Source organism: Anabas testudineus, chromosome 12 (assembly GCF_900324465.2).
Source record: "Anabas testudineus chromosome 12, fAnaTes1.2, whole genome shotgun sequence".
Taxonomy (NCBI): Eukaryota; Metazoa; Chordata; class Actinopteri; order Anabantiformes; family Anabantidae; genus Anabas; species Anabas testudineus.
Window position 1 is genome coordinate 5774138 of NC_046621.1, and position 281779 is coordinate 6055916.

Genomic DNA, 281779 nt, shown 5'->3' on the forward strand with positions numbered 1-281779 from the left:
GCCTCATTTCTTCCTGCCGACCACATCTTCTTCATTTGCATCTTTGACTTTGCCTGTTTGCACAGCTCGTTAGGCAGGTGTCACGTTGCTTGCAGGTTCCTATCTGCGTAGGCTGACACAAACTCTTCCAAACCTCCAAGATGCACCTGAATAGGTGAGGGGGGCTCTGGTACTGAACAGGGAGAAACCGCCCGGGGCTTTAACAGAGCGCGTCTTTCTCTCCGGGTGTCCACTCCTTTCAGGCAGATCACCCTCCGATGCAATTAACTCAGGAAGACGACTTTGTGAAGGGGGACTCAACGCCGACCACCGCAGCTCTCCAGTCCGACGGCAGCGCCGGATCTCCGGCCAACATGTGCAGTGAATGTTACGTGAATCAGTCATTTGTGAACGATGATGGGACCGTGAACGATCACAAGCCACGGTAAGAGAAGCAGCAAGAGACAGGAGCGAAATAAGAAGCAAACTTTAGGCGTGTGTTGGAGATGAATGATGAATAACTTGTGCGTTTGGACTTTATCACTGACATGATTTGTGAATGAGGCATTTGTTTAATACAAATGAACCTTCTTATTGCAGCGCTGTGTGTGAACATGCAGATTCTGGCATCATCAGTTTGTACCAGTGCTCCATCCGTCTGTACAGATCTCACCTAGTCTTGTCACCTGTGCTGTGTGTTCAGCTGTTTTTGGTTTGCTCTCTGTCTCAACTTTCAGTATTGCACCCTGGATATTAACTACTGTAAACATAGCTGTAACACCACAACCTATAATAAACATATTAAATAATGTTATGATGTTGGTCTGCACCTGTGTGTCTTCTTTAGACATTGTGTGTTTAATAAAAAGAAATGTTTAAATGTTCTGTTAACAGTGTACATAGAGCTTTGGGGACAAAGAAGACAAACAGGTGTATTGTTAAGTGACACAAGCTCCACAGTCACCGACTATAAAACCTCTCAATCTATGTTTTCTCGCTGCACACATTTAAGATGCCTTAAATGACCCGTAAGCACCGGCGTGTTTTATGAGACCTGAGTGGTGCTCTCTGCCTTTGGGTTTTGCTTGGATGTTTTTTTACAAAACCACACGTGAAATAACCCATAATCTATTATGCAATAGTTTTGACTTGCTTTGATGGAGGTCTGTAGCAATGGGATGTATGTTGTGAAGGAGAGAGAAGGTAGAGCGATGGAAAGAGGGTGAAAGAAGGAAGAAAGAGACATTTGGGACTTTTCCACACTGGCTGTTTGATGGATGATGGATTGCTTCTCTACAGTCTGAGCAAATTTAGGTGCTTCTGAACTGAGAAGATTTGAACCATTTGTCTTCATGTGATCAGTAATATTTAATCAAAGAATGCATTGTTTTATCCACAGAGGTTTTATGCAAACCTGTGTCACACATTAAGGTAGAAATCAATCCATTCACTCAACTCTGGGGTTTCCAATTCATCTCTTTCCTTCAAGCGACTGACATCAGTTTGTCTTCACACACCTTCCTCTGCTGGGGTCAAAGGTAACATTCAACTACGCTATACTTCTCCTTTTGCATGTTACTCAGAACCTCGAGCTGTGATTGAATAAGATGCGAATTAGAGAGGTGACTCAACGTCTGCAGAAAACGGAGGTTGTGCTCTCGATCCAGCTCAGCTTACACTTTTTATGATTTCCTATCAAGATTAAACTGAGTCATGGATTCATGATTATTACACAGGATTAATGGTGTGTGTCCTAAGCTGAGTCATTGTATGTGTTGAAATCAGTGGCGGCAGAATTAGTTGGATCCTTTTTAAAGTAAAAGTTGTGAGTTCTTACAAAAAATCTAAAAATAAAATCTTTGAATAAACCTTTCCACACTCTGTCACCTTTGACAGATTCATTATCAAAGCCATAGCAGCAAAATACCTGCATTGGTCTGACTACACATTATACTTACATTAATAGAGGTTTCAAACATCAGTACGAGCTGCTTCTGCTTGTTTTGTAGTTTATGTGCTTGAAATGAGAGCAAATGAACACTTCCAGCAAAGTAGCTGCATTTTATGGCTGCATCTGCCCCGTGGTAGTAAAGCAGTTGGTTTGCATGGGGTTTTAGATGAACATATGTTTGCTCGTCCTGCTTTTTATTGTCTGTATGACGTCAGGTTGCTGCTTGAACTGCTTGTATTACAAAGCAAGTTGTAAACAGACAGGTAAAGTGGTTAATAACACGAGCAGCCTGCAAATCTGAGCTTGTTATTAACCTGCAGAATTTCTTGGATGTTGATTTTCTTTTAATTTGTCTTTGTTTATTTCTTCTTTTCTAACTCATTCTTGTCTGCATCCATGTATCAGTCCACCACTTGCACTTTTCCATCCTATGTTTCCTTTCCTTGTTCCCCATCTCTCTTCCTGTTCATGTTCCTTTCTTTGTTCAACTCCCCTTACTTTGCACATCTCCTTTAGTTTCTCCACTGTTTCTTTACTTCTCTCCTCTCCCTCCTCCAGCTCCGCTCCAGCACCACTCCAGTCCAACAGCAACAGAAGCGGGGTTATCTTAGACATCTCCACCCTTAAGATGGAGCAGGTGGAGAGTGAGGTGCCTCCGCTGCCACCACGCTTCCGCTTCAGAGACCTGCTGCTCGGAGACCAGACCTTCCAGAATGATGACAGGTAGGCAGCGAAGACATGAAGAGAAATGGTAAATCACAGCAGGTGGGTCGAGAGGTGCTGTTTGACTCGCTCAGAGACGGGAACATCAGATAAACTCATGTTGGAGCTGTGGACGGGGGTGTGGGCTAGATGGCCACAAGTGAAAAAAGGTTAAAACTGAGACTTTGACAATCACCAACACTATTTTCCATTACTTTTAGGTATTTCTTACAATTTTGCCCATTTGTCAACTACCTTTAATAAAAAATCAGCTTATTCTTCTGCACCCGACACCTGGTTATAATGTCAGATTTTTATGTACTTCTTTTCATGTACCTCCAATTGTAGATGCACCCCTTGGACCTCCAATGCCCCTGGTTGGGAATCAATGTGTTAACTCAATAATAGAATAGACTATCTCTGGCATATGAAACAAACTTTTATTTGTGTCCAGTGGCAATGTTTGTTTAGCTTCACTACAGATTACAATTAGTCATCTCATGTTGCTTTTCAACTGGCGAGAGTGCTGATTGCCAGGCGCCTTTCTTACAGTACTAACCACTTTACCAACCCGTATCCATCAGAGTTATTGTGCATGAAGTGTTTACCTTGTCTACCCCCTGCAGTCTTAGCATACATAAGTGTGGTTTGAAGTGTTCTCTGACTTTGTTGTATAGAGTTAGTGGTATTTGTGCTTTGGATTTTGTGGCGTGCGAGAGGGAGAAGCCAGAAACGTGGCAGAGCTTGTGCCGCTGTCCGTGGTGCTGAAATGAGGAGCCGTGACTGGGGCAGGGAGAGATGTTTAGGATGTACGGTGTGTGTTTGTGCATTTTTATAAGAATACATTCCCAACAATATTGGGACCTAATTTACAATAACAATACAAAACGAGATCTTACTATCAATCTCTGTTATCTGCGTCACCTCAGCTGTAGTTTCCCTTTTCCTACCTTCAGTTCTCTACTCTGCTGCTGCCTGTGACCGTTACAGACAAGACCAGTAGCAGTCTTCTGTTTCCCTGATATCTGCATCACTTGTTTTTGTCCTCGTATTCCTAACAGTGGGGATTTACTGAGCTTCTGGTTTTAAACTTTAGAACAAAAGTCAAGAAATAATATAAAAAGTTTGGAATAGCACAGACTTTAACAATCTTGAGCATTTACTTATGCACTCATATTTGCTTTTCCTCAAGCTATTAATTCAGTACATAATCTAATGCTCTGCCAGATGGACCTCAAGAGAGTGGTGATCAAATGTAATTTTAGATGTGATTACAGCAGCAGTGAACCTTTGAGACTGTGCTGCTGTTTGTAATATCTGACATGTCTGCTTGACGAGGAAGAACAAGAAGCTCTGCCAGTGCTTTCAGTCAAAGGTGACCTTTCCCCATCTGTCCTTGCAACAATCACTGTTTTCTCCTCGATAAAACTGTCCAAATTTAGAGCTCGTCTTTTAACATTTATTGTAATTTAAATTAAACTGTCCCCCTGCACATGAACCCATCTTCTGTCCCCGGTAGATAGCGTTGTTGTTAGATTTTCAGTAGTCAAACCTCCAGACCTGTGTTCAGCAGCTGCCTGTGAACTCCCAAATGTCACTGGTCACATCTGCCCGGGGATCATCCATCACTCCAAAGGTTTCTTTCTCAAAGGCAGGTGTGCACGAGACAATATCAACAAATTATCAGCTTATCAGCTGGAGTCCCTCTGACTCAGGCCCACGCTATCATTTATTTTTCAATCCCTTTTTATTTGCCATTCTGCCACTGTTTACGCTTCCAATTTGTTTGTCAACTGACAGTGTCTATCATGCTTGTTTGTCATTTTTTTGTGATATATAAATGTGAGGTGCATAAATGGAAATGTCTTGGATTTTACAAGCAGGAGTTCTGGGTGTTCATATACAACTCAGAAAAGCCACACCGAGTGGCTGTACCAGTGTGGGCGAAGGGCATTCAAGTGGAGTGGCCTCTTCCGGTCTATTCAAAAGCACTGACTCACGGAAGAGGTCATCTATAAATTACTACTTCAGACTTTTCAAATTTAGAGAAGACAAACAGGTGGGAGGGACACGAGGGAAACAAAAGAGAGAGAGAGAGAGGCAGAAAGAGCCGTGCCTCCTGCTTTGTTCTTGACTTTGTTGTTGTCTGCATTTTTTGCACATATCCAAGTGTTTGCCTGCTTGTTTGTGTCATGTCACGATGCAAAAACCTCCACATCTTGTGCTGCGTTCACACAAAAGACAGCGCATTCCTTTGGCTTTGTGGGCCAGGAGGGTATCCGATGACACATGTGAAAGCCTCAGAGATTCTGTTAACACTGGACTGCTACCAGGCTGATGCCGCCTGACAAAAAGCTGGAGCATTTGATCATTCCTCCAGTGAATGTTTACAGCTTTGTCAGGAGCTGCAGGGCTGCTGGAGAGGACCATGCTGCAACAGCATCAGTTAGGGTTATTCCTGTCATACCAACGTTGCTGTGGCAACAGGCCCGCGCAAGAGAGAGAGGGAAAATAGAGACAGAGAGAGCTTGTATACTTTTCTAAAAATATTCCAATAAGCTCTGTTTTTTCCCCTCAAAATAAACGATTATCCAAATACTGCTTTGTATCTGTCCTCTTAGCTCTCAGCATCTTATTCTCCAGTGTGGTGATGGTATTTTAGAGCTGCGGGGAGGCGCGTTGCTCAAGATGCTTATAGTCCACTGTAGGAATTAACTGACTGCACGACGCAGACACAGGTGTCCCGAGCAATGGATCCGAAGATCGTCATCCCGACCTGGGTCAGTCAGTCCGTGAGCACTTGGAGGTCGGAGACTTTTGGTAGTGACACCGGGCAGAGGTAGGGGCCACATGGAGCAGTGACCAAGTTTAGCTCTCAAGTGCACATGATGTCCTCAGCGGAGGTGAGCTGGATGCGCTGAAAGACAAGCGAGAGCACGACACTGTGAGGATTTTTTTTTTTTTATTGTTGAGACGAATGACAAATATTCAGTTCATTAGCAGATGAAGATGGAAGAAGGAAACAACGTGCGCTCACCAATTTGATAAGCGCGCTTAAAAACTGCTGACATGCACAGAGAAGCCTGCGTGTGTTCAGGATCTATTAACTATTTAATTCATTCAGTGCAATAGCCTATAATGAAGGGGTGCAAGACAAATGAGATTATCAACTGTTTCTCATCTAACCTACTGATGTTTAGTGTGAGAAATACTCCTTAACAGTCCAAAACGCAAACATCTTCAGTTTACTATAATAAAACCAGCATATAATAATATTTTAAAAAAGCCACATGGAGTGAATTTAAGGTATTTAAGGTGGGGTTGATATCATTTCTCTCAGCTCACACAGCTACACTTACTTTGTGCAGTTTGTTGATTAATCAGCTGGAGTATAAAAATCATAAAATGCTGCTTCTCACTATTAGTTTTGTAAAGAGCTCCACTATTATGTAAGAAAACCAACAGATTTTTACTTTTTAAAAGCCATGGGGAGTATTAATCTAAGAAATTAATCAGAGTAATTGCTAATTACTTGAACAATGTACTAATTAATAGATAGTTTTATATTAGCGTTGCAAGTAACAGTTATCTCCTTAGAAAAATTAAATTAAATACTAATCAGTGAACCTTCTCAAACTCTTCATTTTACATGTTTGCATTCTGAGCAACGTGTTACTTTCTGTTGTGAACACCTCAAGGTGAATTGATTTCATAAGAGCGGATCTGTTTCAGAGCTGCTAAATGATTGCACTTGCAGAACTTGCTCGGCGACAATTAGTCCTTTCAGAAGATCTAATTACTCCCAGAGCTGTGCATCTTATTGCCTAAACTCCAATGTGACATCACAGTATGACTAATGCCAGACCACTTCAGCTTATAATTGTGTGCTCAACAGGAGCTGATTAAGGGTCATTACTTGCACCATTAGGTGTATGTATGTGTGTATGTGTGGGGGTGGAGGGGTGAAAAGGAGACAGACACAGAGAGACAGACAGCGCAATCTGTAGGGCTCTAATATGTGACATGTAGCTCTCAGGTGAAGTGCCTTTACCCCCAGAGCTCATCTCTGCCCTGCTGCTGGCCAGATGTGACGGCTGTTTTCCCATCTCATCATAGAGGATTTCTCTTTCAGGGTTCTCTGTTTTATCTCTGAAGGGCTTTCTCCACTCTGTGGTGCGGTATTACCATCACGCAGACCTGAAATAGCTGCTGCAGTGCACGCCAAAGGATGTCTGTGCATTCAACAACCCACACCGCCTTTTCTCTCCCTCTGTGAACCTTACGGGTACAAACTAAAACTTGGGATTACTGCAGCAGCACTGCCTCAAAAGCTTTAAACCTTTCTCAGATTCTTCGAACACCTCTTATCCTTGCATTGTCTTTTTGTTTCTCTCCGTCACTCCTAAGGTTTATGCTGTATGTCCTGTAGTAACTCTGTCCTGTTATTGTGAACAAAATCAGAGATAGATAATTACCTAACTCTCCTCAGGCAGATGATTAGATAGACAACATTATGAATATTCATGCTGTGTAAAATGTGATACTTTGAAAACTGCTTTTGGAAACATCTGTGAGGCTTTTTCTGTTTGTGCTCCTGATTCTTGTTTGACTCTTCTTCTCTTTTCCTGTTAGAGTGCAGGTAGAGTTTTATGTGAACGAAAACACCTTCAAGGAACGCCTCAAACTTTTCTTCATCAAAAACCAAAGATCGAGTAAGTAGATGATGCAGGACATCATCACGTGTCTCTAAATGGACTGTTGTGTAACTGAAGGGTGCACACAATAAAAGCAATAACCACAAATGTGTGCTTCATGAGACCCAGATGCATGTGGGGGGACATAAAGAACTGTAGAATCCTACAAGTTTCTTGTTGATCAACCAGAGATTTAAAGACAATTACCATTGTGCTGCACAGTGCTGTTGCTTTTTATTGTTTTGATATAGCATTGTTTGGATAATGTGTCCCTCTCTTCCCTTTTAGGCCTTAGGATCCGTGTGTTCAACTTCTCCCTGAAGCTGCTCACTTGTCTGCTGTACATAATCAGAGTGGTGACAGATAATCCTGGACAGAGCGCCAGCGGCAGCCACGCTACAGGACAGCAAAATGTGCCCAGTGGCAACAATAAATGGTTTGTTTACACTGATAAGAAAAAGAAACACGTCTGGTCAGGGTTTATTTAAAGTGCAGTATTATCAAACCATGGTTTACAAGAAATCATGACCAACAGACTATAGAAAAACATTGCAAATGTTGAGATAATACAATAAAGACAATGGCAGAAGAGCAGAGAGAAGCAGGGACATAGAGGGCTGGATGGTTAAGTCTCATGTCAGCACTAGTTGAGGTTGCATACTGCAGCTTTTACATTAGCTTGAATGCAGGAGTTTAACATTTTTACACTGTGATAAGGATAGATTTATTTTTTATTCTGTTAATATAGTATGATAGATAGACATACATTAATCAGTTCATCAGCTGTAACATTTGTGCATTTTATGTTCTTTTGAGATGGTTTATCTGAGTATATCTGATGTTGTATTGAGACTTAACGAAGGAGACATTCAGTGCTAACTAATAAATTGTAAATGTTGCTCTATATTATACTTCATTGTTGCGATGTTTCTGCACATCTACAGAGATCACATTAATCATAAGAGTATGAAGATGCTGTGAAACGAGACCACTTTAGGAGAAATGTGTACTGTATATGCTAAAATATGATGTGTGAGGTAAGCCCTCGTAGTGCTTTATAAATCAGGGTGAGTAAAATCAGCAGCACTGTGTATAGATATCAGTCATTTGATCAGAATTTGTGGCACTTGTAAAGATTCCTGCAGCATTTAGAGTAGAGTTTCTAGAGAAGTTGTGTTTTGAGTTAGATAGGACAGAGAAAAGAAAATTACAACAATCGAGTGAAGAGATGAATGCATAGATCAAAATCATGGTATCAGATAGAAGACGGACAGAAAATGGTCTAATTCTGACTTTATTATGGAGGCGATGGTAGTTATCTTGACAGCAGACTTACTGTGGTACACGACAAGAATTCAGTTTTAAACCATCACGCTGCTTCTTTAAATAAATGCATTTTTTTTATCTTGAGTAACAATAGACATTCAATTTTAATAAGTGTTTAACATCAAGAGCTATAAGACATTTTAATTTCAGACTAATGAATTCACTGGGTTGAACTGTCATGTATAAAGTCGAACGATAAACACTTTTTAAAGAGCACTTCACCACATAACTTTTCACTCTGTTCTCTTTTACTTATTGTTGCTTCTATTCTGCAGTGTTGACTGCCAGTGGAATGGATCAGTACAGGACAGAGAAATCAACTGGTAAGTCGATGAAGGCGTGGTTTTTGGCAAGACGGTAAAATAAGTAGATTATTCTGTTGCCTCCAGTAAGAGCATTATTCAGTGTTTATTATTGTCTTATTTCCTGGACTCAGGTTATTACTTAACCTTGCATGCAGTTTGTATTTTCATTGCGAGACCAAATCTGAAGTTTATTATATTTTGATACTCAATAATAGACAGCTCATTCGTCTATAAGTGTTATTTTACTGCATTTATCTCTAACTAATGATAGTAAACTGATGATAAAGCAATTATTTATGATGTCAAGGATATTTATTATTAACGTTTACTGAAAAGCGTTGCTGTTGTGTGTGATGTCTTATAGGGAGTTGATCTTCTGGGTGGACAGAAAGGTTCCTGTCTGGGCCATTCAAGTGAGTCAGAGAAATATAGGCACAACTTTCATGTACAAATATTAAATTGGCTAATTTAAACCACAGATGTTTGACCATATACATGAATACGAAACACTGCAGTCTTAATTTTCAGAAGATTATATTTGATGTTATGTTGTAAATCATCTTTAAGTTTGTTTATTTACTTCCTTTGTCGGTTTGCACAGGTGATTGTGGCCATCATTGGTTTCCTAGAGACAATGTTACTGATGTACCTGAGCTATAAGGTAAGACATGCAAACAAAACAATCAGTAGACTTCAAATGCATCGGCATGATTAATACAGTCTGTCCAATTAGTCACTTACAGCTTGTGAGATTGACAATCCATAAGTGGTGTAATTATCATTTGTGTGTCATTTGTCCCAGCTACATTAAGGATAGACGGTAATTACAGGATCTGGCAGAGGTGAAAGATTAAGTGGTCGAGGAAAATGACAGACTACAATGAAGAAATGTGTATGCAGTGACTCATTGTCTATTATGTGCTCGCTGGTAAAACTCTTAAAGTCTGACCATGTTTTTTCATTTTAGGGGAACATTTGGGAACAGATATTCCAGGTGTCTTTTCTCTTGGAGATGATAAACACAGTTCCCTTCATCATCACGGTAAAGGTTTTACCATGACAACACTGTGACATGCTCATGCTCAAGAACTGAGGCTGTGGCCTGAGGTTAAGTTCATTGAGTCAGATGCTAGAAATATAGTAGCAGGTTGTAATTTTTTACAGGTCATCTCTATGTTGTGTAATGTTAAGGGACAGCAGCTTGCCAATACAAGTCTACAGCTGTGTCCAGATTGTAATTTCTAAGCCATTAAATTTTGCACAGACATTCGTGATCTTCAGAGGATGGAGCCTGCTGATATTAGTAATCCCCTGATCTTTTTCCAGCAGCACTAATGGATGCATTACAGTTTTTCTCATTTGCTTGAACATTTAAATAAAATACTAAGTACAGCCTTCAGTATAAACCACCCAAGCTAATTTTACTAGAGATAATAAACCCTATATTTTTGTGTGCAGCTCTTTCTATGTCCATACAGTAACTATCTATTTGGTTTACACTGAGAGAGCATTTAAAGCAGCCCAGCATTTGTTCTGTGTTTGATTCAGTAATATTTCTTACTGTCTTATTCTGCATCCGATCAAGTGAAGTGTGTCACTTTCTCCTCAGATCTTCTGGCCCTCAATAAGGAACATCTTTATTCCCGTATTTCTCAACTGCTGGCTCGCAAAATGTGCTTTGGAGAACATGATTGTGAGTCAAAATCATTAACTTAATTGATTCTGTTAATGGCCCTTTTTTAAATCAGCCTTTTTACGACTTTGTTTAGACAAGACGCTCTGAGTCACACTATGCCGAGTCAGCTGATTTACATGGGCCCTCTTTAATTCATACGACTGCTGCTGTTGACAGTAACACATCCTTCTCCTGCTTTGGTTCTGCTTTGATTGTCGACACCCTAGAGGGTTTCCTCGGGGGTACTATTTGCAACCCTGTCTGCATTTCATCTTGTTGTTCTGTGTTTCACACTGTTCTGCTGCAGCAAAGAGAATCCTGAAGAGTAGAACCATTTACTATAAACAACTAAACTAATGATGTGATTCCTCGTGTTAATGAAAGGAAGCATGTACTAGAGATAATTCTAATGCCTTTAATTAAAAAGGCTTTATTTAAAACGAGGATCCAAACGTTACAGCATGTTATTTGTTTTGGTGTAGAACGATGTCCACAGGGCGATCCAGAGGACCAACTCAGCCATGTTCAACCAGGTCCTCATTCTCATCTGCACCTTACTTTGCTTGGTCTTCACTGGGTGAGGCTGCTTCTTCCAGGGTGTCTTTTAGCTATTTATTAGCTTGTTCTATCATTAACTGTGAGTGACTTGTTTAATCCGTCTATTTGCATTATTAAGATTAACAATCCCGGATACCAACGATTCTTTAATTCAGTAATTCACTTCATAGTTTGTGGCAGTGTACTGCCAAAAACAAGTTATCTGTATTTAATGGTTTGGTCTGTCTCAACGTTAGGTGTCATGTTATTGATATCAATGGCACAATTAATAAGATTGTCAGTAAAGCTTGCTGGTACGTTTCTAAATGCTGAGCTTGTGTAACCTTGAGACTTTTGTTTAGTTCCCTGCAGCTAGTTGTCATTGGATCAGATTGCAGTTTCCATAAGTAGTTTACTCACGAATAAATGTTTATTTTGGTTTATATGCAGCAAAGAGCCTCTTTAAGAGAAATACCTTGTTAAAGTATTCAATTTTTCTAAATGTTTTATTACTTACACATTAACTACAGATAACTGAAAGTGTTATTTATGCCAGTAACATGGTGATTATAAAGAGTGACCTATTGTTTGCTTGAATGCATCTAACATGTTCAACACAGCACATGTGGAATTCAACACCTGGAGCGAGCAGGTAAAAACCTGTCCCTCTTCAATTCCTTCTACTTCTGCATCGTCACATTTTCCACTGTGGGCTTTGGAGATGTCACCCCCCGGATCTGGCCTTCACAGCTGCTAGTGGTCATCATGATCTGTGTGGCTCTTGTGGTGTTGCCTCTGCAGGTAGCAAGACATGAAATAATGTTGGATAGCTTCTAAATTTGTATTTGTGAGTTTTATTGTTTGCTCAACTTGTTGTTTGTCAGTTTGAGGAGCTAATCTACCTGTGGATGGAAAGACAAAAGTCAGGGGGGAACTACAGCCGCCACAGAGCACAGACGGAGAAGCATGTAGTGCTGTGTGTCAGCTCATTAAAGATAGACTTGCTCATGGATTTTCTCAACGAATTCTACGCCCATCCCAGACTTCAGGTACCAAATAACACAACATATAAAGGACATACTAAAGGACAGCATGGTGTATCTTTTAAGATTATATATAATACATTTGGTGATACTAAGACATTTTTTGGTAATCTGGAAGGATTACTATGTGGTGATCCTGTGCCCGACTGAAATGGACCTCCAGGTGCGGAGAGTCCTGCAGATTCCTCTCTGGTCTCAAAGGGTCATCTATCTTCAAGGATCTGTTCTCAAAGACCAGGACCTGCTGCGAGCAAAGTAAGTAACAGATCCTAAAACTCAGAGGTAGATGACTCAGTTTCAGTAAAGTCATTTTTACAGGTGTTGACATTCATGGTGTCCAGATGATGAATATTAATGACACCGGTGATCCTCTTCCTCCATCACAACCATGCATTTTACATGTGTGGTAAAAGTAAAATCGCAATTATGTGGCAAAAATGTGGCTGAATAAAATCAGCGTGGACACTGACAAATGAGGACTTGCATGTGTCGCACATACGCTCACTGACTTTTCTGTACCACATAAATCGTGCTGATAAATTACACTGAGTGGTCTAATTTCCATAGTTAAAGGTGACACTAATTCTAAATCTAATTTTCAGTTAACACCTCTCCTTTAACAGTTGGCACAATGAAAGGATGATAGATCTTAGTGACTGGCCTGAACAGTGTGGGTGTGTCGTGTCCATATCCAGTCCATCATGATGATGATGTGTCTGGCTGCATTTTGCAAATAAATCGCTTCCAGCTTTCCACATTTCTATGTCAGACTAACAATGCAGCATCTACCTTCAACAGCTGCACAGCTAGTCTCAGATTAAATTGTCCATGATGAAGGCTATAATTTAATATTTTTGCATTCTGGGATAGGCATTTAGAATTGCCACAAAACATGCCGTTCCCATCTGTAGGATGTCCATCCATTTATTAATATCAGCCTCATTCATTCCCTCCTCAGCAAAAAGACTTGTCACCGCTATTGTGTGGCTTCATACTCAGACAACATTATAATTATTCATTCAAGCTCTACCCATTCCTACTGAGACTTAGCCTTGAAGTGCACCACTTTCTTAGAGGAAAGCGAACATGATCTGACTCACATTTCTTCTACTAAGTTTATGATAGTTTTATGAATGAGACTGTGGCAAATTTTAACACTGATGGAAGGATTAACAACCTGCTGCCAATCTGTCAAGTCAAGTTTATTTTCATAGCCTTAATCATATTCACGCTCAAATTATTTTACAGAAATGCAGAAAACCTCAAGTGGTAAATCCACTGATTTTATACTCACAGGTAACACACCAGTAACAGACAAACTACCTGTTTCAATTTCAGTTTTAATAAAAGCCTCTTGCACAATAAAAGTCCCCCCAACATAGGAACATCAGGAAGACAATAATACTGTAGTACAATAGTACCGAACACCTTACACCAAAGTATTGCCTCAATTCATATTATATAATTTCACTGTATACATTTGGCAGGTTTTTGATAGAGCAATTAGAAGTAAAGGACTGGGTGTGTGTTGAGCTTACATCCTGCATCTGGCAGCATTTCAGATCCTCCCACACTTGTTTTGCATTCTGCACTCTCCAGGCTATGTTAATCGTATGCAAAAACAGTTCCACATTCACTGCACATACAATATGGAGGACTTCAGGATAATATATACTGTATATGCACTGTTAGTTAGAAGTCTCAACTGACTGGTGGTCATTTCAGATGATTCGTTTGTGATGATCTTTTCTTTTCTTGTATAGTTCAGTAATTTGCTTTTGTTTTGATGTATTTTCACTTTGTTTTATTATTTATTGACCGTGTGTTGCTGCTGTAGAATGGATGATGCAGAGGCTTGTTTCATTCTGAGCAGTCGTAACGAGGTGGATCGCATGGCTGCGGTGAGAACAACAGCAATTAATGAAGTTTTTTGTTGTAATAAAATTGAAATTCAGTTGTTTATTAAAACTTGTGCAATTATTAATTAATTTGAAAGGCATTAATGATAAAATAATAGAGTGTAAGTGCATTATTTTTGATTGTGTCCTCTCAGGATCATCAGACCATCCTGAGAGCCTGGGCAGTAAAGGACTTTGCTCCAAATTGTCCCCTTTATGTCCAGATACTGAAACCTGAAAATAAGTTCCATGTTAAATTTGCAGGTGAGCATTGCTAAAATGTCATGTTAATGTTGAATTCATGTCACAAAACATTTTTTTCAAAATAGATCTACAACACCCTCAATGTAAATGAGCTTTTATAGCATCTTTCTGCCAACAACGTTATTTCTTTGGTTCCTAACTTGCTGCTCTTGTAGCATTTTTAGCAGCAGCAGGAGCTGTTTCCACTGAAAAGCAGACAGATGTGCCAAAACATGTGGCAAACACAATGAAGCATTTAACAGTTAAACAGCCAGATATTTCCCCAGGAGTTGATAGACAACAAAACAGAGATTAAAAAGTGAAATATTTGACATATCATCTTAAAAAGTGCTAATGTTAACAAGCTTGTAAGTCAGCAAGTCACCATAAAATTTACATTTCATGAATACCACATGCTAATACAACTTGTACTTCTTGGACAGCTTCTCTGATTAGCTTTTTTTTCTACTATTTCAGATCATGTTGTGTGTGAGGAGGAGTTCAAATACGCCATGTTGGCTCTCAACTGTGTTTGTCCTGCCACCTCCACCCTGGTTACTCTCCTTGTGCACACCTCCCGTGGACAGTCAGTTACCTTCTATAACCTTCCCAGGCATTTTTTATTTCTCCTAAGTGTGATCGAAAAGTTCAAATTTCCTCACATGTTCATGTCTGCTGATGTATCTATAGCTTGCATACACCTAGTACAAAGAGGTGAATAGGCCCAAGCAAAGACAAAAGTCTTAGGCCATTGTGGAACGCAGTAGGAAGTAACGACAGTGTATTAAGCCAAAAGAGAGAACAGGCAGAACCTAAATTGATTTTTTAGGATTTGTTCTCTGCAAAGCTGTGTGAAAAGCTCTGCAGGGAAAAATGATTTTTCACAGCATGCAAGCAGGTCACTTTTAAAAGCTGCTGTCAGTGACTAAGGGAAACTATATTAAAGGGCACTTGCCATGTTCCTGACAACTCTCTAGAAAGAAAAGCTTTTTAAGCTGTATATTTTTATTAGACATAGAAATATAAGGTGGGGGCTGTTGTGGGTCGGTTGATAAATGGTTGTTCATGAACTGCAGGGTGTGCACAAGATGAATTTGGAGACATTCAGTTCATCAGGGATGTTGTATTGGACATACATTTAAAAGAGATACGGATATCAATGAGCACAGTTATTGTACTTTACAACATAAACACAAGAAAGTTACAATACAATTTAGAAGTCATCTTACATAAATATTAATTAAGTACTAAAAAGTAAGTATGTGAACTGCTACCTTGGGGTTGGTCTGAGCATCTCTTGTAGCCCATTAAACTCCATCAAAGTGATGGAGCAATTAGTGTAAGTACCAGAAGTCATTAAAAAGGCCATATTAGAGTGAAGCCAACTAACTGATAATGTATGAAGCTATCCGCTTTAACCAGAAAACCCACGAGACTCTTACTACTCTTAATACTGTAGATATCCCCAAAAAATAAGGTTTCACTGTTGAGAGTTTGTCAACACTGCATGCGTAACACACTTATTTAGGTTTAGTGATGTGTTGTACAGTAAGTTTGACTGTGTTTTCTCTGAATGAACACAGAGAAGGACAGCAGTCCCCAGAGCAGTGGCAGAGGATGTATGGATGCTGCTCTGGCAACGAGGTCTACCACATCCGACTGAGTGACAGCAAGTTCTTCGGAGAGTATAATGGCAAAAGCTTCACCTATGCCTCCTTTCATGCTCACAAAAAGTGAGTTGACACAAAAGCTATGTCGTTCTTCAGAATGCTGACAACTAGAAAACAACCAAAACATTTCCAGCGGTTGTTAATATGTTATATACGGTAATTAGACACAGCAGTAGGGGGCTTCTACGTTTAATAGTTTGAGACTACTGAATACACTTTCAACCACTTAAACAAAGTTTTCTCCTAATAAAAATATTTCCGAAACTGTCAAACTATTCCTTTAATCCACCAGTAGAGTAAGCAGTATATTTTTTAAATATAATGATACACTTCTGTGATCAGGTATTTCCCTAATGTTAATAACAGTCATGTGATATTCAGGTATGGTGTGTGCCTGATCGGCATAAAGAGGGAGGACAACAAGAGCATCCTTCTGAATCCTGGTCCACGCCACATCATGGCTGCCGCAGACACCTGCTACTACATCAACATCACCAAGGAGGAGAACTCAGCCTTCATCTTCAATCAGGAGGAGAGGAAGGGCCGCCCTGCAGGGAGACTCTATGACGGACCCTCACAGCTTCCTGTGCACAGTATCATCGCGAGCATGGGTGAGAGGAAGTAAAGTGTGTTCAAATGCTCCTGTCGAAGGTCGAATCTGGTTAGTTTGAGGAGATGCTGGATCGTTGTGTTTTAACTCTCAGGTGAATGTATTTTACAGGCACTGTTGCTATGGATCTTCAGAATACAAGTCCCCCTGACGTCTCAGGTGTGAAGCTGGTCCCACCTACAGTGAATGGCACAGGGAGCCGTCGGCCGAGTATCGCCCCAGTTCAGGAGCTTGCAGACTCCTCCTCGATCCTGCCATGTGACCTCCTCAGTGATCAGTCAGAGGATGACTCTGTCTTCACAGATGAGAAAGGCCCCTCGTCTACTGAGTAAGGCTTGTGTTTCTCTGTGTGGATCTAAACACCTGTACAGCACATAAAAAACCTAATGACAAGAGGCATAATAAAATAAACCACAAACAATAAATGTAAAATAAGTGTAAAAAATAATTTACTTCAAAGTACTTTATTCAGGACTCGGGGGAATTTACAATTTGACAAACTAATTATAATACAATAATATAATATACATAATAATAAAACACAGAAAACTCACCCACGCACACAAACACAATCCAAATATAAAGTTGAGATAAACAGAGATTAATGACAGTAAATAACATGTTAAAAAGCAGCACAAAGCACGCTGACCATTTCTTGTCTTATGTCTCCTGGAATAAAAGCACACTCCCTTCCCTGATGTGTTTTAGATTGACAACTCAAAGCCTTCACTTAAAGTAGTCCCAGAGGACATGCGTGGGGTCGTTGATAATCTTTTTTGCCCTTTTGAGTACTCGTTCCGGGTTTTTCCGTAATTGTAGAGCTGAGGTTAACAACACTTTGCAATCAGTTCTTGTCCTTTTGACAAAGTGAAGTTAAACAGCAAAGCAAGTTGACGTAGGCAGCGCAGATACTACGGAGCCCTTTTCACAGTCACATCTTCATTTTATCTGTGCTACATGAATCAGCAGTGAGGGTTTGAGTGGCTTATTCAAGTATACACGCTGAACAGAGGTTAGCTGACTTCAATGACTGTGATTTCTTGTAAGACTAAGAAAGTCCACAATGTCCTTTTGCTGCTTTTACTGAAGGTAAATTCTGAATACTTTAAAATTTCACCAACGCTGTTTTCACGTTTTCCCCTAATTGAACATTTGTGTCACATTTTGACACAAATCTGAAACTTGATGTTGAATGTTTTGAAATTGTTCTAATAGCTTAAAATATTTATGTTAGAGCGATAAAGATGAGCTCAGTATGTTTCAATGAAATGTGTCATTCTTTTTTTTATTAATTTTTTTTGCTAGGTATGTGAAAGGCTATCCCCCTAACTCGCCATACATTGGGAGCTCGCCCACTTTGTGCCATCTGTTGGCTGAAAAAGCCCCGTTTTGCTGCCTACGACTGGACCAGGTGGGCAGTCGCTGTTCCTCCAACTTAGTCACTCAATTACTTGCTGCCTCCACCACTCCTTACATTCCTTCAATCATCTCTGTCTCTGTCATTAGACAGAAGAAAACCTAAATTACCTGTCTGCTTTGTCGTTCTCCATGCAGGGTTGCCGGCACAACAGTTCTGAGGACGCAAAGGCTTACGGTTTCAAGAACAAGCTCATCATTGTGTCTGCCGAGACGGCAGGAAACGGCCTCTATAACTTCATAGTGCCTCTCAGAGCTTATTACAGACCCAGGAAAGAACTAAACCCAATTGTCCTGCTGCTGGATAACCCGTGAGTTCACCTTGGCACAGACATACAGACACATTGTTCCTTTGTTTCACCTTCACTCTGTCTTTCACCGTGTCGTGGTGGGAAACATTTCGAATGCTAAAAGCTCACGTCAGCCCAGCACTTAGGACAAGGCTGTGGAGGTGGGACTCCATTGTCGCTCCTGATGTTAGGTTACTGGTGCTGCTCATAGTGACGGTGTGTTTTGAGCGAGAAAGAAAATAAAAACGCTGCTCTCTCTAGCTGCAGACAGTCACCATGGCAACTTGCTTTGCCTTGAACCTGAATGATATATATTGCTACAAGGGAGAAAAAGATAGAGAAAATGGTTTCTTTGGAGAACACCAAGCAGGCTTTCAACGACAGCCCTGATGTGTCCCTTTTCAGCCCCCTCATGCGAGCTCTCAGGACTCTCATAGAAACAAACACGCAACAATAAACTCTCGCTCTGTGCGTCTCTCTCTCCCTGCCTTCCGACTGCTGTCGCACACACACAAATACAAACACCCACACACTTGGATACGCAATTCAGGCACTTATGACAGCCTTGGGTCTCTAGTCAGCAGGACTCGGCAGATGCATAAAGTAGAGTTCTGTCAGGGGTGGTGGTCGAGGACAGGCAATAATAAAGCGACTGAACCTGTCGGAGAGTGCGCAGCAACAGATGGACTCAACCTACAGACACACTAACTAGAGGGCTGAACTACCACAGAGGTTCCTGAGACAGTGGAAGTTTCATATCATCACGAGCAGTAGTAACCACACATGTCCCTCAAGCAGCAATAAGGTGGTTGCAGTGTATTTGGTGTGCTCGGGGGTGTGTGTGCTGAAGAATAGTTACTAAATGCATTATTAAGAAATGATTTTCCAAAATTGAGAGAAGGATTTTATTTATTCATTTTATACATGTACAAAACCAAAAAGAAAAACACCATGACATATTTACATTTACATAATTTCAGGTGATTTGTTTAAAATGTCCTATAAATAGTGCAACAAGCAGAGGACGGCTTTTCTCTAACTGTCAAACTAAATGTTTCTTATGTGAAACATGTTTAAATAATCATGTTTAAACATTTTTAATTAACAAACATTATCTTATGTTGTTTCTATTTAGAGGATAATAAAAAAATTACCTCTGTTTGCATCATGTATGTTTCCTGCAGGCCGGATAATCACTTTCTGGAGGCCATCTGCTGCTTTCCAATGGTTTACTACATGGCAGGGACCATCGACAAGTAAGAGACTCACATAACCCTGCTGCTTTTCATTAAAGCTTGATTTTATTTTACATTAACTGTCTTATTAAAAGGCGTTGAAGAAGCACTTGTGTTTATCTCTGACTGGATGCACAGTATTTCCCAAGCAAACTGGCGTCTGCTGCTGTAACACTCATTGCTTGTGTGTGTGCTTGTGTGTGTCTTTGTGTTGCAGTCTGGACAGCCTGCTGCAGTGTGGCATTATCTACGCTGATAATTTGGTTGTTGTGGATAAAGAGAGTACCATGAGTGCTGAGGAGGACTACATGGCAGATGCCAAAACTATCGTGAATGTGCAGACAATGTTCAGGTATTAATTTAGTTTGTATCCTATCTGTTCTATGTTATTTAGGATATGCTCTTTTAATGTAATTTTGTTGCTATATAAACTGGTTAAACTGATTAAATTCCCGTTCATGTTTTCTGCTGTATCAGGTTGTTTCCCAGTCTGAGCATCATCACAGAGCTTACTCATCCATCCAACATGAGATTCATGCAGTTCAGAGCAAAGGACTGCTATTCACTGGCCCTCTCCAAGCTGGAGAAGGTAAGACGTAACAAGTGGGCTTATGCTGAATTGCATGGTGTGAATTATGAACATAGATTATATGGAAATTTGACTTTGTAGACTGTCAGAAAAGTGACAAACCGTTTCTGTGCTGTTTATCATGACTGTACTTAGTGTGTGTCCTGGCTCTCCCCCACAGAAAGAGCGTGATAAAGGCTCCAACTTGGCCTTCATGTTTCGCCTACCCTTCGCTGCAGGCAGAGTGTTCAGTATCAGCATGCTGGACACCCTGCTCTATCAGGTTGGCACACACACATACAGCTAAGCACTTAGCCTTAAACGACTCTTTTTTAATATCAGGTGAATTGAATGAATGTCTCTTACAGCATCATAGAAATAGAATCACCTGAAGAAATGGAGCAGCATCACCATCATAAAGCAAAAGTGCCCTCTTGTGTTCAGTCACTTATAGAAACCGTGTTTATGTCTTTATGTCCATTGTATTTTACTATGTTACGTTAATTGTTACGTTATACATTTAAAAAACGTATCCATGTCAGTCTTTTGTGAAGGACTACATGATCCTTATTGCAAGGCTTCTGCTGGGACTCGACACCACTCCAGGGTCAGGATACCTCTGTGCTGTGAGTTAAATAGATTTTAAAAGGAGAAAGAAAGGACCTCAAACAGTACCATTCTGCCTTTTACCAACTAGCAGTATGCCTTTTGATCTCTTGTTCCAGATGAAAGTAACCGAGGAGGACCTGTGGATCAGCACTTATGGCAGGCTGTTCCAGAAACTCTGCTCCTCTAGTGCTGAAATTCCCATTGGGATCTATCGGACAGAATCCCACATTTTCTCAACGTCTGAGGTAAAGGTACTGTAGCTGTCCAAAGCCAAATAATTATTTCCAACGCAAAAATATGCAACATCATTTTACCTGCTGGTGGTGCTAGATTAAATATTCTGAGGATTATGCACCATGAATTTCATAGCTTTTAATATGATTAGTATTTTGGCTGTAACTTCCTGAGGTAACTTCCCGTCTCCTCACTTTAGTCTCAGGTGTCCATGAGTGTTGATGACTGCGAGGACACCAAGGAGAGAGGAGATGAGTCTCGCAGCAATGACCAATCAGATCACCCCCTGCTGAGGAAGAAGAGCATGCAGTGGGCACGGCGTCTCAGTAAGAAAAGCGTTAGGTGGCAGGGGGTGAGCCGGGACTCGAGCAAGGACCACGCCCAGCGCATTGCTCAGCAGCGCCTCAACCTGTACCGACGCTCTGAGAGGGAGGAGCTGTCTGAACTGGTTCGCAACCGCATGAGGCATCTGGGCCTTCCCACCTCAGGATATGGTGAGCGTGGATACACATTTAACGGAGAAAGCAAACTGTTCAGTGCTTTCATGTTTGCTTATGCTTCTATAGTTCTTGTATGCTTATTTTTTCACTGCTGTTTGCAGAAGACTTAACAAATCTGACAGCCAGTGATGTCATGAATAGAGTCAATCTGGGCTACCTACAAGGTAAGCAGTGAAGTTATGATCCCGCGGCAGGTAGGAAGAAGATCATAACATTATATACACGTCTCTATATGATGGATACGCAATTCAGGCACTATATGACTGTGGTGATGTTTCCGTTTCAGATGAACAGAATGATCAACAAAACACACTGTCGTATGTCCTGATTAACCCTTCACCTGACACCAGGCTGGAGCTCAATGACATTGTGTAAATATTTCTCCTTTGTTTTCTTCCTACTGATACTAGATCTATTATCTATTAAACAGATAATTGTTATTTTTTTACTTCTTATATTGTTTTGTTTGCTATGTATGCTACCTGTTCTCCACCAAATGGCAGACATAGTTGTCAGCATGCTGGTGAACATACTGTAGGTGATTGTTATGATGAGCAGGGGGCCTTTTGGTATCCACGGTGACAGCTGTTTCTTGTTCATGACGGAGAATGGCAAACACATCCCTCAGCCTGTTCCTCAGTTCCTTCTTTAATGCAGAGTGACCTTTAGGAAAGTTCAAAACAGTCCCATGTGGGAACACTTTCTTGTCTCGGTTCTTCATCCGCGATGCTCTCTCTGCCTCTCCCTCAGGTACCTAATTCGCCCAGACCCTTTGGCTCATGTCCCAGAGGAACCTCCCGTCCACAGCAGCAGCCTGAAAGAGAGACACGAGTCCAGCATAGACACCAAAGAGGACACCCAGCTCTGATACCATGCTGACTTTCACTGGTACACTCCTTCCTGATCACTCCCTTGTGTGTCATGGGGGTCTGGTTGTGTCCACACATGTCCAGTCTGACAGAGGACGATTTGTTCTACAGTGTCCCAGCACTACAGCCTACCACTGTATTATATGAGTGCCTACTGTTCGGCAGATGATATTTGACGTCATCTGTGACATTTTCATCCTCCTGCCACTGTATGTAAGAATAGCGTATTCATTTCTGTGAAAGCTCTACTGGATGAGCAGTCAGGGACACACTTGTTAACAAATGAATTCGACTAACTGAAGGTATTTCAAACAAGTCAATCTCACCTGCAGTGTTGTTCTTGGTTAGATGGGATGTGATCTACCACACAATCACACAATAATCTTAATAATTTACATTATTTGCTGTCAATGAAACCTCCTGAACCTCTTACTGAATTGGACACTTAGTCTGTGCCTTTGGGAAAAGTAAAGTTGAACATCAAGGTCAAAGATGGCATTCAGGGGCTGGTGGCCCAGGATTTATCACACTTTTCTTAACATTTTTAAATCAGCAGAAATCACATGCACATAATCTAAATTTTCCTGAGTCTAACATTACCTTAACACTAGAACTTGGATTTTAAACTTTTATTTAGAGCGTTTGAAGCCGATTTTTTGTAGCTGAACTATATAAGTAGTTATTCAGTGATGTAGAAGTCTTGATTAGTAAGTTACTTAGAAACAATGGTGGTTACTTACGCTATATGTTCACTCCAGTATACTTATTAGATTGAATGAAGTTTTTGCACAACAAGAGCTCAGTTCAGCATAGTCATATAGTTGGTATTGTGCTATAAAGGATCTGTACTATATTAGTAATCAGACAACCTGATTTGATTTTAAGCACTGCTAAGTGAAAGAACTTGTCTGTTAATTTACATTTGTGGCTGTTTGGGTGAGATATGTATTTCTAAAATTCTACATCCTGTACACAATAATTTTTGACTGCAACTCTTTGACTTCTACTAATAGTTGAATGTTGAACATATTTGTACTTCAGTTTCATTTTATTTTAATTTGCACATTAAAGTTCTATATTAAGAAAATACATATTAAAATAGTTTTGAGTTGTTAGTTTAGCCTAAGTATGTCAAAATGTCAAGAGAGCTCGTCATTTTAAGCATTTGCTGAGATTTAGTTATGAAGACTGTACAGTGAGTATGAGAATAAGTATGATTTATGGCCTAAACAGCTGGTGGAAAGGAACCACCACCAGGAAAGTACATTTACTTCAATATAAAATTGATATATGTTACTGTGACTTTCTACTTCTCTTACTTTACATTTCAGAGGGAATAGTGCATGTTTTTCTTCAGGAATGCTATGCCACTGCATAGTTTTCATAAACACACAGTTTACTTAATCTGTATGTGCAAAAGACAGAAAGAGGAGAATCAGAAACACAGGAATGAGGCTGATGTGGATGAAAGAAAGAAAAGTAAAACAGTGCACTGCAAGTGGAGAAATAAAGCAGGACGTGTCTGAACATCTGGTGCACATATTGTAAAGACACAGAAATACACACATAAAACCACTTTAGCAAGAAAACTTACCTAATTGCATTTTATTATATCTCTTCAAAATAAATTAACACATAATGTAACACAGTGAAAGAAGACATCTCTGAAAGCCTGTAATAGAATAAACATCAAAATAGTGCCTGCTTTTTAGTAAACATAACTTGTACATAATGTACAAAAAATACTACTGAAAAATGTACAAAATGCAGCAAACAAATATCAAGTATTGTGCAGTTCCCCCGATGTTTTAACAGCTGCTGACAATCAGTCATTACAGGGAAATTACTAGTGTTGAGCGCCAGAAGCTACATTAAAATCTTCTGCTCACTAGAATCCAGTGAGCAGTTAATGGGCAATAAATGGCTCAGTGGCATAGCTCAGTTCATTTTGGTTCAGCAATATGAGCCAGTCATAGATCTCAGATGGCTCACATGGGTGGAGGAATATGAGTAGGAACACAATATAATGCACTACTGATAAGGTATAATACACTGAATCTCCAAAGCACTTTGCATTTGGAATAAATACTAGTACAATTCTCCCTCTTGTAAAAACAACAATATTTCTCTTCCACTGTATCAGCAGCTTTCCAAACTAAAACAAATAAACTGTTTTGTTGTTTTGCTTTGTTGTTCTGTTGCATGGCAGAAGTTTTAAAGCATAATTAAAGAGAGTAAACACATTCAGAGCTGGATGCACAAGCGGCGCGTTCAGCTCTCCGCTTCCCCAACACAAATACTCACTCATTTCCCCACACACGCTAAATAGAAAACAAGACTGGACATTACCACTCACTAACACGCGTTTCACACTCATAAAAAAAGGTTGTTCAAAGCTCCCTCTTTATAAAACCACTAACCAGTAGTTATGGGAGATAAACATTATGTGGAGCCAGGATTAATCACAGCAGTAGGGTATTTTTTTTATTTTTGCCAAGCTGTCGGTAGTTGTACTGGTTATCAGTAGTAGTAGTGTTAAACGGCACAATTTAAATCCCTCTTCGCTGCTACATAAAAATCCATCATCAGTAGTGCCTAATTAATGTAGGACGTACCCACACATTAAAACATAAAGTGTGACATGCAGAATAAAATTACTAACACCACCAAAAGAAAAGTACATTCAATTGGCAGGTGTTTCCTATTCTCACACTGCCTCAGACTAACATCTCCATTCATGAGCAAATGTCCCTCTCCAGTGATATATCAATCACATAATCACACACCAGTCACCTCCACGATTATTGGGTCCGGCCCAACAATAAGAAAACACAAAGTGTAAAAATGTGGCCCATATTTTTTCCCTCCTTCTCCCTCTCACTTCCTCCGCGCACTCCCTGGTCTCTTGACCTGCCAGAGGTGATTGTGGATGGTCAGGGCGTCCACGCTAACAGACACAGTCTTGGCAGGGATAACAGTGAACTGCTTGCGATCCGAGTTGTATTTGTAGAGCTTGTCAATCATCTTCCGGCTGATGGTGCGTGGTCCTGTTCCTGTGAACTTGATGATCTCCTCAGTATCTGGCGAGTATGAGTAAATGGCTCGGTACTGGCACCCACCATCGCGGAATAGGATGATCAGGTGATTAGATTCACACTTTTCCAGCTCCTGTAAACCAAATACAAAATAAAATATCTGCATATAGCAAAATATGGGCTAAAATCTGCAAGATAGTTTCATATAGAAGCCATAGCCTGAATAACGTGATCAAATAAGGTGATAAAATTAGTGACCTCAACAACAACATTCTTCTGGGCCTCATTAACCTTTCCAGCCAAGCAGCAATGAGCGATGGCATTGATGATAATTGGTTTGTTGGACTTGGAGCTCGGCTCCTTGAAGAGTTTGGGACCTTTTACAAATAAAACATAGCATAGAGATTAGATTAGTAAGAGAAATGCGTAACAAACCTACAGTTTGTTACGCATTTGTAAAAAAATAAATGAATAAAATAGTAATGAATAGTAAATATGGATTTTTTTCTGCATTTCTACTCACCATTGTACTCGGCTGAAGTAACTGAAGATGCTATGGAGCCGTTCTCCCAGTCTCTCTCCATGTTCCTGCTAGATGCCCTGCTCAGCACAGGGAACGACTCCATAGAACACACAGATCCGGCCCTGGAAGACACACTTATAAGTCAAACCATTACTACAGTAGATGGGTATACAAGATAAAACAAGACCATCACCTCTCACCTCCAGTTAACAACAATTCTCACCTCTGTGACTCTGCCCCTCCTGAGATGACACTGTCTGCTTCAGTCGCTAAAGAGAGCGTTGATCCCCGATGACTGCAGCTCAGATCAGCTAGAAGTTACAAAAACAGCGGGGTTTGGACTCTACTTTACCAAACAAAATAACAATGTCCACATGAAGGTATGTTACTTGAAATACACTTTTTAAAATTAAATGTAAACAGCCACTGATTGGCACGAGGGCCAAGAAGGTTCAACATCACAATATGACAAATGGATCCTTCACGGCTGCTGTGGATTTTAATTAACCTTTCTATGTAATCCATCAGTGACCCCCTGAGTGTTTGTTGCATAAACTAGTGTGTAGACTTCCTATCACATCATGCAGAGCAGGTTAAAGTTTCACCTTCCCTGCAGCCTGCTGAGCCCTGGGTTTTGATCAACATGGACACCTTCAGAGAATTACCTGCACAACACACATGTAAACACTCAGAGGGTGACAAAGACACGTGAACTAAACAGGAAATACACACACACGGAATAGCCTTAGAAATTAGGCTACTTTATTATATAATTATACGACTATTACAAATAGACAATATATAGACAACATAGACAACACGAAAATCTATCCTATTCAAGTAGGTGTTCTTACGTGTGGTGGATCCTTTGGGGAGGCTGTTGGACTCTTCGCGGTGCAGCGATTTAGGTCTACTCCTACGGGATTTATTTCGTGGGCGGGGCTTGACCAGACCCTGCTCTTCCATCAGTGCTTGCTGCTTCCGGCGCAGGTATTCCTGCTTAATTAGCTCTCGTCGAGCCTTCTCCTCCTCCTTACGAACACGGTCCTCTTCAGCCTTGCGCCTAGGAGAATATAAAAGAGAGTTCAAACAGGTAGAATTCCAGTGTGTGACAACAATATATCGTTGCACACATGTGCCACAAGTAGTGTGTGTGAAAATGTACCTGGCCTCGTCACGTTTGAGCTCACTCTCAGCCTCTTGCTGTTGTTTACGCAGTCTCGCCTCTTCAGCTTTGCGCTGCTGTTTGAGGAGGAAGGCAGCACGACGTTTTGCCATTTCATCCTCAGCTTTCTCATCATCCTGGAACATAAAGGAGTGATTCACTCAGGAGCTATGCTTCTCAGATGGCACTCTCGATACATCAAATTACAAGTTACACAAAAGTACAGAGCAAGAAACCTACCTTAAAGAAGAAGCCCAGCACATTCTTCTGCTCGCCTTCAACCACGCAGTCTGTAACATCTGCGCTGCCATCCTCCAATGGATCCTTAAGTTCAGACAGGTCAACCTCAATAAGTTGACCCTTTACCCTTGTACTCTCCTCTCCACTCAACGCCTCTTTTCTTGGATTATCAACTTCGTTCTCTTCTGGTTCTGCAGACTGTGAGGGAGATACTGGTGTACTGGAGATCACTGGTGGATCCTGTGTTTTGTGTTTCTCTGAGAAGCGCCCAGTTCCTTCACCAGTGCCATCTTGGACTCTGAAGGTGATGCTTCTCTGAACACTTCTCTCTAACCTGGAGCTCTCAGCAAGAATCCCCGTCTCCTGGTCTCCACTATTTTCTCTAGGAGAAGACATGCACTCTTGGACCTGATTATTAAACTTGATAGAAGCTTTCTTCTCTTTATTCTGTTTTCTCTCTGAGACTTTGCCACGTTGGCTGGAGCTAAGCTTGGGAGGGCGACGAGCAGGGACAGAATTGTTGTCACCAATGTCTACAAAGTGAACTGCAAAAGATTTGTCTGAGTCTGAAGTAGAAGATGTTGTTTGTGTTGTGTTGGGGGTACCAGGGGTTGATTGTAAAGTGTCTGGAGGTGAGACTGCATTGTGCTTCATTAGCAGGTCTTGCTGTAAGGAAAGCTGCATCATCTGCTGCTGAATGGAACTGATGGCTTCATTTAATAGATCTATGGAGCGGGAACACTCATTCAAGTCAGGTTCAGTCCCACTATCCTGAGACAGGGTGTTCAATCTGTTGTCCCTGTTTATCTGTCCCACCTCTGGTTGACTTGCCTTCACCTGGACCTTCAGAGCATCAAGACATGAGTCATCCCGACAGGACTGGATCTTAGATTTACCCCTGTCAGCAGCAGGTTGTTCTGAGGATTCCTGGGAGTGTTTCATGGGTAAAGGAAGTGTGTCACTCTTCCCTCCACCTTTCTTGACAATGTTTAAGAATGCAGCTTTCCCTAGTTTTAGTCGCTGCTTTGCTGATAGGGCCTCCATCTTCTTCTTCTGATACTCAATAGCACGTCTTTGCTCTTCTAGCTGCATGTGAAGTTGCAGCAGCTCTGAAGGCACTACAGAGGGATTCGCCATCATATGCTTCCCCAACACCGGAACAGGCTCTTTCCCTAGCCAGCCAGAGCTGCTCTCACTCTTCAGCTGCCAAGGAGGGCATGGGGTGACATCAGAGCCATCTGGTGTGGTCTTCTGGGAGCTACTGGTACTTGAGAATCCGTCACGGAGTCCAAGTTTAAGGAGCTTTCTCTCTGCAAAGCTGGTCATTCTCACACTGGCACTCCCTAAAGCACTGCAGCTGCTCGACCACGATACTGTACTGAGACAAGGGCTAGAGCATCCACTGCGATCTTCCTTGTCATCCCACTCACTTAACTTCAAGTCTTCTCTCAGTTTGGCTGACTCACCTTCTACCTCTCCACATTCATATATCTCTCCTTCCTCTAAGCATTTTCCTTTTCCTCTCTTTACCACTTCCTTAAGCAGCTCCATCTGATCATCCTCCTCCTCATCTTCCTCAAGGTCAGCAATGTCAGAGTCAGAGTCATGGCCAACCTCCAATGCATTGGAGAACGGACTGTGGCTGTCTGGCTCTCCTGACAGATGAAGGTAAAAGCCTTGGGACTGTTTCTTCCCAGATGGAGAGATACCTTCTGACCCCTCTGTAGGTGGCTTGAGAGAGCTGGGGACTGATTCTGCAATAGGTATGGCTGTAAAGGTACTTCTGTTTGACTCTGCTGCAAGGAATTTCCTTTGTGAGGTATTTGGGGCATTTGCTAAAGTTTTCCTAGCAGCTACTGCTGCTCTACTGCGACTCTCACCACTCTCCTCCTCCTTATTCAGGCTGATGCTCTTCTCCTTGGCTGGCTTAGGGATGGCAGGCATCAACGGCTCCAAATAGAAGCTGTCTGCCCGGTGCTCAGGAGTAACAGGACTGCTGTCAAGGTGGGAAGAACGACGAGTATTGGAAGCCCTTGAGGAACAGATTGCACTCTGGACTTCAAGCTCATCCTGCTCCATGTCACTTCCTAGACGTTGTCTAGAAAATGAAGATGGGTGGATGACAGCAACTAGTTCCTCCTCTTCTATTTCCTCCTCTTCGTCCTCTATGCGCATGTGGCTAAGGAGGCTTTGACCACTAAGTCTGTGTTGAGACCTCAGCATGTGTTTGGGCGTGCTCATGATGTTAGAGGCCAAGCTGTCTTTGCTGATGGAGCGAGCAAGACTGATACTGTCCGCATTGTCCTCAAGGGGATAATGCAGGGCATAGGGCACTGGCTGGGATAGAGGCCTTGACAGGAGCAGAAGAAGATATATGGTTTATTTCAAAGCATATGTTTTAAGTCATAACAACATTTTGTATTTTATATATGTACCTTCTGATCCATGAGACTGAATAACTGTAATCAGTTTAGAAATTGTGAAGGTTGTAATCACATTGCTCACCTCGGCCTCCTCTCTGGCCAGGCCAGTATTGAGCCCTGGTGCTGCTCATCTGCACGCATCACAGAGTTCGACCTTTTTCTCAGCTCTGTATGAAAAAAATATGATCCATAATACAACTGTGAGAATTAAGTCTCTAATGTGTTATAGCACTAAACATTCTAGTGAAATGAACTTAAACAACAGGTAAGAGAAGTACAAGCAAAGGAGCAGGAACACACTCAGTTCAGCACTGCAGAACCATTATTGTGCTTTTGCTCTTTTGCAAGTACCTTTCATTACCTCCAAAGAACAATCAGAATGTTTTTCATGCAATTTACTGTCTCTCCTTTGTGTCTTTTTTGAATAACTTTGTATATTTTAATCTCAGCAGCAGATTAAATCTTTATATTTTTAAAGTACCTGAAGCGCTCTCCTCAATTTGTTGTTTCTGCCTTGAGGGCAGTAAAGAGTGAGATGGACTTAATGACCTTGGATTAGTGCTGAAAGAAAAAAGACAATGGGTTTTGGGATTTAGAGTTTAAAAACTTCGATTTTTGGAATGGTATTAAAGTGAATAGTGTTCTACATTAAGGTGCATTATGACTATATGTGAAGCGCCAAGACACTTACCAATCAGCCGCAATATTAAAACCACCTGTCTAATATTTTGTGGGTTTAACTTGTCCCAAAAAAACACTTCAGTTACCAGTTTAGTGGTTTTATTGTGTGTGGCTGATGGGTAGTATGAAAATATAATTAAAGTGCTAAATTATTATTTAAATGTACAGTACACAGAGGTTGCTTTTGCTTACCATATTAACTAGTGTATTACAAATGTGTAAGTGAATAGATGTTACCAGGAAAATCTGCAAAGCAACTAAAGCGCATTTATCAGTAAAACTGTTTCTATGTGGTGGTATCAAAGTTACTTTATAATACCTGAGGTCAGGACTCGGAGGTGTGGTCAAGGTGTCAGCAGAGTTTGATGATGTCATAAAACTACGTTTGGTAACACTGGAGATGGGAACATTGGTTCGTGAACTCTTAGGCTGCAGCAATAATCTCACTACAAATGACAGAAGGGGATATTAATGGTTAGAAAGGATCCTATAATACCATACACCAGTGTATAAAGAGCCACTAGCAATTAGGTAAATAACAATGTAGAGTTAATTGTACCATCTCTGATCTCCTGGAGATCCCTGGGCTGTACAAAGTCTGGCTTCACGCTCTCAAACCACCAGAAAAGCTCAGCCATGAAAGCCATTACATTGTTCTGCAAAAAACAGTGGTCACGTTAAACAGGAAGACGTGACGATGTCGATTTTGACTGTTTAAAGTGTTAAAGGGGCTCACCTTCAATACTGGTGGTGAATACAACATGTCTTCTGGCTTCAGATAGAAGCAGTTGTTCAAGTACTCATTGGAAAATTCCTTTATTAACTGGATGTTGTAAACACTGTCGGCTATGGAGGGAACTTCTTTCAGACAGATATCTGCACAGAATAACACAACAATGGTCGACATTGTTAATGCTATTGAAGGTATTTCTTCTGAGAGTTTTTTTTTTTAATGCTTTTGCTTTATTGCCATGAGTTAAATGAGGAGATCAGTACTACCAGCACTTATTCTGGTTTCCTTTGAGAGGAGCTACACAAAAGGAGATATAATTATACTATTAACAAAAGAGGTAATTAGTGAAGTTTAAACACAAGGTTTTGCCCCGTGCTTTCAAGCTAAGCTAATAGAAACACTCTCCTGACTCGACTCCATATTTATCATGCAAATAAGTGGTTGTGATCCTCTGATCTACCACTCAGCAAGAAAGCATGTGTTGTAATCATTTTTCCCAGAAAGATCAAATCTTTTAAAGAATCAATATGCAGCAGAGTGGTGGAATCATGACAACCAGCTAATATCTTTTAGTAGTCCAGTGTTACTGCACCTTCCAGTCTAATGAGTTCAGGACAATAGAAATGGATAACAGCAAGCAGAGCCATGCCATCAGAGACATCCTTCAACAAGTCGTCCAACAGAGGGAAGTGCTGCAGCGTCCGACCTGACAGGTGATCTCTGCGGTAACGCACCTACAGAGTAAGAGAGGACTCACATTTACATAGAGTACACAAATCTATCTAATAGGAACATCAAGCCACATGCTCACTTAAACAATATTTCTTACATAGGTTTTGAAAGAAAAACTGTTTCTATATAATTTTTCATTCTCTAGGTTTATTTAACACACAGTAGCTACCTGCAGCTGGCGTATTCTCAGTTAATAATGACATTTATTAATCTGTGTCTGTAATCTGAATTGTGTTTGTGTCTTCACTTAACTGGTAAAGATGGTTTTCATGCTCAGGTTCAGTGTTTTAACTAAGACTGAGGGTCTTGGTTTTATTAGATGGTGCGTGTGATAAATGATGGAGGAAATAGAAAAACAACAAAGGTCGTGATGAAATAAAGATAAGGGTCAAAGGTGTGTATATTACCACGCGAGAGAACTCCACAGGCTCCAATAAGCAATGTGCCAGAGCATGCAATAAATCGGGCTGGGGAGGGAAGAAAGAAATGATTGGGAGGATGTTAATGGAATGAGACAAGCCATGAGTGGATGAGTGAACTTGAGCCATTCAAACACTGAGCTCCAGACAGTTTGATTTATGGTGACGATGAGTTACAAGTGCCTGGCAGTTCACTTTAGCTTTGCTGGATAACAACAAAAGATGTAAACCAAAGTGTAGAAAGACACAGTAGAAGGTGAATGTTATGGGACAGGGAGGTGGTTGATGCAAAAGCTGAAAACTGAGGGAATTGCTAAAGGCTTTGATGCAAAGCAAAAGAGCAAGGGACATTTTGAGAGTGCTGTTTCTGTGCCACCAATGGTCAGTGTGGTATGTTCACTGTGAACATCATGACATTTATACATGACTGCATTCTCTATATAATAGGTTTTAATTCATGTCTGCTGTTTTATCTATTAGATATTATTTTTAGTTTGGCTCCTGCTTTGTGCTTTCTGATCTAACAGTTACACACAGCAACACCTCAAACAGACTTACAGTGCACACACTCACACAGGAGATACTAGCGGTTGGACTTACAGGTACAAGTTTCCAATACCATTTGGAAGGAGACTAGTGTTGAAGAGACAGGAAAGGAAGGAATTTGGGGGAAGCACACACAGGAAGAGCAGCACACAAGTCAAGGGTCAGATACAGTGACAATTAATCTGATATCCCCCATTATCATGGAGACAGATCTGATGTTAAAGACAACTGGACAGGGTTAGGCAACAGACAAGCAAGTCTAGTTTATCAGAGAAGAGGAAAACATGTAAAGGTGCATATTGTATTTTAAAGTTCAGTAAGAATCACTATGTTTATGCTTTCATGTTGTTATAGACTCATAAAGTACAACTCTATTAGCCTTTGAAAAAGATAGAAGATGTGGTCTTATAAGAGGCATGAGAAAATTAAAGCAAACATAGTCTGCACAATAAGCAGACATGACACATATATTTTTATATATATTCAGCCAAAACATGCCCGAGAATAATAACGTTTTTATGTTACCCGAGTGAGAGGTATCTGTACATAGATGAGTACAATGCAGACAGGAGACACAAGTAGATAATTTGGCCTAATTATAACAGTGATCAACAAAAGGCTTAGATTGTAGTGTGCAGATAAGCATCATTCTTCCTGTAGCTATAAAGCTTACAGTTTCATGATGTCCCAATTCAAAGTAAGACAACTAGTAAAATAGGTTACAATAATTGAAACCCACACACATGACATTTACACCCAGTTGGAATAGGATACATGCACCCAGAATTACAAATGGACAAAGGCAACAACATCACTAGACAAAGACACTATTCAGAGAGGAAGCTTTTCCATAGAGAAAACGACAAAGGACTTGAACCAAGAGACACAATGTCTTACCTTCTGGTGACTGGGTGACTCCAGCAAATGTTGGTTCATTTTCAGCTCTTTTTCTGTGATCTCTCTCATCTTTGTGTTTACCTGATGTAACAGAAGAAATCATCAGTCAACAAAGAAGAAAAAATGACCAAATTCAACCATTAACAACAATATTTGGTTAAAACCTTGTTGATCCAAAAGACCATTGCATCCTCCAAATCGAAAGGAAGCTCTTTGGAGGCACTGAAGTTTGAAAAGCGCTTGACACTGGTGACAACCTTCTCTATGCTGATCATTTCCACTGTGTAGGCCATCATTAGGGCATCAATGAGGCGGATGTGGGAGCTCTGGAAGAACAGAAACATAATTTTGGATTTTCCAGCCATCACAATAAAAATATATATTTTGCTCCACGTGTATTTCAATGTATTTCTGATGTACCTGTGAATAAGAATACCGTTAATAAAGTATGTTGCATGAAATCATCAGACTTTCTTATCAATAGTAGTACTGCATGTGTTCATTTCAGTGATGACATGATGATTTTAAATTTACGATGTACAGTAAGAGATACTCCATCACTGTTGCCATGGAAACATGTGGAACCTTCCAGACAGAAATATTCAAAGGTATAATAGCAAAATTCTCCAAAAAGGCCAGGGGTGAGTTAAATCTGTACAAAATCGAAGTGTGCTTGTTGCTGGAAGCCTGAGACATGGATTTTGTTTTACTTAAAAGGTTTTTCAGTAAAATGGCAATGACTGGCATGAACAGCGGGTCACCACCTCAATCTCAAACACATGCCAGATACCAGATAACAGTCCTATAGCCAGGAACAAGGTGTGCACATTTGTATATTGACACTTGAAATCACTGATAACACAACATGAACTGCTGCTTCTCAGCCAGCTTGTTGCCTTTTGTGTTTTCACACCTGTGGGATGTGACTAATGTCTGTGAAGAGTGGGTTTATATTAGATAAAAACTGCTGAGACTTTGGTTCATTTTGTTTCATGAATATTTTAGTTGTAGATCCTGAAACCTGCAAAACAGCAACATCCATTGGTGTATTATTTATTCCCATACTCTTGGATCACATTTGGTCCTGGAAAGCAAAGTCACATTAGCTTGTAACCAGATGGTAAGTGTGGGTGGGAGTGTGTCAGCTCAACTAGGTTATACTACTGCAGTGAATATACTCCAATTTACATAAAAGTGAAAAGCTCTCATATTTCATAACCAACTAATTGTCTAATATATTTTTATATGTATTTTATATGTACGTCTTAGAGTGAAAAAAGCTCTGAACACAACACTAACAAAATAAATACCCACCATCTTTATGGGAGCTGAGCTGAGGTCCAGATCAGAGACATGTGTGTTGTCGGTCTCTAGGACATATATGCCTTTCCTGGACAGGGCCTGGATGACAGACTGGTGGCTTTGGAGTGAGGCGGCCTGCTCGGTGTGCAGGATGAGCCCGCACACTCGGCAGTAGAGCTCTCCAGACAGCAGCAAGCGGATGATAGGGGGTTTGATGTGTTCCTGCTCATACTGGTCAGTGTAGAAAGGGTCACGCAGATCTGCAGGGATGTGATCTAGAAAGGGGAATGATGACAAGCATAAATATATGTTATTAAATTGATGACCTTTTGATTATTAGGCTGTGATTTGTTCAGCTAAAGTTGTAATGACACCATGCATCAGCACTAATTTTGCATGTCACATGTCCACTACATGTTGTACATGTTACATAACACAGAAGCGCCCAGACTTTCAAGGTATTAGACTGTCTAAGAAGACACAAGTGCAAGAAGGACGCACTGAGACAAAGTCAGCAGTTAAATGGCATGACAGGCAGCATCCCTGAAGCATATAGGGAAGCCAGAGGCTTTAAGCCAATGAGCTAACAGGACTTAGCGTTCATACTTAAGCTGGTGTTGTTATAACCAGCCTGGCGTTGTCCTCCTCCTGGACACAAACAGAGGGCAACTATTTTTAAATGACTTGGACATGTTAATCTAGAGTTAACACCTGAAGCTCCCATTAAATTTAGCTTCCAGCACTTTCTGGCCTTTAGTCAGAATGACTGTTGTCTGGTGGAGTAAGCAGATGGTATGGTGAGGTGTAGAATGAAGGACAAAAGAAAAGAAAAACATGAGCAAATTTAACCTTAAAATGCTTATTAAAAATATTTCTTTTATAAAAAATATGTCTTTTAATTTGAAAGCTTGTATAATTTTAAAACCTTGGCCTTATTTTAGTAAACCTCTATTTGATTGTGATGACTATGAAAATAAGAAAAAGGATAAAGGGTAATATTTAAATCAATACTTAACCACCTTAAAAGCATTGATGCAGAGGTAACCATAGCATTGATTGTTATTTTGATTGACATTACGAGTCACGATGACTGAGGAAAACAGGACAACACACACTCTTTCTCTCTAAGACTGCAGCTCACTGTGAAGACCTCAGCTGTGTCTTTCACAACAGACTGCTTGCTTGGCACTGTCCACCAACAGTATCTATCTCTACTGCTGTGCAGTGCTGCAGTGTGCATGTGAGAAAATGCTCATTATATACACCTCTGTCTCTGTCTCTGTCTTGTTCGGTCTCATTAATGTTCATCTATGCAAAAAACAAATCTTGCAAGCCCTCCTCCAGCTCATTTCTTCGTTTACCCTGTCACTTCCTTAGCCTCAGCTGTCCCAGAATGGCCCCTCATCCTCCCTAGTTGCCATGGAGATGATGGGGAATGCCAGCATGGCTGAAGGTGGGGGCTGGGTTGCTGTCCCATATCCTCAGCAAGGCCTGCTCACTGAATCATTTTATGGTCCCTGACATCAGGAGGTGTATGTGGTGTGGCGACGTGGAGGGGGGTAGGCAGGAGCTCCTCTCTCATCCTAGTTACTAATTCTCTTTAGATATTTATCATCCACCTGATCCAAGTTGTAAAGCCCACCCTGGTGTGCATGTGGGAAAAGGACGGGGTGAAGGGGAAATTGATCAGATTGATCAGCAGAGGTGGTGCTGACAGTTAGGGCTGAACTGTCAGACTCGGGACTCTGCAGGGCTAAAACATGACTATTATTTCTAGAAAAATGTGCAATGGAGGTTTCCCCAGAAAATAGTATGTTGGGACATAAAGTCTTTAAGTTGAGCCACTCCGAAAAGACACTTTAAATCTGACACAGCAGAAAAAGTTGGCATATGGACCCAGATTCTTCAGTTTAATGAAGGTCTATAAGTAGTCAACACTATAGAAAATGCACAATTTGGAAAACACTGAAGTTTTGTAAAGGTTTGCAAATGAAAAAAGGCCAGTGGGTTTGGTTTGTAGCAATAACAATTAGATAAGATACCAATGTTTCCCTAAAAACCTGTAGTACATCCTATGTTTACCAGTGACACAAGCCTTCAGATTAAATCCCATTAAACCCATAAACATGTGACTGGACCTTCACAGCAGCACACACAGACCACACAGTCCTCTCAGCACTGCTGTGTTGGTTTTGTTTGCTCTCTAATCTAATAAGTCAATTTTAGTTCACCTGACCACCACAAATTAATCTCAGCAACTGCAGATTGTATCTTGGAAAACAAACTTCACACAGACATGCTGTATTTCAAGAGACCTTTGAGATAATATTATAAAACAGGAAAGTACAGTACATACATTTTGTAACATAAGATCTAGTCAGTTGATTGTCTTGAGTGTCAAGGCCTGTTAAAATAATACTAATATTTTTCTGCTGCTCTGCTTTAGTACTGCCTTATGGTGTAAATGTGAGAGAGCAAAATCTAAAACAAGGGCATCTCAAAAACATCAGTCTAACGCATTCTTTACTGTTTATTATTTAATAAGCAGCTTTAATAAACAAGTGTAGGTGTTAGGCCAGATCAGTCAGGACATTGATAGGATGAGTATATCAAACATGGGCTAACCAGTCTAGTGGAAATGCATTTTTTGTTGTTGTCATTACACATTTTTTTATTTCTACAATCAGGAAGTTTTATTCAGTTATGGTGGTCTGATTCAAAATCTGAGGCCTTAAAACAGCTCCCATAAAAATAATAATAAAATATACAAATGCATGATCAGATACTCATTTGTAAGCTGATACAATAAACCATATTGAGTTTTCTTAAAACGAGTAATCTGCTAATGTGAAATGAATAGAATGAAATTAATTAACATAATCATTAGTTGCAGCATAATTTTCTACTTAGAATGAGAATATGACCGAGAAAAAACTTACTAATTACAGCAAAATACAGCTAAAACCAACAGAAAATAAATGCACAACTATTTCAATTAATTCATGATCACTGAGTTGTTTCTTCTTGTGCCATCATACAGTCAATCAAGAAGTAATTGCCAGAGGAATCCGTACTGAAAACAACTGCTACATGCCACCTTACACAACTTTAAGCTTCTCAGGCAAAAAGCCTGACTCTCGTTAGTGTTGCCGCCAAAATAAAATGACGAAAGTGAATACAGAACTGTATGAAAAGATAGTTAGTGCTAGAAATTAGTCTCTCCTTAGTGTGTGCCGGGCACAGTGACGTCACAAGGAGCCAATCAGATTAAGGGAAGGAAGGAAGCTTGACGATGGTTTGGTGTTTATTATGGGCACCTGATCTCTGCCCTGGAACGACACACTGTTGGGTAACAAAGAAGTAAAGCTGTAAACAACTAGATGCGATACTTCCAACACTGATGCTGAGCATTAAATGTTCCAGCGACTGGGAGAATAATGAGACATCACTCATGCTGATGTGGGATAGCAATGGCTTTCAGGGTTTTGTTTTCATACCAGTGAATTCACTGAGTCACTGCAAGCTAATAGCACCACATGGAAGGAAGCGCTTTCTGTAAACAACCCTATGTCTGGCTCATAAAACAGATATGATGACAAAGAGACCTTTTCCTCTTTTGTCTCTGTGTCTCCTTCTAAATGCTTCCATGTCATACTTCAGGGCTTCATGAACATCAAAGCTGACCTCCTGCTCACACTCCCCAGAGAGTGACACACATTCAAGTAGTAATTTGCAGACATTTACTTACAGCCTGGCCATGTAGAACAATCATTTCTAATGTTTTAGTAGACCTCCTCATAGCTGACAAGACTACTGACCTGTATGTAAGACTGATCAAGATCATGTCTTCACTTAGAGACACAAGGGTCTGGACTACTACTCTGCTGTACTGGTATATAGAGCTTGTCCTCAGGAAGTTTGTTTACAGTTTTTGACAATGAAAAGGACCAGACAACACATAACATAATAACTAACAAATCTCTAAATATGCACAGGAAGGTTGTCAACACTTCAATACATGACTTACTAAGTAACCACTGCAGATGTACACCCAGTGTATTGTTATCTCGATTACTGAATGACAACATTACATCTAAATTCCTTTATCCTCTTTATTTATTAATTTCTTGGTCTATCTATCTATCCAACCAAAATCCCAACCAAAGTATTTAATTTAATTTCACATAACTCAAAGATTAATACAAAATGACAGTGGTTTGATTTCATTCTAACCTGGGACCTGGTTCCTGGGACCTTTGTCCACTTCATAGTCATCTCTCCCCTCCCATGTTTACTTTGCCCATCTTTTAGGAAACACATTTTTTGACACTGTGACATGATTTTTCAAATCCTCTCTTGCAGGTCTTGTCCACATATTTGACTGAAGTATGTGCTGTATATGTTTGGCTGTTAATAAACTGATAGCATCATATATTAGCAATTAATTCAAGTACTACAATATTCTGGACAAAGATCATATGTGTTATTTTGTGCTGTTTCTTGTTACTATAATATGTGCAGCTGCAGGTCAAACCTCACCTGTACCATAGGCTTTAGCAAACAACCAGCGGAGATTTGCGTCTATTTTTGCTCTTGCAGGGTCGTACTGCTCCAGTGGTACGACCTGAGCCTCCATGCCTCCTACTCCACCTCCGCCGCCTGCATCATCTCCTGCTGCTGCTGCTCTCCTCCAGGTGCTGTTCCTGCCAGCACTCACCTCCACATCCATCCTGCACAGGGAGACACACACAGAAACGTGACTGCCACATCCCATCCGTCCGCATTACATCATCGATATGAAGAACAACAAGCAGGGCCTGGCTCGGTGACAGCTCCTGCTCTGATATGAAGCATTTCACATATACAACACCGTGCACAGACACACCTTGTATAATCATGACTTATTGATATGCTATGATCATATATATGCACGTTTACAATCCTCCCAAAGACCATTTATTTGCACATTGTTCCAGCTGATGATCAGCTGATGCTGTGTAAGGTTGGACTGAAAGAAGAGCTGCACTTTTAGACATATATCACAAATGTCCTGCCTTTATTAACATTTTTGTAGCTGCTGTTATTTATTTCTAGCTGGATCCTGTCGAGGGTGGACAAAGTGACCAATGAATGACGGATCATTAACGATAACCTAGCACCGTTTACTTCAATGCTCCATGCTAAACTGGCAACCCCTCCAAATGTGAGTCGACAGATGAACAAAGCCTCACCTCTAAGAGCGCATCGGGTCCTGTCCACAGCTTCACGTTAGAGAAGGGTGTTGTTAAAACGCCGACATGCTGCTCTGGCTTCAGCTAACCGTGAAATAACGGAGGACTCCTCCCTGCACAGCGACACAAATCTCCGGCCTCTCAGGATCAAGCTGCGCCTGGCGGCTGATGGTCGTTAATCCAATAATAAAAAATCTGACTGGCAGGCATCCGGAAGTCTGTTCTCGAGGAATTTAGTAATGTCCAAAAGATGGCTGGTTCATACTGAAGCTGTCATCGCCTCTAAGAGAGGATTAGCGGGTCTGACGGAGGCCGGGGGGAGTCCTGTTGTAGGAGCCTGTCGCTATGGGGACCAGTGTTATCCTCCTCATCCGCTGCAATACACCTGTTCACCTACTAGGGGGCGCTTTAGGTTTAGCTGCAGTGTACTGCATCTCATACTAGAAAATAAACAAATATCCTTAAAATAATTTAATTTAATTAACTCAGTGTCTAGTTATACACTAATTATATAGGTGTAACAAACATTTAGGTGAAGGAGACGTCATTCCCACCCAACTGGCCCTAGCTCTGCAAACTCTTTGTGGAAAGTACCACCACCAGCAAATGTCTTAAACGTATCCAAGCACTGTGTTAAAACCACAATGTGTAACTCAAGCTTGCACTATCATGAAATTATAAATCAATCCACTCAGCAAGGTCCTGCTCTCCCTGTTCATGATCTGCTGTCTGCTATGCTCCACCACACTCGGACTACTCTATAGTTACTTTGCATATTCAGTTTAATATTTATTATAATCAACAAGTAAATTATTACACATTATTATTATGGTTAAAATAAGACTTTCTGATCAACAGAGCAAATAAACTAATTACCCATTAGCAGCATATAAAGTGATTAAAATTAGATAAGCCTCTACCATCTCCAACATCAAAAATTACAATCTGATCATACAGTACAGTACATTATTCTGAAATTGGTTACTCTGCTTGAGTACTTTTACTTTTTTTACTGTGCTGATAATGCATTTGTACCCATAATTAGAAGCCTTTTCAATAAAGGACAGTTACTTGTGAGAGACTATTTATACACTTGATCTTAGCCAGTTTGCCATTACTACATTTATTTAGTAGTACTTGAGTAGTAGTATTTGAAGTACACTACTTCAAAAGTACCACTACATCAAGGCTGCTGAAACATGGTCTTTCCTTAATCTAGATTTACAAACTATAAAGAAGGATGATGAAGATTCTGAGATTAAATCTTCTACTTTCTGAAGAAGAGGTTTTAAGCATGTGCTTTACCGTGGAAATGGACTGAAAGCAGTCAGGAGTTCAGATAAATGAATTAGTTAAATACAAGTTATTTCAGCATTGGCAGTGATGTTAGAAATCGCCACTGGGAGGCGACAGACACTAGCTTCCCAGGACTCTGTGTGGAAGGGTTAGTACAATGGATGGACCATGGATGAATTATTGCAGTGAATGTTGTACTAAATTTAGTGAGCCACAGGTGATGTGCCAGTGACATAGCACTTTAAGAAAACAAAAATTAAATCAGTCATAGAAGTCGTATTTTAAAGCATGACAGCAACTTTTATTGAATTGAAACAATTTTTACAAAACATTTGAATCAGGAAATACGTCTTTGCAAACTACAACTTTGCATGAACATTGATTTTTGAATCACATATTTTCTTAAAAACATCTTTTTCTCTGGATTAGTTTATAAAACATGACATTGAGACACCTTGACCCACACTTTTTTCTTTACAAAGTGCAGGTGACGTCGTTAAACACACAAAGGTCCCCAGTTGATTCACAAACAGTGTTCTCCACCTTGAAGACATTTTTACAAGACAAATGCATCGCTTTTCTTAAGAAAAACAAAAATCACACTGGCACTATTTTAAACTGTGGCAAATGTAACGTTTTAGCTTTCTACAGGTCTGCAACCCTTAACAGGTCCAACATGGTAACCATAATAACCGTTTCGGGATATAATGTGATAAAAAGAGGTGGTTTGTGCATCATAAATGATTACAAATCAATTACTCAGCAACAGCCCTGACAAATATTTTAAAAAATAGGCTCAGGATGATTTAGAAGCATTGTATACTCTTTTAGAAAGGCCTCTCTCAACAGATAAAACATATCTGTGCATTCAGGTCCAAAATCCTAAGCATCTCTGTTGCTCTATTGCATTTTTCCATTGCAATAAGGAACATTATGCAAGGTGACACTTTATATATATATATTTGATCATTATCAATCATTATCTAACACAGACTCAGTGATAAGACTTAGTGAAATGTAGTTCAGTAACAGGAAACCTGTGTCACTTAAAAAGACCAGGAGGTTAAAATATAATTAATTAATACTGAAAAATTTAAAATAATCTATAAACGCTGAAAGAAATCTGTACAAACATAATGCAATGCAAATCCCAAAAAATAACATTTGTGAAGACCAATGCGCCAAACAATTAAAATAAATCCAGTGAATACAGAAACACAATACACAAATAAATAGCCAGTGTACACATCTAGGAGTCTTTTTTTAAAATATAAACTCCTTTTAAACCGTTTCTAATCTCCCCATACATAACAAAAGAAAACATAAATATAAAAGCATCTTTTTTTATTTCAGGTCAAAAGAAAAGCATATAAATAAATACAAAATTACTACAACTGTTCTTATCGTTAGTATAAAAACTGATATTACAAAAGGAGAATCTTCAGTGTTTGTCACATTCTTTCTATGTGAACTTTGTCAATATTATTTTTCCACTAAAGAGTTCTGTCCATTAAAGTCTTTACTTAAACTGGTCTGGAATCAGATTCATCTGTGAATGGATACTTGTAGGTGGGCTGGAGATGCCCTCTGACCAGTCGGACATGTTGGAATGTGGGGATGAGCTGGACCACTGGTCAGGGGAGCCGGGGGAAGGGGTTAGAAATGGGTGGTCGGGCGCCTGTACCTGGTGATTAGGTGTGTTGTCCATGGGGCCAGAATAACTGTGTTGGGAAGGAGGAGTGAGAAATTGTGTGCCGAGGATCTGCGTCTCCTGGGGCATTACAGTGTGGATGGGCATAGAGCGGCCGGTGCTATTGTTTGGCTGCATGTCAGAACCGTTCACCTCGATGTTTGGGAAGCTCTGGTTGATGGTTTGGCCAGCGGTGGTGGAGTTGGAGTTCTGCTGCTGGAGCTGCCGCGAGTGAGCCTGCTGCATCATGTGTGCAGTTGAACCGAGGTGGCTGGTCTGCAGATTCTGGTACCCCATGATCTGAGACAGAGTAGCAGTGCTGATGCCATGCAGAGAGCCCATGATGTTGTGGGGCATGGGTGGTGCCTGGGTGAAGCTTCCTTGCTGGCCTATGCCTGGGTGCATCCTGGAGGCCCAGTCACACTGGGCTCCCCTGCTTCCTCCTATTGAAGTTGTACCTTGACTGCTAGGGCTGGACACAGGCAGGTGAGAGAGACGGGGAGGGTTAGGGTCAAAAGACATACAACCCATATCTTTACCCATGTTCATTTGACCCATATGAGAGTCTCCATTGCCTTGTAAATGATTTAGAGACATAGGTGGGGACTGCTGGAAGGGTGACGTCATGGGTGGAGAGGCCACATCAGACAGGTAGCAATGAGGTGACTCAAGGGACTCAACTGGAGAGAGAACAGCTGATGTGTCCAACAAATTACTCTTCCCATCCATCTTTTTCTTCTTCATTCTATTATCTTTGCTCCCATCCTTTCCACCTTTTCCAGCAGAGCTAGGTTTGCGAACCTTCTTTACAGAAAGGGTGGGTTTGATGTTGCTAAGGTAGTCGTTAGGGGAGCAAAGAGGTGGCGAAAGGCTGGATGTGCTTAGCGGGGCACTGTGAAGCCCAGGACTCGTAACCACATTGTACTCGTCCAGGAGTCGAACAATGTCATGGTGCATGCGTTCTTGGGCAATATCTCTGGGCAGCTGGTCAAGGTGGTCAGTGATCTCACGATTGGCACAGTGATCCAGAAGAACCTTAGCTGTCTCGAAGCTGCCTTCACGGGCTGCAAGGAAGAGTGGTGTCTCTTCCTAACATACAAACAAACGAAAGCAACAGTTAATACACTACATCACATAGGAATCCTGCTGTGCATGGTAAGGTGTAAATGATGTAAAGGTACAGCAGTCATATAATTTCCCATACCTTGTTGTCTTGCATGTCTTTGTTGGCACCTTTTTTCAGAAGTACTATAGCAGCCTCCACGTTGTTTACAGCTGAGGCCCAGTGAAGAGCAGATTTACCTGCAGACAAAAAGACAAGAAGGTTAGATTTTTATCGCAATCAAAAGTGAAAGATCTTAATGGTCTGTAGAGATGATAGGTTGATTAAACATTACCAGAGTCATCTGTAGCGTTAGCATCAGCGTGGCAGTTGATAAGCTCTTCCACCATGCCGTCAACTGCCAGTCGAGCTGCCAGAATTAGCGGTGTTGTTCCATCGTGCATGCGGGCATCAAGATCAGTGGCACGGTTTCGGATTAAAATCTGCAAGGACATAGAAGCATTCAGTTAAGTGCTTTGAAGCTACTGGATAAATTTTTCTCAGAACTCAAGGCCTAGTGAAACATGAATGGTCTGAAGAGTGAGCCATTACCTGGAATACTCCTTGTGCATCCGCAGCCACAGCAGCGTGAAGTGGAGTGCGGCCCATGTTGTCCTGAACGTTGGCATCGGCGCTGGACTCCAGAAGGCGTTTGGCAGCATCAGAACGGGCATACCGGGCAGCCAGGTGGAGGGCAGTCTCACCTGTGCGATCAGTCTGGTTGTGAAGGTTGGCGCCCTGGTAAATGAAGTCAGAGATGATTTCTGCAGAGGGATCCTCTTCTTCCTCACTGTTACCCGTCTCCAGTCCACCACCACTGCAGGAGGCAATCATCAGGGGGGTGAAACCATCTGAAAGTGGACGGAAAATATTTATGAGTTAACAATCGTGTTATTTTTCAAGACAGACAACTTGAATTTATTCTGTACAAAAATCTAAATTGTACATATACACACCTGGTCCTCTAACATTGACATCCATGCAGTCATTCTCTATCTCTCCCTGAGGAGGGGTTGGAGCAATAGATGCAATACGTAAGTCAGCCGCATCCAGGTGCTGTTGTGTCCATTTCCTATGGTCAGTATGGTCACTCAAATCCAACATGGCCTGCTCCTCAAACTGAAAAACACACCAGAAAACATTAGACGGGGCATCACACGTGAAAATGTTTAGGAAAAGTATAACATTGTTTATTCAGACAGTAGGAGACCTATTTCAAATAGTTCCTCATACCCTAAAGGATCTGCAGTCTGGATCATCATCACCCCATTCATTTTGATTGTCATCCATAAGGTTGATGTCTGAGTTTTTCATGGGCCTGTAAAATGAGGCTAGTTAGACCACTTAATGACACAGAAGACACATGATACAGTACACTGCTACCTGTCAAGGATAAGAAAAGTTGTAGGGAGACTTTTATTGTTTACTTACTGCAGTCCAACAGAATCCTCTCCCAGTGGCTCTCTGCGTTTCTTTTTGCTGGGCTCAGACGCTTTGAATCCCTCAGGAAACCAGAGCTGGCCGTGCTCTCGTCGCCTCTTACGAGACACCAGAACACCCAGGCAGACGAAACCCAAAGCAGCCAAGCCCAGGAAGACGACGTACATGGGGTAGAGCTCTGTGTTGGGGGGAGTTGGTCTGACACCTGGAAAGAAGTAAAAATTGACATATATTATTATTAGGATTTCAACACTGTGACTGTTTTAAATTCAACCCACTAAACATTCAATATATACAAAAGGTTAGATATGAGTTACATACTTGTGACAGCTTCAATGTAAGGGACATTGAGATTCCCACTGGAGGCAAGTGCTCCAAGGAATGCAGCTACATCTGTGGCACTCTGGAAACATTCAGTAGACTGCTGGTAACACTGACGGTTATCAATCTCCAAGTACACCACAGACCTACAAGAGGAAAATGTTTAGAAACATTACAATTTTTCTATAATCAAATTTCAAACAAATTGTTATTTTGCTCAAACTATAATTGATATGCTCAAAGAAAAATGACTTTGTATGGTACTGACCCTTTGACTTGCACAGGATCCAATTCTCTGCGCTTCCGTGAACTAACCATGGCAGAAACACTCTCCTTCACTTGACCCAAAACATTAGCTGGCATTGCAGTCCACTCGGGCCAGCCATCTGCAGAGCGCTTCAGCACATTATGCTTAACCAGGTCCTGTTCATTGCCATAGTAAGGGAAGATCATCGGCTCTCCTTTGGCATCACGGCGGAACACCACATTAGTGTGGAGGACACTGCTAAGATCTCTGAGGAATGCTGAAGAACGATTTTTAAGCTGTTCTGGGGGAATGTGAACCACCAGGACTAAATGCCCATCTGCCAGCTTCTCCGGCATGTTGTTGGCACAGTCCAGGCCATCCCATTCACATTCTGCATTGTTGCAACCCTGGTCACAGTGACCATCAGCATAGTGGTCTTTACAGTACTGGTCATACAGTGGGCTGCAAAAAAAGAATAGAATCATTTTAGTACTTGTCCAAAAACACAAATCTGTCATAATTGTCCCTTAAAACTACAATTCACAAACTGTTTTCTGTACTTACTTGCATTGTCCTTCCTGTCCTTGGCAATCAAAGCCATCATAAAGGCACCCAGGACTATTGCACTGCCCATCACACTTCCCATCATTGAAGTATCGCCAGCATTGCAGAGCAGCAGAGCAGTTTTGCCATGGATCATCAAAATTCAGTGAGCAGTCTCCTCCATCCCAACCACAGGCATGGTTGTTGCACAACGAGTCGCAGATGTGGTTGCCCGCCCACTCGTCACACTGAGGAATCTCACAGCTCACCTCGACTTCCGGAGGTGGGGTGATGTCACGACCAAAACCTCCAATGAAGGAGTAGTCTAAAATGTGGCACAGCAGGCCATTAAAATTGCTGGGGCAGCTGCACTGGAAGAAAGGTGCGTCTGGAGTGATCTGGCAAGTTCCCCCGTTGTAGCAGGGGTTGGATATACAGAGGCTGTCCGTAGGAGTCTGACACTCAGGTCCAGTGAAGGTTGGTGGACAAAGACAGCGTGGGCCAAGGTGGCCGGACACACATGTACCTCCATTCCTGCAATTCAGACTTCCACAGGAGCGAGAGTCGTACTCGCAAGAGGAGCCGGTGAATCCCTAGAGTGACAGAAAGGGCTACAGATTAGGATGGTTCTACTATATTTAAAGATAAAGGATCAACAAAGTACTTTGTAAGAAGTATTTATTTTAGTTGGAGGCTGTACTCACAGGTGGACATTTGCAGATGAAACCATGAGGTGTGTTACTGGCAACAGCACATGTTCCTCCATTTCTGCAGGGTCTTCCTTTGCAGCCGTCAAACACTTTATCACAACGCTGACCTTTAGACGAGATACAAAAAATAGGGGTCAGGTACTCCTAGAAACATATAGAAACTAAACATGGACATACTTCATGCTTATTGTGTGATACTAGATGCATGTCAATACCTGTATATCCAGTGCGGCATTCGCAGCGATAGCTGTTGGTAAGCTGAATGCAGTTGTAGGATCCTCTGGGATCACACGGGTCTGACAAACATTCATTGACATCACCTTCACACCGCTCGCCCACGTAACCTGCTGGGCACACACACTGGTAGCCTCCAATGCGGTCCACACACTTGCCATTGTTAAAGCACTTAGGCTCATTGGTCAGTGGGTCAGTGAAGGGGTTGCAGTCATCCAAATTAATCTCACAGTGGACACCTATGGGAGAGAGAAATATTGTTTGAAGAAGCATCCTTATCTTAATTATTTATGGTAACCTATTTGATTATTTTTGAGTGTGATTTTGTATTTGAGTAAGCGTGTATGTGACACTACATGAGTATATACCTTGTGTTCCTCTGGGACAAGAGCACTTGTATGTGTTGATAAGATCAATGCAGGTGCCTCCATTCTGGCAGGGCTGAGACTGACACTCGTTGATCTCTTTTGAGCAGTTTACACCATGGTAGCCAGGTAGACACTGACAGAAGCAAAGCAGAGAATACAATAAGTGTTGATCTACATATAGCATATGGGAATTTTTGGAATGGTTGACAATGACATGTTATTGTAAAAAGCTATTTTTATTAAATTAAGACACCACTGTTGTCAGTATATGAGTTGTGACAATATTAATTCATTTCCATTCATTGTTTACACTTAGTTTTTGCTTTTTCAACAATAAATTACCTACCTCACAACTGTAACCTCCCAGATAATCAGTGCAGGTGGCTCCATTTTGGCAAGGATTGGGTGAGCACTCATCCACCTGTTCCTGGCAATAACTACCAGTGTAACCAGCCTGGCATCGGCAGTAATGTGTGTTTCCAGCATCCAGACACTGGCCTGAGTTCCTGCACAAGTGAGCAACTTCCACACCTGTAATCAACATGGAAGGAGTTACAGAATGTACAATTTGATAAGAGCGCTTGTAAAAATTCATTAGCTAATAACTTTTGGCTGACTATCATACCTTGTTGTTTGGCTGCTACCTCACAGGAGACACTTGGGATGTCACAATAAAGGCCAGTCCATCCAGACTGACATTGGCAGGTGTAAGAGGCTCCCTGCTGCCAGCATGTACCTCCATTTTTACATGGGGAAGAGTCACACCAACGCACCAGATTCTAGCACAGAGCCACAAAAACAGAAATAAATACTTAATAAACTATAACAATTGGGGGAATACAAAACACAAAAGACAGAGCAATAACTGCAGTATAACAAAAGATAATTTATCTTTACCTGGCAGTTGACTCCTGTGTAGCCATGTGGACAGGTGCATTTATATGTCCCATAACTGTCAAGACAAGTACCTCCATTGAGACATGGTTTGGAGTCACACTCATTGATGTCATATTGGCAGTAGCTGCCGGTGAATCCAGGTAGACAAAGGCAGGTGAATGCATTAATTCCATCCACACAGGTACCACCATTGAAGCAAGAGCTAAACACAACAAAAAAAAGTTAATAAATTATTATCCACTTTGGGTCGATTATTCAACAAAGTGTGACATTCAAATAAATGCAGAAATTAATTTGACAAAGTCAGCTACCTGTCAGTGCAGTCATTGGTGTTGATCTCACAATTGATGCCACTGAAGCCAGGAGGGCAAGTGCAAGTGTAGCTGTTGACACAATCCGTGCAGTTGGCCCCGTTCTTACAGGGATTACTCTCACACTCATTAATGTCATGCTCACATCTGCTGCCACGAAACCCAGGCGGGCAGGAACATGTGAAACTGTTGATGCCATCATGACAAAGACCACCGTTACTGCAGGGATCTGAAACACAGACAAGAGGATATAAGATTATCATTTAGTAGTGGTGTTAAAAATCATTGACAGGTGGGTAACTTGTTAAGGAAATGCAAATCTGTTTCTTACTTGGCTTGCAGTCATCAATGTCTGTCTCACATTTCTGGCCTGTGTAGCCTGGCTGGCACTTGCACTGGTAGCCACCCATAGTGTTATGGCACATAGCACCATTGCGACATGGACTCTTCACACATTCATTAATATCTATCTCACATGTTTGACCTTGAAATAAAACAAAGATAAATCAAATTTAATCTCATTGTCTGGCAGATTAATGGACAGATACAAATATTACAGATGAAACAGAAACAGATTGATGGTTACCTTGCCATCCTTCAGGGCAGGTGCAAGAGAAGCTCTGGTAGTCTTCAGATTCCTTACATACTCCGCCATTTTTACATGGTCTGGGGCTGCAGGGAGCCAGCAGGGTCTCACAGTTTTCACCTAGTGGAAATACAAAAGAAAACATCAGTGTTTGCATTGTAGTGGTAATACTGCTTCAGCCTTCAATACAAAAAACAAAAATACAAAAATACAAATATTCATTTTTAATCTCACTTCTACACTTGTACAAAAGATTTCATTTAAAGAGTGACATCAATTTCTAAAATCCCAGATTCATCCCATTTCCTTATCCATTTCCACAATGACTTGGCCAAACAGGAAGGGCTTTCCTGTTTCCTGCTATTGTGTGATCACAGACAGGAAACAGGAAGTGGCGGAAGTGGGAATAGGGCTTGGAGCAGGCTGCTTGTATTAGCTGCTGTGACATGTTATTCCACACAAACACACTGTGTTATCCCTGCAAAGCAGACAGGCAGATCTTTCCACGTAGAGATGCCAAAAACAGACATCCCTGCTAGTAGCCATTGGGTGGTGTTCTCTAAAACAACACAGGATAGGATAATCCTGCTGTGTGGAAAGTTTGAGATTGCCTTTACATGCTGCAAACAGTTGTGTCAACAACTAACAAAACTGATAAAAAAAAAAATAAGTAGCTAGTTAAGATTGTACCAGTGTAGGGCAGCAAACAGTTGCACTTGTATCCAGCCACATCGTCGATGCAGGTGCCCTGGTTGAGGCAGGGGTTGGAGGCACACTCGTTGATGTTAGTTTGGCAGTTAGGGCCTACAGTGGTGGTATTAGACAACACAGTTGGGTTAGATATAGGATAATAGGGAATACGCTCAGGCTCCATGTGCAAAAAGATAGTGAGCAAACGCCACAGGTTATAACTGACCAGTAAATCCAGCTCTGCATGTGCAGTGGTAGCCGCTGGTCATGTCCTTGCACGTTCCCCCATTCATGCATGGATTGGACTCGCACTCGTTGTTATTGATGTCACAGTTTGGACCACTCCACCCAGAGTCACAGGTACATTTGTAGCTTTAATAAATGTAAAAAAGACAGTTCAGTGGTGCCATTTTTTTTACTTCTCACTCGTTTGAAAACTGCATCAGAATCTGTGCTTACCCATTAATGAGGTCCTGGCAGCGACCATGGATGCAGGGGTTACTGCCACACTCATCCACCTGCGACAAACAGGTGGCATCGTTGTAACCCTCTGGGCACAAGCAGGTGAAACTGTTTATCCCATCAATACATGTGCCCCCATTGTGACAGGGGTTGATGGCACAATCATCGATGTTGATGTTACACATTGCCCCTGCAAGACAAAGGAGTATGATTTGAGCACAATGCAGCAAATATTATCTACACCAGCCATTATGAAAGCCCTACAGCTGCAGTGTTGTATTTTTTAGGTTATTTATGGTGCTAGCTGAGGTGCACTGCATGGCTTTTGGACAATAGAGACCTAACACTAAAGACTCCCTCAACATTCAACAGGCAGAAGCTGTAGCAACTCCAATGTGTGCCTAGCCTGCTAGCCCCTGGAGGCCCTTTTGCCTCTCCTCCATTGATTGAATGGGGCCCTGTTGAATAGGCAGAAGGCGGGTTTCAGCTGGATCTCGGAGGGGGTGGTGCTGCCAGGAGGTGGGGGGGGATAGCTACTCTTGCTATTCATATCCACTACCCCCCATCCAGGCAGAAATAACCTCACCCAGGGCTGTTTACAGGGACAGAAGGCCAGACCCATTTCACACACGGCCGAGTAACAATTAAGCCCCCCTCTGTTCCCCTACCCAGCTCCCACCTCCTCGGCTCTTCATCAATCAGGAGAGGAGGGTCCAACTGCCTGATCTTCACTTACAATAGTCCTCTGTCCCTCTGTGTCTCAGTCCTGCTATGCCCTCCACACTCACCCCATCAGCACAATAAGATGAAGGGGAGGAACAGGAGGAGGGATGCACAGCAGCCTGCACAAACACACTTGTTCCTCCCTGCCCCCATTTTCGCATAATGACACAGCCACCATCAGTCAGAACATGCTCTGTTGTTCGGTGAAATGAAGGAAGGCAAGAGCGGTCCACTTTGTCACTTTTAACGTATTACCGGTAGACGAGTGTCAGCAAAGCAAAGGAAGTCAAAACACTTCAGTTAGAGTTATTACCAGGATTTGTCGTGTAGTTACACACTAAGAAGCATTAGATATGTGATTAAAGGCCAGGCTCTTTACCTTTTAAAGTATCATCTTGCAGATTCTTTCTAGGCTCAACGTCACAGTCTTTTCAAATTGCAAACAAAGTTAGAGCTTTGTGTGTTTGTGTGTGTGTATATCAGGTTGGGGACCATGTTCCTTTCTCTATCTCCCCCATCCCACACAGGCAATCTGACACCATTGTTCTGCAGGAGTGGACCCGCCAGCCACCTGTCTCTCCTACCCCTCCCAAAGCTCAGGGGAACATCCCCATGCACCTGTAAACTCCACCCAGTGCTCACCTGTGTAGCCCGGCTCACATGCACACTCATAGCCGTTGATTTTGTCTATGCATCTCCCATAGTCACAGGGTTTGCTCTTACAGTCGTCCAGGTTCACCTCACAGTTAAAACCTGTAGATTAGAGCAGAAGTAAGCAAACAATATGAGGAAAATCTAGACTGTACAAATTTATAGTTTATTGTGGACATCAAATGTCTCACCTGCAGTGCCTTTGGGGCAGGAGCAGATATATGAATTCTCCCTGTCCTGGCAAGTACCACCGTTCTTGCAGGGTTGGCTCAGACACTCATTGATATTGGTCTCACACAGGCGCCCAGTGTAGCCAGGGCGGCATAAGCAGGTGAAGGAAGCTAGGCCATCCTTACATGTGCCATAGTGGCAGGGGTCAGAGTAGCACTCATTGATGTCAATCTCACAGTGCTGTCCTGTGTAACCTAGACAGTAATAAAATGTATTTAACAACTGCTACACATGAGAAGAACTAAAATATTATAAATATATAACATTTGAGGAAACTTTAGTTTGGTTTACCTTCCGCACATTCGCAGGTGTACTTGTTGGGACCATCTGTGCACTTAGCTCCATTCTTGCATGGGGTGCTAGCACACTCATCAATATCCACCTGACAGAGACTCCCTGAAAAACCTGCAGGTGTATGAGGCATAATACTGAATTAAACTTTTCAGATTAAGTTTTAAATGTATGAGATAATTTATTATGTCTGTTTATCATGGCTATAGTGTACAGTATGTGAAAACAGAAGACCATAAAACTAATTTGCATCTGAAGAAGGTCCTAATGAATCATTCCACAACACTCCCATCACCCCCCTTTCCTCTGCTCTTACTGTGCAGGGAAATCTTTCTTTCAAACCACAACACAATGGCCTCCAGCTTACCAGCCATAAACCAGTCCCTGCCCCCAATTTTGGCGCTAAGCTCTAACACAAACTTTCATGCCCGCCAAATATGCTAATGTTTCTGCGGCTTAATTTGCCCTATCCAGTTCCCCCTAAAACCCTTGAGTTAGTGACACTAATAGAAGAAGTAAATGATTCACTTTCAATCTGTGAAGCATATATAGTGAGTTATACTTAGCTAAGTTAATGATCCACTCTTTTATAGTTTCTTCACTGCTCCCATTGTGTTCCAAAAAAAAAAGAGTTAAAAAAGACCCAGAAGGTTCAAGAACCTATTTCTCTTACGCTATTTACTCATTTTTCCTCTTCCCTAATTATTTCTCACCTTTGGGACACTCGCAGTGGAAGGAGTTGATCTTGTCGATACACTTGCCATTATTGAGACAAGGTTGGCTGGCACATTCATCTGTGTTGATGTGGCAGAACACACCTTCGTATCCTAAAATCCCAGACAAACATACAAATAGTTATAAGTAAAAACATTTTTCCAAAACTGCCATTATTATTATATTGTTATGTATTTAATTTTCCCACTCTCTGCAGTATAAATAAATATTCATACCTGGCATACAGATGCAGTGGAACCCTCCAATCTGGTCTAGGCATGTGGCATCATTATGGCAAGGATTAGACATGCATTCGTTGACATCCATCTCGCAACGAGGGCCTGCATAACCCTGAAGACACTTACACTGGAAAGAGCCTTTGGTGTTGAGGCAGCGACCCCCATGTTCACATGGGTTGGCACCTAAAACATCACATTTTCATATATTTGTGGTTATTTAAGTGTAGCGACCACATATTATTATAATTCCTAAACCAATCCAGAAGAAAGAATAAGTTACCATTACAACTTACCAAGGGAGCACTCGTCAATGTCCAGGTTACAGGCTGAACCAGTGTAACCCGGTGGACAGGTGCAAATTGCCTTGCCATTAACTGGGTTGGTGTCACAGTTGGAGCCCTTTTGACATGGGTTGCTGATGCAGGCGTCATCGAGGTGACACAACAAACCTGTAAGTAACATTATATTATATTAATTTTTAATCACTTAAAGGAGCTCACGACCTGTTTGTGTAGAGTGTGTCTGTAGGGGAGTTGTACCTGTGCGCCCATGTGGACACTCGCAGAAGAAAGAAGCTACGCGGTCATGGCAGGTTGCACCATGATAACATGCCGCGCTTGCACAGTCGTCAATGTTCTCACTGCAGTCATCACCCGTCCAACCGTTCACACAAACGCAGTGATAGCTGCCATGAGTGTCGTGACACGTGCCTCCATTCTGACATGCGTTGGGCATCAACTCGCACTCGTTTACATTTTCTGTGCAGTATTGACCTGAAAGAGTTTAAAAAGAAAAATGAATGAATAATATAAATGTATAAATGTTTTCTGTGTAGTTTTTTTGAGTTGTTTTTATAGTCACCTGTGTAATGAGGTGGGCACTGGCAGTTGTAGGTATTCACACCATCTACACACACACCACCATTCTGACAGTTGTGGCCTGGACAGTCATCGATGTTATGCTCACAGTTTTCACCTGTAAAACCTAATGAACAGACACAGCATGAGACAAAAATAAAAACTGGTTTGAAAAAGCAGCAGGTGACAGAAACATGTTGCAACATTTGCTTGTGGTTAATATTCAGACTCTGTCTTCCTCTCGTTATCATAGCACACTTAAGTGGTATCTTCATAGTACAGTGTTTCAATGCCCTGTAGATGACAGTGCGGCTTGTCTCCTGTTCAAATATCAAAGGTTTGAGTGGGTGTTTTACAGCCATAATAATCTGATTAACTATCAACCCTCATCTCCACAGGTGCCCGTGCAGCTTCACTATCTAAAAGCATTCCAACACGGACACCCACGAGAGACACACAGCATGGGTTAAACTTTAACACACAACTCTACAATATCACTCATTCATCTGCATAAACAAACAATTTGCCCTATGCTGGTCAGAGATACACAGACACTATACAGTCAGTTACGTCTTTACAATAATGAATTGTTATTGAAAAGTTATTGAACCTTTCAGAGAAATAGCACAATGTGGTTTAAAGAGGGAACAGTTCTCCACAGCTGCTCTCCTGTCTTTAACAGTAGTAACCACAATTACCAATGTTTTACGCAACAATGCAACGACAGTGGGTGCAATGAAGATGTCAAATGGACCAGCTGGATTTAGCTGAAAAACAAATATTTTTGTGGGTGACCTCGTGAATAGGGTGTGTACATCTATATGTTTATGTGCATGCGTGTATCCCTGGTGCTGTTGGGGCTTGCTGGTGATTATCAGAAGGAAACGTCTGTGTGACTGCATCCTGCCAGCTAAGGCTGGCAGAGACAGACGGGAGGGGGGTGACCAGAGACACTCATTCCACCCAATGAGACTGTTTTTTAGGTCAACTGATGCAATAGTAGAACAAGTGTTTTGTTGCTGCACTAGCCATATGTCAACTAAAAAGAAGTTGTGTGTGTGTGTGTGTGTGTGTGAAGTGAAGAGTTTATGTGTTACCTGGAAGGCAGCTACAGTCATAGGTGGTGTCTCCTTTCTGGATGCAGGTGCCTCCATTCTGGCACGGTGAGGGGCTGCATGGCGTGTAGGGAGTCTCGCAGTGTTCGCCAGTGTACTCTTGAGGACAGCGGCAGTGGTATGAGCCCACCTCGTTCACACATGTGCCACCATTAAGACAAGCAGAAGGAGTCTGTGCACACTCGTTGACGTCCTGCTTGCAGGTTTGACCACTAAAGGCGGGTGGGCAGGTGCAGATGTATGTGGACTCGAAAGCTGAGCACTGGCCACCGTTAGCACATGGATTGGAAGCACATGGGTTGGCAAGCTGGCAGGTTTTGCCTGGAAAACAACACAGTCAATCATGATTCATCATTAAATGAGACAAAAGAAAATGTAAAAAGTATACTGAGCTGATAGTGACATACCTGACCATCCAGGAGGGCAACGACAGCGGTATGTAGTAAGGGTAAGGAGATCACATGTTCCTCCATTGCGACAGGGGGAGCTCATACAAGCATGGTTGGTAGGGGTCAGGCAAAGCCGGTCGGTGAAACCCAGGCGGCACACACAGCGAAAATCAAACGTGTTGCCATGGGAAACTGCGCGGCATTCACCACCGTTGCGGCAGGGTGAAGGGCTGCAGGGATTTGGGTATTGGCATCGATTGCCTACGTAGTCACTGGGACACCTGCAGTAGACAGTGGGAGGTGAATCAGCTATGATTAGAAAAACAGGTTCTTTTTTTGTTTAAGTCATGGGAACAATTATCTAAACAAAAGGGGTATAGGGGGTGGGGGAGGTAAAAGTTTCCCGCCCAGCAAAGTCCCACTGCAGCGGGACAGGGACAGTGTGTTGTTCTAGTGTGTCTCTCTGGATTAGACTCCCTCAGAACCTTGAAAACACATTCTGCTGGGACAACAGACGGCACAAAAATCGTCTAGCCTTAGCAGCCTGTTCCCATCTACCTTCCATCCCCATACTGTCCACACTCATTCTGAATGACTATAGAGATCAAGGGAACTGTGCCGGCCCTTGCTGCCCTATATGAAGCACTGCATTCAGACCCTAAGCCCATGACTCCTTCCCTCTCCTCTAGAGCAAGGGCAGATGCTGCTATAGTCACATACCTCAAACAACTTGATTATGAGGAGTGAATACACAAACTCAGGACAGTCAGTTCACAAAGATGGGGACAGACAAGCCCTAGTAATAAAGCCTTCCACACAACGGTAAAGTCCTGCCGGTCACATGCAGGTGCATTTAAAGTCAGCAGAAAAGTGTTTTTGTTTGAACTGGAGCTTGTGTGAGTGTGTGTAGTTGTGCACGTGAGGGTCGTGTGTGTGTTTATAGGGACGACATCTGTTGGCCTCCTAGAATCTCCACAGGGAGCAGGTGCACATGTTAATGAAGGCAGCTGTTGGACAGGACTCCTCCTCCTTCCCCCTCCTCCTTTCTCCTTGTTCCTCCCCTCTTGCTCCCTCCCTCCCCTCTGTCCCCTTGTCAGATGGGGGGTGCTGACAAGCCAGTCTCTCCTCCAGGGACATAAAGGACCCATGTGAAGTCAGCTGTTGCAACTTCTGTCTCTCCAACTCACCCTTCAACCACACACATTTTTAGATCATATCTTCCCTACCTGTTCCTCTTTTGATTTGCTTTTTAGTATCCCCAGCTTGCCTTTCCATTCCTCTCTGTGACACAGCTTTAACGCACATTCAGCTTTTCATTGTTCTGTTTTCTCACTTCTCTCCTGTGTGGAGTTTTTACTGCTCCAGCAGTTTGGTTTTTACATGTGTCACACAGGATTGCTGAAAACTCTCTTGTTGACTCAGTTAGGTGAGACCAAATCAGGGGAGTTTTTAACAATCCCATGTGCCCCACAGGGGGCCCAGACAGTTGCAGTTGGCAGAAGATTGTAAAAACAGTCGGGGTGGCTTTGAAGTTTCCCTGCTTCTCATTTCACCATAAACACCAGTGAATAAGGACCAAAGGAATTCATTCTTGGGGTGTAATCTTCACTTGGGTTAATAAAATATAGTGAAAAGGAAAAAATGGTGTGTGCTGCTGAGCTGAAAAGCTATGGCAACAGGTCTCTCCCAGTGATGCAATGTCCCCTCAGGCCAGAGCAGATGCTTCCCTGACCTCTGACCCTGAACACTTTTGTGACTGTGGGACAGCCTTTTTGCCTCTCTCCCCTCTGTCCTCTGTCCCTGCTGTGCCTGATTTACCATCTGCCACTCTGGGGGTGACTTTATCTTCCGACACAAAACCAGCCCCATTGCTCGATGGAAATGCCACCGCTGTGGACATTGTTATGTAAATGTCTGAGGGTGGCGTACAGTAATCACGTCTGTGAGTATGACTTTTGTACTCTCACTGTTTCCTTTCATGATCATTATGAAAGTAGATCACTTTCTTTTCCCTTCTCACTTTCCTGATTTCTCCCCCCCCCCCCCTTCTTTAGACATTTGTTTCGGTCCATTCCTTCTCTTTAATATCGTCTAGATAGTTGATGTTCCCCTGAATGATTTTAATCATTAACCAAGATCTGATCCCCAGTTTCCACATCTCTTGGTAAGATTGAGAACAGTACACCAAGTATTGGTAAAGGAAATGAGACATGTACTGAGCCTGATGAACTCTAAACTCAATAAACCACAATAAATGATCTCCATTTTGCTTTGATTAGTAAGCAACAATGTAAATAAAATAATCTATGGTCGTTTTTTATATGGTAAAATAAGTGATTTTACCAGCAAGTGCATGAATTTATTAGTAAATCATCTGTTGTAATTATCTACAGTAGATAAACCAGAGGGAAACTTCAAAAATTCTAAATATGGATAGTTTCACACGAGTAACAAGAAAGAAGGGCTCATAAAGAGATCATTTTGATTCTAATGAAGCTATTTCCAGTCTCAGTCTCTAAAAGGAATGAAGTGTGAAGTATTTATGGGGGTCACTCCCACTAACCAGGACTTCTTGACTAATGACCGCGAGATCACTTTCACACAGAAGACATGGGTTAACCAATACCAGAGTCATAACTTTAACAGCGTGTCTGTATAAGTGAGTTATACACCTTCCTGTACTAATGGTCATACACTTCCAACGCAGTGGAGGCGTCCCACCTCACAGATCAACAAAGGACACCACCTGTCTGCCACTGCTCCACTTATGATGGTTATCAGTGACTAAAGTACCTCCTGCCTGGAGTCTCTTAGTCAGGTTACCATTATAAATAACAGGCAACCATGACATCCTGGGTTTAAAACTTAACTGAAAACATTGTTATATTGCCTCACATATTGCCTCTTTAGGCAGAAATACCCAGTTATGATGATACTACATTTAGTCATTAGTTAGATGCTTTTGTCCAAAGCAAGTGAGATTCAAGCATACAGAGGTCTTGCCTTAGGACCCCTTAGGCATACAATTAAAACACATGGTCATGCTGAAAGATTTAGTGTTTCTGCATTTGATATCCTATTCTGGTACATGTGAACATTCATAACTTACTAAAACCAAATAGTCTCTTATCTCTGCACTTTAACAGTGAAGCTTTGATCTTTCCAGCTCTGAGGATCTCCAGACTTGCAGGATCCTGGTCACTAATGCATTATTCTGAGGCCATGTCTATCCTGAATGTGGGTAGATAATGTCTATGTATCCAAGGTTTGTTTGTTGTTGTTTGTTGAAGTTGCACCTAAGTTCTCTAGATACAAGCTCAAAAAGAGCAGTTTAAGCATAATGATTGCAGATTTTTCACTACACTCAGGCACTGCTGTATCAGAGGGGCTCTGGCATTTGGGGAATGGGTACAACCAGGGGAGTGGCAGCCTTAGAGCTTAAACCCCAATAAAAGCCCAAACACCGGCAGGCACACTTGACCCAGCCATACACTTGTATGCTTCTGATTCATTTAAGCCCACATGGAGTTGAGCCTTCACAGAGACTTGCCTGGTAATCCTATAGCAGGACAAATGAAGAGCAGCATTCCTTGAGGGAGTGTGGGACCTCTTTTTAGTGGTGCTGGTCTTGCACAGTCTTCATGGATGAAACCTTTTAGCATCAATATACAATACCAGACAGGCTCAGAGAGTCTAATCACCCCAACCACCACAAACGTTCAGTTCATTTCCTGACTTGCTTTTTATTTTTGTCGGTCTTGCCGTATTTAAACATGTAGCAAGACAGTTTAAATGAGTTTATTATTAACAGCCACTTCAGACCAAAACAGTGTCTATTTAAGCAAAGCAGCACCGAGAGTCAGTCATTCACATTTGAGGTCTTTCAACCTTACTATGCCCTCAATAATGTCTCATCAAATGGAATCTAAATTTGACTTACTTACAACCTTGTGCCCTTACGTGTTTATAAAATGCCCCTAACTCAAAGACTACAGCGCCGTGAGAAACAGGAAGCCCCAGACCTTCAAATAACCTCTTACTTCACAGAATCGTGACCAAATTCTTCCCCATTACAGCAGCTTGTTTTTGTTTCCGTGTGGTAAGTGAAGTACGCTTAAGTCTACACAAAAAGACCTTTTCCTGTAATGCATTGGTGGAGTAAAATTATTTTGAGCAACTCGGACAGATTTTCTTTAAATAACTTTATATGCTTTTTATATAGTTATCTAATTTATTTGGACACATTTTAAAATATGTATTGATTTTTGTTTTTCCATATAAGTTAAATCAGCTTTTTCTGCAACAACAATCTAGTCAACTCGAGATTAGTGAGATAACCATGACTCCTATAGCCATACAGATAACACAAGTACTCCACAACCACAATCAACCCCTGAATGAAAAATCCACAGCAACAAACAGGACACTGCAGTTGCTATTTTAGGGATGATCTGTATTGAAAAGATTTAAAGGGAGGGGGGACTATTTTTACAAGCAGGAAGGACAGAACACATCCTTTCTGAAGGAAGCTGCAAAGGAATTTTGTCTCATACAGACAAAACCCAATCATAGAGTCGTAAAATGTGTGATTACCACAGTGTACACAAGTCTAACCTTGTTTTCTATGATTTCATCCTCTATTCTCACACTCGTGGGAACTGTACTGAAGAGGATTAAAATCTATCTTACCATTTAAATCTGTGTCATCAGCTTACAAACTGCTGCACAAACCACAACACAAACACAAAATGACTCACTGGCAAGTTCAAGAGCTGCATTTGTGGTTTTAAACCAGTGTAGCATATAAACCTTTGGCCTTCCATTTATCATCATGTAACGGGAACGCATATCTTAACTTCGTACTGCTCAGCCTATCTAAATGTGGAACATTGCTTTCTCAGTGGCAGCTTCTTTTAAACTAGTTCAGTTCTGTTTCACCAGGCGGACTTTCCACCCATATCATCGCCACATATCGTCAAAGTACATTTGCCAGTTAACGTGGTGCAACATTAAAATGGTAACAATAAAATCACTGGTTGAATCACACAATAATCAATTGGAAGCCCCCTGGAACAGATGCTAAACTCTGACCCTGGAGCACTCATGCTAAACCTCCCAGTGCACCCTGTGACTGATGGCTGCGTGGCTTGGCAGGGATGAATGATTAATGAGGGGACAGCAAGGAGGAAGAGACAGTGCGGGTGGGTGAAGTGATGCCCTTATCCTGTCTGTTTTAATTGGAGAGAGCAGAGATGGAGACCACAATAACAGCTTTGTGGAGGAGGAGGTGGAGGGAGAGTTTCTATGTGCACACGTGCGTAGGCCTGTGTGGAGGTCTGTGTGTGTGTGAGAGAGAGAGAGAGAGAGAGAGAGAGAGAGAGAGAGAGAGAGAGAGAGAGAGAGAGAGAGAGAGAGAGAGAGAGAGAGAGAGAGAGAGAGAGAGAGAGAGAGAGAGAGAGAGAGAGAGAGTATGGAGTATGCAGATTAGTTATTGTGAATCGCTGGCCCTGGGCTAGTAGCATGAGCTGGTCAATGGTCCCCCCTTGTCCCGGCAGAGCAGAGAAGCGCCTGCTATGACCACACGCCCTGAGGGTAAACCAGGCCACCCCTGAACGTCTTCACAGATGGATAAAAATGTTGCCACAACTGGATATCGCAAAGAAAATTCAAGTTGAAAGAACATTTCTGTTCCTCTTCAGGAGTATTACATACGTCAGTTAAAGAGGATGTTAGCCTATTAAATGTCTCACCCAAAAATTATTAACATCAATCTGCCGTCTAAACAAACAGCCCACAATCTGCCTCTGTCTGTTCCCACTTGTTTGCCTTCAAATTTCTGAACTTTATTCCAATTAATCTCACTCTCTCAACATCCAATCCAATTACATTTCACAGCCATCTGGCTTTCTAATGGAGATCACAAGCGGGTACGGTGGGGGGCTGGGGTGGAGACGGGGGTGGAGGAGCTGTATCCATTCAGAAAGCAGGAGACGGGCCTTTTTGGAGGGGGGCAGTTAGTGGGGGTTGTGGCAGGGGTTTGGTGTGTGCTGTGGTCTTTGGGGTGGCTGTGGCATGATGGGAAGCCCCACTCAGATTAGTCACACAGCATTATTCTGACTGCAGGACAATGGGTGACGGGCGGCGGGCGAGCCCCAGCTGTCGCCCATGAAAGAGCAGAAAAATAAGATTTAGGACTGAACGCGTCCTCTCACTTTACTGGCGAAGGGGTCTTGCATTCATTAACGGGCCTACTGATGGGGTGGTGTTCTTTTGTCCAGCTATGCCTCGCTCACCTCTCCAGCGCTCAGGCACTGCAGCCTTTTTTTATTTCTACATTTCGAATTCCCCTTTCTTTTTAGGGAATGTGTGCAGCCTCACGCAGTAATGTGGCTCCTGGAGGGGTACAGATTGAAGCACAGCAGCCCAGAAGAAACTCAAGGGCCTCTGGTTGCTGGGCACAGGGCCCACTCAAAGAGTGGAATGAAAGGGGGAATATGTGGCCCCTTTTCTTTACAACCAAAAAGCACTTTCAAGTGCCGAAATTACACTACACACTGCACAAATTCCAAAACACCACAAAGAATAGCACACAACACAACAAGACTACAAGAAATGATCGTGTTTTTTCTCCAGTCTGCACATCTGGTGCATCACATGTTGCTGCTTTTCCAATCTGTCTGTTACTTACTTGCATTCTCCATTTCCATTTGAGGTGGCTTCACATCTTCCTTTATTCAGGCATGATTCAGTGGGTAGGGAGCATTTCAGACCTGTTGAATGCAAACAAAAATATTAGAGCACAGTTTTCACCCAACACCAACTCCCAATGCATATAATCTGAGCAATCTGTTTTGTTAAACTGGCAGCTGGGATTAACACGGATTAGGCAGAGTTGAATTTATTAGTCAGAAATGGCGCATCAGTGAGATTTTTATGAAAGCTTATTTACAGGTATGTAATGTTTGATTCACACACGCGCTTTGCACATTCTGGGCTTTTAATTGATTTGTTACACAGTTGTCCGTGGGGGATACTGGGAAGCCTGTGGTGGACACCGGTGAGGCCAGAACGCGTGGTGCGTGGCTTTTTTCGGAGCATGCGCTTGTGCAGCGAAAGCGCAGCAGCTGCGGGACAAAAGAAATCAGAGTCCAGCACGAGCCATAAAACACTCTCCTCGGGCATTGTTTACCAGCAGACGGGAATAACAGCACCTCCTCCACCCCCCACCTTCCACCCGGCACTCACGACACTCTCCCACACATGCAAACAAAAGGTGCCCTCCCTCCCCCTGCGCATCCCCCCCGCGTCCCCGGCCCCAACACACGCACCAGCTTCCATTATCTCCAATGTTATTTAAAAACCGGTTCTTAGAACAATATAAAGGAGGACGTTCAACAAGACCCAAATCCAAAGTTCTGTCTTTAAAAACTGTGCTTACAATAATAAAAATATTAAAAGCAATTAAAATACGAGTTTACGCAAGTTTAGAAGGTTAATTGTTTAATTAAAAGTAGAAGGTGGATCACACTTTGGTCCTCATGTGCAGACAAAATAAACAGTTAACTTTCACAAGCGGACACAGGGAAGCCAACACCAAAGCGCACCGCAGCTTTTTTGGCTCCTGAAGTGAAATCATGCCCACGACTAGAAGAAAAAGTTTTTATTTATCATATGTCACATGAAACACTCTTAAAACTGCACTTTACAGCACCACTTATTTCCCATTCACTCATTACTCCTGTTTTAATTTAGTTTCCCAGACTCTTTGCTGAGTTTCATTCATGCTTTGCAGCCTTTATTATGATTTTTATCAACAAATCAGATGAGAGAGATTTTACCTTGTGAGATGACGATTGCAGGAATCAGAAATATTAGTTTCACAAAGAAACGATACATTCCTCCTCTTCAACTTCACAAATGTCGTTAACTCCCACGTAGGGTTCGCATAGATCCACAGTTTGCGTGTACTCCAGATGTTGGCTTGAAATAAATATCCTTTGGAAGGAAAGGTAAATCCAACAGACAGAGAAAGGAGAGTGGAAAAGTCTCCAAGAGGAATCAGTTCATGGATGTTAGTCTGGTGCACTCCGAGTTCTCAATGAAATCTAGAGACAACTCTACAAGTTCCTCCCCCTCGTCCTCCTCCAGCCCTCTTCTCCTCCTCCCCTTTCTGCTCCTCCTCAGATCAGATCCTCATACTACCTCTCCCTCCGGTGAAACTATGCAACAGTTATGGAAAACATTTAATACATTTACTGAAATATTTTAGCTTTTTAAAGCACATAGAAAAACATTTAGAGCTTTTTGTCATATCTGATTTCTGTTACTTTCTGCATCCACTCTACAACATTACAAACATAAATGAATAAATCTTATTCCATTTAACTGAGAACTACAATATTACTACAAATTAAGATTTTACATATAATGATTGTATGCTTAAAATAGTTCTAACTTGTTCTGAATTATATTTTAATATGAATTCACTAGTCATAAAATCCGCTTCTAATGCAATAATAACATCCAGCAGCTATTTTCTACACAGAGTACTGTATCTTTAAAACTTAAAGTACATCTTGTAATCATACTTGTGTATTGTTACTTAAATAACATTGCATTGTAATTATGATGACACATTTTCACAAGTTCACAAGACACAAGTTCTTCCTCTAATACCACTGAGTACTGTACTGTACTCAGTGGTAGTAGAGTACTACTGTACTGTAATTAATTTGAAGGTATTGTGCTTTACTATTTCTGTGTTCTGATAACATTTTAGACGCTTGATTTACATTATATTTATTACACTTACTGGATGGTACAACTAAAAAGAAACAGACCACAAACAAAATCTTTACACGCTACCATTTCTGTACTTTTACGTGCAGTGCAGTATTTGAGAATACCTCTTTTTTTCCAGTCTTAACCACAAAATCTTAACTTCATGTGATAAAGAAACATTTCACTTCCTTGTGACAGTTTCATTCTCACATCATGGCTCATTGCATGATCTTTGTTCTGCAGAATCCAGAAAACACATAACTGATTGTCATTTTTCCAGTCAAGTCTTGCCAGATCTCTATTCTTCATTTTTTTCCCCCTGTTTCTCGGGGCAAGTGAAACTGTCAGGGAGTAGCTGCAGAGTTTCAGCACCTCAGGGCAAAGATTATTTTATTATGAAGCCCACGCACATGCGGGTCCTTCTGTTGCCAAATGGACCGATGCCAAAAGGGGCTAGGACTTTTGAGGAGCATGTAGTGTGGGAAACACTGGGAGCACAGAGGAAAAAAGAGGGAGTGTAAGCAATCAGCTTCAAATTTATTACATAACAGAAAAAAAACAGAGTGAAGTGTTGAGGGAAGGTGAAAGATGTATTAATGTATTCAATAAAAAGATATGCACGGGCATGCAGTGTGGTAGTAGGAAAACATCTGACCCACCGTGAGAAATGTCAAATCTATCAGGCACACGCTCAGCTTACGTTGGCACACTGTTAACACATGCCCTCCTGCAACCACCCTACACATAGTAAGGTGTGGTTGAGTTATTAAATGAGAAAGGACTGGCTGTCCTGTATCTGTCATGAAATCTGAACTTCTGTTTTTACTTATGAAGATTTCTCTTATACTTATTTGTTTAAGGGTAAATTTTAAGGCCATGAGAAAATGCTCTGTATTAGATTCACAAGGTTGGATAGGGGAAGACTCAAAGCTAGGAAAACAAACTCTATCAAAGCTTAATTTAGTAACAAAACCCAGAGAGGTCGACACAAAGTGCAAGAAAACAGAGTAATTTCTTTGAGATTAAATATAAATACGACTGCCCTATAGCATGAACCCCTGGACGCCCAGTGCTGCAGAGTCTGACCTGGAGCACACTGCTATTCCTTCAACTCAGACTCCCTTCCTTCCTTCTCTGGGAGCAGGAATTGAGTGAAGCCAGAGGTTAAGATAAAATGTACCTCTCCTTGACATGGACCACATGATGTCATCCCACTATCAGCCCTCGAAACCTGTCCAGAACTGAAGATATTTTTTTTTTCGTTCACACCCAAATAGCTGCAATATAGTGGAAAGGCACTACGACAGACAAGAAATCACAGAACCAGGAGATTTAGAGTGCGGAAACATGATTTCCCCTCTCGACAATGTGGAAATGTTGCCTCCTGTAAGTTAATAGTTTTACATGCTTTCCTTCAATTCAAATTAATTCTTAAAATCTGAAATTAATTATTCCTTCTCATTGCTGAATGCAAGTGCAAATAAACAGGCACAAGCCATTTTAATATGATTTTCTCATAAGTAATATCTGTTGTGCTTATATTGCACTTTATCCTACCGTTCATTGCTATCACTTGAAACTATATAACTTTGTGGTATCTTGTCAGAAACATCTTTTAATTATTTAGTTTTACTGCAATATACTACATTCCTGTCTGTTAAGGATTTGGAGATTATTTCTTCTTTCCTCTGTGTATGTAAGAATCAGTGAGCCAGTCTCAGCTCGCCTGCAGCTTGTTTAAAATGAGGCAGTGAGGCCTGTCACTGGCACCAAGAAGCGAGACCACAGCTCCTCTGTACTAACCTCGTACAGAACTGATTTTAAATTTCTCATATTTGTTTTCAAAGTGTGACATGGTTTGGCACCAGCTTACTATGAGCACCTCATCCCATGTTGGACATTTTTCATTGGCCACAAACTGTGGAACAGAATACCACTTTATATTTTTAAAATTAAATTTAAAAAAATGTTTCTACCTTTTAATGTGTGTGTTTAAAAATGCTGTATGTGTTGTTTCAGTGATGTGCTTTATCTGATTCTTTCAGCTTTTTATACTAATACAGTTATCAGGTGGTTAAATTAACTGACTGTGCCAATATTTATCAAAGAGCTTGGATAGAATTGGCTGCTGTTTGTTGGAAAACAACCACTCTTGATTATTTGAAGATAAGTAACTGGAAAAGCACATGACTTCATCAAGAGGAACACTGACCTCTCTGTGGTGAGGAGCCTCTATTTGTTTTCTCAGAGAGTCTGGATCAGAGCACGGGAATCCTCAGGTGTCCCAATTATCACCTTCCTTCACAATCAGCTTTTAGACAAGCCTCTCTTATGTATGCAAGTCATGCTAATGTCCAACATGCCCAGACAATCAGTAATGAGAAACAAGTGTTACAGATCAAGCACTTTGCCACATGTGCATCACATCTAATCCCCAGTGGCAGATCAGCATATGAAGGCAGAGCCCATCATCAAGGTGACTGTATGAGACAACAGCAAGAGCCTAAATATCAATAATGTATATCTGAATATTGTTAAAAACATATTGCAATGTGATTTATACAAATACAATATCAAGAGTAGGCCTACTCTACCAGTTTTAACATTGCACCAATATAACATTGTTTAGATTTGCTGTAAAAATACACCAAAATTAGTGCAATTGTTCCAGACACACTGATTTATTTTCTTTTCACTTGAGGTTTTTAGACCATCTGATGCCATAACTTTTATACAGCTTTATAGAGACCTTTCCAAAGCCTATAAACAGACTTTGTGGTTGTAAAGTTTGTGGTGTTGTCCACTAAATGGCCTAAATAAATCCAGTTCACACAGTTATGTTGACAGTAGCTTGTCAGATCACTCTTTTCTTTATTTTTTTCTTTCTTTTATTGTCTTTTATTGTGTCTTAAATATTGCACAACCTTTTCTCTGTTCCCATATCTCTTCTTTTTTGCTGAATACATATATCTTCATAGTACATGAATCCAAAGGTAAACTGAAATATTAGACAAATTGAAGTTTGGCTTGATAAAGCCTCTTATAGAGAAGGGATTATCATTACTTTCAGTGTATCTATTAAGACTACCAGGTATAAACAATTTGTTTTACTGTTTTCATAACTATGAAACCTATGCTTGCAGGAAAAAGAAAGGTTAAGTCATATAGATTAATTATCTGGAGACCATGAGAAATCCACCAACATACAAAAGTCCATGTCAGTTCAGGCTGTAGTTGTTGAGTTAATTCACTCTGGACCAAACTGGTGAACCAACTGACCCCTCGGGCTAAAAAACACTTTCCTTAGAGGAAGAATATTGTCAAAACAAGCTGAGAGACACACATCCCAACTATTACCACATTATAAAGTTGTTATAATAAACATAGTGAACAATAGACTTTATGCATGTCCAGCAGACACTGGTCACCCTGATCTTCTAAGTGTGTCTAGAGTTTCTCAACTTCACCCCCTCAAAGTACAAAGTTTGATAATGACAGTAAGTTTGACTTTATCAGATTAGAATTGATCACATGTCTTATGGGAAATGTTGTTACTTGCAATAATAAATAATACATTAATCGTTCACAATATGTGTGGGTTTGTAGGCTAAGTCTGTCTGTCAATATGTTTTCTGAAGGACAATGAAATGCAGGAAGGGCCCTGGCTCCATGCTGTCTCTGTAAACAAAGCATATATATACATATACTAAAAAAGCTCAACACATACACAAACGCACACAATACTTTTTTTGGTTTGTTTTTTGGGCTTTTTTTTTTTTTTGGTTAGGAGGCCCTCCCCCCTGCTATATAACCCAAAGTGAGAACAGTGCAGGAAATGGTCTCTAATTCACAACCTTGTGACAGAAGGAACAACTGGAGAAGCACACACACATTTGCCTTTCTATAGTTGTAAGAACACTCAAGAAAGGCACACCCTATAGCCCAGCCTTTACTACCACACCTTAATCCCAAATCAAACCCTTATCTCAACCCTAGTCAAGGTCTAACTGCAACCCTAAAGCCAAGTCATTACCCTAAAATAGCCCATTGAAGTTGTGAGGACTGGCAAAAAATCTCCTGGCATTGTAGTAACACACTGAGATGTGTCCACACAATCAACTACAGACATGTACACATAAACAACCCAACACAGAAATCAACTGTATCAGAACATCGAACAAAATAAATTAGATATTCTGAGCACTAAGCAGCAGTTAAAGGCTTTTAAAAAGAAACGTTGTCTGGTTTTGGCTGAAGACTGGAGCAGCGCGGCAGACCAGCCAGTTGGCCTTTACAGGGCCACTGATCCGAACCATAATAACTGCATGACCGGGTCAGGGTTGCACAGTTGGAGCCCTGTGCTCTACTCTGTGGCTTACAAAGATGCATAGCCATCTCTGTCTGCCTTTCATATCCACCTCCCCATCCTACGCCAGGATATCTCTCTGGACAGTGTGTTCCTGCCAGCCGAGCACCGAAACACTACAACAAAGATAGTTGTTATCTTCCTGAACCTGTAACCCACAAGCCACCATACTAAACCCTGGTCCCTGCTAGCGTGGCCAGTCTGTAACTTTGAAAGACTGGAAAACTAACTAGAAAAATGCGTATGTTTGCACATGAAATGCGTATGAATACAAAGAGTGAGAATTTTCACTATGAGAGGAGATATTTGTTCAGCCGGGGAATCTACTGATGAGATTAGGTGCTGAAGCTCTGGTTAGGGGTGTGGAATGTAAACAAGACAAGCAGAGAGAAAAGGCTTGAGAAGATTCAACTAACACACCCTCCCTCCACACCACCATTATTCTTCCTCCCTTTGTGAGACCAGAGCATGTGGGGTTCATGGACCGGCCCCTCTCACTCATGTTAACTTTGTTGTGTGTTTTGCAAGCATGTGTGTGTGTGCGTGACCTTGTCTGAAAATACATACCAAATGTAGGAGTAAGACAAAGAATCTGAAACCACAAATTCAGTGTTTGTTCACAGCAGTGATGGTTTAGTAATGACAGAGCTGGTCATATTAAGTATTGGTGTTCCTTGACACTTTAGAAAACAGTGACCATGAACAATTTCAACTATTTCCATCTGTACATACTGATATGACAGTCTGCTTTCACTTCTTCCTTGTTCCTCTCTCTCTCTGTCGTCAGAGTAGGCCAAATTGTGGGCTGCACATAGATACATAAAACAATGGAAATAAATAAGCACTGACTCATTGAATCATTTCTATCTTAGATAACACTGTATTTAGAAAAATCAGATATGGGAACCTGGAAACAACAAGGTCTAAGTAGGCAAGAAATGACCAGACAGGCTGTAAACAAGACACCAGTTTAGATTTATTCAGAATTAAATCTAACTGTTAATTTACACAAAATGTCTGTTAGTAACTTTGTGGGACTAGATGCTACTGTTAGCACACTAACTTGTTGTTTGCTTCTGTGCACTTATTCATGTTTACCATCAAACATTTGCTAATTAGCACTAAACACAAATTAATCACAGTCCTGGACAAATTGAAATTTTGACCTTTTAATGCTGGGAGAAATATTACGGGCTCACAAAAGTCACTACAATCCATCCTTAGGCTGGCAGGAATATACGCACCAAAGGGCACAGCAATCCACCCAGTAGTTGTTAAGATATTTCTCTCAAAAACAAAAGAAAAAACTGCTTAATTGTGTTGGTTACAACAATAGTAAAAGAAATTTGTCAAAACATTTAGATACATCTTCAGTGAACCACAAGGAAGTACCACAGTTTGTGCCAATCAGACCGATATGGAGATATTTTACTTGATGCTGAATGCAAATTTGACCAGCTGGCAGTACTAGAGTAAAAAATAAATGATCCAAGTCCCTTGTTAGGTCATTTCAGTCTGAACCAAACTGGACCAACAGATTGACAAAGGGAAAATCTACTATAGCATGGGTGAAAACACTGCAACGTTGCCATTAAACTAAACTTCTTTTAAAAATTACATAAATGCATGTTTTTACTTATTATTAGAAGGACATCCTCTACAAGGAAACAGCACAGGCACTTAACCATACATATTTGCCTTCATCACCTCACTCTGCTGCTCAGGCTATCTCATTTATTCCTGCTTGTACCCAACAGATTGCCACTAAAGGGGTGTGTGGAGCTGGTTTGGTTCCATTTGGAGAAGGTATATCTGGTGTCCAGAGAGCCTCATCCCATTTACGGCTGTTTATTTTAGGGCCCACCTGATATGTAGCTTCACTGTAGGGAAGAAGGGAAAATTTCACCAAGGGGCTCTCATCATGATCCACGCTCGAGGAGTGTGCGGGTAGGGTGGGCTGTATGCAGGAAGATGACAGACAGTGAACATGATTAAAAGAGTTATGGGCACCACATGACTCTGTGGCTAGATGGTGACTGCAATTCAGTGTGTGTGAGAGACAGAAGGAGAAGATGTAAGGAAAGACAGATGCTGAGATCTCAGTTTAACCCCCAGTTCCACGTTCATTACAAATCCATCTAGAGCAAAGCGAATGTTAAGACACTCCAAATTAACCCTGAGAGTGACAGAAGCAGCCTCAGCTGTCTGTGGTATCACTTTCCATCCAAATGGTATGGATGGGGGTCTAACAACTGTCACCCTGACCTTGTTTCTCCACACCATTCTCCCAAGACTCACTAAACTCTCTGGGGCGGGGTGGGACATTACCAACATTCATAATATCACTCGTCTCTCCAAAAACACAGCTACAGTATCTGCCAGTCATAGAGATTTAGTCATGATGCAGTAGACACTAACATGCTAGGATCTCAGAGTATGTCTTCAAGTGTTGTTGTCTCTCTTGCGTGTCAACTTAAATCACAGCAGAACGTCACAACTTGTCAGCCAGAAATTGCTGACTGGATTATTGTGATTATTATGTTTGTGCAAAAATTAAAAATTAAAATTATTTAAATAGTTGCTGATATTTCAGTCTGGACCTTAGTGACAGACCCACCAACTGACATAGCATGCCTAAAAACAGAGTTTGACATATACAGTCTTGAGCTGAAACACTGAGAACGACACCTACAGTTGTCTGACCAATCAAAGAAAGAGGTGACATGGAAAATGCTGTGACAGAAGCCCTTAATGCAGCTACTGACAGACATGACATTAGCTGTTGCACTAAAAAGAATAAAGTATGTACATGTAAGGTATAAATACATACACAAAACGTAGATGCACCTTGTACAACTTCAAGTTTAAACTTGATTGTCTGCAGACTTTGAATACCAACTGGAAGCCATCAATTAAAGCCAGAACTGAGTCTTTGCTTTAAACTGGTATCTGATACTGATTAAAGCTACTGGTTTCAACCAAGGCCAGCCAAAGTGGCTGAGAGGAAGGAGGGGAAAGTCCTCAGGGGGATGCTGGAGGGTGTGTGAAGCAGTGCCCTGCGTGCCGTCGGCCAGCCGCCCGAGGGGGAGGCACATGGTGCCAACAGCTGCCATGGTGAAACGCTAACCCCTCTAAATGTTCAGTCCAGTAAACAACGCTAGGATGAACACATGCCAACGGGGGAGCCTGGGTGAGGAAAGGGTGAAGAGGGTGAATGGGGCGACCCAGCTGACGCCGTGGAGAAAGGAGAATTGACCTCTGTGAAATGGCTTATTAAAGTGTGGTGGTCACCATTCTGGGGGGCCAACGCAGGACAAGACAGTGAGTGAAACCCAAAACCCTCTTTGGCAAACTGAGGACTGTGCAAGCCACAAGCCGCAGACAGGAAGCCGAAGATTCAGGAGATACTTTCATTGGATGTATTTACATAGACATAACACACACCAAATGTCTGACTGATGACTGATCATTTTATTTTCCTTGCCAAAGACGACGCATGTTCAGTATGTTTACTCTCACAGCTGGATGATAAGTGTGCTAACTTTTCATCCTTAACCCCCTGAAGAAGTACATTCAGGCCTTGTATTGTTTCATTTACCTTTTAAATTGCTAAATGAAGTGCACTTTGTGAAGCCTGTTGCAACTATTGGAGTTGTTAAAGGTTCCCATGCTCCCAGGCCCCCTAGGGATTGGCAGGAACAGATGTGACATCTACACTCCCCCACTCTGTCTGTCCCTCCTACCCTTAGTCTCATTCTGTTGCTTGTAAAATAATCCAGCTTCCACTTGTAAAAACATTACTTTCTACCTCCATCGTCTCACCTCATAACTCTCACTTTAACCCACAGCAAACATAATTATCCCAAATTGCATAATGCGATAACTGCATCAAGTCTTAACTGATGGTTAAATGTGATACAGGAGCATTGAAGTAATCTAATAACTGCCATTCAATCTGTCATTTCATTTCACTCCCAACACTTACTTTTCAGCAACAAACACAAACACACAACAAATACAGGAGTGTATTATTGCATCAATGATGTCTGCAGTGAATTTAATACTGACATTTTTGCTGTTTTAGTTCATTGGAGTTCAGTTAGTTTATATAGCATTATATATCTTTAAGGCATTTTACATTGTTATGTTTAAGACCTTACAGGATTGGATGGGAAACATATTGACCAGGTTTAGGGTGAGTATAAAGTCAGGAGAGAAAAGAGGATCAACAACAAGCAGCAGACAAAACACTGGTCAGGATCAGTAACTACACACTGGCAACATAAATGTTTCGAGGTCAGAGATACCTGCAGAAAGGCACTGAGAGAGGGACATAAGTGTTTAAGTGTTTCCAGACCCCAGAACACACAGAACCTGAACATTTTACTGATAAGGGGATATTGCTGTGGATTTAATAGCCTAACACTATGCAAAGTAAATAAAATTTGTTCCAGCATGACCACATTAAAATACTATTCACATGTAAGGGAACCTATGTTGTATAATGAGTACTTTTGTGCTCATCACTAATCCTATATTTACTACACTTATTTTAGATAAATAGATGAAGAACAGCGTCTTATTAGATTATTACTTTTACTTTATAGAACAGTCTAAAAAGTTCTTCCACCACTGATTATCACTTTTTAAGTCAACAGAGATACTTATTATATACCATTAGTTCTGGTTCATAGTACCTTCTAAAAAACTGCATCCATGCAAACAATGTGAGATATCAATTATCATGCATTGTATGGTTCATGCAAGCAGTGGAATCTCCCCTAAACACTGGTTTATTGTGAAGGGATGGGAGAGATTCTCTGATAGGAGGTGTTCTACTATCATCGTAATCTTTGCATCCTGTTGTGTTAAACCAGGCCCATACCTGCCTATACAATCGGCTTCATCATTCCATTAACCACAAATGTGAGTGTGTATGTGTATGAGAATCAAAGAGCAAACATATTAAGAGAAAAAAGGACAGAGAGGATAGTTTAGATAACCCTTTATTGATCCCCCAAAAAACCTAAATATATGTAAATAAATATAAAAACTCAATATTAGGTCCTTTCACCAACAATTCAAAAATGATATCTCTGTACTAACCTCTTATCTCTGTCATCACACACCTGCTAAATCTGACAGCTGACTACAAGCATACGTGCCTCAGCAAGAATAAATTCACTCCAGCTCTATTATCCAGAGACCCTGTGCCATTATGAAAAACCACAGGGTTCATTCAGGGGCTTATCTTGAGTTTAGAAAGTGGTTAACCAAACAATAACCACTGTCCTGGCTTTCCTGTAAACATGGCCTTAATGATAGGGTAGACAGAATCTCTGAGGACAAACACTGTCAGTGTCACAAACACTGTATACCCACAGGAAGTGATGTAGGCCACAGATGTCGCGGATTGGCCAAGTGATGAAGTCTGCAGAAAGCCATTTCACTTTGAGGTACAGCTGACACTTGTTACGTGTTTAAGCTGACAATTAATATGGGTCCTGTAAAACTGTGTTTTTCTAAAGCCTCAGCATTTTTACTAGTGTTGTTATCAGCTTTCATACAACAGATCACGTGTATTTTCCTAATAATAATGTATTTTAATTGAAACTTTACCACTGCTCTTAAAATCAAAGAAACATAACAAGTGTCTGTTTGCAAATTGAGGAAAGAGGAAGCTGAACCTTGCAACGAAAACTGAAGTGTGTGGTTGTGGTGTGAACCTGTAGCTGGGGCAAAGATATTGTTGACTGTGTGTAGAGTTGTGTGAGAAACAGAGTGAGTGTACTGTAATGTTTTTTATAGGTTGTAACACAAAACATAAAAGGTATCTTCAGTCAAGGCTGTACATCCTGAGTAATGTGGTTACACTTAACCAGTGCATTTAGCTTTTATGAGAACAGGTATATTGTAGTTGCATTTTACAAAGGTCACATATGGGAGCTGCAAGTCAGTGTGAAAAGATGTTCATTGAGGTACAGTATTTGAAGTAAAGTGTTGTCAGTCATGCATTTGTGTGTTAGACACTTCTTTGTATAGTGATTATCATTATTATTCCAAATGATAAATAAAAGTCTGATGCATCCGATTTCTTGTGGTGCAGGACAATATGACATTGACTTGTGTTGAAACAAAGATTGTTATAATTATAATTATAGAATAAACATTACCATCACATAATTTCACCATAGGATAACCAGATGAAACTAACATTACATTCAGATTCATTCTTGTCCTGTGTTCAACTTATTAAGTTTAAGGGAGGAAATCGGCAGGATTTTCAATCCTACAAGGATTTACACAGACTGAGCTCAGGATTACTCAATAGCTTTCTTCCGTACCAAGAGGACGAGCCAGTGAGTTTAAGGTGTAAATGTGATGGTCTGTTCCAACCTGCCCCGTAGCCCATGGTCTCCAGCCACAGTCTGGTGGGAGGGTTGGTTTCGGTTGACAAGTCTGAGCGAAAGTAAAGGAAAGGTGTGTGAAAAATACATAGTTGTGCATCTATTGAACTCTGGATTGTTGATGTTTGAACTCTGCACTGATACTGTGTGATTTCTCTCATTTCTGTTATAGTAATAATGCAATAGTGTAAATTCTGTCTTTAAGACATATTTTTTACATTTAAAATATTCCTAAATCTCTGTTTTTGGCTTTTGCCAGTTTTCTGTTTTGCTTTTTGCAGACATTACATCTTATTTATAGTCTACCTCCACCATATTTGTTTTTCTGAGATAATTTTCTTCACAACCACATTATTCCTATCTGATTTCCACAGTCCATTAAATGTCAAAACAGGTTCGTATTTCTTAGCTCGCAGCGCTTTATTTATCCAGTGTTTGAATACACTGCTGAGCTATATACTTAACAAACCCCGTGTCTAGTCACAATGTGACATGTTGAAATTGCATAAAAATAAATAGTAAAAAATCAAAGCTATTCAAACTCTGAGATTGTTATTCAGTCTTTTAACAGGGCTGTGCAGTATGTAGACACTGTAGCACCATAGTGCCACCTAGTGGACAAGTCCCATATACATATTGGCTGCACTCTGTTGCTAACTTGTATTATAGGCTCATTTTTGGTTTATTTTTCAAATGTCCTGTTTTTACAGTGTTTGCTTTGCAACATGTACTATTGGATTTGCATGTACACTTCACTTCTCCCCCCTTTTTACCCTGGAGTAATAAATACAGCAGTTTATTTCTGAATTGTAGTAAAGAAAATGTATAGTTGAACCAAAGAAATTATTAGAGTACTTATAGAGACTAACTGAGTAAATAATTCTGCAAATGCAAAACTGTGGACAAACCTTGCACCTTATAAATGTTAACTTCTAGAGAACAGCTAGATCAAGAATGTGACTTGGTATTTCAGCAGTTGCCTTTTTTTAAGAGCCTTGCACTTACAAAAGATCATTTATACAGTGATAGCTGCCTCTTGGGGGCGACAGCTGAGTGTAAATATTTGCTTTTAATATAATCAATCCGTCGCTTAACAGGGACGTAATCATTAGTTTTATCTAGACTGCTACCAGATGCAGTGAAATGACATTAACAAATAATTTGGTTGCAGCCTCAGTGAGCAAAGTTTCCTTTTAATAGAATCAGTGTGCATGCTTTGTAACCTTTTGACATTTTTACAAAGCTACTTAGTGAGCAATGTTATGCTCGATTTGTCTGCCAGTTTACGTGATCAAGCTTCTGATGAGAGTGAGGTTCACCTGAGTGTCATCTGTACCTGCACTTCAAGGGATCAAACTCATTTAACCTGTGACATGAAAATAGTGCAGAATACTCATTCAAACATGCCATAACAGTCTTGTGATTATCTGACATTTAAATTTAGCTAACAATTAATGTGAAGTAACACTATTTGTTACTGCACATATTTCGATATTTGCCTGTGAGATGTAATAAAGTGTGAAAAGTCTGCAGTGTCCTGCAGGTTCAATCTTTCTGTCCACTCAGGACCTTTAACAAGCTCCGCCCTGTGATGACGCAATCGTTGTTTGGCCTGTGACGCTGCTTGTACACGTAGCCTAGTAGGATGTGTTCATTGAATATGGTGGCGGTGTGTCAGACTCACTGTCCTGAGCATTTGTAAGAATTTATTTATATCTGTACACATTTCCGACATCGGGTAAGAGCACTTATATGCGATCGTTTGTAATGTTTTACTCTGTATGTTTTATTATAGTGTCTATAACCGGCATGAAACTGTTAGCCCAGTAGTTAGCACAGGCTAGTTAGCCAGCAATGCTAACTAAGCACCAGTGCTAACGTTAGCTGAGCAGGCAGTGAACCTGTTAAGTAACGTTAAGGCTCGACGAGTGGACAGAAACCTGTAATGGTTCGAAGTGTGTCCCTAACGGGGTGGAACATGTACGAAACAGATAAACCATTCGTTTTCGGAAAGTCTTCAGAAGTCCTGGAGACTTTAGATGTCAGTGTTTTGCTAGACATGGCGTTGAGGGCATGTAGAGCTATGTAGCTTTACCGTTAGCTGGCGAGACGAGCCCTCCGGACCTTCGGCTTAATGTCCGGCGTTAACTTAATGTCGCGCTAGACCAAGGGGCGTTAGACACTGGTGAGATTTTAACGAATGTCCATTAATGGTCAAAATGCCACGGCGTATATTAAAACAGGTTTAAGTTTGTCTGTTTCCGTTGATGTTGACTGTCGCTAAGTTGGTACCTCGGCGAAGCTAACGTTAGCTGGCGGACTTGCAGCTCCTCTTGGTGAATTTATAACCCGGTGTGCTTTAAAGATCCGGGATCACGTTGACTCAGCTCAGCTGGCCAAGACAACTTACCTACTAGCTCAGCTTGTTATTGAAATCCCTAACACTAACATTTCAGTGTTAGCTCCACTTAGCTTCCCACTGACAAATCCATAGTTTCTATATCTGATAGTTAGAATAATCGTCAGCGCTCTTTCGATCATGTGTTTTGTAATTACGCAATCTTCATTAAAGCATCACCAATAACAACAAAAGTTAATATTAGCATGTGGATTTTTTTTTTAACCGTTCTTCTTAAACAGTTCCTTCATCAAGTTCCTGTTAAGAAAAGTGAAGTGATCATCTTTACAAAATATAAACACGATAATACTAAGCATACCGACACTAGGATGTACTGGCACAATTACCTTCTGGCATTAAGTTCCTACCTGTGTTTAATAAGTAGTTAATAATTTTTTATTTAAATTAATTATTGTAAATTCTGATAAGCAGCTACAAATGTGTTTGTGATATCAACTTAAACATGTGATTTTTACATGATTTTTACAAACGTGGTTTAGAAAACAAATGGATTGTCATATAACTGTTATTTTTCTTTCTTGTGTGTGACAAGTTCCTTTACTTTTTTTTTCTACACTAATATAGAAAAAATTACATCTGCTGGTATGGTTGCATTTATTTTTTTAACAAACTATTTGATTCAGATTGTGTGATGCACAAGTTGTATATCTGGTTAGTTGTGTGAGCTGCCCTTTATACCTTTTCGTATGTATTTATCTCTAATAACATCTTAAAGCTCATATAGAAAAATGCCACGTTGTACCATTTATTTACATAGGATTGTAGATTATTACACAAACATAGGTGTGGTAAAGTCCATCAGAGAAGCATGTGTAGCTTTTGTTAACCACTCCTTCCTTTTTCTTTACCCAGCCTAACCTGACTTCACTATCTTCAGTGAAATCTACAAGAGTGACCTGGTCTTCGGACCTGTTAGATCGGCAGCCATGCAGCCTCCTCCACGGACTGGACCACCAGGAGCCTCAGGTCCACCTCCTTCTGGGCCAAATATGTTCCGCAGGACCAGGCCTTACAAGCATACAACAGCAGCTACTGCCACAGTTCCACCTGCTACCCAGCCCATGACAGACCCCTTCGCTTTTGTTAGAGCTCCTCCTCCTGTAGCTGCCGGTGGTCTACCAACAATACCAAACAGTAACCCTCCACCCATGCAAGCCCCACTTAACAGCATGTACTCTCAGCCTGGCGGAGGGTTACCTCCACAACCACACACAATGGATGTCCCAGCCGCTCCTCTTGGTGCCCCACCATCATCTCTGTCAGGAGTGACTCTGTTCAACCCTCACAGTACAGCATCCCCTGGGGGGTACACATCTGCCCATACTGAGCAAGGCTATTTTAGTTCAAGAGAACAAACATCATCCATGGCCTTAGAACCACTACCTGTGGCCTCAGCCCTAGCACCTAGTCAGACACCTTTTAACCAGGAATTTCAAGGCCAGCCACCTCCTCAGTCTGGATCCTTCCAGCCTGTTCCTCCTACCACCTCCTCTTCCCAGTGGGCCCCTGATCACGGAAGTCGCCCTCCATCAGTTCAGAACTACTTCCAGCCTACTAGTGATCCTCCACCACAACCTTTTAATATACATCCACAACCTCAAATGTATCCCTCTCATACACCATCACCCCACCACAACATCCCCACACCTCCAACACAACCAGGACATCCTCAGATGCCGGCTTCTCTTTCTCCCCAGACCCCTATAAAGGCCTCGAGTTCTCAGTTTTCTAACCCAAATGCATCACAGCAGCATAATTCCCACTTCCAAACCGAGAGCTACTTCAGTCAGAGCTCTGCTCCCCACGACTCATTGTTTAGCCAACCTCCACAGGACTCAGGCTACCACCAAATGGGGGCTGGCCTGGGCCATCTTCAGCCCATGCCTGATTTTGCTGAATCACAACATCGTTCCAACATGGAACCTGGGCCTAGTACTGCCCCTGAGCCAGTTCCATACTCTCAGGAGTCTAGTGCACTCTCGATGTTCTTCAAAGACGATGTGGAAAATGAAGAAACGCTGGCTGGAGAGAGAAATAAGGCAGTAAATGGTATTCATGGCTCCTTTCAGCATCATAACAACACACAAGCCTATAGTAGCCATGCAGATGTTCCCTTGGATTATCAAGGAACTTCTGTTCGAGATGGCAGTCATGCATCACAAGGAAATACCCATAGGCCCCATGACTCCCAATATGACCTTGTGGAGAATTTGGAGTGTGTCCCAAACCAGGAAGTATTACCTAGTGAGACCCATGGTAGCCCAGCTGCTACAGCAGACCATGCAGTAGACCAATTTGAAACTGGGCCTAACCTGGAGACTCCAGATTCTGTTCCAAGACCAATGAGATCTGCCAGTGTGTCATCCAACTATAGCAATATGAGCCATGGAAGTGGAACTGGCACTCGTCGGCACCAGGGAGTAGTCGGTACGTTTATTCAGCAGGAAAGCCCTCGTCTGATTGATGATGCTAACCCGCCTGCTGCCACTGGAGGCTACTTTGAGCAGATTGATTCTTTTCCAGCTGGAGTTATGGGTGCACGACAGAGCTCTTTGGAGCAGATGTTGCCTCCCACACCTAGCCCTCCCAAACCAACTGGTATCTTTCAGGCCAGTGCTAACAGCTCATTTGAACCAGTTCGCTCACATGGGGTTGGGGTGCGTCCTGCTGAAGTTGATATGGCTAATATTGTGGCAGAAGGGGCTACAGATTCCACACCTGGCAACTTGGAGCAGCCACCAGATAATATGGAAAATATTTATGGCCCAGGGCACCCCTTGCTTGCTGGTGCAGGGGTTGGTGTACCTCATCTGACACACCCCGTGGTTCATTCTCACTCTCGGCCTTCGTCCCGATCTTATGGAGCTAATCAGCCCTGTGAGAGCCCTGCTACTACGCTATGGGCTCAGAACGATCCTGCTAGCTTGGGTACCAACATTCTTTTAGCCCCTGCTGCTCCAACAGTTCTCGCTCCTTTACGAGAGCCGAGTGCTGATGTCATACAACCTCCAGAAGATGGCCCACTGGACCTCCAGCCACCCCAGAGAGTCCAACCAACTGCACAACAGCACTCAGAAAATTTAGAGAATCCACCAAAGGTGAGTGAGGCTGAACAAACTGACTCTCAAGGCAGCCTGGGATATGCGTCTCTTCTGGTGTCTGAATCGCTTCACCAACCTGTCTTAATTGCCCCACCTGTGTCAAATTGCAGTGTTATTCCCCCGGGTGCTCCTCCTCAAGCAGTCAGTCAGGTTAGCCTTTTGGAAACTACCCCACCTCAGGGATCACAGGGTCAGGGTGCTAATACCTCCCAGCCACATTCAGTAACCTCTAATCTGAATCCACTGTTTGCCCCTGCGCCTTTAAACTTCAGTTCTTCAGTTTCTAACCAGGGTCCGCTCAATCTGACCCGAGACAACACAGACGCATCAAAATCAGAAATGACAGCTCCCCTGCAGACTCGGCCAGTTCACCCTCCTCTTTCAAGGGGCCAGTCATTGGGTGGAGACAGCCATTCAGCTCCTCAAGTTATTCCACCTGCTTCTCTTGTGACTGCTACTGTTTCTAATCATAATCAACCTTCAAATTATGAACTTCTTGATTTTTCTATGCACCAATCACAAACCCAGAACCCAGCATCTGGCCACCCTTCATCTCTACATGAGCCCCCACAGTCTAGTAATGGATTTTACCTACAGGTGACCAAAGATGCTCAGCAGGGGCAAAGAATGGAAGGGAATGCCCCTGTCCAGACCCCAGCCTCTTCATCTACACCGCAGGTACTCTCGGCACCCTCCCAAACAGCTGCAAACACCCAGCCAACACCAACTGAACCCCCTAAGTCATCAGATTCACAGCGCTCACTGCAGGGACAAGGTGATGCTCCTCCTGTACCAGTGAGTGGTACACAACCCTCCCGTGGACAGTATCCAACTCCAGCACAGGGGCCTGCTACAGGAAGTGCACCTCCTCCTGCTGCCTCATACCCTGCAGGACCTGGAGGACCATTGCCTCCTGGGGCTTCCCAGCCAAATCCTGCAGAGCCACCCCGACCTCCCTCTTCTGTGGGTGGCCAGCAAGGCTATGGGCCCCCTCCTCCAGGACAGATGTATAGTGGCTATTATGGTAACTATGGAGAATACCCAGATAGCAGAGCACCTTATCCTCCTGGGCAGTACCCACCTCCTTTTGTGGATCCTAGAGTTCAACAATATTATCAAGTATGTGGACAGACTTCTTATTTTACTATGCTAGCTTATGAATGTATTAATACGTTACTTTTTGTACAGCTGTACTTCTTTGAAAATGCTATATGAGAATACCATAACATTATTTGAACACATTTATTCTATTGATCTCTCAGGATGGTGCATACAGGAGTAGAGCAGATCCTTGGTATGGCAGATATGATGGTCAGGCCCCTGCTTATCGTGATTCAAACTACCAGTACAGAGAACCTCAGCCAGAACGGCCCAGCTCCAGGTCGAGTCAGTACTCTGACAGGCCTTCATCCAGGTCAGTGAACTTTTTATTTGTATTATACCACTATTTACATGGGTTATACTGCAAGTCACACAATGTATCAAATTCTGTCATGGATAGGACTGTGCGATATTAACAAAAGAATATATGTAGATATTTTCTGGCATTTTGTGATAATGTTAAACAGACAACAGCAAAAAGTGAAACCTTCTGCACTGTTTGAGCCAGAACTTGGCAACATGGCCTGTACAATTTAGTTGTTACAGTCTCTGAACGGCTTCAGTTGGCACCATGTCTTTTGCCACTTAATTACTGACATTACTTGTTATGTCTTACCATCTGTTGTTTTTGTAAAGCACGTTTTGTGCAGAATGATTCAGCTTACGGTTGCTAAGTGTGTTTTTTTTATAATTTTTTTTTTTTATATATCCCCCTAAGAGATTTTGGTCACGTTTTGCTTCAGTGACTTCCTCAGTAAGGTCATCATTCAGTTATGTTTCAGTGGTTGTTATATCTGACATATAAATGTCACTTTTTATTTGCTTTCTCCCATAGACAAGGCTATCCTGACGATTACCACAGAACAAACCGAAGTGCCTATAACGAGTATTATGCAGATTACTCCAAGAACTATGATTATAGAGGTATGATACAGACGGCTGAAGGCTGTGAACGTTTCACTTTTTTGAACCTGAAGCCTTTTCTGCTTCTTTGGTCACAAAACTAAACAATTGTTGTGTGTGTGTCTTTCTCTCTTTCTCTCCATATCGTCTATGAGAAGGGATACAACTATGGACACTATGACCCCCGATACAGAGGATACTATGATCAAGCTTATTGGGCTAATTACGACGACAGTTACAGAGGCAGAGACAACTACTATAATCAACACACGTATCCTGCCAGGTATGAATAGAAGTGTGTGGGGGAAAAAAAAAAATTTAAATTTTTTTTAATTTTTAAAAAAAAGTTATGTTATGTTATGTTACATATTTTTTGTTTTGATAAAGATGTTTACCTCTGCTGTGTTTTATATTTATGATTTATAATGACTTAATGAAGCAATGCAGCAGACAAATAGAGTGATACTTGATTTACAAACTCTTTACACTCACAGGAGAGAGGGCTATGATGACCAGTGGCGTTACTACCCTGGTTATGATCCCAGTTTTGATGATGAATACCAGCGCAACGAAGGTGATGAGTTTGATCGACGCAGCGTCCACAGCGAGCAGTCGGCACATAGTGTGCACAGCTCTCACAGCCACCACAGCAGACGAAGCAGCTTCAGCTCACGTTCACAACAGGTAAGAGGTTTTGCTTTTATGCACAATGCATAATTGCAGGGCCTCCAAGGCTGAGCAACACATGAACATATTTTACTCTAAGAATGCTGCACTATTGGTTTCAGGCTTCTTGTCTTTTATTTCCCCATTAACACAGTACAGATGTAAATTAACAAATACATAAACCCTTGCCCTGTTTCACTCACACTTAATACTGAAAAATTTATTAGTTAACATTTATTTATAGTGAATTTTTCAAAGTTTATTAACTAGTTGATGTTGATCTTCAAAAATTCTTGCAGCTTGCAGTATGTTTGTTTTGTCTTCCTGTTCTGTTTTGTCTATAATTATTCGAGTTCTCCTCTGTGTTCCCCCTACTGCAGAGCCAAGTGTACAGGAGCCAGCCTGACCTGGTGTCAGCAGTCTATGACACCACATCATCCACTTTGGCTGTGGACTATTCTTATGCTCAGTACCCTAACCCAGCTGATGCTTCCCAGAACTACAGCCAGTACCTCTATCCCTCTGAGTATACTGCAAACAGCACCTGGGTTGCCCCGGAGCAACGTAAGTAGACAGTTCCGAGTTTTAAGACCCTTTGCATGCTCCTTTTTGTACACATAACATCTGTTACATGTTTGTCTGTCCTGGAAGTGAGATCCTTCCTTTGTTGCTCTTTCTGAAGAGGGGGGGGGTGATTTAATGTTCTACGGACAAAGGATTTTGTTTGTTGTACATTGAATTTTATTTATTTTTTATTATTGAGGTCATAGTGGGTCATACTGGAGGTTGGCCACATAAATAAGACGGCCAAAACATTAGAACGAATCCCTATTACATTTTAGTTAAAAACTTATAGTCTCTTATTTTTCCTTTTAGCTCCTCCTCGTCCTGTAACTCCAGAGAAGTTCACCATCCCCCACCGCTGTGCCCGCTTTGGACCTGGTGGTCATCTGGTCCAAGTGCTTCCCAATTTGCCTTCAGCTGGACAGCCTGCACTTGTTGATATTTACAACATGGAGGTAAAGTTCATCACCTTAGTGTAATTTGTAACATTTGTCTGCACAATTAAAAAAAAACTATAAAATTAGTTTCTCCTAATCTATTAAATGTTACTAGTTCAGGGCTGTAAAAATATTGCTGTACCAAGTGTTCAGATCATATTTGTATTCGCAGACCATGCTGCAGGATACTCGGGATCAAGCAGAACTACGAGCCTTCCCTGGACCTCTTGTTAAGTGAGTATATTCTGCACTTTTTAATCCATCACAAATAGCTTGAAGGCACCAACTTCAAGGGCCGAGGTGCTCAGCATTATGTGTTTTTATTATTCAATTCAGTTTTATTTGTATAGCACCAAATCACAACAAAAGTCATCTCACTGGGCAGGGTTGTAGGGCCAGTAACTGCACTCTGGAGAAATACAGCTCCAAGGCCCAGAATACTTGTAGAGAAGTACAGAGGAGGAAGCACAACTACGGGAGAGAGATCAGTAGAGATCCTCCAGCAGACTAACCTATAGCAGCATAACTAAGAGATGGTCCAGAGTCACTTGAGCCATCTCTAGCTATAAAGGAAAGTTTTAAGCCTAGTCTTATATGTAGAGAGGGTATCTGCCTCCCGAACCTGAACTGGGAGCTGTTTCCACAGGAGAGGAGCTTGACAGCTGAAGGATCTGTCCCCCATTTTACATTTGAAAACTTTAGGAACCGAAAGAGTTCTCCTGGGATAATATGGGACTATATGGTCTTTAAGATGACAGTGCTAGGAGTCATCTGGCTCAAATTGTAAAAGAGTGGTTCAGGGAGCATTAGACATGATTTTTACACATAAATTGGCCCCCACAGAGTCCAGACCTTAAACCCATTGAGAATCTTGTGATGTGCTGGAGAAAACTTTGAGCAGCGATCCAACTCTTCCATTATCAATTCAAAATATTGGTGAAAAATTAATGCAGCTCTGGACGGGAAGTGTATATTTTGTCACGCAGTCAATGAAAAAACTAAAGCCTGGTTGGAGTAGTCTCTGCTACCAAATCCCACGTTTTGCATTGTGTCTATCAGGGAGGAGACCCACAAGGTGGACGTGATAAAGTTCTCCCAGAATAAAGCCCTGGAATGTTCTCGTGACAACAACCTCTTGGACAGGGACTCTGCCCGTCTGCTGTGGGACTTTATCATGCTGCTCTGTAGACAGAATGGGGTAAGACTGTGCCAGACCTAAAACTCAATGCATGAATCTGATTTTGTATGATTGTGCAGACCAACTTTGTCATCATCATCACACTCTGTTTCTTAAGACTGTGGTTGGTACAGACATCGCTGACCTCTTGCTGAAGGAACATCGCTCTGTTTGGCTACCGGGTAAGAGTCCGAATGAAGCCAACTTGATCGATTTTAACAATGAACCACTGGCACGAGCTGAGGAGGAGCCGGGAGCTGGACCTCTCTCCCTACTGTCTGACACCTTCATGACTGTCCCTGAGAATGTTGGCAAGGAAACAGAGCGTTTTAGAGAGCTGTTGCTGTTTGGTCGCAAGAAGGCAAGAAAAAGCACTTTACCTTTGATACTTTGTTCAAATGAGTTAGTGTCTTGTGAAATCTAAAGTGGCTTCCACTTTGTGTGTGCAATAGGATGCTCTAGAAGCAGCTATGAAGGGAGGTCTCTGGGGCCACGCCCTGCTTTTGGCCAGTAAGATGGACAACAGGACACATGCACGTGTCATGACAAGGTAAAGTACCAGAACTATAGAAAGTTATAACTCATAAACTTAGTTAAAAGTGTATTCTTAATTTATAAATTTACAGGTTTAACACTTACTCTCTTTGTTGTTTAGGTTTGCCAACAGTTTGCCCATCAATGACCCTCTGCAGACAGTGTACCAGCTGATGTCAGGGAGGATGCCAGCATCAGCCACTGTAAGTATTTAGTTTTCTGGCTTTAATTCTGAAGAGGTGACATAGGCAGTTTTTACAGGTATGCGGTCCTGCATGAGTCAATCACTTCAGTGAGATACCTTTTGTTTTCTTGTAGTGCTGTGGTGAGGAGAAGTGGGGCGACTGGCGCCCTCACTTGGCCATGGTGCTATCTAACCTAACACACACCTTGGATCTGGATACACGCACAATCACCACCATGGGCGACACTCTTGGTAGGTTGCTGCAAAAGACAGTAACTCACAGCACTGAATTGAGCAGCATTTGCAGTCTCACCACAACTATACCTCACATTCTTTCTCCACTTATTTTGTGTTGTGGCAGCTTCAAAGGGACTAATTGATGCTGCCCACTTCTGCTACTTGATGGCTCAAGTTGGTCTGGGAGTTTTTACAAAGAAGAGCACTAAGATGGTTCTGATTGGATCTAACCACAGGTTAGAGACAGATGAACACCTGTGTACTATTGAAATTGGTCTTTTCATACTAATGTACCTTTAGTTATGCTTCAAAATTATGCTTCACATTTAACGTGTGTGTGTGTGTGTGTGTGTGTGTGGTTTTTTTTTTGTCTCTGCACTTTAGTTTGCCCTTTTATCAATTTGCAACCAACGAAGCTATTCAGAGGACTGAGGCCTATGAGTATGCTCAATCTCTGGGTTCCCAGCCCTGCTCGCTGCCCAATTTCCAAGTAGGATTTTCTTTTGTATTTACTTAATAATTAGTAAAACAACAAAAGGATATTTTGTTTTCAATAATTATCCTGATTATACTGAATTGGCCTATGGTTTCTGTACCTCTTTGATTACGATTATATCTACCATTGAGGAATGACGCTGTTCTCTGCACTTTATTTTGTGTCATTAGGTGTTCAAGTTGATCTATGCATGCCGTTTGGCTGAAGCAGGCCTGTGTGCTCAGGCCTTCCACTACTGTGAAGTTATCTCCAGGACTGTCCTCGTGCAGCCTTCCTACTACTCTCCTGTTTTCATTAACCAAATCATACAGGTAAGCACTTACTCTGCATCTTGTCTTTACCTCTGTACTTGCTCTATTCACTAATTATTGCATACAGTCTATGTACAGATATTTGTAATTTTAAAAGATTTAATTGTTTACTGTTTTTTGGCAGATATCTGAAAAGCTGCGGTTTTTTGATCCGCAACTGAAAGAGAAGCCTGAGCAAGAGTTGTTCAATGAACCTGAATGGCTGATTCATCTCAGACAGCTAGATGGACAAATTAGGGTAAGGAAGGGGACATGTATTTGTAGTTGTATGTTCTAAATTCAAAATTAACCAATTCATTTTAGTAGTGCTATTTAGAGAATAAGAGTTTCCAATGTACTATTAGGAATATAATTGTAGATATTTAGTCTTTATATTTGAAAGGGTGTCAGTGAAAAATTGCTGTAAACATTATCTTTGCTTGGGTTTAATTAAAATTCCTAAAAAACTCTAAAAATATCATTGTAATGTTAAACTTTAAACTTTTAGAACATTAAGTAGAATGTAATCTTACTCATCTATTGAATAATGATGTTTAATGTTTTTATTTTTTTTAGACGGGGGTGATTACATATAATGCAGACAGAACAACTCCTACACAATTTGACTGCAGCACCCCCAGCTCTGAATTAGATGAGCCCAGTCCACCTGAACCTTACAATATGCCGGTTAAGGCAGATGGCCCCACCTCTAACAACCCACTAATGAGTTCATTACTGCCTGGGCCTCCACCACAAGGAATACAGCTGATGCCTCCAGGTGTGTGTTTAAGCTTGCATTCATATTTTTCTTCTGGTGCTCTGCTAAAATAGTTTTGGACAGTTTTGGACAATTGGACAATTTTCAAAAACATATAGACGTGTGTGAAACTACAACTAATCCTGACCAGAGAAGTTGGAAAAACTGCTAACCAGAGCTAATGGAAACAACTATGTACCTTGTGCAATCATGAAGGCCACCTCTATGACTGACAAGCATGGGAGCATGCTTCTACATGCGTTCAGCTCCTGTTTAGAGTATTTGGCGTTGTTTAGTATCAACACCCGTCTTTACATCAGCAAATGTTTTGTTAAAAATATGCTAAATCATAAGATAGCCAATTTAAAATGCATTAGATCTCACCTCTTCTATTTTCTTTCAGCCCCCACCTCCATTCTTCGAGATGGGATGGCCCAATCTCAGCCTTTATCACCCACTAACGTGCCCCCGTTCTACCCAGTACCTCCCAGTGGAGCACCAAGCCAGTTCCCTGTCTCAGGCTACCCTCCACAGGATCCTGGATTTGCCCCTCCACCCTTCCAGCCTCAACCAGAGAACTCAGACATGTATCCAGGAGCAAATCAGCAGCAGTGTGCCCCACCTTCTCAAATAGGTCAAATGTCGCCACATATGCCCCCTCAGGTGCCACATTCACCTGTGCAGATGAACCACCCGCCACAACATATGCCTCAACACATGCCCCCTTCTCCTGGGCATGTGCCACTTGCAAACCAGCCGTTCCAGGCCCCACCAGAGATGCAGACTGCTCAACAAATACCATCCTCCCCGACCAGAGGCTCCCTCACACCTCAGATGGACTTCTATGACCAAATGGCTTACATGGTCAGTGTCTGTCTGTCAAAATCTGAAAATCCTTTCTTTCAGAAAAATCACAATTCATTTACATGAAAACGTTTACTACACCATCTGTTTTTTAAACTGTAGGGTTCTGGGAGAAGATCAAGGACTACTTCGCAATCTTCAGTGCACATGGTGTGTCTGCATGTTGTGTAAAATGTCACAGAATGTCTTTATATCACACAGAGAAGAGAATTAGAATAATGTGTCTGATGTTCAGCTAAAAAGAAATTTAGCTGTCGAAATACAGCTTTTTTTTTTTTTTTTGGAAAAAATATAATATAAATATAAAAATACACAGGTTCCAGGACGGCGATCTCGTACCACGTCAGAGTCTTCCACTCACTCTGGTGGAAGAGAGCGCAGCAACTCAGCCATCAAGCAGGCTTCTCCACCTCCACCTTCGATTCCTGAGCAGCCCCGCAAAGAAGAGGCCAAGAAGGCCAAGAAAGACTCGCCCAAAAAGGTTTGTATACCGATTTAAGCATTCAGATTGTTCATCTCTGCTCCAACAGTGGTTAGTGCAATCTTTCCATTCTTACACGTGTAGAGTGGTGGCGGCTGGCTGAACTGGCTCTATAGGAAGGGGAAGAATGAGGCTCACTTGCCAGATGACAAAAACAAATCTGTAAGTTACAGCTGTTCTCTTATTTTGGAGTTTATCTGTATCTATACTGAGTTTCTCTTCATGTGATTGCACAAGTTATGTTAGTATCTGTCACCACAGCTGATAATGGTGCAATTTTCTTTATTGTCAGATTGTATGGGATGAAAAGAAGCAGAGATGGGTGGACTTGAATGAGCCTGAAGAGGAGGTCTGTAATGGTTTTTAGACAAAATACTGACTTTGCTGTCTAAACCGAACCACTGAAACCTAAAGCTTTACAGATTAACCAGTTCTGATGTGTGGATGTTTTTGTTTTGTTTTTTATAATTCATCAGAGTAAGCCCCCTCCACCACCTCCATCTGGCTTCCCCAAGATGGCTCCAATGCCTGTCCCCGGAGGGTCTGCTCCACCAATGAGCAGTGGTCCTCCTGTCAATATGTTCTCCAGGAAGGCCGGTAAGATGAGATGGCTTTCGACTTCACACACACCATGTTTTAGCCTTGTCTAGTTGAATGATGCATTTGGAAAAAAGTAATGGATACACTTGTGAATGTGTGTTTCTTTCCTTTCAGGTACTAAAAGTAGGTATGTGGATGTTCTGAACCCCAGTAGAGCTGCTAAACCAGGTGGATTAGCTCCTGCCCCGGTGGACATCTTTGCTCCTCTGGCACCTATGCCCATGCCTGCAAACCTGTTTGTGCCTAGTTCAGGTGTGTGTCACACAAAATTGTGTCCATCTTAGTTTATGTGTGTAACAGTACAGTCTCAAGCAACAGACCCCTAACGGTTGAAGATGGATTTAGTTTGATTTTAAGAAGTAATAAAATATGATTCTCTTTCCTGGTGTAGCTCCTGACAATCAGCAACCTCTGGAAGCCAGTGAAGGAGGACATCAGGAGCAGAATTCACCAGAAAACACCAGCTCTGCTCCACAGGTAGTTTTAATATTTATTGGTAAAGCTTGTGATTCACAATGTTCCTCTAATGTTGAATTCAAAAATATATCATTATAAACCATTTTACCTCATTTTAATCATCCTCATAAACTATAGTGCCTAAAGGTCATGGGCCATTTGGGGGGTTTAGCCAGTCGGATAAAGTACAAATTCTCTATTTTTGAACTTTAATCTTTTCAGATGTTCAACCCAACATTGTTACCACCTGCACCAGAGGGTCCACCTGTGCCTGATGGATCACAGTCCGGAGAGGTACTACTACTATAGCTACCATAATACTGTAGTGTCACCACTGAAACATGATGCTTGAAACCTAACAGCCAGTGCGTGCAGTTTGCACGAAACAAATGTAAAATATTGTAAGAGTGTATGAAAGAACATGAGAATGCATGCATGTCAACCTAAATATTTTTAATCACAGTCATGTGAAATGCACAGCCTAGATAAAATGTAAAAAAAAAAAAAATCACTTCATTTGCAGTCATTTTTTTTTTCATAATGTTTAATTCCCTAACAATTCTTTTCATTCTGAACTGGTGGATAGTGAATCATCTAATTCAGTGCATGGGAGATTATTAATATGGGTTTGTCGTGTGTGTGTTTTCTACTCTTTATTTCCTTCCTGCTGTCTTTAGCTCTCACGTTCTAGCTCAATGAGTTCTTTATCACGTGAAGTGAGTCAGCATTTAAACCAGGTACTTTTAGCTGGGCCGCTAATGGTCCTCTCTCATCCCTGCCTGCTCACCCACCCAGCTCACCGCATCATTACCAGTACACTTCACCATTTGCACCAGAAGCTTCCCTGTCTACTGTCTCCAGCATTACAAATTTACTGTCTGTCACTTAACATAAGCCAAACAAATGGTAAATAAATTCAATCCAGTGGGAGTTGTAGTGATTACAGTGAAGTCTCTTATTTTTAGCCATGTGAGTCTGTGAATGGAAATGGAGAGGTTGGTTGTCAGTCACTTTAGTCCAGACTGAAATATCTCCACAATGATTGGACTGACTGACTGGTGCATGGTGCAAAGATGATAAACCAAGTGGACTTTGGTGGTCCCCTAAATATCGCTGTAGTGCCACCAGACCAGGCCCAAAACTGTGAAATATTTTAACACTATTACTACAGATCCAACTTTGGTGCAGATGTGTAAGTGCAAGACAATGTATCCTAATGGTACAGCCTCACAGAGCTGCTAGCATGTCTGTAGTCATATTTCTACAGGTGAACCATCTGCTTTAGTTTGTGTTGGAGACGGTTGCAGGAAAACTCTCTTGCTTTGTTGCCATTGGAGCACATTGCTTAACCCATCATAACGCTTGCATGTTTACTAAAATAAGTGACACAGTGGTTTGTAATGCTGCCTCACTGTGGATCCAACCTGTCTTTGCCATTACATCTCCACTTTTCCTTGGCTTCGGTTTTATAATGTTGTCAAAATATTGTGCTGCATTGGGAGTGCATGTTCCTGTCTGTCCCTGCCTGTAGAAGTAGTGGGCACAAAAGGCACACAGTTGTTGTAACCCTGTTTATTCTTTGCAGAGTCATCCTCCCCAGGGAGCTGCATCCACAGGAGGTGTCACCTTTTATAATCCTGCACAGTTTGCACAGGTGAGAATTTAATAAACAGGAAATTTAAGAGACCCTGTTTTTCTCTTGTTTTTTTTTATTTATAATTTCATTGTTTCTTTTTTTTGTATCCCCTTCTTTAGACAAGTGCACCATCAGGAGGTGGACTCCGCTCTGGTCGTTTAGGTGGACAGCGCCAGTACCCAGTCATGAAGTAAACGTCGTCTTACAGAGAGATTGTGTAAACAGACTTGTTGGATAGAGTGATACCCTGGAAGTAAATGAAGCACATGGACATACTGCTCTCTGTCTTAAGGACTCCTCTTTTTGAAGAGCATAATCACGCTTTCCATCATGTCAGTCATCATGTCAAACAGCTTAACCACTCTGTCATCTTTTTCTTCAGTTCAGTAATTGTTGCTTGTGTATTTTCAGCAGGCATGGTGTCTCCTTGAAGGGCTTATTCCTGCATACAAAATAGAAAACAGACGCAGATATAGTGCATTTTTACACACATAAAAGCCTATCCGTAGCTGCATTCATACACAACCTGTATGTTCATGTAGGCAGAATTGATGTACGATACGTATGTTGCTCCTGTAAACTGTCAGACTTCCCCCCCCAAATGCAACTCTGTTGACAGCATTATCGGCCCAGGTCCTGTTTTAGGTTTCCATTGGTGTATGACGTCCAAAATGTCCACGTTTTATTGATTGTATGTGTGATGATAGAAAGAAAGTGGCACCTTTTACGCTTCATGTTGTTATACTGCTCTTGGATATGTGCGTTTGCAGCTGTTCAGTAGTCTTTTGTCAACTGGAGATAGCTTTTCATGTAAGAATGAATTGTCAGTAGTGTGTTGTCTGCAAGTATGTTGTTTTCTTTTCAGTTGCCCTCCAGTAAAGGAAGGATGCTGGATGATGCGGGGATTAGACTCATAATTCACAACCTAAGAACTCTGCAGTGTTATGATTCTGCTCATTTCACATATTTATTTAAATGTACCCCTGCCCCTCAGCTGCTCTTCACTTTAAAGACTTGTCAGGGTCTAAGGCTCTAAGTTAGGCTCCAGTTTAACCCTAACCCTTTGCAACATTTGACAACACGCGGAGTTGTCTTCACAACAGCAGGAATCAGGATTAAAACTGCATTTAAAATGTTGCTAAAAACAAATCTATCCAAAAATTTGTATATCAGATTGATTGTATTTATAAGCTGTAGACATAAGTGTGTGTGTGTGTGTGAGTACTAATTTTCTTTTTTTTTTTTCTGATTAGCTTTGAAAAATGCATTTATGATTCACCAGAGATTCATATCCTGATCATTTGTATTGGCCGCTTCAGCAGACAAATAAATCTTTATCTAAATTGTGAAAATAGAGCTAATTGTACTTTAAATACTTCATTAAGATTTTTTCATCATTTTTTTCAGATTTAGTCATTTGTCATCCCAACTGTTTCAGAATCAATGATTTTTGTAGATAGGATCTTATGATTTTAAAAGGTTTAGGATTGCTCGTGTAAAATTCTTGACATAAACTCCTAAATACAAAAATTAAAAATGAAATGGTAATAAAAATATTTTTGCGCTCTGTAGCACTTTGAAAGGCATGTCTACTGGTTTGATTCATTACAGATTTTTATTGTTTTGAAATAAAACTATCATTAACATGTAGTATAAGGAATTTGTTCCATTTCCTTTGACAAGAATCTGTAACTGAGAAAAGTCTGCTTGTTAGATGAGAACCAATCATGCTGCACCTTTTTGGAAACAGTAGTTTTAGACAAACTTTTTTGTTCTTACTTCCACTGCATGAGGAAAAAAAACATGAAAAAATTGTAAATGTCATTATCTCCTGTTGGCAGGTATGGTATAGGTATACAATCAAGTATAGTCTGACCAAGGCTGAGGTACAACCACATTAGTAGCTCTGAATCTATGCTTAGGCATACTGTTGACTACCAAGTATAATAAGTGACATGTTCACCATGAATTATCTTCAGCTGATATACAGTATAATCTGCTGTTTTCTGTGAGTCAAGTCATCTTACCAAGTTACAATTACAATATTTTGAATACAATATGATGAAAACAAAGTACAAATACAAAACACTAGAGACACAGTGTTACAATGAATCATCTCTCACAGCCATTGTTCAGCTCTCAAGTGGAACAATACTGATAAATATTGTAAAACACATAAATAACCATGTATTAGCAAAGTGAACACTCATATTAGAAAGGGGCTACATCAGTTTCATTTACATCTACATTTAGTCATTTAGCAGCTATTTTTATTCAAAGTGAAAAAGAGGCTTCTCAACGTATTTACAAAAGGAACACTCAAGTGTACACTCTCCTTAATTCACTAAATGATCAATATAAAACAAAGACAGCTGGTTGTGTAATAGGTAACTTATATTACCACAATTACCACAGATTTGTCAGCATTACATCATCTGAGTTCATCCAAGTCTCTAATCTTTCAGAATAATTATTTGAGTTGTGTTTGTAAGTTAAACTTTGTCGCTTCTGTTCAAGTGCAGAAGAGTTCACGCATGCAGTGCTGATTGTGCTTTCTGAACAGCAACCTTCAGCATTGTGTGGTCACTGAGTAGCTGTTGGAGATCAGCTGGGTCCATCTCCAGTAACATACCTGCACAGACAGATAGATAGATAGATGCAGGAATATAATCAGTAGCACTGAGTTACATTTAGAGCATTCACTCCTTCCAGAACCTATACAGTAAGAAAAATCATAAAGTTTCAAAGGTACTGCATCCAGGGGGATCCATTAGATTTACAGGGAAGGCAAAGTATTAGTTTACCTGTAATATCATTTGCATGAAGTGAATCCATCTCCTCCACCAGTGAAAAGAGCTTCTCTCCCAGCCTTTCTGTGTCATCAGCATCTGACGAATCACTGACATCTGTATCTTCCACATGCTGCCTAAAGAGAAAGCAAGAGAAACATTATTATAAATAGTTGGTTAAACACTCATTAACACTGGTTCTAATATAATCTTCTATAATGTATATTTGAGTATGTTTTGCGAACAGTAATAATTTACGTACTCTTTTAGTGTCTTTACGGCAAGGTTCACCTGCTCCTCCAGCAGTTTTGGATCTGAAAGAAGATTTAAAACTGCCTCTTTGTGCTGCTCCAGAAGCATCCCTGCACAAGAAGAGATAATTATATTTTTGTGCATTATACATATGATAAATTAATTTGCATATAATTTACATAAGTCTAAGAGTATACAGCCACAGCCAGCACTTGTGCAAGCTTTCACTGAGGCATGTGACGCTAAGTGCTAATGCCACTGCTAATTGTGGCTGATGGCAGTTTAATTTATTTTTGGCCATTAAGCAAACCACTGGACATGTTGAGGTTTCTGTGTTCTGAAGTCTCCAGACTAAAGATTTCACTAAACTCTTCTGAGCTGCTTCTCTGTGAGACTTTTTCCTGTATGACATTATGTGTTTGTTGATTACTGATTGCTCACCTGTGATTTTTTGTGAGTGTCCAGTGTTGTAAACATCCACCAGCTCAAACAGCTGTTCTCCAAGAGAGTCAGATGACACAGACACATCGTCTACATCTGCATCCTTACATGTAATCTTGCTGCACATAATACAGGGCGAAAAGAGGATTTTCAACAGTCAAATAAATACTATTTTTCATACATATTTGCACATATGTTGCTACGCTTTTCTTCTATTTAAAAGAATAACATCAATGGCACTCTGCATCTATAAAGACTACCTCACTCGTCTATGTCTGGCTCACAAATGAAGACCTTTGAGAACTCACATATTCCCCCTGCTCCTCATTACTCATTGCTGTACCTGGGCTCCTGTGACTGCAGGGCTCTGAGGGCTTTCTCCACAGCTGCACTCAGCATGGCCTCGTCCTGCAGCATCTGACTCAGGACAGGACCTGGCAGCTCCAGCAACATACCTGTGCATAGAGGCAGGGTTGGAAACTTTGATATTCTGTGGTATTTTCTGAGTTTCTACTACACATATCTAGGTGATTTTAACAAAAACAATCGTAATACGGCCACACAGGTAACCTCACCTGTGAGTTTTCCAGCAGTGTCTTTGTGTTTAGGATAAATACGACTGTACAGATGCTCGCCAATTGTCTCAACGTCTTCTTCATCATCCATGTTTTTCTTCTCACATTAAGCCACTGCTTGCACCTGTCATGTTACATCACATTGTAACTTGGAAGAGAGCCGTTTTCCAGAGGGCTTTTACTCTCGGACAACTTTTCGCTTCACATCCCTCGGAATTCAGTGACTCAGTGAATATACACGCAAAATACACGTAATTTGCGTCTAAACGCGCAGATTATCACTACACCCGTACTACCATCGTCCAGGTTACTCTATACGTGTCCTCTACATGCACTCTTGCTGTTATATAAAGCAGCGCTGCTGCGTTTAAGGTTGAAATAGCTGGTATTTGGCTTCAAATCTTCTCGAGGGGTGTCTGTAAACACGAGGCGCACAGTGATGACGTCATGCTCACACTCGGGCGATGAGATTGTGTTCCTCCGCTAAGTCTGCGGAAAACTAGTACTCCATAAAATGACACTCATAATTTGATAAACCATCAAAATACGTAATAATTATTAATATGGTTAGATTAAGTATTGCATGAACACGCTTTACATATGTGACTGATTTGGTTTATACCGTAACTGTTGATGACGATGTTGAGGTGCGTGCGCAATGATCTCAGACAGAGGTTCCGTAAAGCGGTTTCCGCTCTCTCCGGTCCTTTTCCTCCGCTAAAAGGTAACGTGGTCGCTTCGGCTGCTAACAGCCGGTTACTAAAGTAGACTTGTTTTATATCTCTTCCTTTATTTAGGGTCATCAGGAATTATAATTTTGTTCTGTGTATTGTTGTACATCTCATTTGGGTGCAAATGCTCTCCTACAAGGGAGATATGTGAAGAAATTATTGGTGAACGTGTCTGCCTGGTTAGGCCTCGTCCTGCTCAGTCAGTCCTGAGCGCTGAGCTAATGTTAGCAAACCAAACTTCAGTGTGACAGAAGCTTATTGTATCATATAAAAATGTGTACAGACATAAAAAAAAAGCACTGTATTTTGTATAACGTTGGCTTATAACTGCCATTTAATTCCCAGGCACTAGCGGCTAATCAGAAATATTGTGAAACTAATCAAATCCTCTTAAAGCAAGGTTAAAAGAGCCTCCAAAAAATGTTAAACGTAACAAATATAAGTACCTACAGCATCATTTGCTAATAAGCTATTTCAGTGACACATGCTCTTGTTTTCTCCAGGTTCATCATGTCGTCCCATTTGCAGTGGATGGTCATCAGGAACTGCTCCAGCTTCCTCATCAAGAGGAACGGACAGACCTACAGCACTGTGAGTAAAATGATCCCACCTGTCTCTGACCTGATCACCACATGGACCAGTGTCCATAATACATGTATGATAATTATAAGTAAATGTGGGGTCGTTCAACAGGAAAGCAACAGTGCCAGAGTTGGAAATTACTACATTTGCTGTATGATTCTCCACTAAAATTAGGGCAGAAATTAATGAAAACGGCTGTAAAACATTATTTGAAGATTCATCTTCTGTTGATCACCAACTCTAAGCTCAATAGCCAAATGTAATAGATGTTTTATGACAGTATAGAATACTGATTGTATACTGTCTTGGAACACAGCATAGCTATCAGTATAAGACAGGACTGATATTTATAATGAATAAATACATTGTCATTTTTTTTAAGTTGTCAGCTGTGACAAGCTCAAGCTGGTTTATTGATTTTTTTCTATTTATGTGACAGGAGCCCAACAACCTGAAGTCCAGGAACTCCTTCCGCTTCAATGGTTTGGTGCACAAGAAAACTGTAGGTGTGCAGCCAGCAGCTGATGGCAAAGGTGTTGTTGTTGTGCTGAAGAAGCGTGCAGGTAAATACTTTGTTTTATTCCATTGTCAGGCATTTCTTTTCATTAAAATAAGATTTATTAAGTGACCAGTTGATAAGATGTCATTTAATAATTGCAATAAAAATATACATTTTCCAACCTGTCAGCTTTACTTGATAATCTGACTCAAATTGTTTTGAATTTACATACATATACACCAGTGATATAATTCACAAACAGCCTTTTCACTTCTTCTGAGTGACTTAGAGTAGAGATGGTTCATGCTCTAAAATGCATAGAGTCAATTAAATTGACAGCTTGTGGTCACAAGCATGAATTCAAATTTGTTTGTTAGGTTTTTCTTTTAACTAATTTGCCAACGTGAATCATGCATGGTGAGTTTCGGTGCACGTCAACACGGCAGTTCATAGAGCAGGTTTACACATATTCAAGAGTTTTTGTTGACTGGCATTATTTGGTTTTGGTTCATTACAGCCATTACTGGAATATATTTATATCTTGGAATGTCTATTTCATGTCTTGTCTTGTTGTACAGGTCAGCATAAACCTGCCAACTCTTACGAGAAGATCACAATCAACAAGAACTCCCGCGCCACCCTCAACAGCGTGAGGCACATCATTCGCAAGAACAAGTACAGGAAGGACCTGCGCATGGTGAGCTTTATTCCAAATAAATGGCAAAAGTATCTAGGTTGTATGATGGGTAATATTTTTCTATAATTGGAGATTGTGTTTCAAAGCTTTCAGGAATGTAATTTGAGTTTAATTTGTTTCTCCCAGGCTGCCCTGCGTCGTGCCAGTGCCATTCTGAAGAGCCAGAAGCCTGTTGTGGTCAAAAAGAAGCGCACCAGGGCTGCCAAGACAGCATAAACTAATACACAAGATAAATAAATAAAAGCTTTTTGTTTGGAAAAAAACACAACATTGTTCTGAGTCTTAAATTTAACATTATCAATTCAGTATTTCTGTTATATGCCGGGATCTCCCATTGCAAATGTCCCCACTGAGGGACAAATAAAAGCTAATCTTATGAGACTGTACTTATTTGTATAATAATGGATCATAAGTATGAATTGTTGTCAGGCAGATGACAGTACAGGAAGGTGTAGATAAGCAAAACACTGCTGTAGGATCAGTCCCAATCTGGTCAGTGATGGATCAAAACTGGCAGGATGCAGAACATGTTTAACTCACAGCTCAGATATACAGCATAAGAAGACATTTGCCCAGATGCTAAATGCAGCAGTTTATATTGGTAAATTAGTTTTAGTTGTATGTTAACTGTCACTGGTAATTGTGTTAAGTTGCTTTTGCACAAGCTGTAAATGGTTTTGCTGTTGCTGCAAGAAATGGGTCAGTAAGTGGGCACTTAGTTTTAACAACCTACTTTGTGTTGTGCCCTTTGCTAAAAGACCTCAGGAGTAGACTGACCAATGGAGGCCGCCTAACAACAGTGAAGTTGAAAATATGCCATTATTGAATGACTTTAATTACAGTGATGGACTTGTCAAAGCTCCTATGGCTTAGTTACACATAGCTTAACAGAAAGGTTTCAGTGTGTCCATTTACCCTCATTGCTCTGATGTCCCAGTGGTCATGTTGTACTGCATGTGACAGAACAAGCTGCAGCTAATTAAATACCAGGATCGCTGTGCTGCATTGATTTTTTTTTTTTTTTTTTTTTTTTTTTGGCCTGCAGTGTGGATATTTCTTACCATTGTATTAACATTTTATTTGGCTGTATTTTATACAAACTCTTGACAAACTTAAACGAAGAGTTGGAGACTGCACAGCTTCAGTTTACAGCATATCATTTTCTTTTGAAGCAGATCATATCGGAGCATTTTGAGGCCATTTGCTGTTGTCACTGTGTCCACTGATGTGAAAACATTGGATAGATTTTAAAGCAGCCCACTGGCAGCTTTCCACCCATGGCTTTGGAAAACCAAAGGAACCATTGTCACCTCCCCTTGAATTTAAGCGATAAAGTGTCCTCCATGAGTCATTTCAGCAGTGGAACACATTGCTTTCACCTGGGATTCAGCTAAATCTAAAAAGAGGGACGGTGTGGTTTTTGTGAAGATGTGATCGAGGCTGCGGTCGCTATGACAGGACTAAGGCCAGTGCTGTTCTTTATGCCGCTGACTGTGCTGGTCCTGCAAAGTGGGAGTTTTGAACTACAGGATACGATTCATGAACTGATAGAGGAGAACATCCATCTTCATGACCAGCTGGAGAACCTCACTCAGGCACTCAGGGATCTTAAACGGATGCTCTGGCTTCACTCAAATGGTACTCTTTTCCATTTACAGTGGCAAGAAAAAGTATGTCAACCTTTTGGAATTTCATGTTTTTCTGCATTAATTTGTCATAAAATGTGATCTGATCTTTATCTAAGTCAAGAGTATTAACAAATATAATGAGCCAAAAAATATAATACAATTCTGGTCTTTTATGTCTTTATTGAGAACAACCATGAAAACCTCATAGTGCTAGTGGAAAAACTATGTGAACCCAGGAACCCTGGAATAATTACCTCAATTGGAGCATATATTAAGAAAATGTGTTTGTAGGTGTGGACTAGAGCTACTTTGACTGACAAAACCATTCAAACTTTTTGAGTTTGAAATGGTCTTCTTACAAGAATTCATGATTTAAATAAAGCTGGAACGGGTAACAAAGTGATGTCCAAGATTTAAAGGCATTATTGGAACTGACTAACATCTGTGTTCATGTGTCTACAGTAGGTGAAACAGTGAACTAGCAGGGTGTCTATGGCAGGACACCACGAAGGAAGCTGCTGCTTACTAAAATGAACACACCTGACGTTTGCCAAAGAGCACATTGACACTACACAGCAGCAAAATGTTTTGTGGACTCATGAAACTAAGATTGAACTATCTGGAAAGAACCCAAAGCACTACATCTGGCGTAAATAGGGCACTGCATTAAAACATTATCCCAACTATAAAGTATAATGGAGGAAACATCATGATTTGGGCCTGCTTTACTGCATCAGGGCCTGGCCAGCTTGCAGTGATTGAGCGGAAGATGAATTACCAAGTGTATCAAAAAATTCTTCAGGATAATGTGAGAATGTCTGTAAGTCTCTCTGAAACTCTATAGAAGTTGAGTGGTGCCCTGGAGAGCAGCTCCAGCCTGATCCACCTTCGCTGTGTAAGAAAGAGATACCACGCTGTAGTCAGACTCTACAACACTGCTAACGCTGCAATTTCCTAATTGTTGGACTATATAAATAAATTTGATCTCATCTCATCTGATCATTTGGTTGAGGTTATTGCTGCAGAACAGTAATTCCATGGTTCACATACTTTTTCTACTATTACTATGGGTTTTTTATGGTTGTTCTCAATAAGGACATGAAAGATTTGTGTTACTATTTCAGGCACATTATATTTGTTATTTACTTTTGACTTATATGAAGATCAACTAATGCAGAAAACCATGACATTCCTAAAGGTTCTTTTTCTTGTCACTGTATATATCACATACGTAAGTAGCAAATTAAATAAGTGAATGAGGTTCAATTGGATGTTTTTGTCTTGTGTGTGTAAATCATGCAGATCCCCGGTCCTCTGTATTTGGTGGCACACAATGTCTGTTTTTTTAACACATGCTGTTTGTGTATGTGAGGAATATCATTTGAAGCATATTGAAAAATAATATGTATATATAATTTATACTTAAGGCACAGAATGCATAACATGCTATTTGTGACACTTTACAGGAGAAAACCCATGTGATTTTTATGATTTGTGTTTTAAATGTTCTGGCCCCTGAGGTCAACACATCTGTCTGCTCTTTCTTTTTATTTTCGTGGCTTCCTGTTCATTTCCTGTTTCTATCCTGTCTCTTTTCTCTTAATCCTTTAACTACTGTCTTTATAAACAGCAGCCTTCGGACCACTGTTTGAATCATTCATACATTATTTACATTATTTACTTTCCATGCACTTATCCTAACTGCACACACTGTAGTTATATCCTGACATAGCTACTCTGTGTGTTTAATACAGACCCAGATCATCATGAACACCGCGAGCATCATACTGAGGATGTTCAGCATCTGTGGGAGGAATGGTCACAGCACGGTATGTATTGCTGCTTTGTCTTGAAACGTTTTGTTGCACCCAGCGAGAGGTCTGACAGCAGTTGTGAAAAGTTTCCAGCAGATTGCATCGAGTGGGCAAGTTGTGGCAGAGGCCATACCATTAGTTGGTATTGATTTCATGGCCATGTAGGCTGCAGTTAGGCTTTATGGGTCATGTAAGCACCAGAGGGATAATGAAATAGTTTGTTAATCAACTCTGACACAGAAGAGCTTTCTAGCACCACCATGCCAGCTGCATTTTGGATAACAAAGATTTAGAAAGATCTGCGTGAGATAACGTGGAAGTATTTCTCCTTCCCTGACAGGCATCAGTGCAGAAACTCATCTCCTGTTGGAACATGCTTTTTGTGGACATGACCTGCATGGTTCAGCTGCTGCCCTTCACGAAAAAACAACCCTGCTGCTGCTGACGTTACCCTGCCTCACCCTCCTGCTGATAAACTGTCTGTAGGCTAAGTCAGCCTGGCCTCCACTGAGGAGCTACACACTACTTAAGCTGTTTTTCAACCATCTTCTCTGGGGATTTTGCCTGCTGATGCTCATTTTCCTCTCACAGGGGAAGTTGAATTGTGGAAGCTTAAACACGATATCTTCTCCAATAAATTCCAACTGTGGTTGTGTGAGCAAACTATAATTTTATCTGACACATACTTGTATGGGGGTCTTTTCAAGAACCACATTTTTGCTAATGTTAATATTAATTTCCAACCAATTTTAACTCTGATAACATGTAAAGTGGGATGGACAGTAAATAGCTAATAGCTCAGGGTTAGATACATGCAATGTTTTCTGGGAACCCATTTAATAGATCATCTGAAACCAGAGCAAGAATGGTAGACTATGTCATTATCATTAAAAACTGCTGCATAGAGTGGTTGTTAGTGAATGTTCATGCTTTACTGCATTAGAAGATTAATATTAGAAAAAAATGTTGTGGTGACTAATTGTTTGATATGATGAAAATCTAACAATATTTACGTTCCTTCACATGCTTTTTGCTAAAAAAAACTCAGAGAAGTTCAATCCAGCTTGTGTTAGCATTAAAATATTGAGTGGTGCTGCTTTCTGAGTGTGTGTGTGTGTGTGTGTGTGTGATCTCTGTCTTGGGTCAATTTCAATAAATAAAAACACAACAGGCTGTGAGTCCAAACATTTCACAATTTATTTTTCCCACTATTTGAAATGGTACAACACATATAAAAGTTATAAAGTGAAATCAAAGTCAGATTGACCTGAAGGGTTCTTATTCTACAGAGTGAATTACATATTACAATGAAGATGCACACGAAACAGAGATGTGTTATAATAAATAGTTGACAGTCACAGCTCAAACAAAACATATAACCTAACATCTACAGCATTCTAACCGTGCATGACAGGTCCACAATAATGATAACATTTCCTATCAGTGAATTTAACATATGTTACCTTGGAATGATGATCACCCACTGGGCTATGTTGTGTGTATTTTGTATTTTGCATTTACTTTTGGTTCTGATTCACTGCTGGTATGTTATTGTGTAGTAGTAAATCCTGGCTCAGTCTGTCATCACTACAGGGGGTCCATATACAAATAAATGATCTATAGTCCATGCACACTGCGTATGCATATTTGTCGAGCACATAATGCATGTTAGATATTATAGCGCTAGTCTATATCAAGGTCAGAGTCCTCATCACTCACAGTGTTCTGTATGATGGCCCCATTGCGAACTGTCTTAGGGACAAGGGGGGGCTTGTCAGGCAGCAACCCATATTCCTGCAGCAGGGCTTCCAGGTCTACAGCGAAGAAATCTTCCCCAAGCTGGTCTGTGAGCCGCACAAAGTTGCCAATCAGGTCTCCTCCTTTGTAAACAAGTAGAGCAGGCAGAGCACTGTCTCTAAACAGTGCGCTGGTGCTGATGGCTGAGCTGCGTACGCTGCAGAACTTGACCAGTGGGTATTCCTGAGCCAGACATAGCAGGCTGCCGCTCATGGCTTCACAGCCCGGGACATCCGGCTCATAGATGTGGATCATTACCAGTGTGCTTTTTTCCTCCTTGTCTAAAGCCTCCAGAAAGTCCTCTCCACTGTTCAGCTCATAGACCGTCTCAAAGCGTTTACCACGGCAGAGCTGGCGCCGCATCTCTTCGATCCGCTGCATGCGGTAATGCTGCAGGAAGTCCTCATCATCCTCTCCTTCCTGGAGCATATTGTACTCCTGCATGGTCATCTGTGAGGTAAACATAGAGCAAACATACAGTTAGTTAAAGGAATAGTTTGACATTTTGTGAAATATTCTTAGTCACTTTCTTGCCAAGAAAGAGTACAAGACTGACACCACTCTCATATCTGTCAAAACGAGGATGTAAAAATGACAATCGCCATTTTTGTTCCATCTAAAATCAATAAACAATTCCCAGTTGGAACCTTTTCAGTTAGCATATCTGCCAAAGTTGTCTATGAACAATGTCCTCAGTTCATATACTTCATACCTCACCCTTTTTCTTTCAAGCACATACTCCAATGAAATATGAAATATCTGTAAATATCTTGTGACATATAGCTATTCTATTCTTATAGAAACATTTGAGAAGTTAACCACTAAACACCTTTCTTTTTATGCTAGTAAAACAGAATCTACTCACACATCTATGTGCCAAACTATTTCCAGGCCTGGACCAGTTACCAGGCAACCAGTGTTCCCCATTTTTAGTGCCCATTTTTCCAACAATGACCTTTCCTTTAAAAATAGCAATTTCAAAGGCAACAGGTGAATTGTGTATCAATATGACAAAGCAGAGGGTGAGGGCACAGGGATTCCATTGTGTTAACCAGGTTGTTACTAATTATCACGTTGCCTATTTTCAGCCTTTTCCCAAAGCAAATGTTCCATTATCAAGCGTGGCACAGTTTCAAGAGGGACTCATCCATGCACTACAAAGACATTTAATTTCACAAGCATTTTTTTCAAGCATGTTATGCTGCTTACTTTGCTTTTGAGTTTTTCCTTCATCTCTTTCTGCTTCTCTTGGTCTTTTTCCAGGTCGAGATCAGAGCGGCAGGTCATTGACAGCTTCTTTATCAGTCTTTCCATCTCTTTCTTCTGCTCTTGTTTCTGCTCCACCTCCAGCTGTTTGTATTTCCTCCAGTCATTGATCACACCCTTTGGTCCTGAGATAGAATAGCCAGTGTAACTATCACTATCATAGTAAATAATTATGCACCAAATAAACACCATGTCTACAAAATTACAAGATTTTAGATAATATTGACAAAAGTAGAACACAATCAGCCAATTATCTGATAATGAAAGCAACTGTTGCAGCTCTAGGGTCTGTATCAGCTACCTGTGTTGACAGCACTTCCATCTGCACTGTAGTCCAACTCAGGCTCACTGACATCTGGATTGGCGCCCCGGATGGTCTTGCTCCCCCCATCCTCATCCTCATTTTCACTGCCCTCGTCCTCACTGCTGCTGTAGTAGTACTGCAGCTTCTCTCCCAGTAGCTTGTCATCCAGAGTCGTCATGGCAGCTGCTCACTTGAGGAAAGCAGTTATCAAGGTATTAGACAGGTCGCAGATACAACTCTTTAATACAACTTAGGTCAGACACTGCTACATTTAATGTTTTCATATATATTTCTGCTTATTTTGATTAACAACATTATTGAAAGGTCAACATTCATCTATGCAAAGCATGCAGGGAAAGGCGTGTGTCTATACGACAACACTGATAATAACTAATCTAACTAATACAATGAGTGAGACAACTCCCATTTTGTTGCCACCTTAAAAAAATAAAACCCCTTCAAATAAACAACAGATTGTTATTATTGATAGTCAGACAAAGTAATACCACACCACTCAGGGAAGCATAATAATCCTGACTGAGACCCATTCAAGCTGTCATAGGTCAGACTGAGAGGGCTCACTTCAAATTAGGACATCTACTTTATACATAAATTCTACTAAGGCTGTCCATTTATAAAAGCTGACCTCAAACCCTTTAATGGTGCACTAAGCCTAATGTACAGTAAGCCTGCCTATGTGCACAGATGGAGAGTCAAGGATGCAGATCCCCTTCGTAAATGCAAAGCAGGAAATGAAAGATGATATTTCCTAAACCCTGGTGCAGCGCCTTTGTTTCTTTTTATTCCCACTTAGTAACGATGCAAATATTTGTTCACTGTCTTTGATTTTAATGTTTCCAACAACTGTAAACAGAAGGACTCGGGCCCTAAAGGCACCAGTTTCCTGAGAATCCCAAACGTTACCGACGTTTTAACTACAATAACGACAGGTGAAGGAGCTAGTTAGTGTCATCAACGTTGTTAGCAAATATTCCAGTTATTTCTTCAGGTCCTACTGGAAAGAGTTAATCCAATTAGCTTGTTTAATAAGTAGGACAAGGCCAATGACGGCTGCTAGCTAGGTTAGCCACCAGAGCTAGCTTTGCTACTCTCACTTCCTGCCATAAACAGTAAACAGTAGCTTAACATGAACCGTGTAAAATTTTATTTCGCAAATGTAAACTAGTATAAAATCATACAAAGTGTAAATCACACATGTCGCAGATTTGATTTTGATCTTACCTTGCGTTTATCCCCAGTTAATGTTAGTACAACGTCTCCGACTCCCACTAGTTACTCCAGCTAATCTGCTAGCCTAGCATTAGCCACCGCACACTCCCGGAATATGCTGCCTTCACGGTTCACACAGACGTCGAAATTATGAAATATCAGCGTTCAGACAACTGACAGTTAGATTAAAGATGCGATTGAGCTGCATTCATTGCGTGGATGTAATGATTATTGAGTAATTGTAATTGTTTTTAATACATTTTGGATGTTTGCTGCAACTCTGTAAAAACAAATATTCCCTAAATGTAATTTGCATTTTATTATCGTTAGTACGAATAAACTCAGTCACACCACAATGTATCCACTCATTACACCTGAGCTTAACAGTTAAATCTAGTATTATTACTATCCACTTACAATCCACATTAGTGTTTCAAAGTATGGTGGGAAATGTCTGATGTTATTTTCTGATATGACCTTATTCAAGTGGCCTAAACTGAAAGCATTTGAAGGCAACACGACGTCGTTCATCCCTGTGTCGTTACACAATAAATGGAAAGAAATGTCTCCTGCAGGAGTCTAAATATCAGAAGAGCTGGAAAACTGTCAATTTGGGTAAAATCTTTCTCAACAAAATCATCACAACCAAGATAAAATTTAGGGGCTGACACTGCACAATGCCTCATATTAACTTCTGCTCTCCACTAAGGCTGGTTTAACACAGTTTAGTTCATATAATTTGGGCCTAAATAGTCAATTAAAATTTGTTGGCAATTTGCATCTTCTGACAGATGCTCAGTCTAAATCTAAGCTACCTTTAAGACCTTCATCTTTTTAGTTTCTTTTTAAACATATAGCTCCATCAAATTTTATTTTATTTTTTGTTTGTGTCCAATAATTAACACTATCAGGGGATAGTAGCATTATTCATCATGGGAGCAGTGTAACAGTCAACATTAATTTTTTATCATTATTAAAATTATGTAATAGAGGGTTAGGGATAAGGTGGGTTCAGGTTACACTAACTTCAACTTCCCTAGATCTTAAATCTGAGCCAACTCCTGCTTCATGTTCTGGATAAAATGTCCAGCGAAGTGAAAAACCCTAAACTTACTATAGAGGGATGATTTACATAACTCTAAAGACACACTTGGAGCTTGCTCAGGTCTGCAGGAGTGTAATTATGCAGTTAAAACTACTACAACTAGAGGGCAATATGATAATGGAATTTGATGCTGACACTACTACAACCACTGCTGGCAACATCTTAATTTTTCCTTTTTATGTTTTTTGGCTGCTGCCCTAAACAAACCCACATTTATTTACTTAAACATAAATGTCTGAGCCATGACTGCTTTTAAATGAATCTGTTCTGCTGCCATTTGTACCTCAAGTCAAAATAAACACTACATTCATGAGACGAGGGAGAGAGAAGAAGTAGGAATGGAAAATGCCAGAGAGTTACAGAACAATGGATGGTCTGAACAAAGACTTTAATGTTGGCCAAATTAAATGAATGGAAAATAATTCTAACTATTTCTATTAAAATAAATCTACAAACAATACATTCAACTATTACTGGACAGTGTGAACATTTTTTTAAATTTCATTTCAGTCTTCAGGTACAAAAAGCATTTACAAAAAGCACTTTTGTCTTTTTTTCCCAAACTCTGAGACAAAGGGAGCAAGTTAAGGAGGAGGTGAGTTAGATTTTATACTGAGCTCTGAGTCGCATGTGGTTCTCCAGTGCTCTTCGAACAAAGCAAACCTCTTCAGCACTTCTTTGTGTTTTAGCAGCAGCCTCCTTTAAATTCATATATAGCTCAAACCATAATCTTTGAGTGTCATAGCTCATCACTCTGTACTTTACTGTCATCTTTCCCTTTCTGTGATTGTTCCTCTGTTGGTACTCTGAAAGCCACATAAGGGCAGGTCTTGGTGTTTAAACAAACCAGCTTCTTTAATGTGGCAGAGTTTACTATGTCAAAGCCAACTTTGCCACCAAAGGTGCTTGGTTTCCAGTAATCTGGAGAACATATAGGGTTTCCCATTAGACCTTTTAAGGAGAAGGGAGCACCCATCTCCACCATGCTTTCTCCAAATATTGCCCCTGGTCGCGTTTTCTCCAGCAGCAACCCGGGATAAAATTCAAGAGCGTCAATGTCACCGTAGAGCTCTTCAAGCGCACTGGCTATCTCCTCGTTATCTGCAAAAAGTAAAGTACAAGATTTGCACTGCAAGTATTGCAAAATATCCACAATTCAGCATATCCAAGACTAATTTATGTATTTTTATCCATCAGTCCATCACTTTGATACTAAGATGTAGTGAATAATATAATATAATATGTTTTCTTCTGCTGCCTTCAGTGGATAATGATGGAAAACACTGTAAAGCAATGCAGAAGTAAAAGTGCCTACAGATTGAATAGATGCCATTTATCCCAAGAATGTATGCAGAGCTGCTCTCATGGACTTGTTAAAGTCATAAATCACATGCTGTGAAGGTTGCACTGCATTCTGTTTGGTCTGTCCACACATACACACGACTTTTTCTTACCACTGAATTCTCTGAATGATGTGTACGGCTTAAGGTTAAAACGCTTCCTATACTCGTTGAAAGGTTGCATGCGAAGTTCGCGGGACTCTTTTATTGCCCCCACAGCCACTTTGGTCACCACAGCATTGATGTTATGTCCTCCTCCAATCTGCAGGACAAAGATTTGAGAATGACAGTAGTAACATCAAAAATATAAGACAAAGAATGAAGCTTTTAGTTTAAACTAAATCACAGTCCCATTGTAATATGTTTCCTGTTGCACTGCTGTTGTTTGTTTTATTTCCCTGCAGCGCAAAGCAGCTCACTGTAAACATTTAACTGTGATAAGATTATTTGATTTTGGTACAGAAAAATGTGTCAGAAGAGATAACTCAAAACATCGATATCTATCTATCTACTTTAGGTTTGTTAAGTATTAGATTATAACAGTAAGTTTCAAATAACTGCACATTAAAAACTGCAATGTGTCTCTCTTTCCATATTTATTATATTTAAATATTTAAAATATTTATTTATTTATATTTATTATTATGTCTGTGTTTTTTACCTGGCCAGCGGGTTGCCGAGAGAAGGCATCCACCATCTTTTCAATGCCATAGTGAGTGAGAACAGATGTGTTGAAGAGGAACTGTTCATACAACAGTTCGTCTCCATTAATAAAGAAGCTGTCAGGCATCAGCGGGTGCCAGTGGTAGAGTTGGCTGAACTCCAGAGAGATACGATTCCCATACTGGAAGTGGGTGTTAAACAGCAGAGGGGGATCAAATTTCAACTGCAGCAGGTATCCGCTCAGGTGCTGCACATACTCTTCAATCACAATTTTTATTGTCTCACCTGAGAGAACATGCAGAGACACAAAAGGGGCAGAGATTAAAATTAACACACTGACTTGACACTGAGTCACAGCTTTTGTTTCCATTAAAATGATGAAGAACATGAGGACTAGACAAACTAAAAACACAGTGAATGCATCAAATGAATGCACAATTGACTTTGTTGCTGAGAAGTTTAATACCACTCACATGTCTGTTAGTTAAATGTGAAACTTTATCTGCAGCCAGCTACTTTAGTTTCTCATAAAAACTAAAAACAGGACAAAATGGCTCCAAGGGGAACAAAATCCATGCCCCAGCACATCTAAATCTCACCCCTGAGCATGCTTCAGCTTGTTTGTTTAATTGGTATAGCAACCAAAGTGTGAAACCAGTGTTTTGTCCCAGATTCTTTATTAAGTGTCATAATGGATAAACCAGTAACATTCATTTTTACATAATAAACAAAGGCATACAGTAGGTTAGGTTTTGATATGTTGGGACAGAGCCTGTGTTTCCAGGCTTTGTGCCTAATTTATTATTACTGTGCCTGAATGAGAATGGAAAAAAATGCCGTGTGTCTAACGCACCAATGATGATGAGACGTGTGGTCTGAAAAAGTTGCTCATCATCCCAGGTGGGATGCTCTGCCTTGAGGATGTCACAGACGCGGTTATGCTCTCTCAGCCACAGCGTGGCGTACATTCCCAAACCGGGGAGGAGTCCATAAACCTCCTGACCTATCGCCATCTGGCGCTCAGGAGGGACGCCAGGGGGGTAGCTCATCTTAACAGGTGCATCAACAACAGAGGGAGGGTACATCTCTCCATCAATTAACTGATGAGGAAAAAGGATAGTCAGTCATAATAAAGTACAACTCACAGCACACACACACACACACACTATTTTCAAAAGTTCATTCACCGCATAATTATCTATGATACTTGGCAAATGCTGCTGAGAACGAATATTAATATACAGAAAGATAACACCTCAACAGTATTAGATAGTAGATAGTATCAGAATTGGCTGATATGCTTGTTCGATATCTAGACTGGAAATCAATTCGGATAAATTACAGCTGCTGCTGAGACGTGTTTGTGGTTGTGATTTTCTTGAGTCACAGTTCTGACTCATTCACCTGATACTTCAGTTTTCCGTCTTTGTTAAGCCTGAGATCGAGCTGACGTTCCAGGCTGTCGCCATAGACATGTCCTGCATCTACCTGTATCCGACATAAGACAGCAAGTATTAGTATGAGGAAGAAGAAATAAAAAGTTAAAACTTCTAAAAGTAAGATCCACAGCAAACTAAACTGCCTTATATATTACCTATTAAGATTTTATTGTTAATAATTCAATTTCTTGTATGCTCTGCTTTTTAATAAATTAACAAAACCTCTACATGGACTAACCCCATGCGCTAGAGCCTTAGTGTAGCCGAGACCCATACGATTATAGGTCTTAAAGAACTGGTGGGTGAAATGCTGGGCGAAGAACGCAAACATGAGGTTGGTGCCCTGGGGGTCAGGTCTGAATTTCCTTCTTTTCAGCAACCTGTCAGCCAACACCTCAGGGTCAGGCAACCCAGCCTTGCCTGAACAGAAACACCACAGCGTCACACACAGCACAGGGCAAAGACAGATACATCATGCTTCTATTTCTAATAATCAAATATGGTGTGTGACATACAGTTAACACATCGCTCTGCTCTTAACTTAATTTAATAGCTCAATAATCTTTATGTATATGACTCTCGTGAAAGTTTAGGTCCAATGACAAAAACTGCAAATGATACAGTCCCACATTGGCAGTCCACCTAATAAAACTATATACTTTAGAAGGAATCGTTGTACTTCTACATGCTTTATCTTGAGCAGGTACGTAAAGTACACAGTACATAAGTAAAAATAATCCTCCAATGTAATACATGATATTTAGTGGACTGGAATATTCTTACTGGAATTGTTCTACCATTTAAATATTAGGGTATTTAATAAGACAAAATGAGGCTAATTAACCCAAACTTCTACAAGTGGTGGACCAAAAAAAAAAGCTGAAAGCTTAAACACTATAATTCTAAGTATAAATCTGGATGTTTGCACATAGGAAATATAGAACAGTGAGACGTATTCATATTACATGCACTAATTGATCCACTGATGATACATAAATATTGATTAATACACTTCAAATAGAATATAACAATGGCTAACCTTTGACCCCCAGAGGGGAAGGGCAGTCCTTTGGCACTGGAGGCAGAATCCGAGTGTAATAACTCAGATTATAGTAGGCTTCCCAGCTGAGGTAGCCATAATTTGAGTTGTATGTTGGAGGGCTGGGTATTAAGTTGGACCTAACTGTTAATAAAAACAAAACGTTACCAGATGTATTGAATATGTGCCAGTCTTGAATGAATCTCTTTGAGTGAATTGTTAAGTCGGGACCTGTTAGAACCAGCCGCATGAGAAACTCTCGTAGGAAAGTGTGATTGATGATTTCCCAGAGCAACCGGAAATGGGTGAGAATATAATGCACCACATCTGGGCCGGGCTTCAGGAATGTACGGACTCTGGTCCAGAGCTCCGCTGAGGCGGACACATAAAAAAACATGTCGGTGTTACTGAAGCAGCTGGACATTTGTAGCATCAATTCAGTTTGGATAACAAACTCATTACGTCGCAGTGAAGCATAAAGGCAAGCTGAGACTGGGATTTATAGCCTAGTTTAAGACCTCTGAATTGCCACACACATCTCAGTGAATGCAAACAGTATTATCAGACTTGGCATCCTCAGGCAAATACACCACAAATAAAACAAGTAATTGAATCATTTTAATAGATAGATAATAGTGTTTTGAGATGGTGGATTTATTACCTTAGCATTTCTGAAATGCATACAACTGCCTGGACCTGAATGTTTTGGTGTGTTTGGCTATCCTACCTTATGTAATAAAAATATTTCCCATTTCCCTTATCCTCTTTGATTTGTTTTTATCCTTCCATATCTTAGTTGTTTGGATTTTTTTTTGTGGACAATGAAAGTGGGGTGATTCTTATTCGGCCTGTCAAGTATGATGTAACTGCCAACCAAACACGTCAGATCTCATTAGGGACTACTGTGTATGAGTGTTCCCTGTTAATGAGAAGCAGACCAGGACATTTAGGAAGTGCTTCAGTGAAGAGATCAGCGGAAGCAGCTCTGGTCCAGCTGGCCTCTTCCAGGCATTTGCTCCTGTTTTTTAAATATTTGGGTCCTAACTCCGTGAGGCAGACTGAGTTGTGGTATTTCCAGATTTAACAAAAACATAATGAAACATTCTTTCATAAATGAATAACCCAACCCGTTACATCGTATGCACAAAGGGACAACAGAATAATTCAAATTCCTCCAAAATAAGAGGATATGAAAGTTGCATAACTCGACTCACGGATAGTGCAGTTCTCTCCATAGTAACCGGTGCGAGTGCAGTCACACTCATACTTGTCCTCACCATACCTCACGCACACACCCCAGTGCTGACAGGGGAAATAACAGCAGGGGTTCACTGTGGAAAACAACAACAAGAAGTCAAAGAACACGAGATCTGAGAAATTCTTACATAAACTCAGGCAGAAAAGTGACAAGAAGCTCGGACGTTGTGAGAAACTGAATTACAGATCAGATCATCGACTTGGCACTGATACAATATGACTGCGCCTGCTTCCCGCACAGAGATTAAATCACATTAAATCTGTGTAGGAAAACACACATTTGCTCAATCACCTGAGTCACACAAAACAGTCTTTGTTCTCACACACAAAAACAGGAGGGAGAGAGGTGTCTTGCAGATGCATCAACAAGTTAAAACAAGGAAAAGTTCATACAGACTGAGATATTGAATCATCTTAAAGGATCGCATCTGTCTTAAAAACAAAATTCACGTGCTTATGTGGAAAGATAATTAAAAGCCCTTTGATTCAAAACTGTATTTAAAGCTAATATGAGAAGCTGAGAAGTCTGACTTAATCAAAATAGGTAAATAGCTTCTTATAAGTTGAGGTCATTTTAGGATACAGTTTTCCTCTATGTGGGAAGTGGAAGGATGCAAAAAGAGGAAGTTAAAGTAAGCAACTTTCCATGGTTCCCTCAGATCTGTGTGTTCAGATAAAGCCTTTCATGTAATGTATAATATAAGAGGGAGGACTGTGGACACTGAACCATCACTTTCAGTGGAAATAATCCTGTAATAACAGAGCAGAATAAATAAATATTGTATTGTTTTAAATTTGAAGAAAAAAACGAGCCCGCCCTTTAAAATCTGATACTAAATTTTGCAGATAAATTGTTTATTGCAGACATTCTTCACCACCAAGATTTATGCACCGTCCTGGGCGTAGCACATCCAAGTTATGTGGACTGTGTGATAAGTTATAAACCATCCAGATTTCCCCATCTGAGGAAAAGCAGTGCTGCAGTGAAGCATGTAACCTTCTGTGCACGTGTAAAAACATGCCTCTCCCTGTTGTCCTTGCAGCCATGTTCACAGAGTCCCCAGCAGCACACTCATTAACTGGACTAACTCAGTCCAGTTAGTGTAATGGGCCAAAAAAGGTCTATCTCACATATAATGGAGAGGATGTACCTTACATTACCTCATAATCAAATGAATGTGGGATGGAAATGAATCATTGACATTGAGAAAACAGATAATGGAGTTTTTTTTTCCTCTTCTGTGACTCAAGGTCCTGAATTTCTGGGGTCTGAACACGTGACACTGCACATCAACTAATTTGGAAATGATTTACAGGTATGTAAAGTCAGAAATCAGATGAAAACAAAGAAGTGGTGAAACACAAGTATGTGTAAGGTGATAACATTAGCCTGAGGCCTACATGGTGTATTGTTTATGTAAGGGGGGTGAGAGGGGGGCTGTGCTCATATACAGACTACATGTCTCCACAGGTCTGGTTGAGAGGGGTGCTTCACTGCTTTTAAAATGGCTACAGAGCCGCCAATACTAACTGGACTCCACATTAACTTAAAGACATTCACTGTTATACTGAACTGCCTGCTGCCCAACACATAGCATGTAATCACCCATATGAGGATGGGTGCAAGGTTTCTTCCTGTTGCCTTCTCAGGGAGTTTTTCTTTGCCACCGTCGCCCTCGGCTTGCTCATCAGGGACAATCTGATTATTATGATTCATGCACATTCACTGTTCATGTACTGTTCTTTGGTTGTTTAAAGCTGCTCAATTGTAAAAAGCGCTATACAAATAAACTGAATTGAATTACATATAATACTTAGATGTTTACAAATGCTGAAATATGAAAGACCATTTACTCCTTTTGTTACAGATAAAAAGAAAAATAATATTACAAAGCTTTCAGACTAGAAGCTGGAGATTGAATTTTTTGCAGTGTCTCTAGTGATGAAGTTATTGTACCAGGAGGCAGCCTGCCAGGGCAAGTCTTTGTCCTCATGAAGTAGAGGAATGTTTCTCAGCCTCACCGGAGCCAACTCGCCATTTTTAGAGGAAGACCTCATAAAACCACTGGGATGTTTGACTCAAACTCCATGCCTGTAGCTGCAGATCACAAACTTATCAAAAGCCACATATCTTTCCTGGCACCTACCTGTGTTAGAGGTAACCTCATCACCCCGGCACGCAGGCTCCCGCAACATCAAGAGGAGACCACAAAGTGATCCTAGAACAGAGGCTTGAGGAAAAAGGTTTACAGTTAATCCGAGTGTAGAAACAGAAAGGTGAAACACACAGAGGACCTACTTACATCTCATTACAGCAGCCTCAGTTCAGGAGATTTTCATTCCAACTAACACGACTGAAAGAAAATTATAATCCGGACTCCACGGGAGATGCAGGCTCGTACAGGGATGCAGCGGATTTCAGGAGCACAGTGATAGACGAGCAGGACCAGACGGGACCAGACGGGACGGGACGGGACGAGCAAAAACGTCGCTGCAGCCTCGTCGCAGTGCGTCCACCTGCACAGAGAGAGTGAGCACAGTCGGAACTTCAGATGGAGGTGTGACCTCGGTTTCTGTTCTATACCGCCTCCTGCTGTTGCTAAATAGTGAATAATGCTAAATAATCTAGTCCTACATTCAGTTAACACACTCACACACGACATTTAACATGTTCCTTTATTATATTTGTTTTGAAGCAACATGCAAAGCAACTTTTTCAAACAGAGAATCTGCAATAAAACTGGCACAAGAACAACTTTCCAAAGTTAAAACAGCGTAAAGCCACGTATCACTTCCACAGAGGTGTTGAGAAGGAGGAGGAGATGCTCGACGTCAGTACCAACAAGTACTGCATGTTGAAATACTGCTGCTGTAGACTGCTTATCTGTGATTGAAAGCACACACTGATGCTCCAACAGATGAAACGCTGGTTCAGTGTATGGTGATGAATTGGGAGTAGGAGACAGGAGCAAACTACTTAGGAAATCCTAGAAACCTGAAATGTGTCTGTTCAGTGATTCATTATTTCTCATAACTTTCAGAGGACATTGCCAGTGAAGCAGGATGTAGGTATAAATTCTAATGTCTGTTAACTGGAAACCTTTTAGTGGCAGCTCACACCATGTTTTTCTTTATTGCATTTCACATTGTCCTGATGGGAAATTTATCCTCTCATTCAATTCAGTCACACACAATAGAATCTGGTCAGAGCTGCAGGATAAAGCTCATTTCTTTAAATTCCCACACCACAAAACCCCCACTGTCTTCGACTGCTGGGTTCTGTCACTGGCTCCTCTGAGACTCCCCAGCTGCAACTATATAACTCTAACTTTTGACTCATTTATAAACTTACTTTGCTCAAGTCGTCGGCAGTGATTTCAGTATTGTTTAGCCCCTGCTAAATATTTAGACTTGTTTTGTTGTTGAATAATCTACCACTCTGCCAATAAATCTCTGGATTCATCCACCAGCTGCTGCTAGAGATTCTGGGCTGCTCACCTGCAGACCTAAATCACTGTGTGTGTGTTGCAGGGCCCCCGTCTACCTTTAGGGCCCAAAGCTGGACAGAAACAGTTTATCTGCATCGTATTACACTGTATTGAGGTTCCACGGTGGCGTAACGACCTATAGATTAGATAAACGCATCTGCCATATAACTAAATGTTAACATTCAGCATGGAATATTATCAAACTGATCCCAAAAACATCTGTTCCCTGCTGTAAATGTATTTTTCCAAATATGAGGAAAGTTTTCATGAGACGCTTTTACTGTTTTATAACCAGCTATTTATTGTAGGATCATTTACACTCCCAACAGGAAGGGAGGCAGTTGAGTTGAAAGTACCTGAGGGACCACTCTATAATTTGGAGGAGTCTATTGTTTGGTTTTATAGTTTTGTGGTTCCGTTGTAGCTACTCTGCACTTTCCCCCTGTGTTAAATGTTTTGGATCAACACCTTGCTGTATGATAAAGCTCCTTTCAATTGGTTCTGAAACATCCCTGTGTAAAAAAGACAAACTGTTTCTATACACTAGCACCTTCATAAGTAATAATAAACACTGATGAGCCTTCACCAAACCACGACACCACCTTCATCATCCTTCACAGATGAGCTCATACAGAGTGTCTGTAATTTTAAAATCCCCTTTATTTCCATTTTGTGTTTTCACATAACATGTTAAGTTTTTTTCCCCACTTGTGTTTAACAGTCTGAGAATTGTGTATATTTAATCTGTCGATAACATCACGGCCGCTGTCTTTTGCCATCATTGGTCAGAAGAAGCACAAGGATAAAGAGACAAGGCTGGAAACTCTTGTTTGACATCACATTTATTTAACCAAAAATGTGTCATTTAGGATGAGCTGGAGGCAGCCACTGCAGCACGTCTGGGTTTGGGGGTGGTGCCTTCCCGGAAACCATTCCTGGAAAAGGAGGAATACCAAAACAAAAAAAATCAGTGAGCTTGATGCAGACATGTACTCATTAAATGACCCATTTAAATATTAGTGAAACGGTCAAGTCACTGTATGCTTCTCAACATTCATTTAATTTAACAGATTGTGGTTTGGCTGTAGTTCAAGGCTGGTTACCAAACCCTCCAGATCTGGCTACTCAGTAACTGGCTAATGTCAGTGTAGCAGCCGAGAACTGATGATTAATTCTTAACTAAATGTTTATTTTTCACTTGATTTGTATGGACAGAAGTATAAACAGTTACATCAGTGGTGTGTGGCATCTTGGCACAAATGACATTACAGCACATAGCGTTGCTAGGGTTCTTGGTAAGCAAACAAAAGCTGGCATTTCAGTTCCATCATCCAAAAAATAAGTTACTCATAAGTAAGTTAGCCTAACTTAGGTTTACCAACATTTGAATGTAATTATAGTTAACATTAATGATCCCTCAGTTTCACAATGTTCCATGATCCTGGAAATTTCAAAGTGAAATTACACCTTTTATGGAAGATGACAAATTTGTACTGAAAACACATGTAGAATGGGATTCAGTGGAAACTGACCTCACTTGCATTACATTATACTTGTCAATGTATGTTATAGGCCAACTGTCCCATTTATGACAAACAACTGGAGCAAAATGAGTAATGAGAGTGGGAGTTGTTAGAGCGTTATCTATAATCATTGTGCACAGCAGTATAAAAGCTACGATAAGAGAAACCTACAGTAGAGCTGCCAACAACAGTGATTAAATAATTTAACAAGGATTTTGGAAACCCCAGGCGGTATCAGAGCCTTAATCCAACTATCAGGGCACACAGCCAGTTTTAATCCATTTTCAGTTTTCATATTATCTAGGAGTGGGAAATTAAATCTTTTGGATGTTACATTAACACTTGTGTGAACAGATGCGACATGCATTTTATCACAGAGCTATGAAAAAATAATTTGAACAGGAACAACTATTTACTTTGGTTATATTTAAGCTCAATCAAGCTTGACCTTACCCTTGTCCAGTCAATCAAATATTCTACTCAAATTATATTAGGCATATTTATTAGATTTTAGCCTATTACTATACTACCACCATTAAATGTGACTGATTTTGTACAATGATGCTTACCTCAGAGAAAATACTGATATCACTGGAGTTCATTTGTTCAGACATTTTTTTTTCACCATCATTGGTAAGCAGCATTGAAAAATGTTAGAACTGCAGACAGGTTGGTAATAAATCTAATTGTATTTATATAATAACATATTTCCCATATATCCCAATATTGTTCTTTGCAATATAAAAAAAAAACACCATTACTCTGCTAATTTATAGGCATCTAGTGAGCTTTCTCTTATCATCAAATGCTCGGTGGTGAGGAGAAAACAAAAATGTTGCTGCGGCCCACAGGCATACAGGACGAGCCATGTTACCACAAATGTTTTGTTTACAGCTTCACTGTAAACACATTATTTATCGACTCCACTATCAAGAAGCTAAAACAGCTTGATTTTTCTTGTTTTTGTAAACATTTGTTCAAAATTGTTTATACCTCTGAATACACATTTCCATGAGGGAATTACTGCAACACTGATCCTCTTTTGGTAATATAATCCAGCACCTTCATAAACATATCTGTTGAATGTTTCACATCATTACATCAGTCTAAAAAAATAAGAAGCAAGCTAGCATCCTTTTGGCAATTTAAAGCGAGATGCAGGACCTTGCTTTTACTCCCCGTTTGGAATATGTCAACACGACCTAAACACACACCTGATGTTTGTAGTTCCACTCTGTAACACACTCATTTACCACAATCTGGTTTATTGAGGAAGTGTTTATTATATCTTACTGTTTTAGGAGTGTTTTCAATCAACCAAGTTTTCAATGTGGTCTTTTATTGAGCTAGGATTAGCATCAAGATGTTAGTGTTGCTGATACAAGAACAATAAAAACACCTGACAAAGGGCCCAGTAAGTTAAAACTGAAGCACAGACTGCAGGTTTTCATAACAGAACTATCCCTCAATCAGCTGCACATTTGGAAACTGGTTTTACTGAGCCAACTGCATCAACGGATCTTACCTGAATCTGCGGCTCACAACCTTCAGGTGTCTCAGGCGGCCGGTACCAGTGGTGTTCCTCCTCTTGGCCTTAGCACTCCAGTTGTCTGTAAAACACATTATCACATCAATTCATATCAATTTAGAAATGAACAGTGATAGTTTATTTGAACTTACTAACTCAAGTATTTTGAGTTGCCTGGGAAAATTTAGAAACAAATTTTTAGTATTTACTAATCTTGACTTACAGGACACAACACTTGCATATATTCTGACAGGACATGGCTCTAAGAAAGGCACCGTGGGCTGTCCTTACATCATACCAATCACAACATGCTCAAAAACAAGCTCCTTTTATTCTACATTAAAAGAAAATCCACCAACATAAAGTACATATTAGTTTCCTTCCTGCACATTTGGTAAATAACAGTGATATGGTCACTTACACTTTCTCTTGCGCTTCTCAGGATAACCACACTTGCCGCAGGCGGACTTCTGCAGGTGGTAGGCCTTGGCCCCACAGCGACGGCACAGGGTGTGCGTCTTGTTCCGGCGCTTACCGAAAGATGATGTCCCCTTCGTCTGGGAAGTAACAAACAAGGAGTCAGAATGTACTTAAGAGACCTAAGACTTCACCAAAACTTAAGCGTCTGCTAGTCTTGTCTCAGTATAGAAGGAGGAATCACAGAAAGTCATTTGTTCAGACATTTGTGTTTAGAAACATCACTGACAAGACTCAGAAGTCATGTGGACTTTACCAGCTCCGGTTCAATCCGAAGGATGTAACATTAACACGTCTCACCACGACTTTAGCCACACTCTCATTTGTCGTTTCTTAGGCGCTACCAGCTAATTAATCTCATGATTTATTACGAAAATCTGTTTACAAGTGAGGATTTCCCATCGTTACTTGCAGACTGTGCTAACTAGCTAAAGGAAGCCCATTGAGTGCAATGTGAAGTGACTAGCCGGCTATGCTAACCGCTGTGGGAAAGCGAGATACACGTTTTATGGGTTATCATTATATAAATTGTCTGTAATAGCCTTATTCTCTATCGGTCACTCGACTGCAACAATACCACACGTTTAGAATGAATTGAATTTTAAGCAATTTTCTCCCAAGGCATCTTCACTTGATGCACTTAATGCTAATGATAGCAAATGGACGCCACATAAACATTATTTTATTAAAATCAAGCTTCTTCTCAAAAATACTTAATCCAGGCGGTGATTCTGTTTATCCGACAACGTAACACTAACATTTGGTGTCAGATAAACGTGACATTAAACAGATGTTTAAAGATTTCTGTCTGCCAGCATTGCAGCTTACCATTTTCGTCCGGTGGCTATGGGAAAAGAGACCGGAAGAGGCGCTTGCGTTGCACCAAATTACATCCGTGTGGCTTCCTGTGTCACACAGAAATGTGTTCCGATCGAAACGTCTATTGAAACTGATAGATGTATTTATGGATTGCATTAGGATGTATTTAGGCCAAGTAGGCGTATTAAATACATAGTTTTTATAAGCGGTGGAAAACTAAGCATGAAGTGAACGTGTTTTACTAATTCTCAAAAATTCGTTAACATTTTCACACTAGCTATAAATATGTTTTTATTTAATTAGAATTTAATCGATTTATGGGAAGAAAACTGCTCAGTTGCATGAGACTGAACAGAGATGGAAGTTCCTTGGGAGCTTGATGTTTGTGTTGCTTTTGTCAGGCCCACTATGAACTAGATACAGAGAGTTGTATTTGTAAAAAAAAAAAGATCTATGAATGATCAAAAGAATATTTAAAAATACTTATATTTTCGTGTTTTGTTCTGACTTCAATGATGCTTACATTTAGACTACTAAAATGATGTGTGTCCCTTGTACAATATGCAACTGTAAAGCTCCAGGGGTTTTACAGCATATTTGAAAAGCCACTCATTAGATATATTATCAGGAATGACAGTCTGTGGCAAATACATACAGGGCAGATTTCCTCTCACATTTGCTAAAAACTAAGGTTTTAAGAATTTCTTTATAGATTAATCTATCAGAGAACATGATCAGTGGGCATCCATGCTTTGTATCTTGGTGACAGCCTTTTGAATAGAAATAATGGTTTGTCAGGTATTTCTTTTGTCACATCTACAGCCCTGCTGCATGTGCACGTGTACATGCACATTGGCAGTAAAACACAGACTTTGCCAGATGGACTTTAACATGATAATATGATCAAATAGCTGTCAGAGTGGACACAAGCAGAAATCAATAGCCTAATGCAGTTCTCAGCTCCAGTGCTATAAAAAACCTCTGAGCTGTTATAGCATCAGGGTTTAACTTGACAGTGTTGTGGTTTTAAGACACTGAAAGATGTTTAAATAGGTAAAAAAAACATTAGATAGAGATTTCCCAACACGCAAACGAATAAAGCAGCAGCCCGATCATAGGGGACACCTTTGGGAAAAAGCTGTTTTGCGCACAAACCTCTGTGAAACACGCTTACGGTGTAATCAGCGTCTCCTGGGTCTTTACCACTCTAAGGGGGTCAGGTGAACTGAGCTGATGTCGATACAGTATTGTGAGTAAGCAGGTGCATCCTCGAAAAGGAGACCATGACCTTGGGTTTTGGCTGAGTAAGGAGCATCTGAACGAAACGCGGCGCGCCCCCGGCTGCCTGGCTGAGAAAAGGCGCATCCCCCTCCTTTTACATTTCAGTCACGCAGCTTTGGCCAGATTTGAGAGGAAGCACGAGTGATGTATTGTTATGCTGCAGTTGTAGAATTTGTAAGAAAAGAAACGTGCATGGCATCAGTACCATATCTGATTAAACATTTTGGCTTTTATTCCGGACAACTATCATTTCGAGCGCGTTAATTTGGATAATCCGCATTGCTTGCTTCCGACCGAGCGACTGCGCCTCGTCCTGGCGAGTAGCGCATGATCTGCGATAGAAATCAACAATTTCCTTCGGGACATTTTGTGTTTTTTATCCGCCTGCTTACATTGAAATCTATAGATATAAGATTTATTTGTGCAGAATTTAATACAGGGCAATTAAAGGTTTGCAGCTGAGACGCACAGCTGGCCATAGGCTACATTGCGATGCTTATCGTCCAACGCCACTGATGCGATGAAAAGAGCAGTAAAATAGCCTAGAGAGGTAATGGACAATGTCCAGTCCAGCGGGTTCAAGACACCTGCGCTCCTGGTCCTGAATGCAGTGGAGAGAGACACCTAACCGGGTGTCACTGTCAGCCCCGGATGCTGCGCCGAAGAATGGCATACTCCGACCCATCGTCGGGTAAAGATATACTCGGCAATAGGTCTCTTTGTTTCATATTTATTTGTGCATTTGGACTTGTCACACTATTGCAACAAATCCTCTATGGAAAAAACTACATTAAGAGGTAAGTGCTGATTATTTATGAGTCGTCATTAATGAAAGGCAATTAGAGCGCAGGCCTCGCTGTTTTGAACAGAGTTGTTAATACTATAATGATAATATTCATCCTTTTAAAACATGTCGGTTTATCCGTTTTGTCTAAAGCGCATCGCTCGATTTTGGTTCCAATTAATGACTCTGGTGAAAGATAAACGATGACTGATAACCTGGTCAGTATAGAGTTATATGTCAGGATGCATGGGGAAAACAAGATTTAATGGCTGAAAAGAACAATAGCAATTAACCATCCATCTTTTTTCCCAGTGGCATAGAAACAATTTCCATTGGATTTATTTTTTTGATATGTTCTGAAAATGAAGCATCACATTCATACCATACACAGTGCTCCAGCTGTGTATGGTTATGTTTCCCTTTCGTTTTCCAAAGATCTTTATTTGATTTTCCGTTTCAGCCTTATTGACTGGTCGTAGCCTACATCTTACAGAGGCATCAGATTATCATAATGTAACCTAAAGGTATTGGAGGTGATGATGATGATGATGATGATGATGATGATGATAGCAGCATGATAAAGATGATGTGTATTTCGTATTAGTCCTTGTTAAAATATATCATTTTTAACAGACAGCACAGACACTGCAGAGTCCTGTTTTTTAACACCTCTGCAAGACATAAGTGTTTCATTCCCTGATATGGTTGGTAGTCCACCTTTGCACTCATATAACCCCATGTAAAGACCCATTTATCTACCAAATTGCAGGCTCATTTCCTTTACATTCTGATCAAATTTCCGTGTGAGACGAGCAGATGTTGAGAAGCCGGGATGTTTGATCTTTAGGTGGTTTAAAAAATGTCATGAGTAACACCACAAATCTCACCTCAAATTAAAGAAGCAATCAGAAAACTGTATTCTCACCTCCAGATATTTTACAGACAGCACATATATGCTTACTTCAAAACATATATGTGCTGCAATCTGAAAGCTCCCCACAGCTAAACCCTCCCCTGCCACCCTGCTGGGCTGGGTACTCAATGTGGATTCATGTCATCCTGACCTCTGCGGTGAGATGCATGAATTCAGACCCGATGCACACACACCTTTCTTCGCCTGTGCCCCGTCTTTGCTCCTAGCATTCAGTCTAGGAGAGAGGGGGGGACAAGTCACACTACACAAACAAGTGGGCTCAGTGGCAGCCATTTTGGTACAGTCTGTCTGCACACACACCTCAGCGCAAGTGGGGTAGAGAGATTGGAAAGACACAGAGAGTAAAGAGAACTGAGAGGGATGAAATAAAATGTGTTTGCGTGCATGTGTGTGTGTGAATATGTGTATGAAACAGAGGGAGAAGAAAGAGCAGCTCCTCTAGTAATACTCAACCAAGCATAAACAATCACAAGTTGTTGTCCATGAGCGGCTTTGACCGCACCCAGCTTCTTCCCCACCTGGGAAAATGCTGGCATCGGTGTTTACCATGTGCTGTTGTGTTTCAGGGCAGCACCGAAAAAAAAATGTCTGCAAATGTTTAGAGACTTCTAAGCTATAGAAAACAGGTAGTAAGTAATTAAACAGGTAGATCTTACATCTCACTTTGTATATACATCCATCCCAGATGACCCAAGAGAGCAAGGGCCTCTCCTTACATTGTATGAGGAAGCCCATTAAAGTCAAATTACTGTGCATGACAAGCATTGTTGTGCTTGATCAATCTGACCATGAATCTTGCCATTAAGTTTCTATAGTGTCACATGAATCAGCTCCATGCCTGCCTTCACTGACACCAGGGCGAGGTTGTGCAGAATGTAGCATCGTAAAATGGCAGTGGAGGGAGCTTATTAAAGGATCACAGAGAGTGACACACTTCTGTGAAGGAAGATTAACTTTCAACTCTATTTGACTTGAAGAGGGTGAGGATATCTAAAAATATTTGAAGCTAGAGAGAACCACCAAAGCCCTCAGGTTGGAGGGGGTTGGTTAGTATCTAAATCTAATCATCTAGAAATGTGTTGCTTTGTGATTAAGTGTATGTGGCTACAACTAATGATTTTCTTAATGAATAAATAATGAATAATCTATAAAGCGCAAGAAAATGTTTAAAAATATCACTAATTCTCAGAAGACGAGATGAAATCTTCAAATGTCCTGTTTTTTTTCTGGCTTACGGTATAAACAAAAGAATAAATCAGCTTAATTAAAACAAGGAAAATCTTTTTAGAAAAACTGGAACCAAATCTTAATTAAAAATGCTGGCAACTCTGTCAAACATCTAATTTGTGGGACCAACTCTTTATGCTGTGTTTATTTCAGTTTCCACATGTTCAGAGATACATTGACTCTAGCATTTAGCAGCATTTAGTGCATATCTTATAAATTACCGCACTAACAAGTGGGCTTTTGTTATACTTAACGAGGAAACTTGATACACGGTGTTAAGTAGTCGCTTGGATCAATGCATCTGGTTTACCCTAAAAACCCAGTCCTTAAGTATAAAAGTCCTTCCTGCTTTCAAGTTCAATTAACAATGCTCGAGGGCTGAATCAGAGCACATAAGCACTGTAGTGCACCTTTGTTCCTGTTGTTTGTCCAGTCTAATGCTTAGATTACTGTCCGAAATGTCCTCATAATAGAGTCAGTGGAAAATAAATGGACTCTGAACAGTTGATTTCAAGACGTTCAATTGATTGATTGAGAGTCAGAAGCAGTCATGTTAAATTGACCGGATTAATTAATTGGAAAATACAGATATTGAATAACCTTTATGCTACTGGCCAATCCTCTGTGTTTCAGATAAACCAAGACTCGACGAGTACTTTGTTGATGAATATTTTGTTGTACAAGGGACTTAATGGCCCTGCTTTGATATAAAAGATTTATATAAAAGACAGCTGTCCTATTTCAAGCACACATTCTAAACCAGAGCCCAAGCATCTCTCTGACTTAAGTGTGTTCTGCTCTGCAGCCGCATGCAGTGTGTTATCGAGATGTTGAAGTGCCACTCAGAGAAGGCAAATGTGCCTTCACATCAGCACTGACTCGAGTCCTCACTGATAAATGCTCGATTGCATAATGCACCCAGAAAGGCTCTCTGGGTCCAATCTCCCAGCTGAATTTAGCACAACACCCACAGACCACTCAGAGAAATGAGTCAACTATGACTACTTCTATAATGATCAGTCAGATAATAGGAGATGTACACCCACACATGCATGTATTTGAATGTATGGATTTTATTAAGATGCTGCAATTTCTACATATTTCTCCAAATCAAACCCATGCGTATCATCCAGCTGTCATTAATAATAATGTACCACATTTGCAGCTGAAAATAACCAACAAGTAGACAATTTACCATTTTGATCCTATTTTCATAAAACAAAAACTACAGTACAGTGCTGAGCAGCTTTCAGGACAGTTCTAAGCCCTGTAAAAATTTAAACAATACATTTGTGGTTTATTTTTTAAAGATTGAATGCACTGAGACATTAATACTATTTCTTTTTTCTGTGACATTTGTTGACTATACCGTGTCAAATATCGCCAGCCATTTCCTTGCTGGCTGGAACTCTTTGAAGAGAAGAGAGGCACCTGCACTAAGTGGCCTCCTCTGATAAATGCAGATGAGGTTATAGTGAAAATTTATGTACAAAAGACTGATATATTCTGGCTTTAAGTTTCCACTCAAGATCCACTGGATCCTACATTTCTCATAATTGTTTCATATTGTTAGACACAGACTTCATGTGTTAACTGATGTGTTTCCAATTCCAAGTCCAGGAAAACTTAATTAGAGCCTTCAGATTTGCTCTTTAGAGCCACATATGACATAAAACATTTGCAGGCAGAGTAACACTAAATATAATGACTAAACTGGTCTTTATGCATAAATTGCTTTTATCAGTAGAATTTGGCGGAAACGATGGTCTAAATTGGCTCATTTATAGTATCTACAAATGTGTTGGCATCTCTTCCTCAAGTAATTTGACAATCGCACAAACATTGGCAACAATTATTGTTCCTTCCTTAAATCACTATGACTTTAATATATTGAATTACAAGTCTAACACGCCTGAAGGCCAATATTGCTAAGTGTGAATGTTTGAATCACACTCAGGATAGTGGCAACAGCCCAGCAAAGCATAAATTTATCATTCAGACCATGCTGTCATTAACTAAAAATTCATTCTAACCGTGTTTGGTGCCATACATTGACTGTTTTTCTGGAGCCAAAATGCTGGTCCCCCTTAATGTATATGCGTATGTCTGTGTGTGTGATTGTGTGAGTTTTATGAGTGAACACATGGGCTTGGTTGTATGTGTTTGACATTTGCACAATAAGGACAAGAAATCCCAAATAAACTGACTCATTTTCTTACTAGTGCGCAACAGTTTAGCCGACTCAAAGGGGACGAGACAGGAAATTGGACCGGTCCTGTTAATTTCTCGGATGATGGACCTCTGAAGCCTGCCAGAAATGGAAGGAAAAGGTACCTTTATAGCGTGACTGACTGCACAACACCTCTGAGAAAAGAGAGTGTGAGAGACAGAAAGCTAGTCAAAGAGAACACAAATATCAAATCCATCATAGAGACGACCCAGCCCTGCATGTCTGGACTGGGCCGCTGTTATACGTCCACCAGACTCACAAGCAGCAGCACATTTACATTCTTTTTCTCTACTTGTCTTGAAATCTGCAGGTTTAGGAAGGTAGCAGGGGTGGTGATGTCGCAGGAATACATCAATCACATATTTAACTCTAACTTAACCTGTCTGCATGTTGACAGATGTTTCCGTCAGAATTTTCACCCAGATTCACAGATCTCCGTAATAGTCACACCCTGCCTAGCCGATATTAAGAAGAAAAAAAAACGCTCTCAAAGGTAGGCCAGTTTGAAGGCATTTTTAGTATTTTCACAGAAACCCAACAATGCCTCTTTCTTCTTGTTAGTCTAAGGGGAAAGAACTCTCATATTTTTTTCAGTGGTGGTTGCACTTCAGATTTGCTCTTGCATGTTGTCTGATCCACCTTGACCCCAGATCCCTAAACCCATCCCTTCCTTCCAGAAGCTGGTTGAACCACGGTCTCCTGTTGATGTACTGGCTTCTCCTCGTACCTCTGTGTCCCATCCAGCACCCATTTCCAAATGCCTTGTCCTCAACCTCAATCTGTGTGTCATGTGTTCTGCACAGCTCTGTGTGTATGCCATGTACATAGTGTGGACACTTCTCTCCGCACCCTCTACCTCCCCTTCTCACATCTGCATTGTCTCTATCTGCAACGTGGATTTACCCTCTTTTCCACTTTGCTTTCCTTGCAAGAAGACAGGAACATGGCAGATTGTTCCCCCAAAGCTCTAAATCCTCATTGCCCTGAAAAGTAGATGTCTGTATCTGTGGTAAAATGCTGGCTAGTCTTTCTTATCCTGGATTGGTTTTGAACCAGCATTCTGTGGTTAATCTAATATGCTATAAGAGATGAACTTCATCTCGTCCAGAGAATTACTGTCTTCCTTTTAGAAATGATCACAGAACACTTGCAAAGGTTTCATCATCTTAGCTGAAACTAGCGTGCATATCCTTATTTAAAGTGTCAGATGTATTACAAACAGCAGATGCTCCTCTTAGTAAAACCTTGGAAATTGAAATACACTGCATCATCAGGTGGATGTAGACAACCAGTTTCATCGTTCCTCATTTGTGCAAATCCATCCCACCATCTTGTTCCTTTAATGCATTCCTCCATTGCATTGCTCATTGTGTTGTTTTATTATTATTATTGTTATTATTATTATTTTTTAACTCACTTCATTTTCCTCCACAGCCGCTGGTAACATGTTGCAGTTTTATTCATCTTCCAAAACACCACATTTTATACAACATTCATTCTAACAAATACATTGTAATTGCTGACATCTTTCTTTATAAATACATATAAATTAAAAAAAACAAATTTAGAGCTCACAAGTTTTATAATTTTCTAAAAATTGGAAAAATAAAACAGACCAAATAATATCAAAATATCAAACCTGGTATTTTCTGCATGAATCAGTGTGTTTATAAATACAATAACTTTATTAAATGCACTGAGTTCTGTCAGTCTATGGCCTTCTGCCCAAACTTAAAAGGAAAAATATAGATTAGAGCTAAAGAGAGCAACCCTCTAGGGGTGAAAATTTACAACTAGGCAAAATCATTTGGCCAGTGTAAAAACATGATGTAGACATGCCACTTTCCAGCATCAGGCAGTATACTATATCATACACAGGTACACAAGTACAATGAAACTGAGTGGCAAGAAAAAGTATGTGAACTTTGGAATTTCATGGTTTCCTGCAATAATTTGTTAATTAATAACTAACCTCATATAATAGTGAAAAAGTATGTGAATCCTTGGAATTAATGACTGGTCCAATTAGATTTTTTGAAGTCATTATTCAAAGGGTTCAAATACTTTACTTCTTGGTGAGTTTTAGTGTTAACAAACTTCACGAAGGTGTCGTTTCTTCTTTTATAAGTAGCAACTGTAAAACTCTAAACTTAAACATTTACTGTATATTATTAATATGTTAATTAATGATCTGACCTTGTGATCAAATAGAATCACACAATGAACAAGTCACAAGACTAACTAACTAACTACTAACTAACTACTCCTACGCCATCCCAAAACAAACACCCTCCCACACACATTTTATCCACACTAGACTCTAATTACATAGAAACACAGGGTTGTGCTGAAGGAAATCAGTGCACAGATAAATGGCAACTTGTTGACACATTGTCATGAATTATGAAGTATGAAGCTTTTCAATTTCCTCTACAGAACCATTTTATCAACTCCACCAAAACACAGTCACACCACCATACTGAATACATTATTTTTGTGTGCTTTTGGTTAATGTTACCATTTCAATGTAATGATTGTTTTATGTGTCCAAAAATAATTCCCAAGTTTTAGCTCTGATTAACAATAAATCCTCTTTGGTTACTTGTGTGCATGAGCATCTGTGTAGGTGTTTATGTACTCAAATATCAAGAAATCACTAAATCAAAATCTCATGTCACTGCACACAGCACAACTGAAATACTGTATTATTTCCATGCAGTTCGCCCCAGAATCAGAATACATAAATATATAGCACTACCTTAAATAAAATCATCATATTAGCAAGATGCTACACTGTTGTAGCCATCTAATCCACCATTTTAACAAACTATTCATTGGAGTCAGTGCTTTCCCTTTTAATCTTCTGAATTAATCAAATAACAAAAACATCAAAATGCCATCAAAATGCAAGTTCCCATCATAACCATGGGATAATTATGTTTTTCAGTTTTCAATGTATCCAATTGGTTTAGGCTAAGATGTAACAGAATCTGGTGCAAGTGTCCAATAAATAACATATTATTCTGCTCGTGACGCTTAAAATCAATTGCATCAGTTGCATCACTTCTGTCATTTGTCATCCACACAATGCTATTTTGATATTCTATATTTCATCAAGGCAAACCATAAGCATTTTGTTCTAAATATAATATATTTTGCTTTATAGTGTTCTATCAACACATTGTTTTATATATTACAAGTTCACAGTTTGTTGTTAATTGTGTTGCTGATTCTCTTGTGTCTGAAGAGGTTTAGGCAGAGGATGACTGTGTCTTTCCCTCCAGGTACCTGGAAAATTATGATGGCTCCTTTGAGTACAACTCCACTGCGTGCAGGGAGCTCAGACAAGAGATTATGGACATCAAAGTCCTGACAATGTGAGTGTCCATTTATGATGCAACCAACATTAGTGGTGGCAAGTCTGACTTAGTATGAGCTAAAAGTAAAGTATCAGGTATGTCAGGAATGAAATAATCACTTTAAAATATTGGTCTGTGTTCAGTGAGATCTGTTAAACTCATTTACATAAATCAATGACAACATTAGCCCCATCTAGTGGTTTTAATGCACCGTGTTGGCGTGGACAGGTCTGACTTAACAACTTTTCAGGAAAATCTTCTTTCACTTTATTCTCTTAATAATAATTATTAATATAATAATTATTATCATCTAATAATAGACAAACAACACATCCTCACACTGCACAATAAAGAGAAAGAATCAAAACTGAAGGAAAATTTAAATCTTGCCACATGACATTGATTTTATAGCCAACATGCTACAGCTAAAAGTTGCTTTTCTTGTTTTCAGCTCTATAGATAACACAATTTTACATCATGCACTAGATTCTTGGTCAGATTCATTAGACCCCTCAGTTATGCTAACAGCAATTTGAGCAGCATGTTGTTCAGTGACCTTTTGTGCACGTCCGTGAGGTGGCTATAGTTTATTATCAAATGCATTCTGGGTGCTTAATGAATGGCTGTGAGCCACTGTGACTGTGGTAGAGAACAGCTGCTGTCACTCTGCCAGACAGTCAAAGTAATGGTGCCACTCACAAAGTACATCACATCTCCTAATCAACTCAAAAGAAATGTTAGTTCAAGGACAGCTTGATGAAGCCACTGTCTACAGCCAGTGGCATCGCTGGTGCCATTGCTGAATAATCACTGCAGTTTTCTCTCCTGTCTTTCATCTATATGAGTTGTTTTTATGGTGCTTCTTCAATTTCCGACCCTTGTGGAATTTAATAGTTAACTCAGAAAAACTAATTTCAAATATGTTTCTGTCTTTCTGTCAGGGTGAAAACCTCAGAGCTATTTGAGAGATGGAGAAACTTGCAGGTGTGTAGGTGGGAACAGAACAAAGAGGAGACCAGTAACTTCAAGTGAGTATTTCTGAGTCTCTTCAGGAGAAAATTAAATTAAATTCTAAATGAAATTTAATTATACTTACTAACTTGGTGTAATAATAATGCTTCTTGCTGATTTCTGTAAATGAATCCAACTCTTTTCTTTCTTTGGTGTTTTCCTAAAGGATGTCTCTGTCTCGCTGCTGTAATGCTCCCTCCTTTCTGTTCACCACCAAGAGGAACACTCCTGCAGGAACAAAACTGAGATACGAGGTGGACACCAGTGGCATCCTTCCCATCACCACTGAGGTCTTCAAGATGTTCCCAGATGTGAGTTCAAATCGAAGCATATGACCTTGTTTTTTATTGTGCCTTGTTCTGATGGTTGTCTTTGTCTGTTTCATCCAGGATATGCCGTATTCCAAATCACAGTACAAGAAATGTGCCGTTATTGGAAATGGCGGCATCATCAAGAACAGCAAATGTGGAAAGGAAATTGACTCAGCAGATTTTGTCTTTAGGTATACATCATATAATCCTTCAGTGGTGGATATGTGTGGGCTACACAGTCGTGAACCTCATGAGTCATGGGCCGCACAACACCCAATGACACCTAAATAATTACTGTATAGCTCCACAGTATGTCTCACCTGCATTAAAATATGAGTTTGAGCTCTTATATCAGTGGGTGTGTATTTCCTCTTCTGCAGGTGCAACATTCCACCTATTAACGAGAAGTACTCTGCTGATGTCGGCACTAAAACAGATCTGGTGACAATAAATCCGAGTATTATTACTGAGAGGTACTGTAAATATGAGTCAGAATGAAGGATCAGCTCCCTCATGCTACGTCTTTCTCTGTGTCTAGTTTTCTCCATCTTGGCTTTTGTCATCTCTGGTTTCATTTCCTATGCAGATTTCAGAAGCTGGAGAAATGGCGGCGACCGTTTTACGAAGTCCTCCAGAATTATGAGAACTCCTCAGTGGTGCTTCCTGCCTTCTACAACACCCGCAACACTGATGTATCTTTCAGAGTCAAGTACATGCTTGATGACTTCGACTCCCAGAGAGGCGTGTTCTTCTTCCACCCACAGTACCTGCTCAACGTGCAGCGTTTCTGGGCGGTGCAGGGCGTCCGGGCCAAACGGCTCAGCAGTGGCCTGATGCTTGTGACCGCTGCCTTAGAGATGTGCGAGGAGGTCCACCTGTACGGTTTCTGGGCATTTCCTATGAACCCCTCTGGCATCTTCATCACTCACCATTACTACGACAATGTAAAGCCACGGCCTGGCTTCCATGCAATGCCTCATGAAATTTTCAACTTCATTCACATGCATTCTCGTGGGATCATCAATGTACACACGGGGCAGTGCACGTGATCCCTCACTGTAACATGTTTATCTGTCATGTTTTATTTCATCGACTGACACAGTTTCTTCCCTATTTAAAAAGACAGTTTTCCTTGCTCTCACTATTTCAACTACACATTGAAGATTGCTCGCTTTAATTGACAACATCCTTCTCTCTGTTTATATAGCCAATGAAATCACTTTTACTCTCTGACCATATGATGCTTAATTTCAATGTGAAAATTGGTCTTCATAGTGATGTTGTTTCTGTGAAGTTTTCTAGTGGCACCGCTGTACAGAAGTGTGTTTTCTACTCAACATTGCACAGATATTTATGCTGAAAAGGGGTTGCAGTGGATGTCTTTGTGCCCCCCCCTTTTCTCTTTCTGTCTTTATCTTGGACACTGTAGGTGTGGGTGTGAAAGCTTTTAATGTTTGTGTAAAACAACGCCTCATAAAAAACAGAAAAAAAAAGATAAAATTGTAACACCCAATTGTCTACTTTTGTAATCTATTTCCTATTCACCAGATTCACTGGATGAATATTTTAAAACAGCATTATAATGGCCTGTTTTCAATGGCCTACTTTCTCCCATTTAAAATGTCCCCTGATATTTCTGCTATAAAAGCATGTATGAGAGGTGATGCTGTTTTTTTTTCCCTTTTCTTTTTTGGCTTGTCATGATTTTAAACAAAAGCCAGATAAATATTTTGTAATGACACCATCTCAGCAAAAACTTAGACTTTCAAAGCCGTTCAATCTGTAAAGCAACAGAGCACTGCTGAGTGAAGTAGCCTCTCACCGTCATTCATGTCTTAAGCCATGCTGCCTTATGAGATATCAATTCCCTATATATGATATGCAATGCACCTATGTGTTTTGCTTATCCTAAAAAACACTGACATCAAATTATCAAACTAACTTGTAGTTGGTCTCTATGATGTAGAACTTCATGTGCAGGTCTCAGTTGATATTCTATTGGAATTAGTGAAGTCTTACTCCCTGTAAACACCATTCATAATCATGTAATGCTCTGCATGACTCTACTCTATACTTGGCTTTATGTGTGCCTGCTTCAATGATCACTGAAATATGTTTACACTTTAGCCTATACAGTGCTTTTGCAAATATATACACAATTTTTTTCCACAGAGAGATGAAAGAATTCCTCAAGGCAAATTGTATAATTGTGGATGCAGTTCTCACTCATTACATGCAAGCATGAAGACGGTTGCTGCTCTTTTGTGAAGTACATTTTTATTACTACTGTATTATTTCACCTTCACCTTGAATTGTGAATATTATGTTTGCACTCAAGCAATGATTGTGCATTTAAGCACTGGAAAGCTGAATGGGGTTTTTAAGGTTTTTACTGTTACTGTCACTCTTGTTTTCATGTCAGCTGTGTACTTGTGCATAGTTTTCTTTTTATTTCAAGGACCACTTTGCTAGTGAGATTTTAACATGCATTTATTTTGGTATTTTCTACACCATTTGTGTTTTTATGCACAAGAGATGTGAACATCAACATTAAAGTATGGGTTTGACCACTTAATGAAGCAAGAACTGAGAGGAGGAGAACTGCTCTGTGTACTGAAAGGAGGTAATATATATAACACAGTGCTTCTTAACTGACTCGGGATCATTCTTTATACTAGTATTGTGTTTGTAAATAAACTTGTTTGGATTTTCTCACTTGTGGATTTATTATCATTGTGCATGTGTGTGTGAGTGGGGTAGTTTTATACTGCAGCACCTGATTATTAAAAGCATACATTGGTCACAAATATTGTTTATTATAGGAACAAACTACTATGCTGCCTAATTTACTGCCTCATTTGTGTGTGTGGGCTACAGGTGTGTTGACCATCACATTCTGATGGGACCATAGAGGAAACAAGATGCAACTTTACTGTCTTGTTTCAGAATAGTTAGCTGCTGATTTGTCTGCTTTAATTAGCTCTTTAAACAAAGCTAATGTCAACATCTCAATTATTAAGTAGTGCCCAGTTCATGGATGCCAGTGTCCTCTCAGTGACTGAGGATGGCTGGGACTGTGGAACATCATATCAGGGTGGTGATCAAATGGTTCAGGTCTTCTAATTCTACAGGGTTGGCAAGAACCAGAAAGGTGAATTAATTCAAAATTAAATGAGGTAAACAATCCAGGCTTTATAGTAAAAGGCTTTGGATTTTAGATGGTTAAGATATCTATTGGCAACTTGACAGAACTGATTAAAAAAAGAAAAAAGTTTGTTTTGTTTTATTGTGGCATTTTAAGACCACTATAAAGTTAATTTAAACGGGTTTGATAGTTAGATTAGCTAACTGGCAACGTCAGGACTATGTTATAACTGACTTATAAAATTATGACTTTAATGCCAATAAAAATGTGTCAATGCTAGTCAAACATATTGGATATACTGTTGAAATCCACTAACTAGGGAATTAACGGTTAAAATTGTTTATAACGAGTTGAGATTTAAAACATCTAAAATTAATGGATTATCTGTTGACATAGGTTAACATTAGCTGGCTAATAAAAGCTTGTGGATAAACAGTAGAAATAACTAAATAGATAGTTTACTAAAAGTAACTTTAAACAATAAACAGTTTAATGTTTAAATATTTAACCGTTAGTTAATTTTGGTTTAAGTAGCTGAGGTAACATAATTAACTAAAGTAAGCTAATGCTAAATGGCTGAAATAGCTTCTTAAGTAGCCTTAGTAGAAATAAATAAATGTAATTAATGAAATGTTAATAAACATAATTATAAGTACTGTATATAGTACTGATGTTACACATTTTAAATTATACTAAAAATTGTCGCATTTATGAACCTGTTCAATAAAACTTATTAGCAACATAAAGATTGTGGTTGGAGTCACTACCATTAAAATATCTTAAGTCCATTAGATTTCAATAAAGACCAAGTTTGATTTTTGTTAAAAAGTAAGATAAAATTAAAAGCTGATTTTAACTATACAAGTGAACTGAGCTTTTGCAATGCTAAGACAAAAACAAGTTCTGCTATGTTTTGTTTCACAACACTGTTTGTGTCTGCAGGACATTAAACCAAATCACAAAACAAATTTAATTTATAAAGATTTTTTAATTTGCGGGGTCAGATGAGGTTTGCTGTCATCTCTAGGTTGGGTAATCTGATGTTGAAAGATCAATATGACCAAACTCTGCCCTTCCTCTTGATGCCTGTATCAGATGTCAGGTAGCAGCAATAAGGCTAATGGGATTATTTGGCTTCAGGTCAGGTGTTTATGTTTATACAAAAATATGCACAGAGGAATAAAACACACACCTGGTAAGGAAAGAAGTTACAAAGTTCTTTCTTTTTCATGTTCTTAAAAAGATAATGTAATAAGCTGTGCAGAAAAGCGTTAAGAACTTAAACTATTCAAGACATAAATCAATCTTTTCTTAAGCTATGCTAACCTCCTACTCGTCGTAGCTTCATATTTAGATATGAGTTTACCTTCTTTTTCTTAGCAAGAAAGCTAATAAATGTATTTCCTAAAATGTGAAAATCTTTCTTTCAGTTCAGGTGACTGAAAATGAAGAAAAAAAATCATTATTGTGGTATGGATATATATGAAACCATTGTAAATCATGACACAGTCAATTTGTTTGTCTTACTCAGGAGTGTAATTATGATTGTGACAAACAAAGGTGTAGTTGTAAGAATAGTTTGTGTGTGTGTGTGTGTGTGTCCCTTTGTTTGTTTGTGTGTCTGTCTTTCTGTCTCTATGTGTGCGACTGCAGGTAAAAGCGAGACACCCCGGCCCGTAAAGCGATCCTGACACCATGAATAATGAAGATTGCCTCGACACAGAGGATAAGTTCTCTGTGCAAGGCTCCTTTTTCACAAGGCTTTCTCCCATGGGTCACGTGAGTGTTGCGGTGACAGTAATTTTTTATGAGTAGTGTGTGTGTGTTTGTTGTATGGCCATATACTATCCAAGCAGCAGGTGTTCATGTAGTCATTTCTACCATATACATGTCCTGAGCTGACATATCTGCAGCTGCACACATCCAGGCTGCTCTAGACCCTAAAATCCCAGAACCTTTCTGCAGCCAAGGGTCAAATGAATTGTCTTTCACCATTAGAAACTCAAGGCAGCACTTACGAAACTAAAGGCCAGGGAAGTGGATAAATAAAAGATGCCGTCGAAACAGAAAAAGTCCACAGCTTCAGAAGAAACTAAAGAGGTTGATGACGAAGTGGAGGAAACAGAACCAGAGTTAAAGGAGAAGAGCAATGGTGTGAGCCGTAGGGACACCTCAAAAGGAGAGAAGAGTCGGAAGAAACACAAGAGCGCAGAGAGCGCTAACAATCGAGAGACCCCAGAAAACGAGAAGAAGAAAGAGGGTGAAAAATTAAAAGAGAAAAAGAAAAAAAAGAAACCAGATGATGAATCTGAAGTCGATGCTGTGATTGAAAATGAAGCTGAAGAGGGTGAGCAAAACAATAATGACCCCAGGACCAGTTCTAAAAAGGAGAAGATCAAAGAGGAAGTGACTGAGGGATCGAAGGAGGAAAAGAAGAAAAAGAAGAAGAAATCCTCCACAGAGAATCCAGAGGGAGAGGGGGAGATGGGCTCCAAGGATAAAAAGTCTAAAGACGGTAAGAAGAAAAAGAAGTCTCACAAAGATGATGAAGAGGAGCCCTTAATTGAGGAACAGGAAGAGGAGGAGGAGGATTCAAAGAAAAAGAAGAAGAAAAAGGCAAAGAAGGGATCTGCAGATAGTGATGATGATAAAAAGAAGAAGGGGAAGAAATCCAAAAATAAACAGGTGGACTATGCTGCACTCTATCAGAATGAGCTGCTGACCTATCACACTGACTCATCTGATGGATATGAGGACGAGTACTACAAAAAGAAAGGTAAGGATTTGAACCTCAGATATTTCACTTTAGGCAAGTCTCAGTTACATATCAAACATATACTGCATTGTATGTAGGTACCTGTAGGAGTGTACCCATTAGTCAAACAAATATTTCCTCCAGGTAGCCTGAACAATGAGCATGGGAACCTGGGGAAACCCTCTGTGATTGTACTTGGGTGAAAGCTCAGTTATGTTCCACATGGATGGACCCAAACAGAGGCTCGGGGGCAGACAGGTGCTGGGTGCTGTCCCAGTCGCAGGGGCTGGTAGCACCGATAGGGGCCAGAAGCCAGATGAGCTTTCTCTGTGCAGATCAGAGGTTTTCAAAAATGGAGTAGGGAGCCAAAGCCTGCAGGGGGTATTTTCATAGGGAAAACAGAGGATGATTTTGCACAAGTAAATAACCCAGTTTACAATTTATTATCCTTCTTAAAGTTTTTTATAAAATAAATGAATAGCTAATGACAATGGGCCTCATACGATTTCAGTGTAGCCTTAGTTCAATGTAATTTAATTATGTCTTTGTGTGTTAGAAAATCATGACTTGAAATTTATGACCTAGCTTTGCATCATCATTACAGTGGTTGCCAGTGGCTTATTTACTGCCTCTTTCTGACCGATTTTCTATACATTTATGAGATAAATGGTTTTATGGTTATGTTCTGGTATGGTTGTGTTGCTCTCACAACACATGGGAACGTTTGTTGGTCCTGGTTAAATATCAGCAAAGCTGACTTGAAGAATAATAAAGGACAAGTTTAATTTAACATTAAACTGAAACCATAGTGTCTGAAGGCCAGTACTTGTGTTGCATAAAATGAATTATCAAAACAATATTTCTATTTTTGCCCATTTTGTTGATGGAGAGAGTGTGACATGTCAGTGTACATTACTCCTATAGTACTAATATTTTCACCACCAAAGAACTGACATTAAATAACTAATTCAAGTTGATGTAGTTTTTACACTCAATCATTGTAAAGATTATAAACGCTTTCACCAGTAGTACATGCCTGATCCTTGTCTTTGTTATCTAACTGGCTCACTCTGATCTCTGACACACTAAGTTAGGCTCAGTTTTACCGGGCCACTGTCTGTCTGATTTTATCAGGTGTCTCGCTTTCGTGTTAATCTGGTTTAAATAGCACTTCTTACTGTTCATAAGGTATCCGTAACCCTGTTGGATCGACTTTGGCTAAAATGCTCTTTATCAAGTATCCTTCCCTGTTCAAATTCCTCTGGATGTTTTTGCAGTAGGTTATTGGTTAGTCTTCTATCTGCATAGCCTCATTGTGTATTCCCTTTCACTTATTTTATTCTCTATCCTGTTTGTTTTTAGGTCAAACCTGATTGTCTACAAAAATAACATGTTTTCAGTAGAGTTTTGAGGCAAAGTCTCATACCTACAGGTTAATGTAATACTGCATTTATATGTAAAAATGCAGTTTTGTGTGCGTGAGCTTATTCCACTGTAAAAGAAATAGATCTGCGTACTTAGGTAAGAGACTAAAAGGAAGCAAATATATAATTCTAAAAAATATCTGAAACTTGACTGCACCAAATTTTATGGGAAATAGCTGTTGAGACATTTCACTAAGGAAATGGGTAGCATCATTAGAATTCATCCTCTGGATGCTGCCTATGTGTGTACCAAATTCCATACCAATCCATTTCATAGTTGTCAACTGCATAGTTGTACATGCTTTCCTTATACATTGAGTGGCCAAGAAAGACGTTAAAACCTGGATTTCACTAAGCAAATTGGTAACAGCCTTTCACTGGATAGTTACTGTTTCATTGGTCATCACTGATACTGAGGTCATCTGACTACCTGAATGTACTGAATTCACGTTTTTTTTTAATCATATTTCAAGATAACAGTGCCAGGATTCATCATCTTCAGGGAGCATAATACATTATTTTTACCATTGGCCACCGTAGAGGCCAGACCTTAACACCATTGAGAATCGCAGGGATGAACTGGAGAAGATAACGCAGTTCTCTGATCCCATCATCAATACGAGAACCTGGGAAAAATTATGTGACTCTGAAAGTGAACTGATTCTGATTAAACTGATTGAAAGTGAACAGAATACTGAAATTATGTAATGTAATAACCTGACAATGCAAAGTATCTTGAGGTGATTGCATTTTATAAATAAATTGAATTCAGTTAAACTGAACTGTGGACATATTAAGGTCTGGACCAAAGTGGTAGACTTTTTGACTGGAATGATTTAACGGGCTGCTGAGTTTTCATCCAGTTTACTTTCCACTTGGTGGCTTGGTGAGACAAAGAGACACATTTGTGAAATGTGAGAGAGACTTGGCTGGCATAGCTCACCAGACATGCATTGAATTCCCTGGCAGCCATGCATGGAAGGGAACATAATGCTCCCTAATGTTTATGGATTATTGGACACTGTCTAAGGATGTGACTTTGTGTTTGTCCCTTTGTTTTTTATTTTTCAAATCAGTCCCTGTTACAAAATTTACTCAATTAATTTTTAAAAATGTTAATGTTATTACAAAATGGGCAAAACTGCACATATCTTAATCTACCATTACTTTTCTAATCTTCATTCGGTTCTTGCTTTTTTCAGTGTACGAGGTGGTCACTATCACTGGTGATGTAAAGGGAGCTGGGACTGATGCTAATGTCTTTGTTACACTTTTTGGAGACTTCGGTGTCACTCCCAAGGTTCACCTGGCAAGCAAGTGAGTTAAAGCAATTCATGTTGATGTCAGTAACTTACAGTATACTTAGATTAATATATTGTCTGTGAAGTCTGTGTTTTTCTACTCTCTTTACTTTTTTGTACTCATTACATTATAATCTGTGTGTAATGGTGCACCTTGCACATTGAATCTAATTATTCTGTAACAGTAAGTTTAGTTATTTAGTTAATGTATTTATGTGCATTTTCAATGTCAGTTAACTTTTTATCTTTTCTATGTCTCTCTGATCCTTCAGCACAGAAAAGAGGTATCAGTCCGCTAAAGGATGGATATGATTCTGTCCTTGTGTTGGGTTTTATTGTTATTATAACACTGTATGAGAAAACATTCCTGTTCAGCATTAACTTGGTGCCTGTAGACCCCAACAATGAAGACAAAGCCAATTTGTACACTAGAAATCTCTTTGACCTCAACATTAAATATTTAATTTAATATCAGTGAAGCAGCGCATCTATGTTATGGTGCAGGAATCTCTCCTCTATACAGTCATATAACATGTCGGACACAGAATATCTGGAGTAAGGAGGAACTATGTGGCATGGCCGGTCTTCATTTCCATTTAGAGCCAAATGAAAGAAGACCACGATGCCATTTCTGTGGATGATCAAGTGACTCTCAGGGGATCTTATCAGGGACAGGCTCCTTTTATCTCTGCACACATTGATTGACAGATAGGGTTACCTTTGCAGTGTATAGGATATACCAACTTATTGAAAGCCACCTTGTGGTGGTCTTATTCATCCATTTCAGACAGCAACACCATACCATGTATTTAGTATCTCCAGGCTGTGTGACTGCAGTGTTACTCAGCTGATGAAATACCATACATGGGTTGTGATTAGTCGTATAAAAAACATGTTAAAAAGTAGTGAGTTTCACCTTACTCCGATATATTTTAGGTCCTGCCTGTATTGTGTAATGACCAAGGAAAACTTAACAACATGATACAGGTGAGGGAGGGTTGCTATGTCTCCAAGCATATTTGCTGTATTATAACTGAGGCAGAAGAAAAATGCAACTCTTTGGAAATTCAGTGTGATAATAAGTCATTCAAATTGCATGAATTCCAAAGTTGGCATTGGATTTGTTTTTTCTGATTGTATAATCAGTGTATTCCCATCATTCTCCTGCACATGGAAACAGATTATAAGGAAATGCATTTGTACATGACAATATTTGGCAGCCTTAATTATGCTAGACATTACTCTGTCTGTAGGGTTAAATGTCACAGAGAGAATAGAATGGATGGGTCACAGACAAAGGCAGCTATTCTTCATTAATTGAAAAGAGGGTGTCTTATTCACAGTTTTTTAGTAGAGGGGATCTGGTGTGTGCACAGGCCTAGTTCTTCTCCATGAGGACACAGACAAAGAGGAGGGAGCATTGAAGTGGCTGAGTCAGAGGAGGTTTCAGATTATGCCACTGCAGTGGGTGCACCAGTATACACTAAGCTGGATCAGTCAGGGGCTGTAATTTACTGTTCCAGAGTTCAGTTCAGCTGTCTGTCTGAATTTACCTCCGTAAAATGTCTCACAATCAATTAGTCTCTCTCTCTCTCACACACACACATTCACACACATACACGTGCGCACACACAGTGAGTCTGTCTCTCCAATTCTGAAATCTTCAGTGTTTTCTCACTGTACAGAAGCAGAACTGCATTTGAGAAGAATAAGACTGATGTTTTCCGGATCAAAACACACAATGTGGGGCCTCTGAAGAAGCTGAGGTAAATTCTAGTGTGCTTATTGTGATATGTAATACATTACAAGAAAGAAAACCCAAAACAGAAACACTGGCAGTTTAGTGTTTGTGTATCTGCAGTAGATACTAGTGATGCACATCTACATACTTCACACAGGATAACAGCAGCTTACAGGGACCATCACAGGAACATTTGTTACCTATTTTACAGCTGTGTCACTGGCCATCAGAGAAGGTCAAGCCCCATCTGTTGTGGGGAGTTAGTGCCTTACTCCAGAGGAGGCTGAGTTCCACCACAGCTGCTGGACACAAACATTCAAGTGAAGCAACAGGACATTTAACAAATGCACAAACAGTAGAGATGCTGCTTTGTGACTCAGATATTTAAATATCATGGACATAATTGCCTTTTCCACAGCATGTTGATTAAACAGTCTCAATTCCAAGCCTGCTTACCAGCATCTGAGGTCCACATATTAGTTTTTTCCCTAGAGTTCAACAATTAAACTATTCTTGTTCAAGATCAAGAATTAATCTGCAGGCTTCACCTCTAAGTCAACATGGACGAAAACGTATGGGAGCTTGCATATCAGATTCATCTCTATTATAACTGATCAACTACATCCATTTCAGTATAAAAACACAAAACAAAGCTTTAATGGATTTATTGTGGCAAGCTTGTTTATGATTAACTGCAGGTGGAATTCATGTCACACTATGACTGCTGATTTTCCCAGGATCGAGCATGACAACACGGGGATGAATGCCAGCTGGTTCTTGGACAGGGTGGTGGTGACCGACATGAACCGGCCCCATCTGCGCTACTATTTTGCATGCAATAACTGGCTGAGTCGGGAGGAGGGAGACAACCTATTTGTCAGAGACCTGCTGGGCAGCCTGAACCCCATGGATGTCCCAAAATGTAGGTCACTCTGGGGCAAGCAGATAAAACAAACCAGATACAAAGGTTCATAAAGGTTAAAAGAAAATAACAAGCGATTCAAATTTCAAATACATCCACCACATTTCAGAGAATCCAGTCAGTTGAACATTATGAATCTCCACAGACAAACTATACTATAAACTATAAAACTATAGTTTTAAGGTGGCAACAAGCCAATATGAAATACAATGTCCATAAGTCTTGATAGCTCACAACTATCCAGATAGTTCAGACTATATGACTGAATAGATAACTTTAATCTTCAGTCCAACTTGTGACACTTTTTGAACAGAAAAAACATTTTGGAATTGTGACATTGTCAGTACCTTGTTTTGACCACTTGCACACAAAGCTGCCAGGTTGTAATTGAATTCCATCAGAGTGTAATTCATAGGTACACCTACCCATGTGTCTTCTGTTGCAATGTGATCTAGCATCTTAGTACCTGCAGTCAGTCAAGCAGAGCGCTGTGAAGCTAAGGATCAGATCAAGACAAGCTCAGAACAATATGACACACATACACATACGCATGCACAGGAACACACACTGTTATGAATATTTAACCTGGAAAGCATCTCAGTGTGAATTAGAAATGAAACTACTTGAACAAGCTAAATTTATCTGCATAGTGCTACCAATTGTGTAAGTTGTGTAGTCTAAAAAATGTCCCCGAAAGAAACTGATCAGCATTTACTTGGCCATAATCCTTTGATGCAATGTTGTTTCTATAAATCAACAGGTTTGTAATTTCCTATTTTGTATTCCATGTAATGCAGTGAATAAATACATAGTGAGTGTGTTCACTGCTGATATGAAGGGAAGTGGAACCGATGCTGATGTCTTCTTGAATATCTTTGGAGAGAATGGTGACACAGGTAGGACACACATTATTTTATTTTTTGTTATTTCTGATTTAGTTTTATGTTTCATTATACAGGAAACGCCTAGAGTTGGCTTATTTAGCTTGATGAACAGATAATAAAAGTTGGCAGGATTAGATTTTAAGTTATATAAACAGAGAAGGTAGTACCTTTCCATATTTGCGAAGCTGTAACTAGCAGGTTTGCCATTTCTGCTCGATAAATGACTTAATAATCAATAGTTTACTAAATTATGTACTATTCATATTGACAACAGGGCTTTATGTTGACTAATATTGGTGGTAGTTACATTTTCATTTTGATTTCAAAGTCTAATTCTGATTTTTATTTTTTTGTATTATGACAGGAGAGAGGCGACTGGACAGTGACAAAGACAATTTTGAACGGGGCTCAGAGGACAAGTTTACAATAGAGTCTCCAAACCTTGGAAGGCTAAAGAAAATTACTATTGGGCACAACAACAGAGGTTCATCAGCGGGATGGTTTCTAGATAAGGCATGAAGAACCTGCACATGTACACATGGTCTTTGCTGATATGCACAGATAAAAACATTTATAATGGTTTCTTAACGTGTTCCTCAAGGTGGTTATTGATGACATGGGGAACAAAGAAGTGTATGAGTTCCCAGTTAATCGCTGGTTTGCCATGGATGAAGATGATGGGAAAATACAGAGAGATATACTGGTTGGATCCCTGCAGCCAATGGGTATGAAGAACAACTAGACTGACATTTATTTAATTTATGAAATTTAAACGTAACCCAATATTTGTGTTAGGAAATTTAATACAACATTAAACTGCATGTATTTATTTTAATCTGAGTTTTCTTAAATGAATTTGTCTTATAGGTGCAGACAGTATTGAAATCTCATTCACTTTCTTTCTTTTCCAACTGCCTAGGAATTGTTTACAATGTACAAGTGATGACTGGAAATGTGAGGGGCGCAGGCACTAACTCTAAAATGCACATGGTCATGCATGGCTCCAAGGGTTTAAAAAACAGTGGCAAAGTCTTCCTGGAGGGCGGTGCTTTTGAGCGCGGTCTCATTGATATTTTCAATGTGGAAATTTGTGAACTGCTGAGCCCGCTCAGTAGGGTCACCATTGGGCATGACAATGGTGCTGTTGGTGCCGGATGGTACTGTGAAAAGGTACTGGGCATGTCTTAATGATTCTCAGAGTGATTCTCAAAATGTTACATTACATAAACCATACACTAATGTATCTTCCAGGTGGTGATATACTGTCCTTTCACGGGCGTTGAGCAGACTTTTCCTTGTGGGATGTGGCTGGATGAGGATGAGGGGGATGGACTGATTGAGAGGGAACTGTATGAAATGGTCTCTCTTAGGCAGAAAAAACAAAAGAGTGGGTATCTTTGTTCAACCCGCAGATTCTACTTAATGAAAAACAAGTCAGAAAAATAATACACATTCTTATATATTTTCTTTTTATATTCCTAAAAACTAGATTACCCTACTTTAGTGTCAAGTGTACTTTTCTCTTACTCCAGAGTACCCATGGTCCCTGTGGATTTGGACGTCAGATGTGAAGGGAGCAGGTACAGATGCCCAGGTGTTTTTACAGATCTATGGAGAGAACGGCAAATCTGATGAGATCAAACTGGAAAACAACTCAGACAGTTTTGAACAGGGCCAAGTTGACAAATTCATGGTAAGTCCAAGTAAAAGTGTCTGCCAAATGACTATGTGTAAACATACCATCTGCAAAACGGAACCTATTAGAGCTTTAACCATTGTGAATCAAAGTTCCTGTTGTTTTGCATTTTTGGAATGGCTATAGATTGAAATGCCAGACATAGGAAGACTATTGAAACTGCGCATCTGGCATGAGAAGAGACATCCATTTGCTGGCTGGCATTTGGCCAAGGTGAGAGTAATTTCTGTGTCTTTGTTGTTCATTGCTGTTCTTCATTGTTTTAGTTTATTCTTCAGGAGGAGGTGCAACGCAGACTGTCTAATGTGCAGTAAACCAGAATTTTTAATTGCGTTCACCCTTTAGTCTGAAAGCTAGATAATGAGCAAGAAATCAAGATGAAGATGTATATTATGGCACCTAAGACTGTGACTTTCTGCAGGTCACTTTGCTCAAGACACTGACAATGGAGAAATATTCTTTTGAATGTGGACGTTGGCTGGATGTCAATGAAGATGACAATGAGATTGTCAGAGAGCTTCCAGCTACAGGAGCAGCAATTGATGAGTCTCTGCCCTGTAAGAAACACCCAGAGTGTTGATGCTACTTTCACATGTTGCTGCTTTTAGCGATTACTGGCTGTTATGTAGTGTGTTGAAATTACCGGTACTGTAGTTTTTTAAATCTCTGTGGTTAATTTGATACCTACAAGCTAAAAATTAAATTTTTTTTTATTTGATTGTGTTCATATTTATGTTTAATCTTTTATGTGTTTTAAATCATTTTGACTGTCTTATTGGTTTGCCTGTAAAAAACTTAATTTTATTAAACTGATTGACTTACGATAAACACATATAAATGTGCCTTATGTAAACAGTTTTTAGTGTTGAGTGTCTATACAATGATTATGACAGTGAATGAGTACTAATATGTAAATGTCCTGCTGTTGTTTTTTTTTTTTCAGTGATTAAGTATCGTGTCACCATCTGCACTGGCAATGTCAGTGGCAGTGGCACCGATGCCAGTGTCTTCCTCAACATTATTGGTGACCTGGGTGACACAGGGGAGCGGCTCATGATTATGAGCAAAAACAATGTCAACAAATTTGAGAAGGGCAATGTGAGTGTATTATTAATTAAGATGAAAGAAAACACTACAGTCATCACTAACCTGTTGTTTATCCCCTTCCACAGCATGATGAGTTTCTCATTGAGGCCGTATCCTTGGGCCAGGTGCGTAGGGTTCGTGTTGGTCATGATGGCCGAGGGGGAGGCTGTGGTTGGTTTCTTGATAAGGTGATGGTAAGGGAGGAGGGCCAGCCTGAGACCATGGCCGTTGAGTTTCCCTGTTTCAGGTAATGAAGTAATACTTTACAAATGATTAGTTTCACATTTTGCAAGTTAGATTTGTAATACTGGGCCAACAGTCAGGAGACTGCTTACCTTTGTATAAAGACCTTAAGCAAGGCAAGAAGTTAGTCTAGCACTAAAGCCAAACATCTGCACTTCTGAAGCTTACTGAAGAATACATTATTTCTTATATGTTTAATAATGCTGACTAGCAAAGTAGTAACTAAATTACATTTAGTGTTGACTTTGTATTTCCACAAAAACATCAATCAGATGTCCAAAGAATTGTCCAAACAACTTTAAAACTGCTGTAGTGTTTTAAAAACCGGCCATGTCTACATTGCCTAGTTCTCCAGCGGCATGTGTTCAAGCAGTTAGGTGAGTGTGACATTACAAATAGGCACTAAATGCATGTGGCCAACCAGTTCTGTCCTTCAGTAACTGGAACCAAACCGCAAGGCTGAGGTGCACGGTTACTTCAGGAAGGAGGTTTTTCATGTGTGCCTATCTGCCTGCCTCGTAAAAGGGAAAGCTTAGCTCCAGAAACAATGTAGGTCATGCGAATATGCCATTGTTATGTTCTATTTGATCTTTTTTCATGTGAACTTTAAAGCTAATGATAATCTAAATAAATTAAATAAAAAGTTAAAAGTTAAATTGTAACTGCATAATGTGGGTCTGAACTTGTTTTGTTTTTTTTGGTGTTTTTTATATTTTGTGCAATTGTTTCAGTAAAATTAAAATCGAAATCGAAATCTGAAACCATTCAGCAGTTTAAACGAAACAAATGCATTTACTTTGTGTTTTCCTTCAGGTGGCTGGACCATAATGAGGATGATGGACAGATTGTCCGTGAGTTGGTTCCAGCCGGAGATGGTTTGCGTCTCTTTAGTGAGTACAAAGGTCATTTTAAAACAAGACCAGTATATGCTTCAGTGCTTGCATAAATTACATTCCTGTCTGTTTCTCTCGAATGTCACTCATCATCAGATGTCAGCTACCACATAGCAATTAAGACGGGCAATGTGAATGGGGCCAGCTCTGACTCTAGGGTGTTTGTGAAGCTGTATGGGGAGAAGGGTGATACAAACAAAGTGATACTGGCAGTTTCTGACAATGACCTTGGGAACTACTTTGAAACTGGACGCACTGACATCTTTACGATTGAAACCTTTGACATTGGACAGGCAAGTTTCTTAGACATGTATACTCTTCATAGAAAACGAAGAAAATAATTTATTCTATTCTATTCCACTTTATTTTTACATGCCCACTGTTACTTACAGGTCAACCGTCTCCTGATTGGTCACACCAACGAGGGTCTACGGGCTGGATGGTTTCTGGACAGTGTGCAGATCTCTGTGCCAGTTCATGGGATGCAATACATGTTCCCGAGCCACCGCTGGCTCTGCAAAGACAACGCAGATGGGAAAGTGGAGATTGAGATCTACCCCAGTGAGATTCTGGACATAGAACAATGTAAATAAAAAACTTAAAAAGCCAGGATTATATTACAACACTGATTATAGGAATTATTGTGTGCCTCTTCACATTGTCATAATATTGTTGTCCTCTCACATTAACAGTGATCAACTATGAAGTAACAGTGGTTACAGGGGATGTGCGTGCAGGTGGCACCAATGCCAATGTCTTCTGTCAAATCTATGGAGATGAAGGAAAAACTGAAGTTCTTACCCTCAAGAGTCGCTCCAATAATTTTGAACGTGGTACTACTGAAATCTTTAAGGTTTGTACTAATCCTGTGTTGTACTATGTCAACATCTGTGGGTGATTTAAGTTTCTGGTGTGACCTGACTTCATACCTACCACCCAGATTGAGGCACAGGATGTTGGTAAGATCTATAAGGTACGAATCTACCATGACGGGAAGGGTATCGGAGATGGCTGGTTCCTGGAAATAGTGCACATCAAGCGGCTGATGATGGCTATGGTGCAAGTTGAAGTTAAGAAGGAGGAAATCAAGAAAGACAAGAAAAAGGACAAGAAAAAGAAGAAAAAAGAGGAAGAGGAAGAGGTGGAGATAGTTGAGGAGCTTCAGGAAGTGGTGATGACATATACTTTCCCTTGTAACCGCTGGCTTGCCAGGGATGAGGAGGATGGGGAGATTGTGGTTGAGCTTCTGTCTGAGGACAATGAAGAACTGGAGAGTAAGTAGAACGTGAATGTAATGTGTGGACACACCAATAGCAACTTCCATATATTACATATTGTTTTAATTGTATCATTTGGAATGAATGCTCAAAATGTTATCATGTGTGCAGCACTAAAATGTCACTTACTCTGCTTTCTTCTCAGTGAACTCATATGAGGTTCATGTGTTCACTGGGACTATGTGGGGGGCAGGGACCGATGCCAATGTTTATATCAACATCTATGGAGAGATCGGCGATACAGGGGAGCGACGGCTCAAGAAATCCAACCACCTGAACAAATTTGAGAAAGGTCAGGTAAGGTTTCTGTGTTCAAGTGTACCACTGACATTTGTGTTGCGTTTTCAGATCTTTTATGCCTGTAATAAAAACATATGACATATCTTGACCTTTTGCCACTTGTCTTTCCACTCAGGAGGACATTTTCAACATCACAGCTGTCGACCTTGGGGTCCTGAAGAAACTGAGAATACGACATGACAACAGCCAGGCCAGTCCTGGCTGGTTTTTAGACAGACTGGAGATTGTAGATAACAAAGATGACACCACGTAAGTCATGAAGTGAAGATTTTAGAGAAGAGCAGTAATTGAGCAACACTTTAGATAATATGTGACACTGCATCTTCAGACAAATCATATTTATGAATTGACAGATTAACTCAGTCACTTAATCATTGATTTGCCAAGTCAAACTAGCCACTAAGTCAATGCACTGGGTATTCATAAAATGAAACATCATCATCTCACACAGCTGATAGAACCTTTGCCCAATAAATATTTGAAGAGCTCCACTGTGTGGTGGAAAATGGTACTTTATATAATATTCTGGTTAAGGCACAGCCTCTCTAAGGAGACTTGGGATTAGTATCAGTAAGTATTTTTGGACATATATAGAGGAACATTTAACTGTCCTAAGTTAAAACTGCTCTAATATTTTCACTATCTATATTGTGTGCTGCATGACACAAATATCTTATAGTGTATATTGTGTTTAGATACTTTTTTCCTTGTAAACGCTGGCTGGCTATTGATGAGGATGATGGACAGCTTGCCAGGGAGCTTGTTCCTGTGGATGAGGCCTTTATGAAGAAGGGTGATGATGATGATGAAGAAGAATCTGAAGCCACCCTTGGTCTGGAACAGAAAGGTGAGAGCAACGATATGACTGCACGATGAAACTCTGCTAAAGAAACATCATGTCAAAAACCATTATTTAAAGTTAATAAATAGGCATGAGGATAATAATCACTAGATTGCCTAATGATGAATTAATTCTGATTCCTCATTATAACAGCGATGTCAACAACATACACAATTAGTATAAAAACTGGTGACAAGAAGTATGCAGGAACAGATGCTAATGTCTTTATGATCCTGTACGGCACCAAGGATGACACAGGTAATACTTCAACTCATACTGCATTATGTCTTTAGAAAAGTGTGTTTCAATTATTAAATTAGTCTGTGATATTCTCATCTGCAGGGATAATTAACCTGAAGGCATCAAAGACTCATAAGAATAAGTTTGAAAGAGGTTTCATTGATGAGTTCACTGTGGAAGCTGTGGATATTGGACCGCTGAAGAAGCTGCGTATTGGACACGACAACTGTGGTACAGTAGGACAGGCTCCCTGTCTGAGCATTAAAGTAGGCAAAAAGACTCAATACTTCAACAATGACGAATATACTAACTTGTGTCACTGTTTAAGGAGGAGGTTCAGCAGGTTGGTTTCTTGACTGGGTGGAGATTGATGCCCCGTCTCTGGGCCAGAAACTGCGCTTCCCCTGCGGTCGTTGGTTGGATAAAGGGGAGGATGACGGATACATCGTTAGGGACCTTTTCCCAAATCCTCTTCAGACAGAGCTTTACACACCATGTAAATCACAATGAGTTCTATAGTCACATTTACAAATATTTTCTGTTGATACACATAACTGTAAATGATAAATCTATTTTATTTTGCAGTTGTTCCCTATGAGATAAAAACCTTCACAAGTGACGTGTTTGGGGCCGGCACAGATGCTGATGTTGCCATTGTCCTGTATGGACGAAATGCTGTGTGCACACAGCAGAAGTCGCTCTGTGTCAACAAGAGAGAGAGGAGAATGTACTTTGAGAGGGGAGCTGAAGACATGTTTATTGTTGAGGTACAATGACAGCATATTGTTATTAATAACTACAATGGTTTGATTTTATCAGAGGGCAGGAAAGTGAAGAACTGTAAATTTACTGTAAAATACGATACTGAATACTTTAATACAGTAATATTTTCCTCTTTCTGTGCAGCTTGAAGATGTTGGGGATGTAATTGAGAAGATCCGTATTGGCCACAATAACCATGGGGTAAACCCAGGCTGGCATCTGGACAGAGTGGAGATCAGACGTCTACTTAGGAAGGGAAAGGTACTGAATTCAGCTCTTTAAGAGAACTAAAAGTACTAAGACTGCAAAATCAAATACTCCATTACAAATGTAAATATCAAATGTAAAAATTCCATTTCATTCTAATAATCTAAAATCCTAATAGTTAATATCCTATATTATAATTGAGGATGCATTAATATGTAAGTAGCTTTTTAATATTAAGGTCCAAGTATGAACTACTTAATATACTGTTGGGTACTACTATAATAAAATATAATACATAACATTTTAAATATCTTGAATTTTTTTGTAGACTTTGAATCTTTAAAATAACTAAAGCTGTCAAATAAGTGTGATGGAGAAACAAATAAAAAAATTGCCTAATGGCGTAGATTAGAATTTAAAGCAGTCAAATCACGTATCTAAAGAAGAATAGCAATACTTACAAACACTTTAAAATTGCACAGATTAACTGTTGCTAAAACAGCTTGGTATAGTACTTCACCAAAATATAAAAACTTCTGACATTAAATATCTGAAACATTTCATGCAGAGGACTTTCATGTGTATTTGTCAGTATCTTAGTAATCACTGGTAATCAATCAGTGCCATTTTTGTGCAGTAGGTGGCAATATTCTCCTCACAGTTGCAGTAGAATAAGGTAATCTAGGCATGAAACTGTTTACTAATGTAAAGAACAGATAAATAAAAATGTAGGTGAGTTTTTACCCAGTGCCTGTCTCTGCCTCTCTCTGTCTCTCTGTAGGGTTCAGAGACTGTCATCTTCCCCTGTGAGCGCTGGCTTGCCAAGTCAGAGGATGACAGAGAAACAGTGAGAGAGTTGGTGCCCTCTGACATAATCACTGAGAAGCTTTTACGAGATGGAAGCCTGAAAGTCACTGAAGTCGAGGTGGAAGATGCCCTGGAGAGTATGTTAACATACACAAACAAACAACACACTCAATTGCATTTTATAGGATTTATAGCATTTGTCCCCCCATTGTGTGCTGTCTTTTTGGCATGTTTCTGAGCATTTCCTTCAGGTCTTTCTATCCCTGAATGAGTCTCTTTTGTGACAGCTGCATCAAACAGCGATGGAAAATTGCTTTATTTTTCTATTTTCCGCCAATTGCCTCAAACCAGTCCCCTGTGTGCTTTTCTGTGATCATCATCCCCACTGCAGCTCACACATACAAAGTGTCAGTGATGACAGGTGATGTCTATGGAGCCGGCACAGATGCCAACGTCTTCCTCACGATCTATGGGAACCTGGGGGATACTGGGGAGAGGAAACTCAGCAAGTCGGAAACAAACAGTAACAAGTTTGAACGAGGATCTGTAAGAAAGCATACATTTTTTGGCAATCTGTATTTTTACTACATTCTCTTGTATTATTTAAAATGTCAAACAAAGACAATATAGAATATTTCTGTCAGAAAGAACAAATTCATCAAAATTACAGTAAACATAAAAAATGGTTATGTTATTTCACAATTAGTTATGTTTTACTTCCCCAGGTGGATAAATTTACTATAGAGGCAGTCGACCTCGGAGAGGTTTACAAGATAAAAATCTATCATGATAACAGCATGGTGAGTGCTGACTGGTATTTGGACCAGGTAGAGGTGGTTGACGTGGACACAGAGGAGGTCTTCCTTTTCTTATGCGAACGTTGGCTCTCTAGGAAGAGGGAGGACAGACGCATCGAGAGAGTCTTCTATGTCAAGGTAGTGTGAAAAACGTCTGTGTGTGATGGGTTCTAGGAGGTGTCTTAAAATCATTTGTAACGCCATGTTAAAATATATATAACTTTAAGTAAGAAATATTACTGACCTAGTGTAGATTTATGTACTGGAAGGAAATTTGGTTTGTGGCTTACAGCAGAGAAAATAGACACTTAGACAACAAATAGACAACAAGACTGAGTGTTTACACACTTGCTTGTGCTAGTGACTCAATGAGGCCATAGCTGTGTGTCTGTTGTGTTGTCTTTAAGGGCTATGAAGGAGTGAGAGAGAGCCTAAATAGCAAAAAGAAGAGCTCAGCTCTGACAGTGACGAGTGTTGACAGTAACATGAACAAAAAGAACAAGAAGAAGAAGGAAGAAGAAATCGAGCTCCCAAGTATGAAAAATCAAAAACCTTCAGCACTGCGTGCATGATTCATCCTCATCCCTGTGATGATTGTTATTAATATTAGAACACAGACAGTTTGCATAATCTCATGAATGAATAAGTGCTGTACTCTTCATGTGCAGTCATACCATACCACATTACCATCTGTACTGGACTGGAGCGGGACGCGAGCACCACCAGCAGGGCTTATGTGATCATTATTGGAACCAATCACACCCAGACAGAAAGGCTGTGGCTGGACCTGCCGGATGGGAGGAAGGGCTTTGAGGCCGGGTCTCTGGAGAACTTTGAGTGCCATGGTTCAGATGTAGGGGAGATGAAAAGGGTTGAGGTGAGGGAGGGGGGGAAGCTTTTAGAGTTTCAGTGATAATCATGCACTCTCTGTACACACACACACACGCGCGCGAACATGCAGAAAAATACACCCACGTTGCTCGAAGTAAGTGTTTCTCTCCCTCCCTGCAGCTTGGCCATGATGGGGCCACTCCTGAGAGCTGCTGGCTGGTTGATGAGCTGTCTGTTGCTGTGCCAACCAAAGGGGTCAAATATATATTTGCTTGCAAGTGCTGGCTGGCCAAAGATCGAGGAGATGGGTTGACTGCTAGATTATTCAACGTGCTTGATGCAGAGGCCATTTCCATCTCCCAGAAGGTATGTTAATGTGAACAAATTAATGTAAGCACTGCCATATGGCAGAGAACATACATCACAGTAAGATCAAATTAATCCAACAGAACACAGATAATAACTTAATTTGTATCATACCATTCAATGATACTAGAGTTTTTACTGAACTGTCACCACTTCTAATCATTATTAAACAATTTATTTCCTAATAATACCTTGATCCTTTTAAATGTGGCATGTCTCCTGCTTTGGATGTGATTTATTTTAATTTAAAAGGGATTTGTATATTTTATCTTTATTTTTCTAAATATAAGATGGACATTTGGTTTGGTAGATAGCCACTACAACATGATCCCACTGCAACTTTGAATAGTCTACATTATACAATATTTAAAAGGTCTCTCCCCACATTGATAGATTAGTAAGTGTAGTAGACATAGGGACAGGGGTACCCTGGCTCGTGGCCAAACAGAGCCTCAGTTGACATCATCACTATCAACCTTATAATTGCTAATGATGTACAAACACAGTTACCAGGAAAGTTTTTTCTATAATGCTTCAAAACTAAAAATGTGTGATTTGCCAATTCACTTAAGTCTTTATTTATCTGACAAAAGTACAAAGAAAAGATTTTCTCTCTTTTCACATTTTGTACTGTGGTAGAAACCTGAGCTCATGTTTTATGGTCTGAAATACGGTGGAAGTGTGTTTGTTTTCGGGTTCAATACAGACAATACAGACTGTTTTCAGTGAAAGGCGTAGAAGCTAGTATCTGTGATGGCATTAGGGTGCACCACTCATTCTTCACGTCCTACAGCAGTGCTTGACTAGCCTGCCTGAAGTCTAGGTCTGAATTCAATTGAAAATCATCATGAAGCAGGTAAAGTTTTGAATCCACCAAGAATAAGAAAATATTCCACTTGCAGAACTGCAATAGTTTCATTTGTAAATGTAAATAAAAGGAAAGGTAGAAGGTAAGTAGATAAGTAACACAGTGTTACTTACTTCTGTCTCAACTTTTTGGTATCAAACTTTAAATTTACTTATGTTTGAAAAGTAAAATTAAGTGGGTCAGTGAAAACATTCTGTACTTTTGTCAGATAAATAAAAATTCATGTTTCTGCTGTGCTTTGTAAGTTTGTAAATGGATTTAAAGCAGATGAACTGTTGATAAGCTTCACACCACTTCCCCCTGGTGTTTAAAGGTAATATTGCTTGTGGGAAAAAATAAAGTGAATAAAGTCTAATGCTTTCATGTCAGATTATTTATGAGGTGACGGTGGTAACTGGAGATGTGCAGAATGCAGGAACAGACACCCAGATCTTCATGACTGTTTTTGGGGCCAACGGCAGCACAGAGGAGATTCTGCTGCAAAAGAATGAGGACAGGTAATCCAACATGGACCATATAATAAAATAAAAATGTAGAAAATTAAATAAAGCAACTGTTTCATGATTCTGCAGATGTTAAACTGTGTGTGATGGATAACAGGTTTGAACGTGGACAGGAGGACACTTTCAACACGGAGATCAATGACATTGCCCCACTCAGGAAGATGAGGATTCGTATTGATGGCTCTGGCAGTCGACCTGACTGGTTTCTGGACAAGGTCATTTCACCTTACCTAACTTATCAGAGAAATTAACAAACCATGTTTTTAATGCTGAAAGTGCTCAAGAAGGACAGCAAAGGGGAACGCTTTAAGCAGGTTTAATCCACTAGGATCACCTGATAATGCACTATATTCAAGTTTCCATGATTCTTTAGTGCTAATTGGTTTTGAAGAAACCACTAGTCTCATCCATAAAACATAAAACCAGGAGCAGAGAAAGTAGAACAGTAATTGCTAGCTTCTTCTAAAATCAATAATACAAAGCAGTCACAGGTTTGTGTTGTTATCCTGGCGCTGTATGCTTTAGGTCACAGGATCATTCAGTCTATTATATCACACAGACAAATACACAAACACACATGCCTGCAGGAGAATGGTCAATGATTCACCCACCCACAAAGACACACACACACACACACATACACAGCAGGGCTCAGTGTTCCTGGAGTGAGCATATTGACCCATTTTATTCACCATGCTGTTGTTGCTGGCATCACAGACACACACGCTCATACAAGACACACATGCATGCACATAAACAGGCTTAATATTGAGCATTATGTTTCTGTTTGCAGTAAAGAGAGACAGATAATTTTTCATTTTAAATTTGCTTTTGGTGTGAAGTGTTGTGTGTTTTTGTGTATCATCCATTTTTAATGCCTTGTCCTGCAGTATAATTTATTTTATTAATATAAAGACTATGCAGAAATGTTTTAGCTCTGTTACTATCCAACTGACCCTGTGAGGACAACATCAAAGCTCACCTGTTTATTTATTCTGATGTCTCAAGCCAACTGGTTTAATGAAACACTACACATTTCCTATGCAAATGTCTTCTCTAGTAAAGGCACTACTAGGCCTGCAGAGCAATAGGCCAGTCAGGAACAATATCAAGCCCTGTCTGTCCGTGCCTGGGACTCAGCGACTGCGAACATCTCCTTGGCTTGACCCTGCACAGAGCCTTGTGTGTTCAGCATCACAATCAGATGTGCTGGCTTTATGGATTGCTGGGTCTGTGTATTGAAATGGACACAACAGTGCACCAGGCGAACAGCCAGCATAGTAATCTGCCCAAAATAAATATGCAGAGTGGAGAGCTAATGCAAGTATGGCTGCCTGAGCCCAGTCTTTGCCTAATGATGAAATGTTTCCCAAGACAAGTGATCAGACATCTTAGGAGAACAAAGGGTTTGTGTACACACAGCACTGTGAGACTGTAATTAATACAGCCTCACACATTTGGGGTGGCAGTAGACTCTTAATCTTGTTACATTCTCTCTTCCCATCTTTATGGTGTCTAAACTAAAACATGGTTGGATTCATTAGGTGGATGCACCTTATGGTGTTTGACCTTGTTCCACATCATACCAGAATTACATAAAATGTTTTTTTTTTTTTTTGGACTGGTGTGATGGATCTATTCTATTGTAAAACAGTAGACATAAGTGTTATACATCATAATAACAGTAAGTAATATTGTTACCCTAAAGTACGTAAAACATATTCATTTATACTGTTTTGATACCACACTTTTTAGTACACTAAGTTGTCTATTGATTTTTGTGCTTTGGCTGTGACAGCTGATTCCACTATTCTGTAACAGGGTTTACAATACATGTAATATTGTAATGACTCTGCATTCAGGTGATTATGCGAAACCTGACCACAGAGGAAGTGTCTGTGTTCACCTATGAAGAATGGCTGTCAAAAACACGCGGACCCAAGAGGACCATGATCTGCGAGATGGCTGCAGTGGTGGACGAGGAGGTCATGGTGGAGCTGACCACCTACACCATCCAAGTCAAGACCAGTGATATCGCAGGTAATTCAACGATATGTGGAAGATACTGTCAACTGGTAGAAGTACCACTGACTTCCTGAGTGAAAACAAATTGTCATAGTTTTTCCCACTCGTACTGACAAAAAGCAAATATTGGAAAAAACGAAACCTTTCCTATGCTGTTAATTATCTTATGACACCCAGATGTACATCTAGTCACTCCTTGGAGGATCTTAATTATCAAGGTTGGAAACCAGTGATCTACTGTAAGGGGTTTCATTATTATTAAATTGAATAATTTACATTAGACAAAGGACAATGGATTGATATTCTTTACGTCTAACTTTTGACCTGTTCAACAGATGAGGGCATCTTAAGTCTACTTCTGACAGTAGGTTTACCAACATCATCATCATTCATTTTTATCTGTTGGTCAACATCAGACTAAACACATGCCACACAGCCATCGAATGAAGGAAGACAAGATGACATTTAAATTATGTTAATGTTTGAAAAATGTTATGTTAATGTTATTTTTAAACTTTAGTGACCCTTTTTGTTGTTTTATTGTCTGTGAAGGTTTAGTCATAGTTATTGTTTACTGCAAAAAGTTTAGCCCCCTCTTCATGGAAAAGAAGGTTGTTGACGAATATATTTTGTCACAGTATTCGTTAACAAAGCCGTTAGCCTCAACACAGCTTTGCTCTCTTTCTTCATGCTGCTCAGTCGTACTGCTGATCAATACGATAGTGGGGAGAGAAGTCTGAGCTGACTTCAAAGGACTGTTCTCTGCTCGTGGCAGTTACTGGAAGCTAAGACATAGCGTTGCACCACTACTGAGACTCAGGAAAGAATAATGAGCCAGACTGATAGGCACATACCCAGGAACACGCATGCAGACAATATTACACAGGCAATGCTGTTGATAAGTTAATAGATTCCTTTGGGAGTTTTATGGAGTAAGCTGCACATATAGTGTGCAGTGATTGTCAGGTATGTACATGAGTAAATAAGAAGGTAAATGAGAAGAAGATAACAGTAAAAATGCAATTTCTACATTGCAAATGTGTGATTTTTTTATTGCTCATTAAAACTACAGAGCTGTTAATTAAAATCACATTTGTAGCTTAGGTTAAAGGCGCACATTTAAAACTAGGACAGTGAAAACATGCTGCAGAGTGAGGTTTGTGCTCACCGTTGCCTAATACACATCCAACTTGACATGACATCAGAAATGTCAGAGAGGGATTATAGATGTGTGTTGGAGAATGTATCTATGCTGCTCATTTTTCTGTTTACATCCTGTGCTTGGTTGTTAGCTGATCAGTTTCCTTAGCACTGCAGTGTCAGTATTTATGCATGCATTTAATGTTGTTTTTAATGCATTTGAGTCACAGCAATATGAAAAAATGCAAATAGAAATAGTTTAAATAGACACTGCTTTGTCATAGCTTAGCATAGGAAGATAATGTATGTTATCAGCCGGTGATTGTGCTGTTGTGATCTATCTATAAACCTGAATAGGCACCATTAACCTCACATTTCCAGTTACATTGTCTTTGTTTAATCCACTATTTCTTGTTGGACAGAACACTAGAGTTTATTCAGGAAGGGACAATTTTATTTCTAAATGGGCCACTCTCTGTTGTCTCCTCAGGGGCTGGTACTGATGCCAATGTTTGGATCATCATTTTTGGAGAGAATGGAGACACAGGGACACTGGCACTGAAAGAGTGCAACAAATCCAATAAGTTTGAGCGCAAGCAGGTGGACACATTTCGCTTCATGGATATCCTCAGTGTGGGAGAGCTCTCCAAAGTACGAATCTGGCATGACAACACAGGTCAGCGACTCACATAAACAGTAACTCTGCATGGTAAACTAATTAAATCTGCTTATTTTAATTGCCATTTTGAAAAGTGAAGAAAAAAAATGTAAACTTACTAGATACAAATACATGTTACAGCTTAAATAACAATCACACTCTGACTGCTTGGTTTGATTTTGACAAAACCTACACAGATGGAGCTGCTGTCCAACTCTCACAGCTGCTGCATCACGGCTTTGGCTTCAAAGAGACCTGAAGGGGTGGCCCAGCTTACTGATTGGATTAGTTTATCACTCCTGACAACAATTTCACTTAGCGTCTTTTTTCTTTCTTGATCCTATTATACCCAGGTCTTGCTCCAGGATGGCACTTGGAGTATATTGATGTGAAGGATGAGATCATGGACAAAACATTTCGTTTCCCCTGTGACCGCTGGCTTGCCAAGAATGAAGATGATAGGCAGTTAATGAGAGAACTGCCTTGTGCTAACAACGACTACTTAGACCTTAATGAGAAGACCAGTAAGAGCAGCATTTAAAATGTATTTTAAAGTTGTAATCCTTAAGAGTTCAGCCCCGGTTGATGTGATATAGTAATATAGGTGCCAAAAGTCTTAAATTCATCACAGTGCAAGTATTGTCTTCATCAATTACTTCTTGCTGTTTAAAAACAAATTAAGAACAGAAGCCCTTGAAATACTGTTGTACTATTGGAGATCCATTTTTGTTGAATCATCACGATCCACACAACTAGAAGTGACAGTATATTATTTCCTGTTGCCATGTCTGTTTGAGGACAACTGAGACAATTTCCTGAAACGGTTTCCTTGTTTTCTCTCTGAAAGAATATGAAATTTGCATCAGAACCGGAGACACGGCTGAAGCTGAAACCAAAGAAAATGCCTGGATTGTACTTGAGGGGAGGAAGGGCCGGTCAAAAGAATTTGTAATGGAGAACTCCTCAAAGAAGAGGAGGTTCTTGCGGTAGGTACTTGCTGCAAGATTAACTCAACAAGCTCCAACTTCTTTGCATGAAAAAGCTCAAAGAAATGTCCTTTTTCTCCCTTTAATTGTCGCTTTATACTAACTATGATAATCCCACCGGCACAGGTACTTGAGTCCAAACCAACACTGCAGTCCACTATTATGATTACTTCCTGCTGAATATTCTTTCGGACATAGAGCAAAGTTTCTGGGTCAATATAAGACAACAACTACTCACTCCCGCATGTTATTCTCTTTTTAGGGGAAATGTGGACAGGTTTGAGTTTTCTTCCAAGAATGTGGGTGATATTGCTGGTATCTGCCTGGGCCACATACCCAAGGATGGAAAGAAAGTAAAGGGCGAGGTTTACTGGCATGTGGAGGAGGTCGTTGTCACTGAAAGGGAACTGGGAAACAAGTAAGACCCTGAATACTGTTGAGTGACCTGCATGTACTTCTGTGAAAAATTAACAAGCTTCTTCCATTTGTTGGTAACAGGCTATACTGTTCTTTGTTGCTGTTTTGTCATCTCCAGGTACATCTTCAATTGCAATGCACTCGCCCGTCTCTCTCCAAAGCGGGATGAGTTTTTGACCTTTGAGTGCACGAAGACCATTGAGAGCTTTGCCAGTAAAGCTCGAAGCCTTGTGCCCGTCAAGTACGAGATCATCACAATCACAGGTGACGAGAAGGGAGCTGGTACAGATGCCAATGTTTTTCATCACTATCTACGGCTCCAATGGAGATTCAGGGTGCCGGCAGCTGCAGCAGAAGTTTCGCAACCTATTCGAACGTGGGCGGACTGACCGTTTCCTCCTGGAAATGCTGGACATGGGAGAGCTGCAGAAGGTTCGGGTGGAGCATGACAACTCTGGTCTCAGTGCTGGCTGGCTGCTGGATCGTGTGGAAGTCACCAACACAGCCAATGGTGTCACCACCATCTTCCTCTGTGGGAAGTGGCTAGACACCAAGAGGGCTGACAGGGAGATCGCCAGGGTCCTCTACCCAAAATACTAAAAAGTATGAGTCTTATTTACTCTCACAGCAGAGATATACCACAGTAATGACCAAAGACATTCTGCTCTGAAACGTTTTACATCTCAGGAACTGAGACAAAGTTTTACATTCATAGTTTTTTGAAATTATTTTCTGCTTAGGTATTTAATAATACCTAGAAATGGAGCATGCAATGAAAAACTGTGACAGTGTCTTTAGTTAGGACACCGAATGTGCCATTCTTTCTAAATGTCATATGTCAGGGACGGTTTACTCAGTTGCTTTGTTATAATAAAGACTTTCTAAAGATGAAATTCATTTGTAATAAATGTGATGTGAAATAATGCAATTGTGTTGATGAACCCACAGCCATTCTGTTCTCTTGAGCTAATAGCTACTAAAAAATAATTAAACAATTTAGAGCCAAAATATCAGGGTCAAGAACAAGAATGTGACCATTTTATCGAATTTATTACAAAAAGAGCACATACAAAAGGATAATATACAAGCCATGAAATAAAATTAAAAAAAAAAAAAAAAACAGAACAGTTTGGGTTTAGCAATGCAACTCTTGAAATCATTATCATTATTAGTAGTAGTAATAATAAATAAAGTACAAAATTCCACCAAATGTGAATCTAACATTTACCCATACAGTAATATGCTCATCCATTTCTTCATCAACACACTCATCACCATTAATGCGCTATTGCTTTAATATTAATGATAAATAGTTCTATTTTCAGATAAAATATCCTATATTGAAAAACATTGCGCAGTCACAGCTAAACAGCAGATTTTCATACAAGGATGGCGGCAGCCCTTTCACTGGCACTTTTTGGGATTTTTCTCTTCAGTTTGTTTTTCAGATTCAAGCAGCAACAAAATTAATATTTTTTTTCTGTTATATTCTTTGTATATATTTTCACCATATACTATTAAACCATTCAGACTATATTGAAACCTGAGAAAACATGCATTTTTAGAAAAGGTTGTGCTTTAAAATCCTTGCCTTCCTGTTAGGCTGTGAAAGGAAACAGAGGATAGATTCTGAGAGGTGGGATGAACAGAGAAATGAAGAAAAGAAAGATTCATCATAAAGCCCACAGTGAAACATGCCTCTTTATGGTCAACAGTATCAAATTCTTTAGTTCTACAAACCAGCAGCTATTTTGGACAGTCTGACTTGAAATTTTGAGGAAAATGGCTTTTATAGACAACCAGCAAATGTTATCTTAGTGCTTTCATGATCCATACTTTTAATTATTTATGCAACCAATAAGGCATGGTGGCTTCATGAACTGATTGTTACGTATTCATGGTTTCAGTAATGGAAATGTCTTGTAACACTTAAAGCGAGGCACTTGTTATGCTTAAGTCTACGAACTATTCTGGAAAAAGAACTGAAGAGAAACGCCAGAGATTCAAACTTAAAGATAGATACAAAGAGTTAAAGCGAAGGAACATGCGTCACAGATGATCATTATTAAGACCCATAGTGCAGTGTAGGAAACAGAGCATAAAAAACAAAAGCCAGAGTTCTTAGTGAGGATAGGAAACTATCTAAAGTACCGTTTTTTTGCCAGTGAGAGGGTTCCCTTTTTTTTTTTTTTTTTTTACAAGTGAGTGCAAAACAAAATAAAAAAGAAATCACCAACTAAAACCAAATTCACTTCATTGCAGTTTGTCCACTACATCACAGCATCGGGGGATCCGAGAAATTGCATTGAACGGAATGTAACCAAGATCCACAGCACCACATGAGATAGAGAGAGAGAGACATAGAGAGAAAGAGAGAAAGAGAGAGACGGAGAGCAGGCTCAGTAGCTCAGCCTTGGACAGTAAATATCGCACAGCCAGCTTGTGGAGATCAAACAGCAGGGCAAATTTTTTTTTTCTTTAACTTTAGTGTTCCAAAAAGTACAACTGCATGCAAAGCATTCCCACTTAAAATGATGCAAAAATGAGGTAATAGTTTTTTTCATAGTATTTTTGTGTTATTTCTAAATAAATAAATTATGATTCAGTCGCCCCGCCCCGGAAAACTATACAAAATTAAATACATACCCACAATATCTACAGTTAGTAATAAATTATGATTGTTAAATACTTAAGGCATCTCAACTGACAACACCCTGTGTAAACTATGAAAACTTCATCACAGATGACTCCACTACAGGAGGAGGCAGTGTCAACACTGGCAGTGCACAAGACAGGGAGAAGTAAGCCTGGTTTATTGAACCTTGGCCCATGAGGCTGGAGGAGTCTCTGCTGGACCAGGTCTCATGCTTTACTATCACAGTGCATAGGACAGTGAGGGTCCTAAAAGGAAAACTTGGGCCTGTGGAACGAAAATGACACAAAAACGAAGGAGTGAAAACCAGAGTTGGGACCAAGACTTGTTTTAACAGCCTGAATGTTTTCCTGCTGTCGTGTCGTCTCGTGTCTGTGTGCACTGTGAGAGGGAGGCTGCCTCCGTCGCACCACGTTCTACATGTTCTAGCAATACAGCATAGCAACCAGCATAGCAACCACAAGGGGAGGTCTGTCACACAAATACACAAGATCAATACGCAAGCTCCTCTCTCTGCTGAAACACTGCATGAATCTATATCTAAATATAAACCAACGCAAATGCAATACCAAGGAAAAACTTTTGTTGCTATATCTACTGTCACATGTGCTTGTTCTTTAGGCAATAAGGTAAACATCAAACAGAGGATCCCATCGTTGCCACCGGAGGGAACAGGATGAACACATGCTACAAGTCAGGGGAGCAGCCACTGACACAGTGCTCATTTTTTTCTTGTTTGTTTGTTAGTGTGGAGAAGATAGTCACAGCTCAGATTAACTAAGTCATGCACAGCCATCTCTGTAACTTTTTAAACTGAAGTAGCGCTACCAAAATCTAACAGATCAAGTCAACGATGAAACATGCATTTTTGCACACACTGTTCTGCCGCTGGCCTTGAGCCAGATGAAGATGCAGCTTCCTCCCACCTCACTCTGCAATGCATGATCGTTTCATTTCATTTTTTTTTTTTTTGGCTTTGTGTTGGACGAGCGCTCCAGTGACCATGCTATCAAACGTCTAGGTGTCGCCTTGAACCCTTGAATCACACACATTTGCACGTTTTGCACATCCACACAATTGTAGAGACACATTCTTAAAGTCACACACAGCAGGGCAGAGCACACACAAGTGAGCCCGCGCTTCAGGCTCAAGCTACACCGTGACAAAATGCATTTTGGTTAAAACACTTTCTACCTATTTTAAAAATTGAAACACACAACGACTCGGCAGTGAAAGATGCCTACTCACATGACATCAACCCAAGGTAAATGTACAACTGTATTGCAAAATGTCAAAGCTGCATGATAGAATTAAAACACTCAGCTAGCTGGCGCCTGCCCCCCAAGAAGGCGACGTTGCACCAGATTTCACTTATTGGTTACTGCTACTCTACTACGACCACAAATGATCTTTAGGTAAACATCAGAGCATTTAGTTTCTGTTAAGCTTTCTCGTGTGGCAGAATATTCATTTTGATTGAAGTGTGTTTGAAAAGAGAGAAATATATATATTTATATATATAGAAATAGTGAGAGATAAAAGAGAAAGTAGCTAGCTCAGTGTGGGGTTACATGTTTTCCACTCTCAGGACATTAAGTCATGGCTTTAGGGACATGCTACACAGCCCGGGGCTACCTACAGTACAACACCACAACAGCAACAACACCCCACTTACAACCAGCAAGCTACAAGTAAACCCTGTGTACATGAGTATGCGTGTGTGTGTGTGTGTGTGTTTGTGTGTCTTTTGCTTCCAGAGAGATGTGCTTCTATATAAAGAGAGTCCTTAGCGGCCTCTCGTGCAGTTAGTTATCCTGGCTTGGCTCAGTAAAGCGTGAGTCAGAAGAGTGGAGATGTCACATGAAGTCTGGAGACATTTGGCAAAGCACCCAACAAGGGGAGGGAGGTCCGGCAAGCCGGGGTGGAAGAAAGCAAGAACCACAAGAGGGTGACTGACAGAGAACTGGGTTGAATCTCATCAGCTGTCAGGGTTCAGCTGTGTTTCAATGTCAACTCGGCAGATTGGACACTTCCTGCTGGTGGCCAGCCACTGGTCCACGCAGCCCTGGTGGAAGAGGTGCATGCAGGGCAATCTCCTGCAGGACAGAGAGAAGAGGGACACAAGGTCAATGTTGACTTATACTGGCAAACATGGCTCTCCCAGTGCATAATTCTGTGTTTGCAAAGAGCTTCTGAAACCTGCAGGGAGTTAATTTTGTTCATGTAGAAGGGATTTCTGTCCAGTCATCAATCCTACATGTCTTTCAGACAGCTGGGAAACCAAATGCTGTAAACCAACCCCCCTTCCTCCAGTCAGTGCCCGACTTTAAAGGCATGTGTATGTGCATGTGCTGCTCTCAGTCTTTAGATGGATACTTTGATATATTTGGGAAACATGTTTATTGCCGTCCTGACAGACAGTGAGGTGATAAGATTGATACTACTCTCATTAATACGAGCAGCTGGTTTGCTTAGCACAAAGACAGGAATCAGGTGGAAACAGCTAATCTGGCTTTACACCTCTAGAGCTCACTAACCAGCATGATATGTTAAATTATAAACATTGCAGATTATGGGGGTATGATGCATTTCCTACCTGACGTCCTCTCCATCTTCCAGCATGGACAAACATATGGTGCATTTCTCATCCACATCTGTCTCCTCTTCCTCACCAATCTTCAGCTGCAGGGGCTTTCTCTGTTAGCAGGTTAAAAAGAGACAAACATAAAGTCAATAAAGCCCAATAAGAGTATTTTCAATAACTTGTGTATGTTACTAACATCTGGTAATCTCTGTGCCACCTTCTTGTATTTGTGTGGAAAGGTGAATCTCTCTATGGTTGTCTGAACGGCTCCTCTGCTGACACTTCCCAGCCTGTCCTCCAACTGCAACAACTCCTGAAGAAGACATGGACAAACAGATGAGAAAATACAAAGAGTACAACAAAGCAGGAGTCTACTAAATCCTGTAATTTGTAAAAAGCTCCAGTAGCGACTACATAGAACCTGAGGCAACTTTGTTTTGAGGTCCAGAACGGGGCAGTAGGTTCAAGTTACAACAGCTTCCTGGGTTTCATATCTTGGTGGATGGAAAGTGCAAATGACATGAAATGTATTTTGAAACATATTTACCTCGTAACTCTCTCGCACAGCAGTGGCGTGCCTTGAAGGATTTAGACTCTGCAGTGCCAACAGGTGCAGCTGGGGGTATGGGTAGTTTCTGATTTCATGCACAACCTAGCAAAACCAAATCATATTACAACAGCGTGAATCCTAAAGGACACATTTTAAATAATCCTATTATTTTAGACATGTTTTAAAAATAAAGAAAAGTGTGGTGGAAGGGTCTGTGTACAACGTACCACTTGTGCAGAGGATGTGTTCCTGGGGAAGTGGTGCATTCGAGGGGAGGCCAGGTAATGCTGATAGTGCTGCGGAAGCTGCTGGAGCTGGTACTGGTGGTGAGGGAGGCCGGCATCAATGCTGAGATCCCTGCAGGAAGATAGACAGATGACTAAATCAGTATTGTCACCCATCATGCTAAGCAATGTTACAAACAGAAGTATGGGTGCAGAGATAGGGTGATGGGTTCATGTCTCATCTCGGCTGGACTCTAATTAATTCCCCCGACAGTGACTCACCAGTCGGTGCCTTCGGCCAGGTATCGTGGCTGCTGTGTCATTGGCTGGGGTACATGGAGGGGAGGGGAATACTCATAGCCTGAACGCAGTCTATGAGGATTCAGGGGAATTCGCTCCTGTGTTCTTCTGCAGTAACACAAAGAATAGCAGTGTTTGGTTTTCTGTGTACATGCACAGTATCTGTATTTACACACTGCTGTAGTTTTACCTGGGGTGGGGGAGGATCCTGCGGTGCTGCGCTTCAAGAAGCTGCTGCTGGATGAGGTATTGCTGGTGTAAGGCCTGAGGTAGGAATGGAGGCCCCGGCACATCCTGAAACTGAGGGGGCGCAGGCAGGGCAGTGAGGGGCGGGTGGTGTGCCGGGGGCAGGTGGGTTGCCAGGCCTGTCTGTGGGGGCTGGCTGGCATGTCCTAGAGGGAACTCAGCTGAGATGGGCACCTGGGGAGCGCCCAGGTGAAAGTGTCGGCAGGAGGTAGCATGACTGTGCTGATGCCTGGTGAAGTGTGCTCCTGTGGGAAATAAATGCAAGTGATCAGGATGGAGCCAGACAAGCCTGTAATTACTTTCAGTTAAACAGACACTACAGAGAATGACAAACCAGTGACAAGTACATATTGACACATAAAACATGCAAAACATGGAGTTAATAAGACAAATTCATTCCTTCTAGATCACTCTCTGTCTCACACACACACACAAGTACATACACAAACATTCAAAAACCTACAGAGAACATAAAAATGGGACAGACCTGACACTGGAAGAGATAAGACAAGACAGACAAAACAGCAGATGGATTACACAGACAGTGAGACCCCTGTGGAGCACCACTAAACCCACTGACAGATTGCACCCCGGAGGCCTTCCTGTCCACTTGCCATTGTACAGCCAGCAGGATGGATGGATTTTCAGCCTGAGGTGTTTCCAAGAAGATCTACACCACCGAGAGTTGTCTGTGGTCCATTGCAAGTGAATTGAATAGATTTAGGTTCTGTATAATATGTGCTGTTTGGAAAAAAGCACATATTAAACTCCAGCCTTCTCGTTCACTATGAATCTGAAGTCACTGCAGCAGCAGTGAGGTGGACTCTAAAGATTTACTGCCTCCCTTTCTCCTCTCCCCCACCCTTCCTATTAGAGATGGAGGAGACGAGAAATTGTGTGGTAGTCCCACTGAATCACCTTGGTATCGACTTGCACAAAACAATCAATAGAAATTACTCTGAGTTCAGAGAGAGGAGGACGGGAAGGAGGGTGATGGGGGACAAACAGTTACCACTTCAACTTCCCATTACGGCATCCTATAGCTTTCTAAGCCAGGAGGCAGGTAGGTGGAAGGCAGGACTGTACCTAATGTATTTTCAAGTGATAAATATTGAAAGAATAATTGTATCATCTACTGTTGTGTCAGCTGTTCAGGCAGATCAAAGCTGGAGTTGTTTAGGTGGCATGTCTATGCTGGGAGGAGGAGTAAAATTACATGTTGCTGCATGCCTAATATTAGAAAGTGGGAGGATCTGGCTATTAGACTGAATAGTGATATATTTAGTATTTGTTGTTGAGAAATTAAACAATGCTGGTTCAATGAGCCGAAATCTAATTTACAGGCTGCTGATTCTATAATATTTTCAACAGCAAATGTGTAGTTTTAATGTAAAACACAAGACACGATACACAAGAGATGACCTCCTTTTATTACAACGGAGCAAACCTGGAGCATATCACCCCATTCCTGCTGAGCTGAAGAGGTCTCCCCGTGGATGTCGAGCTGGTGCTAAACTAAAGGCTAGGACATGGAGATACAAACCTTTTCTACCATCCGTCATCATGCGAAATGTCAACTCTATACTGAACAAAAGAGAGGAGCTGGAGGCATTGGTTAGGATCCAGAGAGAGTTTAGTGAGTGTAGCCTGATGTGTTTTACTGAGATCTGGTTGAATCAAAACACTGAAGACTCCTATGTGGATGTACCAAACTTCACCCAGCTGACAGAGATGCTCAGGCAAGTGAGCAGAAAAGGTGAAGGACTTGCTTTAATTGTAAACAAGAGATGGCGTAACCCTGGTCATATTACTGTCAAGGAGAGGATATGTTGTCAGGGCATTTAGCTCTTGGCAGTTGGTCTCAGACTGTATTATGTTTCCAGGGAATTCAGTCATATCATCGCAGTATTTGTTTACATTCAACCAAGAGCAACTGCTAATGTTGCATGTGAAGTCAACCTTACTGGATTTTCCCAGTTTGTCACCTGTCCTACCCGAAAAGGTAAAACACTCCGCAGGTGAGACTACTGCACAAAATGCACAGATTGAAATGTACTGTTGGGAGAAAAAGGGAAGAGCATGGACACTGACAGAAAGGTTGACTGTTTCAAAGATTACACCAACCTCTATAGGGACACTGTTATGTGCACAGTTTCCCAAATAACAACCCCCCAGCATACAAGTGAGATCAAGGCTATCCTTAACCAGAAAAAGGAGGCATTTAAAGACGCAGAAAGGTTCAAATATGTCCAACATGGGCTGAGGAGGAAATTCTAGCAGGCTAAGGAGGACTACAAAAATAAAACAGAGAGAAACCTACAACAGAACAACATCAGAGAAGTGTGGAGGGGAATTAACAACTTCACTGGCTACAAAAAACAAGAGAACAACCAGGCACCAGTTGGTGATGTGGACAGAGCCAATGAACCTAACAAGTTCTTTAACAGGTTTGATGCTTCTACAAATGCAGCCAGTCCACCCAAACCCATCATTCCTTCGCAATATCTAGTTATAAAGTTACAAAAACTGTGCCGTGGGAAGGAAGCAGGCCCAGATGGTGAATGTCCTAGTCTGCTGAAGGCCTGTGCTGCTTAATTCTGTGAGCCTTTACAGAGGATCTTCACCTCAGTCTACAATTGGAGAGGGTCCCAGCTCTTTGGAAAACATCTCGTATTGTTCCAATACCTAAAGTAAACTGCCCAGCTGAACTAGATCTGGCTCTCACATCCCACGTTATGAAGGTCCTGGGAACTGAGTGTTGCCACATTCAGACATATTCTTGTGATACTTCAATTGTGGCTTACATCAGGAATAGAAAGGAAGAAGAGCACAGAGGACTAATAAAATCCCTCAGAGTTCCAAAAACTGCCTTTTCGAAGGTCTAAACCCCCTCCTCATCCAGTCAGCATTTGTGGTGTGGACATTGAAGTGGTGCAAGCCTAGAAATATCTAAGTGTGCACCTGGACAATAAGTTGGACTGGTCACTTCACACAGATGTGCAGTATAAAAAGGGCAGAGACGTCTTTTCCTCCTAAAGCAGCTTAGGTCATTAGACATCTGCAGGAAGATGCTACAAATGTTTTACCAAACTACAGGTGCAATGTGCTGTTTTATGCTCCAGTTTGCTGGAGATTCAGCATAAAGCAAAAGGATGCAAGGCAGCTGGACAAACTGGTCCAAAAAAGCCTGCACAGTGACTGGAATGAGGTTGGACTGAGTAGAGGCTGTGGTGGAGAAACACACACTGAAAAGCAGAGACTATTCTCCAATAAACTGACCATCCCCTTCACAACATCCTGATAGACCAGAAAAGTAGCAGTGGTGGATGACTCACCTCACTGTGTTGCAGATACAGGAGATCCTTCATGCCCACAGCCATGAGGCTCTACAACACCCTAGCCAACAGCAGATGATTACTACTTTACTATCTTTATCTACAAGACTACCTGTATTTCCCTTTGGGGATTGATAAAGTCCATCATCTCTTATCTCATCTTATCTTATTTTATTTAACCCCCATAAAAAACTATTAACTGTTGTATTTACACTTCACTTTATGGGATGTAGTAAACAAATATTAATCACTGATGTTTAGTGGTTCTTGTGGTTTGAATATATTAAAATAGGACAGAGCTATGGTTTCTGTTTCCTCTTGATTCCAGTCTAAGTCACTGTGAGGTAACTAAATGCTGGTTGTATCTAACTCTCTATCATAAAGCAAGAAATATATTTACTACAACATTAAATTCATTTTTCTTCACCTTTTAATTGTTGCTGTTATAGTGCATCTGATTTATTGTTGCTTTGCTTTGTTGCACATAACCTCGAGACATGGGAAGGCAGCGAACCTTGAGAGCCCTGAGCAAACTGAAAACATTTGGCTGAATAAGTGGAGCAGAAATGGCAGAGTGGTGGGCTGCTTTGGTAAAAGACCCACTTTTGTATGAAGCTTGTGACCTGGTAAGACTTGACTATGTGAAGCTTGGGGTAAATATCAAATTATTTGTCTCTGGGCTCTGCTGACATTAATAATGACATATTGCAGAGCTTCCAGCAGCCCTGATGTTGTTATTGTTACGTCTCTGCCTTGACTTACAGACATAAAATGCCTGACTGGTGCAGAACAGACCCCCACCCATCCACACAGACTCCCATCTACCTCTTCTCACCCCTAAGCTGCTGCACAGCGAGCCCCTCCCCCACAGTGTAGCTGCGGCACAGTGTCCCAATGTGAGTGACAGCCTGTAAGCCCTGCCCACCTGCGACTGCAGCAGTCTGACATCGAACCTGTCTCTTCCTCACCCTCTTCTCCCCCTCTTGCTGCCATCACTGCAGCTTTACCATCAACTCATACAATCCTGTGGTCTAACTAGTCTGGTGGTCTTCCATCATGGGACACTCAGAGCTGCGTGTGTGCCGTTTCTCATTAAAACCTATCACCACACCGGCAGCATACTCACAATCATAGTTGAGGACTAATGAGTGAAATCAGCCTCTGTATTGTGCAGCAGGGCTGGAAATTTGCATACAAATGGCTCTAGATGGCACTTGCTCACACACCACTCACTGACCTTGATTCTCTACATCAGTAAAATAAGAAGAGAGCGGGTAAAACACTAAAGTGTCTTAATAATGTGGTGGTTACCAGTGCAGACACTGTGAAATAACATATGCATTACAGCTGCTGGTTTATTTAAAAGTCTGTTGCAGTAGTCGGTGGAGAAAGTTTCTCAGCCACACCTTGTGTTTGACTATTTCAGACACTGAGAACAGATGTAAGGCTCAAGTGGCTGGAATGTGGCAGCAAAGAGTCTCGGTCTTTAACACTCTTTAAACTTCTGAGTTTAGACCTTTTTGTTGTTATTAATAGTGGAAGGAACCAAGAGTGCAAATTAAAAACACATGAAGGCAAATGAGAGCTAAATAATGCTGTTACATATTGTATGAGATTACCACAATTTACTAACAACAATTATATTCCAAGACTTTCATTTCATTTTAGACTCCCTGCACTAAATAATTAATTAAAGAGGTATCTGCACTTGCACTTAATGTGAGCCTAATTGGGTTTAGTTATGCTGTTAAATGCCACAACATGGCTTAAGTAATTTACTCCATTAGAAATCTGCTGCTTTCTGTGATTTAAGGCGATTTGTATGAATGTGTCAAGAATTCTTCTGCTAATTAAAAAGAAAATAATCATATATTGGACTAAAGGTAAAGACAGATATAATGTGAAATAGTTAATAGTTATACTTAAAAGGAATAGTTATAGACAAATACGCAGTTGTTTTCTGGCAATGAGTCATATAAACTTTAATACCACTCCCCTGTCTGCAACACATCTTGTTTATTTAATTAGAGGTAGATGGACTTGTTCCCCCTCTTATGTTTTCCCTCCTTCTTCTATGCTAAGCTAACTAGCTGCAGCAGCTCCTAATTTATGGTACAGACAAAGTGTTGTTAAGACTTTCATCTAAGTCTCCACCAGAAAGCATATAAATAAATAATCTCATTTTCCAAACTGAAGGATTTCTTTAACAAAACAGTATTTTTGAAATTTATTACAGAAGTACTATAAGAAGTCTTAAAATGTCCTTGGCTGTTTAGATACCATTCAGTCAATACCTCAACGTAAGGTAATGTATTACATGAGATGATTCATAAGGCTGGTGACTCTCTATATTATTGTTAATGTCAATTAATGCCATAGAAAGTTGAACCAACAATGAGCTCAGTCTCCTCACTGTGAAGTCTGTAAGTTTTAAATCTGATTATAGCTTTTGTGGTTGTGCCATAGAGCTCCATTGTTGTTGAAAAACTATTTTAAAAACACTACACCGCTGCACCGGGCGACAGAAATATATAATGATAATACTTTTTTACAGTCTCTGAAATGGATTTCTACAAGACAGACGTGATGGGGGTTCTTAGCTTGAATACAGACATGACAGTGAGTAGACACAATTCATTTGGTTTGTTTACAGTGATAAAAACATAGAAAATCACCGACCTTATGCTTTACTTATATAACCTTCTAATATCTTTGAATGTAAAAGGCCATACAGTGTTTAAAGACAATGCTTACACTGTGTGAAACTGCTGACTTGTTGTCCCAACAACTTTGTTCCTTGTTATTTTGTTTGCTGGATAATTCAAAATTTAAAATTTCTCTTTGACATTTTCTGTACTGACTTGACGTGTGGAGACCTCAAAACATGAAATTACATATTCCATGAAGGAGAGTTTTATAAATATCGCCCAAAGTGGTTCCAATGTTAAGTCAACACCAATGAACACCAATGAGTGACTGTGAGAGAGGCTGTGTTTTGTTTTAGAAACAACAGTGCATGGACCAGGAGGGAATGACAGCGTGTAACATTACGTATCAATGCTGGTGTGTTTCGCTATCAACATGCTGGATTCATTGTGATGGATAGAAAATTTGGTTGCTCGTACTCCAAAATAAGCAGAGCAGCAACTTGAAGAAACTCTGTCAAAGACAGCTGAGGAATGAGAGCACATATAGAGTGAGGGGACCGCCTCAGTGACAGCACAGTGTGGAGGGAGGAGGGGAGGAACACATGGAAATCAGCAAAAAGCACACTGAAGGTTAGGAAGAAAACTACAGTCTTTATTGGAAAATATTAGTATGTGTGGCACTGTGTGATAATAGTAATAATAAGAGTAATATATCCTACATAATCATAATAATACCATGCAAATAAAGACCAAAGGCAAGGCCCGACCATGCTCTCTGTAGGGTTAACAGAACAGAAGCAGCATCCAATGAGTAGATGTGTATGCTTACAGCACATTTCAGTACAGCAGGGACATCTCTACACAAAGATTACATTGGAATCTGCTGTTCAATGTGGAAAAACAAAAGTATAAAATGACCATGCATTAGGTTCTAATACAAAAACATAAGGTAGAAAACCACAACCAAAGAATAAAAGACATTTTGATTCTAAAAGGAGTTCTACAGCAGTGCAGGATATACACATCCCTGTAAAATGGATAGCATTCTGGAGGTGTCTGAGGAACGGCTTGAGAGGGGGCTGTGCATGATAGTGGGATTTTTTTTTTTTTTTTTTTTTTAAATAGCAAGGAGACTTAGACCTGAGTCTCGCCAATTTATTGTGACTGACTGAATCAATTGCAGGAACAAAGGCTTTCACACATGGACAGGATTGTGCTGTTTGGAAGCCACTAAAACAGGTGCAGTGGACCATCAACGGTGAAAATAACACCACACAAATTAGCAGTGATTTAAGTACTGCAGGTACTGGTCAATTGGTGAATGCTAGGTGATCATACAAGTGCTTTTTTTAAGAAGGAGAAAAGCTGGTACAATGCACCTTTGCAAATAGGGGGATGGAGACAATCAAAGAGTTCGATCAAGCCTGGCTGTAATCGAATCGAGGGAGGATCAAAATGTATCCACTTTACAGAAATTTACAGCAGAATGTAGCCTATCCACACTGAATGGGAGAATCACAATGACCGTCTGTAGTAAAGTCTAATGCTACAATGGGTTATTCACTAAAGAGCAACATGACAGTTTAAATAAAGACAAACTGTTTTCTACAGAAGGTGTTATTCTTTAGTCTGTTACACAGAAGGATACGGTATGAGTGGGAACTCGGTTTTAATGCCAATGTCGTCTTCAGATGGAAAGAGGAAATGAGGAAGAAGGGGTTCACAATACAGCTAGATGCAGAGAACAGGCAGAGGCTACGGCAGACAGCAGCAGATGATCGTTAGCTACACAATGGAGGGGGACAAAGGTCTGAGAAATGCGGAATGTAGAGCCAGCCTCGATACTATGGAACAGGAAAAAAGAACACAAATAAAAGCACAATGAAATCATTGGTGCTACTGCATGTAGTTTTAACAATGCACGTCAATGTATTAATAGCCTACTACTATTATTATTACATAATCAACACAGATAGCCTACTGCAATGGAGGAGGATGATGTTATTGTTATTATGCCCAAATCGCCTTCATGCTCTTCACTGCTGGAGCACCTGCAGCGCAATTTGCAGGATTCAAAATGCCACCATTTTACAGCCTATATAGTGAAGCCAGACAGCCTCTAATGTGAGGTCCGGACATTATACTACCTGCCGTCAGTGGAAGAAGTGATAGTTTAATATAACTCGTGGGGATTTGGGTAAAATGAGCGCAGGAAATCACAGACTCGATGCCAGCTGCGCACAAAGGGACAAACCACCCTTGTCGCGTTGTCATGTCCAAATACAGCTGCCTGCTTGGCCAAATTAAAGACTAATTCAGGCAGAGCTGTGGGTATTATTAGCCAGAGCTGTGCTAGCTGTTTTTTTTTTTTAAGCTCCTGTTATTGTCCGTGAAGGAGCTGCTGCACAAAATATCTGCAAGCGCACGTAAACAGCGCGCAGTGAAAGACGAACCAGACGGCACCGCGTTAGCACAGCTGAGGGAAAGAAAAGCGGGGCTGCCATTTGACAGCTGCGGCTCCCGGTGCTGGTCACAGGCCCACAACCATCCTGAGACACATACATCCACGGCTGGTGTTAGATTGGATGCGGTCCGCCGCATTTTAACGGGTTTAATTGACGCGACGCTACAGTTAGCAGCGCGGCTAACGTTACCTACGCTGGCTGGCGATTTTGCTAGCAGGTGTCAGCTCTGTTTACATCATTTGAGGACGTTTGGAAGAAGAAACGCAGAGAAATGTGTTAGGGTTAGGATAAGAAAACATGTAGCTAGTCATACCTCTATTTCTAACTGAGCCGAAGACCGGGAGAACCAGATATCCAACATGTACTAACACCATCCTGGGTCCTTCTTTGTTGTGTGGGCAGCCAGCGAGACAGATGGTCCATGGAAATGATCCCCTCCAGTCCCCTGCACATTCAAACGGACAGGCTGCGCTGCCTGCGCACACACACCCGGCCGACCAATCACTGAACCCCGCAGACCGGGACCCTGCAGCTCTGGCATCCGGATGCACCAATAGGACCAGCACCGGGGCGGGGACGTGTGTGTGTGTGTGTGTGTGTGTGTGTGTGTGTGTGTGTGTGTGTGTGTGTGTGTTTTGGTGACGACTGATCCACCAGCTCAGATTAAGAACTTGGTAGCTCCTGGCACACGTTTATCTGTCCACTAAAAAATCACATTTTGGACTTAAGTGGAAAAGAAAACTTTCAACTTTTACTCCCCCTCAAACCTGCAAAGAAAAACTTTGGTACTAAATTCTCTTCATATGTATAATATGATGTATCTCACAGGTGTGGAGAATATAGAATTTAAACAATATCAATGTATTTTACATTTTACATGTTTTTATGGGAAAGATATAAAGGACAATATAACAATAGTGCATCAGCATGCACAGCCAAGCAAACACAATCAGTGCTCAGAAACAATAAGCCTGGTTATGGCAGCAGTATCTAAGGTCCATATTTCATCATTTGTCTGAATCCTGCTTTGTCAATGGTTCAAATTGGCATCATGTCTTATGGCTCAGCCTTTCAACACAATATTGACAATATGACAAAATTCCTATCATGGGAAGGAATTATCACTACAAATCATGGACAATATGATCTGACACAACTCTAGTAGCTCATTTTATTATTTCATCCCTGTTTGTACAAGTCGTAGTAAAAGATCTTGTTCACAGCCGACACTTGAAATGTCACAGAAGGAGAATATCAGGTGTAAATGACAACAACAATAGTAAAAAATTCATTGAAAACTTTTAAATGAATTCCATTTCTGTGAGCAGCACTGAAATCATGTTTCAGCTTTAACCAACTTAGCTTAGTGCTTCTTCCACTATTGTTAATATGCAAAAGGAAAATAAAGTCTCCAGTTTTTAAACTCATTTTTGATCCCAAGCTCCACTTTATAATAGCAATTAAATTATAGTGTAAGCTTTTTTTTTTAGAATTACTGTATGGGAAGGAGCCAATAAACATAATCATAAAGTCATATTTAATTCTCAGCATCATTCAAAGGCTTCCCAACATACTGTATGTTGCACTATTTTTCTCCACTGCAGATATACGATGAATACTGTGTTCTGAAAATCTCTCTGCCTTTGGTGCTAAGCCTGAAGGGTGAAGGAACAGATGGACATGGGGAGGCTGAGGGGGTCACACAACTCTTAGTCCCATATGTCCTCGTCTTCCAGTTCCCACCGTCCAGCACTTTAAGCCTGTGGTGCTAAACAAAGAGCTTTTCACAATGGTTTACTACAAGTGCAGGAAGAAATCAGAAATCACTTCACTACTCACTTTTTATATGTAGTACTGTCAACTATTATTATTCTACAGAATATTGAAAGTATGTGTTAAGAGAACAGTAGTAAAATCTGAATTCTCAACACAACTTCTCAGAACCCAAAGACAATGTCTTAAAATGACACATAAAGAAAACCAGCATCCTCTCACTTGATAAACACAAACCACAGAGTATTTAGCTTGTTTTACTTATTTTGCCTAAATAAATTACTAAATTATTATTATTTTTTCTGTGGATCAACTAACTGATTCACAGCTGAATAACAGCTCTTTAATTTGATTGTTTGAACACGGTTGAATCTCAGCTCTTTTATACTGAATATAACCAAGAGTGGTTTCATGTATTATTCTTGCTGGCATCAAGTCCTCCACGGCAGTAATTAACAAATAAGCCGTAATTCTGAGTAAACCTGCAAATAAGAGGACACTTGTAAGCCACCAAACCTGCATCGGTGGAACTAAAAAGACATCTGCAGGAGGAGGACACCAGCACATTCACTGCTCTGTGAGGCCACCACTGCCCTGTAAAAATTAGCATACAGCTGAGGTTCTGCCCCGAGGGTGAAAAGAAGTGGCTAAAGGGCTCCTTTGGTTTTAGAAGAAGGGCCCCGCAGACTACATAGCTCCACTCCCTCATTGTCCTCTTCATGTGAACTCCATATGTCCCCCTAGCGGCAGATGTCACAGTATGACCTCTGACCCGTCATGCCACTTTTGTGGGTGAAGGCTCAAGTTGTGTTGTTCATCGTCACCCTCACACACAGTTGTCTAGACTGTTCGGCCACAGAATAAAAGAAAACAATGAGATTAAGTATTAAACTTACACACAGTAAAATAAAGGACATGCTGTGTAATAGTAATAGACAAGACATTGGGTCTATATAAGTAAACGTATAAGTACCATTGTTAACATTTGCATTTAAACATAACAACGTCACTGTCTCCAGTTCATAGACCTCAGTTCCAATTAGACTACTTTGCAAGAAGACAGTCTTCCTTAAACATGACTAAAAGTAAGTGAGTAAATTAAGCTGGAAACTAAATATTTTAACAGCACATGAGCCAAACCTGTATAGCCCGATTGTAAAAATGAATCTGTGAATACAAAAATAAATTACGGTACAAGAGAGTCATTAAATAATGCTCTATTTATTTAGTTTTAAAATAGTTCCTTTTTGTTCTACAGACATAATTTCAAGGAAGTCAAGGACTTGCAGAAGCAACAAAAATAAACATTTTTTTGTTGTTAAGTTAAAATACTGACAGTAAAATAAAACAAAAATAAAAGAAGATCGAGTCTAAATTATTGGTAATGAGAAGAGCATCTGAGTTGAGGTTAAACAATGGGTGAGAGGTGATCAAACATGCTATGTGCAACCACAGTAGAGCATCACTGCCCTGTTTTTCTACAAAACCACTACTTCTAAAGAAATGAGCACATGTCATAATAATCCCAAAGAACAATAGCAAAATGGATTTTGCAAGCAGAAGTGGTCTGGTTAAATAATTGTCATTAGAGTGGTAGATGACTGTATAATGAAAATATCCAGCCAATGGAAAACAAACATCTAACATTATAAACTATAACTTTCAGATACATTAATGGTGTATCTGAATCTGAAACATAAATATTTCACAACAAATTCACTGGCCTCCAGATAGAAATGTTTAGACTTCTAGAGCAAATTTGAAATCCGGGAAAGGGCAAACTTAAAACTGTTTCATTTAGACTTTGGTTTAGTTCCTTATATATAGGATTTTCCCTTTCTGTGACCAGCAGAAGCTAAAATACGATTCTATAGTTCTCAAGCATCAAGTAGATGTTCAATATGCAATAAAACAAGTGCTGAAACGGTTTGTGATGTTTGATTGTTGATAAAATTTAAACAGAGTGAGTGCAGTACTGCATGAGGACAAATATAAGACCACAAGGAAAGAGAGAAAGCAGGCCCTGAGGATCAGGGTAGAAAACAGTCCATACAGTAAATATCTCTTCTAGAAATGCCTCACAAGTGGGCACAAACTCAACACCACTTATACTTTCTTTTATACATATGCTAAATTCACATCTATTATTAAAATATTTATTGTAGAGATAGCAAATTTTAAGGTAAAAGAATAAGCTTTATACCATTCTAAAAGAAAATAGTGCACATTTCAAGGCATTCAGGCCATGTTGCTTTGCTGTATTTAATGGAAGATACATTTTTATCAGTTGTTATAAAGGGGTCCCCAGAGGTTTAAAGGTGTTTGCATCCACTCAGGATAAGCATGCAAACAGTAAGTGCACCCAGTCAACACAGCAGGGTATTACATTCACTGATAACTCTGTCACCTGGGACACTTTCAGACTCTGTAACAAAAACGCCGGCTTCCAACATAAAATGTGTCTCAAAACAAAAGATACATAATTTCTACTCCCAGTACAACACCACTTCATATAGTACTGCTGTGGAAAGAAGTTGCATTCTGTAGTGTGTTAGGATATTTTCCCCCAGAGTCTGAATTTGACCAGTGGTGTTCTGATAGTTTTCTTGAAAAGGGAAAAATGTGTTGTATTATTGTAACAAAATGAGTTTAAAGCAAAGAGAAAACAAGAAGAAAAGAAGAAACAAACACAATTGTTTCTAATGGAGAGTTCGTGCTAGATGAGGAGACTGATACCACTCTAACGGCTGTACATGAAATGAAGCTAGAGCCAGCAGCCAGGTAGATGGCACAAAGTCTGGACACAGGGGAGAGAATGCTAGTCAACCTCTGACCCTCTGACCAACCTTGTGATGCTCTGTGCTGTTACCACACAACGAGCAGGGACACCAGGAAGGTAATGTTCTTGGCCACAAAATAGTCGACAACGTAACCTTCTGTAACAGTTGTACGACTCAATTTATTTGTGAGGTTTACATGTGCCGGTAGGTCGGTTTTGTTCCTTTGGACAGAGCCAAGCTTCCTGTTTTCTGCTAGTTTATGGTTCTTGTTCTAAGCTGACCTGTCTGTGGCTGTTTATTAGATATACGAGTGGTATCAAGCTTCTCATTTGGCTCTCAGCAAGAAAGCAAATAAGTCTTTTTGCCAAAAAAAATCCCAACTACCCCTTTCATATAAACTGAAACACTCCCCAGCAGTATCAGAGCATAAGGCTGTACTCTGGCCACTGTACAGTAAAACAAATCTATCAATGCAGACTGAACTAAATGTGAAACCAGTGATGAGACTTTTGTTAAACAAAACTGACATTTGACTGGTACAAAGCAAACTATGGCCTACTGCACAAAAGAAAGTGTACCAGCTGCCGTTTTGTCTTGATAGCAGGTGACTGCAGATGAAAAAGCAGAATCCAGTCTGACAATATGCTGTTCAGAGTCTGTAGTGAAGCAGGTCAACAGCCACACATCTTGATGCAGACCTGCTCTCAAGCAGCAACTTGAAGTTTTCACTATACAGCTTACAAGCACACAACACAAACTGACAACCTACATCCGTTACAAAGGGGTAACTGAGGTATTAAATGAAGGGAGGATATTGCTATCATTAACAGATAAATTACTCTTATGTGCATTTCCACCTGCACTTGAAGTGTTGTGCCATTTTATTACGACTAAACTCATAGTTGACAAGCTGAGATCAGGGAATCACATCGGTAGAATGGCTTTGATACATGATTGTTCAACAGTAAGTTAAAAACAAACAGTGCTCTGGGGCAGGAAGAGTCCACGAGCAGTTACACGTGAGGCTGCAACTCTAGGAAGGATTTCAGCCGTAACATAAAGGCTAGGCAAGAAGGATGATGAGGAGTGAGAAGAGCAAATAAGGTGTCTTCAGTGTACAAGTTGTTTAAAGTAGGTATTTGTGTCCGGCGTCCTCGTCCAGCGTGAGGTCCACCACTTCAGGAGGGGACACCCAGTTGGGCTGAGGGGAAACAGTAGTCCAGATCTGTGGCTGATTTGTGCTGTTTAACTGCTCCACTGAGTTCTCCTTCCAGGAGGACAAACTTTTTATCACACCTCCACATGGGTGGGCGCATCTGGATTTAGAAACAGACATTTTCAAAAAACAAAAGTTGAATTCTTTTGTAAAAGCAGGAGGGGGAAATTCAAATTTCACAGATATAGGTTCCCCTCTGAAGGTCTTTACCGTGCTTTCTCCTGCACCCCAACTATTTCCACCTCACTGTCAGAGGAAGCAATGTTAATCTGGCCCTTGTTGTGTTGCAAACTCTCCTTGTGCGACAGCTCTGCCTCCACGTGGTCTGAAACAAAAAAGAGTGGAGGAGAGTCACACACTGTGAGGAGGAGCTTCAGGCCCTGCTGACACACAAAGACTGCAGCTGCTTTGACAAAGACAAGAACGAAACAATGATGAATCTGACACTTGGGTTTGAAACGCTCACTGGATAGCATGGAGTGACACTTTAGATAAAACAGAAATTGTGGACTTTTTAAGCATGTTTTGACAATTCCGGCTAGTCAGTCACAAAAGGTCAACTCTTTTATCTTGAAGCCAGGCAGCAAGACGCTTTATAGCCCCAAAGGCGAGCCAGTGGTGCATACAATGAAGAGCAGTACTTGGAAAGGTGTCTTACTGAGATTAATAAGATGATATCCCCACTTAGTGATGACACCCATGCCTCTAAAAAGTCCTGTCTTCACTGAGAGGAGTGGAAATTATCAGTTTGGATATACCGGGTTTGTAACTGACCTGAGATAGAGCTCAGAGCTCTTATACACCCAGAGTGAGCTGCCATATCCTGGCCTCTGTGTGTTTTTAGCTCATGCTTTATCACCGTGGGCCGGACTGTCGCCACACTCATACTCTCCTGGTTAGAATCAGTGTCTGAAATATCATAGTGACCCACTACTGGAGGCCCATCTGCAGAAAACAAAGAAAACACTTCATTATTCAAATTATGCTTGGGAATGGACTCTGTTTGGGATAGACACTGGACACTGCATCCATAGACCCGCTGGCTGCCTCGCTCACAATTTACACAAGTAAACCGGCATTTTTTTCCTCCTGATGCAAAGTTTTACACCCATAATAAAATAGACAGCTCCAGTTCTGCTGTAAAACTATTATCACTTTTTAAAGCTACACTAGTGAGGTCCTTATGAGACGAGAGGTCATGGCGGTGTAATAATAACCCTTTTGCAGCAACAGATTTTTTTTCTCTCTCCATTTATTGCTTTCAAAATAACAACCATTCACATAAAAACTACACTAGAATACAGTCGTTACAAAACACTTTAAAATGATCTTACTCGGTGAGTGAAATGTGGTTGGATAATAAAAGCCAAACAACAGAAGAATAACTGTGTGGAAGAACGAGAACATGCGCTTTTGTTCTACCCTGTAAAAGAAGTCCCTGGGAAAGAGCACACACACACACACACACACACGCACACACACACTGCTATCCAGACATGTCTGTGGGTGGGTGTGTGTGAGGGGGTTTGTCTGGACAGCATGTACTATGAGAGAACACTGCCTATGAATAGCTCATTGGGCTGTAACAGGCAGGTACAAGGGTTACCAGAGAAACCGAGCACATGCTAATGTAAGGGACATAATTGAAGATAGAAAAAGGGCTAATGTAAACCAGGATAGTCTCTTTGGTGAACTATGGACTGTCCTTAGTGTTGTTTCAAATGCACTCAGTTTAAGATTGTATGCACAGGTCCCTTTTTTATGCGATGACAAAACAGTTGATTTTAAAAGGTAATTTTAGTTTTAACAGATGCTGAACAGCAGCTGTTGGATCCACTCAAAACCCAAAATGGCAAAAGTAAGTAAGCACTGTAAAATAAAAACAACAATATTCACACAATTTGAAATAAAACTAACAGACCATTGGAGAAACTAAATAGTTAAAATGTTGTGTCAATCACCATTTATCAGCATAAGCAAAGCTATACTCTGCACACATGCTGCTGAAGAAAACTACTTTGGCCTTGCACACTCTATATACTAATATAATCACATGCAAACAGGTGGGGGGGGACAATGCTTTCAGCTTTTGTAAAACTGACAGTCGCAGAGCTACATATACACATACAGAAGATGTAACACCTTTAACATCCTAACTATAAACATGATTAGGCCAAAGATTTCTCCATAAATGTCTGCCACGGCAGTTTGAAAAGAGGGCCGAGGAGTTTTTTTTCTCCCACCTCACAGACCACAGGATCTGAACCAAAGAAGGCCACTTGATCACCCAGATCAGTCTGTGTTTAGGGAATCAGTAAACATTGCCATGCACCAAATTGCAGCTGTATTAGTGCTGTGTATCTTTAGGTGTGATGCCTGGGCTCGTGATGCCACAGACAAAGCCGGCAAACCAATGCAATTTGAAAAGATATTCCCATACAACTATTATATGAATTAAGATTTTATGCTTTTGACATTACAGCTAATAGCCAACAAATGACTCATCTTACGTCCAAAATCTATACATAGGCCTCTACAGACTGGAGGTCATTCCTCTCTCACTAGTTTCCTGTTACTGCACAAAGGCAGCAATAGCAGCACATGTAACAGAAAGGCAAATATTAAAAAAAAAATGTAAACACATCTAATCTAATTAGGTAATATGATTTTAAAAAGCTAGAAATCCTGTGGGTCAGCATTCTGTGTTTATATTTATAGGCAGATCTATGTTTAAATGTTCTGATGTTAGTAAAGCTATGCCACCAAAATAAAGACTGTCACAAGCGCTTCCCATGTCCTGATCCATTTATAAGCAAAGTGCAAACATAGTTCAGGAGAAAGAAAGGTTATGTTGAGCGTTGAACCTGATTGCTAAAGAAATAGTACTATGATCCTCTAATTATCAGTCCCAGCATGAGTTCAGAATGACAAGGCACATGCTATTATGCAGTAGCACCTTGCCTAGCTCCATCATGACGGCTGCCCAGGTGCTGTAATGCACATTCTCTACGAATTACATATTCAGCTACTTCTGTTTATACTGTATATGTATGTACAGTTGGTAAACAAGAACAAATGAGCCATATCAATAAGCAATACAATAAGTGCCCTGACCCAACAGTTGATTGAGATATGCCCTGTGTCCATGTCACAGATGCTGCAGAAATTAAACAGGTGAGTTGAATTATTCTGAATGTCAAATCTCACAGTGATTCAGTGCCAGAAAATCCACTGGGCTTCAGGTCTGCACAGTCAAGCTGAAGTGACCAGCTCAGGCCCAGCTGGTGTTGATGGTGTATCCATTTAGTGACTTTGCATTATTTACTTGCTGATACCCAATGCCATGCTTTCTGCATCAACTAGTTCTAGACTTGGTAAGAATAAAGTATGAAACTGTGAGGAGCAAAGAAGTGAAATCTAAACATTCAAGAGTCCAGGGTCTGGAACACCTAGATTTCCATTCTGAGTGACCACTTCAGGTAGGATGTTGTTGTTTATTGGGGTGGGGTTGAGACTGTTGTTCTCTCGTGCCAACATGTAGGCAGCCATAGTCTCTGAAGACTCAGATGAGGGTAAAAAAGAACTGGGAGGGGATGGGTGTGCCCCCTGGGAGGGATGCTGCTGCCCCTCTAGGGCGTCACTTGAGCGCTTGGACGAGTCGTTGTCCGAGTCGAGGTGTGCAAGCTTTTCCATCCAGATGCGGAAGCGCTCCTCAGTCTGGCGCTGCATCACAGCAAAGCGAGTCATGGCCTCCTCCAGAACACTGCCGATGCCATTCCTGTCCCACGAACCGCTGTCCAGCAACCCATGAATCTGGGCACCCACTCTGGATCTCTCCGATGCACGTCTGAAGCCAGCTTTAAAGACATTGAGGCCAAGCCATAAGAAAATACAGTAGCACTTTCATGCTTCGGAGGTGGACTTTTGTATTAAAGAGAACATGACAGTTTGTTTTTGGTTACGTGCAGATCGACTCTTTCATGCTGATGGACTACGTCATGCAGTTGTAGCACTCAAATCTGTGTGCGGGATGTAAAAATGAATTAATGTACTACAGCTCCCTGAAGGAAGAAAACTGGATGCCTCGGGATACTGCTTCAGTCACTGTGGTTTGGAAACTGGTGATATTTTGAGCTAAAACACACCCATTTAAGGCTAAAATGCAAAGGCAACATATTTCTAACTGTTAACACTTCCATCATTTTTGTAATATATGGAAGTAGGGTTAGTATAGGCCAAAGTAGGCAATGTGTACAGTTGTCCTCCTGAACAAAAGTAACAGACTACATAAACTAGTTCCACAGTGGAAACAAATTAAATGACCTCAAGAAAGATGTATTATTATTACTGACATGCCACAAGTGAAATCTAAAATTAATTGAAAAGAAAAACTACCTACCAGAACCAACACAACACAGGACATATTCTAAAAAGCACAATTACAGTGAAATGATCAAACTTAAGTAAATAAAAGTGACTTCTATAACAGCAGCAGGTCTGTAAATACCACCCAGCTGGCATCTTCTTATTGAGAAGTCAACCCACCCAAGATATGTCTACAATCCAACCACCAGGGAACATTAGATTAACTAAAGTGAAAATAATAATAATAATAATAATAAAAAATAAAAAAATAGGGCAGATGTGCAACCAGACAATACTGTCAATGTCTGCTGGCGTTTACTCATGAGACATTAATGTGCTTGAATTTAATTTACAGCACAGCATCACATCATCAGTCAGAGCTCTATGTGCATTATTATTTTGCAGTTGCTGACACAGGAGATATCTGACTCGTCTAAACTGCTACAGAACATAGAGAAAAGAACCACCTGTTTGCAGCCCTATAAAGCTTTATTGCCTCCTGTGTAGGCAGAGTGAAGTGTAAGGAATATGCCAAAGCAGAAGACTGGAAGAGAAAAGCAGCAGGATAAACTAAACCCCTAGCAGTCTCTGAATAATATAGACAATCACTAAACCTTCCTCAACAGAAAAATGGCACAGAGCTTTAAATTCACTTAGGGATTGTAATAAAATGGCACTTTTTAAATGTGATATTTAAGTCTATAAACCTTTGTGCGTCCGTTTCACTCCAGCATAGTAGCTACAGAGCCTTATAACTCTGACGAACACAGTGAGATCACACACCGTCTATTTACAGCAAAATACTGAGGGTATAAATGGCTCATTTGTTGGATTGCAGAACTCACAATAGGAATTCGGGTAACACAGCTCTGTTTATATTACTCCATTAGTTGAAGAATGTCCACTAGATTTCCACAGCATGCAAAGGATGACAAAGTTCTACGAAAAAAAAAAAAATACTGCATTCCTCCGGAGCACAGGGCCCTTCTAAACAAAGAGTCTAAGTATCTACAGACAAGGTAAATGAAGACAAATGATGAGTGAAAAAATAACCAAAAAGAAGGTGATTGATACAGTAAACACAAACAAAACAATGCTTGCATTTATCTAATAGCATGAAAGCTTTGTACAACTCCATGACATGTTTACACAATACTATATATGTGTCAAGCGAACTGTCTGGGTTAGGTTGCCTGAAAAATTATTAATGTAAAGCAGGCAGCCTCTAATAGCCAAAATCTGTGCTTGACTGTAATAGATAATCATTTAGCATATGGTGTATGGTTATATATTTTTCTATTATTATGTCATACAGTGTTTGACTCTGATACGTGACTGTGGTGATGATACTGTGCAAAAGGTGTGTGTCGAAACACTGGATGTTACCTGGAATATCTGTCTTGATTGTCTTGCTACCTCCTGAAGTGTCATCGTCTTCATCTTCAGAGGAGCTGGTGCTGGAGTCACATGTGAGCTCGCTGTCACTTGTACTGCTGTCCTGCAGCAGGTTATACTTCTTCCGTGCTGCTGCCTCTCGCTTTTGTCTGAGCAAACGCATACGCTCCTTGTGTTTCTGGCTCCGTTGACCTTTCACTTTTGCCAGCTTGCCATTGATTTGTTTCTCCTGCCCTCCTGCTGCTACCACAGTGGGCTGGCAGCGATTTTTCTTTGCAGCCATTGCATTAGGAGGCATTTCGCTCTCTGAACGAGATCGCCGTGACTTCCTCCCCCCTGTTGCCGTGGCAGATGTTTGCCTTGCTGCTGCCTGCCCAGGATCATTTGAAGCTTCCATGTTTCCCTCTTCATCTTCTCCTACAGGAGGAGCTACACCTTCTTCCCCTGAGGATAATGTATCTGAATCAGCAAGGTGGCCACTAGACGAGGGAGAGAGCATGCAGGGGTTTGAGGAGTCACTCTCATAGATATGACGGGACATGGGCTTATCACTCCCTGTAGATGCATGTTGAGACTCTGGGGAGTCACGCCGGAGCTCCTTCATCAGGCATGGCATGGAAAGGAGACTCTGCTCACCCTCTGTATGCAAAGGGCTGTCTGGCTCCTTTTCCCTTGGTGGTGAGCTGGTACTGGTGGTAGTCTCCGTTTTCAGATGCTCATCCTGCTCTCCCTGAACTGAAGTCATAGCTGATTGTGTTTCATGAAGGCACTCTGGGGGGCATTCAGCATCCACAAATTCTTCTGCCTTCTCGGAATCAGCCATCTTCATGCTAGTTGAGCCCAGAGCCCAAAGGTCCAACAAACATGGACCAATGTGCCTGGATAAGAGCTCACCTGCTGGATGAGAAACATAAGATCACTACTTCCCAATCTGTCGAAATCTGGATATTTGTGCAATTTCTAAGTATCAATTAGAAATATTTAATGGTATTGTTTAATTGGGCGGTAATTCAGATTTACTATTATAACCATAAAAGGAACGAGATTAGCCCATTTACATATATGTGCATATATACACACACACAGACGCGTTCAATGCATTTATAATAAAAAACACTGTTTTTTTTCTCGCATTACATGCAGAAGCTCTTCTTATCCGTATTGCTGCTAAAGACATAACGTTAGCTGGCTAATTAACATTACCCTTCTTTAATATTTAATCTGACGCTAAGTTTACGATTGAGAATGACTGATGCATGCACGATAAATTCTCTTCTGCAAATTTAAACAAGTTCGTGTGCAATGAGGTATTTATTGGTGCCTGAATGAATGAGTTTAGCTAGTTGGTGCTTGTGAGTGCGGTTAGCTGAAGCAGACTCGGATCCAGACTCTACTTTTAGCTGCGTAGTGAAGGTAACCTCGGTCATAACCTCACACTCCTAAAGCTTGGCGAGAAAAAGACCAAGTCATGGAAAACTATACAGGTTGCAGGGCAGCTGCCGTGCACGATCCTATAAATGGAAGCAGTATCTAGCCAGCAAGAGGCGTAACAGGCAGGATAATGTCAGCAGCTAACTGCTAGCTTAACTAACGTTAGCATTATCGCAGCCCAAACGATAGCTAACTTAGCATTACTTACCGCTGCGTTAGTTATATTCTCCTTTTTTCCAGTGTCAAACTTTTCGACATCTTCGTAATATGCAGCCTCTTTCACTTATGATGCACCAACTACTAACTATACTTTACTTCTGTTCTACTTGGCTTTGAAGAATTTGAACGTATTTTGGCGCAGTACGCTCGCACCTTTTGCGAGCCCTGTTAGCCGTTAGCAGTTAGCCGTGTGTTTATTTTAAAATGTCTCCATCAGACGTGGGTCGTGCACAAAGCTGCATGCGCCACTTCCGGCCTTTCCTACATGGCCGAGCGCCCCCGCGGTCGAATATTAATACTACAAAAAAAAACAAAAAAAAGAAAATACTGCAGTGAGAGATATGTGGTATTTGTCGAATAGATCCTGCAGATAAATGGTGCCTGCTGGTCCCTAAACTAAACAGCAAGAGAAAAGAGCTCCGTTAAAGGCCAATTCACACTTTCCTTTTTCTTTTAAAGTATTTGCATTTATGCCACAACTGGGGATGGATGTGTACATCCACACTTAAGCATCTGTTTATGTAACATTAACTTCACTGAGGAAGAAAACTTCATCGCTAGATTTAGATTATACATGATATTTAATGTAACCGGATGAATCACAGTTATTCATAACTAGATCAAATTTATTACATTTTTCAACAAACTGGCCATATTTATTTTTCATATTTATCTGTAAGTGTGCATAGTGCACAATATATAATAAAATCTATAATAATGTATTTATTGCACTAATGTCTTTGTGTGGATATGTGTTTTATTTTTATGAATGTATTTATGAACGTTTTTATATTTAATTCAAATTTATAAAAAAATATTAATTTAACACTATTTTAAAACTTGAATTAATATATTTCTAACTTTAACATTTTGAAATAATAACGCGAAACAATAAGAACATGTATGTGTTGACAGTACTTCCGGGTTACGGTGACCTTTCTACTGAGCTGCCGCCGGATCCGCCATCCTTCTCTCTCTGCTACGGGAGCAGGACAGAACCCGCAGGACATCGACATGCTGTCAGTTCGCGTCGCAGCGGCTCTTGCCCGCACCTTACCTCGACGGGCTGGATTTGTAAGCAACATTAATGTCTTTATGTCGTTTGTGTTGGCGTCCTTAAGAAGGTTTCCGGATGTATTCACATGAAAATGTGCGGCCGTGTTGCGCATGCACACGTCTTTGCACTGGAGGGCACCGGGCCCTTCACACAGCTAGCTGTCCACTGCTAACATTCATAGCTGTCAGACGAAAACAGTCCACCTTCGCTAAAGTACAGTATGTTATTATTAGTGGATGCACTATAACGTATGTAATTATTCATAGTGTTCCGCTTTTAAGAGAGAATATGACATGACAAGTGCTGCAGTGACGAATACAGTTTGGTATTAAAGGTCAGGTTTGACCTAGCTTTGATTCCATAAGCATTATGGTTTATTTACTGTCTGAATATGGGTTGAAAGTTATTCAAATGTCATTGATAAGGACTGTCCCGTGACACTGCAGGCTGCATATCCAGATGCAAATGTTTTCACACTCTCAGTACTTAGATTAGTAAATAATAAAGATGTAGTGAATGCAATCTGAATCCTCCCCTTCAGTTTTTATGGAGATCATAATATTTTTGGTGAAAATGTTGGATGTCTGCAGGTCTTGGAAAATATTTGCATTTCATTATCAGAAATGTTATTTTCCTGATGTAGGCAGAAATGTTGATTGTAAACTCTTTTTATAATCAGAACTCATTATTCACCTGTAAACTGAAAGCATGATCGTAATGCTGCAGAGCGTTTCCATCAGAACCATGACACCTGTAGCAAACACCGACAAGGTCACACTGAACAACAGATGTTGTAATATAGATTTTAGGTGTTATGAGTTTAGTTATTTCAGGTTTTGAGTGGAAAAGACTTGCATCTGTTATAATAGGATTAACGTAAATCTGTGCCTCAGGTGTAGAATCAGTATATTCAAGTCAAGCAGCCAAACATCTGTTTCTCTGAATATTTAATTATTATTATTTAAGGCCACTGCTGGGTTTGAAGTAGCCATTAGGGTTGTTAACACTTAAAGCTTCTTGATAAAGCTGTATGACATAACCTGTTTCCTTTACAACTATGGTTTATAAAATGTTAACCTATTTGTTCTTGAAGCACATTATTTCTAGCTACCATATTTGTTTGTAATAATGATTGGTTGGAATTGGTTAAATATTAGCAATAAACATTATAACCTTAATGACATTGGACTGCTTTAGTTTGAGAAAGACGTACCTAATAAATGGACGGCTTGTTGGATCTGTGATTCAACATTTCTGTTGTGAAGACTGCATTTATTTGGAGTGGTTAAAACAGAGTCCTTTACTACTTCCTGTTGATTTAAAGGTATCCAAGAACGTCGCTGCAGCTTGTGTAGGAGCTAAGAATCTGCACACCACTCGCCCATGGCTGCAGAAAACAGGTTTGTATTTCAGGAAACATGAATTATCATCATTGTAAGACACATTTTTATAATTTGAAGTTAGATTTTTTTTTTTTTTACCTGAAATTAATTAATTACTACTCAAAACTACTTCACAAATTAAAGGCACAGCTGAGGTATCATCCATTCTGGAGGAGAAAATCATGGGAGCTGACACCAGTGCTGATTTGGAAGAGACTGGCCGTGTTCTGTCCATTGGTGATGGTATTGCCAGAGTGTACGGTCTTAGGAATGTGCAGGCTGAGGAAATGGTGGAGTTCTCCTCTGGTCTGAAGGTAAAACTGACGATGTTTAAGTTCAGAAGCTGACCTCTGTACTGAACAGAGGTTGGATGGGATATAGAATATATGGGATATACAACAATGCACTATATAATTTTTAGCTCATGTTACTTTATGGTATTGGCTAGTGATTAATTCACAGATTGTAATACTTTGATCATTTATCAGTAGTTTTTATTTCTTCTCTTCTACAGGGTATGTCTCTGAACTTGGAGCCTGACAACGTTGGTGTTGTGGTGTTTGGTAACGATAAGTTGATCAAGGAGGGCGACATCGTCAAAAGAACAGGTGCAATTGTAGATGTTCCTGTTGGTGAAGAGCTCTTGGGCCGTGTTGTTGATGCTCTGGGAAATGCAATTGATGGAAAGGTAACAACAACTTACAGCCAGTTTATTCTTTTGAGAGAAAATGACTAAAAGATGATTTTCAGCATCATACCATTGTACTTTTTTATTAGTTTAGTGACCCAATGTAAGAAATTAGTTTTACTCCTGATCTTTTCTTTTTAATTAATTTTTCACAGGGTCCTCTTGGCTCCAAGATCCGTAGGCGTGTAGGTCTGAAGGCCCCAGGCATCATCCCCCGTATCTCTGTGAGGGAGCCCATGCAGACTGGCATCAAAGCCGTGGACAGTTTGGTCCCCATCGGCCGTGGACAGCGTGAGCTCATCATTGGAGACAGGCAGACTGGGTAAGTGAATAATTTATTTCATGGCAACTTTTGATGTTCCTTTTGCTACCACGGAAAAGAGGTTGCAGTGGAAAACAAGGGATAGGCAAAATAATGTAATATATATAAATGGAATACAGGTTGTTGCAGTATTAAAGGTTAATCAAAGTTTCCTACATATGTGGATCTGATTTTGTTATATTCACATATGCTTGGCTCCTAAATTTGTTTTGCAGCAAAACCGCTATCGCTATTGACACAATCATCAACCAGAAGCGCTTTAACGATGGAACTGACGAGAAGAAGAAGCTGTATTGCATCTATGTTGCTATCGGCCAGAAGAGATCCACAGTGGCTCAGCTGGTGAAGAGGTTGACTGATGCAGATGCCATGAAGTACACCATTGTTGTGTCTGCTACTGCCTCTGATGCTGCTCCGCTGCAGTACCTTGCTCCTTATTCTGGCTGCTCCATGGGAGAATATTTCAGAGACAATGGCAAGCACGCCCTGATCATCTATGACGATCTGTCCAAGCAGGTGAGTGGTTTTTTTTGTGTTTTGTTTGTTTTTTTTTTTGCTAATATGACAAAACATTTTAACCTAGAAAAACTGTTGCTATAAATAATTATGACGGTATAAAATTTAGTGTAGAATTAAATCTAGACTCATCTTTCCACAGGCCGTTGCTTACCGTCAGATGTCCTTGCTGCTTCGTCGTCCCCCCGGCCGTGAAGCCTACCCAGGAGACGTCTTCTACTTGCATTCCCGTCTACTTGAGAGAGCTGCCAAGATGAACGACAACTTTGGCGGTGGCTCCCTCACAGCTCTTCCTGTTATTGAGACACAGGCTGGTGATGTGTCAGCCTACATTCCTACTAATGTCATCTCTATCACAGACGGACAGGTGAGTGTGCATGTGCGACTTGTCTTACTTCATTTCAATTCATAGCCTGGTCCAGTAAGTAAATACTGTTTTGTTCCTTAGATCTTCTTGGAAACTGAGCTGTTCTACAAGGGTATTCGTCCAGCCATTAATGTTGGTCTGTCTGTATCACGTGTCGGCTCTGCTGCCCAAACCAGGGCCATGAAGCAGGTTAGTGCTGTTTGTATTCTCCCACCACCCATTTGTTATCATGCTAAACATGTTTGATTCTGATTGATTAATCTGTCCATCAGGTGGCAGGTACCATGAAGCTGGAGCTGGCCCAGTACCGTGAAGTTGCTGCCTTTGCTCAGTTTGGTTCTGACTTGGACGCTGCCACTCAGCAGCTGCTGAACCGTGGTGTTCGTCTGACTGAGTTGCTCAAACAGGGACAGTACTGTGAGTATTTACTATTTATTCTATTATTTAAATACAGTATGTAGTCATGCCTTAGATAAAAAGCATCCATTTAGAGTCATCTTATCTACTGTGACTGTGTACATGGCTTTCAGCTCCCATGGCTATTGAAGAACAGGTAGCGGTTATTTATGCTGGTGTGAGGGGACACTTGGACAAAATGGAGCCTAGCAAGATCACTAAATTCGAGAAGGCATTCCTGCAGCACATCCTAAGCCAGCATCAAGACCTGCTGGCAGCTATTAAGTAAGTTAAAGAGCTTTTAAGAGGCAAAATTTTTTTTAATTTACATTATTGTAATTGATGTACATTGCATATCTATAACTAATATCTTTGTCATTGCAGGGCTGATGGAAAAATCTCTGAGGCATCTGATGCCAAGCTCAAGCAAACTGTGTTGAATTTCCTCTCCAGCTTTGAGTAAAGTCCAATTTTTTGGTCTGGTTGTTTTCATGTTTGCATAGTGCAGCGTCTGTTAAACTTTCTATGAGTTTCAAAAAACTCAAGTGGCACTTCATCTTTAATGTACAGTTATCTCTTAACAGAATAAAGTATTCCAACTAATTGACTTATCTTTTTGAATTTTTTGCTTTAGATTCTGTTATATTTAGATGATATAACTATAGCTGCATAGTCACACTTGCACTTTTTTTTTTCTTCTTTGGTTTTGTACTATTTACCAAAGCATTTATCTTGAATTACACTGGACAGGACTAGTTGGATATGCATAAGTTTATTAGTTTGGCTCTCCTATATATACCAAGGCAAGGCATCTCTGCCCCGTTGGTAGCACACAATTGAGAAATAATTTTTTTAATTACATCTAAAAAAACAACAACATTTACTTAGATGTTTTGTGGTTTTCTGGTGATTGCTGAGCCCTCAGTCGTTCACCTGTTCTATCAGGAGTTTGCACTGAATCCTGGTTTTGATTGTAGATTTTCTTAGCAAATTATTTTGGGGGACAATTTTATTGATAAAACTCCAGTAGAGCTTACATTCAATTCTCAATATTTTTCAGAGTGAATCAAAACAATAAGTGAATATAAATCTGGATCATCAAATCATGTGAATGTAGAAGTGATTGAGCTGTGTAATTACAAAACAGTGACAATAGTTGATGTAAGTGAAATGTGCACAGTAAATGGTTTAAAGTAACATAAGTGAAGGTGCAAAGTTTAAACAAACTCAGTGGCAAAGTGAATCAAAACTGGAAAATCTGACGGGTGTAAAATTATAGTGATAAGTGAAACTGACTAAATTCATTCTGCATGTCTTTCCACAAACTCAAAATGTGAATAAGTTATTTAAATAAGTAATAATAATACAAATAAATAACATTAAAACTATTCATCACACTGACAGCTGGAACATTTCACACCCAGTACTGTTTAGTGTGCACTGCAGGTCTGTGGTGTTTATGTTTGGGTACTTTATTCTGTTTCACGTAGCAGGGGTCGTAATAATCCCACTCCAAAGCTGAAGCCAGCACACCGTTGGACAGACTATCGCTGTCTGCCGAGAGAATCCGCAGGGAGACGCCTGAAAAGAAGTCATTTTTTAAAGTTTTGTTTTGATGGAGCAACCACTGGAACAGGTTTTAAACCTGCAGAGACTGAGTCCCTTTGTGATTCATTTTACTGCCACTGGACGTGCCCACAAAAGAACAGATACAAAACAAATACTGTGATAGAAACTACTGGCATACCTTTGCATAACAGATGTATATATTTTTAGATGATGAAACAGGTTGATAGTTACTATGCTAGTTATTAAAGTCATATTGATTACAGTGCAGCTGAAGGAGGTTGAGCTGTACCTGCACTTGCACCAAAGTCACTGTCCAGTCCAGACCCCACTGCAGATGTGTTGAGGCAGGACATCTCTGAAGGAGGGTTTGTGTACTCGCACTCCTGGTCTACTTTGTCAAACAAATGCACCGCAGCTTCTGGGTCTGTCAGCATGTCGTAAGTACTACTCCGATGGATATGAACCACATGTTGTGTCTCCTGCTGTGAGCAAAGAGAAAAATACAGGCTTGGTGTTTTGAACTGTGAGGTACAGACTTTATGCTTGATAATGGAGATTAGACAGAATATTTAATGCAATCTTCAACTCTGTGTACATCCATAACTTACTATTCTCTATTGCTGGTTACTATAAAGTTTTACTCCTTCAACAATCTGCTTACAGTTATAGTTTTCTGTCACAGATGTTTTCTGATAAGAACACTGGACAGTATAAGAAATGACAGATACAGATAAACAGCTCAAAAAGGCCCAGGGCAGTACCAATATTTGTGTTAAGCAATTGTATTAATAAGTCAATTAGGTTTTTAAAGGTTCATTTTATTTAGAGATCATCTGATCCTAATGATGAAAAAACTGAGACCAGCAGGATCTAAGGGCTCCTGCAGCTCATTTTTGCCCAGGGGGGCCCAAACCAGATAAATCAGGTCCTGTTTTGGAGAAATGTGAACCCTTCATCCTCCTTCACCACAGAACAAAGTTCAGAATGAGTTTCACAAACATCTTCAGTTTATTTATAGACCACTCACCATGGGAGAGTTTGGCGGAACGAGGTTCACTCTGGTGTCCGGCTCTGAATCACTGGACTGCGGTAGGACTGGTGCACTTTTACACCAGCCCGCTCTCCTGACGCTGTATGTTCGTAAACCGGGCTGCAGGTCGAGTCTGGGACTGAAACCAGCCGCAGAGGATGTGGCCCGGATGCTGCTTGGCGCCCTCATGGACCCTGAGCCGGTTGCACCATCTGGCCTCAGAAGCCGGATCCTGTGATCCGGCCCGGCCCTCTCCCTGGATGAAGCCCTGGAGGAGGTGACAGGATGCGGCAGGACCGGCTCCGAAAGAGACATATAAGCTCTCCCGTCCTGTAGTCTGGGAAAGAGGTCGGATACTCTTCTGACCCTTTGCAGGCTGGATTGCAAAAGAAACTCTTCTGTGTCCTCTCGCTTCTGCCTGGTCTTTGACAGGATCAGGAACTTGTAACCCAGGAAGAAGCAGTTCAGCAGAAGCAGAACAACCACACAGGGAATCAGCAACAGGACGACCAGAGTCAAGTTCGTCACATGGTGGCCCTCAGTCAGATCTGCTGGTGTGGCCTGACTTGTTTGAGACATTTCATTCCAGAGGACATAAAGATTCACTTTTAGAAAAGTGCCCTTGAGATTTCAGATTGTCTCTGGGTGCACAGCTGGTTTGATGTGTTAATCAGCGTTGGCTGCTTTGTGCTTTAAAGTATTTTTCTCTAACAGCAACACGTCAACCTGCTTCTCAAATGTACCCTGTCCCCATATGTGAATGTTGTCTTGTATCCACCTTGTCTCCACCATTGTGGATTAATACTGCCAATGTTATCGAAGCCCAGGTTTGATGTGAGGCGACTGTGCAAAACGCACCCAGTTGGCAGCCACATAAATTACAGCTCAACAGGTGTTTCCTATTATTTGCAGGACTTTGCGCGTTGTCGTTGCACAAATCGCCGCTAGGTGGCGATATGCGACCAGACTCCTGCATCACTGCTCGTCAACGAGGAAAGTGATGCAGAGAGATCTTTATGCAAACTAGGCGTTTAAGAACAAAGACAAGCTGTTATATTATAGTTTTTCTTTTATTTCCCATGCCTTCAAACATGTCTAAGTCAGGTAATAATACATCAACAGCTGATTGCAGATTATATACAAACATTTCAAATCATTCAATAGAACATTTGACAGATGAATCTCTCTTAGAGACAGTGTTTTAGTTTTTTTGTACACAAAGTAGATCTTTGTACACAAGTAAAACTTGCTATTGTAATAAATCAATGCAAAAGATAAGTCATATGAACACCATATAACTCTAATAAAGTTATGTTTTCACATTTCCACCATTCATTATTAAGGAAGTCTATACAGACTTGAATAGCACACTGATATCCTGCTAGAGGTTTGCAAGTATAACAGTACAGATAACCTTTTCAAGCAAGAGGCTATTAAAAGGCTATTGAGTCGATGGATGTCCTCAGATACCAAAGACCCCATTCTGAACCCACTGCTCATGTGGCATCATAGTTGTTGTGCATCTTGCCTAACAAGCCATCTCCTCACACAGTTCTCTCTCTACTACAGCTCTTTCTTGCCATTTCCAAACACAATTAGAGGTTGTGATTGGTTGTGAAAATAGCACCCTGGGCAAGGCTGTGTTTGTGAATTGATAACAACATAGACACATGGCGAAGCTTGTGTCGGTCAAGTCCTTTCAAGTAAGCAGGCTAGCACTGCGCCAGGCTGTGCTTGATGATTTCACGGGACTGTGGTGGGATTCTGTCTGGGAAAAGCACCTGGAACTCCACCACCAAGTCGCCTCGCTGGGATGGGCTCTTGGGCAGGGGCAGACCTTCGCCCCTCAGCCGCCGGACAGCACCAGGTTTAATAACATCGCTGCATGGCAGAGGCATCATCCGGTTATCAAGTGTGGGGACGTTAACTGTGCAGCCGCAGAGAGCCTGGAGACAAAGAGAGGAATAAAAGATTAGTCCTGTAGGCCTGTTATATTTAAAACCAGTTTCATAATGCTTTCTGAGTGGCCTCATTGTGACTTGATTGAAGTACTTGGGACAAAAAAATCTATTAAATGCCTGGTATTTAAAGGTGTCAAGTTGCATAACGGATAAATATGGAGCGTCTGTCTTGCTCAAGCATAGCGATTTTCTGTGTTATGCAACAAGCCAGTGTTACAGATGTTATAATCGCTGCTCTATTTACTGCCTGTGTGTGGGAGTCAAGTGTTTTAGTGACTGAAGAGAGCCAGAGAAAGATGGAGGAGCTCTTTGAAATGCCAGTCTCAGTGACTGCTACCCTGCTAATCTGTGTGTGGGTTGATAGGAGTGAGAGCCAGAGACAGAGTGAAGTAAAAAAACTGCCTCTCAGCCTGGGTTGTAGAGGCAGAGAAGTCTGCAGCACAGATAGTGGTTGAGAGGCAGAGTGAAGTGCGATTCGTGGGGGCAGGCGGCACCGAGGCTAAATTTAGCTACTGCTCTCTCTCACTCTCTGCAGGGGCTGATGAGGTAACGGAGGCGTTGGCAGGCTACTGCTGCTGTTCTGTTAGTGGGGGTCTGTCAGCCCATTGGAAATGGGGGGATTCAGATGCCCATAACAGAACATTGTGTTCCATCCTCACACTATAATCAAAGCTATCTGCCTCCCTGCCTTTGGTAAAGATCCCATCTCCTGCTCCATGTCTTACTGATGCCTCTTCGGTATTCCAGAGAATGCATTACCTAACAGTTATGTAAAGGGCAAGAAGTGGTGGATGGATTTTTTTCTGAGTAGGTGTAAGAGGCTGGAAAAATGATATAGTATGTCTACTTATGGACCAATCATATGTTTCATAATCACTTTGACTGATGGCCTCTGTGGGTGTCAAACACTTAACTCACCTCTTTGAGGGTGATGCTGGCTATGTAGACGATGTTGGAGCCATCTCTCTTGTACTGAGGGTGTTCCTTGTCCCTGAGAATGAAGGTGATGTCTGCAGGGATGTTGTTGGGGGTCTCATCTCCCTCCCGGGGGAAGGTGATCTTGGTCCCCGATTTCCAGCCTTTCTTCACCACCACATTAAGCATCTTCTCTTCTGAGCGCAGGCTGCAGCCATCAGGGTTGAGGCGGCTGCGGGTGATCTTCACGTGCTTCGTGCAGCCGTGCATCACCTCATCCAGGGTCACCAGAAGGTCATGAAACACTGCTTTACCCTGCAGACGCCTCTGGCCTTTTCTCAGCCCACCCTCGTGGCCGGCGAAACCCCCTACGTGGCTGAAGGGGAACCTCCTGAAAGGGTTGAAGAGGTCATCATCACCATCTAAGTCACTGCTAAAGAAGATGTCAAAGTGGTCGGATCCATGGAAGAAGGAGGAGAAGGTGGCGTGGGGGTCACTGGGGAAATTGCTGTGGAAAGCGTTGCCTGGGCCTGACATTGACATTCTGTTTTTAAGGCCTAAAAAGAGACAAAAAAATAGTTAAGTTCCAGATTTGCAGACATTTCCAAAGCCTCATTTATATTCTAATACTTTTCAGGAAACTCTTTCGTTGCTTCCTGAATAATTTATCAGCCCCTCAGCTGTCTATGCTGCATATTTAGCTGTTGTAATATCACTGCACTTCTTAGCCTTGATGATAACATGCCTTGTAATTAGCCAGATGACAGTTACTCTATAAGCAATTTAACTTACAGCAAATACATCAGTGTCAACTCTTACCTTCTTCTCCAAACTGGTCGTATATGCTTCTCTTTTTGGGGTCAGTCAGGATCTCGTAGGCTTCTGCGATCTCTTTGAACTTGTCCTCTGCATCGGCATCACTGTTCTTGTCTGGGTGGAACTTGAGAGCCAGTTTTCTGTAGGCCTTCTTGATCTCATCTTCATTGGATTCAGGGGTGACACCCAGGACTTTGTAGAAGTCCTTGCCTGTGGGTTTTATGGACAGACAGGGCGTGTCCTGCTCAGACTTGGTGCTTTCCTATAGAAAGAAGAACGACATACATTAGACTATTTATAAAACGTACAGATAATTCACTTTTTTGGTCTCATATATATAAATCTCATATAGACATTAGTACATTATTATTTCATGTGTTAAATGCTCTACAACTCTAAACTAATGTCTAGTGTTTATTATTATGCAGAAAATTATTCCCAAGCAAAGACAGCTCTCAGGAAAACAGCGTTATCTGCATGCCGATGAATTTTATCATCTGATTCACAAACTGAGAGAAGGGGGAAGCCATGTGAGGGGAAAAAAGACTTCCCCCCCCAGCGACCGAGATTCTCTGCAGCGATTGGCTGAGGGAGAATCAGCGATGCCGGTGACTTAACCGATGCAACACGCCTTGAATGAAAGTGGAGCAGTGTAGCGGTGCGTTCATCCTCTCCGTAATGTAAGTCTAATCATCTATAACACAGACGCATCAGCGAGTGGACCATGCAAATCACTACAGCGACAGTTACTGTAATTGAATAAAAATTGTACTCACCGCTGATGAGGATGAGCCCGAGCTGTCACCCCTGTGCATAACTCGCACTTTGCACTTGACATTGACATTTTTGTGCTTCACACCAAACTGGGTCCAGATGAGAACCATGGCGGCTTCAGTTGCGTTAAGTTTTGGAGTAGGGCTGTGAGTCGCTGTCCAGTCGCGCTGGTGCTGAAATCTCTTCGCTTTCGCTTCGTCCTGTCTGAGCTCTCCTCGGCTCTGCCTTAAATACTGTCGCGGCAGCTCCTTTACTACACACTCACCCACCCACGCATCGTGACCGAGCTTTCCCCGGAGCCGCCTATTTCCTCAAGCGCGGCAGGGGATGCCGGTGTCCTCACTTTGCACGGTGCAAAGCCATTGGTGCTCCGGCGATGATCATGCGGATGTTGCAGCCTCCTTCTCCATCTCGAGACTTGTTTCCGGAGTTCTTGCAGACAGTCACGACACGGTACACAGAGTCCTTTTTCTCACAGACAGAACATAACCACCAGACATGCAGAGAAAAAAGAAAAAACAACACTGCCCAGACAACATCCAGACAGTCCCCGCTCCCTAATGGAGCCCCCACCATCTACTGACTTTCCATGTACATTTTGTTCTCTTGAACACGAGTCCACTAGTTTGATAGATTAAGACTATTTGAATATGCTCTGAACTTACTAAACTTACTGAACTTCCTGGAGCTTATTTTAGAATTGCTGACCTGCAGTGATCTGCAGTGATGAAGCAGTAGCTACTCAGGTTTGACTAGAGTTTACAGGGATGACACAGTAAAATGAGCATTTACAGTACAGTTAATGTATTTTAATGAATCAGCACCAACAGTGGTTGAAGCCATATTCAGACTAATGCATTATTATAAGTAAATGCCTTGTGTGATAATACACAAACAAGTAATTTGATGCATAAGCAGCATTTTACTGTCATAGCTGCAGATGATTCATGGGAGAGGAAAGAATAACAACAACAAAAAGTTTTGCAACAGATATTTGCAATTGTTGTTTGGAGTTTTCTCCAGTCTTGAATGATAAACCATCTGAGAAGTTCAGAGAAAAATAACTTTTGCTTTTTCCAAGGTCAAGGATGAATTTTGAATGAATAAAAACCCCAAACCTCTGTAAATGTGGCAGAGTAAAACATTATTTCTCACTGAAATGCAGTTAACAAAATTGAAATACTGTCTGTTGCTGTATTGCATTGAATCATACATATAGCAGGAGTAGGGATGGAGAGAAATAAATTTCTTTAACATAACCAAGAAATTACAGACCATCAATGTGACCTGGTCAGTGTCCTGTAGTTAAAATCGACAAACTATTCTCTTAACGGAGCTTCACTGAAAAGGCGATTAAGCTTCAGAAAAGCAGCGGTTCTTGTATCCATGAGATTATGCAGGTGTTCATGTAAATCCATCCACCCCCATAGTTCTGCACAGCAATTGTGTAACATTCAGTGCAGACAATTAATTCAAACCCATGCAAATGAGACACATAATTGCCAACAGCAAACAGCTGTGGAGGGAAAGGGCAGCTTTAAGTTATATAACTGAATGTGAACTGAACGTGTTAAAAAACCTTGTTGTGCTGTTTAGAAAGTGTCACACCTTCCTCCTGTGAAAATTATCACTTCAAAAGCAACCTTAGTTTTGACTGATGGAAGGCTGCTGCTCACTTTGCCAAAAAACAGAAGGAGGATTTTCAGAGTCTGATGTTGAGTTCATAATATTAAGAACTACAATAATATGATATGATATGACATTCAACTTTATAGTTGGTGGAATGGTTGGTTGGTTAATTAATAAGTTGATAATTGTTTTAACCATTGAAGTCTAATATTGAACAAAACATTTGCTGGAAATATAAAGATCCCAAAATAATAGCTCAACCCTATTCCTGTTAATTATTTCCCCACAGCCCCTCAGCAGGAAGATTAGAGAAATAACTGGTGGATGCCTGTAATTGAACATAAATGAAAAATGTAAAAGAGAATTCTAAAAATATCCCACGCCCACATATTCCTGTGGATGATCGCTTATTTGATGAAATGCCGCAAGTCATCTGTTAGAATGACAGTTTCACTCCCATCGAGTAAGAGTCAGTGTTTCTATTTACGGCTCATACTACACATACTACAAGATTACGACACAGAGCAGACTGTGCAGCCATGGATATGAAAATCAGTGTCACAGCGAGCGTACATACATGGCAATGCTTCCTCTGCTGTGATGCTTCATACATCCAATGGAGGATGGAGTTTCCTGAGGATTCTCCTCGTGTTACAGGAAGCAGCAGACAAATTTGGTTTGAATATGATGAGCCAGGAGCGTCATGCACTAGATAGCAGTTGTTACATACTATTCACACATCGAGCAGGATAGAGTGAATCAGAACAGCCTCTTTCACAGCGTTCATTCTTCCTGCCCACGGGAACAGTCTGACTGTGTCTCTGCCCTGTTTTTCACACATTCACACTCTCGCTCTTATAGAAACACACACAAAGTTGCCTGTCACTCTCAGAGAAAATAATGCTAATTAAAGTACCAAGCTGTCCTGACACTGTTATTGTTGGGCACCGAGAAGGAGGACAGCTTACAGTACATGCAGCCTAGTGTTCTGATGGTGTTGTTTGCTGTTCTCACACATTTAGTAGTAGCTGTAATGGACAGCCACTCTCTACTTCTGTTTCTGCTCCAGTTTCAACTGTAGAGTACAAACTTAAATGTGCAAATTACTCATATGATTTATAACTTACAACGAGACATTCAAGAAAGAAATTCAATTCATTTCATTTATATACTAAAGAAAATAATCTAATCTGATAAATGTATCTAGAGGTATCAGTTCACCTAAAGGTGAAATTGGAGTCAGGTGTTTCAGTCAGTAAAATGGTGTGAGTCTGGGAGGTGCTGCCTCATTTAAAGAGGACACATGGATGTCTTCCCTATACACACAGGCTTGTATAAGTGTCTTGAAGAGTTGTTGATGACCAAGAGAGATCAAGTCATTCTTTCAAATAATAGTTAACATATCATAGAAGTAATGTGATGTTTGGAGTGGCCCAGTCAAAGTCCTAATCTCAGTCCTGTAGAAGTGATGTGCAAGAAGCTAAATTGGGCTGTTAAGGCAAGGAAGCTGTTCTGTAACAAAGAATGGGTTAAAAATACTGCAGCTGATTTGCACAGATTTCAGAAACCTTTTGTTAAAGCTAACAGGGGTCAAACCAGTCAGTGAAGACAGGAATCCACATACTTCTACCAAACAAAATCTTTAAGATTAGATTATTTTCCAAAATGAATAATTGACTAAGTCTAATTTTGAGAAGTGGACACTTTGGTGTGACTGAAAAATGACATTTTCATTTGACTGAACCTTAAATACACATAAGTCACAAGTTTCCTCTCTCCATCCTGTCATATCTCCACCAAATCTCCACCATTTGGATTTAATATGTGAATTAGAAATAAATATACATTTGTAAAAGAAAGTGGTGTAACACTAAGAATCTAGCACAGTGCACAGATGGAAAACATTAATGTAATTGTACAAAGTGCTGTGTGTTTAGCCAGTGTGCAGCCCTGACACACAGAGGGTAAACGTCCTTTATGTTGCCAAACTACCAAAACTAAAGCACAAAAAGATCACATAATATAATTGTCCTCTACAGTGGGTTATCACATATTTGATCTGATTTCCTTCAGCTTTGTACATTCCTATACAACAAACTGTTTCTAGATCTACTTCTCCCATTGTTCAATGGTTATAAAAGACTCTGCCCTACATTGTTATTTGACACTAGCTGTTCTTCACAAGTCCATTTTCTCAATTTTTTCCTCTACTTGCAGATCTGTGCGACTGTGTGGTGAGGTATCACCCTTCACAGGATCAACTTTGTCTCACTCTCCCCCTGTTATGTTTTGTGGGAGCAGTAGGTGCTGCCTGCAGGGGGCTCTGGAAGGTGAATCACACTGCTGTGAGCACACAGTACTGGCACAGGGGGAAATGACACCAACCTCATCTCGCATCTTCCCACTGCCAGCACTTATCTTGTCCTTCAAAGGTCACTGGAGGAATCAACGTTGTGTAAAAAGCCACAGAAAAATCCACAGACTACGGCCACTTTTACCTACAAGCACCGTTAAGAGAAAATACATGCAACACACAGGGTGGAAGAAAGTTTCCCCCGTGAAATTAGAACTGTTTGATATAAATAGGCATTGAGTTCAAATGTAGGCAAGAGCGGAAGAAAAATGCATATTAGACATTCTAGAAAGAAAATAACAAGTCATATTTTTTCACTAGGCAAGAAAATTAGAGGTTGTCATTTTCTGTTTATTCCCCTACACTCGTCTTGCACCTTCCCCACAAATGTACCGCAGCTCCCACACATGTCTGGGAGTGTGACTGTCTCTTATGTGTCCTACTGGCTAGACTAACTGTGCCTTGTGCCTCGGTGCACTAGATCCACAGACAGGCAGATGGCAATAAAGACACACATAAATATATAAATGCAAATAGAAATGGGGACACAGACCCAGACAGAACTCTGTCTATTCTAGCATTTTACATCTTGGTATCTCAGAGAGATCATAATCTTTTGGAAGAAAGAAAGAAAAGAGATGAAATTGTAAAGAAGATGAAGCAGGTGTGCAAAAAAAAGTGTGTAGAAAGCTACGTTAGGTTCTGCAAGAGGCACAGCAAGAAACAGAAAGTGAGGTAAAGAGAAGTGGTTAGAGGAAACACAAGGCCAGATTGGAGTACAGAAGGCATTGATGGATTATGCCTGGCAGAGAAGAGGGTGTTTTTGGTGGGGGAGCACTTTATGAAATCTCTCCTACAGCTCACTGTCTGCATTGATGAAATGCTCTGCTGCATTTAAATCATCTCCCAGCAGCCACTACCATTGTGCTAAAGAGAAACAAAGGACAGTTGAGTCATTTTCCCCGTTAATCTTTGCTGCTCTGTTGCTACTGTAAATAAAAAATCAACACAGGCTTTACTTGCAAATTAAACATTTACTAAAATGTATGTTTTTGCTAACACATATTTAAAAATGAGTGTTTCTTCATTCAAATCTTATCAGTGCTTCCCCTCAGTATGTATATTAACCGAGCATGCACAATGTAAGTGCATGCTGAGTCTCTCCTTGAAAAATGCTGCCCTCTGGTGTGTGGTAGGAGTGTACTGCAGAAAAATACATTTCTCACAAGTATGCCAGATATTTATATTCCAATTATTGTTATGCAAGAGAGGAAATACCAAAAATATATACAAAATTCCTTCAATTGAACTAGAGGCACATCTCAGGAGAGAATGAGCATCTCTACTACTCATACAGATTCACTGCAGTCCTACTCCCCGACCAGCTGGGTATTTGGCACTCCTTCTCCTTCAGCGGGGCCTCTTCTTGGCTGCTGCTGAGCTGACTTTGCTGAGCTTTCTCTGAGGCCTTTAATTGTCTCTGGTAGCGCCGGTTTTCCTCAGGGTAGGAGACCACAGACAGAGGCAGTCTGCAGATGGCTGGGGTCTCAGAGGAAATGAGGAGGAAGATGAGAGTCGACAGGCAGAAAGGCCATGTGCAGGCTGGTAATGCAAGCTGAAAGGGGATGCCATAGGAGAACAGAGCGTGACACATGATATGAGAGACATCAGAGTGTTTTGATGGTGTTTATGGAGTTTGACTTGGAAGGAAACTTTTTTTATTTACCACAGACATCAATTTTGAGATCGCTGAAGTCATGTATGCACAGAAAAGTGCTGGGAAGGAACAATTACACAGTTTTAATAACGAAACTTTCTTTGCAGCATGCTAACAGAAGTGATCGTACATCACTCTTACCACATGTAAGAGCTAGGAGATGTGTTTGCCATGTTAAGACATAGAAGACGCCTCCAACAGCAATACAGGATAGAGCACTGTTATATCCCCACAGCCCTGAGTAAATGTCCTTGTGAGGAGCTGCCAGAGCAAGTCCTGCACCACACATCATAGGACAGCACAGTAGTCTCCATGAAATATATTTTTGAATAGCAAATTTGATCATTAAGTAAAAAAACAGAAAACACAGCTATAGAGCATTATCTGAGAAAACATGACTCGGTTCATTCACAGTAATGCCAGGTGGCCCCTCCACCGTAGCCCATGCAGACAAAAAGCATAAATCTGTGCAAATGGGAGAGTTTTTACCCGACAACATGCCGGCAGCAGAGCCCACCATGGCATGGAAACAAATAGTTGGTGAGGAGAGCAGCAGGGCCAGAAGGATGAGGCCTCCTGTCCAAGGACTGTCGCAGCCGTACACCTGGCCAACACCAACCGGCACTGACAAGAATAGCTGCAACAGAGAATTAGGGAATTTTGTTAGGAAGACATACTGTACAGACATACATACACATTCCTGTTATACCTGAGAGATACTGAGGATATCCACTGACTCATTGAGAAGGTGTGGATGATTGTTTGGCTGGATATTAACCTGAAATTAAGAAAAAATGTAGGTTTAAGTTTAGTAGTAGTACATTACCGTGTGTGTAGCAGGGTTGGACTATACCTCTGGAAAGTATGGATGATTGGCTCCTGTAGCTGCGATATGTATGCACACCAAAATATTAAAGGGAAGGGTGAATACTGGGAGGTCCCATCTGTTGGCAACTGAGGACAAAGCGCTGGAGACCACTGGGCTGTGAACAACAGGAAGTGGATTGGTTATTGTCACGGAAAGACAAATCATAACATGCTTACAGTATAATCAGGCCTTGATTGTTTATATTTAATTAAGGGTGGAGGTTTATGTAAGAATTTGAAGGCTGATAGACAATCTGTGTTAGTTAAGAGATTACACCCTGCTAGTTGCAGCCAGAAAATTACACATTATTGTTAAAAACACAAAAGGGGCAGTAGGAAATGCACATATACAGTTTAAGACAGCTACTTGAATTGTACATATATATAACTAATGTGTAAAAAAATGTTCCCATTAATTTATATTTAGAGAAGCATTTTTATACCTATGTACAGTATTTCATTATTTATGAAGAGTAAGTATTGTGGGATGATTTTAATGATGGATTTTAAAATGGATTCTTCTACTATTAACAATATACTCAACTCCCTCTTGCTTGACCATTTAAACAGAAACATGAAGATGATTGTCTAATCTTTCAGTTTTACTTATTAGGCTCCAAACACTAACTACTGCAGCAGCTCCACACTGCAGTGTAGGAACAATGCTGTGGCTCTCATCTTCAACATGGTTTGTCAGCTCTTCAGGATGCAAACTTTATTCTTTTCTTTTTGTTTGCCCTGGGGAAGTTGTCTGTTAACATACCACAGTGAACAGTATTATATATATAACAATAAATAAAAGATCCTAAGTAGTTAGTTTCACTTAGGCAGCTGACATAAACTTAGTTAGTTTGCTTAAGGCTAAAAAATCTCCAAGTGACAGTTGTCATTTCAGCAGGTAACATTAATTGCTGGGTTCAAATGAGAAGCAGTTTTCTCTGTCTGAAATCAAGGGTCTATTTAAACATGTACTTTTTAGTGTTATAATCTTTGCTTGTTGTTGTAAACTGCTTCATAGAGAACGAAGAGATTCAGTCAAGTTAACAGTGACAATGGGTGAGTTTGAATATGGTTCCTGGCTCTCAGTGCATGCTGGTGCTGTGTAGTGTTCACTATTAGCATGTGTGTGACATCAAATGAATCAGACTACTTTCTGAAGCAGAACACTTACCACAACATGGACATGAAGACATTTGGCAGTAAAAGCCACCAGTACCAACTTCCGTTGGCAGAGAAAACAGCCATCAGTATGCCAACCAGGGTTCCATTGTAGCCATATAAACCCGCTGATATGGCCTCCCTGCGGTGAACGTGACAGATGTAGCCAACATGAGTGGAAAACACAGTTAAATGAGATACAAACTGTGAAAATAGCACAGTGTGAAAGCTACACAAAGTGAAACCCCAGGGAACATCAGTGAAAGACACAAAGATGATAGCTTCATGGCAGAAAGAAAATGTTTTTCCCTCTGTGATGAAGAGAAATAAAGATAAGGAAATGTCTTCTGACCTGTTTTGTCGCAGTAAGATGGCGGACACAGTGGAAACAAAAGTGCCCAGCAGACCGTTCAGAGCCCACCAAGGGTTCTGCAGGAAGAGGCCGGCCGTGATGAGGAGCCCACTGAGCGGGTTGTTGACGAACATCACCTGGGTGACCCCTCGCAAAATCCAGTCCAGCAGTTGGATTACTGCTGCCTGTCCTGTTGAAGATAAATACTGACATGATTTTTATCCACAAGTGCAAACAGGCGCAAGTGGCAAACTTAAATAACAACTATTAAATATAACCACAATCACACACTTTGATTCATTCAGGTGTGAGTGACTTGTTACTGAGCAGACTGGACAGATCACCACCTACTTTTCATCCACTCTTGACAGAGACTCATGTCCCCGCTGAGAAGAAGAACAGCTCTGAGGAGAAACGACTGAGCTGGTGCTCCTTCGTGTGAAGGCTGGTTGATGTTGTTCATATCTGCTGTTGGTTTTCCACAATTGATATTTTAGTATATGATACAACTAATCATGTAAAGCAGGTTATTGAAGATATGTTTGAGTTAAACATCTCTCAGATTTTGTTATTAACTTTAGTTCGGACAGACATACTGTATCATCCTGTAGCACCTTCACTTTCAATGTAGCTCTATCATCAGATCAAAATTTCTTTATGTTGCTTATGGATGAAGGCAGCTTCACAGAGCTGCTACATGTAGCATCCTCCTTAGACCCTAGAATAGAGTGTTAATTTATTTTGTTGTTTGTTTTTTGTTCATTAAAGCCGAATTGCATCCCCACATCTGTGCCATATTATTCAAATACTTGTCATCCAAACTCCAGGGACCGTGATGGAGCATGCAGGGCAGATCATAGGCGACTCCTCACACCCTGAACTCTTTAAAAACTCCCCTCTGGCAAGGCACTGATTGTGATTCACTGATTGTGTTTTTTGTAGTATTTAAAAGTGTAGTATCTACCTTTCCTTCCTTTGCTACCTCTGCACACAAACTTTAGTTCCTTTAGAGGCAACAGTTTTAACAGAGAAGTGTGAGCTGAAATCTAAACCTCACTGCCTGTTTGCCGCATAGTTTTCTTTTCCTTTTCTTCTTCTATTTCTTTTGAGGGGAAATCAAAGGACATTTCCCGAAGAGCTTCCCACTGTTACCATCAACATCCTCAGTCACAGCTCCCTGCATGAAAGCCTCAGTGTGTTTATGTTGTTCAGTGAGCAGCGAACCTCTTGATCTTTCAGCTCTGCTGGTAGCATCTTTTCTTCTGTGCTACAATGCTTCCTAAGAGTCAACAAATGTGGAAGCTACTGAACACAACTCTGCAGTAACTTCGCAGATGAAACATAAAATGATCAATAATCTCTCTCTGAACTGTTATCTAACCCACAGTGCATCTACAGCTGCTGCAATTCAAACCCCTGTTCAGGCGTTGTTATCTTCAAACCGTCACATTGCTGCGATTTTACTAATCTTGATTTCTTAATTTTTGTTTTGTTCAGCGGTCCTTCCTTTATTTGAATGTTTTGAAAATGCTCTTAGGAGTTGCCTTTATTTCCTACAGATTATAAAATGTGGTCACACCCATGTTAACTTTACAATACTGAGGATTTGGTTGGTGCTTATTCATTTGTGTTAGGATGAAAATAACTTTTCTGTGTGCTTTTATGCAAATTTAGCCAAACTGGATTCAACCTTGATTCTGGAATAGAATATACAACAGTAAGAAATCCTGCACTAATACATCAATAAATAAACTGAAATTAAAACAGAGCCTGGGAAATACATGAAATAATTTACATTTGTAAAGAAATTAAAAACTATCTAGATGTGACTAATGTATTGATTTATTCTTTCCGGTCTTTCTGGTGTATTAATTTATAACTATTCCCAATGTAGAGTCAAGTAATTGGTACAGAGTGGGAAAAGATCTGTGCTGTTATTCAATTTACCAGTTACATTTTATTATTTTTAATTAATACTACAGCACTTTACAAAATAAAAAAGCCATCGCATCTCTCTCTGCATTTAGATGTAGTCCTTTATAATAAAAGTTAAATAAATATTTCTTACCTCTCTGAGTTGAAGATAAATCACAGATTTACTCTACCAGCTACTTGATAAGCTAGTGAGGGAATACATACATACTTGATTAAAGAAAAGAAAAACCGCAGTCTTCATGATGCTATGCAGCTTCTCCTTCTCTATATTAAGAGCTATAAAAACCTTCATCGTCCTCGCCTCTTTTCTGGAGGAACCGCTGCCTGGAGCAGAGACCAAAGTCTCTCTCTTCATCTCAGCAGCTAATCAGGAGCAAGAATGTTCTTATTAGGAAAGTATTTCTGACTCAAGCAAAACAGAGGCCTTTGTTTCTGGAGTAACACAACCCAAGTAAAAAGGAGAATGTGCAATTACACAAGGAAGCAGGAGATAGAGAGCGGGTGGTTGTTTTCATGCATTCAAGGGGGCGTTTCCTTTGTTAAAAGAACAATGGGTTGCATAAAAACACATCTAAACATTAAAACAATGTAATGTTTTAAAATAGAAATAGATGAATTCTGATAAATTATAAAACCACTGACATGGATTTCAATATGTTTATAACGCTTTTATGTTGAACATGGTTCATGGCTACAAAGATATAAAATAATCATGATCCTAAAGACCAAATTATGGCAGAAGAAAATAAAGTTACACTGAGCTTTGAGTTAAACATCTTCAGTGAGAAAAGGCAGAATCTGAGTCATACAAAACTTGGACTGTTCACTGCCTCCACAAAAGGAGTAAAAATACCATGCTGATAGTTAAACACAATATAAAATAACCCATGTATGATCAAAATATGGGACACATCAGTATGAGATTAAGGCTGAGCAATCTGCTGGTCGTTTTTATAACGTTAGACAGGAGCTGACATGTTCTCAGTCTGGAGTCTTTAAGAAATGATTAAACAGAATAGGAATCCGACATGATAATAAGCACATACAGTACAAAGATAGTGACCACATATGCACAGAAACTGTACACATCAATACTCAGATGAACAGACACCCACACACGTCCACTCCCATGCTCCCACTCTCACACACACACTTACACACCCACACGCAGAAGTCTTTGGAGAGCTGGTGTCATCTTTTTATTTATTTGTTTATTTTCTTGACTTCAGAGTGAGTCAACGCCGTGCTGAGTGCTGAACTCCTGGAAATCCTCGGGGATGGTATCTGTGGGAGAGACAAGAAAGGTCAGCGACACAAGCTCTGAATGTAGAACCGAGTGAAGTTAAACTGTTTCTATTCACAGCTGTAGTCTGGTTTATGTAACGACAAAATAAAAAGTAGAACGGGCCCAGTTTTCAAACACTCATAATTAAGGAGGATTTGTATGTTTGTTATATATTCGTTACTGGAACAGGCCATACGAAAACCTCACATTAGGAAACATAAAAACACATACAAAGGGTGCATTTGATGAATATTGTTCTTACCATTGCAGCGATATTTCAGATTGGACCAGATGATGTTTTCTTGTGAGAAACAGAACACGCCAAGTCGTCCTCCTCTCATGGTCGTGTCAATAGTCACTCCAGAGTCTGCAACCAGCTCAGTTCCCTCATAAAACCTCGCCCTAAACAAAGCACCACAGGTATTTTTGAATTGTTGTTGTTTTTTTATTCTTGGTCTCTGTTTTGTGTTCCACACAACATGTTGGAAAATACATTTTTACTTAGAATAATCAGATTGAAACAGGTATCTTATTATTATTATCAAATGAAGTGCATTTCCTAAAATGTCGAACTATTCCTTTAAACAACAGAAGTAAATAGTTTCAGCTGTGGGAAGTTTGCATGACTCCATATTTAGAGAAATATCTAAACGTGTGTCATACCTGATGTATCCGACCTGTGGGCGGTGCTGCAGGTACCAGCGGTAGGACACTTTGTCCTTCCAGCCCACATTCCTTGGGTCCTTCCACAGCAGACGCACCTGGTCGTTGGTGTCTCCTGTGTGCCACAGCGAGTTTCTCAAGTGCTCCCCAGGTCCTGTTCTAGACTTTACAGCCTGACAGACACAGAGAAGTGGGTGGGGACGCACACAGACAAGCGAAAGACAGAAATGTGGCAAAATATGTCAGCGGTTAAAAATAGATGAATGTGAATCTGCTGCTGGGGATTCGTGACATGACTTCACCTTTAGCTGGATGCCCGGCTCGGCCACAGCTCTGAAGGGTGTCGCCTGCCAGTAGGTCTGTTCAGTCTGCTTCCACATCACGACGTAAAAGGAAGACGAGTCCTGGTAGCCAAAGATGAAGCCGGCATAGTCATCATCAGTCACTGTATTCACGTGAAACGTGCCCTCGAAGTCCACTCCACTGAAAGCAGTGTAACCTGACAACAGAAATAGAGGATTATTTATGGTCAAGTGGGATTTTTAAGAGAACAATATGTGTCCTAGTAATGGATATTCAACTTATAAAGAAGATAAATCGTACCAACAGCGAGTCCTGGGTCACTATTCATGGTCTGAACAATTTCCATTCCCTGTTAGAGAAGGAGAGAGAGAGCTGTTAATGATGAATTTTGTCATTTGGTATATTATTGTTTTGAGAAAACTGCTCATAGCTGCTTTGATACAGCCACTGTGCTTAAAGATGAAAGCCTCAGCACTCTCAGTAATCTCACCTGGTTCAAAACAACCCAGTTGGGATCAATCTGAGCATCACCCTCAGGGTCCAGCACCACCGTCTGGTAGGCTCTGAAGTCCGTCAAGGTAATCTCAGCATTCTCGGGACAATTGTCAATCCTGTCAATCACCTTGTCTTGGTCAAAGTCAGACTCACACACATCTCCAACTCCATCACCTGAGGGACACCAGAGAAAGGGTTTAGTGTCAAATATGTGTGGAAAAATAATTGCAGAGACAATTTCAGCCAGCCATTACAAAAATATCATAAGCCTGCTTCCAAAAGAACTTATCCTTCAGAAGCTGCAGAGGTGCAAGGCCAGAATATAAAACATCCTGCTGAGGCCAGATGATGTCTCTTTCTTAAAGGAATAGTTACGTTTGAGCAGAAGAACAAGGCTGTATTGTGTGCTGCATTTACTTGGACATGTATTAATGCTCAGTCTGGTCTGCATCCCACTGTGTTTTATGAATTATAAACTGCTATACTGCCTTTGCCACAGTAAAAAAGAGTATAATGCCATGTGGTGTAATGCTCATCTGTTTTCCTATTGTGCACTGTGTGATGTGAAGTTCTGTCTAATAGTTTGGATTATTAAATAGGGAGACAATAATCACAGAACTGTGTCTCAGTGCTGGTGGCGTGATTGACTTTTTACACTGTGAATACACTAAAATGATGCCTGAGCATTAACAAGCAAATGCAAAATATATCACAATGCAAAAAGAGAGACGTACATCCTCCGTACACAATTGACCATATGATTCCAAGAAACACTCCTTCACTACCCATCAACGCTGCCTTGCCTTTAGAAATTGAGAACTGGATATAAAATAGATGATGCTTTACTGATCAAAATTGCCACTTAAGTGGTTGATCTCCTTGATCTGAGTGGGTGTATAATTGGAACTCAAAATTACATGTAAAGGTCAGTGGGAAACACTTCAGGGACATATTGGACACTGAAGTTAAATTATGAACATTTATCTCTGAGCATCAAGCTGGTTTTCTGCCAAAGATTTCAACAATAAAATCTGGATAGTTCTGTAAACTGTTTTCATGGTGCTGTGTATGAATGAGCTTTGTATTTGAGGCTCACTGTTATCATCAATCTGGTCAGGGTTTGGCACCAGCCGGCAGTTGTCAGGTCCAGGTGGGATGATGTCCGGGATCCCATCATTGTCGTCGTCATCGTCACACTCATCACCCAGCCCGTCTTTGTCGGTGTCCAGCTGAGAGCTATTAATCACAAATGGGCAGTTGTCCTTGGTATCCTGGTGACCGTCGCCATCACTACATGGGAAGTGATAATAACGTGATGTAAGTAAAAGCTGTAGAAAAACTCTCACATTCACAAGTTACCATCTTACAGTAGAGACAGACTGTATTATTACCTGTCTTGGTTTGTGTCACAGGAGTCTCCAACCAGGTCGTTATCAACATCAGACTGAAACAAGAGCAGAGTTAACTCCAAACAGAAGGTTATAATCTCACTTTAATCTAAAAAACCTAATCTAGAAAACAACACGTGATTCATTTTATGAATTTGCTGTGTAAGTGAAGCCTTGAAGGAAATACTCAATTGCTACTACCACAAATCAATCTATTTAGCTCTGACTGACCTGGTTCGGGTTGGGAATGTCAGGGCAGCTGTCGCAGGCGTCTCCCACTCCGTCTCCATCCCGGTCCAGCTGGTCTCTGTTCTGGACACGCTGGCAGTTGTCCAGGAAGTTCTTTAGACCTGATTGAAGAGGAGACCATAATTGTTACTTAGCAGGCAAGATAAGTCTATATTCTTTTACAGAAGTAAATAAAGATTGTTGTTATGTGTAACTGCAGTAAGTCTGAACATTTTGTAGTTGTATTGTGTCAGATTTACTGTATTTCTGACTCTTAATTAAAAGTAAACTGGATATATTTAGGTACTAAACTGTTTCACAGACAAATTAAGCAACTTAAAAACATCACTTTGGGGTTGAGGACACGATTTTGCTGTGTGATCAACAACATGTTGTTTTGTGTATCGCCACTAGGTTGCACTGTTGCATTTGCTATGTAGGTGAACAGAGGTTTGTGTGCAGAAGCTATTTTTTATTCATCACATGGAGGCAGTAGCAGCACCACAAATGTATAAAAGCCAGGCAACAGTGATGGAGGAAAAACTAATCTTAACTCCTGTGTTTTTTTTAAGGTGTAATTAGACTGGTGCATGATCAAAGCATCTGTCCGTCTATGGGGTCGTGCTGCTATTGGTTTTGACAGTTTTTTTTTTGCAGTGCTGTGTCTCGTGCTCATTTGGCTTAAAAAAGTGTCTGTAATAAATTTATACAACATGATTTTGAAAGACAGGCTACATAATTGGGTGTAAAGTCTGTCTGCATGAGTGTGGTTTCTGTATAATTCAAAATGTGAAGGAGAAAACACAGTAATAAGTCATAACAGTGAATGCCTTCAGTGGTGTCGGTTATATAACTATGAGCGTCAGTGTTGGTGATGTAATTTCTCCCCATACCATCTCCATCCATGTCGTCATCACAAGCATCCCCCTTGCCGTCGCCGTCAGTATCCCGCTGGTCAGGGTTCTCCACCATGCGACAGTTGTCACAGGCATCTCCGTGGCTGTCCTTATCACTGTTCTTCTGGTCCACGTTGGGCTTTAACCAGCAGTTGTCCTGAGACAGACAGAGACGCACAAAGGTCTCACTCACAGCATGTGTCTTTGTGTCAGTGGACAAGCTTGCGTGTGCATGTGTTTGGTCTTGTGTGACAAATGTGTGAGCTGGTTAAAAAAAAGGGGTTTTGCTTGCAAATGTGATGTTTGTGCATGAAGCTGAAACAATGAGTTTAGTAATTCATTAGTTGATTAATGAACCATACTTGTGATTTGGTGAATCAATTATCGTTTAAAGACATAGTGGCTTTGAACTGTGATTTGCATTATTTACAGTTGGTCCTTATATGATTTATCAAGAAAACAATCCTCCGGTGCAGCCCCTGTGTGCTGCACTATACATTTAAACCAACCTGAACGTTCGGAATACCATCACCATCTGCATCATCATCACATGCGTCTCCATGACCATCCCTGTCTGCATCCTCTTGACCGGAGTTAGGAACGAAGACACAGTTATCCTGTGAAGAGAAGTTTCAGTAACAGAAAGAAAAAAAAGGCCTTTTTATCAACCACAACGTCGCATTTGCTGACAGGTTTGACATTGGTTACCTTTTTACAGTTCGCATCCTTGCATTTGAGTTTCTCATCTGGGTATCCATCAATGTCAGTATCTTTCCCGCACAGGTAGCCATTACCAGCCCAGCCAATTCCACACTGACAAGGCAAATCAAACAGCAAGTAAGTGACAACGTGCCTATGTATAGCGTGTGTGCAGGAATGTGAATGGTGTAAAATCCTACCTGACAAGAGACTGATCCGTCTCTTTCTACAAAACACTGTGCATTGACATCACAGGGGTTGGTCAGGCTGTTACCGCAGCTGATCGCCGGCTTACAGCCCTTCACCTGATCTCCTGTGAAACCTGACTTACAGCTGCCACAGTGATAAGAGCCCTGTGTCGGAATGATGCCAGCTGTTCATCAGCTTATTTGGACAGCAATTAGAAAGTCACAGAAATTAAATGAATGCCCTTGATAGCAGGTGCAGTAATCTTACCACAGAGTTGTGACAGATTGAGTTTGCAGTGCAGCCTCCGTTGTTAGGTCCTTTACATTCGTCAATGTCATCGCAGACCTGTAGTGTGAAATAAGAGCCTGATGTGAGATGTGAAATCATCCAAAAGATTATTTTACACTTTATCTTCCTACCTTTCCTTTTTGTCAGACTACATTGATGCAGTAAGTAGTGACAAGTAAATATTTTATTCATATGTAATAAATGACACTGTAATCTGAGAGCTGTATTCGCTGGCAGGTTTATATGTGTCTTTTTTGAAATATGCTGTAAATAGTGGGCATTTCTTTTTGTTTTTATCTGTTCTCTGTACTGTCTCCACTCTTTTACCTGTTTGTTGGTCTGGGCGAACAGGACACCCACACCTTCCACTGGCAGACCGCTGTAGCCCAGCGGACAGGCCTCACAGCGGAAGCCTGGGGCGGTGTTCACACACTTCACTCCAGGGAAGCAGGGGTTAAACTGGCACTGCAGAAAGGAGGACATGAGCTCTGTTGAAGCTGCAAAATATATGTGGTCCTTACAGGGCTTCTCCTCAAAAGCTTTTAGGTTTGATGACACTTTTGCTCATGCAAAGCAGAGAATGCTGAAGGGGCCAGACCTTAAAAAAGAGGTCAGCGCAAACACGAAAAGACAGGCACACACACACACACACACACACACACACACACACACACACACACACACACACACACACACACACACACACAAACACACACACACAAATACACAGAGCCATGTACTTCCACTATTATGAGGACATTAGGTTTCAACCACACTTTCAATAAAGTCCCAAATTTTTACCTTTACCTGCAGTTTTAGCCCATAAACCGCAATGCACCACAGACCTTGTGTGCAAATTGATGATCCCACTGCCAGATTCATTGTCTAACTCCCCAAAACTTAATGAAGTCAACCTGTGACATTTGTCATGTACCATTTGAGACTTGGAAATCCCAGTTCTGAATTATTCAAAACATTTAAACTTGTCACCTCACTCAGAACTTATCTTGAAAAACAAAACACTTCAGAGACCATCATTCCAAGACCAAGTATTAGTACATAGTATAACTATCATAGTGACCTTCAGCAGATGCATTTTGACCTCTGTGGGCTGCCATTCTCCCTCATTCTCATATAATTAGCTGCCACCTCTCTGCTGAGATTGTTTTGGATAAAGGCAAGTGTCTAAAACTACTTTTATCAAAAGTGATACTGATTCACAGTCTAGTAGTTTGTCTACACAGTGGCAGTGTTTCTGTGTGAATAGATAAACTTTGTCAATAGACGCAGAGCCCGAGGCCCTGATTACCTCATGGGAAATGAACAAAAACTGCAAAGTACACACGTTTGTGTTCACTTCTGTATCACTTGGCCATTGAAAGTAAGGTAAGCGGACAAAATACCTGTTTTATACACAGGCAGCAAGTCACAAAAAGATTTCAATCATTATCATCAACACAGCTACAGTTCAAGGATTTTTCCTTGAGGCATCGTTTCAGTTAAAATTCGAAGGTAAGTGGTGCGTTTAATAAAGCCTCAAACCAGAATGCGATGGTGCTGCAATGCTGAAGTCTAGTTATAGACACAGTATAGGTGATGGATTTTTTTGTCTGTATAGACCAACTTTATCTTTATACTTTATGTCTTGGTGCAGGTAGTTTCACTATAAAATCTAAGTTCTAGCCCTCAAATTGAAGAGATTAAGGAGAACACCTGGGCTCACGGCCACAGTAATGTCCTTACTCTGCAGTCAGGCCGAAACACATATTGATTCATACAAGGGTAAAGACACAGAAACACACAGAGACACAGAGAGAGAGAGAGAGAGAAAGAGAGAGAGAGTCCTACCTCATCTACATCATCGCAGTTGAAACCATCCCCCGTGTACCCATCGGGACACGGTCCACATTCAACACCATCCACTGTTTCTATACACATATCGTCACGGAAACAGACACCCGGGACACACCTTGGTTTTACGACCTCAGTTCCACCCAGACCTTTAAATAATAGAGGAAAATCACAACCCTTTAGTCTACGTCCCATGTTTTTCTGTAAGCAGCATCTTACTGTTTATCTTATTGTCTTACCACAGGCTTGACACTCTGAGATGGTGTTTCTGAGAAAGGAGGTCTCTTTGACCTGCAGAGTGGTCAAACATACATGTTTAGAAGCAGCTGGGGTGCATCGGCGGTGCCTCTGAATAACTGTTAGACATATTTACCTGCTGAATGAGGACATCTTTCAGCTCGTTTATCACTTTTGTTAACTCCAGCATTTGATTGGACAGCTGTTTTGTGTTGACCCCTACAAAGAAGTGACAGTTTGTTTGTTTGTTTGTTTCCTTTGGCATCAACAAGACTGTTAATTATCTGTGGTCGTTTACTTCACAGAAATAATCTTACCGAGAGTTTGGACCGAGTCTCTTTGTTGGAAATGGCAGTCTTGTAATGAAGCAACATTCTCAAAGGAGTCTCCAACCACTAGCTTGAGCTCATCTAAACTCTCCTGTTAGAAAACATCCAGGATGATTATTGAGACAGAAACATATGCATTGTTGTGTGGTAATACTATAAGTGAGGGGTCACCTGCTCTCTGGCTTGCATGGTCTTCAGCTCCACCATCCCGTACCCTGCTGGCAAACCCTGGAAGGCAGCAGGGAGATCCCTCACTGTCTCCACCAGTCTGCAGTCCAGATGCAGCTCTACCCCGCCTGGCCCCTGCTGCTGCAGTCCCCGCAGGTGGAACAACAGTCGGTGTTGCTGGCCGTCTGCCAACACCAGGTTGTTGAAGGTTACTGAGCTCATCCTCTTGTCACTCCGCAGGTAGCGTAACACAGCTGTGAGAGGACAAAGAAGGAGAAAAAGAAGCTGTGGTAGCAAAGGAAGAGATAAGGAAAGAAGAGAGGGTGCTTTTTCACTCAAAACAAGCTGCCTGTTGGAAAAAAGTTGATGATAGTGGTGAAAAGTGAAAGGAAACAATGAGCGAAAGAAGCTAAATGCACTGATTTTGTAGTGATTACCTGGAGACTTGACAGAATACAACACAGTGATTGTAATGTAAAAATTACTGAGAGTGCCATAGCATTAGAGCCCATGTCATGCTCTCTTACCTCTGTTGAGCTTCCCCATCACAGTAAACTCAAAGTACTTGCTGTTGTCCCTTGGGTTGTACAGGCCAAACACAGTGGTACCTGACTTGGGCTGCAGCTTGAAGGAGGTTAGGATGAAAGCCTCATTTACCCCTTGCTCAGCCAGACCCCCCTGCAGCAGGTCTGGGAGGCAATCAGGTGAGGTGAGCAGATCGTAGACTGTTGACAAGGATGGGAAAGCGGGAAGCGGTAAAGCACATGAGTAATGGATGATGAGATATGAATATTTACGACCTGGGCGCTGTTCCTGCAGTAAACACGTCCTGAGTTGACAAGAAGATGATGATGATAATGTCGACGCTGTGTTTGTTGCTCTTGTCAATCAGAACAAACAGGCAAAGTTAGCTCAGAGAAATGACAAGGAGGTGTATTTCTAAATACGAGTTACATACTGTGACTGGTGTTTTGATCATTTTTGGTTAGATCTTTATTAAAGATGCTCAGCTGACAAAATGGATGTGAATGGGATGGCAGAATTCAGGCATAACTCCTGACAGGCTCCTTAGTGGGAGTAAAATGCCAGAGACACACTTGCACTCATGCTTAGGGTTGTCTTTTAATAAAGTGACTTGGGAGCTGGGCAGGCCACAAGAGGACTGTAGTAAATCTCTAGTCCACCATCTGTACACATCATGAATACACAAATACCCTGAAAGCAGTCAGCAAGGCCCTCTATCGTGAGGGAGCAAAATTGCTCCCAGAGACTCGCTGTGCTCGGCCAAGATTGTGAGGCATGATTCCCAGACGAGATCTCTCCTTATTTCTTTGATCTCTCTTTTGCCTGTGGTCCCTCGAGTTTCATCCAGCACAATTATCAGTACAACATAGGGGTTTAAAAATGTGGGCAATTAAATGTGTCTAAGTCACTAAAAATTCCTGGTTACACAGTGTCAGAAAAATCAGATGAGGCTTCTGTATTCTCGATTGCCAATGTTGGATGTTGCACAAACACATAGATCTCTAGAACCAATAAACCTCATTGCACGCTTCATGGTTTTAGAATCACGCACACACACACACACACACACTATACATAAAAACATAAAACACACAGTCCTGCTGTTCATAAGTCTTCTGGGCAGAGAGCTTTGTGAGGGTCAGGGTCGTCTTACTCCAGAGATCCTGAGAAAGTGCTTCACTTCACCCCCTGATTAACCTCTGATTTCAAGCTTCGTAAAACTGGTTCTGCTGAAAGCTGTGAAGTAATCCAGAGCATTGTCCTCTCCCTAACACCAGTATATAAATCTGTCATGATTATAGATTACCATTGTAGCTACAAATGGACATTCTTCATTTTAGTGCTTAACAAATGCTTCACACTCGTGAGTTTGTATGTGGACAGCTGTGATTTATTGTAGTTACATGTTTAGAGTTAAACCACCAGCAGTTATGATGTTATTCTACCATTAAGACCAGCACGTGACATAAACTGTGAACACTTTAGCAACACAACATTAATAATAGTAGTATTATGCTGTCTTTGCTTAAGACAAAAACATTGAAGTTTGTAATTATAATGATTTTTTGGTAACTCTGTCTTTAACTGTTAACAGATTAACCACTGTATGTTCATGAACTAGTCGCCAACTGTGTCTGTCGGCTGTTTGGTGGTGTAAAGTGGGTTTTTAGAGTATTTTGCTAAAAACAGCTGCTTCCTGAAAGCAGTGAGAGTGAACCAAGACAAACTCACCACAGAGCTCCACAGAGCAAAGGGAAACTGCACATTTAAGAGAAACTTTAGTTCTTTGACACTGTCCCACATGCACATTTTGACTGTAGCGACTTCTCGTGTCTGGAGTAGAAAGTGAGTTTCAGATTCCAGTAATTGCAGCTCATGGTGATGTCATCTTTGAGACACTGATATTGATCAACAACCCCCAAAACCATTACAAAGATAGACTAGCTGCTGCTAAAAGCTTAGTTGCTTCAGCTTTAAATTGGTCTCAATCCTTTGGAGCACAGTGAATTCCAGTCATCCAGACAATGAGCCATTTGCAAGGGAAATCATAGACAATGAATTCCATTAATCTGCACTTGTTTAATACACAACACAAGGCAGCTATTGCCAAAAGATTGTAGGGCTTATTGGAAGCATGAAGGGTTTAGTGTACTGTAATTGTACAGTTGTATAAGTCTGCTGCAGCTCCACCTTGTGTGACTTTGAACAAGTTTGTGTGTGACCCTGAGTCTGTGTGTATATGTGACTTGAAGTTCAATCCTGAGCACAGATCATGTCTGATTATTCCCGTGTGTGTGACCCCGTTGGGGCCGCTGTTTAAATTTATACGAGACGGAAAGCTGAACCTCCTGAGCTTAAGTAATCAGGCAGGTCCCACTTGATAGATATCAGAAAACAGGTTGACTTTACTTTTGCAGAAAGAATGTGAGTGTAAAACTCTGTCTACCTTTATTTTAATTTATTTTTTTATCCTCTCCCACACGAATGTATTGAATTCTTTTTACACATATTTAGCATTTTATTTGCACCTCAGTGACTATCACACACCGTGTCTAATCCTTTGTGTTCCTTGGGTCTGCATGTGATATTCTCTTTCACAGTTTCTGCTTTATCCATTATGCACTGAACTCATACATAGTGTGTAAAAATTACCCACTGGTGAAGTCATTAAATCTTTCTTGACAGATGAGGAAAATGAAGGATTGCATCACAGGTGGGATGTCAGAAAAATGCGGTGTTAAATAAAATGGAATGAGACTTCTTCCTTTGTGTGTGTGATTAGGTTTAAATAAAAAACCTAAACTGATCATTTTCATTTCTCAAATGTTTCTCGTTCTCAGCAGAAACCACAGTTCACATAATAACGCAACACATTTTACAAAAAGTGTTATGACATTGAAATTAGTGATATAAAAAGGAAGTTTAACCACTTTAAATTAACACTTACCCAAAGCCTGGGCTTCCACATGTGAACTCAGTTTTAATAGCAGCTGCAAGGCCAGAATCAGAGTTGTCCATAAACCCATTTTGTCAGTCTAACTGGTCCCAGATCAGCAGTTTCTCTGTAGTGACTTATCAGTATGAGACAGTGGCAGTTTCCCGTATGTCTGGACCGGCTATGAGTGGTGCGTTTATGTCCTTGCCTCCTTTTTGAATCAGAAGTGAGTCGAGACTGCCATGTTAAGCCTAATAAAAGCTGCTGAGAGTTTTTTGTGTGTGTCTGAATGTGAAGAGAGGATCACAGGAGTCTTACTGAGGGAGGAGCATCAGTGCCAGGACCTGCTTTTAAAACCTTCCTCAGACAGCCCCATGCAGAGAAGGAGTGACCTGGGGAAACTATTGCTCCAAGCTGCTACCAATTCCCACAGCCTCTTATACAAATGTACTGTACATACACACATTGTCTGGATTAGGAACCCAGACTGGAATATTTTTAGACTTCGAGTTTATGCTTGAGGTGAATTTCTGAAATTGTCTTCCCCACCTCCAGCAAATAAACCTTTAGTATTTCTTTTTCACACTCTGACTTAAACAAAGATATTCTTGCTCCCTCCTTCCGGGGATCAGATGTGACACCTTCCCTATGTGCCCTTGTTTCCCCCTTCCATCCCTGGGCAAAGTCAGGAAATGAGCCCATGTCTTTACAACCGGCCAGCAGAACTTCTGACAGTCTGCTGGCTCATACGGCCTCTGGGTCGTCAGCATGTCTGCCACTGTGAGCTTTGCCACATTTGGCAGAGAGGAGGAGGTTCAGGTCTTAATGATGTTTATTTTTCCCTCTTCCTTTGCCTGTTGCATCTTATTTCTTTAAGCCAACCAAGCCTCATTTCATGGGTGAGTACTATTGAGCATTAAAAAAGGAGTGTGTATGTGTATTAATGACGTTTGAATCCTTTACTAATTCAAAAAGAGCCAAATCTCAGTGGCTTCAAGACGATAAACACAAGTATCTATAGCAACAAACAGCAGCAAATGAATCACAGTTTCCACATCTACCATAGGTGTTCTTCTGGGCAATCTGCATACTTCACCTCTGGTTTTCTGCTCTACACTGATGCAGACTCAATACAGTCAGGAGCAGGACACCCAGAATTTTATCTGTTCTCTGATTGGTTTTCAGAATGATCCCCCACAGTTGTGTCGGGTTCTGGACCACAGAAACCCCCACAGACCTCCATGCATGGCAGCTGCAGCCAGGAGCTCGCTAGACCACATTATCCTGCTGGAGAACCTGGACTGAGTCACATCGTAGTGTGGTTGATGAGGTCAGTGAACACTGCTCGTAGATAAAACCAAACCCCAAATGTGTCTGACCAAACCCCAAATGTGTCTGACACCATGTCCTGACTATTTTCATTCGTGATACAGATATGACCGAATCCTGAGACACAGCTAGTTTGTAACAGACACCAAGGATTATAGCATTTCTCAAACCACAATGACAAAAACACACTAATTAACAATCAGTAAAATGCAGTTGCCCTGGTTTTATGCATTAAATGTTATTTTTGTTCTCTGGGGAGGTCCGTCACGCAGATACAGTAGCAGAGATGATTAAAGGTACTGTAGTAATATGAAGCATATGGAACAAACAAAGAAAGAAAATGTTTTATTGTAATGCCAATGACAACATTTAATAAACATGATCTACTAATATTTTATAAAGAGTGTTCATTCTCACAAAGAGGAAATTCATGCTTCTAAATGTTTTGCACTGCAGGTCTTTTGTCTTAAATACATAAATACTTTATACATCACACAAATGTTAAACATAAATCTATCATTTTACTGATTCGTGTGATATTTCCTCGTGTAATTGAAATAACATTTAGGGATTATGACTATGTGGGAAAACTTTTTTTTCATGTCAGGATTTCAGTATTAAAGAAAACAATAATTAAATTGAGAGCATGAAGGTGCCTATTCACGAAAAGCTCGTCCATAAAACAACTTACCCTTGTGTTTGAGGAATTGACACAGACTTTTATGACATAGCAAACCACAGCTGGAAGTGACCATAAGTCTCCTTCCATTGCTGAGCGTTTAATTGCTCATTACACCATAGGATGCAATGTCTTACAAGCTCTGCACTGTCCTACCTGATGAAGTTAAGTAACAGCAGCCAGTCAGCAAGTCAGAGAGGTCTGATTCAACACCTCATTAAATGTGCAGCATCTATCAAAACCTCATCCCTGTCTGGAAGAGGGGACTCAATCCAAACCAGAAATTGCAGCATTAAATTGCCTGAATTTCTGGTCGTAGACAGACAGTAACTCTGGAATCAAGGCAGAGGCTTAATAAATGGACCCACATCCTGCAGCATTTGTAGACTGCAGACTCCTGAGCCAAATTGGTGTGTCGTGGTGGATAAAGCTGTTGCGTTTCCTGGAATCATCCAGCACTGCATATACTTGGACACAAATTATATACTGAGCATTAAGGAGTTGACGTTAATCAGAAAATTCACTCTGAGCTAATATGGCAGAGAATTACTTAGAAATGAGAAACTGATTTTGTCTTTGGCCTTAAGGTATTCAGCGACAACGTATTAGTTTTAGCTCAATGAGAGTTTAACTATTAGTCTGGGTTGTGTTTAAAATGACCAAAAAAGTCTTATAATGTGGTTTTGGAAAAATACAAGCTCATTTTGAATTTTGTTTACCTGACTGAATCGCCCACCTCCAAATCTCTCTGTGAAATCATTCAGAATTGTCTCAGTGTGGACACAGTAATATAAACCTTCAGGTCCTTTTTGGAAAAACATGGCTGTAATACTAGAAGATTGATGATAGGTGCATAGAGGTATTCTCAGAATAACCTCACCGTGATGTGGGAACATACTGTTTCTAAAACAACAATGTGGTTTTGGTGTCTCACTAAATTTCTCAAGTATTATGCAAGGGTACGTAATGAATGCCCCCGCAAATCCACCAGTAGATGTTGCGGCTGATGGTTTTGCCATGTGTAAACTATGAGTTCATTCTCTGACCATCTCAAGAGTCTCCAGCTGCTCCTTCAGTCACTTACACAGCTGGATGCATTCACACTCTCTCACTCACTCACATTTCAACGCATGTCTCACCTACACCTACACACTTCATGCTGTAGATGGAGACTGTTGTAAATCACCACCGTAGATACTTAACACCACTGCAACCTTTTCCAATTTCTTTGACCTTTTTCTTTCCTTTTTCTCGTCCAGCCACGCCAGCAGCACAGCTCATTTGTCTAGAAGTCCCACGTGGATCAGCATGACATTTATAAAACAAAAAAAAAATTAAATTGTGGTCCCCAGGGGATAATTAATAATCATTTTGATCCTGCGTAGTGCCATTGTGAGGAGCTCAAGTTAAGATCATTCATTGGACTAAATTTCAATTCATCTAAAAGAAAATACTTGAACAACTAATGACATTCCCATAAATTCAGCTGTGCTTTGTGTACAGTGCAAATTATCAAGTATAAACACATTGAAAGACTAAACTAAGATGAACGTGTGCATTGAAAACATTACCTACTTATGACCTGGTGCATTTAGTGCAGTTTCCCAGCTGGTTCAATAGTCTTGTTGGTACATATCTTCCTTAATGACCTTGATGACATGTCTGTGTGACCCACTGTGTGGCTCACAGCTCTCTATTTCTACTGCTAGCATCTAGCTCTAATCACAGCTGTGTCTAAGTACAGCCTCACCCGCCATGTATGTAAACTCTGTGTCAGGAAATGCTTGTTGTAATAACTAGTTCAGACGACGTGCTGTCTGACCACACTGGAAATCAAACGTGTTTGTAGTTCTTCTGATCAACCTCGCTCCCAGGCAGGTCATGGACAGGCGGGAAGTGGTAATCATGAAGTTGGTGTAAATGCTCGATTGATGTATTTGGAAAGTTGCATAAACTGTGAGACATAAACCGATTCTGGTGTCATAAAGGTGAGGTGATGCACTTCATAAGAGTCATGTTTGCTGTTCTGTTGTAAACCTTATAACTTAGACTACACTATTATAAACTCCTCTAAAATGTAAACACTGCGACACAGCTCAACATGTTCTTCCTTTGTAGGAAAACATGAAACAAACAATTGCTTCAGCATGTGAGTACAAAACCCACCTACACTACAGCGAGTGTTTACATAGTATGAACAACGCATCATTGTGTTTCACTGACTCTTATTCCAGGTGCTCTCATTAATCCTTCATACTTCTGGCATGTTGAGTCCAAGCATGTTGGGACTGGAAGGGTCCGCCGCGTGGTAGGAAACAACACATCGTGTGTGAGCACACTGGGTCACTTGTTCAGATGTTTGGTACAATGATTGACTACTATAAAGAAGAAAGGAGTGTACACAGGAGGTGGAAGACAGCACGTGGAAGCAATTATTGCCCCCTTTCAGTGTGTAATTTGGCACAGCCGATACGAGATGACATGCACGTTTGGGCACATGCCAGGAATTAAAAAACCATCACCAATCACTCTATAGAAACTTGTGTCACTCTCCGTGTTTTGTCAGATGAGAGGCTGATTAGTCAAATTGCTGCCGTGTTCTCACGAGTGACAGAGAGTATGAAAAATGCAAAACTCTCCGTCTGAAGATGTTTCCGGCAGGGTATTCATTGTGCATGCTGAATGTCAAATCACATCTGAGGAGATGCGGTGATTTCCCCCTCCAAACATTTAACTCTGAATTTGTTGAAGCAAATATCAAATACTGGAGATGAACGTGTTTATTGTGCAAATGTGAACGAAAAAGTTTCTGTAGGAGTTTGTTGGGTTGGTAAGCTGAACACAAAAATGCGTCTGATTTCTCGAGTGGGAGTACATCATTCTGAGATGTGGAATTATAACCTACTATTTCTCATAATAAGTGGTTCATGAGGGGGAAGTGGGCCTCATGTGGTAAAGCAGAGTTGCTTGAGATTAAATTAGTGACCGTGTTTGCATGTTGAGGTACAGATGCCGTGCCAGTTTGACTGAATTCTTTTGTTACATCCAAACTCTTTGAAACCGGACTCTCTCTTTCCTGTCTAGCACTATAGGAGAAAGAAGATAATGCATTTCCCAGAGAGACGGATGTCTGATGTCTAAAGTTCAGTCCAGGAAATGAACAGATTTCTTCCATATTCTGTCTTGCTCTCAGTCTACCTTCAACAGTTACATGAGACAAAGCATGAAGAGGGCATTTTCATTTTCTTTTGCAACACAAATTGCTCAGAGTCATATTTATCACCCTGCTACACAGGTATCTAATAGGTGTGTGGAAAATCACATATGGCATTTAAGGCTACTCACTGTAATCATCCCCCTGTCTAAGGGGATATTACAGGGTCAACAGATCTTAACACAGTCCCCTGCTATGAAGAAGTCACTAAGGTTCACGGCAACAGCTGTATAATTGTGTGATTTACAACAGCCTGTCCCACCTGTGACTGCCTGTTTGCCCCAAGCTGAGGATAAACTTTAAGGGGGTGAATCAGGGACAATCCACCGTTTGTGGCTTGTGGGAAAATTCTGGTGTATTACAACTTAAAATGGTACTTTTAAGTACCAGCAATTGCTGTGATATGCTGTCAGTCAACAGATGAAAATTACACTTTAGCTTTAGTCACATTTTAGTCATTTGATTATTGTTGATTTTAGACTTTAGATTTTAGTTGTTTTGTGTGTGGCTTTGTGTACACTTACGAAAAGGATAAAGGATGATCAGGAGCATCTTATGTAATTACAAATGTTGCAGGTTGTGGACAAAAAACTAGCTCATTGTTCAATTATTGTTTAGAATTTGTTGCCAATAATAATAATACAATTAATAATACAACCTCTAAACTATGATGGATGTTTAGACTTCATAATGTGGACACTAATTTTATTGTTTGCCCTTGTTTGATCTTCTAATACTTTGAGTTTTTATTAAGCACATGTTTAACCTGAATTTAACTAAAATCTCAACTGCAACATTACAACATTAACGGGAATTTCCTGAACATATGTAAACATTTCATCTACCAATAAAGTGCTTCCTTTTGTTCTTGTTGTGTAAACAGGTACGAGCCGTAGACCATACGTGTGCATGTGGTTGTGTTATGTGTTGACGTCTATGAATGGAAACCAGGTGCTTTTGTGCTCTGCCAGGGCAGGCGTGTTGTTGCATCGTCAGCGTGGTGTGTCTACAAGTAGCTTAACGAGCTCAGCAGGACCCCTCACATCAAACACACCGCTAATGGCTGATAAACTCATTGGGTTCGGTCAGGCCGGGCTACAAATGGTCACGTTTATGTCCATGGCACAAACAGCAACCTCTCAGTGTGCTTCTCAGACTCTCCGTTCCAGATCCAAGCCGGTTATTTTCACGAGATGTTAAGAGGAAGCAGGCTTATGGTTTATGGGAAAGCAATCAAATGTCAAATGACTGGTTAAAGCTGCAGCTTGTTTAAAAAAAAAGGAGAGAAAAGGAAGAATTATGTGAGGTACGGGATGACAAAGGCAGATGGAAAGAAACAGGCCAGTGTGACATCATAAAATGTCTACAAGAGCTCAGTTAGACAAGAGGACAACTCATCACCGTTGGAGAGTGAATGTAAAATCCCAAAGAAAAAAGCAAACCAACAGAGTGATTTGCTGTGATTTACCTCATGGAAAAGAGAGTAAATTTTAAACAGGCAGCTGTGGCTTATTTGCAGGTTGTTAACAGAGTAGGTTGTAAAAGACTTTCCTTTTTGTTTTAAATGATTCCCTACATTAATGTCCAGAAAACCACAGGCCAAAACTAAAAATATATTACAAACATACAGGATTAATTACTGGCCCTACCTGACTTTAGCAAATCTTAGAAATAAATAACTTTCCCTGTGTCTGAATGAACAAAATGAACATGTACAACAACAAACAGACAAAGAGTGGAAAAACCTATAAAAGACCAAAGGGGCATAATAGGAGTTTGAAGAGTGAGGTTTAATGGGATCGTGATTGTCTTTGTCGGAAGTCAAATATTTAATTGATTTAATGGACAAAGCCACTCCTACATTCACTCAGCCAACTAAGACTCTACAGTATATTAGATACACCATCAGGGTAGAAACCACCCCAAGAACCACATTTAGCAACTCAGTCTTACAAAGGGTTATTACTTTTGACAAATTACAGACATTCTGCTTTTTCAAAGGTTGGGGCAAAAGGCTACCACATACTATCTTTCTCATTTTGTCTGCACACACTTTCCCGTAACCGTTTTCATCTCCTCCTATCAAAGGGATTTATTGCTCTAGCCAGGCAAAACTCTCTTTGTCTCCTTTATCTTTTATCTGAGCAATCTCTCCTCTCTGGTAGTGCTTTAGCTGGTTGAGATCAGTGTTACTCCCAGGGAGAGTAAAAGTGACCTCAGTCTGACTCATTGGTTGGCATCCATCCACTCCCCGGGCCTTACGACACGCACAGATTGACAGACAGGCTGACAGAGAGACAGACTGGCAGAATGCTGCTGGGTAGACAGACGTACAGATGAATAGAGACAGAAGTACAGACAGGCAGGGTCCTAATGGTTGCCCCATGACAAAAAAGGAAGGAGGCAATTAGTGCAGTACAGAGGGCGGATGTGACCTTAATGGCCAGACTCTTAGCGAATGGGGGCACTGGCCTACAGCTGGCGTCACAGCGTGCTAGTTGTGGAAGCAGCCAATCGCTTTCCTATGTAGATCCTAAAAAAGGCAAAAGAGATAGAGAATTAATAACCCAGTATGGACTGTTCGTACAACAGCAATCATCACTATACACAGAAAGTTTTCCAAAAACCATTATTAGAATTAGTTTATCACATGTTTACACAAAAGCAACATTAACGAAGGTAGCGTTAAAATTACTAGATATTAAGTCGTAATTCGTCCACTATTTGAAGCATAATGAACATTTCCAGCGCTGTCATGCATTTGCTACAGAAAATGTGAGGGTGTGTGTCTCACCCCACTCCAAGTGTGAGCAGGTGTGAAGCCAACAGTGAGGGAACAAGGATGAGGAGGACATCGGAGGAGAAGATTCCTCTCTTCATCACCTCTGTCTTCCTAACGCTGAGGGAGCTCTGCTGCTTTGGGTGCTGAAACACAAACTCTCTGCCGAGAGAGACAAGAACAATGAGCCAGACGTTAGAGATAGGCAGGGAGAAAAGGTGAAAAGGTAAAAAGAAGATAAATAAACAGAGATACTAAGAACACAAGAGAGGAAAGTACTGAGGGACTGCAAGAACGACCTGTGAAACAGACTCTCTGACTTGCAGATTATTAAATATTGTGTGTGGCAGTGTAAATAAATATGAGGGTGATTCATGTGCACTCAGAAATTAAAATAACTGGAACAAGCTTTCAAAGTCAAAATGAAGAGACACAGCTAAATCTCAGTTTTTAATGTTTAGTGGAAGTGGTCTTACTTTGGTGGCATATTTTCAGGTCTACTGGACCAATCCCACACCCAGTCGCTGTCCACTCGCCGCTCAGCGTCCTCCTGCAGCACGCATGACAGTCCGGAAGAGAAAGTCATGATAAAGACAACTTCAGCATGTGTGCTGCGGGAGCCTGGGTCACTTACAACTTAAATCTGAACACAAGTCGTGTAAATATTTGATTTGAATGAATGTATCATTTAGGAAGAACTGCTCACAGACACAAGAGAACTCATTTTACTCCCTCTTGAATGTCACTAAATACACCATTAATATGTTTTTAAAATTGTCCCTGCGTGTTACTGCTGTACAGAAGTCACTGCAATATATGTACAAACACATATTTTCTCTGCTATTGATTATTGATACTGATCTAAGGTCAACTTTCATATATCTCAAAGCTGTATGTGGAAATAAGCTCAAATAAATTGAAATCACTATAAAACTTGAGCAAAACCTGAGAAAGACTGTAATGCAGTGTTTGGTGGGTTTGAGAAGAAACCACCAGTTTCAAAAAACATTTAATAGCTGCATATCTTTCACTTATATTTGTTTTGCAAATAACAAGGTAAGGATGAAGTTAGTGATATTGATTACAGAATATTAACACCACAATTGTGCATAAGAGTGAACACAGTACCTGTATGGTGACACAGTCACTGTCATGTTCACTTGTGGGTCTTGGTGAACCAGTGGACTGTGGAGTCACCCCCTGTGGTGGACTGTGGAAAGCAAATATTGATGTGGACAATGTATTAAGATGCCCTTTATTATTTCTACATTTCTGTTAAACAAACAACAGCAGAGAAGATAAACACATGTTGAGGAAAAACTAGAGCACACAATGAAACTCATTACTGTGCAAATGATTCTTACACCTCACTGTGCTGTTCAACCAAATCCTCCAAATCCCTAAACAAAACACGTAAACTGCATCATTACCTGTCTCTACTCCTCTCACACTCAAGCTGTGCCTCCAGAAGGATCCTCTCCAGCTCCCCCTGCAGGGCCGTGGAGATGCTGTCCTGTGGCCCTGTCAGACTCTCCCTGCGGCTCACGGCTGCAATCAGCTCTTCCAGCTCAACCCAGGAGCCTGATGAGGAAACAATACGAGCAGCAGTGAGAGTTTGCAGTCATTATGTGAGGAAAGATACTGTAAATGCACATATATTATCCTGAAAAGTCACATTCATTGAGCGTGCATTTTAATTTTATGTCTCTGTTTGAACACCACGCGCTAACTGCTAGTCTGTAGTTTAATTTCTTTCTTTTGCATTATAAACAGATAACAGATCACTCCAGCTTTATTGCCACTTTTATTATGTTAAGTCTTTAAACTTTATTTCACTAATGTCCAGTGTGTAATGCTTTTCAATTTGATTGATTTTAACCATCTTATTGAGCCTTTAAATGGGTAATGTGGTCGATTTTGTTTGTGTGCTATGAGAGGACAGCTCTGTGTTGTTGTGCTCTGGCATATGGTGAGTTATAAACAGCACCACGCATGTCCTGACATGACATCAGATGACCTGAGAGATGTTAAATTCAGCACAGAATCCCGGCTGGACAGATCCGTGTTACATACATGTACAAACACACACAACAAGCGTGTCAATGAGATCTGAAAATACACACAGTAAATGAATGAATGGACACAGACGTTCACTGGGTACATGGGCAGGAAGAGATTTACACATGCACACACATAAACACACATGCATGCTGTTGCACACATCCTCAGCTAAACACTAGGGCAGGGCTAACTCAGGCTGACAGCATGCTTGCTTATATAAGATCTTATTTCTGTTAGAGATTAGCCATTCACCCTGACCCTTCCTCCCCTTGCATCTCTCTTGTCATTCTGTCTGTATCTCTCTCTGACACAGGCAGGATTTCCAAAACACCAACACCTCATCCACCAAAGCATCCTTCCCTCTCATCTGATCGCTCTAATCTTCACTTTACCCTGGTTTATGACACTGTGTAATGACACAAACAGCAGCAGACATGAGTGGGCACAGAGCTGGAGGGTGGGTAGGGGTGGGAGTGAGGAAGGGAGGGCAGAGCATGGAAGCTGTGCCATTGCCCTAGTTATTTTTCTACAGAGGGGAGTTATGACATAACAACTGCCTTGCTGCCTGACTTATCTGTCACCATTCTGCAGCACTAAATCAGTTTCTATGGTGCAATTCTGTACACATTCATCTGTGCCACTGCCAAATCAGCTTTATGTAATGTGGACAAGAGCTGGATGTTAAAAGACTCAATGAACCGCGGCACAACATTATTTTTGTTATGAATGCCTGCTTCAGATTTGGGCACTGCACACAAATTAGAGGTGAGGTCAGAAAAAGGCAGAGAGGCTTGTTTGGTTGTTTTGACAGACCACAGGAGTTCTGTTTTTTAATATTTATATTTTCCCACACCATGTTTTTGGAAGATTAACTGAAAGAAAAGATGCAAAAGGTGCATTCTGCAATATCCAGAGGATGAAAAACAATAACTCTGCTGTAGCCTATATCTGTGACAATAGCTTGTTATACAGCAGTTAATAGAGATTGAACATTCACATTATTCTGCTTCATATCATTGTGTTTTATGTATGTTTTATCACTTTTTTTTCATCACAGCTCTCTCTCTCTCTCCTCTTCTTCTTTTAAGATGCACTGTCACCTGACTGAAGAATTAGCACCGCCAGCTGTTTATTTTGATGTGCGTTAACTCCCATTAACCATTAAACTGAAGTGGATGAAAACTCTGGGCAGACACTTGACTGGTTGCCAAATCTCTTTATTTCATAACATTATCATTGCACCACAGTGTGCAATTTAGGCTATATGCCGTAAAACCATTAACATTAAAGTTGAATTGAGACTGAGTTGTTGGAGGGTGGTTTCTTTAAGCCAAAGTGAGCATTAGAGCCACTATTAATAACCCTTGGGATCTGGAAGTTGAGTCATGGCAACTGGACTTCCTACTTGGTAGGTTGAAATGTTTCATTAATTATCAAGCAGCTTCTTTAGTCTGAAGATAGTTGGTTAGAGACAGGTTCCCACCCTCCTCCTTACTCCAGTGATTTTCATGCAGTCCCTCAGTGTCCTGCCCAGTAACACTGTTCAAGTTTTACCCCCCACCCTATGTGCCATGCAATGTGCACACATGGCAGTAGAGCTATAAGTGTCAGGAAATCTCCACAGCTTAATTGGCTTACAGAGATACAAACAGGTGAGTCAGGGAATGCATTTACACAATGGCAGTATCAGTGGCAACAATAATGACAACTATAAAAGTGCCTTGTTCTCTGTGTGGCAGCCTCTCACACCTGCTCTCAGTCTGCATGCTGTTTCTCTGCTGCTGTGACTGAATATCTGCACATCATTGCTGGAGATACACTGGGTCACTGCCTACATTGTCTACCCTCATTGTTGACATCTGCATTGTGAAATTAGAAAGTGGGTAAATCGCTCTGCGCGCACGCAACACAGCTTTGCTGCTGTTTACCTGCTCACAGAGATCACTATGGCTTTAAATGCAAATAAATGAATGTCATGATATAACAGCAAAACAACGGCCTGGCCTATGTACCACCATCACTCACCATAGAGTCCGTCCTCTGGTGTCTGCGAGCCGGACAGAGACATGTTTAATCGCCGAGGGCTGGCTGGAGAGAGGGCGCGGAGAGATGGTGACACTGAGCGCAGAGGACAAGCAGGTGCAAAAGTGTTTCTGCCCTGGACGCGATTCTCTCAATCACTCCTGTGTTTGTTGTAGTCTGAAAAGGACACCGGGCGCTGACGCTGCGCTAATCCGCCTCCCCTCTCCTCGCTTCTCCCCTCCCCTCCTCTCCTCTCCCTCCCTCCCTTTCGCTTTCCCACGTGTCAGGGGATGAAGAGGTAAACAAAACGAGCCGAGAGCTGAACAGGTAAAAATCACACGGTCATCCAGGTGCAGCAGGAGCAGCAGCTCTATCCCAACACCAGTTTATGTGGAATAATACCATAGGGAGTTTAGGTAACGTCCATGTAACACAAATCTAACAATAAGGTTGTGAGAATAAGGTCATATTTCTTTAAAGATCACATACCACCTTCTAACAGGCGTATAGGTTATTAGGTATTTTAGGTATTAGGTACAGGTATATTTTTGGTGGAAGATAAACACAAAGTTCATCCATGTGATGAACCACCCCTTTAAATTTACCAGTAAATATACTGAAGACATACAATAACCTCAAATACTTAAGTAACAGTGTTTTTATTTTATTTCTGAAAAAAAACAAAACATTTTTATTGACCATTTTGTCAGTAAAAAGCCATATTTAGACTCTTTTTTATTAACACGACTAAAATAGTCAGTTAACAAATGCGATAATTTACATAAAATATATGAAAAAAGGGCAAAAGTTAGTTAAAAAAAGGAACCAAGGTCTCCAAAAACTGTGGTCCTAGAGAGCCACACCCCTGCTTGTTTTCCAGCTACCACTGCACTTGATTGGCTAAACACACCTGATCCAGATCATCAGCCGTGGAATTGGTCCGAGAAATTTGAAAGCGAGCAGCACAGTGGCTTTGTAGCACCAGGGTTGCCTTCCCCTGGATTGACAGGGGCATGCACGTCTGCATTTCTGGTGAGTATCATCATAGAGCTCGTCATCTGAGAAAAAATCTATAATATGAAGAAAGAACACACACACACACACACACACACGTTAACATACTACATCAGTAGGTCACATTGTAATTTACTGGAAGGCTCTGTTTAGCAGTATCAACAAGCTTGTTCATGGTAAAATTAAATAAGGATTTACTTACTAGAAGGTTATTATGGATGTTTTGCTTGTGCTAGGGGCAATCCCTCAAATCCCCCCTGGAGTTCCCTATTTCTATTACAATAACTCCACTGTTGAGCAGTACACGTCATATATTTGTCAGGTTCACGGTTGGATTATGAGACAATGGGCTTCTGGGCACAGACAGGTAAAAGCCCCCCCTCGCCCAAAGGCAGGGCCGTGTTTGTTTGCTCTCATTTTCTGTTTCCATCAGCAACATTTTGCAGTTTAACCACAATCCTAAAGTGCTGTTGTTGGTTGGAAGGTCCACGTTAACTTCAGCGTTTGCCTGTCCAAAGCCTCCGGCTGTAAGCAAACCGACACAGATTTCTGTAATACCCAAAACACTAGCTGTCAAATATTTGGCTCTACTAATTTCCATGTAGGTTGAATGTCCTACAGAGTTGTACTATGAAGGACACATTGAACAAAAAGAGATAACAATCAAGAAGACAAAATAGAGACAAATCCGAAGTTTTTTATTCTTCCATTTTCTGTTCTGATTGTGTTCATTAACAAGAGGGTTACATGAGAATATCGACACCTCTCTCATGCTCGTCTTTTTACTGTGTCTCTAGCAGCCTGCTATGCATAAAGATAAGGAAAAGAAAGGATAAACAGCTTGCTGTTTGTCTATTTCTTGATTGTGAACAGTGAATTCACTGGTTGTGTGCAACCTCACATTGGGACCAGTGTTCACGTGGCTTTAAACAATTTAAATGAGATTATAGCATTTGTTTTTTTATTTTTTTTTTATTGGTTGTACTGTAACATCAAGAAATGTTTAATACTGTAAATGTAGACTGACTGACTGTATCTAAACATGTTGTTGCAGAATTATGAAGTAATAATCAATACACATAACAATGCACCATGCCATTAGTCTTCACGAATAGAACCAATTCTGTTCTGAAGCCAAATTATTTCACATTCATCTGTAACAATAATAAACATTTTTAATAAAATGATAGCTTGTTGCTGTCAGGGTAGAGCTCTTTCCAGTCCTATAAGCTGTATGTCGACTGTTTTGACTGTTCCCTTTGATGTGTGCCTTAAAAACATCAAATGGACCAGAGCAGATCAGCATGTTCATGGCTGCTGTATCATCACTTTATCTGCATCACATACCTGGAGAACACGAGAGAACCCAGTGATATTTTTAAACAGTTTTTAAAGTGAATTAGATCAAAAATGGGTTTCTGTTTGTATCTGTATTGAATAAGCCCTGTGGCCGGTGATTCATCTGTTTCTGTGACATTTTTGTAAGACACTTGGCATGCGTGACATCAGCAGTGAACACACTGCTGCTGCAGTCAGGAGCTATACTCTGTTGCAAAAGCAGGGCTCATCATCATAGAGGTTTTAGCTCCTTCCCTCTGATTCGTATTGATAATTAACAACTCAGTGAACACAAACTGGAATGGAATATATATGTGTATGGTAATGCAACAGTTTAGGAACAACATCACCATCTGGTGGAGAAAGCTACCATAAAAAAACAACAACTACATCCTGAGGCAGTTTTATTTACTAGTTTTAACATTTAAACCATCATATTCTTCACAGCACCACAGTGATTGAACTACAGTTGGCTGAGATCCTCTAAACTTTTGTGAAAGGCTTTCTAACACTTGTTTTAGGTAGACAGCAACAACAAGTTTTAATAGTGATGCAGTGTTTTGTTAATGTCTTCCGGTGTGTAGCAGTGGCCAGAAACCTCTCTACTTCCACAGTGGATCTAGCCATTTATTATGGTGCCAAGCAGCATATCTCTTCTGACCGCCAGCCTTGTTTCCAGACAAGAGGACAGCTGCAGAAAGTCATTATTCGCCCCAGAAACAATGCCGGAAAAGTTCCCTCATCCATCAAAGAAACTAAAGATCTTTGACAATGTCCTGGGTCCAGCTCCGATTAAAGAGGGAGATGCCAGCTGTACTGAGGTCAAATGACTGCCCACCTCCGTTCATCCGTCATTCTCGAAACTGAGATAGCAAAATAATAAAACCTTTTCAGGTAATGGCTACTGTTAGAGCTCACCATTAGACGTGTCCTCCATTCTACAACCTCGTATTAGGCTGTGATTGATGACTTGATCTGAGGGTACATTAAAGGATCTGCTTAAAATTCTTTTCTGTAGCCAGTCCGATGTAGAGGATGATTAATGGATGCCAGTGAAACTCATGGTGCTCCCTGGGTGGCTATGTGGGCACCGCAAAAACATGATCTGAGGGGCTATATACAGGGAGCCGTCGAATTAGTTTGATAAATAATAATTACAGGTCCTGGAATCACCCCGAGAGGATGGTAACTGACATGTGGACAAAGCCAGAGAAAGAGAGGGAGAGAGGAATAAAGACCATCTCTACCATCTCTACCCAAACCACTGCTGACGACAGTGGTTTGTTTTGAGCGATAAATGGTAAGTATAGTTTATTTTTTTACAGATATTAAAGTAAGTATTTATTTAAAATTTTGTCTCTATTTAAACCATAAGTTGATTATGTGTTTCAGATACCATAAAGAAATGTTTTTGTTGTTGTTGGTTGTTTTTTTTTTTTTTTTAGCTCTCCCAAGCTTCGACCTTCATACAACTCCCCTATAATCACCAGTGGGACAGTTGAGATGGTGGAGCACTTCAAACGTTGTCAAAAATAACAGACGATAAACTGAATACCACCTGTAAACACTGACAGCAGAAGTCTTTGTCATCCGTAAACTCAAGGTCCTCTCTGTAGCCGAGCGAAGCCTCACAGAGTTTATTCTCCTTTCATTGTCCTCCACTGCTCCATCTGCTTCTTCGCCATCCTGCCAGTCTCCTGCAGACACAAACATGTCCTGTTTCTAACACCAACCCTCAGTCATGCCACTCATGCGTCACTCTGCTTCAGTCCAGCTGCAGGTGTCGATTCTGCCGCCTGATCTTGAGCCATCTGGGAAAGTTTTAGTATTCGTTTTGTGTTCTGAATCACAGGCATGTGAATCTGCAACCTATAATGTTCTTTCAAGGTAAATAAATCAATTTAATTTATTTACTAAAAACAAAATTTTTTATATTTTTCAGAATTTAACCTTTGCACAAAAAATTGTCTAATATGTTAACAACATACTCTAATTATGTACTAATAATCCAACAGTATATTAAGTAGAAATTAGCACAAAATTAACCTAATAACAGCAGAAACAAACTGTGAGCACAACATGACACATACTTAAAGAATAAATACATATACTCCTATATATATCTGTATGTGTGTGTGTGTGTGTGTGTGTGTGTGAATGTTAGGATGCTAACATGTTAGCATTTAGCTTAGAGCATTACAGTCTCACAGTGCTACAAAATTGGTGAAGATTTTCAAACAAGTGCTTCCACAATAAACATGACTTTCAGTGTCAGATGTATTTATAAAAGAGATTTTAAAAAAGGCACAACATTTAACAAAATCGTTTATAAATTGGGTTAGGGATAACGTGTCAACTATTTTGATAATTAATAGCTTTTTCAAGAAAGAATAGTGAACAAAAGCCAAATATTTGCAGATTTAAGATTATTAATCGAGAAGATTTGATCATTTACTGTGTCATATCTCACTGTAAACAGAATATCTGGAGCATTTTTGGTAAAACAAAAAGACATTTTCATATCTTGATTACAGCTGTTGCAATGAAATACAGTGGACTGGATAGGTTTATCTACAGTAACAAAATACTGAGTACAGTACAGAAATTTATTTTACACTCAAATATAGGCTTTTCTTTATACTCCATAAGTGCATTATATTGTATGTGTCACTATGTTATGTTTCATAATATGAGCTATCACTGTAGGTTCTGCTTTTAAAGTAACTGTGCTCTTTCCATAAAATTGTATTTGAAATTCATTCAAATGATGATTCCCAGGACCTGAGTCGAAAAAATGTAAAAGCAGATTATCTGAAAGATGTAAAAACCAGATTCGGTGGGATGTTAATACAAGTCTGATAGAGAGAAGGAAGATAGGATACGATAACTCATCAGAGCTGATAAAATGGGATGAGATGTCTCAGCCTCTCGAGGCAATTAAGTTTAGACTTTGTCTCTGTTGTGTAGAAGTGGGTTCTGCTATCCAGGCAGTGTGGTGATGATGAGATGATGTACAAAATCAATTAGTTGGAGTCAAAAGGCTTGGACAAAAACATGTTCCTCAAGCACACAACTCCAGACAGGAAACAAACCAAGCAGGAAAACATGATTAATGTAATTTAGATTGGGGTTTTGCCTTTTAATTTGCATGCACAACACTTATGCATATTAATTTGGAGAGGCTTGAAAACACTGGAGCGGTTTAACCTTCGATGACTGTGTAGCTGCCTGTGCTTCAGATGGCTATTGTCCATGTGTCTCTATTATCCTGCTGGTCACGGTTCCCCGACTCGGCCCCCGTTCATATGGGGGATATCTGTAGAATAATTCTACCTGTCTGTTCTTATCTCCTTCTCTCCCCTTTCCTCATCCCTCTCTCTATGCCTGACCTTTCTGCATTTCTCTCCAGCTGACCTTGGTGTCCTGTCAGCGCTTTTCCTTTTCCCCACCTCACACTACTAGCTGCTCTCTACCATCACCCCCCCAAACCAGCTCATGCCCCTTTATTTAAACCCCCCACCGACTGCTTCTTCTATCCCTGTCCCTTGGTTCCGCCCCCTGGATCTCCTCACTCCCCTCTATCCTCCCCTCTCCTCCTCTCGCTGTCTCCCTCTTTACTCTCTGCAGCTGTACATACTCTGCTTTTTAATTAGACCGACTCACTAGCTCCACCTCCCCCTAGATCCTACTCACCATCCTACACTCCCCCCTCCCTCCCATTGCTCACAAGAATACAGGGGCTTGCATGGCGACACAGAGAGGAGGTCATGATGGAGAGATACAGAGAGAAAGGGGGAGAGAAGAAAAAGGAACAAGACAGGGGGAACTGAGAGGAGCATCTGAGATCATAACTGCCTGTTTGCTCACTCTTGTCTTCTTGCTCCCCCTCCTGTCCATTCACTTCCACTCACAGCACAAACGCTCAGACTGCTAGGTAGGCACAGCGCAGCTCAGAGCTCTTATGGATGGATAAAAAGGTTCCCACGTGAAAGGCATGAATCCACGGGAGAAGAGGAAGGTGAGATAGAAGAAGACACAACCAGACAGGAGAATAGAAAGAGGTGAGGAGGAGGAGGAAAGAGCAGATGGACTCTATACAGAGGAAAAGAAACGGTGTGAAGCTCACCAAGCAGCAGTGACAGAGAGGTGGGAATAAAAGCAAACATGAATGCCAGAGGGATGGAAGAATGGGAGGAAGAGATCTGAAGGAATAGCGGAGAAGAGGAGCGAGCATTTGTGGGAGAAAGAGACAACACAGAGGGAGAAGGGAAGAGAGAGATGTGGTATGTGTGACTCAATTCGTGTCCTGATGGAAGATTCTCTCAGCATCACCATAGAGATAACGAAGTGAGAAAGATTAGAGCTGAGGACTGATTTAAAAGAATCACACAAGTATCTGTTGTCATTTATCTTTTACTTATTGTTTTGTTTTGGCTCTTTTACCCTCTGCTGAATTATACAATGAAAAGAAAGGCAGCGTTTGTCCGCACACGTGCATGCATGGATTCTGTTTGTGTTTGGCAGGTGTGTGTGTGTGTGTGTGTGTGTGTGTGCGCCCATATTTATTCTGACAATGGGGGTGTGTTCATGTGCTCAGAGTGTGGCTGTGTTTGTGTGTGTGTGAAATCGAGTGAAATGGGATTGTACGTGTGTGTGTTTGGATGCTGGGATTTGCTTTACTGCAGGTGTGGGAGTTATTTTCCGAGATTGTGCAGCTTTATGAGAAGCTTTAAAGAGTGAGGAGCTTAGATTGGTCCGTCTGTGATGTAGCTTTGCAGATTCCAGCAGCGTGCTTTCACTGCATATTTGTCACGAGCAGGACTCTGTGTGTGCATGTGTGTGTGTTTGTGTGTGTGTGTGTGTGTCTGTGGTAGGGGGGTGTACGCAGAAAGTTTGAGGAGGAGGCACAGACTGAGGGAATTCCATTTGTATGGATCATATTCGTGCGTGTGTGTGTGTCTGTGTGTGTATCTAAGGTCCAATGCAGTTCTGCCTAAATAAGCATTTAATTTCACAGAGTCCTTTAAGTGATGTGTGAAATTAATACATTTCAGTGATATTAATGTGCTGTAACATTATCATAATACATTTAGGACCAGTAGTTCATTGTAGTTTGTACATTCTTCATGTTCCTCATTCAACTTATCTCTTAGTAATCATGTCATCGACATGCATGATAAAAAAATAATTGCTCTCTCTCACGCGTGCATGGACAACATCACATATACGTACGTGCAGCCACCCCGCACAGGTGCACAATGGCACACACACATTTGCTGTGTGAAGAAATGCTGTGCTGTTAATCCTGTCGGTTGTCGCACAACTCTTTTCTCTCCCTCCCTCTGCTCTGTCTTACAGTATCTTTGGCTTTTATCTTATCTCATTAAAGTGTCTTTTAAAGGGTCAGCTATCTCCATCTCTAACTTCCTCTTTTTTTTATCTACCACTTAATCCTTTCTCAAATTGCTTGTGAATCTGTCACCACCACTTACTATTCGCACTTTACTCAACAGAACTCTCCTATTCTTTGATTTATTTTCTTGAGAATCAGTTTGTCTACATACATATTTAGGAATATTTGGAAAATTTAACTTCTCTCAATCCGGCATCAGAAAAGGGGCAAAAAGCCAGAGCATAGAGGAACTAACCAGCCAAAGACTATTATGGTGCAGAATGAAGCAAGACATAGAACAATGTTTACTCAGGCTTTCTCGCACAGTTAGTCAAACATCCTCAATTTGTTCACAGTTGGCTAAGTATGCTTATCACAATCCATTGGCCTATATAGAGGGATTTAATAATAGGCAGAGGACTTTGGTCAAAAAGGACAGATGGAACAAATCATTCCTGGCACTCGCAGTCTAAAAGTTAGATGTCATCCTTCAAAGAAACTGGAACAATAAGGTGTCCACAGTGTCCTCTTTGGTAATGAGCTGACCAGTGACTCTGCATGCTAACATTTGTGTGTTGGTGTGACTGTATAAGTGATGTTTAACCTTGAAGTGTTTTCATCTTGTGCTGTTATGTAAATAGGAAAAAAAAAACAGGAAAATAAAAACACATTTATGATTCTTTCATTATTAAAACCAAAACAAGCTATCACCTTTAAAGTGAGTTAAGGTTTTATTAAGGTGGTAATTACCGTCACTCAGTTTTTTCAGTAAACCAAATAGATATTAGGACATTGTACATGAGCTGAGATGGAAATGTAGTTTGTAGTTCACTGTAGTTTTGGCTAAATGTATACGTGCTGAATTAACCAGCACATTCTTAATCCTTTAGTAATGCACATTGATTTGATGTTTTTGGCCACTTGGGGGCAGTAGAAACAAGACATGAACCTAACATTGACTTAATATTTCCTTTTTAGTTGGAATATAAAACGTGTTTGGAAACACGTCCAGCACATACAGAGCAGCATCATTGATTGGGAGTTGTATTTGTGTCCACCTGATTAATGTAAGCCTAATATTCACTCTCCTTTTAATTGTGTTTCGCTCTTCTCCAATTCCTGAGGGAAATATCTGACTCTTTAGCTGCTACATGCTTCATTATGTTCACTATTTAGTCGCTAACTGTGTCTGTTATTTCTATTGTTGCTGACTAGAGCTGCAAAATTCAAATACATGTACTTGTGTAGGAAGTCACAGGAAGCAAAGCTCTAGTCACACTCAGGATTCAAGAGAGAAGTTAGTGTCTAATAGTAAACGTTAATTCCTGGACTGTTGTACCTACATGAAAAAGATGTATGTTAAACAGTAAAATAATGCAACAGCAGCTGCATTTGGTTTCACATGCACAGTTATAAACAAACCCGCATTTACATCTTGCTGCTTTTACACAGGCGTCAGTGTTATGTGCACTGCGTTGTCATGGATATACAGTATAATGAATTACGAACTGGATTTGAATTTGCTTCTGTAATTCAATTTGGGGTTACCCATGATCAGGCTCAAGATTTCATCAGTCAGAGGCAGCCACATAAGTTTGCAGCTCGTCAGTGAAGGGCACATGATGCCTTCAGTTGCCTTACTTACAGCCTTTACATATCTTTTAATCTTTTCTAAAACAAGATGTGTGTTTTAAAGATGTGTAATTTTAGGTTTTAAGGCATTATGCATGGGAATCTTTTTACATGTAGATTGTTGTCCCCACAAAGTTCTTTATGGACTTAAAATCTAACAAAACATGCCTATTTGAAATAGTGCTGTGCTGTGGTTACCTAACATAAACATGTGGTAGTGGTTCAGACACCGCGAAGGCTTATGCACTTTACTTCTGTTGTGTGAGCTGAGGGTGTTGTAAATTCCTCTGACAGAGCTCAGGTATAGTAACTCTTACTCTTCTTTGAGCTCACAGGACCAATAACTGATCATATAGCTTTTCTTAGTTCTTCTCCAGTTCCTCCTTAAATGCCCTGACATGCTGATGCTCCTGATTTACCACTTCACTGAACCCTAACCATGACATTTCCTCTGCTGCCAGGGGTTGTTCCCTCCTGCTTTGCTCCCTGTCCCCCTACCTCTGCCTGTCTGTTCCCAACCCCCCCCCCCCCCCCCCCACCTCTTCTCCCTCCTACTTATTCAGATTCCTACTCCTCTCAGTTTGCTGTGTCTCATAGCATCTCTAAATATAACCAAGCATGTCTACCTCTTCTCCTTCCTCCTCCTCTCTGTGCCTCCTCTTCATCTCAGTCCTGTCTGACAAATTCAAGCATGCCTAGACTATCCAATCTGACATGCCTTTACATAACAATTCAATCCCCAGCACCTTCCACCTCCTCAGCACAGTGAGACCCAAAGGTGTGTTATTGGCATGGATACAGTTCTCAACATCCCTGAAAGACTCTGGATCAGAATATTATTAGATCTGTGCAACCGGAGTCTTGGCTGCTTATATTTTGAATGCATCAGATATGTTTCTCAGCATCAGCACGGCTTACCACACGGCGATCTGACGTGACCTTAGCATTATTATCATCTCTCTCTCTCACACACACACACACACACACACACACACACACACACACACACACACACACACACACACACACACACACACACACACAAAGAGCCTATATTCACCATAAACCCTTCTCCAAGAGGTAGGCAACTTGTAAGGGGGCTGTAGTAAATCTTAAATAATAACTGCAGAGCTACGACCCTTGCTGGCATTATGCCGTTGCACACCTTCCTCATTCTGCCTGGTGATTTATCTCTTGTCTGCCAATAAAGCTCAACATGAAAATGTCACATGTGGGAAAAGGGCTGGACTAAGCCACAAGAGTAAGCCCATGCAACATTAAGAGGGTCTAGATTCATTAAACTGTCAGCGTAAATTTTGATCCCAGGGTAGTTTGCAGACCGAGTGGGGGGGGAACTGTGGAGAGGAGGGGGTGTAGGACAAGAAGAGCCAGCATGAGAGATTGTGGTCGAGCAGGAAGTGGAGGAAGGTGGAAAAAAAAGGAGTGGGGCCAGATGGAAAGATATTAAGTAGCAGGATCAGGATGAAACCCCATAGAAAGAGTAAGGGTAATGATCCTATGACTGGTGGAGGAAAATCTGTCAGGGTGAAGGTTGAAAGTAGAGAGCATTTGAGAGAGATGGGTAGGAAGACTGATGACCGGAGTGGAATGGGATCTATCAATGAAAAAAATAGAAGGAGTGGGAACATGTTTTCATCCAGAGAGAATTAGGAAAGTAAGTCACCATCAAGGTGAAATGGACGGTGTAGATCAAGGCACGTCAATAATATGCTACTGATATAACTTTGCTTCTGTTTTCTGTTTCTTAAAGTGCAGAATTTTGTGTTTCACACCTGCATGAATAAGTACCATAACCCTGAGTGATGTGGTCTTCTGTGTGAATTATAGCTAAGCAGCTCATCTGTACACATGGCAGTGATGAGAAAGTAAAATGAGAGGGAATCCTGTGGTTTGTTTCTAAATCCATTAAAATATTTGAGTGTGTATGGTTGATATTCTCCCTCAAGTCTCTGTCTGCTGTGACTTTAATGATAATTAATCCTAATAACCTAATATGTTTTTAAAGAGGCTGACGGTGGAGGTGCGGTTGTGACAAAGATCCTCTTCTTTACAGCTGGAGAAAGAAAGAGAGAAAACAGTGGATGTAAATAAAAGTGGCAGCCCCTTGGGTATCTCTCTCCCTAAATAACCTGGGAGCTGTGAAGGAGTCACTAATTACCCCTCCCACAGAAAAGGGAGGGGTACAGAGTAGCAGCCAGTCACACTTGCACACAGAATTAGCCCAGGCCTGTCAGTGTCAAAGGCTATCACAAAGAGATAACAAGGCACAGATCCATAGATTGTGTAAGGCGAACAATACAATCACGCCTGACTGCCAGTGGCACAGACAGGAAATGGAAGTGATATATATACGTATCAAGGCCATAGATCGTCAACAACAAACCACAGAATCAAAGTGACGAGAACATACTACTAACTACAGCATGGCGGGCAGACTGTCACAAGAGTGACCAGATGAATCAGAAAGGATGTCACCATGGCAGATCATCAAGGACTGATAACAGGGCCACAGACTGTTAAACAAGATGGAAAAGAAAAATCTCTAAGACATGCATATGAGAAATAAGATAACAATCACACTGTGTGCCCGTGAGCAGGAATGAAACTGAATACCACCCTTACTGCTGCTTCTGCTACTGCAGTACAACTACTTTTAATAATAATTATCCATCTAACAAAATGGAAACCACAGAGAGAGGAATCTGAGATAGATATAAAGTATCTGCTTCAGACTGTGTGAATGGGCCTTAATTAATTTCTTTTGTTTTGTTTTGCGTGTATTTTTCTCTATTGCTGATGATACTGCACTCAGTGTGTTTTTCCTATACTCTGTTTTCCTTTTGCCACCTCCATCCTTTCATTACTTTTTCTGAATTGATGTCTTCTTTTTCCATTCTTTGCTGACCCTGCTCATACATTTTTAAAATAGCTGCCTATCTTATATCGTCTTCATTATCCCAGAGAACAAGCACATTGTGTTTCAATGGAAATGTAATAATATGGAAACAATTACAGTCTCACTCCTTTTTCTCTTTCTCTTTGTGATGTCTTTAGGAGCTCACACTGTCTTCAACCATGAGAGAATGAGTCACTGAGAAGAAGAGCTGAGAAAGAGAGAAACACAGGGAGGGGATGTTAAAATCAAAAGGAAAGGAGTGAGAACAAAAAAAGTTGAAACGGATAGGCTATTATGGGGAAACACTCAGACCTATCCTATATCTTGGCTATCCAATCTCCTGTGGACCCAGAGGACAAAGCAGGTGGAGCAGGAGGGGCTGCCAAGTAGACAAGCCAATGTAATGGACACAGAAGGGATGGAAAAGCTCCATTCCCTTCCTTCATGCTTATTTGCTGGTAATATCTCCGGCCTCATCAAGAGCTCATCTTCCCTAAAAAATGAGGAATGGGAATAAGATGTGCACAAGTTCAGAAGACGCGGAACAGTATGGACATTTCTCACATGCTGATTTTAAAGAATATTTGATGCTGCATATATTTATTTTTGTATAAGTGGAAGAGTATAGACCCATAAACTTCTTTGGGTTAACATTTATCACAGTGATCTACATTCAGTTTTACTTACTGTGCTTAATATTACTACACCTTGAACTGTGAATATGGTAATCCATCCTTTCTTGAGGACAATCTTAGTTGCAAAGGACGTCATTGGTGTATTAATTTGAGATAACCTGAGCAGCTGCACACAGTCCTATAAAGAGACAGCTGATATACTAGCTCGGTCTGCTCTGTGATGAAACTGGAACTCAATCAATTGTATAGATCTCTCACTGTTATAATTAAAATATAGTAAAGGAGGGATCACTTTCCTTTCTTTGATGACGCACTAACACACTAGGCCTTCACAACATCAAACTGCCTGCCGAGTCTGTGGATGTTGGGGGAGCGAGAGAAATGGTGAGCAAAGAGCCCAACCGCTTGCTCACAGGCCAAACCAACGGCAAGAGCACCTTGGCGGACAGGTTGCCTGGGACGATGACTGTGCGCTCAGTGCTGCTCAATCGTGACTCTCCAGATATTGAGAGTCGCCTCAAAAGGCGCCGCAACCGCACTCACCAGGTACGTTTTAAAGACCTGGAGGATGGCAGCAGCAGTAGTGGCAACAGTGGAACAGGAGAAAACAATAGCCATCAGAGGCCTGCCACAGACTGTGACAGCCCACATCCTCTTTGTAAACAAAGCAGCAGGTCCCCCCAGCCATGGACTGACAGGGATGGACCACCAACCGACACTCTACCTGGCCAGACCTCTGTGGTGGGGGCCGTGCGTGGGGATATGGCAAGTACCATAGAGGTTGTGGCTGCTTTCTTAGCCAGGGCCCCTCCTCATCCACTGACGCCGGGTCCTACACGTAGATGCTGGGTACCACCGCAGACTAACTCCCTAACTTTGCCAATGACACGCCGGGCCAGTACAAGCACCAGCACCGCCATCCAGACATCCCCATGCCTGAAAAAGCCCCAGTCCCTCTCTTCCACCCACACACGTAGCAACAGTCTCAGGGACTCAGTTGGTGTGGATGGGGATGACGAACATGACTCTCAAGATGAGTACCTTATGCACAACCATGTGTCACTGTCTGGGTCGAAGGATCAAAATGGTCCTCCTGCGCCTGGGGATCGAACTGTGGTGGAAAGGAGGTCTAAAGCCTCCAGGACAGATATTAAATCAGCTGTTAGTGTGGTAAAAAACTCAAGGCACAGCTGCCCCCCCTCAGTCCTTCACAACACTGAGCCATGTCACTGTTCCTCTGTATCTAGCCGAGATGGCCCCAAGCGTCAGGGAAGCAGCACTCCCTCAGTGGTGAGGAGAAGAAAGCGGCTAAATAGGACAACAAGTGATCCTGGAAAGGAAGTGCACTACTGCACCATTCCCACTCAGACTGAAAGTCGCAGTCCATCCCCATCGTCTTCAAATAACAGGCTCTGTACCACTCAAGTTCAAACTGAAAGCCCTTCCCCACCTCAAAATTCAAAGTATTGCACCACTCAAAGTCAAACTGAGAGTCAACATCAGTCTCCACCTTTGAGTGACAAACAATGCACAACCCAAATTGAAATTGTCAACTCTTGTCCAGCCCTACCTCCAAATGCTGAACAATGCACCACTCAAATACAAACAGACTCTCCCTGTCACTCAACTCCAAGTAATCCACCTTGCATGACGCAGACACAAATGCACAGCTCCTGTGCTTCCCCACCTCCCATGATTTCACCTAATCCAGCACAAATTCAGTCTGAGAGTCCTGTCTCTCCAACTGCAACTCATGACACTCCCTCCACCCAAATAACTACTGTGCCTTACTGTACTTCTCCCCTACCTTCAAGTGCACCAACTCAGACCCCTGAACACTGCGCTAAGCCACTTTGTCTCTCTCCAACTATCAGCCCACCTCCGCCCATAGCACTGTCAATTCCTTGTTCCACTTCTGCATGTACTGTCCAACACCCTATCCCCTATTATACTGTTGTGTCACCACCAACAACACCTAGCACAGCTGTTGTCTGCACCAGTACTTCCTTAATTGCACCATCAGTTCCAAGTCAAAGCTGCACATCTCCTATCTCTAACATAGTATCATCAGCTACCTTAACCTGTTCCACCCCTACCCCAAATACTACTCCCAGTATATCTGCCTGTGACATCCAAACAGACAAACATCCAATCACTTCCCCAAATGTAACACATCAACCACCATGCAATGCCTCAAATAGTACACCTCCTGCAACCCTAACACCCTGTACATTTGTAACTCAAACTGCTCTGTCTTGCACTTCTATATCATATTACACTACGACACATCCAGTTGGTCCCTATGCCCCTCATTCAAATTCTAATTCACCTTCTTACACGACTCTCGTACAAACTGTATCTCATTGCAACATCCCATGTCAAGCTCTGCAAAATACCTCCACAGGCATAGCCCCCTACACCTCACCCGTTCCAAAAATAAAATCTCCACCCCCACTTGTGAAAACGTATGTGTCCACTCTTCCGAATGCTCAGTCAAGTGCAACTCCAACTAAAGTTGTTCCTCTGTACTCTTCCACATTTCGTGCTGCACCACCATATACACCCCCCTCTCAGGCCCCCTACAGTGCTCAGGATAAGAGGGGCATTCGACTACCACCTCCTCCCCCACCACCTCCACCCTACACACCTCGCAAAAAGGGAAATGACCCACCAGGTCCTACAATTCGAACACCCATGCTCAGGGCAGACAGTAAGGCCAGTGAGAAAGATAAAGACAGGGAAAAGGAGAAACAGGAAGATATAAAATGTACCGACTCACCCAAAGTCTGTGAGAGAGCCAGCTCTCTGAAGCATAGAGCTCAAACCCCCCCAGTTGCTGTGATGAAGGGAGAGAAGCAGTCCTCCTCCTCCTCCTCTCCTGCCAAGGCCTGTTTTAAGTCCAGCTGTCTCAGCTCAGCCCAGGCTCAGCTTGGGGCACTACACAAAATGCTCTGCTCAGGAGCCAGCACCAGGCCCAACACCCCAAATAGCCAACAGCCCCTCCCTCCAAACCAGCAGGGTTGTGCTGGTGGTAGGGCCTGCTCTGTTTCTGGGGAGCAACCTACAGCAGGTCCCCTGACTGCCACCCAGGCTGATACACTAAGACAAGTGCAGGAAATTCTGGGAGGGTTGGTGTCTGGGGCCAGGTGTAAATTGGACCCGTCCAGAGTGACAGAAAAGCTCCTGAGTCCCAATGGACCGCTGCATGACATTCGTAGCCTGCAGAACCAGCTCCACAGTTTGGAGGGGGTCCTGGAGACCAGTCAAAACACCATCAAGGTCCTGCTGGATGTCATTCAAGACCTAGAGAAGAAGGAAGCAGAGAGAGATGGGTGAGGCAATATTTCAATTTGTTGGGACTATTTACATTGTAAAAATGAAGATCTACTTTTTGTTACTTTTAATTTTTATAAAGTTTATCTTAATTATGTTTCCAACTGAGGCCATGTTTATTCTTGCAACTCTGCCTAAAAAAATCCCATTCATTTCAATGAGGTCATGCTGTCATGCAGCATTGGTGCAGAGAGAAGAGGGCTACAGGAAAAATATACAGTGTCACCTGGCAAAAATGAACATAGCGCGATTTGTGCAATAACACAGTACAGTGTTAGCTGACAAGGTACTCCAGTGGTCAGTGAAGTATCTCTAGTAGAATACTTTATAACTTCAACACAGTACTTCTATTGTTTAGCTAGAAATTGTCACAACAACAATTGCTCCTGTGATAACTTATATTATTATATAAACTACTTCTAACTACTCTTCAGGTTTTAGAATTTGAAGGCTACCGATAAGCCTCAAAAATAAATGTACTATTCAAATTGGATTTTCTGTATCATACCTGGAACAATGATACCTGTAACTTAAGCAAGCACCAACCAGACTGCTGTTTTGTCTTCAAGACTAGTAACTCATAAAACTAAAAGATACTGAATTCTAGTATTTGACATTGGAGGGAGGAAAACTCAGGATCATAGTCTAAGGTGATGTTCAAAGGTTCAGCAATAGTGTTGAATGTTGTATAGACCAGAATTTATAATCAAGCGTTTTAAAAGGGGTTCACCTGGGTTTAAATGTAGTGTGAAAGTCCAAAAGAGGAGCTGTCCCACATTTGAAGTTTCAAATGTGAAATGACTGGAAGCCTCAGGCTAATGGAGCTGTAAACCCAGGGCTAACAGGGGCTCTCAGGCCAGGACCAAATGTAGTGTGAAAGGCCATCTGCTAATCTGTGACCAACTTCGACCATCAGTCTTCTCTTAACCTCTATTAAATTAAATTAGGCATTTCTGTCTTTGCATTTTTTATCTGTCTTTCTATTAATCTATCTACCTAGAAAAGAGCTAAGGCATAAAGAAAGACTTAAATAGTAAATAGGAGTACGTAAATAATCAGTGGTATTTTGGAGACCTGGAAAGTAAATGTCAGCATGTAGCCTAAGAGCCTGCTGTTTTATTACCAGACAGATAATTGTCTTGTGTAAGATTCAGATTCTTTTCATACAAAAACTAACGGGGGGGGCAGGCATGATAACGTGATCGTAGTGCAATGAGAGATTGTGTCTTCTCCAATGCACTGGAGTAGACAAGTGGGTTTTTGTAGGCAGATTATTCTTCACCAAAAGGGAATTTCCACAACCCTGCTGTAATAAGCCCCCTGTATCTTGTGCGGTGAATATTACAGATAGATGGTTGTTGTGCCTAAGCTTTGCTGTGATGCAGCTTCTCTATTTATAGCCAATACCAGCATTATAAGCATTGTAAATACTTTGGCATCAAAGCTGTGCGGACAGAACACAGTGTAAATTTGGTAAGAATGAGGCTAGAGACAGTGGCCAAACAACAGGGTGAGCGAAATAGAGAGGCTGAAAGCAAGACAGTAGGCAGGGTAGGATCTGTAATCATTTTTATGAAGTGTTATGTCAGTCATGCAAGTCCCAACTTTAGATATGCTACCAAATTCATGTGATGTCAAACCACAGGGGCACGTTTAGGGGATTGGTTGCACCTATTTCACACCAACTCATGCATGTATACATCAGGTGGAGATAGACATCAGCATTTTGGCTGTCATCATGTTGGTGGTTTCAGATGCTCCATGCTTCTTAGTGTAAACCTTTTACAATTCTTATCAAGTCTTTAATTAATCTGCTTCCTACAATGTAAGCTGCTTAGGAATTTCTCTCATCTTATCACACCAAAATAGTACATGATGTGGAAACGAGAAAACCCTCGGCTAGGAATTGATAGACGCGGATGGATGTGTGTCTACGAAGCCATGGAACGACTTGACTGATATCTGAGAAGCATAATCCAAATCACACTGTTAACACTAATGCCACACTATACTCTGCAGACATTTGAACATGTGATTACATGGCCTTTTGTCTCATAATATGACATATGTTGCGTGTTCCCATTGCAAGAAATCATTGATGGGGCTAAGTCTAATGCATGCAGACTTGACTTTTACCTCATAAGCATTATTTTATGCCTGGAGTGATATAGTGACTCATGGTTTACGTAACAGCCTGAGCCTGTTGGAAGGAGTATATTTCATTAAAAATGATCAGGGGTGATTTCGGAGAGGAGATTGGTATATTTGCAGGAATGTGTGTGCCAGAAATTCAGCTCAGCAAGGGAGAAGATAACCTGAATATGTCTTTACGACTCACACAAACACACACACGCATAACATCACTCTTTTACCCCTGATATGTCATTTCTGTGCTTTTCAACAGAAGACATTCATACAGAACCGGACAGGACATTGAGAACTGTGGGACCTGCAGGGACTGTGCCTGCATCATCTACAGGTATTTGGAGATATCTATCTACGTGTGAATTTCTGCATATTTATCACTTGTTTTACATGTAAGCACTCAGAGCACATTGCGTGTTTCAGCACACAGTTATGTGCATCACACTGTCATTTTGAATCAGGTCAGTTTTGGGAGTTCAGTTTTATGGCTTGGTAGGGTTGTCGTTCTGCAGTCTGTGACAGCACAGCCGGATATAACACTTGGAGTATGGCCACTCATTGCACACACACACACACACACAGAAGGTTTGATCAGTGAACATAGTTATAAGACATTTATTAAGACTTTATCACATACACACTCCTGCTATCTCTCAAATTCAATCAAGTGTACAAGTGCACTGATTTAAGTTGTGCACCCATGTGCTCACTTTTTCCTTCCCCCTACTTCTCTCATTTTTCCACTCTCCTTATCTCTGTTTTACATACACAGATGCACACAGGCATACAGTGTCAAATACTCACACACACACACACACACACACACACACACACACACACACACATAAACATAGTTACTGCATAATCAAATATATATATATATATAGATATATATAGATATATAATCAGATTTGAATTGAAATCAATCAATTAACAAACAGGATTTCACACTTTACAGGAGGGTGAAGAAAGGAAAAAAGAAAAGTGTGGATTGCTATGAAATTGAAATCCCTGTCTCTTAGTTGCAAATGTCACAACTGAAAAAAAGAGGAATGTTAATAGAAGAAGCAAATCTTGCAGAGGGAGGTGAGAAAGAAAACATTGAGGGGAGGAGGGTTGACATTCAGCGTGCTTACATGCACTAATATAATTTGATTATGACAGGATTAAGGCAGTGCTCTTATTATTAAAACTTCCATGTAAACACCTTAGAGGGGTTGTGTCAAATTATGTCATAACTCTGAGAAAGCATAACCCAATTAAGGCCAAGATTCATCATCAGTCTTTTTAATTGTAGACTGGAGCTGTGAGATGTGGCATGGCTACACCTTAGACTGATTACATTCAGTGATTTGATTTTGCATACTCACCTACTCACTCATTTATTATTTTGCAGTGCTAATAAGGTGTTTCCTGTAGCTACAACACATCCTCAACACTAACCTTATTAACAAACAAATGATGTTACTGCTGAAGTTGAGTTATTGTAAACCACATAAATGATTCAATCAAACTATTAGCCTAACCTGGTTATTCACAGTAATTTGTTTATACAGTGTATACAGCCCTCACCAAACAAGGAACAGCAGAAGAAAAAAGACAATTGAGGATAAGAGGGTGGAAAACAAAAAGAAAAAAGATGTGAAAGAAAAGATCTGAGATTTAGAAATGGAACAAGACTGAGAGCAGAGGGAGTGGAAGTCCACAAAGATCCATTCAGAAACTAAATTCAGCTTCATCTTGAAAGATTAGAATATTATAGTGAGGGTTACCGCTGAGAAATGTCAGTATGAAGCAGCAGCAGTTCCTCAAGTTGAAAACAGGGAATAAGAAATACAGATGAGATGACTGTACTGAAAGAGAAAACGTGACAGTTTTCATCTTCGTGCTGTATCATCATGTGTTCTTCTCCTTGGCGGCTGGATTGATATATTATGCTTCATATTGCACTGCGTAGCAGACATCCCAAGTCACTGTTTTATGGTCAGATGAGGACTTATCTCTCAATCACCTGTCAAGTCGACACACTTTTTTCATGTGTGACAAGAGGATTTTCCCGCTTTGAAAGGGCAGGAGATTTTCTTTTCTTTGAGGATCAAGTTGAGCTGAGTCCAAAAAGGGAATTTGGCTGTGATAGAGAAAAAGGTGTTGGAGTGGGAAAAAAAAAGATAAAGTGGAGCCTGAAAAGGAGTGAGTGATGGAGAAGCCATAAAATCTGACAGGACAGATTCCATCAATTAAAAAGCTTCTTGAAGAAGTCTTAGCCCTCAAAGAAAAGCACAGCTCAGCAGACCAAACACTATCAATCTGCTTTAAGAGCTTACACAGGAATTTACTTAGAAAAATCTAAATAATTTCACATTTGTATGCACAAATATTTGCCCTCAACTAATAATAATCAATATTAAGCAATAATATAGTAATAATAGGTCAAATAAGAATTTTTAAATTGTTTTTGAGATTTACAGAACACTGTAGAACGTCTTTCAGCTCAGTGCCTCCGACCTGCAGCTGTATTGTTTTGCTTTGCTTTTCACCACTTGATTTCTGCTGCAGCAAAGATGTTGCTTTCAATTATGTAAACAAATCCAAATGTATTTTTCTGATATGCAGAAATAATGTGCTCTGAATAGATATGAAAACATATCTGAGCTTCTTCCTATATGCACAGACATTTCTCTCAGGACTTGGTGGAGAACAAATTAGAGCTATAACAAGAGCGAATAGTGGACATTAATTACTCTATGTCTGATAGATGTAAAGGAGCAGTTAACAAATTCTATTTTCGTTTGATTATTCTGTCCCCAATTCAAATAATAGTGAATTAATTCAGGTTTATTAAAAATGGTTAAAAGGAATTAAAAGGACAGTGAAACCTGGGTGAATGTGTAGAAAATTATACATGATACACAAAGAATTAGTTCAATTTGTGCCATCAGCTGTGAAAATGGTGTATTTAGTCAGAACACTTTTTCTCATTCATGAATCAAGTGCTAATCAAAACCATATACTTTTAAGTTAGATAAATGGAAGAAAATAGCATTTCCTTAAAAAAGAAAAAGGAATGTCTAACAAAAACAATATTAAAACAAACGTTAAGTACAAAGCTATTATCATACGTGTGTTTAAGTGTGTTTTTGTGTGTTTGCCCACAGAGCTTTGTTCTCCAGTTACTCAGGACATCTTTCAGGGCAAAGCTTATATAAAAATGCTAATGACACTTTAAGCATGCAAATGTAGATACTAGTGGCTACAGACTGTAATGTTTTGAACATTTTGTCCTCAACCAAGACTCATAAATAAGCGCTTCATTTGTTCTGCTTTTTAACGGTCTTGTATTACAGGAAAAATAATGCATGATGAATGTGATGTTATTTATCCAGAACCAGTAGCACATTAACTGCATTTTAATACGTGAATGCAATTGTGTGGCTGTGCAGAAGTGTTAATTAGTGAGTGAAGTTTTCTCCCTCTTATTCTTTTTGCTAATGGCGAATGTGCTGCATGGAACAAAGTAGGGAGGTCTAACAAGGAACTGTTGTGCTTAATCCCTGTGGAGTGTGCAGAGACGGCAGCCTAATCAGATCTATACTCCACTGCTTTATCTCTGCTACTGCTCTGTCTATTGCTCGATCACGCATTTCACTGGAGGAGCTCGATAGGCTGCTACGCTAAGATGGATTAATGACTCTCTGGACCATACGTTTTCAGCTAAACTATGAGTCCACTAAGAGTTTTTTCTCAAACACAATCCGTCATCACCTTCGCTGAACAGCAGATAATAGAGAAAAGGGCTGCTGAGGAAGCATTCTTGCTCTTTCCTGCTGGTTAACTGTTATCTGTGGGGATGCGACTCATGCTTGTTTGATATCGTACTGTGGCCTCATTTCACACTCGTATTGTTGTCACTCTTTTCCTCTCATTTACAGTCTGGGCTGACTCTTTAGGCATCCTATTTGTCAATGAAGGCCTCTTCACAATACTGATATGCATATGCATGCCAGGCGCGGTGGTGGTAGAGTGGAGGATTCCTCCACTGAGTCTCTAGGAGTCGTAGGATGAAGGCTATAGACTGATCCATTGGGAGGGTTTTAGACGAACATTCTGTGACAGCGCCTACAGTAACAACTCATCACTCGCCGTTCTCACCAAACACCCATCATGAATCAGCATTTCCTGACGCACATTTCCACTGACACAACATCACATGACAAGACTGGATGCTTGCACGCTGGGCTTCGATTGCGATAGACCAGAGAATGAGTTGGTGGAGCATCAGACTCTGGAGACTGGGCACCGGGAAAGGAAACTGGGCTGGCTCTTGCATGTATCTCAGTAACTTTTCTTTCTCTAACTACATATTCTTCATGCTTCTAACTCTCTCTGTCTTTTTTTATTTTTGCACATGTCTTAGTCTAGTATGCAGTGAAATATTCATCCACATTAAAAATGAATCACAACGGATTTAAAAGATTTTAAAAAGTAATAATAGTGTTAAAGGAGACCTGGAGAGATCTCTCCATTGGCACGGTGTGTGTGATAGATGGCTGCCAGTTTGTCCAATAGGTCCCTGTGATGGTGTGTTGCATGGTTAAACAGGCAGTTTAATGTAGGCTGATAAGTTTCAGAGAGCATTAACAGATTGTACTGAAACATTCCAGGATGTGGGAAAATAACATCATTATAAGATTAGTGTGCATCAGAGCCAAGGAAAAACGGACAACTCACACTCCTAAGTGGAGAATCTGGTACGAACAATCTAGTGTCTTTACTGTCACTCAAGGCAATGTTAAGAGCTGTGGGCTGTGGAGACCTCATTCACACTACACCTGCCCTCTATAATGTGCTTCTGTCTACTCTGTCCTCAGAGTGCTACCTCTCAGCTTGGACTCGTGTCCGCCCTAGAAGGGCACGGCAGTCCAATTCAAATACTCTCCACGTGGTCCCAACACTGGCCCATAGCTACTGACAGCTTCTTATTGTGCTGGTTTTATCAGAGGACTATGGTATTTTATAGACATCAGAAAGCTGTGCCTTTTCCAGTAGATTGCTTGTGTCACTTCCTTTGCTCTCGCTCCTTTCTGCACTTTGAATATAAATACATTTCACATCTAAATGGGGATGGGGAGAAGTGGTGGAAACTTGCAGCTCTGAACTGAGTATAGGAGCAGCAGGAGAGAAGGGTGGAAGGAGTGTGAGAGGAGGTGAGTAGGAAAGATTGCCTAGGCAGCTACTTACAGCTTTGCTTGCCCTTCCAGAGCCAAATGAACCAGAACTTGAGATGTTTCTGTGCACAGTTTATTCAGGGTAACCAACATCTGCACTATATATACAATATGCAAATGAATAGAAGGATGGCCAAAAAAATCTGTGCCTCAGTGTGTGCACATTTAGCTGAGCTCCTCTAAAGCACAGTGATGTGTGAGCAAATTGTAGATGAACTTCTCATGTTCACGGTCACAAGGATATTTCTGAACCTGTATCCAGCCGCCAGCCATTCATTAAACATTGACAATTCCTTGCCATTATCATAACAGGGAAGGAAGAGATCCAACTGGATGGAATATGAAATGAATTACTAGGAAAATACAGAGGTTAAAAAAAGGGAGGCGAGGGGAAGTGCATCTGTATTTGAAGAAGCAAGCGAAAGTGACAGAAGAAACAGAACAGGGTGTGTTACAACAACAAAGGAATCTGTGTGTGTGTGTGTGTGTGTGTGTGTGTGTGTGTGTGTGTGTGTGTTTGTAAAGGATAGAGAATGCATGATATGAATTTTAAAAGCAACTAAACCAGACAGCCCTCTATCGTTATGGAATTATATTAATGTGTTCAAGGATATGTCAGAAATTAGGAAGGTGTGGAGGTCAGAGGGACAAATAAGAGCAGACATTATGATAGATGAGTTTGTAACAGTTAATTTAGTCTTTCTATTAAAGATAAAAAGTTAGAAAGATTAACTTTTTTACCGTAAATATGTTCCAAAATTGATCTTAATGTGGAAAGATGCTGTCGAATCCTGTGACCCAGACTCAGTGAACAGCACTGCAATGATATTCACTTCTTAAGAGGCTCAGCACTGGGCTGTAGTGCACAGTAGTGTTGTATACCAATACTAGAAAGGTTTCGCAATACCTAAAAATTATTACCAGTATTTCCTGAGGTGTGTCGGTGTGTGACAGCAGGTCAGTGTGTGTGTGTGTGTGTGTGTGTGTGTGTGTGTGCAGTGCTCTGTTTCCACTCCCTGCGGGTGTAGTGGGTATGCCAACCGGCTGCAGGCTGCTTTCATGGTGAAAACACAGGAGGCATAGCTAAAAGTACAAGTGTTCTTCCCAACTGCACACAGCTTGTAGACAAAGCAGACATACAAAAAGTAATATTGCATCATTGTGCATCTGAGGCCGAGTGTCAGGGAAAGCCTACCTACGCCATGAAACCTACACAAAGCAGTGGAACCGACACATACAGAGCAGGGAGAGGAAGGACTGAATGCAGCAGTCTCATGCTAGTGCCAGGTTAACTTGCATAACGTAGCTTTAAATGTGAGGTTGCAATTTCTTTCTCTAATTTGAAAGTTTCAATTACAATTTTGCCAGACTGTGTTTGACAAAGTTAATATATGTTATAATGATGAGTAAGCCTATTATCACTCAGTTTAGATTTTTGGCCTGCAAATATACTAGGCAACTAAAGAGTCAGGTATTTCCCTTGAGATATGTTAGAGGCCTAAAACTGAGCTAAAAGAGAGTGAATATTGGCCTTAAATACATCAGATGGGAAAAGTGGACTCATGGAAAAGGTGGACTCTGCCAGTAGTAATGATAAGTATAATGTAGAGAGGCAATTAGATAATGAAAATACATTGATTGCTGAAGAAATGCCAGCCATTAATACTATAAAAGAAAACTGCAGAGTGTTTTTGCTCTAAAACAGTACAAATCTGACATCACAAATAGTCAAGAATGGTCCAGCATACTAATTAGTCAATAATACACCTATTGAATCCTGAGGTTAAATCTCTGCAGCCACTTAACATCAAGAAATCTGCAGAAACTGGATTTTTCATCATCTTTTAAATGACCAGTTGTCCATATCTGCCAGGAAAAAGATCCAAACATTAACAGGTTTTTTTCCTTACTATAGATCTTAGACCAAAAATAGAGGACGAGGGAGAAAGAAAAAGAGACAGTGATGAATAGAAACTGATAGACAGAAACAAGAGAGAAAAAAATAAGAGCTGGTGGTTTCATTTTAACTGGATATGAGAGGTTTTCATTTCTCTAAAGAAAGATTTGTCAAATTCTTGACTCTGACCTTTTGCTAACAACCCTGTCAGTGCTTTCAGACCTGTGTGTGTGTGTGTGTGTGCACCACTTCCCCGTGAATGAGGCTGATAATGGAGAAGTGGTGTGTGTGAAATGTGTAAAGGGCAGGGCAAGCAGTTCTTCTGCAGTAATCCATCTTTACTTCAGGGCTGAGCTGCGGAGCAACAGGCATCTCACAGGGGAGTGGAAGAAAATACACTGTAGGCATCACTCTCATTCATATGAAGCCACACATAAGAAATGCTCATCCAGCAGGAGCACACGATTTTCACAGCACGAAAACAGAAATGAAGAGCATACTTTGTTCCAGTGTGTCTCTATATAAATAAAATTGCTAACACGCATGTTTATATCTGAAAAGTGCCTTCGTCACAGATCCTTCACGGGAGATGTGAAGCTGTAAAATCATTGTATGTCCTTACAAATGCGGATTCATCCACTCGTGCATTTGTTTGTGTGAAGAAATGACAGATAAAGGGCTGGGTGTGAAACAGAGGGAGAGGGAGCAAGAGACACACCAAGAGAAGAGGGAGAGCGGGAACCCTTGTTCATGCTGTTTGGCAATAATCACAGAGCCGAACCCGTGCCAACAGTGAGTGCCAGATGGTGCCCATCACCGTTGTGCCATGTCTTTGAAACAAGGGGGAGAGAGGAAGATCAAGAGTGGCATGTGGAACTGGGAAACACTGCTTAATGTGGATGATGTGTCATATAAATACTAATCACGCTAGAATCACACCCACAGCTAAATTAGATCCCCAAGGCCCTTCCAGTAGCACCCACACTCAATCTTCTCCCTGCTTTGGCACTGTGTTTATGTCATTATCAGACATGATCAATAGTTATAGTAGGACATTAAATGTTCAATGCTGAAGTGAAATATTTTCCCACTTACTACGGTCTAAGTGCATTTACGATAATATGTATATATATTATTATTGATCAAACATTTCCTTTATTAATGGTGGGTAAAATATTTGCTTTTATATTAGACACGAGTGCTGTTTAAGGTTAAAGAATTGCCTTTGGTCTCAAACCATTTCATCCACCTTCATCTTCAAGCAAATCTGATTAGACTGTAGATATTCTGTGACAAAGGGATAACACTGCAGTTTCCCGTGATCAGCCTAGGAAGACATGCACTTGTTTTTACACACAACAGAACTGTGTGTGAGGAGTGACAAAAGAGCTCGACTGAGAAACTCATACCCATTCCCTTCTGCCACATCCATGAAGCTGGCAAATCGGTGTGAAGTGGGTGTAACGTCTGGATCGTCAGGGTCAGAACTAGCTCCTCCAAATCTCAGCTTTGAAAGATGTGAGAGCAGGTGGTTCCAGGTTGGACTGTCCCCTTAACCTTTTTTGTATTTTGTTAGCTTTAGATCATTTGGAAGACTGAGTCAGTGGATCAACCAACTGCGTATCCCAGAGGTGCTATTCAGTGGCAGCTGGACTTCTTGGTCACATGACCATCAAAGTTTTTACACCATAATGACTCCACAGGGTTTATAGGCTTGCTACTCCAAATCAGTCACTTAGAACTGATTAAGCTTTTCAGACCAGTTGCCACTGAACAGCACCTTTGGGATAACCGTGACTTGGATGACTGAGAATTTTTACACATCTGACTACTTACTTTCAGGGAGAGCGCTGTTATGCATTTAGACCAAACTCTGTAAATTAATGCATTATAGTCATCTATAGGAATAGACTAGATACATTTAAAAAAAAATCACTTTTGCAGATGACTTACTCATGTTTACTGATGATTTATTATAAAGTCAATAATCTGTCTAACAAAAATGTTGCTGCCTTGGTTATTTCACAGGGTACCAACCTTTTTAAACTGTTAGTGACAAAAAGCACTGGTGAGACTGTTTATATGAACACAAGCTTTTTTAGTTTTAACACTACTCTACTCATGTTTTAAAGGAACCCTAACCCAAGTACTATAGGCCACAACAAGAGTTAAACATGTCAGTGATGCAACGTGCCTGTTGTCATATGTCATGTAACATTTATTTGGGCTTTATTTTAATTAATGAAGCTCTTGAAAAAAAAAGTTTTAAAAAAGTTGGTAATACTGTCACTGTAGGTCAGGACACTCGGGATTAATGAGCTACAGAAATTCAAAGTCTCCCATAAACAAAAAACAGATCTAATTAATGAGTTGCATTCTTTTGTCACTTTCACCTGATCTTGATATGATTCATTCATCTGTATTTTTTTTAGGACAATTAAAGGTGCATCTGTAATTTGGGGAATGTTTGACCCCCTTGTCTCTCAGACCCTGTTGCGTCCTGGGATATTGGATCATAAGTGTGATCCTATCACTTAAACTACAAGCAGATATCTAGGTCACATTTGACCACATTCTTTTTGTAGTGCAAACACTAATGCATCCTCATATGACACTAATGTGCAGGGTGGGGGTGTCATTCAAACAAGACAACAACAAGATTTGGACACAGGAATCTGTCCAAAAAATCCTTAATGTCTGCTAAGCTGCTTCCTTTTTCTGCATCTTTGCACAGCAATCCTCCCCAGAGTTCACCTTAGCCCAGTGTCATCATTACACATAGAGAGTGTCTTCATCTGTCCCGCCTCCAAATAAACATAAACACTGGGAAGATAATGACAAGTCTCAGTACATTATGAATGGGTTACTGTACGACAGAGATAAAGATGGAGTGGCCATAACTGCTCGCTGTTGGGTTTTGTTTTGTTTTTTCAAGTGGCAAACTGCCATCCTGCTGTCACACCTCTTTCACTCAGATCTCCTCAATAGCCAGTCATCCATTAGAGTTTTCCACTCTAGCAGGATATCACTCAATATCTCAGTAGTGCCGAGGTACTGCATACAAGAAGCATCACCTTTTGGCCTTTAATTCACTTTAGCTAACTTAATGTACAGTCGTTTCTTTATCAGGATACCATGTAGGTGAAATCTTTCAGTACCAGTAACAGCAGCTACTGCTTTTGCGTCAAGCCATTGCTGAACATTTGAGAATATCCATTGTGGGTGGGTGATGAGGAAAAATCCTGGCTTGAATGTCAGCACAGACTGGGTAAACACACCTCATCACATATGTTGCACTAAATTTGGCTCACAACAGCGCCGGGAGGCTGAACAGTATACTTTGGGCCAATTTCCTCAATACCAACATTGAGCTAGTGTCAACATAGATTTGAGTTTCCAGAGTTGTTTTTTACCTTTGTCTTTGCTTGGTCGTAGACTCTTGTAGTCTGTAATTACATGTTCAGCCGTTCATGGTTTACAGTAACAGTTCAAATTTACCATACTATTGCTCAAACTTTCCACATTACAATTAAAGACTATTCAATTAAGGAGTATTGGCTCTAATGATTTGTGTATGGGATCAAACACAACTGTCTCCCGGAGCTTTAGAGCATCTTTAAGCTCATTGTCTTTCAAAAACAATTTAAAAAACACCAAAAACCTGCAATAAAAGAGCGAGAATGTTTGACTTCACTAGGCGGCCAGACAACCCTGGTGATATACAAATACCAATGTTGCTTTGGACTTACTACAAAGAAGCAATTATTTTACAAGTTTGTGCACTTAAAAAGTATTGCTATGTCAATATTGCATATTATTCCTTGTTTCTGCTGCCCTCAGGTGGCCAAAAATGCAACACAGGTTTGTCTACCTGATCTTTGATGAGTGACTAACTATCCTTGCTACTTGACTTGTCAACAGCTAATGGCATATTTACATTGTCGTGGAGTCTGTTTTGCTGAATCAGGTTTCTGACATGAGTGACTTACAGAGGCAATAAGTTGATAGCAGCACACATTCATTGCAAACTTCCAAAGTAAATCAGTAATGAGAGTGAATTCACAGTGAACAGCGTTTTTCCCACAGACCATCCTGGATACTCCTAGGTCAGTACATGTTCACTTATTTATACACTTTGCACTGAATCTTCCCATGGTACATTGAGCTCTACAGAGTAAACAAGGCAAAGCGAGTAAAACCACAATAGCAGGTCAAGTCTTAAGCTGGTATAGGCCAACTCTGATGAGGCTGACATCTCCTGGGCTTTGCTTTTCTTTAGCTTACGCTTCCTCAGTAATCAGTCTTAATCTCACTTACTCTTTATTTACAAAGCTATTTTATGCAAGGGATTTTCTTGCATCCTAAATCTTCCAGATTGCTCATCTGGTCTCTTTAATAAACAATATTTAGTGTAATTTATTCATGCACACAGAGAGAAACACAAACAAGGTCAGAGTCTGTGACTTCTCTCCCTGGCATTGGCTGTGCTGCTGGTTTTAGATAACGAAGCACTGTGGACAGTGCCAGAGGCCATTGATAAGGTCACATTAGTAAAATCTATCAGAGTAATTCCTATAAAAATGTAAATATTAGGCATTTATTATAACAACAATGGAAAAATGCAAGCGAGAGGACAGAGGGTTAGACAGTAATATTAAAACAACACAAGGTTAAAAAACCTCCACAACAGGTTTCCCTTTGTTTTTTCTGAACCGTTGCCAAGAACTTCAGCACTTAGTTATGAAGCCAAATGTACCGACCTTGAAAGGGATCAGATTTCTATACTCATACAAGTACTGTAGTTTCAAAATACAGTCATATATTGTTCTGTCTAATGCTAAGAGGTGTCGTGGCGTAATGTGATCTCACTGCTGGTGATATGCATTTAGGCTTTTAGCATCCTATGATTAGCATAAATTATATTGCATAGTCAAACCCTGCCGTGAATAGCATACATCATATGATGATGTGTCCCTGAGGTATTAGTCATGTTTACAGTGTCAGTGTCTTTCTTTTCTTGCTCAGTCACACAGCCTCCTCCCAGCGATACAAAATGAAATAATACTTTGCCTCACCATCTTCAGCCTGTTACAGACATAGTTTTCATTGGGTTCTAGCCTGAGTTCACTATCTTGTTTGTGAAGGCTTCTGTAAATCTTCACTTTTTGAGATCATTTCCTCAACACAATTGGGAACCAGATGACTGGAGGTCTGGATACACAAGATTACTGATTTTGGTGTTCCTCTCCTGTACACCTTACATGTCAATCAGCTGAATTTGAACATTGACAAAAGCTGATTGGAGCTGACTGGGTGTCTAATTTGAGATCAAACCTTAATTGTCTCATTATTTTTTCAGCATAAGGCAATTTCTCATGATCAGAACTTAATTATCTGGAGCCCAGATTTAGTTGTTAAGCCTGTCAACCAGAAATACTGATTTAATTTCCACAGATCTGACTCTGTCTGTCAGTTGGTCTACTACTTTGATTAGACAGACTAAAGTATACAGTGTATTATAAGATGGATTGTATTGTTCCCAGAGGATGAATCCTTTCCATCGCTTTTGATTGGTGGATATTTTTGTTTTTGTAGAAATGTCTCGCTAAGTTATGAATTTTAATAACTTTAGAAATCTCTTTAACTTTTCCACCAGAGCCACCATCACATTAAACAAAACCAAGGGAAATTCTTTTATGACTTTAATTACAGACTCCTGTAATTCTGTACCTGCTAAATCAGCTGTACAGTAGACATTTGTTTTATTTTGATGTGCTCTCTTAACGTTTTGCTAGATGCTTCTGTTTCAAATCAGTGGTGTAATTACACAAATCTAATCTTTCCACTCTATCATTCAGGTTTAATTTCTTAAATTCATTTCGGTCCAGTTTTTCTAAATATGTTAGAAATCTAATGTTATCTAATGTTCACAGAGGTTGGGCTTGTCCAACATATCACCTGACTTACTTTAAATGACTAAGGTCCTGTTAAATAATGTACACTCCCTGCATCCCACACACATTTTCCTACATTGAATCATACGGCACAGTATCCTATATGTTAAGATTTGCTTTAAGAGACTTGCACTGTGTTGCCACACCTACAGCTAATTAACAGAATTCAGTTTGAATGATGTAGTTAAGTACATTAAGTACCTACTGTAGCCATTCATAGATATAAATATGAAAACACTGAGAGAGTATATGAATCAATATTTAAATATGAAACAGTATATTGAAATTAAAAAGCTGAAAATCACACTGCACTGGATAATTTGTCACCTTGTGTAAGGATCAATTTTACATTCAAATAATACACCTCTGTCTTACGCCTTCTCAGGCCGGCGTAATCTGAATGTTATTGCAGGTATCAATGAAGATTTTTACAGCCACAGTCACAATAATAGTCAGAGGAGAGTGTAATACCTCAGGGTGGAGTCTGTTCTCCTTTAATATTAACATGAGGTTGTTGTGTGTATCTGTGTGCAGATTTTGAGTAGATGGTAGCCTACATTTATCTGTTGTGGGTGTGGTACAGTACTCAATCAGAGAATGACACCACTTTCCATAAGGACTGACTGTTTTTAATGTAATTTCTGCTGAAATGAAAAGTTTAAAATATTCAGTCTTAAAGAGAGAAAATTACAAAGCTATTTTGAGTTGATTGCTTCTGCACTGCTATATTTCTGCTGAAAGTCTTTCTTCCACTACTTGGCAAAACCACTGAGAAGGAGAGATGGAGGAGAAATGATGATCTCCTGCTGGTGCTGTTGTATGAATGTTTTATATGGAAGGATGAAAAAGAGATGAAGCCCCACTCAGCCTCTGTGTTTATATTATTTTAAAAATGCTGTTAAAATATTGTTTTCAGCTTGTCAAAATTTGAAACTCTCTTCAATCTGACTGCACTTAACACCACCATTTCCGAAAAGTGTTTCCTGCTCAGCCATTTGCTAAACTGCCTGTACCTGCATGCTGTAAGTACTAGTGCAAGTAATACTGTTAATAATGTTTTGAATGTTACGTTCTCTAATTTTATCAAATGGAACTCATTTCAATAACCTTGAATTCCAGACAAATGGTGTGGAAACTACAAATCTGTCGATTCAGTCCCCTCTAGAGATTCACGTGGTGTAGAGCTCTTCGGTAAGGTCACTGTGTCCCAAACTGAATGATTAAAAAATAAGAAATTTATACAGAATATCTCTAAGGATAGAATAAAGTGTGTATGTAAGGTCACACAGTGAAAATGGATTATATATACATTTTACATTACATTACTTCAAGTGTTGACTTTCAAAACATTTAAATACTCTTTTACTTTGAAGGGTAATTTGTGTCTGATATGTTCTTTTTTTTATTCCTATTTCATTTATCCCTCCTCCTTTATTTAAAAACCCACTATGCAAAGTAGAGTATATATAAGAGCATATCATACCGAGTGGGCAGAGCGTACCTCTATCTCAAGTTGCATATTGCAGCTCTAACTTTTATTAATGATCAGTGATCGTGATGAACTCAGGTAATTTTACTGAAAACTGCAGATTAGTTTAGTGCACGGACATCTTCTCTTCAAGCACAGGTCAACACATTAGCACTTTTATTCTCTCCCACACTGTGTTTCTGAAATATGGCTTGCATTAACTGTAAAACACACCTAATTTGCCCACAGGCAGAGCCTGAGGTAAGGTGCAGCCTGTAGTCAGAAAAAGCAGAGATGTGAGCAAAGGACAGAAGAGGAGCAGTGGGAAGAACTGTATTAGGTTCACAGCTTCCAGCCTGCCACAGTTTGTGGGCTCAGTGTGCAGATAATTAAGGTTGAGGGTGGACAGCTCCCTACAGCGCCAGTGTGCCTTGATCACGCAGAGCCGTGGACCAGGGCTATTCATTTTCACAATATGGAAACACAGCAGATGCAAGGCAAGCGTCACTGGGGAGCTCTATAGGGAGCTGAGCTGTATGGTGGCACAAAGAGGAAGTCTGTGAACTCTATTGCTCTCTATTTTCTCTATTCGTTTCTGACCATTCCATCACTTACTTTCCACTTTTTCACAGCTTTGGAGGTTTGTTTCAAGCTGCAAATCTGTCCCATTTGCTACAAAGAGGTTTAGATGAAGTACCTTTTTTCTAACTGCTGTAAATATTGTGGATGGAAGAAATCCTCTCCACTGCTCTTTGTACCCACTCACTTTTTTACTGTTTACTCTGTCCACACCTATTGCCTGCACTGTGCTCCTGTCTGGAGTTTGATGTTTCATTTGTTTTTATGTGTGTTTTTTTGTTTTTTGTGCATTGAAATACCAGTGGGCATCTATAGTGAAGTGGTTGAGTGACTGAGGGAGTGGGAGTTAGTCAGCCAGATGGATATGAATGTGAGAGTCCTCATTGTTCTTGCCTGAAAACTCCAGGCCCGGGTGCTGCTGAGCTCAGTCCTCCTTGCTTCCTCTGCAGCACTTCTCTCCTCATATCCTCAACTGAGGGAGTCCTCTTTATTTCCAGCATCTGTGCTGTGATGAGAAACACCAGCTAACTAGGCCACTGCATAATAAGCAAGAATAGCAGCAAAGTAAAATGAATAAAAAAGAAGAGAGGAGAAAGGAATCAGTTCATGTACGGAAAGCTTACCCAACATGTAGCTGCTGACAAAAGTAATTCAGCAAGCAAATATTGTCCTTATTCGTTTAGTGCAGATGTATTCATTTATTATTGCTTACCTTCACCTATAGCTTCTGCAGAGGTGCATCAGAGTTCATATCTCACTTCAGCAGTGAAGCCCCTGAGCTATACTGTCATGTGACTGATGATTCACCTTGCTGACTTTTCATTTGGTGTGCGTGTCAATTGCAGTTCTGGGATCCCTTCTGGTGCTGCAACATTTCTGTGATATTCAGCATTTTTTAGCACTTGATTTACTTTGTCAACAGCTTCATTATTGTCTTGTGGCAGATGTGGGAGTCTTCACAGCTTCTCTTTGATGTTTTATTTTTACACTAGCTCTTTCTTGCATTCTGTGTGCTGTGATTCATCTGTATATCTGCTGTGTTTGTAGTGGCTCTAATCAGTTTTTATGATGTCTGAAATGTAACCTTAACCTTGATGAATATAGTATGATCACTTGTTGTCACTTCTCGAGTTAATTGGGCTTTGAGAGTCTGTGTGTCTTATTGTTTTGAGAGTTCAGTTGCAGCAATAAAAATAAAAATAGTAATAACATAATAATAAAGCACACTACATGCTTGATATGAAACTACAGGTAAACACAATTAGCAACTAACCATAGCATATTAATATAAAAGTGCTATAATTGCTAGATATGTGAATAAGCAACCCTTTCAAATCAAATGTTATTTATATAGCCCGGTTCCACAAATGAAATAATTGAGACCTCCACTGAGTTAAAGTCCTTTTGTCACATGTAAAGTTTTTTCCACATCGTAAGACATGCTCTAACCTCTGTCTGCCTCGTTGCGACACTCAGCCTGCAGGCACGTAGGGTTCCTGGGATATGGTCTTAGTGAAGTTGCGTTCCAAAGCAGATTTTTAGAGTTAAGCAGTGTATTAAATCTCAATGGGCTATTGACTTAGGTCCACTTACTTCTGGAACACAACTTGAAGGTTTCCATTTTACCGTGACAGTATTGTGTCCTTAAACAGTTTTCTACTGACCACAAGATTTAAACACACTGAACTGACTCCTTTTTTTTTTTTTTTTTTATCTCTTTAGTGTAGAGCACGACTTTCGTCTGCAGGAAGGGCAGGTGGTACGCACATGGAAGGTGGGCGATCCTCCTGAGGGCTTGCCACAGCCCTCCACTCCCCAGCCCACCCCAGTCCAACAACAAGACTCCCCTCAACCAGTGCGACCCCCTGCCACCACCAAGAAGAACAGGAAGAAATGCTTCTGGTTCCTCTGAGTTTTGACAGATGTAACAAGAGACATTTTGATACTGTAATGCACTGCATACACTTCTTTATATATAAAAAAACACTACAAATGATTAATGATGGAGATTTGATTAAAAAAAACAAATGTGGAATGAAGTGGAGAGTTAAAATGCAAATATAAAACTGTGGGAGGACAAAGAGCTCCAAAGGTTAAGATTTTATCTGTTGCTTTTAGAGTTGATGAGAGTGGTTTGACTGGGGCGCACATGTTGTTACTGCTCTTAAAATGCCTCTTCAGCATATACAGGTTTGAGACTGGTGCAGTGAAGTAAAAGTGCTGAAGTCAAATAAAAGCAAAAGTTCAGTCCACAATATGACTCACAGTTAGAAAGCAATTAAGAGATATAAAGAGAATATAGAGCAGGTGGAATGGGGCAAGGGGCAAAGTACAACAGGCAATACAGCAGAGAGGGTGAAGAAATTTACAGTACTATAGAAAAAATAAATAGAGCTTATAGGCAAAAAGAAAAACAGTCAGAGGAAAATTCATCTTCATTAATGGACTAATGAGGGTCAGAACACCAGCTTTTATATCCAGAGACATTTAAAATAATTATTATGACCTGTATTTAAAACTTTTAATATGCTGTAATTGATAAAAACTACTACGCTTCTGCACACACACGCACACATACAAACATAGACAAATGAACTGATATATTTACATTTTAAAAAAAGTATATAGAAATTGATCAAATGGGTGCGGTGAGTTCTGTACATAGCAGAGCTATTCTGCTTGGATGCTATATTTCAGATATGGATTGCTGCTCTATAAAAATATTTTACTGAAGCTCCATGGTGTGTGTTGCCTTTCTTTGTTCAACACAGTCGATGTTGAAGAAGATACTTTACCTAAAGAGGCTATAACCAATATTGCTATAATAACAATGGATCAAATCAGGACGTGTAATGTGACAGAAGTCATTTGCAGTGATGAACCTGCAGAGAATTAGCAGTGCATCTGCAGCTCCCCTTGGCTTTACAGAGCTTCATAGCGGGATTCAGCTCATTGTTCAGCTGTCTGCTCACAATTTTACTGTTTTCATTCACTCTCATTGCTCTTTTAGTGTTGTTCTGGGCTGCAGCGGGCAGCTGTTTTCAACAAAAAAGCTCTAAAACTCCCACATTACACTACCTGCTCAGCACCAAAAATCAGACATTTATAGTTAGAGACTAGCTGGCGAATATAGTAGGAAGTTCAAGAGCTCAAGATGCAGCCTCAGGAGCTGGAGACCAAAAACAGAATACAAGTAACAGCTTCTCAGTCCTCAGATGGCAGCTCAGACAGCCCACTTTCCTGGACACTCCAGGGCAGGTCTCAGGAAATTAAGCCTCAGCTGTTTGATAGCTGTGAAAAGCCCCAAATATTACTACTTAGTAATTCATGACACACATAAGCTGCTATGAAGAGGTGCTATGAGATCCTGGCCTAATTTATTCCAAACTTCAGAAAGTGTTAGCTCTCGGTTTGTTTGCCTGTTTGCTTGGATTTGTACACTACAGCCAGCTCCAACATAGCCTCAAACAAAGCGGCAACAGCCTGTTGTGTTTTTGTTGGGAACAGTTCTTGGAAGGAAACGTACAGTATGTCTCAGGCATCAGTGTCAGGCAGGAGTCTACAGTCACTTACAGTATGTGTTGGACTTGTAATTGCCACATTTTTCTTGCTGGGATCAAGACACGAGTACATAAGCATGCATGCTGTACGCGCACATGCTCACACAAATACACACATCAACCTCAGCTTGTTCAACAGAGGCCCCATGTTCACCGACATAACGCTCCGTCCTGCTGTGCTTCACTGAGGTGTAGAAGTTGAAAAGCTTTTGCTGCACGTACCGCCGCTTCAAAATAACCAACACATTTACACACAAACCCTGCCACACTCTCACAACCACACAATTCCACTTCACACACACACACACGCACACAATCGGCACAATCGCACACAGCTAACATATTGTTCTCCGACCAACACAATGCATTATCTCCCCCGCAGTTGTTCCTCTCTCCCTCACAACCGTGCACACGCTCCCTCCTGGTAGCTCTATGTGTGCCGGTGCAATGCTGAGAGGAGTGTAGAGTTGTCAGTCATTAATCTGCTACAGCACAGCCTGTAATCCTGATGACAGAGCGGAGCAGGCTTACAGAGAGCAGAGAGGATCTGAGCCCAGCCTGGAGTGGGGAACAAAGGAGCCAGAGAAGACTTGCTTTGAATCCATAAAGAGAAAGGAAGTGAAGAAAGAAAGCAGTGTGTTAGGATTCTGGGGTGAGGTAGGTAACTATTTTGTCAGCAACGCTGCAGTGGTATTCAAGAATTCTGGCACACACAAAAGGGAGAAAGGCTTCACATGGAAAGCAACCCAGGCTGCCGGTGTGTCACACTGACACATCAGGTAAATGGGCTCCAGTCCAGACTGGTCATTACGGAGCTCAGGAGAAACACAGAGGCCTGCAAAGAAAGGGGGAGAACAAGCTTATTTTGTGGCCTCTTCAAAGAAACATCAAGGGTCAAAGTTGGCTCACGCAATTCAGTGCAACATCAGTTGAGGCTTGGAAGAAAATGAAGGAGAAAAAAAAATAACCATGTCTTGAGGCATCAACTTGAAGCATGCATAATGGGCATGTGAAAAAAGCTACAACTGCATGCTGAGAGGAAGCAGCAAAGCTAATACTGCATGAGTCATTGAGCTTAGGCTGCTATACAGATATTGTGTTTCACTTTACCACATTACAACTAAAGAGGTCATTTCACAGTCAATCAGACCAAGGAGTTAGAGGTGCTGGAGAAACAACCTGTCAGTGAGTCCAGCAGCAGAAAAATACCATTTGAAGACTAATGCAATAAGTGATGCAACATAAAATGTAGCTTTTCTCAGTGACTTAATAATGGTGCTGATAAACAAGCCCCATGGTTGCAATGATACTTTTGATACTTTTCTTTGAACTGAGATAGGAGCCTCATTAGTGACCAAATAAAAGGAAAATATGGATTGAATGTGGACCAGGGGATCCAAATTAAAAATACACCCACGCGCATGCACACACACATACACACAGTGACAAAGTGCCTGAGCACATCCTTTGGCTCGGCTCTCTGGATTTCAGAAGCCACACACACACACACGCACACACACACACACACACCATACCAGCCATAACTGTGTGTGTGTGTGTGTGTGTGTGTGTGTGCATGTGTCACTGGGAAATTGTAAATAATGAATTAAAAAGTACCCATTTCAAGACGACCTGCCAAGTTTCTGAGTCAACTGCGATAGCTGCAGATTGGTTTAATAAAATATGAGCTAAATTTTCCCCTGCCACTGCTGTCACTGATGCAAAAAAGGGCAACGAAATGTAAATACATCATGACCAGGCCTGCGAAGGGCATAGAAACATTGCAGACATGCAACACCAGGGTACTCTATACGAGGCCAGAAATATGATCAGATGTTCAGAGGAAAGAGGAAAGGTAGAGAAAAAATCCAATGTGCTGAATTTGTCAATAAGCTGCATAAGTTTTCATTAGTTTTGCCTTGACAGAAAACTTGAGAGTAGGCAAGCACTCGTGGCAAAGATTTTAACAGAGAGTGGGATGATATGCGACAGGGGCCCAGACAGAATCCATGTTAGCGGAGGTTTAGAATGTACATAATTGGGACTTCAGGGGAACATAGGAGCTGTGAGGAAAGTTTCTTCTGTGTGCGCTCTCCTTCACTTGTAATGAGTTCTGTCACATGTTCATGTGATGCTGCTCATGGTTTGTATCATGTTTCTGCATTTCCCACGTACATGAATGCACACATGGGTCATTTGACATTCATCTGGCTGTTTCTCTTATGCTTGTAAATACAATTTGTAAGTTTTTTTTGTCTCTTCCATTTCACATCTGCCTCCCAACAGGAGGTGGATTACCCAGTCAGTTTGCTTGAAGCTGGAATTAGTCCAAGTTTATACCAACTGTAGTCTTGCATGAAAAAACCCATCCTAATCTAACTGATCTAAATTGAGGCACTTTGTCAACGTAGTGTGAGTGCCAGAGCAGGGAGAGAAAAACACAGGCTTGTCCAGCAAAAAATCTGAATCTGGCGTCACTTTAACCACAATGAAATGCAGCATGATCACGTAAAACACTGCAGAGGCAGCATCCCGTGCATACACATTCCTGATTCTACAAAATAACAGAAGTAACAAAAAACGAATGTGTGATTGTCACACTGTGAGACAAAAATGACTCTCAGAGTCTTGTAAAACGCTTTCCAGTGCTTAAAATTCACCGGTTGCTCAAACTGAACGTGCTTGATTTCATTTCATCATCTCACTGGCACCTGAGACAACATTACCCACTAGTAGCCTATTGCAATGTTTTAGTGAAGGGCTAATTCTGCTCGTCTGAATGCTTAATTATGCTTCTGTAAAGACATATGCATTAGTTGGCCTGGCACATGAGCCAAAAAGCTTTTTTGGTTTGCAGGTTTGCTTCTGTATTAGTGTTTTCCCCGGCTACTTTACAATGGGATATTCTGAAAATAAATAAATAAATAATTTCACTTCTCTAGTTTCTGAAAAAAAATTAACAATAATAAAACTACTAAACTACTACTAAAAGTATCTAAAGGGATTTTCCGTGCGGGAAAGATGGCTGAACAGACGAACAACAGTTTGATATCACCCACTCCAACAGAAGATGTTTTTTACAATTTCAAAACCATGTGTATTGAAAAAAATTGTAATAATAACAAACTTTTAATAGATGGGCCTTGCCAACAGTTTTATATATGTCTTTTTATCATTGGGGAAAATGTTTTTTGGCCACAGGAGGATTTTGTGTTGTAATTTCACTCCTGATGTATCCATGCATAAACATCTCTGTGAACCCACGCAAACAAACCTCAGCAACAGCTTCTGGATCTCCATCGAGTAAGTTGATCGGTTGGTCCAAAAAGTTCAGAAAGAAATTAAAATTTTAGAAATTTTATTCTACATACAAATACAAACCAAACAGCCCACATGTGTTGGCACCTCTGCAAACAGACATATTGATCCCCATGTTCTCTTGGTCATGATGATCCCAAACCTCTTGACGTTACTGATCCACTTGTTCATGACTATTAGTATAAGATACAACGTAGAGTTTTAAAATCTGAATGTCTTACATGTCGTGGCAAAACTCATGACACTGAACAATGAGAGTTTATAAAACAGTAAGAATTTTTGAACAAAGAATAAATAAGAGTTCACGCCTATGCTGCCTGCAGGGCAGTCGATGTGCTCGGGAACACGTTTGACAATTATTTTCAGGGGGATGTGTCACAGTTTGAGAGGAGTTTTCTGAACATCAAAGTCAGTCTCTCTGAAGACATGTTAGATAACTTCAAAGTCCTGTGACTGCTTTGCCGAGAGGTGCTTTCCCTTTGTTTTCCTCAGCTAGTTTGTTTTCTTACCCCATTGTGGAGCAGATGATAAAGACTGTGAGTGCACATTACATCATGAACCTGTTCTTTCTAATTTACAATTCAAGGACACAGTGGACATTTAAACAACAAGCAAGAGGCTCGGAGAGAACCTTTTCAAGTTGATTTTATTTTCTTTAAAAAATGTCATGAACTGGTACATGATGAAAGAATTTTTTAAATGTAGATTTTCTTCTGTTTCCTACTGTTTATCCTTCTAGTTAGAAAAGATTCTATAGTTTCTGATTCACAGCAGCGAGCTTGTATAAGAATAGCTGCAGTTCATACGGCCGTTCTTGGACACGGCTGTGGTCCAACTGGTTTGTTACTGGGGTCAATAAAATACATTGTATGTTGTATCTCACTCATGTTACAATGAGATAACGTTTTCAATTACTGCAGCTTCGTGATATGATCGACATGCTTATGCACAATTAAAAACCTTTCTAACTAATTTTCTAGTCCTAGTCCTGTGGATTTCCATGCCTACTTGCTTTAAGTAGGTGACAAAAGGTGACATCTTCAACATCTGAGGACCAAAACATCAAATCTGATCAAACCACTAACACAGTCCCAGTGAAGCTGATTTGACTGACATGAGAATTTTGATACCACTCTCATATTTGTAGGGTAATGAAGAAGATCAATCAGCTGGTTGGCTTTGCTTAGCAGAAAGACTGGACAGTTAACTCTAGTACTTGTTCTAAAAATGAAAAGTACAAGTACTCCACTGAAAAACAACAATGTTAAATACTGTTCATAACATGAATGTTTAGATCTAGTCCAGATGTAATAAACAAACTTCTTTGAATTAAGGTAAAACAAGTTCCTGTAATTAACCACTTTCACACTGATGGTTGGTGAAACCATAATAATACATCTGAATCTGTCAGTTGATTGTCCATCTCCAAAAATTAAGTACCTAAAATACTTAGTTATTTACCACCTCCCAAGAAATGGTCAACCACATTTCTAAACTGGTGTTTTTTACACCTTATTGTCAAACATATACACAGTATTTAATGCTCATATCATGTCCTCGTAGACACATTTTGTTCAGTCATCTTATCTCCTTCCCTCTGTCTTTAAGCTCAGCTATATTGCTGCTGGATACAGATTAATATTTAGTGTAGAGACATCAAAGAAGCATCAATCTTCTCAAATAATCCTTTGCAAGAAAGAAAAATAAGTTTATTCCCCCAACTGTTGTACTATCCCTTTAACAATTATCTGTTTTTACTAATTAATTGTTTTCATTATCATTGACTTTGATTGTTTCTAGTATAATTATGCATATTTAAGGTCATGGAAAAATACTTACAGTGAGATTCGAAAGCAAGTTACCAGGGGCTTTAAATATTTCATATTAATATCCATCTGGCTTTCTATAGAGCTACAGAGTCTGACAGAAAAGACCAGCTGCTGCCGTATCAGAAAAGATCAGCTGTTGTGCTGACTTTTATTTCCCATGGCATCAAATCAGCAACAAGAGGCTGATGCCTGTAACTCCTCTTAATTAGTAGGGGATCCTCCAACAACATGCACTATGCATCACAGTCTGCACCTCAGCTACCTGCTGTACATATAGTGGGTCTCTAGTGGCATCATTACATACACTAATGCTGTGGCATTAATTGAAATTAGTGTCCCTGAAGATCAGTGTTGGTGGATATTATGGGACTAACTCCATGATGTTGGCCTGGAATCCATTCAGCTAAAGTAAAGTCACATTATGTAACTTACATCCTGAACTAGATCAGTGTAAAGAAAATAAAAAACAGTCAATCAATAGTTATGGAAATTAAAGAATCTTTAATGTTAACTTCTATGAGATGAGTTGTATGTAGTTGAAAATGCTGAAATGCACAAATCTCTGCTTTTAAAGTGGTACATTTGTATTGTAATGTTGTAGTATTACAATAATAGTATTAGTATTAAGTGACTCTGGCAATAAATAAGAGGAAATTGTTGATTATTTGTATGTTACAATACATTACAATGAGCTGAAATACAGCTCTCCAACTTTGTAGACCTTACAGACTGTCACATAATTCATCTCCTCCTGACCTTCCTCATCACTGTAAAACAAGCTACTGCACCAACTAAATGGCACACTGCACCTAAACTGTGTCACTTTTGCACACGTTGAACAAACATTTTACGTGTTCGAATGAAAGGACAAAGCTTTAACTGTGTCAGGCTGAGGTTTTGATCAGGCCTGCGTAAGAATGTGTGATCAAGGGCACAATTTCCACTGTGGGCTCGGGGGGTATGTATCACGTCTGTCCCCTCACTTTGATTAAATGTACTTATTTGATCAAAATGTCACGATGCTCATCTGAGGGGTTTCAGCTATTGCTGTGCACTCAGAGCTTTAAAGCAACAGCGGTGAGTCATTTTCAGACCTTTGTGCTTTAACTTACCTCCTGGAGTTCACTAACCAAGTCTGCAAACATCATTTATGTGGTTTTATCTTCAGATAATACCCTTAAAAAGACATTAAAACTGATTATATATTAAAGTTAATACAGGAAAAGATGCTGCATTGTAATGCAACTAATTTATTTTTCTTCTGAAACCACAACTTTGCCCTTGATACACAGATTGCGCCCCTACATGCTAACCAGTCTCCACCCAATCATCCAGCTGAATTAAAAGAAGAGGTGCAATGTGTGAGTAAAAAAGCAAGTTACCACAGGTTGTAACATGAGATCTCTCTGCCAAGTCCATAAAGTATTTTACCAAAGCATCAAACTATTGCTTTAAAATACTGTAGGTCTAATGTTATTAGCAATTACACATGCACCCTACAGAGGTCAAATCTGAATCCTTAAGGTCAAATATACTGTGGGTGATTTCTCAATTCTCAAACTGCAACTTATCATCACTGTATAGTCTAGTCTTTCCCATCTGTGTAGAAATGCAACATTAAAATTTAGAAATATCTTGATGGTCTCCTCATGCACCATGAAGGATTTTTTCTGATTGCTTCAGATTGACCCAGTTAAAGCAGTGCATTTTTAAACGCAGAGATATCAGTTCACAATGCACAGACTGTTGCAGTGCCAAGGGGAAGGGAATTTGGCCAAAAAGAATAACAATAAAACAAATCCACTGCCTCTAGGCAAATATTATTTCCACCCCAAACTGCTTAAAACGTCCTTTAGGTTCAGGATAAGGCTTTTACTGCAAACACACAGGCCTCATATGATGAGTTTAGACAGTGACTACTACAGTACACGACTGAGAATGGTCACATTGCCAAAGCAAAGCTACTCCACAGATGCTTTACCGCTGCTGTTCTACATCATAAAATTATAAAGCTTTGTCCAGGGGCAAGGAGGTGACTGAAATAACCATCACACGGTGGGGGTGTGAGGTACATTAATGCTGAGTGAAACACAGCACAACCTACATAAGATGATCACGTAGAGATGATCATCTTTCTTGTTTGTTTTGTGTTTTAATGATGATTTATGCAGATATGTGCGAGTGCATGTTGTGTTATTTGATATTCACGTACAACATAATCTGAGGTTAATTCTCAGTCTATGATGATTTGATACTACTAGTACTGCTGTAGTGTACTACTACACATTTGTGGTATTAAATTAATTAAAGTAATTTGTGGCCTCATTTCTTTGTACTTCTTCTTACTTACTTTAGATCTTTTAAAGGATCCAACAGTGTGTAAATCGTCTACTTTTATATATTAGAGGCTTGCTGCACACTAATGCTTATGTTTATACATAACATGGAGATTTTAAAGATTTCTTAATTATAAGCCAAAGAAATGACGTTTTTCTTTGACCAGTCTATGACTTGATTCTAAATTTCTTCAGCTTTCATCTTTCAGCTTTTTTTTAATTAACAGGGAGAATAAAGTTTTATTGTAATTAAGCTGCCACATACAGACGAATCTG

At 40.6% G+C, this 281779-nt stretch overlaps 19 protein-coding genes, 1 long non-coding RNA gene and 2 other non-coding genes across 35 annotated transcripts; 8 read left to right on the forward strand and 14 right to left on the reverse strand.

Annotated features, from left to right (window-relative positions):
* Positions 1 to 230: 230 nt before the first annotated feature.
* Positions 231 to 23596, forward strand: kcnt1 (potassium channel, subfamily T, member 1). 3 transcript variants are annotated; one of them, XM_026355581.1, is made up of 31 exons: positions 231 to 424; positions 2489 to 2653; positions 7265 to 7344; positions 7615 to 7762; positions 8928 to 8975; positions 9322 to 9370; positions 9559 to 9618; positions 9925 to 9999; positions 10567 to 10650; positions 11115 to 11209; positions 11790 to 11970; positions 12054 to 12218; positions 12331 to 12467; positions 14050 to 14113; positions 14266 to 14374; positions 14831 to 14939; positions 15937 to 16086; positions 16405 to 16634; positions 16745 to 16961; positions 17939 to 18044; positions 18188 to 18360; positions 19524 to 19595; positions 19792 to 19926; positions 20052 to 20163; positions 20324 to 20425; positions 20685 to 20768; positions 20868 to 20996; positions 21185 to 21479; positions 21587 to 21649; positions 21772 to 21856; positions 22236 to 23596. In XM_026355581.1, exons 1-31 carry the CDS (start codon positions 258 to 260, stop codon positions 22351 to 22353), a joined length of 3807 nt encoding a protein of 1268 aa, XP_026211366.1. In that variant the 5' UTR covers positions 231 to 257; the 3' UTR covers positions 22354 to 23596. The 3 variants fall into 3 exon arrangements, with proteins under 3 accessions (XP_026211366.1, XP_026211364.1, XP_026211365.1); XM_026355579.1 differs by having other exon boundaries at positions 259 to 424; positions 20868 to 21002; XM_026355580.1 differs by lacking the exons at positions 231 to 424; positions 2489 to 2653 and adding an exon at positions 5308 to 5471 and having other exon boundaries at positions 20868 to 21002.
* Positions 23597 to 23882: 286 nt separating this feature from the next.
* camsap1a (calmodulin regulated spectrin-associated protein 1a) lies at positions 23883 to 40630 on the reverse strand. 2 transcript variants are annotated; one of them, XM_026353915.1, is made up of 20 exons: positions 40282 to 40630; positions 39590 to 39780; positions 35063 to 35325; positions 33913 to 34074; positions 33749 to 33829; positions 32906 to 32938; positions 31747 to 31888; positions 31158 to 31297; positions 30981 to 31077; positions 30741 to 30867; positions 30222 to 30301; positions 29823 to 29907; positions 27318 to 29667; positions 27078 to 27214; positions 26767 to 26975; positions 26518 to 26577; positions 26136 to 26223; positions 25913 to 26034; positions 25648 to 25766; positions 23883 to 25522 (listed from the first exon to the last, which is right to left on the reverse strand). In XM_026353915.1, the coding sequence occupies exons 2-20, from the start codon at positions 39777 to 39779 to the stop codon at positions 25232 to 25234; spliced, it is 4776 nt and encodes a 1591-aa protein (XP_026209700.1). In that variant the 5' UTR covers position 39780; positions 40282 to 40630; the 3' UTR covers positions 23883 to 25231. The 2 variants fall into 2 exon arrangements, with proteins under 2 accessions (XP_026209700.1, XP_026209701.1); XM_026353916.1 differs by lacking the exon at positions 26518 to 26577.
* Positions 40631 to 41854: 1224 nt separating this feature from the next.
* Positions 41855 to 64474, reverse strand: notch1a (notch receptor 1a). The gene is made up of 34 exons (XM_026354782.1): positions 64227 to 64474; positions 63077 to 63158; positions 56407 to 56669; positions 55982 to 56320; positions 54889 to 55011; positions 54567 to 54800; positions 54321 to 54476; positions 54025 to 54210; positions 53788 to 53901; positions 53075 to 53188; positions 52744 to 52977; positions 52544 to 52654; positions 51176 to 51368; positions 50943 to 51088; positions 50717 to 50830; positions 50027 to 50146; positions 49772 to 49924; positions 49441 to 49669; positions 49130 to 49331; positions 48858 to 49011; positions 48579 to 48763; positions 48233 to 48365; positions 47846 to 48103; positions 47625 to 47737; positions 46942 to 47513; positions 46399 to 46839; positions 46131 to 46276; positions 45801 to 46014; positions 45603 to 45687; positions 45326 to 45488; positions 44922 to 45220; positions 44665 to 44812; positions 44472 to 44569; positions 41855 to 44356 (listed from the first exon to the last, which is right to left on the reverse strand). Exons 1-34 carry the CDS (start codon positions 64282 to 64284, stop codon positions 43097 to 43099), a joined length of 7440 nt encoding a protein of 2479 aa, XP_026210567.1. The 5' UTR covers positions 64285 to 64474; the 3' UTR covers positions 41855 to 43096.
* A 13097-nt stretch (positions 64475 to 77571) lies between these two features.
* sec16a (SEC16 homolog A, endoplasmic reticulum export factor) lies at positions 77572 to 94427 on the forward strand. 5 transcript variants are annotated; one of them, XM_026353978.1, is made up of 32 exons: positions 77585 to 77680; positions 79214 to 81459; positions 82060 to 82581; positions 82725 to 82876; positions 83399 to 83487; positions 83626 to 83749; positions 83961 to 84150; positions 84513 to 84696; positions 85009 to 85151; positions 85306 to 85367; positions 86193 to 86331; positions 86429 to 86671; positions 86763 to 86860; positions 86966 to 87047; positions 87163 to 87280; positions 87390 to 87501; positions 87650 to 87755; positions 87932 to 88072; positions 88197 to 88310; positions 88628 to 88829; positions 89212 to 89672; positions 89775 to 89822; positions 89989 to 90153; positions 90238 to 90315; positions 90446 to 90502; positions 90630 to 90750; positions 90868 to 91005; positions 91145 to 91230; positions 91432 to 91503; positions 91887 to 91946; positions 92795 to 92863; positions 92965 to 94427. In XM_026353978.1, exons 2-32 carry the CDS (start codon positions 79288 to 79290, stop codon positions 93037 to 93039), a joined length of 6423 nt encoding a protein of 2140 aa, XP_026209763.1. In that variant the 5' UTR covers positions 77585 to 77680; positions 79214 to 79287; the 3' UTR covers positions 93040 to 94427. The 5 variants fall into 5 exon arrangements, with proteins under 5 accessions (XP_026209761.1, XP_026209763.1, XP_026209760.1 ...); XM_026353976.1 differs by having other exon boundaries at positions 77572 to 77640; positions 79214 to 82581; XM_026353975.1 differs by having other exon boundaries at positions 79214 to 82581.
* LOC113158230 lies at positions 94079 to 97335 on the reverse strand. The gene is made up of 6 exons (XM_026353980.1): positions 96903 to 97335; positions 96671 to 96782; positions 96328 to 96446; positions 95897 to 95996; positions 95650 to 95771; positions 94079 to 95477 (listed from the first exon to the last, which is right to left on the reverse strand). Exons 1-6 carry the CDS (start codon positions 96991 to 96993, stop codon positions 95374 to 95376), a joined length of 648 nt encoding a protein of 215 aa, XP_026209765.1. The 5' UTR covers positions 96994 to 97335; the 3' UTR covers positions 94079 to 95373.
* Positions 97336 to 97595: 260 nt separating this feature from the next.
* rpl28 (ribosomal protein L28) lies at positions 97596 to 99679 on the forward strand. The gene is made up of 5 exons (XM_026353826.1): positions 97596 to 97626; positions 98137 to 98224; positions 98655 to 98778; positions 99293 to 99411; positions 99538 to 99679. Exons 2-5 carry the CDS (start codon positions 98144 to 98146, stop codon positions 99625 to 99627), a joined length of 414 nt encoding a protein of 137 aa, XP_026209611.1. The 5' UTR covers positions 97596 to 97626; positions 98137 to 98143; the 3' UTR covers positions 99628 to 99679.
* A 4347-nt stretch (positions 99680 to 104026) lies between these two features.
* On the reverse strand, positions 104027 to 116836 carry pdcl (phosducin-like). The gene is made up of 14 exons (XM_026354455.1): positions 116597 to 116836; positions 116441 to 116524; positions 114251 to 114367; positions 113268 to 113408; positions 113037 to 113180; positions 112236 to 112417; positions 111963 to 112046; positions 111412 to 111658; positions 110557 to 110843; positions 110010 to 110157; positions 109297 to 109656; positions 106218 to 106406; positions 105860 to 106041; positions 104027 to 105100 (listed from the first exon to the last, which is right to left on the reverse strand). The coding sequence occupies exons 1-14, from the start codon at positions 116601 to 116603 to the stop codon at positions 104537 to 104539; spliced, it is 2736 nt and encodes a 911-aa protein (XP_026210240.1). The 5' UTR covers positions 116604 to 116836; the 3' UTR covers positions 104027 to 104536.
* Positions 116837 to 118605: 1769 nt separating this feature from the next.
* On the reverse strand, positions 118606 to 122257 carry rpl37 (ribosomal protein L37). Its single transcript, XM_026356811.1, has 4 exons — positions 122138 to 122257; positions 121254 to 121389; positions 120830 to 120914; positions 118606 to 118716 (listed from the first exon to the last, which is right to left on the reverse strand). The coding sequence occupies exons 1-4, from the start codon at positions 122138 to 122140 to the stop codon at positions 118647 to 118649; spliced, it is 294 nt and encodes a 97-aa protein (XP_026212596.1). The 5' UTR covers positions 122141 to 122257; the 3' UTR covers positions 118606 to 118646.
* LOC113159966 lies at positions 119867 to 119944 on the reverse strand. Its single transcript, XR_003298656.1, has one exon. It is a non-coding gene; the product is annotated as a small nucleolar RNA SNORD72 (small nucleolar RNA).
* LOC113159967 lies at positions 121464 to 121543 on the reverse strand. The gene has a single exon (XR_003298657.1). It is a non-coding gene; the product is annotated as a small nucleolar RNA SNORD72 (small nucleolar RNA).
* A 1277-nt stretch (positions 122258 to 123534) lies between the features above and the next one.
* st8sia5 (ST8 alpha-N-acetyl-neuraminide alpha-2,8-sialyltransferase 5) lies at positions 123535 to 134732 on the forward strand. 3 transcript variants are annotated; one of them, XM_026356938.1, is made up of 9 exons: positions 123535 to 124206; positions 128577 to 128684; positions 128982 to 129077; positions 131869 to 131961; positions 132885 to 132971; positions 133121 to 133265; positions 133344 to 133456; positions 133646 to 133738; positions 133852 to 134732. In XM_026356938.1, the coding sequence occupies exons 1-9, from the start codon at positions 124061 to 124063 to the stop codon at positions 134312 to 134314; spliced, it is 1344 nt and encodes a 447-aa protein (XP_026212723.1). In that variant the 5' UTR covers positions 123535 to 124060; the 3' UTR covers positions 134315 to 134732. The 3 variants fall into 3 exon arrangements, with proteins under 3 accessions (XP_026212723.1, XP_026212724.1, XP_026212725.1); XM_026356939.1 differs by having other exon boundaries at positions 123535 to 124100; XM_026356940.1 differs by lacking the exon at positions 128982 to 129077.
* A 3730-nt stretch (positions 134733 to 138462) lies between these two features.
* Positions 138463 to 162980, forward strand: loxhd1a (lipoxygenase homology domains 1a). Its single transcript, XM_026356195.1, is given in 43 exon segments — positions 138463 to 139186; positions 141792 to 141906; positions 142163 to 142174; positions 143576 to 143656; positions 144369 to 144553; positions 145351 to 145449; positions 145802 to 145950; positions 146039 to 146162; positions 146357 to 146607; positions 146689 to 146824; positions 146970 to 147130; positions 147260 to 147346; positions 147555 to 147690; positions 148077 to 148231; positions 148306 to 148466; positions 149276 to 149352; positions 149452 to 149648; positions 149748 to 149940; positions 150048 to 150208; positions 150296 to 150629; positions 150778 to 150929; positions 151048 to 151181; positions 151628 to 151779; positions 151927 to 152031; positions 152116 to 152244; positions 152342 to 152509; positions 152599 to 152780; positions 152920 to 153036; positions 153764 to 153926; positions 154181 to 154335; positions 154515 to 154724; positions 154994 to 155120; positions 155255 to 155463; positions 155598 to 155783; positions 157021 to 157148; positions 157252 to 157369; positions 159017 to 159194; positions 160810 to 160995; positions 161331 to 161501; positions 161825 to 161963; positions 162226 to 162381; positions 162499 to 162679; positions 162681 to 162980. Coding segments are annotated over 43 exon segments (7284 nt in total).
* A 533-nt stretch (positions 162981 to 163513) lies between these two features.
* On the reverse strand, positions 163514 to 177978 carry rnf165a (ring finger protein 165a). Its single transcript, XM_026355988.1, has 8 exons — positions 177699 to 177978; positions 168882 to 169182; positions 168674 to 168799; positions 168395 to 168524; positions 168165 to 168269; positions 167835 to 167930; positions 167630 to 167730; positions 163514 to 167129 (listed from the first exon to the last, which is right to left on the reverse strand). Exons 1-8 carry the CDS (start codon positions 177757 to 177759, stop codon positions 167012 to 167014), a joined length of 1038 nt encoding a protein of 345 aa, XP_026211773.1. The 5' UTR covers positions 177760 to 177978; the 3' UTR covers positions 163514 to 167011.
* Positions 177979 to 180360: 2382 nt separating this feature from the next.
* Positions 180361 to 190785, reverse strand: c12h18orf25 (chromosome 12 C18orf25 homolog). Of its 4 annotated transcripts, none has more exons than XM_026355984.1 (5): positions 190554 to 190784; positions 188906 to 189808; positions 183929 to 184099; positions 183365 to 183479; positions 180361 to 183254 (listed from the first exon to the last, which is right to left on the reverse strand). In XM_026355984.1, exons 2-5 carry the CDS (start codon positions 189741 to 189743, stop codon positions 183065 to 183067), a joined length of 1314 nt encoding a protein of 437 aa, XP_026211769.1. In that variant the 5' UTR covers positions 189744 to 189808; positions 190554 to 190784; the 3' UTR covers positions 180361 to 183064. The 4 variants fall into 4 exon arrangements, with proteins under 4 accessions (XP_026211769.1, XP_026211768.1, XP_026211772.1 ...); XM_026355983.1 differs by having other exon boundaries at positions 188906 to 189811; positions 190554 to 190783; XM_026355987.1 differs by lacking the exon at positions 183929 to 184099 and having other exon boundaries at positions 188906 to 189811; positions 190554 to 190781.
* A 703-nt stretch (positions 190786 to 191488) lies between these two features.
* Positions 191489 to 195899, forward strand: atp5fa1 (ATP synthase F1 subunit alpha). Its single transcript, XM_026355982.1, has 11 exons — positions 191489 to 191638; positions 192946 to 193021; positions 193148 to 193317; positions 193518 to 193691; positions 193847 to 194013; positions 194229 to 194529; positions 194672 to 194896; positions 194978 to 195085; positions 195169 to 195313; positions 195427 to 195577; positions 195677 to 195899. Exons 1-11 carry the CDS (start codon positions 191579 to 191581, stop codon positions 195753 to 195755), a joined length of 1656 nt encoding a protein of 551 aa, XP_026211767.1. The 5' UTR covers positions 191489 to 191578; the 3' UTR covers positions 195756 to 195899.
* A 439-nt stretch (positions 195900 to 196338) lies between these two features.
* On the reverse strand, positions 196339 to 198239 carry hwa (huluwa). Its single transcript, XM_026356149.1, has 3 exons — positions 197889 to 198239; positions 197151 to 197343; positions 196339 to 196873 (listed from the first exon to the last, which is right to left on the reverse strand). Exons 1-3 carry the CDS (start codon positions 198204 to 198206, stop codon positions 196707 to 196709), a joined length of 678 nt encoding a protein of 225 aa, XP_026211934.1. The 5' UTR covers positions 198207 to 198239; the 3' UTR covers positions 196339 to 196706.
* Positions 198240 to 199112: 873 nt separating this feature from the next.
* zgc:122979 (J domain-containing protein) lies at positions 199113 to 202639 on the reverse strand. The gene is made up of 4 exons (XM_026355220.1): positions 202360 to 202639; positions 201587 to 201845; positions 200771 to 201324; positions 199113 to 199837 (listed from the first exon to the last, which is right to left on the reverse strand). Exons 1-4 carry the CDS (start codon positions 202465 to 202467, stop codon positions 199604 to 199606), a joined length of 1155 nt encoding a protein of 384 aa, XP_026211005.1. The 5' UTR covers positions 202468 to 202639; the 3' UTR covers positions 199113 to 199603.
* A 4784-nt stretch (positions 202640 to 207423) lies between these two features.
* Positions 207424 to 212887, reverse strand: LOC113158900 (urea transporter 2). Of its 2 annotated transcripts, XM_026355217.1 has the most exons (10): positions 212502 to 212887; positions 210785 to 210901; positions 210434 to 210623; positions 210095 to 210223; positions 208910 to 209039; positions 208766 to 208834; positions 208546 to 208693; positions 208198 to 208332; positions 208066 to 208115; positions 207424 to 207954 (listed from the first exon to the last, which is right to left on the reverse strand). In XM_026355217.1, exons 2-10 carry the CDS (start codon positions 210894 to 210896, stop codon positions 207685 to 207687), a joined length of 1233 nt encoding a protein of 410 aa, XP_026211002.1. In that variant the 5' UTR covers positions 210897 to 210901; positions 212502 to 212887; the 3' UTR covers positions 207424 to 207684. The 2 variants fall into 2 exon arrangements, with proteins under 2 accessions (XP_026211002.1, XP_026211003.1); XM_026355218.1 differs by lacking the exon at positions 212502 to 212887 and having other exon boundaries at positions 210434 to 210639; positions 210785 to 210870.
* A 124-nt stretch (positions 212888 to 213011) lies between these two features.
* On the reverse strand, positions 213012 to 225182 carry thbs4b (thrombospondin 4b). The gene is made up of 22 exons (XM_026355216.1): positions 224860 to 225182; positions 221915 to 222112; positions 221391 to 221641; positions 221208 to 221310; positions 221027 to 221109; positions 220893 to 220944; positions 220651 to 220802; positions 219130 to 219267; positions 218782 to 218859; positions 218526 to 218678; positions 218335 to 218439; positions 218136 to 218243; positions 217624 to 217783; positions 216734 to 216852; positions 216506 to 216558; positions 216211 to 216404; positions 215110 to 215288; positions 214920 to 214968; positions 214619 to 214815; positions 214317 to 214489; positions 213916 to 214055; positions 213012 to 213652 (listed from the first exon to the last, which is right to left on the reverse strand). Exons 1-22 carry the CDS (start codon positions 224936 to 224938, stop codon positions 213594 to 213596), a joined length of 2823 nt encoding a protein of 940 aa, XP_026211001.1. The 5' UTR covers positions 224939 to 225182; the 3' UTR covers positions 213012 to 213593.
* Positions 225183 to 231921: 6739 nt separating this feature from the next.
* zgc:73226 (uncharacterized protein LOC402792 homolog) lies at positions 231922 to 237138 on the reverse strand. Its single transcript, XM_026355670.1, has 6 exons — positions 236935 to 237138; positions 234279 to 234429; positions 233977 to 234058; positions 233325 to 233398; positions 232864 to 233010; positions 231922 to 232602 (listed from the first exon to the last, which is right to left on the reverse strand). Exons 1-6 carry the CDS (start codon positions 236975 to 236977, stop codon positions 232554 to 232556), a joined length of 546 nt encoding a protein of 181 aa, XP_026211455.1. The 5' UTR covers positions 236978 to 237138; the 3' UTR covers positions 231922 to 232553.
* A 633-nt stretch (positions 237139 to 237771) lies between these two features.
* LOC113158107 lies at positions 237772 to 241192 on the forward strand. The gene is made up of 3 exons (XR_003298554.1): positions 237772 to 237963; positions 240444 to 240583; positions 240729 to 241192. It is a non-coding gene; the product is annotated as an uncharacterized LOC113158107 (long non-coding RNA).
* Positions 241193 to 243013: 1821 nt separating this feature from the next.
* LOC113158519 (mucin-2) lies at positions 243014 to 272372 on the forward strand. Its single transcript, XM_026354456.1, has 4 exons — positions 243014 to 243566; positions 249383 to 253191; positions 255600 to 255671; positions 272183 to 272372. The coding sequence occupies exons 2-4, from the start codon at positions 250241 to 250243 to the stop codon at positions 272370 to 272372; spliced, it is 3213 nt and encodes a 1070-aa protein (XP_026210241.1). The 5' UTR covers positions 243014 to 243566; positions 249383 to 250240.
* Positions 272373 to 281779: the final 9407 nt, after the last annotated feature.

Coding starts and splice junctions, on each gene's coding strand:
- c12h18orf25 (XM_026355984.1), bottom strand. CDS start 189,743: ATGAAGATGGCTGATTCCGAGAAGGCAGAAGAATTTGTGGATGCTGAA. Junction 184,100..188,905: donor AATCAAGACAGATATTCCAG/GTAACATCCAGT, acceptor TGTTTTCTGCAG/ATGGGCCTCCAGTAGTGGGT. Junction 183,480..183,928: donor AGCTCTGAGCTCTATCTCAG/GTCAGTTACAAA, acceptor TTTTTGTTTCAG/ACCACGTGGAGGCAGAGCTG.
- LOC113158519 (XM_026354456.1), top strand. CDS start 250,241: ATGGTGAGCAAAGAGCCCAACCGCTTGCTCACAGGCCAAACCAACGGC. Junction 253,192..255,599: donor AAGGAAGCAGAGAGAGATGG/GTGAGGCAATAT, acceptor TTTCAACAGAAG/ACATTCATACAGAACCGGAC. Junction 255,672..272,182: donor TGTGCCTGCATCATCTACAG/GTATTTGGAGAT, acceptor TTATCTCTTTAG/TGTAGAGCACGACTTTCGTC.
- LOC113158900 (XM_026355217.1), bottom strand. CDS start 210,896: ATGAACAACATCAACCAGCCTTCACACGAAGGAGCACCAGCTCAGTCG. Junction 210,624..210,784: donor CTGTCAAGAGTGGATGAAAA/GTAGGTGGTGAT, acceptor TATCTTCAACAG/GACAGGCAGCAGTAATCCAA. Junction 208,333..208,545: donor TGCTGCCGGCATGTTGTCGG/GTAAAAACTCTC, acceptor TGTGTGGTGCAG/GACTTGCTCTGGCAGCTCCT.
- rpl37 (XM_026356811.1), bottom strand. Junction 120,915..121,253: donor TGAGAAGCGCAAGAGAAAGT/GTAAGTGACCAT, acceptor TGTGTTTTACAG/ACAACTGGAGTGCTAAGGCC. Junction 118,717..120,829: donor GTTGTGAGCCGCAGATTCAG/GTAAGATCCGTT, acceptor CTCCTTTTCCAG/GAATGGTTTCCGGGAAGGCA.
- camsap1a (XM_026353915.1), bottom strand. CDS start 39,779: ATGGATGTGGAGGTGAGTGCTGGCAGGAACAGCACCTGGAGGAGAGCA. Junction 30,302..30,740: donor CCTCCGAGTCCTGACCTCAG/GTATTATAAAGT, acceptor TTTTTCTTTCAG/CACTAATCCAAGGTCATTAA. Junction 26,976..27,077: donor CTCAAACGTGACGAGGCCAG/GTACATTTTCAC, acceptor ATATTCTCCTAG/GCGCAAGGCTGAAGAGGACC.
- pdcl (XM_026354455.1), bottom strand. Junction 112,047..112,235: donor CTAAGGCTCTAGCGCATGGG/GTTAGTCCATGT, acceptor TGTCGGATACAG/GTAGATGCAGGACATGTCTA. Junction 110,844..111,411: donor CACACGTCTCATCATCATTG/GTGCGTTAGACA, acceptor ATGTTCTCTCAG/GTGAGACAATAAAAATTGTG.
- hwa (XM_026356149.1), bottom strand. CDS start 198,206: ATGTCTCTTTCGGAGCCGGTCCTGCCGCATCCTGTCACCTCCTCCAGG. Junction 197,344..197,888: donor TTCCGCCAAACTCTCCCATG/GTGAGTGGTCTA, acceptor CTTTGCTCACAG/CAGGAGACACAACATGTGGT. Junction 196,874..197,150: donor TGACTTTGGTGCAAGTGCAG/GTACAGCTCAAC, acceptor ACTTCTTTTCAG/GCGTCTCCCTGCGGATTCTC.
- zgc:122979 (XM_026355220.1), bottom strand. CDS start 202,467: ATGGTTCTCATCTGGACCCAGTTTGGTGTGAAGCACAAAAATGTCAAT. Junction 201,846..202,359: donor CGGGCTCATCCTCATCAGCG/GTGAGTACAATT, acceptor TTCTTTCTATAG/GAAAGCACCAAGTCTGAGCA. Junction 201,325..201,586: donor CGACCAGTTTGGAGAAGAAG/GTAAGAGTTGAC, acceptor GTCTCTTTTTAG/GCCTTAAAAACAGAATGTCA.
- LOC113158230 (XM_026353980.1), bottom strand. CDS start 96,993: ATGGATGATGAAGAAGACGTTGAGACAATTGGCGAGCATCTGTACAGT. Junction 96,447..96,670: donor CTGCAGTCACAGGAGCCCAG/GTACAGCAATGA, acceptor TATTATGTGCAG/CAAGATTACATGTAAGGATG. Junction 95,997..96,327: donor ACACTCACAAAAAATCACAG/GTGAGCAATCAG, acceptor CTTCTTGTGCAG/GGATGCTTCTGGAGCAGCAC.
- rnf165a (XM_026355988.1), bottom strand. CDS start 177,759: ATGGTGTTAGTACATGTTGGATATCTGGTTCTCCCGGTCTTCGGCTCA. Junction 168,270..168,394: donor ACACATCCTCTGCACAAGTG/GTACGTTGTACA, acceptor TGGTTTTGCTAG/GTTGTGCATGAAATCAGAAA. Junction 167,130..167,629: donor GAAGATGGAGAGGACGTCAG/GTAGGAAATGCA, acceptor TCTGTCCTGCAG/GAGATTGCCCTGCATGCACC.
- notch1a (XM_026354782.1), bottom strand. CDS start 64,284: ATGTATCGTTTCTTTGTGAAACTAATATTTCTGATTCCTGCAATCGTC. Junction 56,670..63,076: donor AATGGAAATGGAGAATGCAA/GTAAGTAACAGA, acceptor TGTCTACTGCAG/GTGTCCCAGTGACTACGTAG. Junction 56,321..56,406: donor TTGCCCTCCTGGATGGTCAG/GTATGTCACTAT, acceptor GTTGTTTTCCAG/GCAAAACCTGCCAGCTTGCC.
- zgc:73226 (XM_026355670.1), bottom strand. CDS start 236,977: ATGTCTCTGTCCGGCTCGCAGACACCAGAGGACGGACTCTATG. Junction 234,430..236,934: donor ACCAGAGGACGGACTCTATG/GTGAGTGATGGT, acceptor TTTCCTCATCAG/GCTCCTGGGTTGAGCTGGAA. Junction 233,011..233,324: donor CCTGAAAATATGCCACCAAA/GTAAGACCACTT, acceptor CTCTCTCGGCAG/AGAGTTTGTGTTTCAGCACC.
- atp5fa1 (XM_026355982.1), top strand. CDS start 191,579: ATGCTGTCAGTTCGCGTCGCAGCGGCTCTTGCCCGCACCTTACCTCGA. Junction 195,086..195,168: donor AAACCAGGGCCATGAAGCAG/GTTAGTGCTGTT, acceptor TCTGTCCATCAG/GTGGCAGGTACCATGAAGCT. Junction 195,314..195,426: donor GCTCAAACAGGGACAGTACT/GTGAGTATTTAC, acceptor CATGGCTTTCAG/CTCCCATGGCTATTGAAGAA.
- kcnt1 (XM_026355581.1), top strand. CDS start 258: ATGCAATTAACTCAGGAAGACGACTTTGTGAAGGGGGACTCAACGCCG. Junction 14,114..14,265: donor AGGTGGATCGCATGGCTGCG/GTGAGAACAACA, acceptor GTGTCCTCTCAG/GATCATCAGACCATCCTGAG. Junction 20,769..20,867: donor GGTCAGGATACCTCTGTGCT/GTGAGTTAAATA, acceptor CTCTTGTTCCAG/ATGAAAGTAACCGAGGAGGA.
- st8sia5 (XM_026356938.1), top strand. CDS start 124,061: ATGCTGCGCCGAAGAATGGCATACTCCGACCCATCGTCGGGTAAAGAT. Junction 128,685..128,981: donor GCCAGAAATGGAAGGAAAAG/GTACCTTTATAG, acceptor GCATGTTGACAG/ATGTTTCCGTCAGAATTTTC. Junction 132,972..133,120: donor GAGGAGACCAGTAACTTCAA/GTGAGTATTTCT, acceptor GTTTTCCTAAAG/GATGTCTCTGTCTCGCTGCT.
- rpl28 (XM_026353826.1), top strand. CDS start 98,144: ATGTCGTCCCATTTGCAGTGGATGGTCATCAGGAACTGCTCCAGCTTC. Junction 98,225..98,654: donor ACGGACAGACCTACAGCACT/GTGAGTAAAATG, acceptor TTTATGTGACAG/GAGCCCAACAACCTGAAGTC. Junction 98,779..99,292: donor TGTGCTGAAGAAGCGTGCAG/GTAAATACTTTG, acceptor CTTGTTGTACAG/GTCAGCATAAACCTGCCAAC.
- thbs4b (XM_026355216.1), bottom strand. CDS start 224,938: ATGGGTTTATGGACAACTCTGATTCTGGCCTTGCAGCTGCTATTAAAA. Junction 222,113..224,859: donor TGTGGAAGCCCAGGCTTTGG/GTAAGTGTTAAT, acceptor CCTTGTCAACAG/TCTACGATCTGCTCACCTCA. Junction 214,969..215,109: donor ACTGGGTTGTTTTGAACCAG/GTGAGATTACTG, acceptor CTTCTCTAACAG/GGAATGGAAATTGTTCAGAC.
- sec16a (XM_026353976.1), top strand. CDS start 79,288: ATGCAGCCTCCTCCACGGACTGGACCACCAGGAGCCTCAGGTCCACCT. Junction 85,152..85,305: donor TTGATATTTACAACATGGAG/GTAAAGTTCATC, acceptor TTGTATTCGCAG/ACCATGCTGCAGGATACTCG. Junction 87,502..87,649: donor CTGATTGGATCTAACCACAG/GTTAGAGACAGA, acceptor TCTGCACTTTAG/TTTGCCCTTTTATCAATTTG.